Raw genomic sequence first — 288,358 nt, forward strand, 5'->3', positions numbered from 1 at the left:
CTGTTTATAGAAAGCGCCATTATGGAAAGTTTGAGAGAGAAGGAGGTAAGGCTATATAGTTACAAAAATTTGGGATAGTAGATACCTTGAAGTAACTAGAGGAGACTAAGAAGAGAGCTTTTGTGGTGTTGATAATCAGTGGATGTTGTTTTTGTGGGTATAAGTCACAGATATGTTCACCTTGTAATTCACTGAGAGCTATACTTTTTTTTATTCTTTGGAGGTTTGCCAGTACAGGGATCCAAACCCTGGACCTTGGTGTTAGTCAGAACCATGCTGTAACCAAGTAAGCTAACCAGCCAGCCCCTGTACATTTGTAGTGCATTTTTCTGTTTACTAGCAATATGTTGTAGTGGACCCCCCCCCCGCCTTTTTTTTGCCGAGAATAGTTTATTGCACAAAATCTTATGCGAATTTTGGCAAATGTATATACTTGTTATAAACTCACATATAGATCGAGATACAGAATGTTAGTGTTCCTGAGAACTTATTCATTTTATCTTAAATTCAGACAATAATGCCTCTATAAGGCATGGGAGGTGGGACCTGCATTTAATTCCAGATTCTCCTTGGTTACCTGTTACTTTTTTCCTGCACATTGTGTTAGAGCGATAGCAAGGATGACCACAAGAACCTTCTCAGTGCTTTCTGTATTGAGCTTTAAATCGTCAATCATTTTGTTGTCCGGAAAACGATGTGCGACTAGGCTAGGGGTGTAGGGGAGCACCATTCCCTTTTCTTCTGAGCCATTTCCCAGTCAGTATCCTAGGAGATTTTCTAGAATCTCAAGAGTGGTCAGTACCAGGTGCAGGATTGCTAATAGCAGACTGGAATTTGCATCCAGGTAGAGTGAGTGGTCACAATCAGTACAACTCAGTATGGTCAGTGTTTTTTCTTTTGGTAAACCAGTCTGCAGAGGTAGTGAGGTTGAAGCTGTAGGAAGTTCATTGTAGGTTCCCTGAGATGTGAGGCTTTTCGCGGCCGCAGGTATTTAGGTTTTAACTAGGGCAAGTACATTGTGCACCTCCAAATTTCATATGTATTCTTTAATTCAAGATTTTTTTTTCAGTGGATTCATATACTGCAGGTTTTCATCCTGGAATGACCCAATGCACTCACCTCAGTCACGACAACTTTGCTTGTTTTCATGAAGAGTTCTGGTAGGTTTCTAGGTTCCATTAGGAATTCTTGTGTTCGTGAACAAGAGCCCCCCACTTGGCACTGAAGCTTCTTTAGACACACTTTCAATATCTGAAAGTCAGAGGTGGGGTAAGTTGTGCAACTATTTCTGAAAAGCAAACATTGAGAAGTCAGGATGACTTTATGACTGACGTGGAAAAAGTGATGGGAGATCATTCTTGGCCACATCTCAGATCAAAAATAATTTCAGCAAGCAAGAAAGTACGCTTGTAGTAGTTGAGAATTACGGAATGACTCCTGTCAGTGAGCTGTACTATTGGAATAACTAGCCAGGCTGTATCGTGCATAACCAAAGTGTGAATAGCCTAAAAAGACATACCACAAGCCTAGACCCTTGTTAATAGAGAATTACCTTGTGTGTTTTTGCTTCCTGTGGGATTTTGCTCATTTGTATTCTGACTCCTCATGCTGGATTTCTCTCTTTATATTGAGCTCTACTCCCACCATTTGGTCTCTTGATATTTTTGCCTCATCCATGGGGCTCATTGGGCTTACGTAACTTGATCTTGCTCAGGTTCCCTCTGCTCTCACTCTTCTCATTGTGAATGCAGCTTCTAACAGAGTCACTGGGGACAACAGGAACTGATGCACATGTCACGGTTCTGGACAGCAATTATCACAGCTTTTTGGTTAATGTAACCCAGTCAGGCTAAATGATTCATCTGGCCCGGCTATTATTCATAATACAAGTAACCTGCAAATTTGCAGCCCTGTACTTTGCACATTTAATTCCTTTTTCACCAGGCTTCCATGCCAACTGCCTTCCCTCTATGCCTCAAATTAGCACCAATTGTGTTATATCTCTGAGTAAGTGCTCTGTATCCCAGTAAGTCACCACAGATGTCAGGGCTTAAGGGAGACATACTGGATATGCTACAATGTGGGAAAGAGCAATATGAAGCATGAGCCTATACACATTCTCATCCAGAATGACAGGCTTCAAAAATCCCATGGTGTTAAAATACTGTCAGTTACTGTGATACTGGCTTATCTAGAGTCTACCATGTCCTGTCCTATACAATAGCTCAGCCACCAGAGGTGGAAAGCAGGAAGACATGGGGAAGAAGATTCTGGGTTGCAGCAAAGTCTGGCTAGCTTTATATAATATTTACTTAGGGAAGATGGGATGATCCAGAAAAACATACAGGAAACCTGTCTTCTACCTCAGTAACAGACACCCTCCAGAACATAGACGGCCTAAAAAGGAAAGCCATCATTCTCATGTGTATGCCCATTTCTTTCCTGCACATTCCCTGCCTTTCAGCTTGCCCTTGTTTTTAACTGCTTTGTCCTGCTTGTTGTCCACTGACGTTAATTTCCCAGTCTGGTCCCCACATAAACAGTGATCAGTCAGGCTCTGCTGGCTTTCTTCGGAATTTAAAAATTATCTTTGGTCTTCTGGATACCAAGTACTCTAACGGGGCTTGTCAGGTTGGACCCCAGCTGAGGTGGTCCTGCCACCCTCAGGGGTGTAGATATCATTCAGAGAAGTCTCAAACATCTGCCATTCATTGTTCATTCCTTGTTCTCCCTGACCTCTCTATTATCCACAAGTATTCTGGCTAGAGGTAGGCTGTGTACACATGCACATCAACAGAGCATGGCTTACAGTATGCTGTACTTTGTGGGTAATTGTAAGTTTTCTTTTTAGCTCTAAAATCTTTAAAAAATGTTTAACTTTCTTGACATTGACATTGATGTGATGATGATGTGTGCTGAAGGAATAAACTACTTAAAATCAGAACTGCCCCATACTATCTGAAACATGATTGATATCTCTTGTAAACATGGCTACATAGCAGGGTATTGAAGATATTACAAACAGAGCATTTTTAGATTGTAAGAACACCAGGAAAAAGCTTTGTGAATTACAGTTATTTCGGAGGCAAGTTTTTAAAAAAATTCTTGTTGTTATAAAGCAAAACATATAACTACAAAAAAATCTTAGGCATATAATTTCCTCCATAGTAATTTATTTTTGGACAAGTAAAGGTAAATTAAAAAGTTCACGTAAAAATAAAATTAAAAGGCAACATGATGTTTCCCTGAACTAGATGTGAATCACCCTGTATATTCTAGTGCATATTTGCATGCATTTTTCCTGGGGATATTCCAAGTTCAAATTCTGTAATACATGGAGATCAAACACCTAAAGAATACATTACCCGTGAGTAATCTGCGTTTAAGAACTTTATATGAGGCCCGACCCCGTGGCTCACTTGGGAGAGTGCAGCGCTCCTACCACGGGTTCGGATGGCCAGTGCACTCACTGTCTGAGAACGGTGCGGGCGACACCAAGCCAGGGGTTATGATCCCCTTACCGGTCACACACACACACAAAAAAGAATTCTAGTTTTAATCTAGTAATCTCAATATTTTAATTTAAATCAAAAATAATTTTTCTGTTAATGTGGGAAAATATACTTTAATTAAATTTAGATACTATATATTTTTATTTTATTTTGTGAGTTTCCAAAATAATAATCCTAGTCAAAACAATAAAAGTTGCTACTCCTAATATATATATATGCCAATGTTTTATGGCATCTACTTTTTTCCCATTAATTCAGTTCAACCTACTTACGATTATGGTAGCTTTCTGCCAGAACAAATCTTGAAAAGTAAGCAGAAGCAGCTTTCCTTACATGTAGTATTTTCTTTTGAGACCAAATTGTGTGGGGATTCTTCAGACGAGCAATTCTCCATTTCTTTGACAATTTGATTCAGACTATTAACTATCCAAAGTTAGCTCAGACCCTACAGGTTAAGGGCTCAGTGCACAAGACTGCCCTCACTTAAGATACCGGTAATAAATGGGGTGCCCCGTCTACCCTTACTTCTGCCTAGCTAACTACTAATTCAAGGGTTCCCACCACCCTACCCCTGTTTTGATATGTGCTGGGATGACTCATATAAGTCAAGAAAGTACTGGGCTTATGATGAGCGGTTTATTTATTCTAAAGGCTATAACTGCAGAATAGCTAGTTGGAACAGAGGAATAAGGCGAGATATAGAGAGAAAGGATGGCACAGCTGCCATGCCCTCTAGGTGTGCAACCGTTTAAGTACTTCAGTGTGTACCCAGTCTGAATCTCCAAATCTCATTGTTAAAAAGGTCTTATAACCCAACCTTCAGACTCCTCTTCTCCCCAAAGCTCGGGGTTGGACTTAAAGTTCCTACCCTCTTGGGCCGGCCCGTGGCTCACTCGGGAGCGTGCGGCGCTGGTAGCGCCGAGGCGGCAGGTTCGGATCCTATGTAGGGATGGCTGCTGCGCTCACTGGCTGAGCGTGGTGCAGACAACACCGTGCCGAGGGTTATGATCCCCTTACCGGTCAAGAAAAAAAAAAAAAAAGGTTTCTACCCTCTAAAATAATTATATTTTTGCATTACATTTAACATGATGTTAATTAACATAGTCCTATTGCTCAGGAAATTCCAAGGGTTATAGGAGCTATTTGTAGGGAATGGGGGACAAAGACCAAATATATTTTTTACTACACCACTCTGCCCTAACTAAATTTCTTCCCAAGTGAAACATCTGTAATTAGGTATTTTCATGAAAATAAATATGAGAAAAGTTTCAAAGCCAACACATTTGTGTCTGGGTTCAACTGAAATGCAGATCTAACTAAACTTTTTTTTCCATTAAATACTCATTTTTAGTAACATCACCCCATTCTTTGAAGGGAGGAAACCTCCTCATGAATAAATCATGCAGCTTTTTAAAGAAAATGTGGGTGATTCTTAAAGACTCTTGGTCAGAGAAAGCTTTTATAGACAAGTCCAAAGCCCAAAATGCACACAGCAAAAGATTGGTCAGTTAGATTTCATAGAATTAAAAATACAAGTACTTAAGTAAATATGTAACTGAACAAATAATACAAGGAAAACATATTTGTAGTACACAGTGATGGAGTTTGTTAAATCAACTTAACAATAACCCACAACGCTCGGACCAACTATACAGTGATGGAGTTTGGATGTGTTTGTCCTCCTAGAACTCATGTGGAAATCTGATCCCCCATGTGGCAGTGTTGGGAGCTGTTTGAGTCATGGAGGTGGATCCCTCATGAATGAATTAATGCTGTCCAGGGGTGGTGTGTGGTGTAGTGATTGAGTTCTCCCTCTATGAGAGCTGGTTGTTTTAAAGACCCTGGCACCTCCCCCCACCTCTTGCTTCCTCTTGCCATGTGATCTGCTTGTACCCACTGGCTAGCTACTGCCTATTGCATTCCACCATGAGTAGAAACAGATTAAGGCTTGCGCCAGATGCAGCTGTCACAGAATCGTAAGCCAAATAAAGCTCTTTTCTTTATAAATTACTCAGTCTCATGTACTCTTTTATAGCAACACATAAATGGACTAATATACACAGGATGCTAGTTTCTTTGAAGATATCAGGACTGTTAACTGAGTTGTAAGAAAAATGAGCAAAGGTCAGCAACCCACAGTGAAAGAAACATAAAAGACAAATGTGAAAAGATACTGAATTTCACAAATAGAGGTGCAAACTAAAACAGTTTAAAATAGTCAAAGATTTAAGTTAGATAAAATTCAGGATTTTTTTTTTTTTAGTAAAATACTTTTGTGTTCATTTTATTTAATATTCTCCATTGGTGGAAATAAAAATGAACAAGGCTTGCTTATACCTGCCTCATGATTGCTCTCCACTTTTGAAGAGTAATAGCATATTAATTTGCAAAAATCCCATATATTATAATTAGCCTGGAGGCTCAGCAATGTAAGTCCTGGGAATTTAAAACCAACCTGCCCGGCTTTCTCTTCCCTATTTCGAAATGAAGAAGAGTCATAAAATCTATCCCTGCTACTTTGTCTGTTAAATTCAGGAGACATTCTTATTTCTCTTAGCTAGTGGAGGTAGTCTTGGTTAAATCCCTTTAAAGTTACAGTAGCTTGATAGGAAGTACAGTCTGGGAGACAAGGATCTGTGTCAATGTCCAGCCACCATGCACATCCCCCTGCAACCCAGAATTGGATTATGATGAAAGTGGAAAAGGGAACATAGGAGGACATTTTGGCTTTAGTACAGTTTACACAGGTCCTGGCACTGATCTGAGATGAGAAGTGCCCCTGACTGTCCATTATATGTCATTTATTGTCAAGAGCGCTGGAGTACTTGGAAAATGCACATGTTGTTCACTTGCAGGTGTACACCGGCACACACACACGTCGTAGTCTGACTTGCATCCACTGAGTTCATGCCAGGCTGCAAGCCTGGATCTTGTTCTATTGGCTTGCCTTCCTGGTTATTGGGAGATCTCCCTTCTGTGGCAAATCCTTCTGTCCCGCTGTCCCCAGGTTCCTAGACTGGGACTCCTAGACCTGTCATTCTTTAGAAGGTAATTTGATAATATTTAGCAATTTAATAGTTTGTCCCAACTTAAAAATGCTCAAACACTTTCACCCAACAATTCCTCCTTAAGGAATTTTTACAGATATAGTCAAATAAATGGGTAAAGATATGTATAAAACAATATTTGTAGCATTTTATAATTGCAGACACTGGAAACAGTATACTTATTCAGTAATGGAAATTGCCTGACTCCTACTGAGGAAGTCCATGTTAAGAAAACATAAATTAGGACTGATTTTGCTTTTATTTAAATATTCACCCTCAAAAAAATACACAGGAGAAGTTAAAATGAGTATTCTAGACCATATCTAGACAAAATAGATAGGGTTTTTTGCTGGTTTCAATTACTCAGTTTTTGAATGGTGAAAATGGATTTTCTTAACGTGAGACAGGCAGGCAGATTTTGGGCGTGAGGTATTCTGGTTCCACATGGAAGAATGGATGTCTTAAAACTACTGAAATTCTTTGCTTGATCAACACAGAATAACTGCAGTAAAAATTACTAAATTAGATTTATTTGTATAAGATATCACACTTTGAGTTTGTTCTCCCATTTTAAACCTGTAGCTATTTTAAATCTATATCGAAACGGCAAATAATTGAATTCTAATAGTGATGGGGCTGTAGTCTTTAATAGCCATGGATAGCCATCTCTGAAGATAGCCTTTTTTAGGATTGGTATAGGGAACTGGAAGACCGTCCTGTAGGAGAGGCTTTCCCTCCGCCTCTACTTCTTTGTGAAATCCTTCAAAAGATTTATAAAGTTTTTTATACCTGTCTCCAAGCTGTTTGGTGTACAACTTTAGGAGAAAATTGACTTTTCATATTTCATACATTTTACTTATATACTCTTAAACTTTGGAGTGACAAAAGACCAATTCTATGGTTTCCCATTATATAACACCCGATGGGTAAATACGATCTAAAAAGATAAAATAGAATAATTCTGCGATGTTATAGAATATTATAGGATATTATAGAATTCTCTTTCTTTGTCTCACAAGAGATAACTGATAAGATTTAATTGGCTTGTAGTTCTATAAAGGTTGTGTGCCAAGGCATGTAAACAGAAGTAGTTGATTTAACATCTTATAAATCCCAGATTTATTTTGTCACTGACAAATGACAACATCAGAAAAGAAGTTTGCATGATTTCATAGTAGTAAGAAGGAGAGCTGTTTGGCTTAGAATACACCCTGCATATTCTGACAAGGCAGAAAGAAACCTAGGCTGTCTAATTTACAAAAAGAAGAAATGGTATTATCTTTTTGAGAATTGCAGATAAATATAACTTCACATCTTCAAAAACTATTGATCTCTGCAAAAAATATGAGAATCTAATCTCCTATATTGGAAGAATGTCACTTCATAGAAAGGAAAAGAGATACTAATGTTTCTAAATTAACATGAAAAAGATTTTTCTCCAGTGTTGGTGATAAAACAGAAGGGAGTAGAAGCCATAGATGATCCTCCAATATATTTAGTGCTGCTGTATCTCTTAGATAGACTGCTTTTGAAGTCACATATGATCCAAGCTGTTCTATTACAGATTATTTTGTCCTGCAAGTCAATATTCACTCCTTGATCTTCTGTTGAAAAATCACCAACAAAATCTAAAATCTTAAAGATTATAGGCTGATACAAGTAGGTTAATCCATAATACAATGAAGGATTCAAAGACATTTAATAATTGAACACACAAAAGAATGTGTATATTTTTAAAAACTGCTCAAACTGTCCTGCTTGCTTTATTTTGAATTTATAAGGTTTAATAGAAGAATCATTTGGAATAATTCAGTTTATACCTATTGCTGAAATTGATTTGTGTTAAAATAATTACATACACAATAAAAATCTGCATTTGTTTTCTTAATTTATTCTCTCTGGCCACCGTCCCTGAGAGACCAGCTACCCTCTGACCTGCCTTGTGGAAGTGGAATTTGATACTGCATAGTGTTTCAATGTCTGTTTTCATGTTTTCCTTTCACTAAAGGTTTTTGGTTCAGATTTATTTTTGGTTAGGTTGGCACTAATTGTTAAGATGCTGTGAAAACCATTTCATCCAAATGCCAAATAAACTTGTGTTCTGGAAACAAAAAAATAAATAAAATAATACTGTCATATTGAGATCTGAAATGGTAAAACCAACAGTTTCTCCTTTCACTTTATGAAAATGAAATTGAAGACAAATTACAAACATATTTTGCTATATAATTATTAATACATATCAGGATTAAAAAAATTTTTTTTAAATAAAGTTTTCCCAAATTCTAGTCATAAAGCATTTTATTGATGTTCCAGTGAATACACCATAGATGGAATGTACTTTGGTTTTGTTGTTGCTGTTCAGTATAGACACACCAAAAGCATGCTTGTGACATGCATTATTCAAAACCCAGATTCAAATCTCTAAAAGATTTGCAGTGTTTCAGAGACAGAATTACATTATCTGTATGTTACATAAAAGGACTTAAAAACACTAATCTTAAAAGTAAAGAAAAGCCTTTTAAAAATTAGAACTTTTGAAATTACTAATTATTTAAAATAAGAGGAAACCACATTCTGAAAAGAATGTAGTGTTCTATCTCAGTCAAGATAACAGAATTGCTGTCATTATTAAAGAGATTAAAGAAAGCATCTATTTTGTGCAGTTACTGAAGTCTTGACATTAAAAAGCCATGCTTTCCAAAAAATGTATAACATTCCAAAGGATTGAGTATGTGCTTTTAAAGATACATTTCTGATTTTTTTTTTTTTTTTTTTTGTCGTTTTTTCGTGACCGGCACTCAGCCAGTGAGTGCACCGGTCAGTCCTATATAGGATCCGAACCCGCGGCGGGAGCGTCGCCGTGCTCCCAGCGCAGCACTCTACCAAGTGCGCCACGGGCTCGGCCCCATTTCTGATTTTAAAAAGATAAGATCTCCTTAAATTAGTGGGTTTTTTTAATTTCCTCTGTGTTTTTGAGCAGGACAGTAATTATAAATTTAGGTCACACCATATCTACATAGTTTGTAGAGGCCAAGACCTGCTGAAACAAGGACAAAAATGAGAAGTTGAGAGACGGTTTTCAGTTATACTAAAATATCAGATATCTGTTGACAAGTCTAATAGACCCAAGATATCAGGATCCACTGCAGCCTGTGCATATGAGCTTGATACCCACTTCCAGATGTCTGATCATTTAATCAGTTTTTTTGTTGATAGTCATTAGGTCAAAGTAGTGTGCATGTGTTCTTCATAAGATGTCACTCATGCAGATGCTGAAGAGATTCATCCAATATTGTGTGAAGGTGATGTGGGAATAGAAGGGAAAAGCAAACACTAGAGAAAGTTGGATTCTTTACCTTTTCACATTTCTTTTTGTCCCAGTGACAGACACTGTCAAAGCCCAGCATCTGAGCATGAGAGCAAATCTGCTTCATGACAAAGTAGACCCTGTTGCCTGTGATAGCAAATTTGTAGAACTAATCTTGGAAACTGAGACTGCTCAACATGCAGTTGTGGGCACCTCCAGAATATGGCAGTGTAGTGTGGGGGATGAGGACAAAGCAGAAAAAGTATATTCTTCAACAGAACGCATTTTTCAACCCCCAGAACTAGTCCAGGTAAGGCCCCGAGGGGTGTTGGTTATAGGTGGCTTTTGTAGTCTGAGCTGTTCTTTCATTAACTGTTTATTCAGGCTAACGGGTAGATCTGGAAACTAGTCTCACTTTATTCTCCTATTAGAGATTATCCATTGTCTTTACTTGATACCCCATACTCAAGGAATTCATTTGAACCAGGTTCCAAAGCCCAATTGTAATTGCACTAATAAACATCTGCATTTTGCATTTCAAATTAGTTGTATCTTTTCCTTTTCTATTTAAAGATTCAACATGTTCCATGAATTCAGTAATATATAATAACCATCAAGCAGTAAATACTAACATAAAAAGCTTTTTGTGAGTTAAAAGAGCTGTTGGGCTGGTTCTTATATAGATAGATATAGAGATACAGATATACAGACACCAAAATAAAGTTAAATGCCTGCTTATTTGATCAGTATTTGCTCCTCAAACAGAGTAAACCTGTTATGTAAGTCTTAACATCACTATGCTCCATTAATTCATATACTGCCTTGCATATAGAAAGTGCTTGATAATAAGAATTTTAAAAAAGAAAAGAAAAAAATTTAAGTAAACAAAAATTTTAAAACAAACAGAAAAACAAGAAAGTGCTTGTTGATCATTTGTTGAAAGAATAAGTAGTCTGGTTTTCTGATGTTGGTCAATATAAGATTTTATAAGTATTGAGTCTATAGTGAAGAAATAGCAATGAGTAAACAGAAAATAGGATTTCTGGATGACGGAGATTTCTGGGAGGGATAAAAGATTTGATACCTTCAGAGACTTAGGAGCAATTAGAACTGTCTCAGGACTTCTACTCTCCTGTGAGACTTATATCTATTTGTAAGAGACTGTAATAAGCCTGGTATAATGATACTGATGCCACTAAGCAAACTCTAAGTACAGCAATATAGAAAGGGGATTAGAAGTAAAATAATTAGGCCTGTTAGACTTAATTTTATTTCATCTCTCCAATGAGACAGGCCAACATCAGAGCAGTTTAGAACTCAATCTATCATGATATTCTAAAGAGGGAAGTTTCCTACCAGTTTTAACATCTACTGCAGGAATTTCAAACCAGGATATGAGATGATTTTAATGTTTTGTATTATATTAGTCTGTTTCTGTTGCTCATAACAGAAGTACCTGAACGTGGGTAATTTGTAAGAAAACAAAATTTCTTTCTTTCTTTCTTTCTTTTTTTTTCTGACCGGTAAGGGTATCTTAACCCTTGGCATGGTGTGGTCCACACTGCGCTCAGCTAGTGAGCGCAGCAGCCATCCCTATATAGGATCCGAACCCATGGCCTCGGTGCTACCAGCGCCGCACTCTCCTGAGTGAGCCATGGGGCCAGACCAGAAAACAAAATTTATTTCTAACAATTTTGGGAAGTTCAAAGTCTAGCGAACACATCTGGTGAGGGCTGCCTTCTTGGTGTTTACTCTACAGCAACTCAGAATCACATGATGAGAATGGGCTGAACAAGAGAGAGTTTCTCACTTGCTCTCTTTTTAAATCCCTCACAACCACACCAGTGACCACCATTAACCATCAATGGATTAATCCATTCACTACGGCATAGTCCTTACAATCTGATTACCTCTTCAAGGCCCCACCTTCCAAATAATAGGATTTCCCACTCTCTGAACACTCACAGTGGGGTAAAGTTTCCAACATGAGCTGTAGAGGAACAAACTATATCGGTTATTAAATGCTAATGTGTAGATAGAATCTGTTTATAATCACTACCTCAGATCATACAAACACACATTTTGCTAGCATTTAAAAATAGTATTTTCACTGTGGTTACAATAAGCACAATGTTTAAAAATCCCTATTTTAGGAGATATGTTTACCCCAAAATAGGAGTGCTTTCTAAAGTAAATGAAAGAATAATCTAAAAAAGTGTTCTCTCTAAAATACAGGTCTATGGAAAATTTGTCAGAAAGTCAGTAACTGGGTATGTTTGTGTGCTTAACTTTTATTTGAGCATGGCTACTTATAAAAACTAGTGAAAACAAAATGCCCTTATTTTAATAGCAAAAGCAAAGATCAATTGGAACAGATCAAATTTATTAAACATAAACCTATTAAATATAAAAGGTACAAGGTTATATTTAGTCATTGCCTACTTGACACTTAGTGGCAATTTTTTACACCATTTTGGCAGCTTTGGAAAATGAGTAAAAGGGAAAATAATGGGAATAGAAAAAAGATAATTCAAGACAAACATTTGTCAATATAAGAACAGAAGCTAACCACAATGTGGAGTTTCAGTCATGTTTGTTACTGAATAAAATAGTAAAATTTTATCTAGAAACACTTTAGCAAATAAAATGACAAAAAGTGACTACAAATATGAATTATACTGTTAAATTCAAATATTTAATCTTTTGTGAAAGTGCATAAAATGAACATTTACAAACCTTGATTTTACAGTATTATTAAAGGAGTGTAAAATGACAAGAGAATGTGTTCTTGGGTAAGTTTATTCCAGTTTTACATGTATACTGAACAGAACCAAGAGTACTCTGATAGTTTAGATGACCTCCAAATGTAATAATCTCAGAACATTATTTAGGACTCTTCTTCCTCTATTAAACCTATGTTAACAGGCAAATAAATACCTTTTTTATCTATTCAGCAATAGAAGGCCTTCTAAGTAGAACTGATGCAAGATGGCAAAATCTTGCAGCACCATATCATGGCAGCTGCTACTTGAGATCTATCCCCCCATAATCTCAATTCATTTTCAAACTTGGTAATCGACAAGGACTTTGATATAAATATTTGATGTGCCCATTTCAAGAATTATGTGGGGAAACCTGGGAAGCTATTTAGGAAACTAAATGCCAAGGTGATGCATTTCTTTTAGCTCTTTTCAAGTAAAGCAGCCTTCCTATCTCTTCCTGTAATCCTCACACCCACCTCTATCTCCTCTTCAAAGCTAAACCTGGATTGCTACTTTCTCAACACATGGCTCAGGACAAGAAGTGAGCTGGAAGCCTTGGGGGTGGGGCTGGGGGGCGGCAGATCCTGGGCAAGCTTGTGGCTTACAAGACTGAATTTGTTTATTGTCCTTCATATTGTAGAAGTATACTTAAGAATAAGCCACTGACTATTTTACAATCGTCCTGTATACTAACTTCTGCAGTAAATATAGATTAACGAATGTTTTAAACTTTGCATGGGACTGAAGTTTGGATTTATCTAATGATTCTGATCTCAGAAGAATCATATTTCCTATGTTGATTAATTTGTAGTATGAAAAAGAGGAACTTAAACTCTGGAAATCTTAATTTTCAGGATCTACAGCGAAGCACAGTTCAGTTGTCTTAATGAGAACAAACGCTGGTTTTGTCTGCACAGAAAACATGAATTCTAAGAACAGGATGTGCTTATTTGGAGAAAAATAACTCATTTATTCTCAACTCACTTAAGCTTGAGGTAATAGTCAGTGTTGCAATAAAAAGAGCAAACTTGTTAGTTCTGAGGAATTTATTCCTGTATAAAAAGAAAACACGAGGGCCGGCCTGTGGCTCACTCGGTAGAGTGCGGTGCTGATAACACCAAGGCCCCGGGTTCGGTTCCCATATACGGATGGCCGGTTTGCTCACTGGCTGAGTGTGGTGCTGACAACACCAAGTCAAGGGTTAAGATCCCCTTACCGGTCATCTTTTAAAAAAAAAAAAAAAAGAAAACATGGAGACTTAGAAAAAGCAATTCCTAATACAACTTTAAAATGACTAAGAAATATTAGTAAAAAAAGGCCCTAGTTTTATATTTTTCATAATTTACCAATTTTATTTATAACCCTACTATTTCTTTTTCTCCAAAGGGTGTACAATAGCCATGCAGAAAATAAAAGCTGAAAAAGTGGACTTTTTTTTTCTTCATCAGTCTGTTTTCTTCTTTTTTCAATGAAGTTAATGTTGATTTGAATTTTTAACAAAAAATGTATAACTTAGGTATTTTAGTCTGGATTTTAATTTGTAAGGAATTTGTTTTGGGGTAGACTCAGATCAGCAGGTTGGCCTTACTGCTGATTTTGGGTTCACTTCAAATTTCAGATTGCTAACCATGGATGGAAAATACTTGTTACTTACATAAATGTGAGAGTTGCACTCACTTTCTTTTTTTTTAATGAGAACATCCAGATTTATTTTAATGCAATGCCATTTTTAATGTGTTTAAAAACCTCAAAAGTTAGTGGGAGCCCTAGTTCTCTGGTACAGCATGCCAGAAATACTGAAATTTGTCACCTTTCTCACTTTTTGTTGTGGTTGTTGGCTGGCCGGTATGGTGATCCAAATCTTTGACCTTGGTGTTATAACATTGTGCTGCAACCAACTGAACTAACTAGCTAGACTTTTTACTTTTTTATTTGTTTTTAAAAAATGTTTTGTCACCTCTGGAAACCCCAGCAGTTTATCCAATCCAAGTCCACAGCTTCAGAAAGCCAGCTGTTTCTTTAGTCAGTTCAGTCCCCTGATTCCTGTTTTTCCTTTCAACTGAGAGAGGTTAAAATATTTGAAACAGGAAACTAAATCAAAGTTGAGCTTCTAGCTCAGGTTTGTGTAAGACCAAGAGAGAAAACCCCACTGATACAGAGAAAAGGAAAAAAGTTGATATGGATTACACTTTTTTACAGCTTTGTGAAATAGAGGAGAGAAAGAAAAAAGAAAAAAAAGACCCTGCAGAGCAAAAATTACTAAAAAGACTTAGAAATGAGGATCCATTTGGTAGATGAGAATCTCTTTGCAAATGGAGGTGCTAGCTCCTAAAAATAGGAGGAGCCTGACTACACAGCCAGCATCAGATGAGAAACCTGCCACATTAGTAACATCAATCTGAAGAACAGCTCTTCTTAATTTTGAGACCTGGGGAGAGTAGAAAGAGAGAGGAAAATGCCCCAAACAGAAAATGTTGATATTAGAGAGAGATTAAAAAAAAAATTCAGCTGAGTTTTTGTGGTGGTGTGCTGTTGGAGATTATTTTGTCCTGCCATCTGATATTTGCTTCTTTTTTGTTTATTTATTTATTTATGTATTCATTCATTCATTCATTCATTCATTTATTAGTATGTATATTGTTACAAATTGTACTCATTCTTTATGCCCCTTGTCCAATCTCTCCCCATCCCCCTCTCCTTCCCCCCTCCCTAATTACCCTAGATTTCTTCTCTTCCTCTGAAAGAATAATGGTTATTGGGTTGATTTGTTGCCTAGATGATCTGTCCCATGCTAAGAGTTGTGTTCAGGTCCCCCAATATTATTATAGAGCAGATGCTTCTTCTGTCACTCTGGAATGGGCTTTGTGGGGAGAGACATCCTATTCTTTTCTTTGGTCTCTGCTGGTGACTCTCCTTGTGTCAATGCACTCCAGAGGCTGGTGGACCATCTGCATGGTGGTTGTGATGTCTAGCCACTTTCATGGCAGCCATGGTTACTGTGGTGGGCCACCCACAAGGAGGTGATGTGTTTGGTATGTTCCTTGGTGCTGGCAGTGTGCCTGGTTGTGGGAGGGGGGGTCTGGTCCCTGGATCTATGCCTCAGGACTCTGGGCAGAGCCCCAAGGCACTGGCAGTGTGTCTACTTGTGGGTGTGGGTGTCCAGTCCCCAACTCCATGCTCTGGGCCCCCAGGCAGGGCCCTGAGGTGCTGGCAGTGTGAGTGGTTGTGGGTAGGGGTCTGGTCCCTGGCTCCATGCCTCAGGTCCCCTGGTGGGCCCTGAGGCACTGACAGTGTGCCTGTGCCAGAACTAATATTTTGTCCTTTGCTTACTTCTAAAATGGGGGAACTTCCTGTCAGAACCAGCACTGGAGCTGTGGTTGAGCTAAATTGCTGCTTTGCTGCTATTTCCCTAGGGAAGTCTTTTTGTGCAGCTAAGGGTTTAACAGCTGATGTTGTAGGTACTATGGCTGTCCAGAGACCCAGTGCACCTGAGTTGTGGAGAAACTCTGACCTGGGCCTGAGTTTTTTCATAAAACTGCACCTCATGCAATTCTGCATTCTCAGCTAATCTCCTCTGAGTGGTCATGCACTGATTGGGGGGCAGCTTGCCTGTCCTCACTGTGTCCCAGTGTTCTCCCAGTGGGCCCATCTCCCCCACCACCTGTGCTACAAACACTTCCCATGGGATGGGCCCTGTCCTGGTCCCTTGTGATGACTCATTGGCCTTTGACTGGCTCTCCTTTTTCAGCTGTTCTGGTTCCTCACTCCTATGTGGGTCCACAAGAACCCTATTAGTGGTCTTGCTGTCCTGGGGCTACCAAGGCCCTCTTCTCCCCTGCCACATTCAAGTAACTCCATCTGAAGGGCACAACTGTGGCTTCCGCTGGCTCCTGTTCCATGCACTCAGCAGCTACAGCCTTAAAGTGGCCATGGCCTAAAATGTTCCAAGAAGTTTTTTCTTTCTCTCATCGTGGCTTCTCCTGCCTTCATGATCTCCATAGGTCTCTCCTCCTCTTCTCCTGAGCTCCAGTGGCTCCAGCTTGGCTGATGTCACATTTTTATAGCTGTAAATTGGTTGATTTGTGGGAGAGAGTGATGCTGGGGACTGTCTGTTCTGCCTCCTTAATTGGAACCCCCATTAATTTCTCGTTTTAATCCATTGTGATCTGAAAAGATAGTTGAGAAGATTTTGATTTTTAAAAAGTTTATTGAGACTTGATTTGTGACTAACATGAGGTATATTTTGGAGAATATTCCATGTGCTGAAGAGAAGAATGTATATTCTGTTGCTATTGGATGAAATGTTCTGTAGGTAACTGCCTGGTCAAATTGTTCTAAAGTGTAGTTTGAAACCTCTGTTTCTCTATTGATTTGTTGTCTGAATTATCTGTCTAATGATGCAAGTGGTGTGTTCAGGTCTTCCACTATTATTGTATTGGATTCTATATCTTTCTTTAGGTCTAATACTGTTTGCTTTATATACTTGGGTGCTCAGTGTTAGGTGCAGATATATTTATGATTGTTATGTTCTTGCTGGATCAATCCCTTTATCATTATATAGTGGCCTTCTTTGTCTTTGGTTTTTGGTTTAAAGTCTATTCTATGCAATATAAGAATAGCAACTCCTGCTCATTTTTGGTTTCCATTTGCATGGTATATCTTTTTCCTTCCCTTCACTATTAGTCTGTGTGCATCATTACTTGTGAGATGAGTCTCTTGAAGACAGCATATAATTTGGTGGGGGTTTTTTTGGGTGGTAATATTTAGTTTCTTTTGTCTTTCTAATTTGCATTTGTGTTTTTCTGGTGTGTTTTTTCTTACTTATGTATTCATGGTAGTGATTATTGTTTTTCAGATTCCAGACACAGGACTCCCTTGAGAATTTCTTGCAGGAATGGTTATGTGGTGGTGAACCTCTGCAGTTTTTGTTTATATGGGAAATACACTATTTCTCCCTAATTTCTGAAGGATAGCCTTGCTGGGTATAGTATTCTTGGCTTGCAGTTTTTTCATTTTTATATTTTGAATATGTCATCCCATTTCTTTCTTTCCTGTAGGGTTTTACTTGAGAAAGTCTGCTGTTGGTCTGATGGGGCCTCCATTATAAGTGACTTGATGCTTTTCTCTTGTTGCTTTTAGCATTTAGCTCTTTGTCTTTGAGCTCTATCAATTTTACTGTAATGTGTCTTGGAGAGGATTTTTTGGATTTCAACTGGGGATCTCTGAGCTTCCTGGATCTGAATGTCTGTGTTTGTCTCTATATCAGAGAAGTTTTCATTATTATTTCATTGAATAGATTTTCAATTGAGCCTTTACATTTCTTCTCCCCTTCAAGAATACCTATGGTTTGGATGTTTGTGTGCTTAAGGTTGTCTGCTAGCTCTCTTAGAGATTCTTCATTTTTAGAAATTCATTTTCTTTTTTTTGTTTTTTGTCTGACTCAGTTGTTTCATAAGCATCACCTTTGAGTTTGGAAATTCTTTCTTCCATTTGTTCTTATCTGCTGCTTAGGCTCCTGGTTGTGTTTTTTATTTCATTAAATGCATCTTCAGTTCCACGAGTTCTGCTACATTATTTTTTAAGGCATTACTATCTTTGTAAATTTCATTGTTCATAACATGCATATTTTTACTCATTTCATCATTTTGTCTTACAGAGTCCTCTTTTTTCTCATTGGTTTTCCTTAAGATAGTTAACTTAGAATTCCTTTTCAGTCATTTCATGAGTTTCCTATTCTATAGGGCCTGGTTCTAGAGAGTTACTGAATTCCTTTGATGGTGTCATATTTTCTGACTTTTTTATATTTCTATTATCTCTACATTGATTTTTGGTCATCTTTAGATCAATTGCTTCTTCTATCACTCTGGAGTGAACTTTGAGTAGAAAAACAGCTTCCATTTTATCCAGGCTCCTCCAGTGACTCTCCTTGTGCCAGTGAAGTCAAATATGTGCTGGGCCACCTGCACAGTGGTTGTGGATGTTACTAAGGCAGAAAGCTCTCTTTGCAACATTAGTAGCTATGGTGGCAGCTGTTGTGGACCATCTTCATGGAAGCTGTGTAAACCCTTGTGGTGGTGGCACAGCAAATGGGGTCCTGCCTTCTGCATAGGTGGAGTAGGTGTCTGGTGGGTGGCCGGTCTGTTATTCTGCCTGCCTAGGTGCCTCCCCTATTGGCAACAGTGTGGTGCAGGGTCCTGCCTTCTGCCTAGAATTTTAAACAATATGGTATTGACATAAAAACAGAAACGTAAATCAATGAAACACAACTGAGAACTCAGAAGTCAAGATGCATAAAGTATCAACAAATCTTCAACAAAGATAGAAAACACACACAATGGGGAAAGAACAGTCTTTTAAATACATGGTGCTGGGAAAACGAGATATCAGCATGCAAAAGAAGAAATATGACTCCTATCACACTGACCCTAAAAACCGCCAACACAAAATCAACCCAAAAGAAATTGAAGATTTAAATTTATGATCTGGAACCTGAAAAATTCCAGAAAGGAAACATAGGAAAAAGGTTGATGACATTAGCTTTGGCAATACTTTCTTATATATGACACATGAAGCTAAGCAACAAAAGGAAAATTAGCCAATTGGGACTATATCAACGAAAAACCTTCTGCAGAGCAAAGGAAACAATCAATAGAATGAAAAAGCAACCTAGAGAATGGGAGAAAATCCCACAAAACTGATGAAGGATTAATTTCCAAAATACATATTTTAAAAAATTCTATAACTCAATAGCAAAACAAAAACAAAAACCCAAATAACTTGATTAAAAAGTGTACAGGGGACTAAAGAAGACAATTCTCAAAAGAGGACATAGAAATGGCCAACAAGTATATCAAAAGATGCTCAACATTATTATTCCTAATCAGGGAAATGCAAGTCAAGACCACAATGAGGTATTATCTTATGTTTGTTAGGTTGGCTGTTAAGACAAAAAAAAAAGAAGATAATCAGTGTGGGTGAAGATGTAAAGAAATTGAAACCTTGTGGACTACTAGTGAAAATATAAAATGGTGTAGCCTCTGTGAAAGAATAGAAAGGTTCATACAAAATTAAATATGGAATTACATTATAATTCAGCAACCACACTTCTCAGCAGGAAGTGGGATATCCAAAAAAATTGAAATCAGGATCTCAAAGATATATCTGTACAGTCCCATGTTGTTTGTAATATTATTCACAATAACTAAGACATGGAAACAAACTGTGTCCAACAATAGATTATGGAAAGAAAAAGTGATATATATACGTGTACACACACACACACACACACACACACACACACACACACACACACACACACACACATCTTCCATGGAATATTATGCCATATTTTAAAATGTAATGAGGGCCGAGCCGCAGGTTCGGATCCTATATAGGAATGGCCGGTGCACTCACTGGCTGAGTGCCGGTCACGAAAAAGACCAAAAAAAAAAAAAAGTAATGAAATCCTGCCATATGTGATGATATAAATAAACTTGGTGGACATTATGCTAAGTGAAATAAGCCAGTCAAAGAAAGACAACTTTTCCATGACTCCACTTACAAGGAGATATCTAACATACAATGAGATATCTCCTACTTATAGAAACAGACAGGAGAATGACAGTTGTCAGGGGCTGTTGAGACAGTGAAACGGGGCGTTTCTGTTTAATAATACAAAGTTTCAGTTAGGCAACTGAATAAGTTCTAGAGATCTGCTGTCCAACATCATCCACATAGTTAACAATGCTATACTGTGTACTTAAAAATCTGACATGAGGGTAGATCTCATGTCGCACACACACAATCAAACTTTCAAAAGTGAAATACAAAGAGTCTTGAAAGGAGCAAGAGAAAAGCAAGATGTTATATACAGAGGAGGTCTCACAGGAGGTTCCAACTAAGAATACTATATCTAGCAGAACTATCTTTCAAAAAAAAAGAAAAATAAAGACCTTTCTGGATAAACAAAATATGATGAAGTTCATCACCAGTAGAATTACATGCCTTACAAAAACTGCTAAAGAGAGTCCTAAAGTTGAAATGAGATAATGCTAGACTACTACATAAAAACAGATAAAAATATATGACTTCCTCGTAAATCTAAACATACAGATATATACAGACTCTATAATTATAATGCTGGTGTGTAAATCACTTTTAATTCAGGTATAGAATTTAAAAATACAGCCATGAAACTAAAAAAAAAAAAAACAGTACTAATGAACATAAAATATGAAAAGATCTAACTCATGGCATTGATGAAATGGTGGAGAAAAATACCAGAATAGAGTTTTTGTTTGCAATTGAAGTTAAGTTGATATCAGTTTAAAATAGATTGTTATAAACATAAATTATTTTATGCAACCCCCACAGTAATCACAAATGAAATGCATGGAAAATTCACAAAAGCAAATAAAGCAAAAATCAAAGCATGTCAATAAAAAATCAGCAAAACACAAAGGGAGGCAGTACAAGAAGAAAAGAGGGACAAAACAGGTACAAGATATATGGAAAATTAACACAATGACAATAGTAATTCCTTTCCTATCAGTAGTGACTTTAAATGAGAATAGATTAAACTCCCCAATCAAAGGATAAAGTGGCTGAGTGGATTTTTAAAGAACCACAAGGTTTAACTACATGCTCTTTTCAAGAAATTCACTTTAGATACGAAAACATTCAACCTAATTAATATCAAATGTAAAAAAACAAACATGCCAAAAAAACCATACATAGGCCGAAAGTGAAAATACGAAAAAAGATAGTCTGTGAAAATGGTGACCAGAAGAGAATAGAATGAAAAGCAGCAATACAAAAGATATTTATACACCAATGTTTGTTGCAGCATTCATCACAACAGAGAAGCAACCTAAATGACTCTCAAAAGATGAATAAATAAAATCTGTAATATACACACAATAAATTATACTTCATAAAAGAAAATCCAATTATATGCCACAACATGGATGAGCTAGAGAACATTATGCTAAGTAAAATAAACCATTCATAAAAAAAGACAAATACAGCATGATTCCACTTACATGAGATGTGTTAAACAGTAAAATTCTTAGAAATAGAAAGGCAAATAGTGGTTGCTAGGCACTTGGAGAAGGAGAAAAGGGGAGTCATTGTTCAATGGATTTAGTGTTTCAGTTTTGCAATATGAAAAAGTTCTAGAGATCTGTTGCACAACAATGTACATATAGTTAACACTACTGTACACTTCAAAATGGTTAAAATGATAACTTTTGTTATGTTTTGGACCACAGTAAAAAAAGAAAAAAATTAAATATGGAGTGCTACTCTCTTCATTCCTTTCTTTCCCTAATTGGTCTTTCTCCTTTCCTTGCTTTCATTCAACACGGCTAATTCACCACATCATTGGCAAAACACATTCTCTATGATAGCAACCTAAGCTGAACTTCCATTAACTGTGTTAGTCTGCAAACTGGATGCTGGTAGCATGGCTTACTCTAAGTCCAAAGGCCTCAGAACTAGGGATGCTGATGCTGGCCTTGGTGTAAATCCTGGAACCCCAAGGCTGAACAGTCTCAAACTCTTGATATCCACAGATAGGAGAGAAGAATGTATCCTAGCTCCAGAGGAAAAGAGAGCAATTCACCTTTTTCCTCTGTTTTTTTGTTCTCTTGGGGCTTCCAGTGAATTGGATGGTTCCCACCCATATTGAGGATGGATATTTTCCACCCAGTCCACTCAGGCCCACTTGCTAATCTCTTCTGGAACCTAAAAATATAGCTTTACCTCATGGACACACCTAAAAATATAGCTTTACCAAGTTTCTTGGAAGTCCTTCACATAATCAAGTTGAGACCTACAGTTAACCTTCACATAATCCAAACCACTTTTGGCTAGATGGAGGAGTTTGCACACTAGTCTCAACTCTGCCCCAAATTTTACCTTTTCATGATACAAGTCCAAACCATCTTCATTTTAATGCTTAAATCTCCATCCCCAAGAGAACATGGGTCTCATGTAACATACATGATCCCACACTGAACATGTGTGCTCACCCCCACTTGAATATGCATAGAAACAACCCAGCTCTTGTTGAATATGTATAAATTCCTGCAGCTAGATATCTAAAAACTGTAACTCCTGCCTACTTGGGAGCTTGTTTTATTTTAGTTTGTGAGACTGACCTCACTAATGGCTTGACCAACACAAAGTAAAAATCTTTTTCTATTAAGTGGTCAAATTGCTGTCTTTTGTGTTTCTGTTGCCATACTGAGTACACAAGACACCTGCAGGTTTATATCCATGACAACAATATGAAACATGAACTTACCTAGATTAAAAAAATTAAAAGAATCACTAACAGACCTACTCTACAAGGTATGTTAAAGGAAATGCTTATGGTAGGAGAAAAATGATATCAAAAAAGAATTACGAATCTATAATAAAAATAGTACCTATTTAGGTAATTGTAAAAGATTTTTTCTAGTTATTCAAATCTTGCTAAAAGATAATTAAAATTTTAAGGCAAAGACAATAGCAATACATTGTTGGACTTTTAACATGTAAAAGCAAACTGGGTGAGAACAAAGTACAAAAGCTAGGAAAAAATCAAGCTACCTGTTGAAAAGTTCTTAGACTGTAGATGAAATGGAATGTTATCACCTGAAGGCAAACTTTGATAAGGTAAAGGGTTATACCTGATACTGCCATTAAAAGAACACAAAACCCAGTAATAATTAGTCATTAAAGGTGATAAACTACAATTATAAACTAATCTGAAAGAATGCAGAAAAACAAAAACAAAAAAGGATATTAAATAGAGATGACAAATAGAACTAAATAGCAAATAACAATACACATAAATCTAAAATCCAAATTAAAAGTCAGAATTTTCAGACTGAGAAGTGAGAGATTTTTCACATTGGATAAAAAAAAATAAGGCATAACTAAATGTTGCCTACAAGAAAACTGCTTATACTACAAAAACTATAACAAGATAAAATACAGGTTTAAGTGTGCTTTCAAGCTAAACATATAGAATGAAAATATTTTTAGAGAGCTAGTTTCAAATGAAACAGTAGATTTCAGAAAAAAATATTACAGAGGATAAAGAGAATCATTTCAAAATGATAAAAGGGTCAATTCATAAAGAAGACATAGAATCCCAAATGTTTTTGCAACTGATAACACATTTTTAAACACATGAAACTGATACAACTGCAAGGAAAAATAGGAGGAAAAAGCACATTGCATCCAGGGATTTACAAATCCCTCTTTTAATACATGACAGAATAGCCAATAAACTTAGAAACAATATGTAGTATTTCAGCAACATTATTAACCAACTTGATGAATTGACTTTACAAAAACATTCCACTCAACAGAATACACATTTTTTTGAAAAGCACACAAAACATTTACCAGGACAGACCACATTGTGGGACATTAAACAATTTTCAATAAATGTAGAAGAATTCAAATGAGATAAATAATGAAGCAAGTTCCAACCAAAAAAGATGAAACTCAAATATCAAGTGAAATTATGAGATCAAAAAGATAAATATCTCAAAATTTTCCATATATTTGGATAAGTAACACACTTCTAAATAATTCATTGTCTGAAGAAAAATCAAAAGAGAATTTAGAATGTATTTTAGAATGTGTTTTGAAAGAAAACACAACGTATCAAAACTTGGGAGAGACAGATAGAACAGAAATTAGAGATAAATTTATGCCATAAACCAATTGTGGAAAACAAGAAGTTTCAACTAAGTGATCTCAGCTTCTGTCTTAGAAAATTAGAAAAGTAAGAGGTAAACTTAAGGAAAACAAAAGGATGAAAGCATTACAGGCCAGAGCAAAAATCAATGAAATAAAAACCAGAAAATATTTATATAGAAAAACAAATTTAAGTTAAACCTGTTTTTTGAGAAGATAAAAAAATTTTATAAATTCCCAGCTAAAACAATGAAGATAAAGCTTGAGGAGACAGCTTTATCATCAATAAAATGAGGCAAGAGAATAAGACCCTAATAAGTCTTTATATAATTAAAAAATTAAAAAAGATGATTATGAATAACATTATGCCAATTCAACATCTTAGGTGAAATGAACAGATACCTTGAAAGACACATCCACCAAAACTCAAAAATAGATACACAGAAGTGCATTATATGTAATTAAGAAATTAAAACTGTACTTAAAAACCTTTCTACAATAAGCTCCAGGGTGACATGAATTTATTGTCAAAGTTTACTAAACATTTACAAAAAAAACTGCCAATTTTCTACAAAGTCCTCCTGAAAATTGAGAAGAAAAAAATAACTCCAACTTCACTGAGGACATCTTGACTTTTTTCTTAAAGTCATTGATACATTTATTTTCAAATAGCAAAGGTTGTTTTCAAGACTGTTTTCCAGAGTCTTTTGATTATTGGTAGGCATTAAATTGAGGGGAAATTATGCATACTTAAAAATGTGACAATTAATTTAGCGTAGAGTCTGCATGTCTACCCAAACAGTAGCATCTGTTCCTACAGCCTCTGAACTTTCTAAGTGTTCATATCATGGCAACTTTTTATTTTTTGTTGTATTTTAAGTGTACAAGAATTTGGGAATGACTTCATATTAAGACAGAACCAAGCTCAATGTATATGTATATGCATGTTCACAAGTATGTTCAGGGAAGGAACATGTACTGTATGCAAGCCATGACATTAATATCTCTTACATATTGTACAGATAAAAATATGATCATACATTATTTATGATCACACATTATTTATGATAAAAAGTGAACACAGATTTGTTGAGTGTGTTCCATTTTACAGCATGAGAACACTTCAATAAGTTATTTGATAGTAAATCATATAAGTGATATCAAAAAAGTCCTACTGTTAGAGTGAATAAGGCTGAATCCTTGTTGTGACCTAAAAACTGGCTGGGCTTTAGAAAAAATTTAAAAGACATTTTCTCCCCCTCTCTCTTTCTTCCCATCCCACTAACTTCCTTATCTTGCTTCCTAAATAGACCTGGCAACACTGACATGTCTTCTTTGAGATGTACAGAATTCCAAGAACTGACCAAAAACTAACCATAGGTGCCAGCAAGGAGTCACATGGCCAACTGCAAAATAACAGCCAGCTAGAGTGTTGCAAAGCTTCACTTAGACCTTGCAAAGAAGCTGACTCCCTATTAAATCCTTCTGTATTCCACACACTTAACACCCTCCTTAAAAACCCCTCAGTGAATCTGAGATTTTGGGATAGTTTAGCTTGCCATCTCCTTAGGCTGTTGGTTTTCTTGAACAAAGTTGTCTTCTGTCTTCACAACAATTGCATTTTTGAGTTGGCTCTGTTTGGTGGCAGGCTGCCGGACTTGGCTTTGGTAACCTTACGTTTGGTCTCATTATTCACTGGGGTCTAACATATGCAGTGCCTGAGTTCAATATTTTTGTCTTTGATGTTTATTAATAAATGCAGAACTCTCCTGCTTTTCAGATTGCCTTATGCATTCTAAACAAGTTTCAATGAAAAAAGATAAAGCTCAAAGCTCAAAGTGAGCTTACATGAGGACCACAAGGTACACAACTGCTGCACAGCATATGGCCATTACATTAATCTTAAATGGAAGATTCAATTCACTTTGCTGTGAATTGAATGCCCCTGTGTTCATTTCTGCTGCTTATAACAAAAATACCTGAAACTGGGAGTTTTAGACTGTTTTGTGTTGCTATAACAGAAATACCTGAGACTGGGTAATTTATAAGGAAAAGAGGTTTATTTGGCTTACAATTCTGGGACAGCTGCATCTGGCATGGGCCTCAGGCTGCTTCTACTCATGGTGGAAAGTAGCAGGCAGCCGGAGGGTGCAAGCTGATCACATGGTGAGAGAGGAAGCAAGAGAGAGAGAGGAGGTGCCAGGGTCCTTTTAAGCAATGAGCTCTCGCTGGAACTAATAGAGTGAGAACTCACTCATTAATCACCCCTCACCCAGGGAGAGCATTAATCCATTCATGAGGGACCCACCTCCATGAGTCAATCAGTTTCCAACACTGCCACATTGGGGATCAAATTTCCACAAGAGTTTTGGAGGGGACAACACAACCAAACTCCATTATTCTGAACCTGGCCCCCCAAAACTCATGTCACTCTCACATACAAAGTACAATCATTCTATCCCAACAGTTCCAAAAGTCTTAGCTTGTTCCAGCACCAACTTAAAAGTCCAAAGTCCAAAGTCTCCTCTGAGACCAAAAGCAAAAGTCCTTCCAGCTTTGAACCTGTAAAAGTCAAAACCAAATTAATCTACTGCCAAGATACAATGGTGTAACAGGCATTGGGTATACATTCCCATTCCAAAAGGGAGGAATAGGCCAAAAGAAAGGAAAAACAGGTCCCAAACAAGTTTAAAACCTAGCAGGGCAGGCATTAAGTCTCAAGGCTGGCGAATCAGGTACCTTGATTCCGTGTTCAACTGCCTCTGCACACTGGTGTGGGGGTTGGGTTCCCAAGTCCTTGGGAAGCTCTGCTGTTATGGCTTTCCTGGTCTCGGGCCACACTTCAGGCTGGTGTTCCACTCTGGTAGCTCTACAGGTCTGGGGTCTCCATGGCGGTCCCGCTCTCATGGCTCCACTAGGCATGGTGCTATTGGGGTTTCTCTGCTGCAACTCTGACCCCACGTTTCTGCTGTGTGTTGCTCTAGTAGATGGCCTCTGCAGTGGCTCCACCCCTGCGGCCCATCTCTGACTGGGTCGCCAGGCTTTTCCATACATCCTCTGGAACCTGGGTGGAGGCTGCCATACCTCCACTGCTCTCACATCCTGCCGGCCTGCACACTTACCACAACGTGGACGCCACCGAGCTTTTGGGTCTCTACTCTCCAGGGCTGCTGCATGAACCACACTTGGGGCTGCTCCAGCTGGAGCAGCTGGGATGCAGGGAGCAGGATCCTGAGAGCAGCTGTGTCCCAGGTCTGTCCTCCAGAATAACTCAGTCCTTCTAGGCCTCAGGGCCTGTGATGGGTGGGGTACCCTACCAGACTTCTCAAATGCCTTTAGGGCATTTTTTCCATTGTCCTGGTTCTTAGCATCTGGTTGCCTCACCACTAAGATAATGTCTTCAGCAAACAGTTTATCTGTTTCACCCTTGTGTTTTTCTCCTGCTCTCCACTTCTCTACCACATGGACAGGCTGCAAATTTTCTAAAACTTTACGCTCTGCTTCCCTTTTAAATTCTGGCTTTACATCATGTTTTTGATGCCATAACTCAGTGTAGGCTCTTAGAAGTAGCCATGCAGTGTCCTTACTGCTTTGCTGCTTGGAAATTTCTTCCGCCAGATACTCTGGTTCACAGCTCTTAAGTCCCACCTTCTACAAAGTCTAAGGGCATGGACACAATGCAGCCAAATTCCTTGCTACGGCATAGCAAGGGTGATCTTTGCCTCAATTCCTGATAAGATCCTCATTTCTATTTGAGACCTCATCATCCACATGGTCTTTACAGTCCACTTTTCTATCAACATTCTGGTCACAGCCATTTAACCAATCTCTAAAATCTTCCAAACTTTCCCTCATCTTTTTCTCTTCTTCTAAGTCCTCCTGACTCCTACAACCTTTGCCCATTACCCAGTTCCAAAGCTGCATCTACATTTTCAGGTATCTGTATAGCAACACCCTACTCCTCAGCACAATTTTCTGTTTTAGTCCGTTTTGTGTTGCTATGACAAAAATACCTGAGATTGAGTAATTTATAAGAAAAAGAGATTTATTTGGCTTACAATTCTGGAACAGCTGCATCTGGCATGGGTCTCTGGTTGCTTCTACTCATGGCAGAAAGCAGCAGGCAGCCAGCGGGTACAAGCAGATCACATGATGACAGGAAGCAAGAGAGAGAGGGGAGGTGCCAGGGTCCTACAAACAACAAGCTCTTGTGGGAACTAACAGAGCTAGAACTTACTCACTCCCCCTCCTCCCCCAGGGAGAGCATTAATCCATTCATGAGGGATCCGCCCCCATGACTCAATCAGTTTCCAACACTGCCACATTGGAGATCAAATTTCCACATCAGTTTCGGAGGGAACAACACATCCAAACTCCATCAGTGGGTGATTTATAAAGAAAACAAAATTTATTGCTTACAGTTTTGGAGGCTGGGAGGTCCACAGTGCAGGGGACACATCTGGTTAGGGTCTTGGTGGTGGCAACAGTGATTCAGGGTATCACATTTTGAAAAGGCATAGTAGAGAGAGCAGAGACTAACCTCCTCATTCACTCTCTTTTTAAAACCCTCAAACCACCATCATTTTTAATCCATTCAGTACATCATGGTTCTTCAATCTAACCACCTCTTAAAATCCCCACCTTTCAATTACCATAATAGGATTTCACACCCTCTTAACGCTGTCACAATGGGGTCAAGTTTTGTCGGAACACTCAATACAAAGCATCCCCCCAAAGTTCAGTGAAGTTTAATCCTCCCTATAACTGTTCCGAGACTGGAAATTCTGTTACAGTATATGAAATATAGGGCCTTTAAGAGGTGATTAGATTATGAGTACTATACCCTTGAGAATGGATTGATCCATTGATGGTTTAATGGTTAGAAAGAGACGTGGTTCTGATGGTTTTATAAGGACAGCAAGTGAGAAGATTAGCTCTCTCTTGTTTAATCATTTCACCAAGTAATACTCTGCATCACTGTATAGTCACCACCAAAACTCAAAACAGCAAGATAGAAAATTAGTAACCTGAAATGTAGGTCAATCAAACTAAAATACAAAAGAAAAGACAAAACAGAGAGAGTGAGAGTATGTGTGTGTGTGTGTATGTTTGGGGGTGGCGGGGGTGAAATGGACAACATCTGAACATCTAAGAACTCTGGAACAATATCAAAAAGTCAAACACATTTAATTGGTATCAGAGAAGGAAAAAAAAGAGATAACAGGATTGAAGGTATAATAGTCAAGGATTTTCCAAATACAGGTGGGAAAAAAAAAAGAATGCCAAACTACAGACCACAAAAGTTCACAGAACATTAAGCAACATATTACCAAAAAACTCATCTAGGTATGTCATTTCCAAACTGTTGTATACCAGAGACCAAAAATGATCAGAGAAAAAAGATGCATTATCTTCAAAGATATTGGGACAACAATCACAGAAAACTCCCACAAAGCAGAATTGCACATAAGACAATGATGTGAAATCTTTAAAGTGCTTAGAAGGAGAAGTTGCTAAACTAAAATTATTTACTCATTTAAAAAATAGAATATATAAGGATTTCTGAGACATACAAAAGATGATGGAATGCATTACAATAGGATCTGCTTTACAAAAATTATTACAGGAATTCTTCAGGCAAAAGAAATATAAGACAGGTCAGAAGATGGACAAAGGTTGTTTACATTTTCTGGTTATTTTAAATAATGCTGTTCTGAACAAGTATCAATCTGAGTCCCCCACTTTATTTTCCTAACTCTTTTGGATATATAGTTACAAGTATAATAGATGTATTATATGGTAATCCTATGCTTAACTTTTTGAGAAATCATCAACCTGATCAGTCATCCAGTTTGTGGCTGAATCATTTTATATTGCCACCAGCAATGTTTGCGATAACTCCACTTCCTTGTCAACGCTTGTTATTTTCTCTTTTGTTTTATTATAGATATATGAATGGGTGGCTATGAGAGCTTTGATTTGCATTTTCCTGGAGACTAATGATGTTGAGCATCTTTTTATATGCTTATTGGTTATTGGTTTATCTCTTTTGGAAAAAGTGTTAAAAGAAGGGACTCAAAAAGATATGTGCTCAGAATACCATAACTTGAAATAGCCAGAAGGTAGAAACGACCCTTGTCAAGTTATTTGCCTGTTTTTTAATTGGATTGTTGTTGTTGATTTGTAGGAGTACACTACATACTGTGGATATTAATTCCTTATCAGATACAACATTTGCAAATATTTTCTCCTTTTCTTTGATTTTCTCTTCACTGTCTTATCAGTGTTCTTTGATGTGCAAAAGTTTTCAATTTTGGTGAAGTTCAGTTTATGTGCTCATGTCCTTTGTTGCCTGGATTTTAGTGTCACATCTAAGAAATCACTGTGAAATCTAATTTCATGAAGATTTTACCCTGTGTTTTCTTCTAAGAGTTTTATCTCTCACATTTGGGTCTTTGAACTATTTTGAGTTAATTTTACTAGTATGTGTGTGTTTTTTTTTTCTTTTAATTTTTTAGTTAGCATGTGTTTTATGCAGCAAAATTTATTTAGATCTGTACACATACCTATTTAACTGTCTATTTCTACCTTTCTCTTTGTATCTCAAATTCTGTTTCTGGATTTAACTTCCTCCTTCATTATTTTACTATATTTCTCAATGAATTCTGATTAGTGTTAAAATTTCTCAGTTGTTGAAAATGACTCCCCCCGCCAACCCCCTTATAGTCCCTGATTCTTCTCTCAACTGTTTAAAGATATTTGGCTGTCTTTCTACAATTAAAAGAGTGATACTGAGGGCCGGCCTGTGGCTCACTCGGGATAGTGTAGTGCTGATAACACCAAGGCCATGGGTTCGGATCCTATATAGGGATGGCCAGTTAGCTCACTGGCTGAGCGTGGTGCTGACAACACCAAGCCAAGGGCTGAGATCCCCTTACCGGTCATCTTTAAAAAAAAAAAAAAAAAAAGTGATACTGAGAAATCTATTGTCTGTATAATATTATTTCTTCCTTTACAGATAAATTGCCTTTTCTTGTAATTATGTTTGAACTCTTCCATTTATCTTCATCATGCTGCAATTTCTGTATAATGTGGCTAATAGTAAAATCTGTTTTCCTTTCTCGATCTGAGGAAAATGTCTCTTATTGATGCTGCCAAATTTGGAGCCATTATCTCTTCAAAAATAGCCTCTCTCTAATTTTACTTTCTTCTTCTACAAAAACTGTTAATGGATATTGAATGATCTTTTCTTTCTTTCTTTTACCAGTTTCTCTGCGATCCATATCCTGGTAATTTCCACAATGTATTTATGTTTTAAAAAACCTATTTTAGAATAGTTTTAAATTTACAGACAAATTGCAAAGATAGTACAAAGTTCCTTTTCTCTCTCACCTCAGTCTCTTCTATCATTAATAGCACACATTAATATGCAAGACTTTCTGTAATTAATAAATCATTATCACTAATTATTATTTATATTTGTCTCAGTATGATTTCATTATTCTTATTTTTCCCTAATATTCTTTTTTTCTGTCCCAGAATCCCTTCTGTTATATTTCATTATATTTGATCATGAGGTAACATGACAGTTCTCTGGGCTAAGAGAGTTTCTCAAACTTTGTGTTTGACGATGTTAACAGTTTTAAGGAGTACTGGTAATTTGTAAGATATCCCTTAACTGGAATTTATCTGATGTTTTTCTTAGGGTTAGAGTAGAATTACGGGTTTTGGGGAAGAAGACTACTTGTGAAGTGCCATCTTCATAACATCCTATCAAGGATAAATGTTCTCAAGATGACTAAACATTGTTATTGTTAACATTGATCACCTGTCTGAGCTCATGTTTGCCAGATTTTTCCCAGTATAAATTCTTTCCCCCTTCTTTCCACACTATAAGCTTGGGAAGGAGATCACACCTTGCAGCTGACATTTAAGGAATGTTCTATCTCCTTGAGGAAAGACTATTTACAAAAATTATTTAGAATTTGCATAGAATATTTGTCTATTTTTATTTATTTATTCAATCTTTTATTTATTTATATTACTATGGAATCATGCATTTTTTTTTATTGCTTAAATTGTTCCAGTTTTGGGTATTGTCAGCTCTTTCAGTTGACTCCTGTGTCCCTTTGATATATTTACTTTTTGGGGTACTTCCTTTCTTTCTGCTATTACTAGATGCTCAAAGGTCATCTTATATATTTTCTGCTCCAGTCTTGGAATCAAACGTATTGCCAAGGAGCACTATTTCTTTTCACTGAAGAATGGTATTAGAAATCTAAATCCTGGCAATTGGTGTATTTGTTTCTGCTCGGCTGTTGTTGCCTCTAGTTCTTCTCAGCTGGTAGAGCAAGGAAATTCATACGTGAAAATTAAGTTGTGTATACACACAAATCTATAACTGTTTTTATATATAAGCTATCTATATTAAGATGGTTTATACTCAGGTAAACATGAGTCCATACTGATGTCTCCAACTTTAATCCATTACCATGTAGATCTTCCTCCCTTTTCTTACCTGGAAACTCTCCCTCCAGTAGTGAGAAACCTAGCTCCAACAATTCACCATCTATAGTACTTGCTTAATTGTTCAATTTCAATATACATGCATAGTGGTTTCAAAACTATTTACCTCTAATTCCATGGGAAATAACTTTATTAACTAGAGTACAGTGCTCTGTAGTTTCTTTTGTTTTTCACAATTAAAAAAAAATTTTTTTTTCAGCTTCCCTGTACTGGAGAACCTAACTCTTGACCTTGGTGTTACAAGGCTGCACTCTAACCAACAGAGCTAAGCTTCCAACCCTACAACTGAAATTTTTATAACTTGAAAGGTTTTTTTTGGTGGATGGTTGGTGTTGGGATTATAACTGAAAGTTTGTTTACACTTGCTTCTCTGTCTCTTCTCAACACTAAATCAGTATTTAGTTCTCTCATCAGTGCTTACATATACCAATATACATAATCTTTATGACACCAGTAATAATGAGAACTGATAAAAATTAGACTTGCTAGTAAAAACTCTTGAAGTTATTTTTGATGCGAACATAAATGATAACATATAGGTTTGTTTGTAAATCTAATAAATCATTACTTTTTTTTAGGTGACCTTTTAAGATGTGTAGGTTACAATCTAACATTAAAAATAAGGTTAAAAAATCAGGTTAGGTTTTCAGTTATTAAAACATATAGTACATTTATTTTCCAATAATTGTTTCATGTTTGATATTTCTTCTTCTACTCTACCATTCTGTCTTCTGTGTTTTTAGATTAAATTTGCATAAAAAATTAGTTTAAAATTATTAACTTTGTGTTTTCAGTGAAGAATCTAAACGTTCTATGCTTCATACATTTGACAGATTATAGAGAGGACACAAATATTAAAGCCTTAGAAGGGCATATAATTTTTTTGTATCCTGCCTGGTTATGTTTTACAGATTACAATCCAGACAAGATTCAAAGGCCTCATTGTATCCTGTCTGGTTTATAATCTGTCAAATGTATATGAAATATGCATGAGGATGAGTGTCGCTTTGTAATGATACTAGACCTGTAGTTTAAGGTTCGATGTTGGTAACTTTTCCAAGGTACAGCCTGTGAAGAGCCAGAATTCAAATTCAAGTCCTCCTAACACCACCTCCTCCTCCTTCTCTATGCAATTCTAGTGCTCTATTACCTTTTAATGATTGGTTGACAGATGTGCTGTAGTAAGACAGGTGTGCCTTATTCTTTGAAAAGGCTGCCTTATAGAGTATTTGTGTCTACTCTCCTGGGAATGTGCATTTATGTGTCAGAAACTCTTCAGTCTTCAAGGTCAACATTAATTACAATTAATGTACTTGTGTTACACAGCTATAGAAAATATTCAGACATCTGTAGTCATTCAACCTAAATGTAATAAGGAAAGAATGGGAAATACGTTTCAGAGAAAATAACGTACTATAATTTATAAAACTAAAGTTAGTTACTAGTTTCAAAAGAACAATGAAAATATTTGTTTATGTGAAAATAAATCAGTTGGGATTTCCATAATTTTTAACTAAATAGTGTTAGAATTTGTCAGCTGTGTCTAAATTGTCTTCCTGTTCAAACATCCAGATTTAAATGTGTCTTGTCTATTTTAGCAGGAGAGAAATTTATTACAAAAAACACACAACTCTATTTATGAAGGGAAAAATTTTCAGATGCCCATTAATAATTAATAGTTTTCTATCCTAATAACAAAAGGAATAATTTGTAAAAGATCTGTTATGTGGAATATTGTCATGAAATGTGCTTTTTGAGAAGACTAATTGACAGAGCCTTTTATATACATATAAAACTATTTTTATTAATTGTTATTTGTATTTATATTTAATATATAAACTATTTTATGTATTATTTACACTATAATTTTTAGTTATAAAAAAAATTGAGGTCAGAAGAAGACAGTGGTGTTACGTTTCTTCTCTTAAGACTTACTGCATCTTCAAACTGTGATGGAGATCTTAATTAGTCTCCTCTCTTTTTTGGTGGCTGGTTGGTATGGAGATCGGAACCCCTCCCAAGTCAGCTGACCGGCCAGTCTTTTCTCAGTGCCGGTCCACAAGCTGTTCCTATTCTGCCATTGAAGCCTCATTGTGAGATCAAAGTAGAAACCAACATTTTGGAATTCTGGTGTAACAATTTTTGTCATTGTTTAATCCCTAGTTATTATCTGAAGTGATAAACTCAGGTAGCACCAAAATTTGGCACCAAAGTGTCAACAGAACTTTGCACGAAAACAATTGTGGCCAGAGAACTAGATTTTGTGGGAAACTCTTCATTCCTTAAAGCCTGGCGTCTATGGCTAAGTTCACAGCCTTAAAGTTGCTCTATCCGGGTGATTACTCTTTGCCCAACAGAACTGTCCATCAACCAAACACAGGCCAGAGTTAGCTTAGATCACGTTCCTTGGTCTATGGTTGTCTCGATGGGAGGCACTCCGGCAGATAGCTAGATTAGTGGATCCACAAGTGACGTAAGTCAACAAAGGTCATGTGAGACAAACCGGTCGCGTCAATTGGCAACGCCCTCTGGTGGTGGTGGGGAAGTCACGGCAGCTACGTGGGGTTCGTCCTGTGACACAATTACAAGTTTGTGCTAGTGTCGGCGAAGTTTGTGATTCCAAGAAATTTTCCCGTGTCCCCAGCACCACGAGCTTCCGCCTTCCCTGCAGTCTCCGCCTGCCCCGCGATGTGACCCGGTGGCTGAGCTTCGCAGCTCTTACACCGGCTGCTTTCGGCTTTGCTTTGGGATTTTTCGTCGCCGCTGCACCAGAAACGGTGATAAAGTTAGTGTCTCTGTTTGAAGCGGTGCTCAAGGGTGCCCTCTGGACTGGAGGTGGGTGGGTGTCGACGTGACATTTACAAATTTGTTGCATTTCCATGAAATCCTGCGGAGTGTCGCTCGCTACCACCGTTACTGCCTTGTGTGATGAAGAGAAGAAAATGGCGGCGGCAAAAGCAAGCGGCGAGAGCGAGGAGGGGTCCCTCAGCCTGACAGCCGAGGACAGGGAGGCGCTTGGTAGATTGGACAGGTATGGTCCGTCAACACCTGCCCGGTTGGCTACGGACGGGCTGGCGCCACTCTCCCGGAAGGTCCAAGCGCAGCTTGCTCGCGGTGGCAACTGGGGGTCACCTCGGTTTGGCGCTCATCGAGCCCTCGTTGCAATCCAGGACTGGGGCTAGGGAAGGGACGGGCCAGTGGCTTTTCCCGGACGTTAACAAGCCGCGTATGTCTCTCCCAACAGCCGACTCTTCGGATTCCTGAGCCTTCACGAAGATGGCGCCAGGACGAAGACCCTGCTCGGCAAGGTATGACAAACTGGGCGGACCGAAGATGGGACACAGTCTTTTCTGCCTGACCACCTATCCCCAGTCCCCGCGTCCACTGCTGGGCCATCATTCTCTGTGGCCGCCAACGATGGCTGAGGGGCATCCTGAAAACTATATTTTGCATTTGCTCTTCCTTTACCCTGGATACCTTCTACTCCGCCTTGCCAAATCCTCCCTTGTAGTTTGAGGAAAGGAGACCGCAGCACGTTGGAGCAGGGCTCAGCAGGGTCGACAACATTGCTTGTTATTTCAGGACTTTTTGGTTAGGCCAGTGATCCCTGAATTTTATCTTCGCAGGTCGTGACTGTATACAGAATTTTCAAAATTTACGACTTACCTTCTACTTTTTTTTTCTTTCTTTCCTTTTTCTTTTTTCTTCTTTTGACAGTCAGCTCGTGATGTCTAATTTAACCACAAGTTTTAGTCTTTCTTATATCCCTGGTCTCCGAAGGGGTAAGTTTCAGATATTTACGGCGGTGAAGAAGTTTGCATTGAGTATTTGACCTGTGTACTGATAGGTGTATGTTTGACCTGAAGTTAAGACATCTGCCTACGTTTGTAGGGCCTACCAGCCACAGAAATAACGCTACGAATGCAATTTCATGAATATGTGTGGGTGTGTCTCCCCCCCCAGGTTTGTTCCTTTAGTGTCAGAGAGGCACTGGGGAAGATTCCTTGTTTGTGTGAAAAATTATTGGCACTGTCATTTAGTTAATGGCTGCTCCTGTCGGCCAAGATGGCGGGAAAATAGTGGGAGGAGAAATCAAGGAGCTTTTGGAGAGGGAGGACATGTAAACAGGGAAATGGTAGCGTGTAGTAGTCTTAAACTCAGTTGGTGTAGTTCCATGATGCTTAATAAAATTTTGCCATTATTTAAAAGTAGAATTCTTGTATCGTTTCCAAGCATTCTTAACCTAGTATTTGTTTGTCAATTGTAGCACATTTACTTATCTCGCGTAAACTATTGCATAAGCCCATGGATTTTAGTCTCTATGTCATTTTTTATGATCTGACTAAAATCTGGTTTAAGTGATATTTGTAAGCTATGGTACCATATACCAAGTACATACATACATCGTAACCGTAAGTGTACAATTTGTATGCAGTTGTTACCATGAAAAGAGGACTGTACACAACAAATGCTGCATCCGTTATGTACTTTATAGTTGAAATTTTGAATTTCACTGTTTATTGCCACAATTGAGAAAGATTAAATTTAATATTAAGAAGATATTATTTGTCATGAATTTTTATCATGAAAATTGTTTTAACATAGTCATTAAGTTCTTTTATCTGTAATCTTTTTATGCTTATTTGTTTTGATGGCAAATAATGACCAGAAAACTAAAGTGTAATAATTTTTTTTAGTAAGTCCAGTCCATTTGACTCATAAATAAAATATGAATTAAACTTTCATTATGTAGTTGCAAATTGCTTCTTGAGAAACATCATTGGCAAAATAGTGATTATCTCTGATATGATTTGAACGATTGTTAGTCTCCTGCCTTAATTAAAAAATTTTTTTAATCTTTAAATATTTTTCTTCAAAAAACTTGAATACTTTCAAACTTGTCATTCCAATGCATTTAAAAATATTTGAGTTAAAAGGAATTTTTTAGAATTTTGGAGTGACTATTGCTAATTTGACTCTGGGTTGATGAAATTGCTTGCATTGATAATAATTGTAGCAAATGTGTTTATTGCTTTGGGTAGGAAGTAGAGAAATAAAAGTAATCTTTTTTATGTGGATAATAATAACATGAGAAAATACTGATTGAGGACTCTAAATTTATGAATGCCAGAGTTCACGTACATTTCCAATCGTTGTGCTTGGTATTAGATTTCAGTTTGAAATGAACTTTTCAGATAGGTTTGAATTTTAAAAAACTATTTTCAAATATTCATTGTGAAGTTGAGCATGTCTTTTTCTTTGGCTTTGATTGCAATAACATTTTAAAGATGAAGAAGTGAAGTTTCATTTTGTTTGGGAAGAATGGTATCTTCATAAAACACTGGGTAATCTTGTATATTGTTAAACTACTATGAATTTTTTGAAATGGAGAAAATATAAACTCAATTATTTTCACCAGGATTTCAGACTCTGGGAATTTCTGCCTACCTAGTTGAGGTCAAAGCTCATTAACCTTAACCTTAAAGTTACTTAAGACAATAAAGTATTCTGGGGTGTGTGCTTTTGCAACCCATAAGTTCTTTCTTTTCTTTTTTTAAAGACAGCTTTATTGAGGTATAATTGATACATGACAAAACTGCTTGTATTTAAAATGGACAGCTTGATTAAATTTTGATGTGTATATATTTGAAGCCATCAGTACAGTCAAGATACTGAACATACGAGGAAGTATTGAATTATTTGGTTTTCTGCTGTAGTCAAGCTAGGCTAAATGAAACAATATCTGTTATTCTGTGGAGTGCTGAGCCATGTTGGTTTCAGAATTCTTATTCTTTGACAGTCTTAGAAACAAATTAGCTTTTGTTTACCAAGATAGGGTTAGTTCATCTTTAGATGAGGATAGATTATGGGCTTGAATAATTCCCAGGCTTACTTTTTCAGCGACGATTTATTTGTATCATGCCTTTGTCTTAGTCCATTTTGTGTTGCTATAACAATACCACAGAGTGGGTAATTTGTAAACAGAAGTTTATTTGGCTCACAGGTCTGGAAGCTGGGAAGTCCAAGATTTTGAGGTCAAATCTGGTGAGGGCCTTTGTGTTGCTTCATTCCATGGGAGTAGATGGAATGAATAAGTGAATGAGCATGAGTGTAGGAGGGGGCTGAACTGGCTTTTGTAACAAACCTGCTGTCCTATAATAAACACACTCCTTGGCAATGATATTAATACATTCATGAGAGGCCTCTTGACCTAATCACCTCTTAAAGGTCCCAGGTCTCAATACGGTTGCATTGAAGATCCAGTTTCCAACATGAATTTTGGGGGACATGTTCAAACAATACTTACTACTCCCTCTCTAAGATAAATTTATCCTACATAGATATAATAAAACATTTTTTCCTTTCTGACAGAAACTGGTCTATCACTAAAACCTTTTGGGCTGAATTTGTTTGTATTAAGATAAAGAGTTTAGTTAAAATAATTAGAATATTAATTACAGTATTCCTTTAATGTAATGTTAGAGGCCTCGGGAACGCATAGCTGCTCTTGTTTATTTCAGAGTATCTGTGTCAGTTTTAAGTTTGATTTAGATCTGTTAGGGAATTTTTGGGTGGTAATTAATCAGAAGGATTAATAGGAAAGTTATAGTTAGTTTATTCTTCAAAAATATGTGTACCCTAGGGAATATTTTTTAAAGTTTTTGAATAATGCAAGAAATTTAAGATGTATTAAAATGTGTATTTTTCTAGATTTGATTTGCTTACATGTAAGTGGTTAGAGAAAAACCTATTAAATGGTTTCAGAAGTGTTTATATTATAATGTTTGAATGATGATATTTAAGATCATCTTGCATTGTATGTACTTTCTATTTTTGAATAGTTAACAAATATATTTATTTCCAATTCTAAAGGAGATCGATGTTTGAGTTAAAAAAAAAGCAATAATAGAATAATGTCATGTTTTGTTACTTAGAAATTAAGTGTTTAATTTGATATGTTAAAAGAAAAAAAGTATTTTCTAGTTAGTCTTCTAACAAGTATGTTATTTCCATATTTCTTGGCAAAGTCTTATGTTGGCACTATACAGTCACATTACTATAAAATTTTTGTACAACACTGGTCATACTGATCAGAAGAGATTATAGAAATTATTTTCATATCTGGGAATAATTCAGATTATTTATTTATTTATTTACTTATTTTTTTGGTGGCAGCCGGCACAGGGGTCAAACCTAGAAATTTGGTGTTTATCTGCACCTTGTGCTAACCAACTAAGCTAACTGGGCAGCCTGGGCACAATTCAGAACTGTGTGATTATAAACATGTATTTTTTTGTCTTGGTTTACTTTTTCATAAATAGCTAGCTCTTTTTCCTGATCAAATTTCAATGACTAGAAAACATTTAACTGCAGTTATTTAAATGACTGGATAAAACTTTTACTTGACATGAATTTTTGTGTCTCAGGTGATAAAATTTTTTTAATAGGCTTCACATTACAGTGGTTTATAAATAGAACCAAAATGAAGTTTTAGTGCTTGGCTAAGTACAGTATGAAATAGATTTTTTGTCTGATATTATTTAATTTTTAGTTTTGATGTTTATTTTTGCAACCCATTGTGATGCTTTGAGTTCTTTGAAACATTCTAATGAATAATACCATTTTTTTAAAAAATGAGGTACTCTGGAGTTAATTTGTGTTAGGAAAAGTCCATAAGATTTTTTTTGAGTTAAAATACTTAGGTCTGAATTATGTACATACTTATAGACTAGCTAATGGAAGTTGTATAATGAATGCCATCCATGGGTGCCAGGCTTTTATGTAGGTAATACAGAGATAAGATAGATTGATTAAATAAACCCCTAAGTGATAGGATGATTAATAGAAGAACATCAGTGCAGAAGAAATATGAAGTACTTTAAAATTTCACACTAAATATTGGTTTAACAACTTAATAGTTTTAATGGCTTTTTCTTAGTAGAATAGAGTTGTTTCTTGAAGTTTATTATTATTTTTACTTACACGATAGCAGTTCATCTAATGCTATATAGAAAAGCATGATTTAAAAATTCAGATTTTAGCTCTTAGCACATGTTCAAACGATAATCTGCTTCCTGTTCTCTTCTCTGATCTCATTTTGTAATGTTTGCTCGCATTGTTCTTAACTGGGGTCCTCAAATGAGTGAACGCTGGTTCTTATAGGTCAGTATAAGAAATTGATTGACAAAATTTTGGAAAGATTCTCAGGAATACTTAAGAATGGACTTCTTCCAGAATAAATAACTCTGAGGTGAGGGAGAGAGAAGACTTGTAAACTTTTTACTTCATGTTTTTATATAGGCTGTTTTATGTTCCTTTTATGTTTTTACATTGGCAAGTATTACTTCATTTGTTATGATTAAATACAGCTTAAAGAAAATTGACCATCTTAATCATATTTTAGTTGGGCAGCAATCACCACCATTCATCTCCAGAAATTTTTCATCTTGTAATGCAAACTAAACCTGTTAAATAATAACTTGTCGTTCCTCCCTACTCTCAGTCCCTGGCACCTACCATTCTGCTGTCCACTCTGTGATTTTGATTACCATAAATACCTCATTTAAGTGGAATCATACAATATTTGTCTTTTTGTTACTGGCTTATTTTTCACACAATGTCCTCAAGGTTCTGTCATGTTGTAGCATATGTCAGAATTTCCTTCCTCTTTAAGGCTGAATAACATTCCATTGTTTGTGATTACATGGTAAATCACACATTGCTTATGTGATCATTCCTCAGTGGACACTTGGGTTGACTACATGTTTTAGCTACTGTGAATAATGCATGGATTTGCAGTCCCTGCTTTCAGTTTTTTTGGGTACGTAACCAGAAGTAGAATTACTAGATCAAATGGTAATTCTATTTCTAATTTTTGGAAGAACCACCATACTGTTTTTCACAGGTGCTGTACCATTATGCAGTTCTATTAATAGTGCACAAAGGTTCCAGTTTCTCTACATACTTGCAAACACTTTATGTTTTTTGTTTCTTGTTTTTTGCTGAACATAGCCATCCTAGTGGGTGTGAGGTGGTATCTTGTAGTTTTTGATTTGTGTTTCCCACATGATTAGTCATGTTCAGAATCTTTTCATGTGCTTATTGGCTATTTGTATATGTTCTTTGGAGAAATTTTTATTTAAGTCCTTTGCCTACTTTTTAATTTTTTTAAATTGAGTTACATATGTAACAACTTAAACATATTCTAATTTTTTAATCTCTCATCAGATATATGTTGATTTCTAGTTTCATTTTGTTGTGGTCACAGAAGATAACTTGTGTATTTTCAGTTTTCTTAAAATTTTTAATATTTATTATGTGTCCTAACTTGTGGTCTGTCCTGGGTTTCTTCTTCCTTTTGTGCTTCGGAAGAATGTATATTCTGGTGTAGCTGGGTGGTGTGTCTGTTAGGTCTGTTTGGTATATAGTGTTTTTACGGCCTCTGTTTTCTTAGTTGATCTTCTCTCTAGTGGTCTTGGCCATAGCAGAAAGTATGATATTGAAGTCTCCTATTATTTTGTTGTTGTCTTTTCTGTTTTCAGCTGGATTGCTAAGTGCATGTCTAACTGTTATGTATTCTTGGTGGATTGACCCTTTTATCACTTTTAGTGTTCTTCCTTGTCTCATGACAGTTTTTTTCTTTTCTTTTCTTTTTTTTTTTTTTTGTCTTTTTCGTGACCGGCACTCAGCCAGTGAGTGCACCGGCCAGTCCTATATAGGATCCGAACCGTGGAGGGAGCGTCGCCGCGCTCCCAGCGCCGCACTCTCCCGAGTGTGCCACGGGCCTGGCCCATGACAGTTTTTTTCTTAAAGTGTGTTTTGTCATGTATAAGTGTGGCTACCTCTACCCTTTTTAAGTTCCTGTTTACATGGAATATCATTTCCCATCTTTCACTTTTAGCCTATGTGTGTACTTTGATTTGAAGTGAGTTTTTTTTGTAGGTAGTGTATAGTTGGATCTTATTTTTTAATCCATTCATCCAGTTTATGCTTTTCATGGGTATGTTTATCCATTTACATTTAAAGTAATTACTGACAGGGAAGGACGTACAAATGTGATTTTGTTAATTGTTTTTCTTTCTGTCTTGTAACTTTTTTGTTCTTCTCTTCCTCTCATTCCCTTCCTTTGTGTTTTTTAGGATTTTTTTGTAGTGGTGAGTTTTAATTCCCTTTGCATTTTACTGATGCTTTCTTTGTAGTTACCATTGCAATTATATAACACATCATAAAGTTGTAACAGTCTATTATAAACTGATTTGACTTTAATTGCTCATAAAAACTAGCTTTTTTCATCTCTTTCCACTTGCTACTCTACGTTTTTATACTGTGTTCATGAACTTGGATTTATAATTACTTTTTAAGCTTTAAAAATTAGATAGCAGATTTATCAGTGATTTACTCACCTATATTACAATTCTATAGAGTTCTATATTTGTCTATATATTTAACTTTGGTAGGGAATTTTTAATTTTTATTTGGTTTTGTGTTGCTGGCTAATATCCTTTTGCTTCAACTTATAGAACTTTTTTTAGCATTTCTCATAGGGTAGGTCTAGTGCTGATGAACCCTTTCAGCTTTGTTTATCTGGGGAAGTCTTATATTCTCCAAGCCTGAGAATCCAGATAGAGGTTTCATGGGGCTGTGTTCCAGTGAAACTTTATTTACAAAAACTGGCATTTGATATAGTGCTCCTTGTATATGCACATTATTGTCCTGTGGATCTGCATTACCATCTGGAATTGTTTTTTCTGCCCATAGGGCAGTTCTTTCTCATAAGGTAAGTCTGCTATCAGTTAGTCTTTTACTTTAGTTTTTTTGAGAATGTGATTATTCTGCTTTTTAATAAAATGTTATGACTGGATATAGAATTCATGGGTAATTTTTTCATTAAATATGTCCCTCCAGTGCATTTATCTGTTGTTGCTTGAAAGATTTTCACTTTTCCCCCTAGCTTTTAGCATTTTTGTCCATAAATTTGCTTGGGTGTGGTTGGATTTATTTTTATTGTATTTAGATTTTCTTGAGTTTCTTGGATCTATAACTTAACTTTTAAAAAATTGAAGTTGGGAGGAGGTATTTTTCTGCTATCTTTTTTCTCTTTCTCCCTGGGACTACCATTACATTTAGTTTGTAATACTTGACATGACCTCAAAAGGTATCTGAAGCTCTTATTTTTGTTCAATGTGGTTTTATTTTTGGTTGGACAATTTCTGTTGACGTATCTTAATGTTAACTGATTTTTCTGTTACATCTATTGAGTATGTCTACTTTCCTTTTCTTCATTTCAATTATTGTGATTTTTAGCTCTATTGTGTGGATTGTAGAACACATTAAAAATTGCAGTTCTTAAGTTTTCTGTGATCTCACTAAGATTCTCTTGGGTCTTCCTTGTGTGTGTGTGTGATTTCTCAGTCAGCCAGGAATGGATTGGAGAGCTTCCTTTGACCATCACTGGTTTTCGTATTTCTAGGATCTCTCCTTTAAAACATTTAACTGGTATGCTGCTCTGCGCAAATTTGGGTTGCAAACTCAGGCTAGTGAAGCTATGGATTTTTTCCACTCATTTCCACATTTGTCACTTTTTGGTTTTTCACTGGCATCCTGAGTCACATCTATCTCTTCTGGCAGCAAATCTACTTATTTCTTACCTGCTAAGTCAACATTGTAGTGTTGAGGCTTTAGCACCTTTTCCAGAATAATAAAAGCTTCTCAAGTTTTGTTTCCCTTTGGTCTATTTTCAGTTTCCTGATGTTTTTGTTAACTTTGAAATTTGTGTATTTTTTTTTCTTTCCACTTCTTTCTATTTCTCTTCTTCTTCTTCCTCCCTTCTCTTCTTTTTTGTAGAGGATGTTTACCTCTGCCTTTCATGCAGTCCTTACTGGAAGTACTCTTTTCAGGACATTGCATTTTAAAAAAAATTTATTTATTTTTTGTTTTTTTGTAGGATATTGCATTTTGTGTTAGGGAAGAAAATTTATGTAAAGCATTGGGACTAGCATAGTGAGGGCTTATTACAAGATAAATATTAACATCCTGAATATGACATTTAAGTTTGAACTCGGGCAGTGGTTTAGAAATGCAGAGAGAGGACGAAGCAGTTGGAAGCACTCACTGATCTGCTTTGTGTCAGTGAAGATTAGTTTACATTTCTGGAATTTTATGTAAATGGAATTATATAAAATATATTCAGATCTGTGGGTTCCATATGTGTGAATTCAACTACAGATCAAAAATATTTTTTAAAAAGTGGTGCCTGTATTGAACATAGTCTAAAATTTCATGCCATTATTCCCTGAAAAATATGGTGCAACAACTTTTTATGTGGCATTTACATTGTATTAAATATTGTTAAGTATTCTAGAAATTTAAAGTAAATAGGAGGATGTACATAGCTTATATAGCAATGCTACCCCATTTTATATCACCTACTTGAGCATCTATGGATATTGGTATCTGAGGGAGGCCCTGGAACCAACCCCTGTCATGATGGATGACTATGTGTTTTAGTTTTTCTCCTTTCCCTCATCTTATTTTCAGATTCGACCATTTTTTTTCTCATGTCAATAACAATTCACTTATTCTTGAAAAAATGAGCAACTTATCATATGCTTATTTGCTCTATCTTCTTTGAAGTGCTTGGTCAGATCTTTTCCCATTTTTTTAAAATTACATTTTTTTTCCTTACTGAGTACTGAAAGTTTTTTAAAAAGTGTATATATTCTGATTTGGGTTCTTTATCTGATATGTTATTTGTAAAATGTTTCTCCCACTTTCTCTCTCTATTGTTTTGTGTATTTTGAAGAGAAGTTTTCAATTTTATGATGTTCACTTCATTATTTTTCTTCTATAGATTTTAAAAAATCTTTTAAAAATGATTTTTATTGCTTTTATTGCTTTTCCAAAAGGTCTTTTTGCCTAGAGCAAGATCAGAAAAATAGTCTCATATGTTTTCTTATACAGGCATATGTCAGAGATATTGTGGGTTCTATTCTACTGCAATACAGTGATTATTGCAAGAAAGCCAGTAACAAATTTTTTGGTTTCCGAGTACATATAAAAGTTATATTTACAGTAAACTGTAGTATATTAAGTGTGCAATAAAATTATGTCTAAGAAAGCAGTGTGTATACCTTAATTTAAAAATATTGTATTGCTAAAAGAATGCTATCGTCTGAGCCTTCTGTAATTGTAACCTTTGTGCAGGTGGATGGTATACCTCAGTGCTGGTAGCTGCACACTGATCAGGGTGGTGGTTACTGAAGGATGGGGTGGCTGTGGCAAGTTTCTTAAAATAACTCAACAACGAAGTTTGCTGTGTCAATTGACTCTTCCTTTCACAAAAGGTTTCTCTGTAGTATGCAATGCTGTTTATAGCATTTTATCTGCAGTTGAACTTTTTTCCAAATTGGAATCAGTCCTCTCAAACCCTGACATGGCTTTATCATCTAAGTTTATGTAATATTCAGGATCCTTTGTTGTCATTTAAGCAGTGTTCATAGCATCTTCACTAGGAGTATATTCCTCTCCAGAAACCACTTACTTTGCTCATCCATAAGAAGCAATTCCTCATCTGTGGAAATTTACTGTGAGATTGCAGCAATTCAGTCACATCTTTAGGCCCCACTTCTAATTCTAGTTCTCTTGCTGTTTCCCCCACATCTGCAGTTACTTCCTCCACTGTAGTCTTAAACCCCTGAAAGTCATGCATGAAGGTCGAAATTAACTTCTCCAAACTCCTGTTAATGTTGATATTTTGAACGTGAATTACAAAAATATATTTTTTTTAAATAAAAACAATCCCACAGCATTTATTGTTATCTGGTAATAACACAAGGGTAATCAAAACAATAGGAGCAGATGTTTCAGAACTATACTCCCATAAAAGGATACCTAAAAAACAAATTGTATTGCCTTCTCAACAGTTTTCACTTCATTGATCACTTCTAGTTGGAAACACTTCGTAGCAGAGTAATATCATCTCCTTTTAACATGATTTGACCCAGTTGTTTTCTTGACTTTGTTTTAGAATGAATCTCTTCTGCATCATGTAATATAAGGTTCATATACTCATCAAAACCAATAATACAGCCCTCTATCCACATATTCATTTGCTCATAGAGCCACACCTGAATCCAGGATCTATTTTGCAGGTATCTGAAGATGAGCTTGATTGGTTGTACCATCACTTTCTGCACTTTCTGGCCCTGGCCACAGTACGCCATGGTGGAGTCTCACAAAGACCACCCTGACCCACAGCTACCACAGAAAGTAACCGAATTACGAATGTTTTTAATGGCATCTAGAATGGTTAATCATTCCCAGAAGGTTTTCAATTTATTTTGCCCAGATCTATCAGAAGATTCACTATCTATGGTAGCTATAGCCTTACAAAATGTATTTCTTAAATAATAGGACTTGAAAGTTGAAATTACTTCTTAATCCTTGGGCTGTAGAATGGATGTTGTGTTAACAGTAATGAAAACAACATTAATCTGCTAGTACTTCTCCATTAGAGCTCTTGGGTACAAGAGCCCAGGTGCATTGTGAGTGAGCAATAACACTTTTTTTTTTCTTGTCGCTTTTGTGACCAGCACTCAGCCAGTGAGTGCACAGGTCATTCATATATAGGATCCGAACCCGCGGCGGGAGCGTCGCCGCACTTCCAGCGCTGCACTCTACCGAGTGTGCCACGGGCTCGGCCCAGCAATAACACTTTGAAAAGGATTTTTTTTCTGAATAGTGTTCTCAACAGTGGGCTTAAAATGTGCAGTAAACTGTGCCATAAGCAGATGTGCTGTCATCCAGGCTTTGTTTTTTCATTTATAGAGCACAGACAGAGTAGAGCTGGCAGAATTCTTAAGGGCCATAAGATTTTTGAAATGGTAAATGGACTTTGATTTCAGTTTAAAGTGACCAGCTGTGTTAGCTCCTAACAAGAGTCATAGGCATTGACTTCTCTCTAGCTATGAATGTCCTAGATGGCATCTTTTTCCAATAGAAGGATATTTCATCTACACTAAAAATCTGTCTTTTAGTGTAGGCACTTTCATCAATTATCTTAGCTGGATATTCTGGAACACTTGTTCAGCTTGTACATCAGCACTTGCTGCTTCACCTTCCACTCTTATGTATGGAGATGGCTACTTTTCTTAAACCTCGTGTACTAATAATCTCTGCTAGTGTAAGCTTTTCTTCTGCTGCTTCCTTACCTCTCTCTGCCTTCATAGAATTAGAGAGAGTTAGGGCTTTGCACAAGCTTACACTTGGCTTAAGCAACTGTTGTGGCTGGTTTGATCTTCTATCCAGACCACTAAACCTTTCTCAATATAAGAAATAAGAATGTTTTTGTTTCTTATCATTCACTGGAGTAGCACTTTAAATTTCCTTCAGTACTTTTCCTTTGTAGTCACAACTTGGCTAAGTAGAGGCCATTGTAGGGTTAATTGGCCTAATTTCAATATTGCTGTTGTGTCTGAGGGAATGGGAGGGGCTGGGGCAGAAGGAAGGCTGAGGAGTGGAACTGTCAGAACACAGATTTGTTGCTTAATTTTCTCATTTTATAAGGATGCTGATAGTGGCATCTCAAAAAATTATACTAGTAATCTCAAAGATCTGTGATCACAATCAGCACAACAGTTATAATAACAGTGAAAAGTTAGAAGTATTGTTAGAATCACCAAACTCTGACACAGACATGAAGTGAGCACATGCTATTGGAAAAATGGAGGCTATAAATACTTGCTACAAACCTTCAATTTAGAAAAAATGCAATATCGGTGAAGTGCAGTAAAGCAAGTGCAATAAAATGAGCCATGCTTTTAATGTTTTGTTGTATGTTTTTACTCAGGTGTGTGATCTATTTGTAGCTAATTTTTGCATGTAGTGCAAGGTTGGATCCAAAACTCACTTTTTTTAACAAATAGATTTTCACTTGTTCCAGCATTATTTGTTGAAAAGGGACTTTTTCCAGGGAATTGCTTTAGTTTATTATTCAGTAAGCAATAGTGCGTATATTCTGAGAAATGCATCATTAGGTGATTTCATCATTGTTTGAACATGGTACAGTGTACTTACACAAATCTAGATTGTATAGCCTAATACACATCTTGGCTATATAGTATAGCTGTTATAATCTTATGGGACCACCATGGTATGTTTTTGTCTGTTTTGTAAGATTGAAATGTCATCATGCAGCTTATGACTGCTTTTGGTTGTCCTTTTGATTTCTATTTTTACCCGTTGTAATGTGTTACGTAGCATCCAAATATTTGGGGTTTTTAGATAGGTTTCTGTTACCAATTTTTAATATAACTCCTTTGGTTAAAGAATATACTTGGCATGAATTCACTACTTTTACAATGTATGTATTGAGATTTATTTTATCATCTTTCTCAGTGAGTATTTTGCTTTTACTTGAGAAAAATTGCGTATTGCTCCTGCTGGGTGGAGTGGTATGTAAACGTCAGTTAGGGCGTTGATTGATTGTGTTTTTCAAGGACTTCAACAGTGTTTGAAAGTTAATTTTTTTTTTTTTTTAGGTCTGTCTGTCAGTAATTGAGAAATGGGTATTGCAGTCTCTGACTGTAACTATTGGTTGGTCTGTTTCAACTCTTGGTTCTGTCACCTTTGCTTCATGTATTTTTGTTGCATGGATTTTAGAATTGTTAGGGCCCCTAGGAAATTTGATCTCTATCATTACTAAATTGTTCTTTTTTCATGGTTATAGTTTTGAAATCAACTTTATCTGATGTTAAAATAGTCATTAAACTTTCTTTTTTGTAAAACTGGGTTGGTATATATAATTTTAGTGCTGGCATAGTACTAATTATTTCATGTATACTATGAGTCTTTAAATTTATAGATTTAAATTATAGAAGCAAATTTCTATAGTTAGTGGTATATTTTGACCTTTGAGAATTATTTCATCTGACAATCTCTGCTCTTAATATAGTCACATTTAATGTGATTATTGAGATAATGGGGTTTTAGTCAACATTCTCAGTGTTTGTTTTGCACTTGTTAATTTTTCCTCTTTTCTTTTTCTGATTTCCCTTGGATTAGAGTATTTTTTAGTGGTTCAGTTTTATCTTTTTCCTGATCTGGTTAGGTATAACTTTTGAAATACTTTGTAGCATTAATAGTATCTATTTTTATATTGCATCATTATGTAACGGTATATGAACAGTAGTTGATAATCTTAAGGGGTATCTTCTAGCAAAAGTTGGTGTCTTTGTGCTGCTATATGTGTAGTGTAAGAGCTTCTGTTGCTTCCTGGCCTTCAGATATCATTATCAAAAATTTTATATATGTCATAAAATCCATAAAACTTTGTATCTATTTTTACTTTTAATAGGTATTTAGGCAATAGGAATATTTATATTTACGAGCAGTTAATCTCTGGTGCTCCTCATCCCTTTGTTCAGGTCCAAGATTTCTAGCTGATTTTTCTTTCGTTTGTGCTTTAAAGAGGACTTTCTTTAACATGATACACTCTTTCAACTTTTATATGATCAAAAAAATTTTTAACCTTTGTTTAGAGAATATTTTTTTTAAACTGGTGTAGAATAAGTATGAAATTATATTATATTTAGTTTTCTATTTTATAAATGTGTCTTAGAGATCCTTCTATTAGTACCTATAAAAGGGTTTCTTTTTGTTAATGGTTATATAACATTCCATTTTATGTCAGTTTATTTAACTAGTACTTGATTGTGGACCTAGCTTAAAATTGTGGACCTAGCTTTTTTTTAAAATTAGCTTTAGGGCCGAGCCCGTGGCGCACTCGGTAGAGTGCTGCGCTGGGAGCGCGGCGACACTCCCGCCGCGGGTTCGGATCCTATATAGGAGTGACCGGTGCACTTACTGGCTGAGTGCCGGTCACAAAAAAATGACAAAAAAAAAAAAAAAAAAAAAAAAAATTAGCTTTAAAAACATTTTTTTTATTATTTGTTATTACCAAATTCATTATTACAAATTGTGATATTTCTTTATGCCTTTTACCTCACCTATCACTCCCCAAACCCCCTCTCTCTCCCACTCACCCATCTATATCCTTAGGTTTGTTCTCTTCTTCTAAAAGTTCAACGTATTGTTGTGGTCTTTTCTTTCTTTCTATCTCCTTCCTTCCTTCTGGATTCCTAGCACCCAGGATATGTGCTATTCCTCTTTCCATGTCTGGCTTATTTCACTTAACATAATTTTCTCCAGGTTCATATATCTTGCTGCAAATGGCATAATTTCATTCTTTTTTATGGCTGAGTAGTATTCCATTGTGTATATATACCACAAAACTTAGGTTAATTTCATATTTTGGTTATTGTAAATGGATCTGCATTAAAGGTGGGAGTGCAGGTATCCCTTCAACATGATGATTTCCATTCCTTTGGATATATACCCTGAAGGTGGGTTTGTAAGATCATATTGTCGTTCTATCTGTAGTTGTTTGAGGAACCTCCACACTGTTTTCAGTAATGGCTGTGCTAATTTGTGGTCCCAGCAACAGTGTGAAGAATTTTCCTTTCCCCACATCCTCACCAGCATTTGTTCTCTATCTTTTCTCCATTTAGGATGATATTGGTGATTGGTTTATAGTAAATGGCTTATACTGAATTGAGATAATTTCCTTCTATACCTAATTTGCTGAGTCTTTGTCATGAAGGGATATTGAATTTTTGATGAATGCTTTTTCTGCATCAGTTGAGGTAATATGTTTTTGTTTTTGTTTCTGTTGATGTGGCATATCACATTTATTGGCTTGAGTATGTTGAACTATTTTGCATTCCTGGGATGAATCCAACTTGATCATGGTGTATAATTTTTTTGATATGCGGCTGTATTGTGGTTGCTGATATTTTGTTGAGGATTTTTGTTTCTATGTTCATCAAGGATATTGGCTTATAATTTTCTTTCATGTTGTATCTTTGTCTGGTTTCAGTATCAGGGTGAAGCTGGCCTCATAGAATGAGTTTGGGAGAATGTCTTCTGTTGCAATTTTTAAGAAAAGTTTGAATAGAAGTGGTATTAATTCTTCTTCAAAGGTTTGATAGAATTCAGCTGTAAAGCCATCCGGCCCTGGGCTTTTCTTTGTTGGAAGATTGCTGATTACTGCTTCAGTTTCATTGCTTGTTATCAAAATGTTCAGGTTCTCTATTTCCTTTTGGTTCAGTCTTGATAGTTTGTATCCATAAATTTATCGATTTCCTTGTATTTGTTGGCATATAGTTGTTTATAGTAATCTCTAATGATTTTTTATATTTCTGTGGTATCAGATGTAACGTTTCTCTTTTCATTTCTGATTTTTATTATTTAGGTCTTCTCTTCTTTTTTTTTTTTTTTTTTTTGTTAACCTAGCTAATGGTTTGTCTATTTTATTTATCTTCTCAAAAAACCAACTTTTTGTTTCATTGATCTTTTGTATTGTTTTTACGGTCTCTATTTTGTTTAGTTCTGCCCTGATCTTAATTATTTCTTTCTGTATACTACTTTTAGAATTGGATTGTTTTTGGTTCTTTGAGGTGTAGTGTTAGGTCTTTTGTTGTTTATTTGAAGTTTTTCTGATCTTTTGATGTAAGTGTTTATTGCAATAAACTTCCCTCTTAGTACTGCTTTTGCAGTATCCCACAGGTTTTGGTATGATGTATCTTTATTTTCATAGTTTCAAGAATTTTTTTGATTTCTTCTTGGTCCCATAGGTCATTCAGGAGTCTCTTGCTTAGTTTTCATGCACGTTGGTAGTTTCTAGAATTTCACTTATTATCAATTTCCAGTTTTAACCCATTGTGGTCTGAAAAGATACTTGGAAAGATTTCAGTTTTTAAAAATTTGCTGAGAACTGGTTTGATTTTTAAAAATTTGCTGAGAATTGACTTGTTGTCTATTCTCTAGAATGTACCATGTGCTAATGAGAAGAATATGTATTCTGTTGTTGTTGGATGAAATGTTCTGTAGGTATCTGCTGGGTCTAGTTGGTCTAAGGTATAGTTTAAATCTTGTGTTTCTTTGTTGATTTGTTGCCTGGATGATCTGTCCAATACTGCGAGAGGGGTTTTCAGGTCATCTGCTATTATTTTAATAGGGTCTGTCTTTTTTTTTAGGTCTAAGAGTGCTTGCCTTACATATCTGGGTGCTCCAGTGTTGGGTGCATACATATTTATGATTATTATGTCTTCTAACTGGATAGATTCCTCTATCATTATATAATGGCCTTCTTTGTTTTCTTTTATGGTTTTTGGTTTGAAGTCTTTTTTATCCTATATAAGAATAGCCACTTCTACTTGTTTTTGGTTTCCATTTGCATGTTATATCTTTTTCCATCCCTTAATTTTAGTCTGTCTGTGTCTTTATATGTGAAGTGGGTCTCTTGTAGACAGGACATAGTTGGATCTAATTTTTTAATCCAGTCAGTCTGTGTCTTTTGAATGGGGACTATAATCCCTTTACATTTAGGGTTGTTATTGATAAGTATTGCTTTACTCTTGTCATTATGTTGCTTTCTATTTACTTATTTATTTATTTATTGCTTTTGTTGAGCAGGTGCTATGTTTTTTTTTTTTTTGTTTGTTTTTTTGCAGCTGGCTGATATGGGGATCTGAACCCTTGACCTTGGTGTTTTAAGTAACACTAAGCTCTAACCAACTGAGCTAACTGTCCATATGTTGCTTTTGTTTAAATATTTTAAATATTATTTATTCCTTTCTTCCCCTTTTGTTTTTCATCTTCAAAATTAGTTGTGGTTTTTAAGTGACTTTTGGAATATTTATAGCTTTTTTTTTTAAACAATTTGCTTAAACAAAATTTGATATGTGCAAATTATTAGAAGTATAGTAATTGAATTAAAAGGTAGGTACATTTGTATTTAGTTAACTATATTGCCATATAATCTTTGACAAAATTTGTAACAATTTGTATTCTCACTGGGAACATATGACAATAACTCCCTTTTATCTCTGTTAACTGTGTTTTTAGAAAAAAGTCATCATACTTTGCTTTTGTTGTTCTGGTATGAGTAAAGTTAAATATTTTTTCATGCGTAGAAGAGTCTTTTCAAATTGTTTATTATGTGTTTTTCTCCATTTTATAAACTGACATGTTTTCTTGTTTTGTTATCAGTGTGCCCTGCTCTAGTCCTTCAATAAGCCCATCACGCATCTTTACCATGTCATCTATAGGCACTTTTTCTATAGTGTTAAAAATGCCATTTTTTTTTTTTTTTTTGTCTTTTTCATGACTGGCACTCAGCCAGTGAGTGCACTGGCCAGTCCTATATGGGATCCGAACCCGCGGCGGGAGCGTCGCTGCGATCCCAAGCGCTGCACTCTCCTGAGTGCGCCACGGGGCCGGCCCAAAAATGCCATTTCTTATGTAAGGAGGTCAGATGTCATTTTTTTCTCACTTGACATATGGAATCCTAAGTCACCACCTTGTTCATCACCTTCACTGAATGTAGTGGCAGGCCAGAAGTTGTGCCAGGCATGCACAAGTGTGGCTTTAGTCACTGTGTTCCAGATGTTGGCAACAGCATATATGGCATCCTTCACTCTATTCTCCTTTTTAAATCCTTCTACACCCACACCACTGTTCACTGCTGCTGGCATGATGTTCTTTTTCTATTTACTCTTCATTGATCTAAGGATACCCTGGTCATGTCACTGAATTAATGAAGTCACATTTGGGAGAAAGTACATGGCATAAACATTATTTTTGATGAGAATTGCAGCTGGAGGATGAGCCAAACAGTTGTTAAGGAATACACAATCTGGCAGTTGGCATCCAGTCCAGCTGTCCCACACCGAGTAAGAACTGCTGGTACAAAATTTAAGTGTAAGTCAGTCAGAAAAGATATCTCTGGTGATCCATGCCTTCTTGCTAACATAATAATGGATTGACAAAAAATTTATTACTTGAAAACAGTGAGGAAGCAAGCTTTTACCTATCTTAGCAAGTTTTACATTTACGCATGCCTGTTGTATTAGCACATATGAGCAGAGTTATTCTGTCCTTGGCATCCTTAATTCCTGTAGGCTTTGTCACATCAGCTGTAGTCAGTATCTTCCTGGGGCAATAACATCAAAACAGTGATGTTTCATCAGCATTATAGACTTGATGTGACATCACATTTTCACGATCAGTGATACTTTATCACTACAAATTTTTAAACATTTAATGCTGTGTCTTTTCTTAAATTTCTGCACCCAGCCTGTTAAATATTCACATTTTCCTTCCAGTTTTCAGTTCATTGTGGTAGATCTTTGCTTGTTTTATGATCAGCAGATGCTGATGAATTCACTCTTTTAATACATGATTAAGATCTTCATTCTTAGCTTTAGGCAGTGGCTTTCTTTTTTTCATTTACTTTTGTTTATCACTTTAAGCATGGAACTTCAATAGCTTTTCCTTCTGTTTATTTGGTCATATATGGTAGTCATTCAACATCATACTGTTCTGTAAGATATTTTATACTTACACTGCTATTCACTTTCTCCAGCAGCTTGACTTTCTGTGTGCTATAGGTGAACTGCAGTGCTTCTTCTTCTAATGACTCTCACTCGTAGGCGTATCTCAGGCCGTTCTAACATTTTCAACAATATCTTTAGACCACAGAGCAGAAAATAGGTAAAAAAAAAAAAAACAAAAAAAACCCCCACAGTGAGTAATGTGCATATGTCTTGGCCTTATGCAGGTTATGGTGGGGAACTTGCTCTTGGCATATTTGACTTGCATGCATGCCATTTTATTAATCTTTTGTGAGTGTGCATGTGGTGGGGGAATCCGGGTGAGTGAGAAAGAGATATATTACAGCTGAAGGTGGCCGGAGTATTTTTTCGCTTGGTGACGCTGAGTAAAACTGTGCTGTGTGGCTGTCTCTGTTTTGATTGAGATCTTCATGTACAATAGGTATGGAATTTTCCATTTGTGGCGTCATGTAGGCACTCAAAAATTTTTGGATATTGGAGCATTTTCGGTTTTAGAATTCAGATTAGGGATGCTCATTTTGTATATATTCGGTATTAGTAGCACAAGACTGATAAAGAAAACTTAGATTGAATGAACTCCCTTAAAGAAGTGTATGTAAAGCATGTTTTTCAGTTTTATTTCTAATATACCTGTGTAATGTCACACTCCTTTAGTAAGTAATACATTGTAGTGGTAGTTTGAGGGAGGGCAGAGGCCAGTTGAAGGGTTTATAAGGCAGCATACTTGGAATGTTGTGTAAGTAAAATTTGGAATTGTTCTCCTACATTTGTTTCTGAGACCTCTCTCCTGTGCAGAAACAAGAGGGACTAATAAAGAATCTTTAGGGTGTATTAGATTGCTAGGGCAATGAAAACACATTTTGTATCTTCAAATTTATAGTAATTTCTGGAATTTCAAAGCACATTCAAACTTTTAATTATTTTCAGTGACTGTGATTTGGTACTAAATATACATGTATTTAGGTGTCTAAGAGTGGAATAGAAACTAAAAATAATCCTCTTGTAAGTCTTACTGAAAGGATGTTGAGTCATCCCAGAATAGTCTTAGCTATAGTAGGTCTTTAAGCTTTTTTTTTTTTTTTTTTTTGGCTTTTTCATGACTGGCACTCAGCCAGTGAGTGCACCGTTCCCTATATAGGATCCGAACCCGCAGCGGGAGCGTCGCCACGCTCCCAGCGCCGCACTCTCCTGAGTGCGCCACGGGCTCGGCCTGTCTTTAAGCTTTTTATTGAGTATTTATGTATATGCTTTAGGTACATAATATTTTTACTCTGTATTTACAATGTCCTCATCAAAGTGGGAAAAAGGTGAAGGCATTCTGTGTGGGGACTCTATCCAACAACCAATTTTCTCATCACAACAAAATCTCCAGAGGAGGTTAGAGGTTTTTGGTAATAATGGGAAATCCTAGTTCCTAAGTGCTAGAATCCTTTGTGCTAGTTCCTTTGACCTCAGGTGCTTTTTTCAGAGGCACTAACAGCTGGGAGTATTCCTGGGAGTGTACTTTGAGATGGAAGAAATCATATCTACTTCTTTTTTTAGTGGTCCCATTGAAGATACCACTTATGGATGTTTAAATTGGACATTTTGAAAAACTTATTAGGAAACTTGAAAAAATCTTGACAGCATTTGAGCTTGGTTCTTCTCTAAGAACCAGGTAAAGAAACAATTTTTAAGTTCCTGTTGGGTGCTAAGGACTCCAGTAAACACTTATATGTTTTTTAATAAAAGTTTTCTCAGACCAGAGCGTTGTTACAGCTGAGACTGGATGGAAATTTAGTTTTCCACGATCTGTGATTAGTGACAATTTTTTTTTTTTTGTCTTTTTCGTGACCGGCACTCAGCCAGTGAGTGCACCGGCCATTCCTATATAGGATCCGAACCCGCGGCGGGAGCGTCGCCACACTCCCAGCGCCGCACTCTCCTGAGTGCGCCACGGGATCGGCCCTAGTGACAATTTTATTTGCAGTAAACCTCCAGAACACTATTCTTTGTGTTTTAGTAAAATCTTCATTCATTTTTTTCCTTCTTGCAAACTCTTGGAATTTGAAGAAGATTGACCCTCCCACTGCTTCCCCACACTTTTACTGAGGAATAATTGGTATACAAAAAACAGCATGTAATTAATGTATATAATTTGGTGTTGAGACATACTCACTAGTATTCCTGGCATCACAATTCAAGTAATAAACAGAGCTCATCACTTGCAAAAGTTTCATTGTGTCACTTTTTGTTGTTGTTGTAAGAACACTTAACATCAGATCTACCTTCTCAACAAATTTTTAAGTAAGCAGTACCTTATTGCTAACTACGGGCGGTATGTTTGAAGATCATCTCTGGAACTTACTCATCTTGTATAACCATAACTTTTACTCACTGAATGAAAACTTCCCACATACTCATGCCCCCATCCCCTGGAAATTATCATTAGGTAGTCTAAGATTTGATTCTTTACATGTTATTTTTCTCTATTAAAAAAGTACACAAGAATGTCTGTCTGTGTGTCTTGGGGTGGATGGTGTTGGAGTTAGTGTGTATGAAATATATGAGCAAGAGCAGGGATTAAACAATTGAAAGACAGCTTATGGTAGTCTAAAAATTTCTTATAAAGATAGTAACTGATGAGTACAAATGGTAGGCAGTATTATTACTGTAGAAATGCTCTGTCCAATAGAAATGTATTGAGAAATGTGAGTCATATATGCAATTAAAAATTTTCTAGTAGTCATATTAAAAATGGTAAAAAGAAACAAGTGAAGTTAATTATAAGTATCTATTTTAACATGATTAAAATAAAATTGTGAATATTTTATGCTTTTTTGTATGAAATCTTTGAAATCTGTTGGTGTGTTTACACTCACATCTCAATTTGGGCTTGACACCTTTTTTTTCCTCTTTAAAAATTTTTGTCTATTCAGGTTTTATATTTTCCAATAAATGTTAAAAGTATCAGTTTGTCAATTTACGAAAACTGCTGGGATTTTTATCAGGAGGATATTAAATCTATGGATTAATTTGAAAAGAGTTGATGTTTTGTCATGTTGAATCTTCCAATTTTGACACATTTCAAATGTTCAAAAATTAAATGTGGTTAATGGCTACTGAATTCAATAATGTTTCTCCTGAGTGTGTTTGAGAGTAATTGTTATATAAACAAAGACTAAAGTAACCACTTACATTTGTACCTTTTATATAAAGTTATTAAGAAGTTTGTGATTATTTTATTGGGCAGGTTTTGCTTCCTTTTTTTTTATATATAGTAAAGCATTTAGATCATGACCATTGGCTCTATTAATAAATACTTGAGAAGATGTTTTTTCTCAGGAATGCTGAGAAAATGAAATATAGGAAAGACATGTGTTGTTTACTTTGATTCGTTTAGTAATCTGATATAGACCATATACATTATCAAGAAGGAAATGCAGTTTAGGGTTTTGCCCCTTTTTTAATGTTTGTATTTTTCATTTTTAGGCTGTTCGCTGCTATGAATCTTTAATCTTAAAAGCTGAAGGAAAAGTGGATTCTGATTTCTTTTGTCAGTTAGGTCACTTCAACCTCTTATTGGAAGATTATTCAAAAGGTAACATTTTTCTCTTTTTGAATTTCTGCTTGATTTATGTTTGTATTATGCATTGTAATGGTTTTTGTTTTTCATTGGGGTACTTGCTACTATTTTTTCTTCTCCTAAGTTCATAAACATGTAATAAACAATGAGAAAGAAGCTAAAGTAGATATAAGTGTGAAAATCTCATGTAACTCCATGTAAATATTCAATAAATTTGATCATTCAGTAAACCTTATAACATCCTACATATGCTAACTGTAACCCTTCTCCCTCCAGACCAGTATCTTCATACCAAAGAAAAACTGTCTTATAAAGCAAGAATATTTTATGACTTTTTGATGGAAGTAAACATCTTGGTAGAAAGTAGATGGATATGTTATGATTTTCAGCAAATGTGGTTAGTGGAAAGAACAACTGACTAATTGTGTTAGGATTAGAATGAAGAGGTGGTGGTAGAGTAGATCCACTTTTTCCTTGGGGGATGTTTCCAGTACCCCAAGTGGAAGCCCAAAACCACAGATGTTATCAAACCTGATTGATGTTAATTGAAAAGTGTTAATTCATGTCTTCCACCCTCAAATTTAATGCTTTCTCCATCTTAACTAAGCACTCACACACACAGCACTCTGGCTATAGCTTCTACATTTTGAAGTGCAACAGCAAAACCTAGTATATATTTCTTTTTCTTTCATAACAGTTTTATGGCTAGATGATTTGTTCTTACTGTGGATCTTAGCAACCTTTCTTTTTTTCCCTTCAAGTCAAAAACTTTTACTTTTTTACTTAAAAGAAGCAAATTTCTGCTTCTTTTGGATATGTAGAATTGCCAGCATCAATGTCCTTGAACTTTGGGGCCATTATTAAGTAAAATAATTTTTACTTGAGCAAAAGCACAGTTGATCTGATAACCATGATGGCTAGTAAGTGACTAACAGGTAAGTAGGTTGTGTAGTGTGGGTATACTGGGCTAAGAGATGATTCATATCCAGGTGGGATGAAGGGCAGTGTTGTGAAATTTCATCATGCTACTCAGAATTCTGTGCAATTTAAAACTTAGGAATTGTTTATTTATAGAATTTTCTATTTAATTTTTTCATATGGTGGTTGACTGTTGGTAACTGAAACTGTGACTAGGAGGGGACTGTTAGCAGAAAAGTTTCATGAGTGCCACATTTTTTTTTATTAGGTTTAGCCAATCTTATTAATGAAATGCAATTTTGATTTGAGACAGAATTCTGGGGTATTTGTTTTACTATTTAAAAACTGTTTAAACTGATATTTATTTAATCTCTTTGCACTTTTATCTCATAATCTGAAAATTACGAAATAGTGATAGGAGTTTTATTATTTATTTATTTATTTATTTGACCGGTAAGGGGATTGCATCCCTCAGCATGGTGTGGGGCACCAGCCATCTCTATATAGGAACCGACCCGTGGCCTTGGCGCTACCAGCGCCGCACTCTCCTGAGTGAGCTACGGGGCTGGCTGGGTGATAGGAGTTTTAGAAGTGGTAGATGGAATTCTTCATATGTTTAAAATGGGCTTCATCCCTACAGGTGAGTTTTACCAACATTGCTTATTTCTACTACTTTAGATATAACTAACATAGGTTAAAATGAAATATTTCAAAGGAAACTGATAGAAAAGAACAAACAATACGTAGGTTTTTCTATAATGCACTCAGGGTTTTTGTGTTTAACATGTAAATTTGAGAGCAAGTTAACAAAGACCCTGAACTGAAAAGTAAGTTTGTGTCAGACTGTCTTTGCTACTTAGTGGTCATTTAATGATAGGTATTTTTAATTTTTTAAAGCTTTGAGAATGAGAATTTAGTTATGTTTTCTATTTTAAAAGAAGGGAAAAGTGCTTGTATAATTTTTAGCTGTGAAGTGAATAAAGAATCCAGGGAAATTTGTTTGGTAGATATTTTTGTTTGTTTTGCTTTTTGTTTGGGGCATGCCATTGGGTGTAATCTAATGAGGACAGAGAAAGATAACTTTGGCATTTAGGTTTGTGATAGACGTTCTCTTGCTTCCAGTAGTATCATGTAGAGAATTAGCCTTTTGAGAGGTAGAACTTTGCTTGATCATTTGTAATAGTAGAGAAAAGAAGAAAGTGAATTCAAAGGCAGTTATAGTTCATATTTCATGATGGGTTGAAAGTTTCCCAATTATAAACTCCCTGAGATTCCAGCCATTGATAGTTTTCTCTCTTCTCTAATATCAAGTAATTTGTTATCTGTTGTATGCACTGTCACTTTTGTTAAAAATAATTGGCTTTATATTTTCGGCTTCTTACATTTTCTAATGGTTAGGTTAAGTACTGTATAAAGAGTGACTAATGATGCATGTTGAAGCTTAATGAGCTTTTTCTCCAAACTCTTTTTCTTGTCTTTTGTCAGCTAGATGTTGATGGGGTATTGGTAAAGGATGTAGAATTTTGCTCTATTATTCAGAAATACTTCTTTTATGGACAATAAAAAGTAAAGTATTTATATTAATTATTGACCATAGCGTATACTATGGACAGTTTTCCAACCTGTTTCTCTACTCTTTCTCACTTGTGGTTCTCAAGAAAAACTGTAGAAAGTGTTAGGTCATGAGGTGGGGGACTGGCTGAACAGCCTGGATTTTCTTCTTGTCTCCCCCTGTGCCCATTTTTACCCAAACAAGATGGACTAGAGTGAAGAGTTGGGTGATGTGTTCTTTAAATGATTTAGCCCATTGAGGCATGTGACCCTGGTCATTATGAAATCAAAGCCAGGTTGCATTTTGGGATCCCTCAGTTTAATGCAGGTAGGACTCACACAGATGAGAGACTCCATCAACCCTATGCATTTTTCCTGAGCCTTGAGGGATTAACTTGAAATGAATTTTTTGCTGCTTATCTGTAAGTAAAACGTCTGCTTCATGTAATTTGTGTGCATGGGTATTTTGTTTCATCAGACCCAGACAAGTTGGTAACCAGAACACAATGAACCTGCTTCACATTGTATGCAGTAGGTTCTTGTTATTTATGGTACTTGTATAAAGTTGTTGTGAACACTGAATTAGCAAATACTGAACCATTGCTTCTAAAGGTAAATACAGGATGAAATTCTTGTTAGCCTCTGATCACATTTTCATTAACTGATCAGTACATAACCTTATTTTGTGTGTTTCTGTTTAATGTTACCCTATTTAATTTAAGTGTAGGTATAATCTTTAGTTGGGATGCTTGTCTTTTGTTTTAGGAGTTTTCTTAGTATGCTCTTGAAATTAAGCCTTTATCAGAGATATCATTTGCATGTATTTTCTCCCATCATGTAGGTTTTCATTTCACTTTTTTAACCATATGCTTTGGTGCACACAGGATTTTGATTTAGATCAAGTCCAGTTTATTTTTTGTTTCTTTTGTCGCTCATGCTTTCGGTGCCATATCTAAGTATCCATTGCCATATTCAAGGCAAAGATTTACCTCTATGCTTTCTTCTAAGATTTTTATGGTTTTAGTTCTTATATTTAGGTCACTGATTATTTAGTTATATTTAATATATCGCATGAGGCAGTGGGCCAGCTTTATCCTTTTGAATGAGAGAAGTGAATTGTGCTATCACCGTTTGTTGAAGAGTATGTTCTTATCCCATTGTAGACTAGCACGCACATAGTCAAAAATCAATTGATCATATATGTAAGAGTTTATTTCTGGATTCTCAATTCTCTTTTGGTGGTCTTTATTTCTGTCCTTCTGCTAGTTACATAGTTTTGATTACAGTAACTTTGAGGAACAACTTAGTTGTTTTCGTGTATCATATTTAATGTCCGAGGTATTTTATGTTCCTCACTGCCTCTAATATTGCTTTCTTTTGCTAGTTTAACTGATGAATTTAATCAATTTGATGGATTTCTTTTTAGTGTATTGTTTTGATTGTCATTTTTCTTCATTTACCATTCTGCCCCCAAACTGAATACTTTAAATGACTATCTTTTTAAGTTTGCTGATTTTTGTCCTTTGCTTGCTAAAATGTGGTGCTGAACTCCTTTAGGGAATTTTTCATTTTAACTATTGCTTCTCAGCTCCAGAATTTCTATTTCATTTCTCTTTGAAGTATCTGTCTTTTATGAATAGTCTCCATTTGTTCACACATTGTTCTCCTGTTTTCCTTTAGTTTTTATCCATGGTATTTTTTTAGCTGTTTGTCTGACCATATTTAACGCAGTTGATTTAAAGCCTTTGTCTAATAATTACACTATCTGGGCTTTCTTGGGACTGGTTTCAAATTTTTTTTTCTTTTTTTTAAACTGTGACTGGGCTATATTCCTTATTCTTTTTAAGCCTGGCAATTTTTTAGTTGAAAACTGGCCATTTTGGATATTATAGTTTAGTAACTTTGGAAATTAGATTTGCCTTCCTCTTCATAGGTTTGCTGTTGTTTGATTGTTGAGGGCTGCAAGTTTTGTATGGTTAATAAGTTCTAAACTTTTTTTTTTCTTTTTGCCGAGACTGTATTCCTTGTTCTGTGAAGTTACTGAAATTTTTGTCTCATTATCTTAGTAGCAGTGACCTGAGACATTTAAATCCCTGGAGCCCCCCCCCCCAAAAAAAAACCCAAGATCACAACTCTTTCCTGTCTTTACAGAAGGGCTCTGTGAAGTAGAGTACTCCACACTGGCTACAACTCTCTTAGCCTTCACCTCCTGCTTGGGGAGAGCAAAGATCAGTCTCAGTTACAAGCTTTGAATTCCTTCAGATCTTTTATGAGCATGTGAGCATGTGTTCAGCCCTCATCTTGTGTATTTTACTCTGTAAAATATCAGGTAGCTCTTTAACAAAATCCTTATCACCTCAAGAATTTTCCTCTTCATTCTTCCACTAGACTTTTAGATCTATCTTCTCCTTGCCCCATTTGCCATCCTTTGTAACAGGTGGCCATGGGTTGTATATGTCTTTAACTGCTTTAATACATGCTGCTTGGAAAGGACTGCAGCTCGAGATGGCAAAATAAATGACAGCTTCTGTGTCAGTACCTCAGTGAACTGTCAGATAAGTCAAAATACTGCTGTGAGTTTTTGAGAAAAAAGATCTTGTTTATTCCAGTTGTCATCAGGAAGCCATACCAGAAAAATAGGCTGCTGTTCTCATGGCTGCTGCAAACTGAGGATAGGGTTGATAAGGTGGGTAGACAAAAATGACGTGATGCTCTCTTACCAAAATTTAGCAGTCCTTTTCTCTATTAAACAAAAAAGTTTGGAAAAAGTTGATTCTGTCACTTTTTTCTGCTTTGTGTCAGTGAAGGGGCCAATTCTTGGAGTTCCCTGATGGCATCCATTTCAGTTATTACTCCCAGTGGTAACATCTTTTTTTTTTTTTTTTTGTCGTTTTTTCGTGACCGGCACTCAGCCAGTGAGTGCACTGGTCATTCCTATATAGGATCCGTACCCGCGGTGGGAGCGTCGCTGCGCTCCCAGCGCGGTACTCTACCGAGTGCGCCACGGGCTCGGCCTAGTGGTAACATCTTGCAAAACTGTAGTATACACAGCAGGATATTGCGTGTCGGTATACTAAAGATAAAGAGCATTTCTATCACCACAGCATTCCTCATGTTGTACTTTTATAGTCATATTCATTATCTTACTACCCCTTCCTTAACTCCTGGCAACTCTAATCTGTTCTTGTTTCTACAATTTAGGCATTTTAACACTTCTGTAAAAGGAGGCATAAATTATGTAAATTCAGTGCATTGACTTATCATCATTCAGCATAATTTTCTAGTGATTAATCCAAGTATATGAATGCACTGTATTGATAATTGAATGATAGTTTATTGTATTGATAGTGTATATCAGTAGTTCTTTTTTTATTACTAATATTCCATTTGTTTGTGCTACAGTTTGTTTAACCATTATTGTTAAAGTACATCTGGGATGATTACAGTTTTTGTTGTTAAGAGTAAAGATTCTATGAACCTTTGTCTACAGATTTCGTGTGAACACAAGTCTTCGTTTCTTTGGGAAAAATGTCCAGGAGCACAGTTGTTGGGTTATAATGTCATTGCATGTTTAGTTTTTTTCAGAAACACTGCCAAGGTGTTCCAAAGTGTGGCAGTGCCGTATTACATTCCCACCAAGATTTCTCTGCATCTTATTGGCATTTAGTGTTGTTACTGGTTTTTACTTTAGTCATTCTGATACATTATGGAGTTTGTCAGGCATGATTAGAAAATTTAAGAGAATACTTACCTTTATTTTGCTTATTGTGTTCTTCCTTTCTGGTATTCCGTGGTCCTGGCCTTCATCATTTTCTTTCTGTTCAGACAGCTTCCTCTGGCTATTATTTTAGAATAAGTCTGTTGACAACAAGTTTTCTTTCATTTGAGAAAGTCTTGATTTCTCCTTTATTGCTAAAGGACGTTTTTGCTGTATATAGGATTCTGGGTTGACAGTTCTTCAACACTTGAAATATTTTTTGCCCCTTCCTTCTGCTTTTTATAATTTTGGATTAGAAATTGGCTGTCTGTAATTTGTTTTTCATGTGTCTTTTTTTCTGTGGTAGGTTTCAAGATCATTGCTTTTTCTTTGTTTAGTTTTCTCACTTTATGGTGTGACTTTTGTGTTTTTGGGGGGGAGGGTGTGGGTGTGTATCAGGTTTTGGGTTTCTCAGTCTCTTGAATTTGTACATTCGTGTCTCTTGCCAAATTTGGGAAATTTTCATACCTATCTTTGTATACTTTTATTAGGTCTGACTCTTCCTCCTTTCAGACTGTGATGAGTCCTATATGTATTGTTACTAATCCACAAGTACCTGAAGCTGTGTTTATTTTATTATCCTTAGTCTATATTTTGCTCTGTTCCTTTTTTTTCCCTCTCTCACTCTGTGTTGTATTTCAGTGATTCTTTCCTATGTTTGCATTATGTTATTGAGGCTATCAGCTGAGTTCTTTATTTTGGTTATTGCCTTTAACAGTTGTAAAATTTACATTGATTCTCCTTTATATCTTCTGGTTTTTGTTGAGGCTTTCTAATATTTCTTTTTTTTCAATCATTTTCATAATTATTATTTGAAGCATTTTAATTATTTCAGTTTCAAAGTCTTTATCAGGTAATTCAAACATCTGTCATTTTGATATTCTCATCTGTATTTTTTAATTCAGTTTAATATCTTCCTATTTCTTGATGTGATGAGTGATTTTTTGATTCAGTCTTGGAAGTTTTTATATTTTGTTATACAACTTTAGATTTCTCATGTTAATCTTTTGTTTTAGGTGTCTTTTTGTAAAATCTGTCAGAGTAAGTTGGATTACTACCTCTTATTGCCATGTGAGGGTTGAGTCCATGTTCTTTACTCAGTCTTTACTGACATATGGTTCTGTGCGTGCCTTGTTGATGTTGGACTGGGATGAGAGTTTTGGCTTCCCATATGGTTTCACTGATACTGCATTTGATTGGTCTTATTATTCATGGGCAGTGGTGAAAGTACTGACTTCCATCAGGGCACTCTTACTCCACCCAAGTATGGAGGAGCAAGGTACATCGTTTCTGCTATGTAGGTATGAAGTCTCTCTAGGTTTTAAAGTACAGCAAACTCTTGAATAACAAGGGTTTGAACTGCGCTGGTCCATTTATAGGTGATGTACCTAACCAAAGAGTTAAGTAGACTATCGTAGGCTATTAAGTACTTAACTATGTAGGTAATGATGCAGTGCCCTTCCAGAGGCTTGAGGTGCACAGTGGGGCAGTGACTCAGCAGTGAGCTAGGGAAAGCACCCCATGCGTCAAAAATTATATGCAGATTTTCTACTGTGCAAGGCTTGGTGCCCCTACCCCCTGCTATAAATATTTTAGTGAGCGAATTCTCAAACTTGGGATGTAGCCTATATTGTAGGATGATGCTTACCTATACTATTGTCTTGAGCATCAAATTTGGTTCTTTTAAAATTCTGTCCTGTTATTTTATGATAATATTTGAAAGCACGTTTTCCTCAAAAGACTTTTCTTTAACTCTTGTGGTTAAATTTATAAAAGCCTTTTGGATAATATTTAAAGTTTTATTGTAAAAATATCAGAAATTCATAAAAAAGGCTCATCAAAGACATAAAAGTTCTCAGCCTACTACATAATATCAAATCTCTTTTTCCTTTGGTGTTCTCTTCTGTTTCATTTTATTTTTGAAATTAAAAAAAAAATTTAAAGGTAATGTTCAATGCCAGCTATATTTTGTCCTAAAAGTTTATGCACAGGGAACTTTAACAAATAAATGCTTAGCCATCACTCAAAGAGATTCTGAGTCAGCTGGACCATTAATAGGGTTTCCTGTTTTTACTGTTGTTGTCCCCAATAGTTGTAATGGGTTGTGTGACTTTACTATCTTTTTACTTTATGTTCCTTTTTTTAGGCTGACAAGGAACTAATTTATGTGATTTGACAACCTTTTATGCCTTTATATGGATTATGAGACAGGGGCTAACTATCTTGGAGTTAAATTGAAGATAATAGCCTAATTTAATGTTGATTGTGTGAAGGGAAGCATCAGAAATAAGAGTTAACTTTGTTTGCCCCTTATGTTGCTGAGTTTTTAATTTTTCTAGGAAGTGAATTGCATGTTAAGAAAAAACTAGAAGATTCATTATAGTGTGCAGTAGCCTTAGAAAATTTCCATCAATTTTGGTCCCTGAGGGATATCAAGTTGATTCAAGTAATTGCCAAGATTTTACATGTATTTAAGTGCATAGGTGAGATTGGATCATTGTGTCATGTATCTGGATAAATTGAAAGGCCACAAACTTTAACTTATTTGGTCTTTATATTATTGTTTATTGAGGGATGGGTATGGTTGGCAACTTACGTTAAAATATTTCTTAATATTTTACTTTAGATTTTTAAATGGGATATAATTTGACTAATAATTATCTTACCTTTTCCAGCATTATCTGCATATCAGAGATACTACAGTTTACAGCCTGACTACTGGAAGGTTAGTACAGATTTGAAAGCTAATTTTCTTTTCTTTTTTAGGGGTAGTTCATGTTCAAAATATATTTAACTCTGTTTTTATTAATGGCAATATACTAATTCTAAGGAGAGAACATGGAAAGGCGAAAAGGTATTTTTCGAGTATGAGCATTTTGCATAAAGTGCAAAATTGACATGACTTCCTTTGTATAAACCTTTTAATTGGTATTTTTTTGAATTTTTATTGGTAAAAGAGAACATAAATGTGATAATTTAGAAGTAAACAAATTTAGGGAAAAAACTCAAACGCTGTTTCTTTTTTAAGTTCATAGCTGAGAGTAAATGAAGGATGGTTGGTGATCATGCTAAAGATGAGGTTACTCAGGCAAAGGAGCATCTATCTTTCTTATAATTTCTCCATGACTGGATCCCTGGAGAGGACCAAAACTATCTATTTTAGAAGACCTCTCTAAATGAAGTAACTGTGTATAATGATGAGTCACCCACGGTTTTATGTCAGGTTAAGCATAAAGTTAAACTAGCAGATTATTCTTTTATAGCATGTATACTTTTGAGTATGGCACAAATAGTTTAATAGGTGATTTCTCAACAATATGCATTGCTATACCACAAAAGACATTTATCCTGTAATAAAATATAACTTATAATACTAAGTTTAGACATAAACTGTTAGGATTAGTTACAAATAAAGGGGAAGTTTTCTATTAGCTACAGACTTTGAAAGCCTATTGATCCCTAATATAAAAGCAAAATTGTTGCTGGCTTTTGTGAATTACTTGAATTGGAAATAAACATAATTAAAAATGAAGGCTACTTAGTCTAAAAACATGCATAATATTTATTTTGATTTATTATTTTTATGTTAAAGCATTATAGACATGTACTTTATAGAATTCAGTAATTTAAAGTGTGTGATTCAATAGTTGTTAATTTATTCGTAGTTGTGCAGCCATCACTGTAATTCTAGAATATTTTCATCATATCAAAGTTAAACAATGTACCCTTCTGTCTCTCCCATGAAGGAACCATTAAGTTAATTTCTGTTTCTGTATATTGGCCTATTCTCGACTTTTCATGTAAAATAAATCATAAATGTGGTATTTTTGAATGGCTTTTTCCACCTAACATAATGTTTTTAAGTTTCATCCATGTTGTTGCATGTATCAGTATGTCATTACTTTTTATGACCGGATAAATTACAGTGAATGGGTATTCATACATAACAACATTTCAGGTAAACAATTAGTACTGTTTTTTTTCCGTTATTCATTGATGGATACTATATTAGTCTGTTTCTGTTTCTTATAACAAAAATACCTGGAACTGGGTAATTTATAAGGAAAAAAAGTATACTGCTTACACTTTCGGAGGCTGGGAAGTCCAAAATCCACATCTGGTGAGGGTCTTCCTTAGTGGTGGCTTCCTTTACACAGGGTAACACATTGGGAGATGAGGGAAGCAGAGAGAGAGCTAATCTGCTCCTCATTTTCTCTCCTTTCAATCCCCTCAGAACCATGCCTATGACCACCATTAAACCATCAACTTAATCACCTCTTCAAGGCCGCTCTTCAGTTACTGTAATACGATTTCCAACCCTCAATAGTTACAGTAGGGATTAAGCTTTGGGAGAACATTTGTTTTTCCTTGCTTGACTTCCTTTGTATAAACCTCAAAATTTTTGCTGTTTCACTTTATCTCCTGTATTTTCTTAGCTCTGCTTCTTTATTTGTTTTGTTTGGTAGTATCTAGATTAGGGTTTTCAGTCTTGGCAGTATTAACATTTGGGACAGATAATTCTTTCTTGTAGATGCCTGTTCTGTGTAGGATGTTTAGCAGTTTACCTGGCCTCTACTTTGTAAATGGTAGTGGCACCACCAATTTACTAGTTGTGTCAGTGAAAATGTCTCTAGACATTATCTAATGTCTGTGGGAGGCAAAATTTCCCATCATTGAGACTCACTGCTCTACATATTTCAGAATGCATTTTTGAGTTATTAGGCTGACCTTTATAAAAAATTTGTTCTGCTTACTCATTTGTATTATAACTTTTGAACAGTATAATTTTATTTGCCCTTACCTTTTAGTTTTTGGCATTTTGCTTCACAGCTCAATAATTGGAGTTGTCTTTTTTTTTTTTAACTGCTGCCATTCACATGGCATGTAGTCAGTCCCAGTGTGGTGCGTTATCCTAAGGGGTAGTGATGTTGGGCATGTTTTCCTGTGTGTTATCAATTTCCACATCTTTTTTTGATGAAGTGGCTTTGAAATCTTCTTGCCCATTTTTTCCCCCCTTTGGCTTTTTTATTTTCTTAATTTGGTTTTGAGATAGTTTTTTGTTTGATATGTAATTTTCAGATATTCTCATATAGTTGGTAGGTTTTAAAGAAATTTTTTTTACAAGTGTGTTTCTTAGGGTGAACACTTTATTTTAGTGATATATAATTTTTAGTTCTTTTTCTTATATGAATTATGATCTTGGAGTCTTTTCTAAGAATTCTTTAGTTAACTCCAGTTTACTTAGATTTTCTTGTTTCTTTTTAAAAATTATAAGTTCTGCAAACAAGAATGTTTAATTTTTTCCTTTCTAATCTGTGTGGCTTTAGTCTTTCTTTGTTACATTTGCATGTAATTTCAGTATGCTGATGAATATGAGTGGTTGAGGAGAATGATTTGCTTTCATTTCCTGTCATGGGGGAAGAGTATTCATCTTTCAGCCTTTGATAGGATATTGTTGTGGATTTTCTTCTAGATGCCTTTTTATCATGTTTAGGGATTTCTGCTCTATTTCTCAATTGATGAGAGTTTCTTTCCATGAATGGTTGCTGGATTATGCCACATGCTTTTTGTTCCTCACTAACTGAATGTTTTTTTCAGGCTAATTGTGTGTGTGTGTGTGTGTGTGTGTGTGTGTGTGTTTAATGCTAAATTAGTATTGGATTCCATGGATAAACTCCAACTTATAATGTGTTATTTTCTCTGTGTCACTGGATTTGACTGCTAATATTTTGGATGTAATATTTGTATTTTTTTCCCATTAGCAATACTGGAATATAGTTTTCTGTTTCTGTGCTGTCTTTATTTGGTTAAGGAATAAGGGCAATACTCAGCTAATAAAATGAATTTAAAAGTACTCATTTTCTATATTATTAATTTTCTGGAATCGATTGCATAAAATAGGTGATGCTTCTTTCTTAAACATATGGTAGAATGCGCTAGTAGAACCATCATGGCCTATAGATGTCTTTAAAAAAATATTTTAAATTCTGAATGTTTAAACACATATTGGACTCTTTGGGCTATCTGCTTTCTTCTTAGGAGAATTTTGGATGTTTTTGTCTTTCAAGGAGTTGGTCTGTCTTATCTGAGTTATGGAATTTCTGGCCACAGAGTTGTGTTTTCAGTTCCTAATATTCTTTTATTTTTATTTTGTATTTTGCTGGTTCCTTGATGTTATCAGGAACCACATTCTAACTGGCCAGCTTTCCAATATTCTTTTAATATTAGTGGGATCAGATATGATAGCCCTTCTTTCATTGCTCATATTGGTAATTTGTGTTTTTTCTGTTTTTACTTTTCAGTCTGGCTAGAGGTTTTTTTTGTTTGTTCATTCTTTTGTGGTTGAGAAATTTTGAAGTGTGTATTCTCATTTTGTTTTATTTAAAAGTGTCATTTCCTTTGACACTTTCCATGAATTAGGGAGGTGTTATTTACCTGTCATATATTTGGAGATTTTCCAAATACCATTCTGATACTTTTCTTTTATGTTTGACCTACATATATTATTATTTTAAACATTGACAGTGGGAATTTTTCTTTCTTTATTCTGTTTTAAATAATATGTTTAGACAATTTGCATTTTATGTAATTATTGATATGTTTGGATGTAGGTCTCCTATTTTATTGTTTTCTATTTGTGTTCTCTGTTGTTTATTTCTCTCTTTTTCTTATATTGCACTGTTCTGGTTTTTTAGTATTTTTTAAAATTCCACTTTAGTTTTATAACTTTTTGATACTATAGATTATGAAATATTTTTAAGTTAGTGGTGGCTTAGCATAAGTGTAATTAATTTAAGAGTCCATATATATAATTACTATTTGTGGTGGTTAATCTTATGTATCATTTTGATTATCCCTCAGGGTACCCAGATATTTGGTTAAACATTATTCTAGCTGTGTTGTGAGAGTGTTTCTGGATGAGATTAACATTTCAATCTCTGAGCTGAGTAGTTTACCTTCCCTTATATAAATGGCTTCCTCATCCAGTCAGCTGAAGGCCTGAGTAGAACAAAAAGGCTGTGTGAGAGGAACTTCTTTTGCTTGACTGCCTCTACTTTTCCTGAGTTTGAACTCAGGCTCTTCTGGTTCTGAGGCCTTCGGATGCAAACTGTAACTGCACCCACTGGCTTTCCTGTGTCTTCAGCTTGCTGACTTCAGATCTTAGGACTTGTTAGCCTCCATAATCCTATGAGCCTTATTTGGAATTGCTCATAGGATTTTTTTCAGCCAGCTGGTCTGTCTATGCATCCATTGACACACATCCTATATAGGTTCTTTTTTCTTGCAGGAGAACCATGAGGAATATAGATTTTGGTGCCAAGAGTTGTTTCAGAACAAAATCTTTTTTTTTTAAGTGGATATTTTCTTAAGCATTATTTGATTTGTTTGATTATTTTTCTTTCTTATTGATGCATAAATGATTATACATATTTATGGGGTACGAAGATTACTATCAGTAGTTGTGTATGGTAGTCAAATATATGGTAGTGAAAATAGGATGGTTAACTTATTCATCATTGTAATACATAATTATCCTTTGTGTCCATTAACCAATTTCTAATTAACTTCTCATTAACCACTCCCACTCCCCTCCTTCCCCTTTCCACATCTAGTAACTATGGTTCTGTTCTGTACTTCTAAAAGTTCAATGGATTATTGTGATTGTCGTTTCTTTCTCTCTTTTTTTTTAATTGTTTATTTATTCAGCTCCCATTTATGAGTGAGGACATGCAGCATTTCTCTTTATGCACCTGGATTGTTTAACTTAACATAATTTTCTCCAAGCTCATCTATGTTGCTCTGAATGGCAGAATTTCATTTTTTTTTTTTTTTTATGGCTGAGTCACTCCATTATGTGTATATATACAGAGCACATTTTCCTATCCAGTTGTCCATTGATGGACATTTAGGTTGGTTCCATAGCCTGGCTATTCTAAATAGAGCTGTGATAAACATGGGAGTATAAGTATCCCTTCAACATGATAATTGTATTTCCATTCCTTTGGTTATATACCCAGCAGTGGGATTGCCTCATTTTATGGCAGTTCTTGTAGTTGTTTGAGAAACTTCCGTAACTGTTCTCCAAAATGGCTGTGCAGTTCCACCTTTCTCCACATCCTTGCTGGCAATTTTTTTTTTCCACAAATGTGAAAAAAACAAAAGCATCATTTTATTACTCCTCCTCATAGTAATGCTCTAAAATAGTGCTGTGTCACAGAAATACCATACAAGCTATATATGGGATTTAAAATTTTCTAGTTGACATATTTGAAAACTAAAAAGAAACAGGTGAAAATCATTTGGAAAGATAGCGTCTTCAACAATTAAATCTAAAATACATTTATTTGAAAATGTAGCTGATATTAAAAAACTATTAGTGAGATATTTTACATTTTTGGTTAAATCTTTGAAATTTGCTGTATTTTTCTTACTACTCTTTTACTCTTTTTTTTTTTTTTTTTTGGTAAATGAAATTTATTTTTTACAGTTGCAGAGATGGGGAAGTCCGAAGTCTAGGAAGCACATCTGGTGAGGGCCTTCTTCTGGGTGGGAATTCTCTTCAGTGTCCTATGGTGACCAGGGTGTCATATGGCGAAAATGGACTGAGGACAATCAATTATCTTATTATTTTCACAATGTGCAAGCCGCATTTTTGTGCCTAATAGCCACATGTGTCTACTTAATATCAAACAGAGCATTTTTAAGGCTTACTGTAGCATAATTCAATCAACTTTTATGTTGGTATGTTCATGAAAATGTAAGCTGAACTCTCAGTGCCTTTTTTTTCAACTTGGAATATTCTGGAAAAACTGAGAGTGAGGAATGGTGGTATTGCTTTCTCATCTCCATATTCTTCTGGTGTTTATACCTGTTCTTGGCAGGGCTGGAAAGTGTAAGGCTTGGTTGCCTTACTGGTCTTGAGAGTGCTGTAGGATGTTCTCTTATCTGGGCTTGTACAGCCAAGGGCCCTGATTACAGAACATAACATTGTAGGATTTTTTTAAGGCCTCTCTGTTGGAACCAGAGAAAATTTGGGCTTTGGTGATTTGATAACTTAATGAACCACATTTTCAACATTACTTTACTGGAGACACATTTTGTTTTTTTGTTTTGTTTTAGTTAGAAGCATTCTAAACAGACTGATGATAATCACATCTAACCCTAACCCTAACCCTAACTGGGAGTTTTGTTGGATACTTTGATAGAATGTACTAAGATCCTTTGCATGTTTAATTAATGAAGAGAAATACTTTTATAAATAATATATTTTCCAGAGAATTATTCTTAATCCTCACTGGAAAGAATGACATCAGATTTAGACCCATTTCCTTATTAGTCTTTTTATGTTATCTTTTTGCATACATCCATGTTTGTCTCTGAGATTGCTGTTGAGATTTTTTTTTTGGAAGACAGTACATTGACATTTTTTGGAAGACATTTGAATCATCTCTCAGTATCTATATGGTTTTGGTTCTAGGACTCACTGGGAATGTGAAAATCCACAGATGCTCAGGTTCTGCAGTTCCACCTGTGGAAATGGTGATAAAAAAAGTAGATTCTGCAGTCCCAATACTGTAGTTTTAGTCTGTGATTGGTTGAATTTGCAGATGTAGAACCAGCAGATACAGAGGGCCTAGTGTACTGTTAGGCATAGTTTCAGTATAACGTTGTCCGTACAACAAACGCTGGAACAACACAAATATGAACTGTATGGGTCTACTTATATGCATATGTTTTTCAGCCAACTGCAGATTGAAAATATAATATTTGGGATGCAGAATCTGCCTGTATAGAGGACTGACTTTTCCTGTATGTGGGTTCTCCAGGGCTAGCTTTTTAATGAGGATTTTTGACTGTAGGAGGTTGATACCACTAAGACCCTGCATTGTTAAAAGGTCATTTGACTTGTTACTGTCTTTCTTATTTTTGCATCTGAGTGGGTGTGAAATGGAATCTCATTGTGGTCTTCGTTTGCATTACTCTGAAGGATAAAGATGTTTGAGTATCTTTCTTTGTGCTGACTGGTGTTTTTGTATCTTCTTCTGAGCAATGTCTATTCAAATTGCATGTTTAAAATTGAGTTATATTTATTGTTCAGTTGTAAGAATTCTTTATATAGTACAGATAAAGATAACTATTAGACTTATGGTTTGCAAATCTTTTTCCATTGTGTGGGTCACTTTTTGATGGTGTCCTTTGAAACATGGATTTCTAATTTTGATGAAGTCCAGTTTATTTCTTTTGCTGTTGCTTGTGTTTTTGGTGACATATTTGGGAGACATTGCTTCACAAGGTCACAAAGATTACTACTTTATTTTCTTCTTAGAGTTTTATAATTTTGGTTCTTAAATTTAGGTCTGTGATTATATTAGTCTATTTCTATTGCTTATAACAAAGTACCTGGAACTTGGGTAATTTATAAGAATACAAAATATATTGCTTACTTTCAGAGGCTAGAAGTCCATAGTCCACGGAACAAATCTAGTGAAGGCTTTCTTTGGTGGTGACAAATGGTAGAGCAGAGAGAGAGGTGTGCTCTCCTTTTTAAAACCCTCAGGAGCATGCCCATGACCACCGTTATTAATCCATTCACTACAGCATGTTTCTACAATCTAATCACCTCTTTAAGGCCCCACCTTTTGATTTAGCATTGTGGGATTTCCCACCCTCAGCAGTTACAGTGGGGATTTAAGCTTCAATGAAGTTGAAGGAGCATCCAGTCTACAGAAGGTATCCTTTTTTTCCTTTTTTCTTTTTCTTTTTTGGCTTCTGGTCAGTACAGCCTTGACCTTGGTGTTATCTGTATCACATTTTTATTTTGCTTTTGGCGGATTGCCAGCTGTGATCCATTTTGAGTTAACTTTTGTGTATGATATGAGGTAGGGACTCAATTTCATTCTTTTGCATGTGGACATCTAATTGTCCCAGCATCATTTATTATATTTTGATTAGAGTACCTCATTAGTAAATTTTGAGCATGGTAAGGATGATTCCTTGAACTTGTTTTCTCTTATATAGATCTTTTCCTTGCAACTTTGCTGAAAGTATTTTTTGGTTCTAATAGTTTTTCTTAGGGTTCCTCAGGATTTTGTGTAAGATTTTATTACCTCAAAATTGAGATAAGTTTTATTTATATCATTCCAATCTGACTAGCTGACTCCTTCCCTCCTCCACCCACCCTCGTACTCCCCCTTTTGGCTAATATTCTCTGCTTAGAACTTCTACTACAATGTATAAGTTGTGTCTACAGCTATCCTTCCTTGTTTTATTTCTACTATTAGGAGAACCATTAATTATGATGTTAGTTGTGGGTTATTTACAGATGTCTTTGAGGAGGTTTACTTTTGCTTATAGTTGGATGAGTGTTTTCATCATTAAAAGACATTAGATTTTGTGAAATGCCTTTTCTTTGTTATGTTTCATGAAGGTACATTATTTAATTTGCTTGTGTTAATTTCTGAAACAAATGATGAGTGTTCATGTCCGTGATCCTTTTTATATGTTTCTGGATTCACTTAGCTGGTATTTTGTTGACAACTTTTGCATCTGTGTTTGTAGAGCTAGGGCTGGGTCTGGAGCTCACAGACCCCTCAAGACCATTGTCCAGACTGGCTCACAAACCCTTCACAGGCAGGTCTACAAGCTAGGTAACCGGAAAAAAGGTCCTTGGAGCCTTGCTTGAAGGAATAATAGTCTTTATTCAGCACATGCATGTCTAAGAGCTAGACAGTCCAAAGAGAAACTCAGAAACTCAACTGCTACTGGCAAAGTCCAAAGAAAAACTGAGCAGCTGCCAGCAAAGCAAATATGCTCAACTCTTAGATGTGAGCTCTGCCGGCCAGCAACTGCTTCACAAACTCAAGAACACACAAGAATAGCAACAAACTAAAAAGATACATGGATGCAATGTGCACTAACTTGACCTACACACAACTTGTTTACAAAGAATGTGCTGTACCACTCCCAACTGGGCCTGAGGTGAGGGGGCCTGACTAAACTATTCTATTTTCCTCACAATCAACCCTTTCAGGGTCCCTCGTCATACAATCTATGCAGTCAGAATCTTCCGCGATGTTCCTTTAACAAGGATAAATGACCCTTACATTCATATAAACTATTGTCTGTTCAATATGCCTTAAGGCTTGTAGTTCTGTCCTTTTAACTATTAGCCGCATATGTCCGATTGGTAGTCAACATTAGTGTGATTTTCCATGGGACTCCTATAGTCATACTGATGGGCAGTTCAATGCATATTCAGTAGGCTGACACATCAATCCCGTGACTCTGGTGTGGTGCCTGCAGCCAGAACACTCTGGGTGAAAAGACAGAAGGGTTATTGGTACCAGTTGGGGAAGTTCTCATCCGTCTGGTAAGATACATGCCAGTTTGCCATCCTGAGAAAGGATGATTGCAGGAATAGGTATTTTACCTGGTTTGGGGCCCCACAAGGCCATACAGACAGAAGACCAGTAACTCTCACGTTTTGGTAGTGGTCCTACAAGACCCACCTGCCACTGTGTCAGGGGCACTCTCACATGAGTTATCTGCACATCAGGAGCACTTGTCTGCTCATCAGGAGCACATCTGCCCATTGGGGAATTTTTTTCTCGGGTTTATGTGGCACCCAGTGAGTCATCAACCACCTGGTCTTGCAGTTGGCATGCTGCATTCTCCAATGTAGCCACCCAGCTCCATCAGATGCTAGAGCTCTCTCCAGCCATCCTACTTTAGCCAGTGCATCAGCTTCATCATTGCCAATTCAACATGAGGCCTCCGGTCCTCTCCTGCCCCCAAGGAACGTTTCATCTGCCTCCTCAGGAGCAACCAAAAAATCTTCTAAATCACTGAGTGCACCTTGTTACCTGTTTCTGTATGTTTGGTGAAATGCTGTTCAGGGTGCAAATTGCTGCCACAAGGCAAACAAGACTGCATTTGGCTGCTGGTCAGTTTTCTTGCTGTCAACCCCTGCAGCAGGCAAATCAAGCCACATCTGCTTATGGCTAGTCTTGCTTGGTCCCCTTGGGATAAAATCCCAAGTATTTCTTGGCGGTTGGGTCTTATCCAACTTTCAGATCCCTTTTGCTTGTCTTTTCTCCTCTACCTCACCCAAGCTGGCTATCAAGGTCATTACTTCATGTATAGGATGACCAATGTATGGGGCCAGTATGGCCATCAGTGACCCAAAGGACGTTGACGAGGCATTTTGCAGCACTATGTCTCTCATGCTGCCTGTAAAATTTTCATCGTCCAGGCCACAGGTGTTCAGTTTAAAAATGGACTGCTGCATCCCCAGCTCTGAAATGATTTGGATGAACTCAGCATATGTTTGCCATTTACTAACAATCTTGGGCAGTTCTCCAGAATTTGACCACATGGTTCAGACAGCTGCATTCACCCATTCCATTAAGGAGTGATTACCTGGCCCTTGTGCATATCTGCGGCTTTTCTGTAGCCGCTGCCTCAGGGACGGGTGCATGGTAATGGAGGCCAATTTTTACATCTCCTCACCAGAGCATATCACATTATCCACCGATAGGTCCCATTACCATAGCAGCCAAGCAGCCAGGGGTTACCCCTGTTTCTCCTGGAACTATCTCCCCAAGTCAACTAATTCAGCGTGGGTATACGGGACTTAAGTGGTAAATTGGGTAAACTCTGGATTACCCACTGGTTGTCCGCCTAGTCCTATAGGCTGCTCACATCTCACTTTCTGGTTCATGATAGGTCATGCCTGGAGACGTACAGTCTCCCCCAACTCACCACTGGGTTTGTTGTCCTCCCTGGTGTGAGAAGCAGGAGTGACTGGTTGCTGCATGTCATCCTCCAGGACATTTATCCGAGCTTCCAGCAACTCTGCTTTCTTCTTCAAATCTCCATCAGTGTGCAGTATAGTGAGAAGTAGCCAGGCTCCACTCAGCAGAAAAGTGACAACCGGGCACCACACACTCAAGGACAGCCACATTTCTTCCCCCTCCCAAGGGGTTCTCTGTTGTAGTGCCTGGTCTACTCTGCCTTGCAGTACAGTGAGCAGCAACCAGATCCCAGTCACCAGGAAAGTGGCCATAGGGCACAGCACATTCAAAAGTAGACACATTTCCTCCTTCTTCCAAGGGCTTTTGACTCCTGTACCTGCTCAAAATCCTGCTGACTATGCCAATTGTAGAGCTAGAACTGGGTCTGGAGCTAACACACTTCTCAAGCCTGTTGTCCAGACTCGGTCACAAACCCTTCGCATGCAGGTCTATGAGCTAGCTAACAGGCAAAAGTTCCTTTTAGTCTTGGTTGAAGGAATAATAGTCTTTATTTAGCACATACAGTCTAAAGAGAAACTCAGAAACTCAGCTGCTACTGGCCATGTCCAAAGAAAAACTGAGCTGCTGCCAGCAAGGCAAACATGCTCCTCTCTTAGACATGAGCTCTGCTGGCCAGCTGCTGCTTCACAAACTCAAGAATACACAAGAATAGCAACAAACTAAAAAGATGAATGGACACACATGTGCACTAACTCGACCCACACACAACTTATTTACAAAGAATGTGCTGCACCACCCCCAACTGGACCCGAGGTGAGGGGGTCTGACTATTCTCTTTTCCTCACAGTGTTCTTAAGCAACATTGACTGTATTTCTTTTCTAGAGAAGTCTTCTTTGGGTTTTGGTATAAAATAATAATACTTCATAAATTGAATCTCTCTTTTTTGGGGAAGAGTTTTTGAAGGAATGGTACTAATTCTTGTTTAAAGGTTTTGTATTCTTTATCCATGAAGCTGTGTGGGTTAGGATTTTCTTTGTGGGAAGGTAATTTAGTCTCTTAGTTATAGATTTATTTAGACAGTTTATTTTTTCTCAGTTTGTATCTTTCTTGAAATTTGTGCATTTTATCTAGGTTATTTGTTGGCATATAGTTGCTCATATTTACAATCCGTTTTATTTCTGTGATGACATTGGTAATCTCCCCTCTTCCCAAATTTTAGTTTTATTGATTTTACTCTACTTTCTATTCCCTATTCATTAATCTTTGTTTCTGTCTTAATTCTTTCTTCTGCTTGCGTTGGGTTTAGTTTGTTCTTTTTTTCTTTTCTTTTTTTAGTGTTTTAAGACGGTTTGTTAGGTTACTCATGATATACTTTTTCTTTTTTGATTCTGGTGTTTACAGTTGAAAGTTGTCCTCTGAGCATTTCTGTTGTTGCTTCCTATCAATTTTGAAAAGCTGTTTTTATTTTCATTCTTATCAAAGTGTTTTTTAATTTCCTCTTTGACCTATTGGAAATTTAGTACAATGCGTTTGGTTTTCACATATTTGTTAGTTACCTATATTTGATTAGAGAACTAGTTCTGTCCATTAGTGATAGTGGGATAATTCTTGGGAAGAGCACTAAGGGACTAATTCTTTTTTAAATGTTTGTTAGTATTTGTCAGTGAAATTATATGTATGTCTTTAATTCTTGTGAATTGTCTAGTTCACACTTTACAGTTTTATCAATTATCTTTGGAAGAGATGTAAGCAATAAGAGAAAAAACTTATATTTTGTATTTATGTGTTTCATTCTCTTTTTTTGTGTGTATTTCCACATTTCCATTTGGCACCATTTTCCTTCTGTGTGAAGAACATTCTTTAACATGTTTTAGACTTGTGCTGCTCTCTTGACAACTTTCCATGTCTAAAACTCCATTTCACCTTCATTTTTTATATGCATGTAAGAATCTGTATTTGAGTGGAAATAGAAACCTGTATTAAAGTCTTTTTTCTTCTGGTACTTTAAAGATGTTGCAAGTAACATTGTCTTTTGTTTGTTTTGGGGGGGTTACAGCTGGCAGAGTCATGTTGCATTGTTTTTGACTACAAATCAAATTATGTTTCTTTTTCATCTGTACGTAGATACCTCTTTTTCTCTGTACACTTATTTTATTTATTTATTTATTTGATGGCTGATGGTGCAGGGAACAAATACATCATTTTAAAAAAAATCACTTTTTTAAAAAAGCAATTTGATTATGAAGTGCCATGGTGAAGTTTTCTTTGTATTTTCTATGTGTGTCTTAGTTGGGCCAGTTTTGGGTCATTAATTCTTCGATTTTGTTTTTCTTTTTTCTACTCTAGTAATTCTGAATAACTGTTAGTCAACTTGAAGTTGTTCCATATCTCTTGATGGTCTTTTATCTCCCCTAATGACCAATATTGAGATAATTGAGATTTCCTATGTAATCATAAGTTATAAAACAGGTGATCTCATAATCTCTTGATGTACTTTCCTCTAGTAGTAGCATCCTATATATTTGTATTACAATATCACAACCAGAAAATAGGATTTGATACAATCCCATCAGCTTTATTCAGATTTCAATAATTTTATGTGTTCCTATATTTGTGTAACTTTATTGTATTCCGTTTAATTTCATCATATGTAGATTAATTTAGTCACTGTCTAAGCATAGTGAAGAAAGAAAACTTATATAACAAGGATTCTTATGTACTCTTTTGTAGACTTACTTACCAACTTGTTACCTTCCTCAACCCTTATCATGAAAACCACTAATCTGTATTCATCTCTAATTTTGCAATTTCAGTGTTATATAAGAGGACTCATTCATTTACATATTTGGGGGATTTTTTTAGATTTTTTTATTTTTATTTATTTATTTACATTCTGAGATATTGCAGAGAGGTGGAAGGGGAAAGTGGAGGTGAGGGTCGTTCGTGGCTGGCTCCTTCCACTGCTGTTGCCATTGGGTTAGGGGTGGACACATGGCTGAGGCTCACAGCTCAGGAACCTGGCTTCCAATGAGGTTAGTTTTTCAATGCAGCATAATGCCTTGGGATCTTTTCATTTTGTTGTATGTACAAATATATCATTGTTTAACAACTCATGTATCAAGTGACTTGTTTGGTTTCTAGTTTGGGCTATTGCAAAAAGGGCTGATGTGAAATTCATGTAAAGTTCTTCTTGTGAACACAAGTGTTCTTCGGGATAAATGTCAAAAGCGTATCTGGCTGGGTCTTATGGTTTTGTAAGAAGCTGTACACAAAAGCCCGCGCCTCCACCTCTCCAGCTTGGGAACCCAGGGTCCTTCTTTTTTTTTTTTTAAAAGATGACCGGTAAGGGGATCTTAACCCTTGACTTGGTGTTGTCAGCACCACGCTCAGCCAGTGAGCGAACGGCCATCCCTATATGGGATCCGAACCCGGGGCCTTGGTGTTATCAGCACTGCACTCTCCCGAGTGAGCCACGGGCCGGCCCCAACCCAGGGTCCTTCTTGCTGTGGCTTGGTGGTCATCATTGGCTGGTTTCACATGTTGGGAGTGGAAGGGCTTGGCCAAGACCATCATCCCCACCCTTGGGACTGGTTGCAGGTGGTGGTGGTGGGGCATTGTGGAGGCCTATGGCCCTCTCCACTTTCTGGCCCTCTCCACTTTCTGGCTTGGTAGCCCAGGGGACTTACAGTTCTTCTAGGTGTTATAGGTGTTCATTGGTGAAATGACACCTTTACTACTTATGAAACTTTTATGAAACTCCTATATGAAACTTTGTCTCTGGTTGAGGGTACTTTGTTTTTTCTTTCATTTCTGTGTTGGATTATTTGCTGTTCCCACCACTTAAACTCTGCACTGGAACAAATTTGTTGTCCTTTGTTTACTTCTAAAATGGGGGAACTTCCTGTGGGGACCAGTAAATGAACTCTGAGGTTTAGCTAAATTGCTGTTTTGCTGCTTATTCCCTAGGGAAGGCTTTTTGTGCAGCTAAGGTTTTAATGGTGACTTTATAGGTACTTCCAGCTCTCGAGAGATCCAGTGCTCCTTGGTTGTGTAGAAACTCTGTTCTGGGCCTGAGCTGAGTACTTTCATCAAACTGCACCCCATGCAATTCTGTATTCCTGACCAGTCTCCTCTGAGTGGTCTTTTGCTGATTGCGGTGCAGATCAGCTGCCCTTGCTGTGCCCCAGTGTTCTCCCAGTGGGCCCATCTCCCACCCTGCCCGGGCTCCAAACACTTCCCATGAGATGCCATGTGCTGGTCCCTTGGGATGACTCACCGGCTTCTGAGTGGCTCCTTTTTTCAGTTGTGGCTCCTCATTCCTATGTGTGTCCATGGAAAGCCCATTAGTGGTCTTGATGGCCTGGGGACCACCATGTCCCTCTTCTTCCCTGCCGCCTCCAAGCAACTTCATCTGAAGGGCACAGCTGCAGCATTTGCTTGCTTCTGCTCCGTGCACTCAGCAGCTCCAGCCTGGATGGGGCTGGGTCTTGAAGCAGTCAGAGAGGTTTTTTCTTTCTCTCATCGTGGCTTCTCCTACCTTTATGATCTCTTCTCCTCTTCGCCTGGGCTCTATTGGCCCGGGCTTGGCTTTTGTTGCTTTTTTATAGTTGTAAATTGGTTGATTTGTGGGAGACAGTGATGCTGGGGACCATCTATTCTGCCTTCTTAACCGGAAGTCACCAGTGCAAGAGCTTAAACATCCTGGTCTACATCTCTGTGGGGCTCCCTGCGGTGGGCTGGTGAGGGCCCTGCAGCTGCAGCGGTAACTGTGGCGTGGCTGGCTTGGCTGTGTGTGGCTCGGCGGCCCTGCTCTGGTGGCACTGGTTGGGCAGGCCAAAAGTATTAACTTGATAAGATTCAGTTTTTTCATGAATCGTGCTGTTAGCTTTGATGTCTGGAATAATTTTCTTTCTCAAGAAAGAAAAGTTTTTGTTTATTCATGTGTTCAGTGGGCTTTAATGACACCATCTTTGTAGTTTGTTAAGGTGGAAGTTTAACACTCTTTTACATCCCACTTACACCTTTCCGGTTAAAGGTGGGCACTAATTAACACTGGCTTGATGAATATGAGAGGATGTGTGAGGTCAGTTCTCTGCTGGGTCTGCTGCTACAAAGAAAGACTGGGGTGTTTGGGGTGTCAACTGTGCTCTCCATTATTCTGCTTGGATGGTGATAAGAGTATGTGGAGATGAAATTTCCTTCTGGGATTTGCTAACGGGGTAAAGGGTTGGGGTTGCAAAGTTCTGAATAACACTGCATTGCCTTTTTTCTTTTTTGCCACATAGGAATGGAGGCTTAGCTCTCCACAGGGTCCTGATTACAGCATCCTGGAGGGTGAAATGGAACATTGCTTACTTCCACTAGGTAGAGATAAAAAATCTGCTCCTGTTGGACTGAGCAGGGCTGAAGCCATGTTGGGACCTAAAGCTGCCTTGGCTGCAGAGATGGGGAGGATTTTTAAAAGGACAGTTTTCTTCTCTCCACTCTTTCTTCCCATCCTGAGTTTCTCATCTCACTTGCTTAGTAGGAAAACAAGGCTGAGAAACTAATTAGTACTTTGCAAAGCTAACAGTTCTTTGAGACTTGTAGAGTTTTGAGAAATGATCAAGGCCAAATGACTAAAGCTGACCTTGGGTACCAGCCAAGTACATCTGCACAAATCAAAATCTTGCAGGGTCCTGAGATAACAGTGAGGACGAGAACAGAAACCAGATAAGGCCTTGGCAAGACCTCGTATCTGACCCATAGAAACGGACTCCTTGTAACTCACATCTCCTGCTCTCCTGCTTTTCACCTCCCACATTCCATTCTCTCAAGCCTTCCTTTAAAAACCTCTCAGTAAATCTAAATCTTTGAGATGGGAGAGCCTACCATCTCCTTCAACTGAATACATGTGCTTTTCTAACACCAACCCTTTGACTTCTGAGTTTTTTCTTCCTTTTTCAAAGAGGCGGGAAACCTGACCTGAGTCCGGTAACACTCCCATTTCATCACTATCCAGTAATGGAAATTGTAGCAGTGCCTGGGTCCTAATGAGGGGATAGATGGAAGATCATTTTTCTGTTAAAAAATACTCTGTTTGCTGAAAATTCCCTGCAGTGAAATCTGTGTGCCACCATCAGCTTCCACTATGTGGAGTATGAAAGATTAACTCTCCACTCTGCTGACATTCCAGAGAAATGAGAATGCCAGCTCAGCTGCCTTTGCCAGCAAGGAATGGAAGGCAAACTTTTTGCTTATTCTGTTGACATTACCTAGCTGCCTGCTTCTTAATGGTGGTTGGGATGGACTATCAGCTCTCTGCTTAACTCCATCCTCATCTTGCTGTGTGTGGTGAGCCAGCGGGGGGTGGGGGCTAGTGTTGTGTGTTTTTCCCATAGGTGTGTTGCTAGAGTAATGTGGATAAATTTTCAGTTATATACTACTCTTTTCATGGTCGTCTGGCTAGCTAGGGATAACAGACTTTTCTTTTGGTGGCCTGGCTTGGAGCATTCTACAGCGCCCTGTCTGGAATATATGGAAGGCGATAAGAAAAGTCAGGGAACTCACCATGTTATCATTCCTGGAGTGCGATTGTCCATAGACACTTCTGCTTCTGGTTTTGCTTTAAGAATTTTCAGATGCATTATGAATAGTTCTCAGTTCTAGTACTAATTATTCCCATCCACTTAGGTGAGATCTTGAATTCACTGCTATTTGGGTTACAGATTTTTCCAGTTGAGTGGATGACAATATTCATGGATCTTGTTTGCTTTATAACTGCCATGGGTCTTGTTTTTGTGGGCACTGATCTGGCGTGATCTTTCCAGAAGACTCTCTCTCTGGTGTTAGTAGTTTCCTTAACAATTGTTCAAACCTCTGCAGATCTCTGGAGTTCTCTGTATAGTTCTTTCTAGTTTTCTGTCTTAAGATCTCCAGCTGGACTGGTCTCCTTGGACTCTCACTCTGATTTTTCACATTTGCAGTCCCTAGGGCCCCCCTTAATTCTCTTTTGTGTCATGACTTGAAAATGCTGAAGGCAGTCACGGGTAGGTTAATCACAGAGCATACCTCACTTGTTTCTATCTTTCAGGTATTACCATTCTTTTTTCTTTAATTTTATTTAAAATATGACTGGTAAGGGGATCTTAACCCTTGACTTGGTGTTGTCAGCACCACGCTCTACCAAGTGAGCTCACCGGCCATCCCTATATAGGGATCTGGACCCATGGCCTTGGTGTTATCAGCACTGCACTCTCCCTAGTGAGCCATGGGCCAGCCCTAGTGATTACCATTCTTGTTCATTGATATCCACTGTCCAATATTTATTTCATGATTTCATCTTTAATTTTCACTCCTTTTCTTTTAGTCCTTTAGGGTAAATTAAGAAGTCTCTTGGGGCTTTTTAACATCCTTATTTGTGAAACTTTCTCTTTATTAGGTCTGAAATTCTTTCCTAAGCTAGTGAAGTTAGTTAGAATTTTATGTGTTTATTTTACTGTATTTATTTTCACACTGCCTTCTACTTAATGTCTAACGATAACTGGCTTCTATTTATGATAGTTAAAGTTTTCTGTAAAATAAAATTTAAGAACATATTCAGTAAATTATGATACATCTGATTATGTATATTCCAGAATGTGTTAGAGAGTTGTACTTCAACAAGTTTGGAAGATGGTATTAGGAAGAGACAGAAAATGTTTTAAGCATATAACATTTTAGTAAGCAAAGATCTAATTTAAATAATTTATATTTTAAACCAAATGAACTGTGTAATGACTTTCATTTTTTGTGGGCATGCACATTTCCTGTTTATGAATTGATAATCTGTCAGCAGTTGAAATAATGACATTTATTGAACCACCATTATTCCTTAAGTAGAATAATTAAGAGTATTTTTATTTTTAAAAAGTTTATAGTGGACACAGTTGGTACCTTTACGGTATCCCTTTGATATTCTCCAGTTCTGGGTTTTGTAAACTTTGACTACCTGAGAGCTATCTTTGGTAGGCAAGAACTACAGGTTAATTGACATCTACTACTCTTTCTCCTGTTTCCCTGTCCTCCAGCCAATGACTGCCATCATTTGGGAGCTGAATGCTTTAGCTTGCCCTTTCTCTTTGTGTTCTGCATTGTCACACAAAGTTCCCCATAGGATTGAGTACTCTCTGTGTATATCAGTAATTAATCTTGGTAATACACTCTTTTTGAGCTTTCTTCCCTTTACTGTCTAATCACTTGCCAGATAAACTACTTCTACCTACATCTTTATCGAGGACTTCTGGGATAATCCAAGCCAAGATAGTAAGGCAAGAAGCATTTTATATCAGTTTAAATTGTAGAGGTTTTAGAATATAATTTTTAAAAATAGAAATGAATATTAAAGCTTGAAAAACATAGGTGTATGTTTGTGTGCATTTGTATTAAGGTATTTCAAAAGTTAACGGAAAAATGGAATTAAAAGATAATGTGAATTTCTCCATGAACTTTTTGAAGACCCCTTTTATGCACACTCAGTATACATCATGGTAGGAACTAAATAAAAAGTTTGCTATTAATACACAAAATGAATGGCTTGCTACTGTTTGGAATTGTGGTATTTGGTCTTGAGGTCTCTCTCTGGAGAGTGGCTATGAATTCCAGTCCTGCCATGACAGGGTTTTAGGGGAGTTTATTGTGGGTATTTGTGCTTTTCACAGGATACTTCTTTATCCTGGCAGATGGCCAATGCCTAAGCATTTGACTCATGACCAGATGTTCCTGTCACAGGAAACTTGTTTATATTGGCAGATGCCCTTTTGACTCCTGTCTAAACTGTGTCCAGTTAATTTCTACCAAGATAGCCATTTTCTCTCTAGGAAATATCTAAATGGGAGAAAAGTTAGGTTTGAATGTGTGGGTCAGGTGACACAGGAGGCAGCACAACAAAACACATGAAATAACAGAAATAATGTTATTACTTACAGACTTCAGAGAGAAGAAGGAAGCATGATTTCTAGGGCCAGTGGGAAGTGGGGAGCCATGAGAACACATGAACTCAAGTGGATGGGGAGTGAGAATGAGAGAGGGACCTGAAGGCCAAAGCCTTTGTTGGGTTCCAGGGCATTATCCAAGCAGGTTTCCTGTGGGTAGAACTAATTGTTGGGTTTAGAACAAAGAGAAGTTCCAGAAGGTCATGCTGTGACTGAGAGGCAGTCACTATGCATATCTGCATAGCCCATGTGGGGTGTGGGGGTGAGTGGGGCCAGTCTTGTAGGTCATATCTAGCTTTCCCATAGGCAGGTGGTCATCAGGAGATGTACTCAATAAGGCAGATATATTGATTGACCACAATGAGGAACTGAAGGAGGCAGAGAATGGAAACTGTGTGAAGGATGACTAAGTCATGTTTCTGATGTGAGAATTTCGACTTATACTCAGTAGTTGTTAAGATAATGTAAAATTATAATGATTTACTACAGCAATCCTGTATGTGGACATCTCCCTGTTTTATACTGTAAAAAGAATTAAGGATGTTTTAAAACCTAAAATTTTACTGGCTAGATAACTTCTGGGGGGACTAAAAATGTGTTTTTAATGCTAACATTAGGGGTCAACCTTTGCATTTCTTTTTAATTCTAACTTCTTTTCTTGTAACATTGGACATAAAATTGATGCCAGTTTAAAAAGTAGAGAGAAACAGAGAGAAAGTAGGGAGAGGATAGAGGCGCATAATGCTCAGATTTTCTTATCCTTGTGTATTTCTATCAGATTTGCTCCAGAGGGTTCTTCTGACAGATTTTTGATTTCAGGCAGGGCTTGATTAAAAATAAATCAAAATATTTCTCCAAGTTGCTTGGCTTCTGTGTTACCTGTTTGACCCATTGTTTCTTTTAATTTTGTAATATATGATAGAATTTTCAGAACTTAAAACATCTTGTGTACTTTATTTCTTATTAATGTGTGCAATACGTATAAAAACTTTTACTAAAAGTTCTTTTGTCTTTTCTTTCTTTCTTTTTTTTTTTTTTTTTAAAACAAACAAACAAAAAAAACAACCCTACAGAATGCTGCCTTTTTATATGGTCTTGGTTTGGTTTACTTCTACTACAATGCATTTCATTGGTAAGTTGGTTTATACCAGGTGTTTCCAGTAGTATAATTTTTATCTTTCTGTGCTTCTAATCATGTTTAACCCCTTTTCCACTGTGCAACATACCTGTTAATACAGTTATACTGGCCAGTAACTAGTAACTTGATTTTAGGCTCTTAACTTTTCACTAATGGCCTGTAATTAGTAATCTAATTATAAACTCTCAACTTTTTACAAATTGTCTGAAATTATTAACCTGATTATAAACTTTCAGTTTTCTACTAATAGGAATAATAATAATACATTCTTTAGCTTTGAGGATTAACTGTGATAGTAATATAAGAGAAGTAGTAAACTCTAAAGTATAGGAAACTTTTTTGGCCCTGCTTTTGGTTTTTTCCCCCTTCAAGTTGTCTGAGAGTCCAAAGGAAGATGAATTAGTAAGTACATGGTCAAGATTTGCAACCATGTTGTGTGGGTTACCCTGAATCTTTATTTCAGAGTTCTAAAATATGCATTGACAGCTATTTGATAGGGTTTCTCCAAGGTGAATATTTAACTTTAACTTGGATACCTTTTCCTACTATTTATTTTTTCTCTTCTGCCTTTGTGCCATTTAATTACAAGTCTGGAAGTACTGAATTGTTTGTTAGATAACCTGTTGACAATAGATTCTCATAACAATTCTCTGCCTCAAGAATTACTCATTGCCTTAAGATATCTTAAACTTAAGTCACCTACCTTCTTGTGTAATGAATCATATTTAAAACCAAGAATAAGTTGGCAGCAGTTTGAGGTCTCTGTCAGCTTCTTAGAGATTCTATTTGGAGAATTCACAATTCTGAACCTTTAGAACTAGAAAAGGTTTTAGAGAGATCACTTAGTTTAATCCCTTAATTTTATTAGTGTAGAAAATAGGATGTAATTTTCAGTCTGTGTTATTTAACCATGTACGTAGTGGTGCAAACGGCCCCTTGTTCAGGTCCCCTGTCTAAGAACTTAAAGCGTGATTCCTACTGAAAGAAAAAAATATCATGTTTTGTACATGACCATCAGTGGCATTGGAATCATAAGACCTTTCTGATCACTTATAGTTGGGAAGAGCACAGAAGGTTGCAGACTTCAGTGATAGGACTAATAAAGATTTTAGGGAGATAAATGTGGAAGTAAGACTATACTAAATGGAGTAATTGGTTGTACTTTGCCCTGTGTAATGATGGAAAGATGGTTGTTTTTAGTCAGTATTTGTAATTATTCCACTGGGCATATAGATAATATCATTTTAGCTAGCCAGAACTAATTTAGGTGAAATCCAATATAAGACCAGAGAGAAAGAAGACTAAAGCTATGAATATTCAGTTGTACCTCGTGTTGGTCAATTTTCACATAGTTATGATAACTCATGATCTCTCAGGATTGAAGATAAGAATATAAGATCAGTAGAGACATAAAGCTAGCATAGATTCAAAATATTAATTTCTTTAACATGTAACTGTGCTTAGATGGCAAAAGTTGTAAAAGATGAGTGTATCTTTCGATATGTCATCTTTAAATTATGCTTATACGTTTCCCAGAAACCTTATATTTTAAATGCTTAATTTAGCAGTAAAATATGTAATCACATACTTTTAGAAGTAAGAAATGAACTATCAAAATAATTTACTAAAGATGTGCAGTATTGCTTTGTCTTATTTAGTGGTGTGTCTGGTATCTACGTCTTTTTGTACTGTGTAGTAAGTTGACATTTGTTTTGGAAACTTTTAAGATTCTAAACTTTCACCTTTAAGGAGTTTGGAGAATAATTTAGAATCAGAATAGACTTTTTCTCTTTTTGTCTCTCTGGTAATGTTTGTTTTTGAGAAGATAATGATTTACATTTCTAATAATAAAAGATACTCAAAATACATTTAGTAAAAGGTGATTCTCCTTTTGATTTTCTCCATTGGTAATTAAGATCTTTTAAAAAGATAAAATTTAAGGCAGTATAGAATTAGGACAAAGGTAGAATGTTAGATCATTGAAGATTGAATCACATTGGAGAACCCTTAAGCAGTCTCACGGAAACATGGGTTCTTGATTGATGACACAGGTGTCACTATATTGCTGTAAGAGTAAGAATGGAAATATAGGAAACCCATTTGGAGGAAAAAAACCTGACTCCTTTCTGTATCACACCTATTTCTAATAATCTCCAGGTGGATGATAAACAAAAATGTGTAAGGCAGAATAAAGCTTATAAAAGTAGATTTGTGTGGAGCAGAATAGAACCAGGGTTAACACCCTCACCTTCTCACCTTTTCAAAAACTTTTCTACTGCTTCTCTTTCTGAAATGTTTAAGGAGAAATTTGAATGAGTTATTTACTTTGCAATTTTTATTGAACATTTAAATATTGTAGAATTATTGACAAAATTGAGAAAAATTTATTCTGAGCTTCCCTTCCCCTTTCTAATCTGTTTTATAATTCATTTATGTCATTTTAATAAAATTGGTATTTCAGCTAAAATCGGGTAAAATTGGTATTTCGACTAAAATTGGGTATTTGTACTACCAAGCAAAATACATATATGTATTTAAAAATTACAACTTCTTATGTCTGTTTTTTTTTTTCAGGGCAATTAAAGCATTTCAAGATGTGCTTTATGTTGACCCTAGCTTTTGTCGAGCCAAGGAAATTCATTTACGACTTGGACTTATGTTTAAAGTGAACACAGATTATGAATCTAGTTTAAAGGTACGTGGCTAGGGTTTTTCTGAGATACAGTATTGTGTATGCATGTTGTGTGTGTGTGCACACACTGTTACATGTTATTCAGAAATGTTGAGATTTATGTTAGCGCTATAAAAATTTTGGAAAATTTGGGATATAAACTAAAAGGTAAGAAAGGTAGGGGTTGGGTTTCTGTGTACAAAATAGATACTAAGATTTACAAGGTAACTTTTCAGTGCAGTAAGATTTCTTTATTTTTAATTTTGAAAACATTTGAGATAAGAAGGGAAGTGAAGGTTTTTGTAAGTGTTACTTTCCTGGAAGTGACTGCCACCATAGAGAAGAGAACAGTTAGTGATGCTATACTATTGACCTAATCATTCACTATTGTTTTGTATGGGTTTCAGAAATCTGTCCACTTCTAATAGAATATGTGTCATAGCAAAATTGTATAATAGAATATTCTTTGTAAGGCTTTTGGACTGCCAGTTGGTGAGTATAAAAACATTAGGGAAAATAGTACATTATTGTTTAAATACCTTAATTCTAATGGAAATTTGATTTTTCAAAAATATTTGTGGTTTCTTGGTTTGTGCCATCATTTTATGTTTTCCAAGGCTTTGAATGGAAATAAAGCTTCCCAGTAAGATAACAGCATTGCTTTTTGAAGGAATTAAAGCTTCTGGAGAAAAGCATAAAGTTTTATGAGTTTACGACTATAAAGAATGTTTACTCTTTTCAGATCTTTTGTAGATTTTCTTCATATTAAAGGTGGAGGGTGCGTGTGTGATTTAACAGTAGGATTTACTTTGTTCTCACTAAGATGAAATTGCTAAATAAATGCTTTTTAAGAACTGTCCTTGGGGATTCCCCAGACCACCCTTAAGCTTAATGATTTCTTAGAAGGACTCAAAGATCTCAGATAACAGTTATACTTGTGGTTACAGTTTATTACACTGAGAGAATACAGATTAAAATTATCAAAGGACAAAGGCACATGGGGGAGAGTCCAGGAGAGAGCAGGTGCAAGATTCACCGTGTGTGTCCAATTGCAAATGTGTGAGCAGCACTTGATTCTCCCTGCAACAATGTGTGACAACAGGAATGAAATATTGCCCACCAGGGGAGCTAATTGTGCGTAATTTCCAACGTTTTTATTGTGGTTTGTTCATAGAGACACCAAGCACCCACTGCCTAGCTCTCCTTAGTTACTTAATCTCCAGCCCTTACAGAGTGAAGTCTGATACTATGTGGCCTCAGGCCCCCACCATAAATCACGGTGTTGTAACTGACCCAGGGCCCCACTTAAACAGGCACTCTTTTGCAGGATATTACAGCTATCTACCAAGAACCAGTCAAGGGTCCGACCTTTCATGTGCAGGATCTGGCAAACCAAGGTTCCTGAGTTTTAATCCCTTACTGCATGCTTTACTTATACAGTCCCTAATTGTTATAGATATTAAAGTATAAAATCACACAAACTGCCTCTGCCTTTTTATGAGTTTTTAAAGAGATTGATAGTGGTGGCACATAGGTAGTCAATCAAAAACATTAAATCATTGCAAATAGACTGTGAAGAGTTTAGATCACTCAGATATCAGTGACAAGTGCAGCTGAGGAGGTTAAGTGCAATTGGTGTGGAGAGTGGGACAGAATTTCCACTTTCCTCAGATGAACGGTAGTATTTATCAATTTGTATTCTATGGAATATCAGTGGATTTGTTATGGAAGATAAGTACAGTTATGCCACCTTGTAGTTTTTCCTCTTGGACTTTCAGTGTATGTAATAGCCTATCAAAGGCTCTGTCTAACATGTCTTACAGTGAAAAACAAATACATCATAATATTCTAATAATATATTTGTTAGACCACAGCAGTATTTTATGATTGTGTTCTCTGGAAATACATACAAGGGAAAAAAAAATAAGAGCAGACATTTCCCCCCCATAAATACAGAATGTATGTATAAAAACCTGTAGAGAAAAGATTTATCTGAATATTAATTCAGTGTATTTTAAAGAATTCTGTGGATGCAGAGCTCCCGTTTTAATGAGGTGGCAAATTTAAGATCTTTTTTAATATGCAGAGGAGTGTTCGATAATGTTCATAGGTGCCTTGAAAGTTTCTGTTTACTTGTGTGTAACAGAAACATTCCTGCATGCACTTTAGTTTGCTTAGGTATAAAGGGTAACAGTACTTCAGGTGATATTGATTTTAGGAAAAATGTCTTAGGTACATGCATGAAGCTTTCTTCTGTGCCATTTCTTAATTAAAACACTTGACAGCTTTCTGATGTTTATTTCATTTGTATAGGAAGTTTTTGGGAGTTTTTGTCATTAGTCCTTTGTGTAGTATGAATTTATTGTTTTGATTTTTATTTCATCCTGATATTTGCTAATAGAAATATTCCTTGTCTATTGTTGGAACTGTTTGAGACATCAATCATTTTAATTAAGGAGGAGATATTTCTATGTGTTGCTTAAGTATTTATCATTCAAAATGAATAAAGGTGGGAATCAGAATGAGTGTCTCCCTTTGGGAGGTCTCCAGTTTCCTAAATTGGTCTGGTAATTTATCTCCACCATCCAGATGTGGAACTTCTTTTTTTTTTTTTTTCATGAGACAGTGCCTTTTATTTAGATTTTTCTCTGCAGTGTCATTTTTATTCCATCAGCAAGCTTGAATTAATAATTTAAAAAGGACAGGGAAAGCCAGTTTTTTTTCCTTCGTTAGCACGTCTCAGGTGATTAGCTCGTGCTTCCTTCTTTTGGTATCAGGTTATCTATCAGATTGGGACCATCTTCTCATTGTCCTGAAGTTAACCTGTGACATCTCCCGGTTGGCAAGCTGTGGTTAATATCTACCCTATTAACGGTGTGGGACTATTGCAGTTACAAAGTGATAGACGGTACTATCATATGACCTATGTCTATTGCTAAATGTTAAGTACAAATTTGCTAAAAGGAACAATGCTAACATTTAATTAAGTTCTAATGGGGGTGAAACAATCTTATGTTCTAATGGAATGAACCTACTGTTGATATGGAAAAAGAACAGGGGATATTTGAGCAGCATTATCATGCACATCTTGAGGTTATGCATTCGCTGTGGCCCTATAATCTTGATCTAAATGTTAAAGTGTCCTTGTGCACAGCACCGTCCCTCACAAAACCAGTTACATTTGCCTCTTAGGTCTAATTTTGCTGGTTTAATAATTTTACAGCATCTATTTTTATCCCAATATCTAATTCTTAATGATTTATTTAAAACTGGATACCACCAAGTAAAGGGGGTTCTACAGTTTCGTTCCCATATCCTTAATTTGTCCCAATCATATAATTTCTCATTAATGCCAACCATTCTCTTGCCATGAATATAACCTCCAGTAAATGATGTTTGCCAACTTACATTAGGCTGCAGCTCATATTTAGTCATGGAACATATGTTGGTGTGGTCAATTTATCATAAGGGGATAATTTTGAATTGTCCAGTTTACTCGGATCCTCTGTGGGAATGTTTAGTTCAATGACCGTATAATTATTTGTGTTTTTTTATAATCTTTTGGGAATTCAGAGAACTGCCACGCTAACCAAAATATCAAAAGAGAAGGCAAAAGCCACGAAGCCGAGGCAGGAACCCTGATGGGTTGTAGCAAGTGCTCGTAGCTGCGGCCTTGCCAACTTGGAGAGGGCAGCCCAAGCTGACTCCTTTAGGATCCTTTCATGGCGTGGACCACGCCAGCTCCCCCCTTTTTACTTTGTAATTTGAAGGTGAGGAGTTCTCGTTGTGTTGTCTTTATTGCGGATCCGAGGTATCTGATGAGGACCTAATTCGAGCCCCGCGTTGGCGCCATTTTGCCGGAGAGCAGCTCCAGTCGAGTTTGCGGGTCCTTGAAAGAGGCATGAGGAAGCCGGAGAAAATAAAAACTACAGACAGAGACCTCAATGCATCAGCCTGCACGTTCTTTCTCTGCGGGCTGTCAGCGTGTTGCAGCTGGAGCCCAGATGTGGAACTTCTGATGACCTTTTTGCTACACCAGTATGTTTCCTAGACGTGTATTGGTGTAGACACGTTGGGCTTCAGTCTTAACAAATTCCGAATCAAGTTGGTTCACATATGATAGAAATTGTGGTTACTTTTTTACAAAGTCCTGTCTTCAAGATTATTAATTCAGTTGTTCAGATACCTCATCAAGGATCCATATATTCTTTTGTACTCTGTTGGCTGTTTCCATCTTTGATATAAGACAATTACCAGGTGTAATCAAAGTGACTTTTTTTTTTTCATGTCAGTCGTAGGTACATTATAGAGTAATAGCGTAGATGCTTAGTATAATATGGGCATAAAGTAAGTGCTCAAAAGATGTATGATTATCATTCTCATGTTGATTCGAGGATGGAAAAGAGCACACCTTCCTGTTGCTGTTTTCAAGAATGAGGAATAACTTTGTAAAAAGCCTCCAAGAAACCATCTTGCCTCTTATTTGCCAGAAATAGGCTCATTCTTCAGAAATTTCCTATCAGAGAGGATGGTATTACTCATTCTTTGGCAAATGTTACTTCCCTAAGAGGGGCATAGAACAGATATTTTGGAGTGGACAATAGTGTCAACTCTAAGTCCATTACAAGTCAGATCTTCTCTGTCTCATTTTCTTCCTTTAGTTCCAAGAAAGATAAAGCATATATAAAGTATTTTTTTTTCCTCCACAGCCTCGCCAACACTTTGTCAGTCTTTTCTTTTTTTAAATTTATTTTTATTAGCATATTCATTATTACAAATCATACTTATTCTTTATGCCTGTTGTTCATTTTCCCTTTCCCCTCCCCCCTCTAATAACCACAGATTTGTTTTCTCCATCTGAGGGATTAACTGTTTCTTCTGTTGGTTTGTTGATCTAGGTGATCTGCACTACTGAGACAGCCCTCTCCTATTATCGTCAATCAGATGCTTCTTCTATTGCTCTGGAGTGTGCTTAGTGGACATAGAAGATCTCTTCTTTTTTTATGGTCTCTGCTGGTGTCTCTCCTTGTGTCAATGCAGTTGAAAGTCTGGTGTGCCATCTGCACAGTGGCTGTGATTGCTGCTATAGAGACTAGTTGCCTTTGTGGCAGCCATGGCAATTGTGGTGGCTATGGTGGGCTACCCGTGTGGAAATGGTGTTTTTGGTGTGTTCCTTACCTGGGTGTGGCTGGGTTTGGCCTTCCCCAGCTCCATGCTTTGGGACCCTGGCGGGGCCCTGGAACGGTGTTGGCCACTTGTCTAATTATGGCTAGTTTGGTCTCCCCCGCTCCACGCCTTGGGACCCCAGTGGGGCCCCAGGGCAGTGGTGGCAGCTTGCCTAGTTACAGCTGGGTTTGGCTTCCCCCAGATCCATGCCCTATTCTAATATGTTGTTGTAGAGCAGTTGGGGGGAGGGGGAAAGAGTAAAGGGGAAAGAAATAGGGTGGGAAAAGGAGGAAGGAGGCGGGTGTGATCAAGGCCCATGCCACCCCATCATTTCTGCAGGGGAGACCAGGAGACTCCAAACAGTGGCTCGGTCATTGCTGGGCTGAGTACAAATGTCAGGGGGGTGTGGTTGAAGCCCTCAGCCCCCCACTGCCATGGCTCAGGAGCCCTGGGTGCTTCCTGCTGTGGCTTGGTGGTCATTGCTGGACTGGTTATGGATGTCAGGGAGGTGTGGCAGAGACTGTTGGCCTCTCATTTCCCAGCTGGGGAGCCTAGGGCACTTACTGTGGTGGCTCGGTGGTGGTCACTGGGCTTGTTGCATATGTTGGGGGGGCCTGGCTTAGACCCTCTGCTCTATCCTGTCCCTGGCTTTGGAGCCCAAGGGGCTTCTGGTCCTTCTTGGTTTTATAGGTGTTCTTTGGTTAATATCAAACTTTGTTTCTGATCTATAGGATAAAATTTTGTATAAAATTGGCTGTGGTGTAAGTCAGGAATCATTTAAGGAGCATGGCAGTTCAGAATGAATTTCTTGTAACTCTCTTTTGGTAACTACAACCTAATCATTTAGATCCTGTCTTAATAACACTTCCTCAAGGAGGCACCTTTTCCTAGGTTAGATCTTTATGACACAGCTGACCTTGCACCCTTTTCTTTCATTTGAAATACTTGCCACAGTTGAAATGAATCTATTGCATGAGCACAATTTGTTTTTCTTCTTGTCTCTAGCTAGAGCTTATTGGTGAAAGGATCATGTTTATTGTTATATCTGCAGTACATGGCCTTAGGCACTCAGTTATCTGTAAAATGACAATATTTTAGGGCTTTGTTTGTATCGCATTACCAAGTTCAAGGTATACTTAATGAACAACATTTTCCTTTTATCATAAATAAGAATTAAAAAATGTCTTTTATTGAAGGACATAAATAAGCATATTCTCAATCATATTGAATTTCACTTCATAACTTTACTTTTGGTGCCCATATATGCATTTAGATGCCCTAAGAACCACACCTGTGACCACCATTAAACTTTAAATTTATGGGCCGAGCCCGTGGCGCACTTGGTAGAGTGCTGTGCTGGCAGCGCGGCGACGCTCCCGCCGCGGGTTCGGATCCTATATAGGACTGACCGGTGCACTCACTGGCTGAGTGCGGGTCGCGAAAAAAAAAAAACAAAAACAAACAAACAAAAAAAAAACCTTTAAATTTATTAATCCATTCAAGGGCATGTCCCTCACAAGCTAATCACCTCTTCAAGGCCCCACCGTTCAATTACCATAGTAGGATTTCCCATCCTCTTAACATTGCCATAGTGGGGATTCAGTTTCTAATATGTGGGCTTTGGGGGACGCAATTCAGTCCACAGCAGCAAAGGTCTGTTTTCTCACATCTGTTTAATAATTACGGTTTCAAGGCAGATTAGACTTTAAATTGTAGTACAATCTGAAATGTGGCTGTTATGTTGCCCTTTTGTGTAGAAAAAAATAATGAAGTAGGGTTTACTTTTAACGTTTCACAGATTTAAAAATAGTCCTTTTCGTGTTGCTCTGGTATCATATTAAGCATCCACATTTGCCACTGTACACCAAGGGAAAATAAAAACAGTGTCCTCAGTGTTCAAATTGTGGTTTTTCCTTAGTAAATGAGGTACCTGCCCCCCTTTTGCTTTAAATTTTTATTTTGAGAATATGGTAAATCTACATGCTGTTGTAAAAAAGAACAACAAAAACAAACCCGAACAGATCTGGTATACCCATCAAATAGTTTCCCTCAACATTCACATCTTACATAACTACAGTAGTCCTTCCTTTATCCACTTTCCAAAGTATCAGTTACATGAGGTCAACCATGGTCTGAAAATATTAAATAGAAAATTCCATAAATAATTTATAAATTGTAATTTGTGTGCCATTCTAAGTAGTGTGATAAAATCTGTACCGCCACCCTCTGTCTGGCCCAGATGAGAATCATCCCTTTGTTTACTCTGTATTAGCTACTTGTCTGGCTATGAATCATTTAGTTGCTGTCTTGGATGAATTAGATTACTGTCATAGTTTGCAATGCTGTGTTCAAGTGACCCTTATGGTACTTAATAATGGCACCAAACTGCAAGAATAGTGATGCTGGCAATTCACATATGCCAAAGAGAAGCTGTAATGTGCTTCATTTAGGTAGAAATGACTTAATAAGGAAAAAAAATTGTATGCTGTGGTAAGAATGAGTCTCCTATTGGTAAAATTGTGAGGAAGAAAAAAAATACATGCTAGTTTTGCTGTTGCACCTCAAAATGCAGAAGTTATAGCCAGAGTGCTGTGTGATAAGTGCTTAGTTAAGATGGAGAAGGCATTAAATTTGTGGGTGGAAGAGAAGAATAGAAACACTTTTCAATTAACATCCTGTCAGGTTTGGTAGCATCTGTTGTTTTGGGCTTCCACTAGGGATCTTGAAACATCCCCCAAGGATAAAGTGGATGGATGTACTCTGCTACCACTTCTTCATGCTAACCCTAACACAATTAGTCAGTCGTTGTTTCCACTAACCACATTTGCTGAAAATCATAACATATCCATCTACTCTCTACCAAGATGTTTACTTCCATCAAAATGTCATAAAATATTGTTGCTTTGTAAGAGTTTTTCTTTGGTATGAAGATACTGGTCTGGAGGGGGAAGGTGTTTACAGGTGATTTTAAGTTCTTACATCAATAATGGTCTTGGTCAGCAGCTTGTTTCTATGGAAAGCACACGTCTTAAATGACTATCTCAAGTTATTTATCTGCACCTATTTCTGAAAAGAAAAATATTTCAAATGGATAGAAAAGCTGTATTATTCAAGGCTTGAACTGAGAGGAAAATGTGTATCTGTATTCCTTTATAATAGATGGCTACAGGTCAGACTTTGAGATATTTTTTAACTAAAATGTGAAATTTTAGAGAAAATCGAGAACAAGAAGAAGAAATGCTGTTTCTCTTAGTCTTTCTAAAATGTCCGCCTTCGTGTGTACGTGCGCGCGCGCTCAACGTTACAATGGGCTTATCAGAATATAAATGCATTTTTGACTTAAGATATTTTCAATTTAGGATGGGTTTATTGAGATGTTACTCCATTGTACGTTGAGGAGCAACTGTTTTGTTTACTTGAAGACTGAGCGATTCAGGTGTTTTTTTTTTATATAACAAAAACATGCATGTAGTTGATAAAGTTAATTCTTTTCTGCATCCTCCATTTTTGAGTCTCATGAAAATAATTTGATAACATTCAGTTTTCAGCAATTAATTTTGAATGTAGTAATTTTATATGGTTCGGGGGCATGTTTTAGTTGAGTAGCACAGTTTCTTTTTTTTATGATAGACCTTAAATGGCTGAGGAAAAATTCATTTTATGCAACTCTAAATTTAGTGCATTAATATTTTTGCTTTCTTCTTGCAGCATTTTCAGTTAGCTTTGATTGACTGTAATCCTTGTACTCTGTCCAGTGCTGAGAGTAAGTATTTTTAAATACAATATTTGTCTGTTTGTATTTGTCTTTTGATCAAGAGGATAGGACAAAGCAATTTATGACTACAAATACATTTTTATGTGTACAGTATCTTGGTTTTGTCGGTTATTGAGAAAAAGAATGGGATGGCATGTGCCTGATTCAGAGACATTAATATATTGTGTGGTTCAGTCTATTTGAGTATATTAAAAAAAAAAAAACTTATCAGTTTAATTATTTGGTAACTGTAGAAATGTCTGGTATCTCACACAGCACTAACATAGTAATTACCCACTTTACACCAAACATTATTAGTTGTTATTCCTTTCTAGTGTGTATCTTTTTAAATAGAAAAATTATGTCTGTTCATGATTTACATATTCATAGTCCTTGAATATTGTTTGAAACTCTTCTAAGTATTTGTGATGTTGGAAAAATGAGAAGCTTTCAAAGCAAAGATGAAAATAAATGGAATGAAAAGATATTTTTATTTTATGAATAAATTACAAATGTATAGTTTAAAAAATAATAAATATATGTTGCTTTTGTAGCTATTTAAGATAGATCACTGCAATTAATATTATTGAAAGGAATTAGGTGATATGAAACTTTATGTTATATGATTGTCCTTTGGGATGATAAAGTTTATTCTGGTGTTCTAACACTAATATTTTAGGATAAAGTATTATCTTGGGACCTTTTGAGTTCATATTTGTCACTTTCACTGCATCAGTGAAAATTGCCATATTGAATATTTTCCTTGTTGCTCCTCTTTTAAAGTATACTTAAGAGTGAGGAATGGAAATTTTTTACCTAACAAAAGGTGTTACTGTATCTTATGGGATGGTGAGGCCAGAGACATCTGACCACTGACCAAATCTGGAGTCACTGGTCAGTAAATCTGGTTTTAGGCTGCTACTTACTATTGATTTTTCTTTTCTTATTATCTTTATTAGATTGGTAGAAATATGGGGAAAATAGGGCATAGATTTTTCATTATATTTTTTCTTTTTTTAATCTTTAATCCAGTTTCCTCCAATAATTCTAGGTAAGAACTCTATTAACTAGACTTGATGTGGTAAGCAGTACTGTGGTGGGAAAGGAGAGTGAGGAGGAAGAGCTATCAACCTCTGTAGGCAGAGAGGTATTAATATATATAGGACTTTTAAATTTTTTGGTTTTGGGGGTATTATCTTCTGATATTTTCTTTTTCTGTGAAAAAAAATTCTTATTTTACCTTCATAGCCAAAAGTTCATAGCCAGTTAGTTTTACTTCTGATATTTAACTACTTACAAAACAGTGACTTTGTTCCAAAAGTTGTTTGATTTTAATTATAAAATTTGGGGTCATTTCTCTTTTCTGAAAAGGAATTTGTTGTTACCTCGTGCATCATTCTCTAATGTGGGTGTAGGGAACTTACTAGAAAGCTTGAGAACAAATTGAAAAGGCAGCTTGCCAGGTCTTTCCATAGGCTCACTGAATCAGAATAATTTAGGAACTGAGCTTGGGTTAGGGTTAGGGTTAGGGTCAGGAAGAATTTTTTTTCCATTTGCTGTGTACAAAAGTAAAAAATGTAAAATGTTTGTACAGGTATCAAACCCTGGACCTTGCTATTTAACAATCTGAGTTAACTGGCCACGAGAATTTTATGTTTCTGAAAGGAGGAAAGAAAAAGGGATTCATGCTTTTGTGATTGCAGTGGGCCATTTCTTAAATAAACTCTACAAAAATAAATATTCTACATATAATTTTGGAAGGTTCTCCTAGATAGAACCTAAAACAAAATAAGAAAAGACATTTGTCATTGATAAATAGAAACCGTGAAATTTAAGTATTTACTGTTCTGATCTGTTGATTATTTATTTGTGTTGATCATTCCTGTTTTCATTAGATCATACATGCTCTGGTGATAGGGAATTGGGTCTTAAGAAGAGCTGCGAAAAGAAGCCAAAATATTCTCCTTTTATTTGGTTTTTCAGATATTTTTTGTTGTAATCTTGTTTTCTAGGTAGTTGACCTCTTTTTCTTTTCCTTCTTTCAATAAAAATCATCTAATTCTGAAGGATTGGAAGAAAATTTATTACCCTGGTGTTGTTACTAGTATCCTGAACCTATGACTTTTTTGGAAATGTTTTATATGAGATTTAATTTTAAGAAACAATATGTGCATTAAAAAGCACATGTTTTTTATATAGTAATTTTATTATGTTTTTAAGATAAAAGTTTTTGAATACTGGTAATCAAGATATATGTTTAAAAGGTCGTGTTTACTCAATGTTTCTGTTTTGAACTTTAAAATTTGTTAGAACTGTGAATAAGTGGATGAAAATTTAATATAAGTATGACTTATAATGAATATTTTTCTTAGTATGCTCATGATCTTTCATAGATTTAATTTTATATTGTTTTATTTAAAACAAAAGTTACACTCTAATAAAATGTATATTCTATAGTTTTAGCATTTGCTTGTTTTATATACACTGTTCCTACTTGTGTTTCACTTTAGTACCTTTTTTCGTGATCTTTTCTTATGATTCATTGCAGTTCAATTTCATATTGCTCACTTATATGAAACCCAGGTAAGTATTGTAACTTACCTTTTTTTGAAAAAATAACTTCTTAAATTGTGCGTTTTTGTGGGGTACAATTTGTTGTTTCAGTGTATGTGTATATGGTATAATGACCCAGTTAGAATAGTTCATATCTGTCACCTAAATGTGTGGTTATAACATTCAAGATCTGCTTTTCTGGATATCTGTAAATATGCCATACAGTGTTATTAGCTGTTGCCACTCTAGAGCACTAGAACTTACTCTTCCTTATCTAAGTTCAGCTTTGTAACTCTACCCATTTACCAACTTCTTCCCATCTCCCTCCCCCTATTCCCTTTCCATTCTCTAGTAACCACCAATCTACTCTTTTTCTTTTTAATTAATTTATTTATAATCACTCATGATAATTGTATATATTTATGGAGTACAGTGTGATATTTGGGTACATTTATACAGTGTTCAATGATCATACAGGTTATTTAGCATATCCATCACCTCAAATGTTTGTCATCTGTTTGGGTTGGGGACATTCAAAATCCTCTCAATTAGCTACTTGAAGTTATACAGGAATTTGTTGCTGATGGTTTATTCTTCCGCTTTCTCTCTACAATTTTTGTATCCATTGACCACCCTCTCTCCCTTGCCTCTGCCCTCTCCCCTACCTGTCTCTGTTAACTCTTATTCTATTCTCTGTTTCTATAAGATCAACTTTTTTAGCTTCCACATATGAGTAGGAACATGTGATGGTATTTCTCTTTCTGCACCTGGCTTTTTCACTAAATTGTTTTCTACACGTTCATCCATGTTTTTCTGAATGTCAGAAGTTCATTGTTTTCTACGGCTGAGCAGTATTCCATTGTGTATATATACCACATTTTAAAAATGCATTGATGTACATTTAGGTTACTTCACAATCTTAGTCTGTTGTGAATATTAGCTGTGATAAACAGGAGAATGCAGGTATCCCTTTGACATGTTGATTTCCTTTCTGTTGGCTATACAGCCAGTATGGGATTGTTGGATCATACAGTAGTTCTGTCTGTACTTGCTTGAAAAAGCTCTGTATTGTTTTCCGAGATGGCTGTACTAATATACAATCCCGTCAACAGTGGAGGAGGGTTCGCTTTCTCCATATCCTTGCCAGCATTTATTTTCTGCTTTTTGATAACAGCCAGTCTAACTGGGGTGAGTTGATATCTCATTGTGGTTTTGATTTTTATTTCTCTGATGATTAGTGATTTTGAGCATTTTTTTATATACTTGTTGGCCATTTGTATAGATTCTCTTAAGATATGTCTATTCAGTTCCTTAGCCCCTTAAGATTTTTAAAGTTTATTGATTTTTAAGTTACTTTATTTTTTGCACAGAAAACATTGCTTTATTAAGGATGTTTGTCAACACATGAGGAGTACAAAGCGCTCCTTAAGACACCTGCCCTGGCAGAGCCAGGGTCTGGAAGCCTCCATGAGTGAGCAGGACAGGATGGGACTGAGAGTTATGCACCAGCAACATAGAATCATGCAGGGCCTAGTCCATTTTTAAATTAGATTATTTATTTTCTTTATTATTGAGTTGTTTCAGTTCCTTGTACATTCTAGATATTAATCTCAAGCATAGTTTTCAAATATTTTCTCCCATTCTGTAGGTTGTCTCTTCACTTTGTTCATTATTTGCAGTGCAGAGGTTTTTTAGTTTTGTTTAATCCCATTTGTTTATTTTTGCTTTTGTTGCCTATGCTTTTAGGCTCTTAAAAATAAAATATTTGCCAGTCCTATGTGCTCAAGCATTTCCCATGTTTTCTTCTAGGAGTTTTATAGTTTCAGGTCTTACATTTACATCTTTAATCCATTTTGAGTTGACATTAGTATATGATGAAACATAGGGATCTAGTTTTATTCTTCTGCATATGGACCAGTAGTGTTTCCAGCACCATTTATTTGAAGAGACTGCCCTTTTGCCAGTGTGTTTACTTGGCTCCTTTGTTGAAAAGCAGTTGGCTGAAGATACATGAATTTATTTCTGAATTCTCTATTCTGTTCCATTGATCCATGTGTCTGTTTTTGTGCTTGTACCATGCTGTTTTTATTATTTTAGCTTTGTAGTATAATTTGAAGTTAGGATGTGTTATTGTTCTTTTTGCTCAAGATTGCTTTGGCTATTCAGCCTCTTTTGTTGTTCCATATAAATTTTCAAATTGTTTTTTCTGTTTCTGTGAAGTGAGTCTTTGGTGTTACACATCTATTCCCTGCGTAACAGATATGAAGAAAAGAATTACGTGAATACTCAAGCACTATGTATGCATTGAAGCCTGGACGGACTGCATTTCAGTAATTTTTCCATTAAGAGGAGCAAAACTGTAAATGGCAGCCCCCTCCAAAGTTAGCCTTTCTCTTTTATTGTAAGGACAAGGAAGTTTTACAAGAAAATTCAGTTGATCTAACCATTACAAAGACACAAGGATATCATCAGAATTATGGATAACAAATGGAAAGCTGGTAACATCATTGAAATAAGCAAAGTGACATTCCATAATGCAATTTGCAAAAGGTTAAGTCGATCCACTACAAACACTGTTTTTCCCTACAGCAATTTCCCAGTATCTTTACATATCAATCAGTAACTTGTCTATCCTTGAGCCAGCAGCCATGCTGTGTTACAATTCTTTATCTTACAACAGAGACTTTTAGCCTGGGAAAAGTTTCCTGTCTTTTGCAAGGTTAACATTTTATATGTACTTTTAAGAAGTTAGGCTAAACCTGAAACTACAGGGAACTAGACTCTGTGAAATATATTTTCGCTTTATAAATGTAAGTATACTCTACACTTTGGTATTTTGGTGGGGATTGCATTGAATATATAGATAGATTTAAATTGTGTGCTCATTTTGATGATACTGATTCTTCCAATCCTTGCACGTGGAATGTTTTTTCCATTTTTTTAAATGTTGTCTTTAATTTCTTTTTAGTCAATGTTTTATAGTTTTCCTTGTAGGAATCTTTCACCTCCTTAGTTAAATTTATTCCTAGGTATTTTGTTTTTTTGTCACTATTGAAAACGGGATTTCTTTCTTGATTTCTTTTTATGGTATGTATGCTATTGGTGTATAGAAATGCTGTGATTTTTGTATATTGGTTTTGTGTCCTGCCACTTTACTGAATTTATCAGGTCTAGGATTCTTTTGGTAGTGTCTATAGGTTTTTCCATTTGCAAGTAGGACAATTTGACTTTCCCCTTTCCGAATTGGATGCCCTTTATTTCTTTTCTTGCTTAATTGCTGTGGCTAGGACTTCCAGTACTATGTTGAATAAAGGTGGCATACCCATCTTATTCTAAGTCTTACAGGGAAGGCTATCAGACTTTCCCTGTTCAGTATGATGATAGCTGTGGATTTGTCATATATAGGCTTCATTAACATACTTTTTTCTGTACCTAATTTGTTAAGAGTTTTTATGAGGAAATCAAATTTTATTAAATGCTTTTTTGTGTGTCTATTGAGATAATCCTGTGTTGTTTTCTTTGATTCTGTTGATAAGATGAAGCACATTTATTGAATTGTGTATGTTGAACTATTCTTGCATCCCTGTTATAAATCTCACTTGGTCATGCTGTATAATCTTTTTGATATGCTGTTGGGTTTGGTTCACTTTCTTTTTTTTTTTTTTTTTTTTTATACCACTTGTTCCTATGTGTATCTGAACCCTTGACTTTGGTGTTACAACAGGTTTGTAGTCTTTTATTGGGGATTTCTGTATTTGTGTTCATCACAGGTATTGGCTTGTAGTTTTCTTTTTTGTTGAGCCCTTGCCTGGTTTTGCTGTGAGGGTGATGCTGGTCTCCTGTTATGAGGAAGTATTCTGTCCGCTTCAGTTTTTGGCAGTGTTGGTATTCATTTTTTAAATGTTTGGTAGAATTTAGCACTAAAACCATCTGGTCCTGGGCTTTTCTTTCTTGGAAGACTTTAAATTACTCATTCAATCTTGTTGCTTGTTATTCATCTGTTTAGATTTCCTGTTTCTTCTTCGTTCAGTCACAGCAAGTCATATGTGTCTAGGAATTTATCCATTTCTTTCAGGTTTTCAAATTTATTGGTATGTAGTTGTTAATAACAGTCTCTAATGTTCCTTTATATTTTGAGGGTTCAGTTGTAATGTCTCCTTTTGTATTTCTATTTTATTTATTCAGGTCTTATCTTTTTTTTTTTGTTTAGTCTAGCTAGTGGTTTGTTGATTTTGTTTATCTTTTCCAAGAATAAATATTTGTTTGATTAATCTTTTATATTTTTAGTCTCTATTTCATTAATATCTATTCTGATTTTTATTATTTCTTTTCGTCTACTTTTTTTGGATTTAGTTTGTTCTTGCTTTCTCATTCCTTGAGATGCATTGTTAGGCTGTTTATTTGATATATTTGACATAGGTGTCTATTGTGATAAACTTTCCTCTTAATTATTGCCTGGACTGTATCACATAGGTTTTGGTATGTTGTGTTTCTGTCTTCATTTGTCTCGAGAAATGTTTTGATTTCCTTCCTAATCTCATCGTTATCCCTTGGTCATTCAAGAGAATGTTGTTTAATTTTCATATAGTTACATAGTTACAAAAGTTTCCCTTGTTAATGAATCTACCATTGTGATCAGAAAAAATACTTGATATGATTTTGATTTTTTCTGAACTTGTTGAGTCTTATTTTGTGGAATAACGTGTTTAATCTTGGAGAATGTTCCATGTGCTGTGGAAAAGAATGTGTGTTCTGCAGCTTTTGGTTGAAATGCTCTGTGTATGTCTGTTAGGTCCATCTGGTCTTTGGTACCATTTAAATTTGATGTTTTCTTGTTGACTTTTTGTCTTGGTAATCTGTCCAGTGCTGACAGGGGCTTGTTAAAAGTACTCAGCTATTATTGTGTTGGTGTCTGTTGTTATATTCTCTTTCTGTATTGATCCATTTGTCATTATGTACTAACCATTTTAGTCTCCTTTTACATATTTTTATTTAAAGTCTGTTTTATTGGATGTAAGTATAGGTACTTCTGTTTTCTTTTGTTTTCATTTTGTATGGGATATCTGTTTCCATCCCTTCACTTTTCAGTCTGTGTGTGAGTTTGTGGGTAATGGGTGTTTCTTGTAGGCAGCATATGTATGGGTCATGTTTTTCATCCATTTGGCTAGTCTGTATCTTTTACTTGGGCATTTAATTCATTTACACTCAAGGTTATTATCAATATGTGTGTTCTTACTCCTATCATTTTATTGGTTGTGTTATGGTTGTTTTGTGAATCCTTTGCTCCTTAAATTCTTTGTCATCTTATTGTTTATTTTCACAGTTTGATGATTTTCTGGACTGATGAGATTTGATTCCTTTTTCTTTCTATTTTGTGTATCTCCTCTATTAAAGTTTTATATTTAAAGGCGTTTCCATGATGATTGTTATTGTTCTTTCTCTTCCATACATAGGACTCTCCTACTACCAGTCTGGTGGTGATGAATTCTTTTTTTCTTTTTGTTTGTCTAAGAAGCATTTTTATTTATTATTCATTTGTGAAGGGTAGCTTTGCTGGGTATATTAGTCTTGGCTGACAGTTTTTTCTTTCAGCACTTTGAATATATCATTCCTTTTTTCTGTAGGGATTCTGCTTAGAAGTACTATTCATCTAGTGGGAATTTCCTTATAAGTGAATTATAGTTTTTCTTTTGTAGTTTTTATTATTCTCTTTTTTGTCTTTAGTACTGGATAGTTTGACTACAGTATGTGTTGGGATAGTTTGACTACAGTATGTGTTGGAGAGGTCCTTTTCGGGTTAAATCTATTTGAGGACCTCTGAGCTTTCTGGATTTGGGTGTTTGTATCTTTCCCAAGAATAGGGAACTTGTCAGGTATTATTTCATTAGATAGGTTTTCAATATCTTTTCTGTTTTCTTCCCCTTCTGGAATGCCCATAATTGGATATTTGTTTGCTACATAGTATCACATAGATCATGTAGACTTTGTTCATTCTTTTTTCTTTTTCTTTTTTGTTTTCCTGTGTTATTTAAAGATAGCTGCGTTCAAGATCAGAATTTCTTTCTTCTGTATGATCTAGCCTGTTGTTGAGACTCTTGGTTGTATTTTTTACTTCATTGAATGAATTATTCCATTCCAAAATTTGCTTGTTTTTTATGATGTCTTTTTGAATTTCTCATTCAGATCATGAATTATTTTATTGAATTTTTTAGTTGTTTGTATTCTCTTGTATCTTAGAGAATTTCCTTAATATTATTAAGTTGAATTTCTTTTCTAGCAAGTCATCAATTTCTGATTCTTTAAGATTGGTTACTGGAGCATTAATTTTTTTGGTGGTGTTATGTTAACCTTGTTTTTTCATGTTCCCAGTTTCCCTGTGTTCACATCTGTGCTTCTGGAGGAACAATCACCTTTTTGAGTTTTGTGGAGTGGCTTGCATAGGAAAAGACTTTCACCTGCAAATGCATTCTAGAGTGTTGATCAGGTAGAGCACAGTGGCTTTGTTCTGGGTAGGTGCAGTAGTGTAGACTTTATGTAGTTTCTTCAGCTGTAATCTGCTTTTGCTGTGTCTAAGAGTAACTTGGTGACTTTTTGCTTTGGAGGTTTATAGTAGTGGTGGTGCAGCTTTTCCAGGGAGGGGATTGCTGGGTTGGTTGATAGGCTGAGGGTGCCATGCACCCTGTGGGTCAGTTGTCTCAGGAGCTGGCTCACTGGTGATGCAGTTACTGGGTTGATTCTCAGGCCAGGGTTGTGGGTATATGGATTGTCAGGGTCTCTAGGACTTATTTGCCAGTGGCACAGTCAATGTGCTGCTTCTCTGACCAGTGGTGGGCCTGCCAGGGGTGTATCTATCAGCCAGGCTGTTTCTTACTTGAATGCAGTGTGTGTGTGTGTGTGTGTGTGTGTGTGTGTGTGTGTGTGTGTGTATAATGGCTTAAAGACTAAGGGGTGCCCATTAGAGGCATACAGCTGGGCTGTTTCTCTGCACAGGAGTTGAGGTACCTTTGGCTTGGATAGCTGGATACTGGTCAGCTGATGGTTTATCCCCTGCACCACTACTTGGGCCAGGTATGAGGCCATGCTCCCTGGCATTTTGGAAGCAGGTCTTTCAAGGGCAGAGCCACTGCTTCTCAGGAGGTGAGTGAAGCCTGGAGGTGGATTTCTGAAAGGGGCCCAGCCAGCTGCCTTGTGGGTTGTGGGTGAGATTGGGAAGTGGGCCTGACAAAAATGGGTGTAGCCATCATCTGGGGGAAGCGGGTAGGGTAGGTGAGGCCAATAGGCAGGACTGTTTTTGTTTGTTTGTTTGTTTTTGCGGCTGGTAAGGGGAGCCAAATCCTTAACATGGGTGTTATCAGTGCTGCACTGTACCATGTGAGCTAAATGGCCAGCCCCTAGGCAGGACTGTTTAAGGCAAAACTGCTTTTCTCTGAGAGGGTAGGATGTGCTTTATTCCTACTGGCCTGAGAGCACATTCATTAGGGTAAAGACCTGTGAGCTGTTTTTCTGGGTTGGGGTTCGGTTGCATGAAGCCCAACCAGCTATTGGAGAGAAAGAGGATAGATAAAGGAAGGGGGACAGTTTGCCAGACATTGGTCTGCTTCTCTTTTGTCTGGCTGCGGATGTGGGAGTATGTTAGTTTTGTAGGCCTGGGGTTGGCTTCCCAGATGTGCACAACTGGGGTCATAGCTGCTCTTGGTCCAGGCTTCAAGCCATTTGATCAGGGTGTTGTAGCTTCTCCTGTGAGTTTTGGGATGAAGGTTGGGCCATAAGGCTTTGCAAGTGCACTGGCTACTGGCTCCAGGACACGGTGTGCTTCTTTAGTGGCTCTGGTTTCAAGACGGGGTGGGGATAGGGAGTGCACATTATGTGCTCCTGTTCGAGAGTGATGCAGTATGTGTATTCTAGGAAGCTCCCCACACATGGGTCTGTACTTAGAAAGGCTGTGGAATCCTTCTGCAGTAGGAACTGCAGGCCTTTGTGGTGAGGAAGGGGTTGGTGTGGGTTGTCTGCCTACTTTATTCCCAGAAAGGAAATCCCACCTGCACCGGTGTGGGTGGTGGAGATGTGGTGGCTGAGGCTTGTGCTTCTCTCTTTTTTTTTTTTGAAGATGACTGGTAAGGGAATCTTAACCCTTGAATGGTGTTGTCAGCCACGCTCTCCCAAGTGAGCTAACTGGCCATCCCTATATAGGGATCCTAACGCTTGGCCTTGGTATTATCAGCACCACACTCCCCCAAGTGAGCCACGGGCTGGCCCTTCTCTCTTTCTGTGCTGCTGTCCTGGGCTTTCATGCTCCACAGAGATCTCCACTGTATTATGGCACTGTATTTCCTTCCAACTTACCTTTCTTAATACAAGAACAAGAACTAACAAATAACTACATTCTTATCTATGCTTTAAATTAAATGAAATGTACCAGACAATTTCATGCTTTAAATGAAATAAATGTATCAAACAATTTAATTCAGTCTGGGTAGTATATTCTTTACTCATGATATATGTTCGAAATTTGCTTAATATCAAATTAATCAAGGCAAATGAATGAATTTGAGATTTGTATTTGAAATGTTTGTGGTAGTTTTTGTTCTGTTTTTGGTGGCTGGCTGGTATGGAGATTGGAACCCCATGACTTTGGTGTACAAGGCTGTGCGCCAACCACCTGAACTAACTGGCCAGCCCTGTGTGTGGTTGTTTCTGTAACTACCTTAAACTCTTTGTGATTTAATTCATTCCTTTTCTGTTGCTTTTAACAAAATACTTGGATCTGGATACTTTGTAATAAAATGAAATTTATTTCTTATGGTTTTGGAGGCTGGGGAGTTGAAAGAGCAGGGAACTCATCTTGTGAGGGTATTCCTTGTTGGTGGCTTCAGAGACACATGGTATTACGTTGCAAGATGGTGGAGCAGAGAGAGACTGACTCTCATGTGCTCTCCTTTTAAAGACCTCAGAACCACACCTCTGACCACCATTATTAATCCTCTCACTACCGCATGGCTCTGCAATCCACTACCTCTTTAAGGCCCCATGTTTCAACTACCATAACAGGATTTCCCACTCTCAACAGTTACAGTGGGGGCCAAGTTTCCAATACCTGGAACTTTGGGAGGCACAGTGTAAGCCTTAGTGAGTTTGGGGGAGATATTCAGCCCACAGCATTCTGCCTCTGGCCACCCAAAATTCATGTCCCTCTTACTTACAAATACATTCATTTTGTCTGCAAAGTCTTAACTTGCTTCAGTTCAAAAGACTATACTTCAAAGTCCAACGTCCCACCTGTGAAATCAAAACAAATTATCTACTTCTAAAATACAATGGTGCAATAAGCATAGGGTACATATATTCTCATTCAAAATGGGAGAAATAGGGCGGCGTTGGTGGTATAGTGGTGAGCATAGCTGCCTTCCAAAATGGGAGAAATAGTCTAAAAGAAAGGCGTAACAAATCCTAAAGAACTCTGAAGTCCAGCAGGGGAGGCATTCAATTTCAAGCTGGCAAATCATGTACCTTGACTCCATGTCTGACATTCTCTGCACACTGGTGTTGGGGTTGGGTTCCCACATCCTCAGGCAGTTCCACTTCTGGTTTTTTGGCAGCTGGCAGGTAAGGGGATGCGAACCCTTGACTTTGGTGTTATAATCCCACCCTCTAACCAACTGAGCTAACTGGCTAGCCAAGACAGCTCCAGTTCTATGGATTTCCTGGTCAGCTGGCCCAGGCTGGCATTGTATGCTGGTAGCTTTACAGCTCTGGGAAAGTAATTTAAAATGCATTCCATCTACCTTAATTTTATTGAAAATTTTAAAGAAAGGAAAATATGAATTTTAAATCTGATTAATCACTGATGTTATTGAATTGATTCATTTGAATCCTTAAAAATTAGTTTATCTTAGCTATATGACTGAATAGCAGATACCAATATAGTGAAATGAGCATGAAGTCAAAACTGAGTATGGTCTTTTCACTTATGGAAATGTGAATAGTATACTTTTATATGGTTACCATCTCAGTAAATATTTTTAGTAGAATTTTCATCTCAGTGGATATCTTTTTATTAATCCAAGAAAATGAAAAATTCAAGAAAAATATACTCAAAAAATACTAACAATCTAAATTCAGTAACATATTAAAAGGACCACATGCCATGATCAAGTGGGATTTCTCTGTGGAAATAATAATATTCAAACATACACAGATCAATAAACATGATACACTATGTTAAAAGAATGAAGGACAAAATCATGATTTTTTCAATAGATGCAGAAAAAGCATTTGATAAAGTTTAATATCTTTTCATGATAAAAATTCTTAACAAAGTAGATGAAGAAGGGATGTATATCAACACAATTAAGACAAGGCCACAGCCGACGTCATACTCAATTGGGAAAAGTTTAAAGCTTTTCTTTTAAGATCAGTAAGAAGACAAGGGAGCCTATTCTCACCATTTCTATTCAACACAGTACTGAAAGTTCAAGCCAGAGCAATTAGGCAAGATAAATAAATAAAGGATATCCAGATTGGAAAGGAAGAAGTTAAATTGTCTCTGTTTGCAGAATAAATGATCTTGCATATAGAAAACCCTAAAGACTCCAGTAAAAACTGTTGAATTAATACATTCAGTAAAGTTGCAGTATATATAATCAACATGTAAAAGTCAATAGCATTTATATGCTAATAACAAATCATCCCCAAAAGAAACTAAGAAAATAATCAGGTGAACAATTGCACTACTAAGTATTAAAATACTTAGGAATAAATTTAACCAAGGACATGTAAGATCTGTGCAGTGAAATCTATTAAACATTGATGAAGTTAATTGAAGATGACTCTAATAAATGGATAGATAGCCATGTTCATGGATAGGAAAAATCAAATCATCAAAATATATATACTACCCTAAATGATCTACAGATTCAGTGGACTTCCTGTCAAAATCCCAGGGGCATTTTGCACAGAAATACAAAATACTTTCTTAAAATTCATGTGGAATCACAAGAGATCCTGAATAGCAAAAGCAATATCAAGCAAGAATAAAGCTGATGACATTGTACTTGCTGATTTCAAAGTATGTTAAAAAGTTATACTTTTTTAGAAAGGTGAAACAGCAGTTTGTATGGAAGAAATCTACTAAGTTATAAAGAAACTACCACACATAAAAGGTACCTGGTCCAGATGGTTTCGTAGGGAAATTCTATATAACATTCAAGGACCAGATGGTAAAGCTATATAATTATTTCAGAGAACTGAAAATGAAAGGAACCTTGTAACAGTTTTTGAAGCAAGTGTAGTATTAATTCCTAAGTCTCTTAAGGGTAATAACCCTTAGAAAACAAAGAAAATTTACAGATGAATATATTTTGTTTATTTGCTAAGCAAATAGCATAGAGAATGCAGCGACACGTAAAAAACCAATAAACTATAATCAGTGAAATTTATCTCACAGAAGTAACATTGGTCAGTGTTATGAACTCTGTTACTATCATGCTCCGTTATAATAGACCAAAAGAAAAAAAATTGTATGGTTATCTGTTTGACTTTTCCAGAATATCATGTAGTTGGAATCATTGAGTATGTAACCTGTTCAGTTTGGCTTTTTTCACTGAGTAATATGCATATGTTTCTTCTGTATCTTTTCATGACTTGATAACTCTCATATCTTTTTTTGGGATAAACAGGGATTTCATTGTCTGGATGAACCATAATTTGTTCATTTATGTATTGAAGTACATTTTGGTTGCTTTCAAGTTTTGACAATTGTGAATAAAAGTTATAAATGTCCTTGTGCAGGTTTTTATGTGAACACTTGTTTACAGCCCCTTTGGATAGCTATTAAGAAGAGTGATTGGTGGCTCTTATGTTGAGTATGTTTAGTTTTGTGAGAAAGTGCCAAACTGTCTTCCAAAATGGCTTTACTATTTTGCATTCCCATCAGCAATGAATGACAGTGTCTGTTGCTCTTCATCCTTGTTTTCAGTGTTCTGGACTTTGGCTATTCTGACAGGTGTGGACAGGTGTCTCATTTTAATTTGACGTAATTAAAGTTTCCTAATGATATATGTGGAGGATCTTTTTATATGCTTATTTGTGTGTCTTTTTCTGACAATATATCTGTTAATATCTTGGCCCATTTAAAAATCTGTTTGTGTTCTTATTGATTGTTGAGTTTTTGTATATTTTAGGTAACAGTCTTATATGTATTTTACAAATGTTTTCTTTCAGTGTGTGGCTTATCTTTTTGTTATCTTGACAGTGTCTTTTTCAGAAATTAGTAATTTTATTGAAGTCCAGCCTATCAGTTCTTTCATTATTGAGTGTGTTTTGGTTTTGCATCGAAAAAGTTAAGAGCAAACCTAAGGTCACCTAGATTTTCTCCTATGTAATTGTCTAAGACTTTTATAGTTTTACATTTTCCATATAAGTCTGAGATCCATTTTGAGTTAATATTTGTAAAGTTGTAATGTCAATATCCAGGTTCATTTTTTTTGCATGTGGATGTCGAGTTGTAATGGCACTATTTGTTATAGGTGACTGGTTTCTCCATTATTTCTTTTGCTTTTTTGTGAAAGATCTGTTGATTATGTGGGTTCATTTCAGAGATCAATTGACTATTTATGTGGGTCTCTATTCTGTTTCACTCATCTATTTGTGTATTGTTTCATCCCATACCACACTGTCTTCATTACTGTAATTTTATAGTATTTCCCCAACTTTGTTCCTCCCCTTCAATATTGTGTTATCTGTTCTTGGTCTTTTTCCTCTCCATATAAACTTTAAAATCAATTTGTTTTTTTTTTTTTTTGGTCTTTTTGTGACCGGCCACACCGCGCTCAGCCAGTGAGCAGCGCACCGGCCATCCCTATATAGGATCCGAACCTGCGGGCGGGAGCACTGCTGCGCTCCCAGCGCCGCACTCTCCCAAGTGTGCCACGGGGTCGGCCCTAAAATCAATTTGTTGATATTCATAAAGTAACTTGTTGGAATTTTGTTGACTCTTATAGATCAAGTTGGGAAGAACTGAAACCTTGACAATATTGATTCAGTCTTTCCAGGAACATTGAATATTCCTTCATTTATTTAGTTCTTCTTTGATATCTTTCATCAGATTTTTGTAGTTTTTCTCATACAACTTTTGTACATGTTTTGTTAGATTTAACCTAAGTATTTCTTATTTGGAAGTGCTATATAAACACTAGTTTTTAATTTTTTAAATTCCACTTGTACTGGTACATGGGAAAGTGATAGACCTTTTTTTTTTTTTTTTTTTTTGTATCAATCTAGTACTCTGAAACTCTGCTATAATTGTTTATCAGTTCCAGTTTTTTGTTGATTCTTTGATGTTTTCTACATAGATGGTCATGTCATTTGTGAGCATAATATTTCTTTCTTTCCAATCTGTATACCTTTTATTGCATTTTTTTGTCTTATCATCTTAGCTGTTAGCTGGGACTTCCAAACCACTGATGCAAAGAAGTGATGACAGGGGACATCCTTACCTTGTTGTCAAAAGTTGGAAAGCTTTGAGTTTCTCACTAAGAATATTAATATTAGCTGTAGTTTTTTATAGATATTATTTATGAAGTTGAGGATGTTCTTTCCTGACAGTTTTTTTTTTTTAAAGTCATGAGTGGGTGTTGGATTTTGTCAGATGCTTTTTTCTGCATCTATTGATATGGTCTTGTGGTTTTTTTTTAAACCCTCTGTTTCATGATTTTCAAATATTGTGCCATCTTTGCACACCTGGGATAAATCCCACTTGGTTGTGGTGTAAAATTCTTTAATACATTGTTGGATTTGAATTGCTCATATTTCATTGAAGACTTTTGCATTTATGTTTATGTGAGATTTTGGCCTTTTTTTTTTTTTTGCCTTGAAATGTCTTTTTCTGGTTTTGGTATGGCCACATAGAATGAGTTAGCAAGTATTCTTTCTGCTTCTATCTTCTGAAAGAGATTATAGAGAATTTTTGTATTTTTTTTCATAAATATTTGATAGAATTTACTGGTGGATGCATCTAGGCATGATGCTTTCTGTTTGATAAGCTAATTAATTATTGATTTGATTTTTTTTATAGATATAGTCCTATCAGATGATATGTTTTTTTCTTGGGTGAGTTTTGGCAAGTTGTGTCTTTCAAGGCATTGGTTCATTTCATTGAAGTTATCAATTTTGTGGGCATGGACTTAATTGATTATCTTTTTAATGCTCATGGCATCAGTAACTATGTCTTCTCTTTCATTTCTGATAAGTTATTTATGTCTTCTCTCTTCTTTTATTCTTAGTTAGCTGGGCTAAAGGCTTATTGATTTTATCGATCTTTTCAAAAGAACAGCCTTTATATCATTGACTTTTTTCCGTTAACTTCCTGCTATTTGATTGATTTCTGCTCTGATTTTTATTTCTTTTGTTCTACTTACTTTGGATTGAATTTGTTCTTTTTTTTCTAGTTTCCTAACTTGAAAGTTGATTTTAGGTATTTCCTCCTTTCTAATGTGTCCTTTCAAATATTTGCTGTAAATATCCCTTTAAAGCATTGTTTTTGCTGTGTCCCACAAATTTTCATAAATTGTGTTTTTATTTTCATTTTGTTCAAAATATTTTTTATTTTCTTGAGAACTAATATTTTAAAATAAAATATTTTTTACTTTCTTTTACTCTTTTGTCATGTAGAAGTGTGCTGTTTAATCTCCAACTGTTTGGGGGTTTTTCAGCTGTTTTTCTGTGACTGATTTCTAGTTTAATTCTGTTGTGTGTCTGAGAGTACATGTTGTATGATTTCTAGTCTTTTAAATTTGTTCAGGTGTGTTTTATGCCGCAGAATGTGTGGTACCTTGATGAATGTTTCATGTGAGATTGAGAAGAATCTATATTCTGCTATTGTTGTTTTATGCAATTGATTGATGGTGGTATTGAGGTTCCCCTATGTTCTTACTGATTTTCTTTCTGTTGATAGGTTCATTTCTGATAAATGGGAGTTAAATTCTTCTACTGTTAGAGTGGATTCATTTCTTGAAGTTTTATCAGTTTTTGCCTTTCATATCTTGACACTTGTTAGGAGGCACATACACTTAAAGATTGTTATTCTTGAAGAATTGACTCCTTTGTCTTTATTTTCTCTCTGTACCTGAAAACATTGATTGATTTGAAGTCTCTGCTGTGTTTCCTGCTTTCTTTTGATTATGGTTAGTGTGGTATATCTTTCTCCATCCATTTACTTTTAATCTGTGTAGTCACACATTGCTTAATAATGGGGATACATTCAAAAAAATGTATTGTTTAGGAGTTTTGTCATTATATGAACATCATGGAGTATACTTACAGAAACCTGGAAGGTATTACTCACTGTACACCTAGGTTTTATGGTATAGCCTATTACTCCAGCTACCGTAATATATGTGGTCTGTCATTGACTGAAACGTTATTATGTGGCTCATCATTGTATTTGTCTTTCTATTTTAAGTGGGTTTATTATGGACAATGTATTGTTGGGTCTTGTTTCTAGATCCACTCTGATATTCTCTGTCTTTCATTGGTGCATTTAGGTATCAAGATGATTATTGATATAGTTGGATTAATATCTATCTTTTTTGTTTGTTTCCTACTAGTTGCCCTTATTATTTGTTCCTAATTTTAGTTTCTTCTATTTTCTACCTTTTGCAGCTTTATTTGTTTGTTCTGTTTTGGTTTTGGTGGCTTTGCCAGTATGGCGACTTTTGCAATTTTAATTGAGCACTTTATATGTTTCATTTTTCTCTCTTGCCTTAGCGTATATCATACTTCTTTTTTAACTTTTTTAATTGGTTGCCTTAGAATTTGCAATACATATTTATAATTTGGTATAAATCCACTTTCAAATACCACTGTGTCACTTCACAGGTATAGTACCTTGGAATAACCAAAGAATACAAACTCCTCCCTCCTGTCTCTTGCATCATTGCTGATTGCTGTCATTTATTTTACTTATACTATTTTGAATAAACTGTTATTTTTTAGATCAGTTAAGGATAAGAAAAACAAAAGTCTTTATATTACTTTTACTTATTCCTTCTCTGATGCTCTTCTTTTTTTTCCTATCCAATTTCCTGACCATTATCAATTTCCTTCTCTAAATAATTTAACAACATTTCTTGGAAGATGGGTCTGTTGGGCAACAAATTCTCTCAATTTTTGTTTGTCTGTGAAAGTCTTTATTTCTCCTTTATTTGATAGGATAATAATTCAGGGTATATAATTCTAAGTTGATGGACTTTTTTTCTATAAATACTTGAGTCATTTCACCTCATTATCTTCTTGCTTTCATAATTTCTGAGGAGAAGCCATGTAAAATACTTAGCCTTGCATCTCTAAAGTATTTTTTCCCTCTGCCTTCTTTCAGTGTTTTCTTTCTCTTCAATTTCATGTGGTTTGAAAATGTATGTCTAGGTATAGTTGTTATGGCATTTATCCTGCTTGGTGTTCTCTGATGAGCTTCCAGAATGTGTGGTTTGGTGTCTGACATTAATGTGTGGAATTTCTCAGTCATTGTTGCAAATGTTTGTTCTGTCTCTATTTCTCTTTTTTCTCCTTCTGGACTTCCCATTATGGGTAACTTAAACCTTTTGTTGTTTTCTAACAGTTTTGGGGTATTCGTTCTCCCCCTCCCATCTTCTCTCTCTCTCTCTTTTTTTTTTCATCTTGGATGTTTCTGTTGAGATATCTTCAAATTCAGAGATTTCTTTCTTCAACTGTATTCAGTGTGTATCTGGCTACACTGGGCTGGAGTTGGGTATTTCTCCTCTCCCATGTCAAGGCTAGAGCTGGCTCCAGGTGTGTATTTCCCTTCCCCCAGGTTAGTTAGGCTCTTATAAAACCCCAGCAGGTTAGGCTCTGGTTAAACAGTTTCTCCTGAGGTTAGAATCTTTTTAGGAAGAACAGAGTACTGAAGAACAGAGTACTGTGGAGTATTCACGTGGTTACTTTTTTCTCCTCCTGCTGGAAGCATAAGGAGATTTTTGTCTCCTAATATTTGCTGTGAATACCTGGAGGTAAAACTCAAGAGGTTGGTGGGCTCTTCATATGTAGGTCCCTCAGGTGTTTTTATCTCGCAGGCTTGTCCATGCTGAGCTGCTGTAGTGTGTCACTTACAGTTCAGTCTTCCCTGCATCAGCACTGGTTCCCTATGGAGGTTTGTTCATGTGGGTTTCTGCTCTGTCCTGTCCTGTTTATCTGCATTGATTAACTGTCATTCTCTCAGGTTTTGGAGACATTGTTTTGCCCACCTCTCTGGTGGAAGAGGAGCTGTTAATTTTTTTACCTTGTTAGGTTTTTTACTTGTTGCCGGGATGGAGTGGCAACTTCCAGCTTCTTACATGCCAGACTGGAAAACAGAAATACCTACTTTTTGAATGGGCCATACTTTGTTGCTTCTTTACATTTTAAGTTATGTTTAGCTGAAAATATGCCATTTTGCATATTTTAATATGATAATTCTGAAACTCAGATTCTTCCCACTGCTCACGATTTCATTTTATTTTTTCATTGTAGTCTGTAGCTGTTTGTGTACTGGCTATTTAAATACTTTTTGTAAAGTCTGTATTCTTTTTCATGTGTTCTCTGAAATGTCTGTTCCTTTAGCTTGTGTTCAGAGAGCTTACATGTGATAAAAATTTATTTGCATACTAGGAGGCAGAAATAAGAAGGGGGTGGAAAGGAGAAAAAGGAAAATATAAAAAAGAAGAGAAACCATCAAAAAACCTCTGCTTTTGTATATTGTCTCTCTTTGGTGGGGCACACCTTTAATGTTTAAGTAGTTTAGAAGTGTTAGTCTTCACTTCCTCCTTGCTCTGAGCCTAGAAATCAGACATTGAAGTCTTAGTGGTGTCTTAGGTCTTTACTGAGAATGAATCTTTTTCTGGGTATGCGTGTGGCTTTCTAAATTCCCCAGTATACACTGGCATTTTTGTATATACTAATTTCCCAAAGAAACTCTGTCAAGTTTTTCCTTTTATGCTTTTGGTCCTCTGTTGTATGATTGCTATAAACCTTTTACTATTTTCAGACAGTTTTTGCTCCATTTTTTCATGTTTCTGTGGAGGAATGGGTGTTTGGAATTACCTGGTCCACCATTTTTCTCTGATGTTACTCAAGTTCTGAATTTTTAAAAAAAGTTATTTACCATTTTTCCATTCTTATATTTTCAGTGTATCTGTGCTGTTAAATTTGAAATGAGTTGCTTTTGTAAATGGCATATAGGAGGGTTGTTTATTTTAATGTCCTGTGCTAAACTCTTTTAATTGTATTTACACATTACACTTAAGGTAATTATTTATGACTGACATTTTATTATTTATTTCATGTTCTTTCTCTCTGTTTCTCATTTCTCTGTGTTATCTTTCATTAGCTTACTTCAGCAATTTTAAAAATTCTATATTGATACTTGTATGTTTGAATATGCCCATATGATTTTCTTGGTGGTTTCTCTGGTTATTGCAGTGCCCATACATTGTCCATTCATCTATTAAGTGTCAACATTTTGTCACTTCAAATGAAATGTGGACACTTCCATTTTATTGCCTTTTTCTTTTTCCAGCTTAAAAATATTTTTATGTGGTATTGGATATTTTGTTTAAAACAACTGAGTGTCGTTTATAAAACTCATTTATTTTGAAACTCATTTATTGAAATCTTATTTTACGTACTGGTATATGTTCTTTTTGTTTTTGTTTTTATTCCTTTCAGATTCTCCAAGATTAATTATTTACTTTACTTTTGAGAACTCTATTTCATTATACATTTTATGTAGCTCTGCTGCCAACAAATTTCTTTACATTTGAGAATATCTTTATATTTCTTTATTCCTGATGATATTTTTGCCAGATATAGAATTCTTATTGAAAGTTCTATTTTTTCCAACACTTGAGAAACATTGGTTTTATTCTTGTGTCCATGGTTTTTAGATGAGAAATTAGTATTTGATATGAATTTCTTTGGGTTTATCCTGTAGAGTTTTGCTCACTCTTTCGAATAGGTGTCTGTTGCCAAATTTGGGACATGTTTAGCTGTTATTTTTTTAAATTCCCTTTTAGCCCCATTTTAGCATCTTATTCCTAGAAGCTTATGATGTGAATTTTGGTTATTGTTGCAGAGGTCCTGTGTTCATATTTTTTTTCAGTTTGTTTTCTCTTTGTTGCCCAGATAAAGTAAATTTTTGTGATATGATCTCAAGTTTATTGTGTTAGAAGGTTCTGTCCTCTTTTGTTTCTATTGTACTACTGAGCAGTTCTAATTAATTTTGTTAGTGTATAGGCATACATCAGAGATATTGCAGGTTAGGTTTAAGACTAAAATAAACCACAAATTTTGGTTTCCCACTGAACATAAAAGTTATGTTACACTGTACTGTAGTCTGTTACGTGTACAATAGCATTATGTCTTTAAAAAATGTGCATATTTTAATCAAAAAATACTGTTCTGCTAAAAAATGTGAACAATCATTTGAGCCTTCTGCTACTCATAATCTTTGTGCAGGTAGACTTGTCCCAGGGTTGGTGGGTACTGACCAGTCAGAGTTGTGGTTACTGAAGGTTGGATTGGCTGTAGCAATTTCTTAGAATAAGACAACATTGAAGTTTGCCACATTGATCAGCTCTACCTTTCATGAAAGATTTCTCTGTAGCATGTAATGCAGATGATAGCATGTTACTTGCAGTAAAACTTCTTTCTGAATTGGAATCAATCCTCTCAAACCCTGACACTGCTTTATCATCTAAGTTTAGGTAATATTCAAAATCTTTTGATGTCATTTTGACAATATTTACTTCACCAGGGGTAGATTCCATCTCAAGAAGCCACTTTCTTTGCCCATGCATAAGAAGCAACTCCTCATCCACGAAAGTTTTACTGTGAGATTGCAGCAATTCGGTCACGTCTTCAAGCTCTGCTTCTTCTTCTTTTTTTTTCTTTGTCCAGTAAGGGGATTGTAGCCCTTGGCACGGTGTTGTCTGCACCACGCTCAGCTGTGAGCGCGCTGGCCATCCCTATATAGGACCTGAACCTGCGACCTCGGCACTACCAGCACTGCACTCTCCCAAGTGAGCCACGGAGCCAGCCCTAAGCTCCACTTCTAATTCTAGTTCTCTAGCTGTTTCTACCACATCTGTAGTTACTTACTCCACTGAAGTCTTTAACCCCTGTGAAAGTCATTCAGGAGGGCTGGAATTAGCTTCCTGCAAACTCCTGTTAATGTTGATATTTTGAACATGAATCACAAATGTTCTTAATGACATCTAGAATGGTGAATCATTTCTGGAAGGTTTTCAATTTACTTTGCCCAGACCTATCAGGAGTTTCACTATCTGTGGTAGCAATAGCCTTACAAAATGTATTTCTTAAATAATAAGACTCAAAAGTTGAAATTACTTCTTGGTCACTGCAGTGCAAAATGGATGTGTGTTAACAGACATGAAATCAACATTAATCTCATTTTAATCTCCATCAGGGCTCTTGGATGACCAGCTACATTGTCAGTGAGCAATAATATTTAGAAAGGAATTTTTTTCTGAGTAGTACTATCAACAGTGTGCTTAAAATATGTAGTAAACTGTGCCATAAACAGATGTGCTGTCATCCAGGCTTTGTTGTTCCATTTATAGAGCACAGACAGAGTAGAGCTGGCATAATTCTTAAGGGTCATAAGATTTGGGGAATGGTAAATGGACTTGGACTTCAATTTAAAGTGACCAGCTATGTTACCTCCTAACAAGAGTCATAGGCATTGACTTCTCTCTAGCTATGAATGTCCTAGATGACATCTTTTTCCAATAGAAGGATATTTCATCTACATTGAAAATCTGTCTTTTAGTGTAGGCACTTTCATCAATTATCTTAGCTGGATATTCTGGAATACTTGCTTCAGCTTCTACATCAGCACTTGCTGCTTCACCTTCCACTTTTATGCATAGAGATGGCTTCATTCCTTAAACTTCATGTACAAACGTCTGCTAGATTCAAACTTTTCTTCTGCAGCTTCCTCACCTTTCTCTGCCTTCATAGAATTGAAGAGTTAGGACTTTGCTCTGGCTTAGGCTGTGGCTTAAGGAACTGTTATGGCTGGTTTGACCTATCCAGACTACTAAACCTTTCTGCATATCAAAAATAAGACTGTTTTGCTTTACTGTCCTTTGTGTGTTCACTGGAGTAACACTTTTAATTTCCTTCAAGACTTTTCCTTTGTAAGAGTAGCACTTTTAATTTCCTTCAAGGGTTTTCCTTTGTAGTCACATCCTGGCTAAGTGTTTGGTGCAGGGAGCCTAGCTTTGGTCCTACTGGCTATCAACATGCCTTTTTACTAAGTTTTATTATGTCTAGCTTTTCATTTAAAGTTGGAGATGTGTGACTTTTTCTTTCACTTGAAAACTTAGAGGCCATTGTAGAGTTATTAATTGGCCTAATTTTAATACAGTTATTGTGTCACAGAGAATACGGAGGCCCCACGAGAGGGAGAGAGATGGGGCTAGGGGACTGTGGGGGAGGAATGTTGGGTGGTGGAGCAATCGTAACACACACATATATATATTGATTCAGTTTGCCATCTTATATGGGTGGGGTAGTGGCATCCCCAAACAATTACAATGGTATACTTAAACATCACTAATTACAGATTACCATAACAGATATAATACTAGTGAATGAGTTAGAAGCATTGCAAAAATTACCAAAATGTGACACAGAGACATGAAGTAAGCACATAATGTTTGAAAAATGCCTCTAATATATCTGCTGGATGCAGGGTTGCCACAAACCTTTAATTTGTCATTAACGCAGCATCTGTGAAGTACTATAAAGCAAAGTACAATAAAATGAGGTGAGCCTGCATATTTAAGTTTTATAATTTCTATTTTTTAAAACTTTATTTGCTGAGGGGTTTTTTGGGTCTATTTTGAGTTCATAGGAATTTGTAAGTGGTTGCTGAAGCATTTTTATGATGGCTGCTTGAAAAGTGTAATTTCAACCTCTGATTTATGTGTTTGTTGACATCTGTTGATTTTTTCCCCCATTTCATCTCATTTGACATGTACATTAGGGAACTCTGAAATTTAAATTCTAACAGGCAGTCATTCTGTTTAGGATTAGCATGTTGGTCCTGCCTGGTCTTCTACAGTGGGTTTCCAAAGAAAATTAAATTTTTAGAGACATTGTGGTCCTATCCTAGTTGGTTTGGTTTATCAGGTGCTGTTTGGGGTACTCTGCTTACTAATAGCATTGCTTCAAATGAAGAAGAAATTTCTGCAGACCAGGCCCACTGTTGTCTCTCTCTCTCTCTCTCTCTCTCTTTTTTTTTTTTTTTAGGAAGAATGTAGTCTAGTTTCATGAAAATAAAAGCACAGTAAGACAGGGTGGTTTTTTTTGGCCATATTCCCTGTTTGAAGGGGTCCACTAGGTTTTCCTGTGTTTGACTGGAACCTCTTCTGTTTTATATTTTCAGTGATGGGAATGAGCCTGGTCATCCCTCTTTTTAATGGGGCAGTAGAGAGATGATGCTAATATTAACACTTTGTTGGTCTAGTCCCTAGCCAGTTCATAGTTCTATTTTTAGTTTTCCAAGTTCTCTTTTGGTTGTCTTATGTTATTTCCAGGGTTTACAGTTGTCTGTTAAGCTGATTTTGACAAATGCCAGTATAATTCAGTGGTGATAGGACTGTGTTTTCAGTAAGTGTTACTGGAACAAACAACTGGACATCCGTGCAAAAAAATATAAACCTGAATGCAGACCTCACACCTTAAACAAAATAAATCTCAAAATAGAGCACAAAATGGGTTATACATGTGAGTTTAAAATACAAAACTATAAAACTTCAGAGAAAAACTGCATAAACTTGGTTTTTATATTCATCACTTTGCCACTATCCTTGTAAAAAGAAAAATTGATGTTTGATCTAGTTCACATTAAAATCTTTTGATCTGAGAACCATATTGTGTAAAGAATGAAGATACAAACCATAGACTGTGAGAAGTCATGTATTGAATGAAGGATTTTATACAGAGAAACAAAAAAAACTTTGAAAGTGCAACAGTAATATAAAAAAATTTTTAGTGTTGAAAATATCTAAAAAGCTACACACTGAATAAGATACATATGTACATCTATGAAATAAATACATACATATATGCATATAAATATATGAAAAGATGCCCCAAATCATTAGTTGCTAGGGAGATTCAAATTAAAACACAAGTTACATGGCAACATACATTTTTATTTATTGTTATTGGGAATACAGAATGAAACAGCTGGGCTAGCTGGTTAGCTTAGTTGATTAGAGTGCGGTATGACACCGGGGTCAAGGATGGATCTTCATGCTGTCCACCTCCCCCTATCCTCAAAAGAAGAGAGAGAAAAAAAGAAACAGTTACTAAGACAGTTTGGCAGTTTCTTATAATATTGAACATAATAAACTTTCCATGTTACTCAACAGTTCCTCTTCTACCTACGTATTTTCCCAACTGACTTGAAAACAGAAGTCTTATCAAAAACCTGTATGTGAATACTTTTAAGTTTTAGTCACACTTGCCAAATTTTGGCTGTGTGTGTGTGTGTGTGTGTGTGTGTGTGTGTGTGTGTTCTATACTTTTTGCTATTTGGATAGCTTTTATTTCTTTACCTTGGCTAATTCCTTATGTTAGAACTTTTACTATGTTGAATAGAAGTAATGATTTTAGTTTCTTTTGTGATTCCTGATATTACAGGAGAAAAGCTTTTAGCATTTCAGTGAGTGTATTGTTTTGGGGTTTTTCATGTATGGCCTTTCTCATGTTGAAGAAAATCCCTTCGGTTTCCAGTTTTTGAGTTTCATTTTTTGTAAATCATGAAAAGGTGATGGATTTTGTCAAATGCTTTTTCTGCATTGATGTGCTTATTCATTTTTAATTGTATTTTTTGCAATTAAATTTTTTGTGAATGTTTTACTTTATAATTTCTTCCTCAGTTTTTTTCTAGTGGTCTTTATCATGCTTATTTGAAAATTTCTTCTATAAAAGTGTCACTTATTAATTTAATTTTTATGTACATGTAAACTCACATTTCATAATTTGGGACTTCTTTTACATTTATTAACTGTTTTGCTGTGTGTGTGTGTGTGTGTGTGTGTGTGTGTGTGTGTGTGTGTGTGTGTGTGTGAAGTGTTTATTCTTATGTATATGGGGATCTTTTAGATGTAGAGTTTGTGACGATATTTAGATTGTGGCATCCTGGGGAAGGGGTGTGTGAGAGAGACAGAAATTAAATGGTGTTTTCTACCTCTTTACTTCTTTCTCTGCCAGGTTTGATTAGTCTTTTTATTCTGTAGCCTGGGTTTATTCAGATTGATTTAATTGTATTACTGTGCTCATTCGATGCAATTGTTAGCAGTCCTTGGCATGACTTTCTCTTTTTGTTATTGTTCTTTAAAAATTTTAAGCTCTTTAAATAGTCTAGATTATGAACAGAAGCCTTTATCCGTTGTTTTCCTAAGTATGTTTTAAAGATAGTATTTATCAAATTTTCTTTTGTTATTTTTTCTTTTTGTTTTGAAGGGGGTATCAGTAACATTAGGGCTATAAAATAGTAGGTTTTAGTTTTACTTGTACTTTTTGAGGGAGAACTGTGGACAAATGGATTCACTTAGAAATTTACCTATAACCTTAAAATTTACAAACATTGCACATTACATCTGTGGGATGTGTAATGTCTTTAAAGTTATAAATATTTACAAATATTTTCAAAGAATATATTCTAGAGTAGAAATTGTATATTTTACATTGAATATTGGGTTTAAATTTTAACTACTTATCTAGACTTTGTAAAAAGATCGTTGCACTTGTTCTATTGCTTTCTAAGTTATCTATCTTTTCTTTGGAAGTGTTTCTAGGCTAATAATCTTCTGTAGCTTTGTGAATGTTATTAAATAGTGTGAAATTGAAGTTTTCTTTGTAAATGTTGTGATACTCTAGATTTTTTAAGTGTCATATTTTGGTGACACCTTGTTATTTTGAATGTTAGTTTTTTAAAAGTCTTAAAGGAGAAAAGGTCTTCGTTAAAAAGAATTATTTAAATTAGTCTCAGGTATCTTGTCCATGTATTTGGGAAAATGCTATCTATTATATATGATACAGGTTATAAGGCCATACTCTAACCAACTGAGCTAACTGGCCAGCCCCATATATGATACAGGTTAAAGTAATGGACTAAATTGTCAAAGATGGGTCACCATCTCTTCCAAACACATAGAAATGTTTGATAATTTGAATGTTAGTTTTATTAATTGGTAATCTGAAATGTTTACTGTTCAGGGCCAAAGAAGTATTCAGTTAATAAATTTGCACATTTTACTTTCAGTAAGTTTTTTATAGTGTTGAAACTTTTAAAATGACATTCTGTAAATTCTGATATACTATTTCTTTAAAATTATATTGGTTTAATTTTTATTCTGCTTCATTTCTTAAAAGCTTAACTAAGTTATGCGCATCTATGCATTTTAAAAATATAAAGTATTTCTATTTAAAGATTTATAATTTGTTTTCTGTAAATATCCCCTTTTCCTCTGTTCTTTAGAGGATGTATCATTCTGCAAAAGAAGCCTATGAACAACTTTTACAGATGGAACATCTTCCTGCACAAGTAAAAGCAACTGTATTGCAACAGTTAGGTACAGAAAAATTAATTTTTATTTTACATTATGTAAATTTGAAGAGGTTTTCATTTGGGGGAGCAGTTTTTACACTGTTTAAAAGTGCATTTTCATTGAGAAATCGATGTTGTAGGATTAAATGTGACATGTATTATTTCGAGATTAAATTTATAGTGAGTACTTTAAAAATGAAGTTTTCTTTTATAACTGTATTTCTTTTCCTCCTTTTGTCCAGAGTTGATGCATTTTCACCTACTGTTAAGCAAACTTTGTGTCACTATTCATCTAAATAGTGTTTGAGTGCAGCTAGTCCTTTCAAATTCTTGTTTTTATCTCCTGATACTTGACCAAGGGAGGTAGTTTGAATACTTGCATGTGCTTTTAGCACTGTATGAATGAAGATCATTCACATAGCTAGTAAGTGGCTACTGAGCTTGCTTTCATAGTTATGTTGATAATATGATTAATGGAAACATTTCCCTTAAAAATTATAGAACATCTCATTCTGTATTTAAATCCAGGGAGTTTGTTATATTCTCATATTGAAGATGAGGGAATATTTTGAAATATTTTTCATTTCAAAAGTAATATGAAATGACAGGATGGGTCTTCAAAAAGTTAATGGAACGATTCATATTATCATCTAATTCAATTTTACATGAACTTTTTGATGTGCTCTCATATGTTGCTGTCACTTAGAAGATACAGAGGCTTCTCCCCAATAATTAATTTTTTTGCTTATTTGACGTCTGTAATTGGTATTTGGGTCAGGGTTTGTTTGTTTTTTCTTTCAGTTCATATTTGGTTTCAGCAAATAATTCCTAATTTTTAATGAAGGTTGTGGTAATATGAATGTTTTTATGATGTCACTATTTTATCTATAATTTCAAAATCAATTTGACATACTTTGCTTAGATAATATTTTTGCAGAGGTGATTTATTCAATTGAATTGAGTCAGAACTGAAACATCAATTTCTGTTTGACTTGAAAGTTCAGAATATGGTTCTCCATGATCTAGTTTTTCAGTTGTCTGTATAGCTGAAGTCAAAATCAATTTATTAAACAAACGTTTGTGGTACATACTATGTATTACTCTTTTGGCTGTTTGAACCTATTTTTCATTTAGCCTTTCCATACAATCATAATATAAGTAATCAAGAAAGATGTAGTGCCTTTTGTTCGTTTTTAAAATTTATTTTAAGTGAATTATTTTTGAATATTCAAGCTTTTATTTATTCTTTGGAAATAAACATTGGATTGATAGGTTGCTTTTAAAATTCTCTTGGTGCATGGTAACCTTTAAAGGAAAAGTAAATTTATCATTTTTATCCTTTTTGGTTCATAACTTGGATTTTTTTTTTTCAAAATTAAATTTAGAAAGGAGAATTTGTGATTTGAAACCTGTATATCAATCCAATGCCCAAAGTCTTGTAAATTTCTCTCTGTTCCTTAAGAACAGAGCTACATTTTAGCTTTGACTATATCTTTTTGTGTGAAATAGACTTTCTTGTAGTTGTGTTTGGTAGTTTTAAATTTTGGGGAAGTGTGGTCCAAGGTAAATCAATAAATTACTGAAGAGTATTTTGATTTGCTTATTTCCTTCATGGTATTCTTAAAATAGAATAGTTAAATGATGGGAAATGTTTACAATTTTTTTTAACTATAGGTTGGATGTATCATAATATGGATCTAGTAGGAGACAAAGCCACCAAGGAAACCCATGCTCTTCAGTATCTCCAAAAGTCACTGGAGGCAGATCCCAGTTCTGGCCTATCTTGGTATTTCCTTGGAAGGTGAGACCAGACACTTGTCCTGCCTGGAAATGATTTACAATGTAAAATGTTAGTTTATATAAAATATAATCTGATCAGTGACATTTTTATTTTAAATACATCATAACAAAGATTAATGGGAGATGCAAATGATAGCTCTGTATCTGGCTATTCTAATTGAAATATTCTTATTTTGCTTATTAGATTTTGTTTTTACACTGTCTTAATCTGATTTGAATTATTTATTAGTTTTAAAAGACTTTTAAAGAGTCTTGTCAGACAGTAATCACTAATAGTTTTTCAATTCAGTATTTAAATTGTTTCCCCTCTGATTAGTAGCATTTGCTTGTTTTATTTTATTTTATTTTTTAGTAAAATTTATAGGTATTTCTAATGGTGAGCTACTCTTGTATTGTTGGAACAAACCCAATTTGGTCATGACATCTTTTTATTCACTACTAGACTTGTTTTATGTTTGTTTGTTTTTAAGGACTATGCACTGTTCATAAAAGAGAATATAGCCTGTAATTTTTTTTTTTTTCTTTCTTCCAAACTGTGCTTTCTGATTTTGGTTTCAAGGTTTAATTAGCCTCTTAAAATAAACTGGAGATTAAAGAATTTCATATATATATACACATACATAAATATATATGTAAAATTGCTAGTTTTTGTAAAAGAATGTCATTTTCTGTTATTTGGCAGTATGGAACTTTGTATATAAAACCTCTTGGGTCTTGTTTTTAAGTTTTTTTAGTTGCTTTAAAGTCCATAGTACTCTGTTACTTATAGTGTAGGCATTTACAATGATATAAGTATTTAAAGATGCCCTCTAAGCATTTTCTTATATATTTATTAACAACAGAAAATTTTTAATATTTTTTTTTCTGATAACTATAAGTCACCCATGGAAACATTGCTATTTATTGTCTTGGTTGTTGATTTTGTACATTAATGTGGAAATATTTATATTAATCACAGACCTCAAATTACAATTTTACTTTAAATTTGAAATTGAGAAAATGGATAGGTTATTATTGGGTTTGTTGGAAAGGAGGAAGGAATGTAGAAAATAGTTCTTATAATCCAGCACTTTTTCTCCATACTTTTTCTTACTTTGAATATTGATTATCTCAGTTATATTTACTGGTACAATATATATGTACCTCCTAGATTATATGTTTGTATATGTGTCTGTTGTTCTTAATCACCAGATTGTATTTTAGTGTTTTAGAAAGATCAAAGGACTGAGAACTAATAAACTTGGCTTTGCTATTTAGTATTTGTGGTGTCATTTACAGTTCATTTAAACCACTTAAGGTCTCAATTTTCGTTTCACCTGTTGCATGAGAGGATTAGATCTATCAGGTACCTTATCACAAAGTTATAAACCTAATTTAGTTGTCCTACTTTATTTCAATTACAAATTTTGCCCTATTTGTTTTTACATAGGAGAGGCTATTTTAAGTAAGTTTTTCATGTAATCATGTTCCAATTTAGTTTTTGTGTACTGTACCATTTTTTCCTTTAAGTTTAATAAAAATATATTTATATAAAAGGGAATCTGTTATTAGGATGATTCCCTCTTTAAAAAACATTTGGTTTTCTATTAATAATGTATAGTAGGAATTAACTGTGAAGTTAATTGTTTATTGCAGAGCTTTTCAAATATACCTTAGCCTTAAAACATAGTTGTGTTTGGGTTGATTGTAATGTAGAACTTGAGAGCCCATACTTTGTTTTTCTGCACTAGAAGTTTCAGAAGTGGTGGAATCTTTTTTTTTTGTATCTTTTTGGCACAACAAAGTGCTTTGAGCAAACTGGCTTTATTACTAAATGAAGTAGTTCTATTACCTAATAGAATAAATTAACATTGGGTTTAGAGCTAGCACTATTACTACTGTTAGCTTTTTGCTGATCTCCAGAAATACTGCTTATTTCTCCCAGCATTTAATACAGTGACTGTAAAATAAGCTATTCCCAGAAAGGGGGAGAGACAAATTTGTCTGATAATTTGAAATTTGGGTTTGTTTTAAGAAAAAAATCATATTTTTCTGTTTGTTAATATTCACATTCTCACTAGTGTCTGGCCCTGTTCGTGTAGTTGCATTCTTCTCCTGAATTTTACTCTGTCCTCCACCACCACTTCTCCGACTAGAGGTTGTATGGACTCTCTGAACTTGTCTTCTCTGTCTCGTTTCTTAAATTGGCATTTAAGAATTTGGCATTTCTTAATTTCTTAATTTCTCTGGCATTTCTTAAATTTTCCAAGCCACAGATTAGTCAGTTATTTTTGCTCCTCCCTTGTGTGCATCCTGTGTTCTTATTAAGGTCTCTAATTTTAAGATGTCTTACCACATCATTTTTTTTTTTTTTTTTTAACTGAATAGTACCAAAGCCCTTATCTCACATCTAAATTGGCATTTTTTTAAAACCTCCTTCCTGGAGTTCTTTCTCAAACTATTTACTTTCCTATATTTTTTTGGTTTTGTTTTCTTGGTAATGATACTTAGATTTTCCCACTAAACCAGGCTTAAAAACAGAATTATTATTCTGCGCCCCCGTATTCATCAATCATTGTATTTATTCTTTTCCCCGTCTTTTTCCTTTTTGCCATTTCCTTTACTTACCCTTTAATTCTTTATTTTTCAATATACAAATTGTCAGCACATTTATGTTTCTATAAAATACATTTTCCATTCTACTTGCTCTTTTAAAGAAATAAATCCCAAATTGGTTATAGACTAGATTTAAGATTTTTCAATTGTAGGCTGAGTAATTTTTATGCATATTTTTCAAACCTTATGAAATGCTTTCATGTTTTTTGTTTTGATCTGTGGTTCTCAGGCATTTGGAATACTCAAATTAGAACAATTTTAATGAGTAAGTGTAGTGATCAACATAGAGTGTCTGTGTAAGCAAAGATAATAAAGCACTTATTGTTTCCTGTCACCCATTGTCATAATAAGTGAAATTATGCAAAAAGCTTCTTGGAAACACATACCCACACATGGAATTCCTACAAATTCTTGCATAAGAACATACAAGAACATAAAAATCAGAGAGAACTACATGTTGGTAGTGATTTCTATAGTAGGGTTAGTTTTTCTTTCCCAGCAAATAACACAGATAACAATGAATGACTATTATTTGTTGGGAAAGAAAATTAAATTTGATTGTTGAAGTTGTTATCAGCACGTACTTTTCCCTTTGTTTTAAACTATATTCTAATGATATAGGAAACCTGAATTCAAACTATATCAATAGAGATTCATATGTTTACCCCTTAATATTAGAACAGTAAAGAAATTTAGGGTTCAGTAGTTTCAGTAGAGTTCATTATTCTAATCTGGTGTACCACATACAAGACAGTTCATATAACAGCAGGTTATAATGTAGATTGAAATTATTATATATAAATATATATATGTAAGTATATATGTGCATATGCACAAACACACATTAGCTTATTTTTTTCCTGCTTGTACATACCGTCATTTTGGCAAATAATTTAATTATTAATGGGATTTTGTTTATTTATTTGTTTATTTATTTATTTATTTTCCTTTTAGGTGTTATTCAAGTATTGGGAAAGTTCAGGATGCCTTTATATCTTACAGGCAATCTATTGATAAATCAGAAGCAAATGCAGATACATGGTGTTCCATAGGGTAAGACTGTGTATATAAAAATACTGTTATTTCAGTTGGTACTCAGAATTATTGAGACATATAATATACTGTGCAAAAATATTATAAAACTAACCAGTTTTTGACAACTTACTTTTTATTTCTTTTTCTAGTGTGCTGTATCAGCAGCAAAATCAGCCTATGGATGCTTTACAGGCCTATATTTGTGCTGTACAATTGGACCATGGGCATGCAGCAGCCTGGATGGACTTAGGCACTCTCTATGAGTCCTGCAGCCAACCCCAGGATGCCATTAAATGCTATTTAAATGCAACTCGAAGCAAAAGTTGTAGTAATACCTCTGCACTTGTAGCAAGAATTAAATTTTTACAGGTAAAACTTTTCTAAAGCATATTTTAAGACACAATATTTTCCTATAATTGTCAAGAGAAAGGTAGCTGGAAAGTTTGTCTGTTTTGTCTTTTGATGTTAACTTGTTTCCGTACCTTGTAATATTTTGTGATATTGTTTTACTCTTCAATTTAAGTAAGATATGTGGTATTTAAAATATGTTCGTATGTTCTTTTTGTACATTTACTTGGTTGATGCATAGTCCTTTGTTAATGCATATTAATTTACAAGTTTAAATTGATACACATAAGCATTTTCCAGTATGCTATCTACATTTTCAAGTTGTCATACCATTTTAAGGAAAAGAACACACTGTTTTTCACTCTTGATTTAAATTTCTTAAAAAGATACCTATGAGAACTCTTAAAAACAGAGCTTAGCTTTGCTCTAATTCTCACTAATATAATCTAGTTGCCCTCTTTATACTTAGCATCTGTCTAAAACTCCAAATTGAGAATTTATTTTCTTTAAAAAATAAATACCTCTAACATTGAGGAAGATTTAGTGGACTTGCTCTGACTTAAGTAGGCTTGTGTTAAATTTGCTTTTTACATAATTTTTCCTAGGCTCAGTTGTGTAACCTTCCACAAGGTAGTCTACAGAATAAAACTAAATTACTTCCTAGTATTGAGGAGGCATGGAGCCTACCAATCCCCGCAGAGCTTACCTCCAGGCAGGGTGCCATGAACACAGCACAGCAGGTGAGAAGTTGGGTTATATTCTGCAGGTGCCCAGCTTTAAGGGTTCTTTCCAGTCTGTAGTAATCACACTTATCTTACTAAATGCAGGATTGGCTTTTTTAAAATATAAAAATCCTTTTAACTTAAAAATAAAAATCTTTTAAATTTCATTGCAAAGAGATTTTAGGTTAAAATAAATCTCCCTCTCATACGGGAAGAAACTTGGGGTACCAATTTAAAACTTTTGTGTATTCTCATAATTTGAATATATAAAGAAGGATTTCTTCTTGAGGGACTTCTAAAAAGTGTTTTATTGAATTTAAAAAACCAAGTTTTTCTAAAGAAGGTACACATTTCTCTATTGATTATTTGATTAATTTGATTTTGATTATTAATAATTTCATTCAGTGATGTACACCTTGAAAAGTATATAGTTTATAATGCTTTGTAATTTGAAGGACTGAATTAAGACTATGTAGAACCATATATTTTGTCTTACTTCTGTGATCCTTAGGCTTATAAAACTCATGATCCAAATACTGAACGTGTATTAGACCTCAGTCAAACACCAGTTTTGCAACAATCTTTGTCAGTACACACGATTACTTCTAGCCAAGTAGAAGGCCTGTCCAGTCCTGCCAAGAGGAAAAGAACATCTAGTCCAACAAAGGTACATGTACATTTTAGAGATATGGAAAATCTAAATAAAAAATGAGACTCCAACTCTTCTGAAATTGTGCTTGTCTTGTATTCTGCACATTGGAGAGTGAAGTAGTATTTCTGTCCTGTAATTTTTGCATCATATTAAATAGAAGGGAGGGATAAGTTTATGTTCATCAAATTATTTTATTCATTTACATGCTTTTGCAGTTTTAACAGTTTTTACCAATGTTTTCTACTGACATTGAAATAAATTTAATATTGTGTGTAATGAACAACCTTTCTAGCTCTTTGAAATGTGATTTATATATGAAACTTTTCCCAAAATTTATGTTTGCAAATTAATTATTCCTTGAAATTATTTTCTAAATGATTTAAAAGCATAAGATTATCATATGTAAATTTTCTAATCCATAGTCATTTGATATCTCACTAGCCATAATTGTTAGTGTATGAGTTAACCAAATATTCCTGATTTTTTAAAAAAATTTTCCTCAGAATGGTTCTAACTGGAATAGTGGCCAAACTGTTTTACATCTTCCAGTACAGCAGCAAGCTCATTCGTGGTTCTTGACACCACAGAAATTACAGGTAGGTATGATATATTCTTTTGACAGTTTTTTCCCCCAATTTCAAAGCAGTAGAAGTAGTAAATGTTAAGTTTTTTAGGTATTAAGTCATAAAATTAAATAGCACTCAAGATAAGTAAAATGAGCACATATTTTCCAGAGTGATAGAAAGCATTATTCATTTTTTTGTCAGGGTGGAGGTGGGGTGTATGGATGCCACAAGATGGGATACACAGGAAAAGTCTTCTTTCAGTTTCTGCTTTTGAACATGTTTTCACTTTCCCACAGACAGACAATGTTAATAGTTTCTTTCTAGAGATACAGATTTTACATGTACAGACCATATAAATATATCTGTCTAATAGATTCCTTTTTTTCAAAAGTAAAACTATAGGTAGAATTACACACACACACACACACACACACACACACACACACACAACACACAACACACACAACACACACACACAACACACACACACAACACACAACACACACACAACACACACACACACAACACACACACACACACACACACACACACACACACACACACACACACACACACACACACACACACACACACACACACACACACACACACACACACACACACACACACACACACACACACACCAAGGCATTGCTTTTTTCCTTAAAGATGTATCTTGGATACTATTCCATGCCTAAGTATTGCTTCTTTATTTTATGGCTGCATGGAGCACACCATGATTTAACTCAGATTCCTGTTGTTGGGCATTTAGGTGGTTTCTAATGAATTTGTTAAAAACAGTGTTGCTTTATGAACTTTTGTCATAACACGTTTTAAGTTAAATAGCTTTCTTTCTGAAATTTCATTCCCCCAAAATTCATTTAACTCAAAACATACAAAATAACTTTTTTCAGATGCATATTTAAATTTTACTGCCTTTCTCAGACTTCTGAAAGAAGTCTTGGGATTGATTACTGTTGGTTTGGAATCACTGTCTTCTGTCACACATAGTTTCCTAGTTTATAGTCTTTTTAGTGAGAGATTGTCTTATAATGTCTTTATTTTTAGATTAATCTTTGTATCACTTTTCTTCTTCTAGCACTTGGAACAACTGCGTACAAATAGAGATCATTTAAATCCAGCACAGAAAGTGATGCTGGAACAGCTAGAAAGTCAATTTATTTTAATGCCGCAACAAGTATGTACAATGTTTCATTTTCTATAAAATTTATCAGCATGTTGAAATTTTTCTTGACTATAGTATCATTTTGGAGTATGTTAATGCTTATTTTTAGTTCCTATGTGTATTCAATGGAATTTATGTATGTAAGCTTTAAATACTAGTAATGGACAGATTTTTTTTGAGCAAAAATAACCAAAATTAATTTAAAACAAAATACTTGTTACTATTTCTTTGCATAATATTTCATTTATAGTCTGTGTATCTTTATTATTTAATAATTAATAAATTACCTTAAATTGAGGTAGAGATGTTTTAGTGGTTGTTTGATTTGACGGATTTGGTATAAATATAATAGAAAGGCAAATTGGAATTCTCTGTTTCCTGATTTAAAAAGTCCTATACATTTCTGACTCATTATCCATAATTTTTAGATGCTTTCTTTTGCCCTTACAATTGTTAATAAAGGGAGCTTTCTTTAACTATAAAATGAAACAGATGATCTCTTTATGCAGTGATCATATTTAAAAATGAATATAGTTTTCTGGTTTTAAAGTGTGTTTTTTTTAAACTAAAGGGATGAAATGTTATAATAAAATTAGAGATGTGTCAATTACACAGTTTCAAAATCACACCAAGCAGATTTTCTTTTTTGTTTTTGAAGATGAGACAAACAGGAGTTGCTCAGGTACAAACTACTGGAATTCCTAATGGGCCAATAGCTGACTCTTCACTGCCTACAAACTCTATCTCTAGCCAGCAACCACATGCTGCTCTGACCAGAGTACCTAGCATCTCTCAGCCTGGAGTTCGCCCTTCTTGTCTTGAAATGCCTTTGTCCCATGGACCTTTTTCTGCAGTCTATGTTCCTTGCAGCACATCAGAATCTCTAGGGAGTACAGACACTATTTTGGTAGGCAATAATTATGTAACAGAAAGTGGAAGTAATGGAAATGTGCCTTACCTGCAGCAAAACGTTCTTACTCTACCTCATAACTGCACAAACCTGACCAGCAGCACAGAAGAGCCATGGAGAAAACAACTATCTAACTCCACTCAGGTAAAAGAAAGACTAGCTGCTTTGTTGGTTCTTATACAATAGTTAATCTTTATATGGCTTGTTTCCATTTAGAGAAGAGGAACTAAAAATTTAAGGAATGGTTTTAACCTTTAAAAACTAATTTTAAGTAATTCAAACTATATGAGAATTTTAAGTGGTACTCTGTCTCGGGCATGTAAGTGTATTTACTTATCAACTATAAAATTAGTGTAACTAAAAATTATGTTGAAGGTAGTAGGGAAGTCAAAGGAAAAGAAGAGAAAAAATTATAGCCTTATCATTCCCCCAACCACAGGTATTAATAATTAATTATAATGGGAGAAAATGACGAGTAACATTTAAATTACGATGAATTTCAGTAAAATGTTGTCGGGTCCACCACCGGCCCACCCGAACAGCCCTAGCCTTGTTCTTTGGTGGGCAAGCAAACGGCCCAGGATTCCTCTTTCCCTCCTGTCCCCTTTGAAAGGAGACGGGGAAGAGAGCCGTGAAGAGAGGTGAGCACAGCCGCCGGCCCCAACCAGCCCAGTTAAAGGACACTGAGACGCGGCGGGGGTTCTGTTGAGCAGTTCCGTTTATTATCACACAAGCACTTGCTTTTAAAGGCAAATGGGGAAGGAAGGTTTTTACATCCTCCAATCAGCTTAAAGGTCAAGGGCATGCATCCTGTCTCAATGCCTAGCTATTGCACCCTCCAGCGTGGAAGCGCGTATTTGGCCAATAAGGGCTAAGGCAAGGCTCCCACAGACATTCCCACCCTACTTCCTCCTGGCGCCTTCTTAGCCTGCCTCATTTATACTCCCTTGTGGGCCCATAATGGCGCCACTTGTAATGTCACTTAAGGTGACATTAGTTTTTTAAGGCCCGACAATTCCCTCTTTTTCTTTTAATAAGGCAGCTGGAGGTGGCTAACCTTCCCAGCCTCACCTCCGTTCCCTCTGGTGGCTGTGCCTGTCTTAGGTTGTTTCCCTCTGGAAATCTTACCTGTCATTGACTATCCAGCCAAGTGGGGGCGGGGCGGAGCCTTACAGATTGGTGTTGATTTTTTAAAGGGCCATATTGACCCAAGGGCTGTCACGGCTTTCATTATGGGCCACCTCTTCTACCACCTGGGTGAGCATTATGAGAGAGGTGGTGTTGCGCCTTATAAGGGACACAACCTGGCAAATGGCGTAAGGCCCCAAGATGCTAGGGGGCCCACCAGGGAGGACAGCAGGGTGGTGAGCCACGGGGAACTTGAAAGCCAGCTTTGGAACCAATTACTATTGGCTTCTCGCTCTTTTTTTTCACTTTTCTACCCCTTCTCTAAGCTTAGCTAGGGAATCCTTGACCACTCCAGAGTGGTCGGCATAGAAGCAGCACTCTTCTTTGAGGGTGGCGCATAATCCTCCTTGCTGTAAGAACAACAGGTCTAGTCCGTGTCGATTCTGTAAAACAACTTCAAAAAGTGATGTTAGCAATTTTTTAAAATGTGATACAGACACCTCCATGTGGCCAAGATCTATGTCCACTGCCTCCCTAAGGGAAGCTACCTGTTGATGTGCCAAGGCTATTCCGGCGGTCCCGGTACCCGCTCCAATAACTCCCAAGAGGGAGCTGATGGCCACTGCATCTGCCCCTGCGGCCCGCTTGTTTCGGGTCTGCTTATTTTGGGTTTTTGGGGGTGGTGAGATTTGCCACAGTGCTGCAAAAGGGTTTGTTGGCACCTACGCAGGAACCTTTGCCAAGGACCCGTGGGAAGGTGAGTCTGGGGTTGGTGGCATTGGGCAACACTACTGCTTGATTTATCTTTGCCTGCACATGGCACTCTTCTTTAAAGAGGGCACAGAATTTGATAAACAAGTTTGGGGGGAGGACAGCCTTACAGAGCATTTTCCAATCTTAGGTTGTGCAGGGTTGGTGCGCTAAGCCCTGGAGGATGGTTTCTGCCCATGGGGAATTGGGCCCATCCTCTGCTACAGCCTTTTTCAGCTCTTTTAGGTCATGAGCTTCCCAAGGGTACCAAGCGGCCGGCCTATTTCCACCGGGGCTTTGTCAAATTTGGACCTACAGTCCTTTTTCCAATGTAGTCCTTTTTTACATCGATGGCAAGGTGTGGTAGGGGGTTGTTTGCCTTTAGCCTTGGGACATTGGCTTTTAAAATGACCTTGTCTTCCGCAACCAAAACATTGTCCCTTGAAGGGTGGGGTAGTATTGTTTCCAGATGGGATCAGGGCGGTAAATGCCTTGAAGCCTTCGGTTAAGTTTTGTGTCTGAGCCTGCAAGGCTGAGGATAAAGTCCTGGCCTGAGGCACAGCCTTTTTTAGTTCTTTTACAACGTTGACCGGATAGGCCTGAGGGGCCGCTTCCTCCCACGGGCTGTGGATGGCTGGGGGTTCACAGGGAGCCATAACAGGAAAAACCTGTGGCTCTGCCGGGGATGTTTCTAAAGGTGGGCTAGCCTCCTTCACTTCTTCAGGTGCTGCTTTCTCTCCTTCGGCTAAACTTTGGTGGGGTGAGTATGCCGGGAGAGGAGGGTACAGGGTAGGGGCATAGGTATCACTCAGTGGCTCAGGGCTTTGCATTGGTAGCTTTGTTTCCTTTTTTCTCTTCTCATTGAACTGCGCCCAATCCCTTTCTGCCCCTTCCTGATGCTCAGGATGGAAGCAAAGCTTTAGGGCAGAGATGGTTAGGTAGAACCCTAAGCTGGAGGGGGTGTCTAGCCCATGACCAATCTCGTTCTTTCTGGCCAGGGTCTGAACCCGGTCTCAAGTCTCATACGAGAACAAGTTGGACGAAGGTGCCCAAGGGGCCACCTTCACCACATGATGCCAGGCATTGGTGGCTGTGGAGTCAGATATTTCTAGGCCTCTGCTTTTTAACATGTACTTTAGAGCCTTGCAGGCTATCTCATCACTCTTTAAATACACACCTCCCATGTTGCCCTGTGAGGAAGGGACAAAGGGAGCAACAGGGCAGAGAAGTGCAGGGACTTCGCCCTGTTATGTTACTCACCCTGACATGCAGGCGGATTACTTTATGGCGACTGCCGTGGTTGCAGGGGCCACTCCGCTGGTTGATAACCCTTCGTCGACCTTCTTTCAGGACTGAGCAGCACGGGGCCTCACTCGCTCGCCTTTCACCCACAAGTTTTAAAAAATGCCTCACACGGGGCACCACTCTGTTGGGTTCGCCACCGGCCGACCCGAACAGCCCTCGCCTCGTTCCTTTCGGTGGGCGAGCAAATGGCCTGAATTACTCTTTCCCTCCTGTCCCCTTTGGAAGGAGACGGGGGTGGGTGGGGATGGGGGGGGGGGGTGGGGGGAAGGAAGAGAGGTGAGCACACCGCGGGCTTAAAGGACACTCAGACGTGGCGGGGGTTCTGTCCAGCAGTTCCCTTTATTATTACACAAGCACTTGCTTTTAAAGGCAAATGGGGAAGGGAGGTTTTTAACATAATCTTATCAGCTTAAAGGTCAAGGGCATGCATCCTGTCTCAATGCCTAGCTATTGCAACCACGCAGTGCTGACGAGCATGGAAGCGCGTATTTGGCCAATAAGGGCTAAGGCAAGGTTCCCGCAGACACCCCCACCCTACTTCCTCCCTGCGCTGTCTTAGGCTGCCACATTAATACGCCCTTGTGGGCCCATAATGGCGCCACTTGTAATGTCACTTAAGGTGGCGTTAGTTTTTAAGGCCTGACAAAATGTGTCATGAGCTATGATGAGCAAATGCCTTAAAAAGGAAAATGTTCTAGAGACTAAGATCACTGAGCAGATTTGGAAGGAGAGGGTGGAATGTGAGGCTTTATGAAGGGCCTCATTTATTTGAGGGCAAATGGAGTCATTAAGTTTTAAATGTACAGACAAGAATTTCTTGAACCTCTTTGTTATTGTTATTGATTATTAGACTTTAATTTTTAGAGCTGTTTATGGAGTATAGAAAAATTAAACAGAAAGTACAGAAAGTTCCCATTCCCTCCTCCATCCCTCATGATTTCTCCTATCACTAACATCTTGCATTACTATATTTCAGTTGATGAGGAAATACTGTTCATTAACTGAAGCGCAGATTTCATTCACTCAGTGCTGTACATTGAATGGGTTTTGAAAAATGTGTAATGACGTGGCATCCACTCATTTTTACATATGGAATGAAATAGTTTTTGCTATCCTAAACAAACCCTATGCTCCATCTGTTTATCCCTTCCTGCCTCCGCCTAAACCTGTGGCAACCATTGATCTTTTTATTTTCTCTGTAGTGTTCCCTTTTCCAGAATGTAATACAATTGGAATTGTAGGAGCTAAAGGAAAACTTCCTCTTCTCCCCTGAAGTTCGTTAATTAAAATCACTAGCAACTTTAGACCAATATGAAGAAAACATGTAACAAATTTTATTATTTAACATGCTGGGAAAAGCACAGGAGAAGTCACAAGAGAGTTATGTCCCAATAGCCAGTGGTGGTAGAGTTTATATTCTAGTGTTCATAGAGAGAGAAGGTGGGTAGAGATACAAGCCCCAGAACAATGTTCCGAGACCAGGTTTCTTTGAAGATCTGGGCCAGTGTGTCCCAACTGGTGAAAGAAATCAGAAGTTAAAATTAAGTAGAGGTATCTTGTATACAAATGAAAATTCTTCAGGTGATCTTATAGCTGTCCACAGAAAGAATAGGTAGTAGCCAAATGAGGGCACCTCAGAGGAAGTCTCCTGGCTTGCATATACAGATGTAAATTTCCTCCCATGAAGAAACGAGCCAATCTTGTTTTTCCAGCGTCTCTGAATTAGTCATCTAGAAATATGTCAAGAAATCCATTTTGTGACCAAAATATTTTGTTTTCCCACAGAGTCATATAGTGTGATGATAGTCCTTTGTGTGGATGTACTGCAGTTTATCTATTCACCTACTGAAGTACTTTTTGTTTACCACCATGAATTGGCAATTATAAGTTAAGCTGATATGCCAGTTTTTGTGTAGGCATATTCTCCCCTCATTTTGGTAAATACCTAGGAGTGTGATTGCTGGATTAAATGGTATGTGTTTAGTTTTGTAGGACATTACCAAATTGTCTTCTACCTGAAGTGAAAGAGTTGCTTTACATCCTCATTGGCATTTTAGTGTTTTCAGTGTCTTGGACTGTTTTAATTATTAGTGAAGGATGTAGTGATATTTCATTGTCATTTTAATTTGCTGTTTCCTCATGCTGTATCTTATAGAAGATCTTTTCAAATTCTTGTATGCTATCTATATGTCTTCTTTGGTGAGGTGATTTCAAACCTTTAGCTCGATTTTAATCAGGTTATTTTGTTTTTATTGTTTAGTTTTAAGAGTTTTTTTTTTGTAAATTTTGGGATAACAACCACATTTCGGGTATGTCTTTAGCCAATATTTTCTCCCAGTCTGTGGCTTGTCTTCTCTCCCTATTTATTAATTTTTTTTGCAGTACCTTTTACAGGGCAGAAATTTTTAATTTCAGTGAAATCCAGCTTATCAATTGTTTCTTTCATGCATCATGCCTTTGGAGTTATATTTAAAAGTTGTGGCAAAGTCTAAGGTTTGCTCCAGTGCTATCTTCTGGAGGTTTTATAGTTTTGCAGATTGATCTGTGATCCATTTTTATTTAATTTTTGTGAAGGGTGTAAGGTCTGTCTGTAGATTCATTTTTTTGCATGTGAATATACAGTTCTAGTAGCATCATTTGCTGAAAACATTATCTTTGTTTCATTGTATTGCCATTGTTCCTTTGCCAAAGATAGGTTGATTATTATTATGTGGGTCTGTTTCTGGGCTCTCTGTTCTGGTGGACTGATCTATTTTCCTGTTCTTTCACCAGTACCATACTGTCTTGATTACTGTAGCTTATACAGGAAGACTTGAAGTCAGGCAGTGTCAGTCCTCTGACTGTTCTTCTCATTCAATATTGGGTACGCTGTTCCACTTCTTTTGCCTGTCCATATAAAAATTGGAATCAATTTATCTATACTATCAAAATAAGTTGGTATATAAATCTATTTAAATTTGTGAAGGTTTGTAAAGGATTTTTGCATCTTTGTTCATGAGAGATACGGGTTTGTAGTTTTCGTTTTTTGTCAGTCTTTGTTTGGTTTTGGTTTTAGGTTAATGTTGCTTATTAGGGTATAGGTCTATACAGATTATGTATTTTTCCTTTTGTGAATTTTGGTAGATTATATCTTTCAAGTAATTGGTTTATTTCATCTAGGTTATTATACCTTTGAGCATAGAGTTGTTCATAATATATTTTTATAATGATTTTAATGTTCACAAGATCAGTAGCGGTGGCTCCTCATTCAAGTCTGATACTTGTGTTACCGGAGGAGAGTGTATGGTGTAGGTCTGACCTTTCAGTCCTGTTCAAGAACAGGTCTTGACTCTGCCACAGTAAAGAATTCAAGAACGGAGTAAGAGTGGAAAGTGAAAGCAAGTTTATAGAAAGAGTAAGGAATACACACCTCATAGGCAAAGTGCAGGTAGACTCGAGAATGAGTTTCTGCCTTGTTTTGCCCTGGCCTTTTATAGTTGGCTACCTAACATTTTCATGCTGTCTATGGATATTTAACTAAGGGGGTGGTTCTTGATTATGTAACTCTTACGTAACTCCTAGTCTGTGTATGCTTAGCAACAGACTTTGATTATTTTTGCCTTCTGTGGTCTCAATCTCCATGTATTGGTGCTGAAAATAGGTGCTAAATTTTCAGTGACTCAGGGCCTAGCATTGGGGCTTGAGTCCTAGGGGAGTGGTTTGAGACCCAGGGTAGTGGCCTGAAACCCAATCCCAGGGAAAATGAGCACCCCATATCTCACTAGTAATTTGTGTCTTCCTTTTTTTTTAGCCAGCTGGAGGCTTACAGATTTTACTGATTTTTGTCTTTTGATTTCCTGTTTGTAATCTCATTGATATGTGCTCTAATTTTTATTACTTATTTTCTTGCTTTGGATTTAATTTGCTCATCTTTTTCTGTTATCCTGGAGTCAGCCCTTAGATTATTGATTTTAAATCTTCTCTTCTAATTTATGGATTCAAGGACATAAATTTCTTAAAAAAATTTATTTTATAAATTTAATTATTTTTTTTATTATATTGTTTATGGGGTACAGCATGTTGTTTCAATATGTGCATATATTGTATAATGATCTAATCAGAATAATTAGCATATATATCACCTAAACATACATCATTTCTTAGAAATATGGAATGCTTTGTGAATTTTTGTGTCATTCTTGCTCACGGCTATGCTAATCTTCTCTTTATCATTCCTATTTTGGTATATATGCTGCCTCAGTGAGCCCACAATGGCATAAATTTCTAAGTGTTGTTTTGCTGTGGCCCACAAAAGTTAGTTGTCTTTATTTTCATTCAGTTCATAATTTTAAAAATTATTTCGATAACACTGACTTGTATATCATTGTGAAAGATACTGTTTAATTTTTAAGTATTTGTGGTTTTCAAGGCATCTTTTGCTTTTTGATTTTTGGTTTAATTTAATGCAGTGTATATTTTATATTCTTTTAAATTTGTTAAAGTGTATTTTGTGGACTACAATGTGCTTTATCTGTGTGAGTGATCTGGTGATCTTCAGAATACAATTGTTCTGCTGGTGTTGGATGAAGTGATCTTGAAGTAGTCTGTACACGTCAATTAGATTCAGCTGAATGATGATGCTTTTAAGTTCCATTATATCCTTTATGATTTTCTGCCTGCTCAATCTATTTCTGATGGATGGTTATTGAAAATACCCAACTGTAATGTGGAGTCATCTATTTCTCCTTGTACTTCTTTCAGTTTTTACCTCTTGTATTTTGATTCTTTGTTATTAGCACACTATTTAGAATTGTTTCATAATCTTGGAGAACTGACCACTTTATGTAATATCCTATTTATCCTTTGTAATTTCTTTGAAGTCTGACAATTAATATGGCTACTCCAGCTTTCTTTTAAGTAGTGTTAGTGTTACTGACAATGGGGGTCTGTCCCTCAGAGAGTGCAACCAAGTCCAGGGTAGGAAGAAAAGGCTTTATTGCTTGGAAGTAAGGAAAACACTAGGGATTGCTCCCAAAGTAAGGTCTTTTCAAACAAGGAGAAGGGTTGTTCTATATAGCCAAAGCTCTCACCTAACTTCCTGCCCAAGTTCTCATTGAGGTCCTTCCATGTAGATAAAGGATACAAGCTTGTTTGATTTGGATTGGATGAGTAGGAGATATAGTTTATTGTTCAGTTCTGAAACTAAATTGCTTTTGGACCTGGGAAGGAATATAGCCTTTGGAAAACAGTGAGACTTAAGGAAGTAGTCACATGGGCTAGTAAACCTGAGCCATCAGCAAGTACAGGATACAGTTCATAGGTGGCGAATTGAGACTTCCTGTTGTAGTTGACCAATGACATAGAACAGGGAAAGGTACATGTGGAGATCCTGGCTCTTCCTTAGGTGAAGATTCATCAAAGTTCTTCTGTAGGACCTGTATTTCAGTTTCAACCAGTGTATTTTGAGGGCAACGAAGTATTTCATGGTTCTTAACTTCCTGCTGCCTAGTACAACAACAGGAACTCAGAACACAGGGTCACTTCCTGTTCAAAACTTTTAGCAGCCCGCCAAGTGTCTGGACATTTAGGAGACCCTGGACCCTGTGTCACATTATCATGATACATCTTTCTCTGTCCCCTTTACTTTTTAATAGTATGTGTCTTTATATTCCAAATTGGTTACTTGTAGACCACATGTGTTTGGGTTTTGTTTTTTAATTCACTCTGATAGTATCTTTTTTTTATAGTTGTGTTTATATCATTGATGTTTAGAGTGATTGTTGATACAGCTGATTTAACAGCTACTGTATTTATTACTGCTTTATATTTATATTTTTTATATTGTTCCTAGTTTTCTCTTCTACTTTTTGTTGTTGTGTCTTTTTTGGTTTATTTGTGCATTTTTTGAGATTCCATTTTTTTCTCCTTTCTTCGCATAACAATTATAATTAAGAAAGAATTTTAGCCATTTTCCTGGAGTTTACAATATGCATTTACATTTAATCCAAGTCAGCTTTCAAACAGCACTTATATGGGTTTCTGGGTAGTGGGTATAATCACAAAATACTTTAAAAATTCCTTCCCTCTCGTCCTTTTATTGTTACTTACATGTGAGCTATAATCCATTGAACACATTGTTGCTATTATTATTTTGAACAAATTTTTGTTAAATCAAGAACAAGAAAAACAAAGGTTTTAAAATAACTTCACTTATTTAATCTTTGATTCTCTTGCTTTATGTAGATCTAAGCTTCTGACCTGTATCCCTTATCTTGTTTCTTAAGAACTTGCAACATTTCTTGCAAGGCAGGTATTCTGGTGACAGAAGTCCATCAATCTTTGGCTGAGAAAGTCTTTTTTTTTTTTTCTTCATTTTTGAAGAGTAATTTTGTTGGAATTTTAGGTTGTTGGTTTTTTTTTTTTTCTTTCAACATTTTAAATATTTCTGTTGACTCTTCTGGCTTGCATGGTGTCTTAGTCCATTTGGGCTGCTGTAAGAAATTACTATAGATTGGATAGTTTATAAAAAAGAGAAGCTTTGTTTCTCAAAGTTTGGGAGGCTGAGAAGTTCAAGATCAAGGCATTGCAGATTCAGTGTCTGGTGAGGTTCTGTAACATGGGAGACTGAAATCAGTCATGTAGGGTTTGCCTATTCTAAAGAAATCACCTGGTGCTTCAGTGAGTAGAGACATTGGTTTATTAGACTTATGAGAGGTACTGAGGAGGCTTGGTTAGAAAATCTGCTCTGCCATGGAGTACATGCAATGGTTATATAGTGAACAGATCAGAGTAGGGGTGTAAATCATTTTCAGGCTTAATGTGCAGACCCTCACCCAACTCATATAACTCAGAGAGCACTGGAAATGTGGTAGGGTAGATAAGTTAATCTACTTGCTACTCTCCTGGTGTCAGAGTATTTGTTCATTAACTTAGGGCCCCTGCTTCTTCCAGCCTTTTGTTAGTCTTAAAGGGGATGTACCTTTCTTTGGTCAGAGTAATCTCCCAGGGGGGTGGGGAAACTCTGGTATGCACAGGGAGGGGGAATAGGGCTATATCCAACATTTACTCTACAGGGCCCCTTTAAAAAATAAGATTTGTATTCTGCAATTCTTTTAATTATATTCACCTGTTACTTTACAGGTGCTATATTGTTGAGATGGTAAAGTGTGTGGAGAGGGGAAAGAACTCTGTACTACTTTGATTAGTTCTCAGTCTTTCAATGAGTTTATGCCCTTGGGCTGCTTCCTTCACATGTGCTGCTCAGTTTTTCTTTCCCTGGTTAGGTGAGGCAGGAATGCTGGAGGGACTTGGAGCTGAGTATGTCTTTTCTGTCATGTTGATTAGGTTCTGATAAAACTACATCTGTTTAGTCTCTCATACTGTAGTGGATAGTAAATGGATTTGCAGGGCAATAGAGTAATTCTATGTTTAACTTATTGAGAAACCACCAAACTTCCCCCCTCCACCCCTCACCCCCTCTGCCCAATAGGCTGTACCATTACATTCTCATTAGCAATTTACAAGGATTCCAGTTTTTCCATATCTTCAGACACTTTAGTTTTCCTGTCTGATCCCTTTATTTTTTGATTGTAACTATTCTAATGTGTGTAAAATTATATCTCATTATGCTTTTGATGTGCATTTTCCCCATATAGTGATGGTGTTGCTGGACTCAGTGCGTTTGTTTCACGGTGAGCACAGTGAACCAGAAATCTGAATAGGAAGGTTTATTGCTTGTTACAAGCAAGGACAACACCTGGGATTACTCCCAAAGCAGTATGTCCCTAAGAGGATTAAGCCTTCTCTTATTGAGAGTAAACATGAATATGCATTGGTTTTAATGAGGTCATCACATGTAGAGGTGGTACCTGCCTGTGGAGGTACAGTTCATCTCCATACTTGCTCCTGCATCCTTATTATTCTAATTAGTAACTCTGCTGCCGCCAGGTGGAGAATTTAGTTTTGTAATGAGTAAAGTTCACTCCAGGTTCAGAATTCTAGCGTTGAAACTTGGTTGGTCAGATCTTAACTTGTTGAGCCTGGTCTTAAGTGGTTTCTGCTGGTTCTGTGGCCATGAGGCTCTCTTCTCAACTCCCTGGCATTGGCTGTTCTTATGATCAGCTCTTATCAGTAACCTACTACCCTCATCCTTCTGGCTAACGATGGTGAGCATTTTTTCATATGCTTGGTAGCCATGTGTATATCTTTTGTCTTTTCAGGTCTGTGTCTTTTTGATTGGGTTGTTTGTTGTCTTTTTGTTGTTGAATTAAAATGATGATAATTCACTTTTAATTATATACTTTTCTTGTATTTTGGATTATTTCCTTGGTGGGGTACTCAGAAGCAGAATTAAATAATCAAATAGTTTGCTGACATTTCAGTATGTTCTTCCAGGTTACTTGTTGCGTTTTTATAAATCCACCGTAAGGGAAAATATGTAGTTTCTTGCTGAATAGACTTACACAGGGTATGTTAAAAATTTTGTGGAAAAGTGGAATTAAAAGATTACGCAAAATTTTGCATAAACTTTTTGAAAACCCTTCATACACAGTTTAGTTGCAGATGAAGATTGAACCAGTCTGCTCTTTCAAGAAAAATAGAATCATTAGGCTCTTATTGTTATTGTTACGTAAACAGATTTATCTTAAGGAATTAGCTTATGCAGTTGTGGTGGCTGGTAATTGTGACAGTCGTAGACTAGTTCAGTGATCTAGAAACTTACAGTTTCTGTGTTACAATTTGTGTCAGAATTCCTGCTCAGGTATCAAAGCAAACACTGCAGTCTGAAAGAAAATTTAAATGAGGCTTTCATTTAGATTTGCAGACTGAGCAGTCCACCTCTAAGTCTGATCTGCCCTACAAGCAGAAAAGGCAAAAACATTTTATAGTATAAATTCAGGAAAGTCTAGGTAGTAAATAAATTTCAAACATTGTGAAAAGATAGAATGGATAACTTACTATGACATATTGAACATATGACATGTTTCTCAGTTCCTTTACAATATTTATGGCTACTAAATCTAGGTTATTTAATTCATAAGTAATTCCCTTATGTTTAACAGGTTGACACTTCTCAGAAATTCTCTAACCAATGTTTCTTGCACTTGTCTACACAGTGGGTTTCTTGGTGATAACAAACTTCCCAGAAAAGAGTCTGTTTGTCAAGTAGTGAATTGGGCTAGAAAAAAACAAGTCAATTAATTTAAAAAATGGACTTCTTTTCTTTTGTTCTCCTTTCCTGGCATGTTTTCTTCTTTATAATGAGGAAACCGGTTTTTGCTCTCAAGGCCTTCAGTGGATTGGATGAGGCCTATCACATTATGGAGAATAATCTCTTTAAAGTCAGTTGATTATATATTAATCTCATCTATAGACCACCTTCATAGACTACATAGTTTTTGACAAATAACTGAGCACCATAGCTTACCCATGTTGACACATGGAACTAACTATCATGAAAAAAAAAAAAACCGGATTTTAGATTAATTTTAAGCTTATTCTTCAAATACTATTGGGGTAGACAATCTCTGATGTAGACAGAGTGGTAGCTTTTTACTTCTTAAAGCAGTGTTTTATTGACTACCTGGTTTGTCCATTTCTATCTGACCTGTTCTAGGCTCAAAGGAAAACAGAAAACACACAAATTCCTGTTTTACCTTGCATGAGTAAAATAGACAAAAAGAAAATCATTATAAACATGCAATATGAGATGATAATTTGATAAGTGCCTCATAGAAAAATAGATAAGTAGAGAATGCTATAAACTGTAGGGAAGGAGTTACATTATGAACAGGAAGGTCATGGAAGACTGATGTCACTGAGAATGTGATGTTTGATTAAACACCCAAGGGAGGAACTGATAAAACAATGAAGATGCATGGGTTAAGAGTGTTACAAGAATTATAGGAAGCAATGAGCCTTGTGGCTGGAGTGCAACAAGCATATTTAAGGAAAAGCAGGAGGGCCAGCATGGCTGAGTAGTGTGTGCCAGGAGTAAATAGATAGTTCGAAGAATTCTAAGTACTGAGGGGATAGCTAGATCAAGTTTAGTTTTATGCATCTTTTTAAAAAATATTGGATTTTACTTTTGACTAGGAAAACTATGGGAGGGTTTCAAATGAATGAAGAGGATGATCGAATTTAGTTTTCTTTCTTTAATAGTTTATTGAAGAATAGTTTTACATACAATTAAATTCACCCATTTAAAGTTTATAATTTAATATTTTTGTAAATGTATGCTGTTGTGTTTTTACTACCATAATCACGTTTTACTTCCATAACTCCAGAAAGTTTCTTTGTGACCACTTCTACCCTCAGTCCTGTGCAACCACAAATCTGCTTTCAGTCTTTAATACAACTGGAATTATTGGTAAGAAGTTTTTTGTATTTGGCTTCTTTTACTTACTATATGTTTTTGAGGTTCAGGCTTAGTGTTTTATTGAATTTATCATTAATTTATTTTTTTTCTTTTTTCTTTTTTCCTTTAAAAAAAAAAAAAAGATCGGTAAGGGGATCTCAACCCTTGACTTGGTGTTATCAGCACCACACTCTCCTGAGTGAGCAATGAGCCGGCCCTATTTATTCTTTTTTTAATTGCTAAGAAGTATTCCAGGGTATGGATGTATTCTTCCTTTTTTTTTTTTTTTTTTAAGTCCATTTACTAAAGAATATTTGGCTTATTTTCTAGTTGTGATTATTATCAGTATTGTAAGTAGTATACTTCTGTGAACATTCTTATAAAAGTTTTTGTTGATACTTGTTTTTCTGTATCTAGAAATGAATATCTTATAATGAAATTGCTGTGTTATGTGGTAAACGTTTTAACTTATAAGAAATTTTCAAGTTCTTACCCAAAGTAGTTGAGCCATTTTACATTCCCACAAGCAGAGTATGGCATATGTTCCATATCCTTGCCAGCACCTGATATTGATAGTCTCTAACTCTAGCCATAGACATATAGTGTTGTCTTAACTAAAATTTCATTTGTATTTCCTAGTAACTAATGATTTCTATAACCTTCCTTGCCATTTTTATATCTGGACTTATTTTGAGGATGTAAAAGGTCTTTTATATCCTGGATATTGTGCTTTTCTAGACATGTATTTTGCAAGTGTTTTCTCATGTTTTCTGGGTTGTCTTTTCACGTTATTTTGAAGTAAAAATATTTAATCTGCTGAAAGTCTTTTATCAGTTTTTTATTTCTTATGAATTGTGTTTTTGGTATCACTTATAAGAAATCTTTGCCAAAGCTAAAATTACAAAGATTTTCTAATATATTATGAAATTTTTATGGTACTATCTTATACATTTAGTTCAGTGAGTTATTTTGAGTTAATTTATGTATTTTGTGTGGTGATATTCATTTTCCATGCAGTTGGATATCGAGTTATTTCAGCATCATTTCCAGAAGGCTTCTATTATTCCCACCTTGGTGTCTTTGTCAAAAATTAATTTATAATATATTTGTGGATATATTTTTATTTAGTCCATTCATTCATTCATTCATTCATTTATGACTTTCTGCCTGTTGTGGATGTATTTATAAACTCTAATCTTACTGTTTTATATGGGTTTTCTTAAGCTAATCATACAATGTTGATCACTATAACTTTACAGTAAGTTTCGAAATTAGGTAATGTAACTAATTTCTGCATTTTTTAAACATAGGTCTGTTCTATGTCTTGGTTCCTCTTTAATTTCTCTGAGACATGTTTGAAACAGTGTTTTGCCAAGTAAAACACTGTGTTTATTTCATAAATCCTACAATTCTTTTGTTAAATGTTTCCATTGTACTTTATTCTTTAAATGGAATTATTTTCTTAATTTAGTTTCAGATTGTTCTTTGGCATAATATAGAAATACAATTGATTTTTGTAGTTTAGTTGTGTAAAGTGAGACCTTACTAAAACTAGTTATTTGTAATATTTCTCCATATTTTATAACATTATATGCAGGGTTGCGGATTTCATGAATAAAGACTTCTTTTCAAAACTTTATCTCCTTAAACTTCTTATTTTATTACCTAATTTAGAAGGTCTCAGCACAGTGTTGAATAAAGTGCTGACAGTAGTATTTGCCGGGAAATTATTCAAAGTATGATGTTAGCTGTAAGCTTTTTGGTAAATGTACTTTATCGGGTTGAGGATGTTTTCTTCTTTTACTAGTTATGGAGAGTTGGTCTTAGATTTTGTCAAGTACTTTTTCTGCATTTGTCCATATAATTACATGTTATTTTTCTCTCTTCTAATAGTATGGTATTACATTGGTTGATTTTTGCATATTAAACCTACTTGTTTTCTGGGATAAACCCTCATTGGTCATCATGCAAAGTCCTTCTTATGTACTGCTGAGTTTAATATGCTAATATGTTCTTATGGATCCTTGCTTCTATGTTCAGGAGAGATATTGTTCTGCACAGTGTCTTTTATAGTCTTCAGTATTAGAGTATTAGCAGTCTCCTGAAATGAATTGGTTGTGTTCTGTCTTCATATTTAATCTTAGAGACGTTTGTAGGATTAGCATAATTTGTTTCTGAAATGTTTTTATAAGGTCTCTGGCAATGTCATCTTTTTTGTTTTGCTCTGGTGTATTTTTCTTTTCTATTTCTTTTATAATTCTTTTATTAATCTTTCCAGAGACCAACATTAGTATTTTTTTTTTGTTTTAGTAAATTTTTTTCTGCTTGGTTTTGTTTTCTATTGCACTGATTTTTCTTCTGATCTGTACTATTTCTGCCCTTGTACTCATTCTTGGTTTATAGTTTTCTTCCTACCATCTTAAGATGGTAGAGTACTTTGTGACCTTTCTTTGACAGTATATTTCTTTGAGATTTGTTTTTTTCCCTGCTAGCTGTGGTCTGTCATGGGTGATATTCTGTGTGAATTTGAAAGGAATATGTTTTCCTTTGATGTTGAGTAAAGTGCTCTATACAGGACTGTTAGGTTAAGTTAGTTGATCGTGTTGCTAAACTCTTTTATATTCTTGTTTACTTTTTGACTACCTCTTTGATCAAAGATTGAGAGTAGGCTATTGGAATCTTCAACTATTACTGTTGAATTATATATTTTTTCTTTCATTATCTGTCAGGATTTGCTTTATATGCTTTGGAGTCTTATTTGGTGCACATTTGTAGTTTTTGAAAAATCTACCGGACGTAGTGACTTTTTCATTGTGAAATTTTTCTCTGTACTTTTTTTTTTTTTTTAATTCAATATGTTCTTTGATATGAATATCACCTTTCCAACTGTGGTGTGGTTACTGTTTGCATGACATGTTATTTGTTATCCCTCTACTTATAATATTTTTATATATTTGAAAGTGGAGGGTTTCTTTTGCACAAAGCCTATAGTTGGAATCTTGGTGTTTTTTTCCCAATCTGACCATCTGTCTTTTGGGGAATACTCAGTCTTTGTATTTAATATAATAAGATGATTGGATTTCCATTGCTGCTTTGCTGTTTGTTGCTGTCAATTTCAAGTCTTTGTTTGTTTGTTCTTTATTTATTACCTTTTTTTGTGTTAAACAACTATTTTTGGTATACCTACTTAAATTCTTCTGGTAAAACTTTTTACTCTTTGCTATATTATTATCTTACGTATTACTTAACATGTATAGTAAATCCAGCAATACTGTCATAGTTGCTTTAAACATTCTGTATGTTGTACACAATATTTCACATTTGCAACATTTTAAATATTACCAGTACTGTTCATTTCTTCATGTGGATGTAAGGTACTATCTGATGTTGCCTTTCTTTATCTAAATGATTTTGTATTGGTGTTCACCTATGCTGACTGGTGCTTTTGGGGACTGTCTTTATTTACTTCATCTTTGTTTTTGAAGTACAGTTTCATTTGACATAGAATTCTTATTTGACATTTTTGAATATGTCATTCCACTCGTATCTGGCTTTCAGTTTTTTTGAAGTCTCTTATTGTTCATGTCACTTTTCTTTATAATGTGATGATTTTTTTGGCTTCTTTTGGATTTTCTCTTTAACTAAGTACCACCATTATGATGAAGCAGGTGTAATTCTCTTTGTCTTTATCCTATTTAGGGTTTGCTGAACTTCTTGGATCTGTAACTTAGTTTTTCATCAGTTTGTGAAGTATTAGGCCTTGATTTCTTCAAATATGTTTTTGGCGACTTTTTCTTTGCATGTTCAGCAAGTTTTGATTTGATATTCGGCATTTTTTTTTTTTTTTTTTTTTTGTCTTTTTGTGACCGGCCGCACCGCGCTCAGCCAGTGAGCGCACCGGCCATCCGAACCCGAGGCGGGAGCACTGCTGCGCTCCCAGCGCCGCACCCTCCCGAGTGCGCCACGGGGTTGGCCCTCGGCATTTTAAATATTACATTGTAGCTACTGATTTTTGTTTCATTTTTTCTCAACTATTTTTTACACCCTGTTTTTGGTAACTCGATTTGCTCATTTTGAGGAATCTCCTCTGAAAGTGTGTGCAGCTGCTGTATTTTGTTTTTATTCTTAGTTTTAATTTTTAGCCTGATTCCCTAGAATTGTGCCCTTTGTATATAACTGTAGTTCAGTAATCATCTAATTGTTAATATCAACTTTGTGTCTATAACGTGGAAGCCTTCTGTCATTTGCTTGTTGAGCTTTGAGTGGGTCGAGGAACACATTCAAAGTTACAGCAGTTCTCAAGTACACCCTTTGCTTTCACTGAACCATGGACTGCCTCTAAAAGAATTTATAGCTGAAAGCACTTTGATCTGCAGGTACAGAAATAATAAAATTATTTATTTTTCACTTGTCTGGTTATTTTCTAACTGATTAATCTGTGGAGGAATTATGATGATGTTGAATGAATGTTTGGTTTTACTACCCGCATCCATTTTTTGAATGATATTTTGATTGTTGGTTAGATTACAATGTTCATTATATTTATTTTATGAACAGTTTTTATATAACAAAAATTTAATCTAAATTACTAATATGGTTGTTCTTTTACTTAATTATTTAAAACCAAATTGCATCATTTTGTACTATAATTTGTGTCATTTTTAATGTATCCAATTTTGAAGTGGATAAACATAGTATTTATTAGCTCAAGGTCTTTTGAATAGCCATTGCTGATAAATTTTATGTGAACACAAAAAGCTTTTAACTTTGCTACTTAAATAAATTAACAGTTGAGAAAGTAGTAATTCTACAGTGTTCTCTGCAGTTCTGAGGTTCTGCTAAATAGTGATGTTGAAAGTTAAGAATATGTTAATATCTAATTATAATAATATTTCAAACCTCAGAGAAGTTAATAGTTTTATGTCCTATAGTTTGGTTTGGAAACTATTAAATTGTCTTAGGATTTCTTATCACTTTAATCACTGTTGCTGAAAAATTAGTTTGTTAATTATTTTATCAGTAAAGTAAAATGGGAATTTTCTCCTTAGAGTAGTTTGTGACACCAGGGACAAACTTAGGTAAAAATTATTTAATCTTAATTCATTGTATATTTTCATTCCAGGAAATAGCTTTCTCTTTGCCCAAAACTTTTATTAACTGTGGTAAATTGCCCTCTTAAGATGCTTTAACAGTTTCAGTATATTCTCTTAAATGTGTGAATTTGGGCAAGTCATTGGGTGGGGACATTGCCCTTGGAAAGTCTTTCCCAGCCTGGGGAGTGGGAAGGTGGAAATCCAAAAAAGCTATTCCTAAAAATATTCTCATAGACATAATAATTTTTTCTTTGATAGCGTATAGCTGCTAGGTATGCATTGCAGGTTTACTGGTAATTTTAAAGTGTAAGAAATACACTTTGTATATTAAACTTAGAACAAATAGTAGACCACATAATAAGTGCCACAATTTATTTTGTTTGTATTCATGGCTTTAATTGATAATGATCATATGTATGTTTTCCACTCTAAATTTAGAGATAGTTTTCTTAAAATGAAACTATATATGTCAGAATTGAACAGTTTAAAATTCTCAGTCATATGTGAAGAAAATTTTTTGACACACTGATAAGTGTAATTAAATCAAGTAGGCAAGATAGATTATTTTCTCTAAAAATACTAACCATTTTAAAAGTTTAATGGGGAACTTTTTTTTAATAATTTTAGGATTTGGGCTAAATTTTGTTACACATTTAGTTGTTTATTTTTGGTGGCTTTGCTTTCATTTAACATTTTAATCCTTAATAATGTTGTCTCTTTATGTGCATTTGAGTTTAAATAATACTAGATTTAAACAAGTTTTCTCTTTTTCTCTCTTTCTTTTAGGGGCTTCATAAAGGTCAGAGTTCACTTTTGGCAGGATCTAAAGATGACCATCCTTTATTATCCAGTGGGTCTACCCAGTGTCTCCAGGCAGCTAGCACTGGTATTCAGAATCAAAATAGACATCATCACACTCTGCCTACTAACTCAGTACCACAGGGGAATGCTCTCAATCACTTCTCTTCTCATACTGCTACCTCAGGTGGACAACAAAACATTACCTTTACCAAAGAGAGCAAGCCTTCAAGAAATAGATCCTTGGTGCCTGAAACAAGCAGGCATGCTGAAGACACATCTATTGGCTGCGCTGGTGTCAAGGGACTTACCAATTATGTCCATCAAGTGCCAGCAGATGCTGTTTCCAGATCTAACCATGGAGATTCTGTGTCACCAAATGTATTGATTTCAGACAATCCTCAGCTCTCTGCCTTGTTGATTGGAAAAGCCAATGACAGCATGGGTACTGGAACCTGTGATAAAGTCAGTAATATTTCCCCGGCTGTGCATGTAAAGACTGATCATTCTGTGGCCTCTTCACCCTCCTCAGCCATTTCCACAGCAACATCTTCTCCAAAATCCACTGAGCAGACAAGCACACACAGTGTTATCAGCCTTAACAGTCCTCATAGTGGCTTTCACATAATTAATGGAGACATGCTTGAGAATTCACAGAACTCTATAAAAGTAGACCTGCGTCTAGTTAGACACAAATCTAGTCCTCAGATCATACCATCGATGTCTGTGTCCATTTACCCCAGCTCAACAGAAGTTCTGAAGGCTTACAGGTTAGTGTGAGAAAGTTGATTATAATGTGAAAATGGATGTCTGTTGGCTAGGTCAGAAAACTCAAATATGATTTTGATCTTTTAAGAAATGGAGAGTGAGCAAAAGATAATAGTCATCTAAAATAACAGTTTCATAAGGAGATTTGTTATGTTTGCAAGTGTGGTTACACCTTGTCAGTGTATCAAATGTGAAAGGCATTTTTCTATAAACTGCTAGTATCTAAAAGCTAATGTCTTCATAAGTCACTGACCTTTATAGGTTTTTAGGGTTATCAATTTCTGTGTGGTTGACCTTATTCTGGGTGGGGATTGATATGAGAATGAATGGTCAGAGTTATTGAATGTTAGAGTGGGAATGGACCTCACTAATTATTAAGGCTATTCTTTGCTTACATTTGAGAAGACATTTTGTCAGACTCTAGAAGAGGTTATGAACTAGGTTGGAGAGATGAAGGAAATGCAGGGAAAATTGAGAGATGTGACAGACTGCTAGCCAGTTAAGTGATTTTAACAAGAATGGGTTTATTTAATACACTTAATATCCTTCCCATAAAAAGGATCAAAGAATGAGGAACATTTTCTTTTATATTGCGATGGCATATAGATTTTCCCAAGGATCCTAATGAATCTTTTTTTTAAAAAGTGTTATTGAGATGTAATTCATATATGATACAATTTACTTATTTAATGTGTAGAATTCTGTGGTTTTTAGTACATCACCAGATGTTTGCAACAGTCACCACAGTCAATTTTACAACATTTGTATTACCTTAAAGCAAACCTGACATATGGTTTAAACACTATGAAATTTAATCTTAATTAAGAAATTATCTTAATTTCTCACAATCAGAAGTGAAACATTAAAATTTAAATTAAAGTTCAAATGCCAAAGGCAAACAGGAATTACTACAGTAATACTTTTGTATATGCTAGTACAGAAAATTTGAAATTTGAACAATAAATACTGGTTTTGTTAGATTTTTAAATGTCTCTCTGGATTTACATCAAAATAAGTACCAGAAATTAATACCATATGTGGAGACAATCTAAAGATTATTTTTAGTTTACCTTGACCATTTTATTTAGTACAGGCATACCTCACAGGTATTATGGGTTGGTTCCAGACCACTTCAATAAAACAAATACTACAATTGAGAAGTTGCCAATTTTTGGTTTCCTGGTGCATTTAAAAGTTATGTTTACACAATACTATAGTTTATTAAGTGTGCAGTAGTATCATGGCTAAAAACAATATACATACATTAACTTAAAATACTGTATTGCTAAAAAATGCTAAAGATCATGTGAGTTTTCTGTAAATCATACTCTTTGTTGGTGGAGGATCTTACTGCTACGTTGGTGGCTGCTGAGGGATCAAGGTTTTGCTGAAGGTTGGGGTGGCTGTGGCAATTTCTTAAAATAAGACAACAGTGAATTTCTTAAAATAAGACAACAGTGAATATACATGTTGCTACATGTATTGACTCTTACTTTCACAAAAAATTTCTCATGTGATACTATTGATAGCATTTTATCCACATTAGAATTTCTTTCTGAATTGGAATCAGTCCTCTCAAACTCTGCCACTGCTATATTAACTAAGTTTGTATAATATTTGAAATACTTTATTGTCAGAAAGTGTTGACAGCGTCTCCATGAAGAGTAGATTCCTCACAAGAAACCACTTACTTTGCTCATCCACAAGAAGCAGCTCTTCATCCGTGAAAGTTTTTTCATGACATTGCAGCAATTCAGTCATGTCCTTACGCTCCACTTCTGATTCTAGTTCTCTAGCTGTTTCTATCACATCTGCTGTTACTTCCACCACTGAAGTCTTGAACCTTTCAAAGTCAAGCAAGAGGGATGGAATTAACTTCTTGCAAACTCCTGTTAATCTGATATTTTAAACATGAATCACAAATGTTCTTAATGGTATCTACAATGTTGAATCATTTCCAGAAGGTTTTCAATTTGCTTTGCCCAGATCCATCTGTGGTAGCAGTAGACTTAAAAAACGTATTTCTTAAATAATGACTCAAAGTCAAAATTACTTCTTGATCCCTGGGCTGCAGAATGGATGTTGTGGTAACAGGCATGAAAGCAATCTTAATTTCCTTTGAATCTCCATCAGGGCTCTTGGGTGACAAGATGCATTGTCAGTGAGCAATAATATTTTGAAAGGAATTTTTTTCTCTGTAGAATAGTCTCAACAGTGGGCTTAAAATATGCGCTAACTGTGCCATAAACAGATGTGCTGTCATCCAGGCTTTGTTGTTCCATTTGTGGAGCACAGACAGAGTAGAGCTGGCATAATTCTTAAGGGCCATAGGATTTTTAGAATGGTAAGTGGACTTTGGCTTCAGTTTAAAGTCACCAGGTGTTTAAGTCCCTAACAGGAAGTCACCCTGTCCTTTGAAGCTTTGAAGCCAGGCATTAATTTTTCCTTTCCAGATATGAAAGTCTAGTCTTTACCTAGATGGCATCTTCTTCCAATAGAAGGCTGTTGTGTCTACATTGAAAATCTGTTGTTGGGCCGGCCCATGGCTCATTTGGGAGAGTGGTGCTGATAACACCAAGGCCACAGGTTTGGATCCCTATATAGGGATGGCCGGTTAACTTACTTGGGAGAGTGTGGTGCTGACAACACCAAGTCAAGGGTTAAGATATCCTTACCAGTCATTTAAAAAAAAAACCCAAGAACTGTTGTTTAGTGTAGCCACCTTCATCAATTGTCTTAGCCAGATCTTTGTCAACACTTGCTTCAGCTTCTACATCAGCAGTTGCTGCTTCACTTTCCACCTTTATGTATAGAGATGGCTACTTTCTTTAAAGTTCATAAACCAATCTCTGCTAGCTTCAGACTTTGCTTCTGCAGCTTCCTCATCTCTCTCCGCCTTCATCAAATTACAGAGAGTTAAGGTGTTGCTCTGGGTTAGGCTTTGGCTTAAGGAACTTTTCTGGCTGGTTCAGTCTTGCATCCAGATCCCTAATCCTTTCTGCATGTCAGAAATAAGGCTGTTTTGCTTTCCTGTCATTTGTGTGTACATTGGAGTAGCACTTTTAATTAGCTTCAAGACTTTCCTTTGTAGTCCAGCTTGGCTAAATGTTTGGTGCATGGCTATCAAAATGCCTTCCTTACTAAGCTTACTCATGTCTAGCTTTTGATTTAAAGTGAGAGATGTGTGACTTTTCCTGAACACTTAGAGGCCATTGCAGGGTTATTAATTGGCTGAATTTTAATACTGTTGTTGTGTCACAGGGAATAAGAAGGCATGAGGAGAGGGAGAGAGATAGGGGTAGGAGAGAACACACACATTTATTGAGTAACTTTGCCATTGTGTTTGGGTGCAGCTCGTGGCGCCCCAAAACCATTACAAAAGTAACATAAACATTCACTGATCACCATAACAGCTATAAAATAAGGAAAAGATTTGAAATGTTGCAAGAATTACCAAAATGTGACAGATATGTTGTGAGTGCATGCTGGAAAAATAGTGCCGATAAGACTTGAGCGATGCAGGGTTGCCACAAACCTTCAATCTGTAAATAATGCAGTATGTGCAAAGTGCAGAAAAGTGAAGTGTGATAAAATGAGGTATGCATGTACAGTAAGAATTCTTTCCTGATGATACTAATACTGGGAGATTTTACATTTTTCTTCTCTATTGCTATTTCTAAAAGTTTTTTGACTCTCAGGCACTTAGATTATTTCATTACCAGGCACATGAGTCAGCCATTAAATGTGTATTAACTAATGGACTTGGCAGATGAATAGCAAAATGGGATAGCAGTCCTGGAGTAATGATAAGAATTATTTTTGTGTGTAAAAATTATAATTAAATAATCTTTTCATTTCAAGGATGTTAAATAAGATTAACTTTTGGTGCCATAATACATTAGCATTAAAAAACATTTTCTAATACAATTAAATACTTGTCCCATATGTTATCTTAAAATATTAATTATTAACTATTTTATCCCTTTCCCAATAGAAAGTTTTATATAATCAAACTGAATCATATTTTTGTTTAAAACATAGTGATAGGTGTGTGTGTGTATATACACATATTCTGCATTGAAAGCAGTCCTTATTATGCAGAGATGATTCAGTCTTTTATTGTACTAGCCTAAAGAAGATACTTGAATTTTTTCTTTAGCCAGGTATTTTCTACTTATTAAAAACAAAACTTCTGTGGAGTTTATGAGTTAGGTTAAATTCTGTATTTAAGTTTAGAACTTAAAATATATCATATCTAACTCTAAACTTATGAGTCATCATACTTTGTAGAGAAATACTGAAGCCTAGATAATTCATTTAGAATTTAATAGGTAGTTAGATGTAAAATTTTAGCTTAATAGATGTTTGCAGATTTTTTGAATTTAAAAAATAGGAATATCATTTAAACCTAATTGTAGTTATTATAGTTAAAAAAAGGTTGTTCACCCCAGGACTACTTAATATTACATCTCAAAAGTGTCTATATGTTGCATTTCAGTAGTCCAACAAAAAGGACTAAAAATTTTTTTCTATTTAGGGAAATAAAAGAAAGGCAATACAAGAAACATTTTTTGTTCAACTTGTATGCACGTTATTCTGTAGTTTGAGGCAAAAAACATAATTTTTTCCTGAAGTAAATGTATTGCTGATTTTTTTTTTACTCTCCAAAATAGAATCAGAGTCTTTTCTGAAATTTTAATGTTTTTAGGAATCCTTTGTTTTGATATTTTAATACATTGATTAGTTTTGAATTTTAATGATTAGGTGAAAACATGAAAGGTTTTACATTAGTTTTCAAATTTTTTTATGAATTTATTTAAATGTTAAGGATTTAGAAATATTAAAAATATTTTTATACAAAAGGAATTCGTTTGAGTAATTTTACCACATTTTAAGAACTGAGATTGCTTAATAGTTGTTCACATTACTTCAAAAAAAGGTTTAAAGTTTCATAAATTGGAAACTTGCTGAATATTAGTCAGATAATTTGCACAGAAATAAGTTTTGAGAAGGTAAAGCTAATGGACTTTTGGCATTTGAAAATTGTTACAAAGAATTCTGGGAATAGTGATGAAGATGTGATGTGGTGGAAAAAGACTTACTATGATGTTATTATTGATATCCTAACCTTTTTTGGTCAAATATTTGAATATACAGTGGAAAAAAATTAAGGGTGGGACATGTTTGGGAGAACATTGGAATTCTTATTTATTTGTGTGGTGAGAAAGTGAATTGGAAAATTTTGAGCAATAAGAAGAGTTTTGCCAATAATTTAGGTAATGTGTATATTGTACATTTTGTTTAGTTTCTCTTAAATGATATAAGAACGCAAAGTAAATATCAGCTTTAATTAATAGCTGTTCACAGTTTTTATTGAATGGATCTGAATGTCCTTTAATGATTGTATTTTTGTAATACCTTTTTTTGGTTCTATTTTCAAAATAAATGTTTAACTGATTTTTTTTTTTTAAACACAAAAGAAATCTAGGGAAAAATGGATTGTCTAGTAGACACATTTTATTGGATAAATGTCCGCCTCCAAGACCACCAACTTCACCATACCCACCCTTGCCAAAGGACAAGTTGAATCCACCCACGCCTAGTATTTATGTGAGTTTCCGTTGACTAACTAGAAATAAATCAAGTGTCTGAACTAACTTCAAGTTGTCTGTCTATAGAAGATAGATGTATTTTTAAATCAATGCAGAGGCCCTTGAGGGAATATTAAATTTACTCTTACAGGTTGGATATTTCAGAAAACATGTTTGTATTCCAGAGGATGACAAATGAGTGCTATTAGTTTAACTGTTGCCTACCACCTCTTGTAAATAAAGTTTTATTGGAACGCAGCATGCTTATTTATTTACATAGTTTCCTTTATTATACAACATAGGCAGAGTTAAGTAAGTGCAAAAGAGGCTAAGTAGTCCCTAAAGCAAAAAATATTTATTACCTGGCATTTGGCAGAAAATCTTGTTGTATCTTCAAAAAGATTTTCTGAAAAAAAATTTTTGAATGTCTTCTCAAAACTTGAGTGAGATTATATGACTGCAAAACTTACTTTTTCTCTGTCAGCTTTTAGTAAATATGGTTCTAAATCTACATTCTGCTATTTGCTATGTATAAACCTTAAAATTAATCCCTTTTTATGCTTCCGTAGTAAAAGGATTTTTTTTTCATTTTGAAAAAAAATGGTTCAGAATGTAAAAGTGAAGAATGAATGTTATTAAAATTTTAAAATTTTAATTTGAAGTTCAGTGCTGTTTTTACTTTTCAGCAATGTAGACATTTGATGTATGTAGTTGACATGAATTAAATCAAAGTAAATTTTTTCTCCAGAAGTTTTTATACCATTCATCCCTTCCATCTACCCACCAGGGCATAAATGAGAAAATTCTAGCCTAAAATGTGAAGTATTTAAAATGATCTTTTCTTCACCACATGTTAAATTAATGCTTTACCCAATTAAGATTTACTTATACCTTTGACAGGAGGGTCTTGGGATAGAGATGAAAATAAATCTTTGAAATGAAACTTTGAGGGACTAAAAACAAATTGAGATTGATGTGGGAGTGCTCTTTCTGATCCTTCTTGAATTTTGTTAATGGTTTTTAAAATATTTTATTTTCAGTTTTAAGTTTCACTTCTCCCACCTCTTACATTCAAGAAGTAATGGATGCACACTTGAAAAGTACATTTGGAAAATACTTTTGAATAGCTAAAATATTTAAATGTGATTTTACGTATCTTACTGTGATGTAAGAGATAGGTAACATTGTCTTCAAAGGAATCAATTTTAAAATTTAAAAGAGAAATCTATATAGCTATTAACTTCATAATATCCTGAAAAGACTAATGATAAATAATGTAATATGTAGCAGTACAATATTAATGGTTTGGAAGCACTATATATTTTAAACTGCCAGACTGATGAAACAATAATATGAATTTGTAGTATAATATTTAGTCATTTTTGTTTTGATCTAACAAAATATTTTAATTTTACAGTTGGAAAATAAGCGTGATGCTTTCTTTCCTCCATTGCATCAATTTTGTACAAATCCCAGAAACCCCGTTACAGTAATACGTGGCCTTGCTGGAGCTCTTAAGTTAGGTAAGCTTAAAAAAAAGTCAAACATTTCTTTTACTAAAACTTTTAGAACACTGGCAGAAACTAATTTTTCATGTTATGAGTTTTATTTTAATGTTCTGTCTCTCTATTTCTCCCCTGTACACTTGCATGAGTGCACACATACATACCTTTAACACATGATTGGTTTTTGGCAACTTTTATGGTAGACCTTTCCTTTAGTCTTAAATTTGGTGTCATTATGCAACATGAACATGAGTGATTTAGAATTCATAGTAGAAGTTTTGAGTATGGAAAGTTTTGAGAAGGTAAAATTAGATTCTACTTAATAAATGCCAGAGCGCCCTTATTACATTATTGTCACGATAATTAGATCCAGGGCTTCAAAGGACTGCTATACAAATCTGATTATCACATGGCTGTGAGCCACCATAAAAACAACTGGCGAAACTCAGTAAAAAAAAAATTGTTCTTAAGTACTTTAAAATTTTAATTATATTGAATACAATTTTATTTATTAACAACACATTTTTTTGTGAAGATCTTGGACTTTTCTCTACCAAAACGTTGGTAGAAGCTAACAATGAACATATGGTAGAAGTGAGGACACAGTTATTGCAACCAGCAGATGAAAACTGGGATCCTACTGGAACAAAGAAAATTTGGCGTTGTGAAAGTAATAGATCTCATACTACAATTGCTAAATATGCACAGTACCAGGCCTCCTCCTTTCAGGAATCATTGAGAGTAAGTTTTTCTTTTTTTTTGTTTTTTCTTGCAGTTTTAATAGTGAACATTACTCTTATAAACCATCTGTTTAGCTTATACTGTCATATGTTTTATAGGTGTTTTGTGATTTACAAGTTATTAAACTTTTAAGCAAATTACAGTTAATAAAGCATTTTTAATAGAGAAAGAAAATTACTATTTCATGTATACCTTGTTTTTGGAATTTTTTTTTAGAATGATAAACTAAATCTATTTATAGTTGCAGAATAATACCTAATATGAAGGAAATTATGTGGGTAGTTTATGTATTCACTTAACCATTTCACTTTATTTGAAAGATACTTCTATAGAAGCTTTTGTGGTCTTCCTGTATTAACTATTTCTCTAAAGAATACTGCAGGAGAAACAGAAACTTACATAAATGTCTCAATATATGTAAAGCTGAAAAACAAATAAAATCTTAAACCAGATGATGGTTACTAAAAGACCTAATAGTAATGAATCAGAGGTGTAATTCCCTAGCACTTGTTAAAATAAGAACTTTTGAATTTTTCCAAAAAATAAATTAAATATATATAACTATGTGACCACTAAATGTATTCCTTAAATATTTGGTTTGAATTAAGTTTGTTATTTACAGAGCACCTTTAATATAAATTACAAATTTGACCTGCAGTATAATATTTCAGATGAAAAGAATGTAGAAGTCTTACTTGTAAAGCTATTCTTATTTTTCATAAATTCTTATTTTTTAAAACTCCATCAAAGTTCTATAGCTGAAACATAATTTGAGATTGAAAGTTTTAAATTTGTAATTCTTCATTGATCTCCAGAAAGTATTTAAAATTCTGACCTCAGTTCTCATTTCTAATTAAATTGATATAAGTTGAATCTAATACTGATGTGAAAACAGTATATTTATAGAATTTGTATTTAAGGTAAATGAAAAGTTTATTATTTAACAATTTTTGAATACACTTCAGTGGCATATGTACATTGACTCTGTTGTGCAGACAACACCAGTTATCCATTTCTGGCACTTTTTCATCATTCATCCCACTCTGAAAAACTGATCCCATTGAACAGTAACTCATCAGTACTGTCTTCCCCCAGCACCTGGTTAATCCCTATTTTACTTTCTTTCTCAATAAATGTGACAGTTCTGGTTTACTCATAAAAGTGGGATTATCTATTATTTGTCCTTTTTTGTTTGGCTTATGCCTGCTATGTTCATCCATATTTGTAGCATTAGTTTTCCCCAGCACTATTTGTTGTCTGTATTTACCACATTTGTTTATCCATTCATGTTACTGGTAGACATTTGAGTTATTTGCACATTTGGCTATGTTGAATAATGCTGCTCTGGAAACTGGTGTAATGTATATGTTCTTTTCCACACTTTTAATACTTTTGTGTCTACACCAGAAGTGGTATTGTGGATAATATGATAATTATAATGCTTAACTTTTTCAGGACCACCAAACTGTTTTTCACTGTGGCTGTACCATTTTACATCTTCCTAGCAAAGCAGAAGGGTTCTAATTTCTCCCTCCTCACCAACACTTTTTGCTTTCTGTTTTTTAGTAGTAGCTATCCTAATAGGTATGAAGTATTATCTTATGGCTTTGATTTACAATTCTCTAGTGATAAGGGGTTGAGCATCTTTTCAAGTGCTTATTGGCCATTAGTATATCTTTTTTGGGGAAACATCTATACAAATCCTTTTGTAGATGTTTCATTTGGTTTATTTGTTATTTTGTTGTTGAGTTTAGAAGTTCTTTGTATATTCTGGATACTCAATCTATATTAGATATATGATTTGCAAGTATTTTTCCCCATTTTGTGGGTTGTCATTTTACTCTTAGTATTGCCCTTTGATACACAAATTTAAAATTTTTGGTGAAGTTAAATTTACTTATTTTTTCTTTTGTTGTCTGTGCTTTTGGTATTTAAGAAATCATTGCCAAGTACTACATCAAGAGAAGAAAAACAACTTTTCCCGATTTCTTCTTACAGTTTTATAGTTTCAGCTCTTACGTTTGGGTCTCTGTTCTATTTTGAGTTAATTTTTGTTATGTGGTTTAATATATGGGACCAACTTCATTCTTTTGCATGTGGGTAACCAGTTACCTCAACATTATTTATTGAAAAGATTGACCTTTCTCCTGTTGAATGATTGTGTCACCGTCATCAAAAATCTTTTGGCCATAAATGCAAGGATTTCTTTCTGAACTCCATATTCTATTTTATTGGTCTATGTCTGCCATGCCAGTAGCATACTATTTTGATTACTCTAGTTTTGTAGTAAACTTTTAAGTCAGGGAGTGTGAGACCTCCAACTTTATTCTTTCTTTAAGATTGTTTTCCTGTTAGTTTCTTATAAGATTCTATATGAGTTTTAAGATGGATTTTTTTGAATGTTGTTGGAATTTGGGTAAATATTACATTAAATCTGTAGATTGCTTGGGTAGTAGTGACATTTTAACAATATTTAGTTTTCCAAACCATATATCCTTGTCTTGTTCCCGATTTTTGAGGAAAAGCTTTCATTCTTTCTTGAGTATGATGTGTTAACCATCGTTTTCATGTATGCCTTTTATTATGTTGCAGAAGTATCCTCCTATGCCTACTTTGTGAGTGTATTATCACTTAAGGATGTTCAGTTTTGTGAAATTCTTTTTCTGCATCAACTGTGATGATCATCTGGATTTTTTCCTTCATTCTATTAATGTGTATCATACTGACTGATTTTTGTGTATTATACTTGAATTCCAGGAAGAATGTCCACTTGGGTCATGGCATGTAATTTTTCTGTATTATGTTGCTGAATTTAGCTCACTAATACTTTCTGAGAATTTCTTTGTTAATGTTTATAAAAGATAATGGTCTATACTTTTATTTTCTTGTAGTGTCATCAGCCCAGGGTGTGTCATAATAGAGCTGGCTTCCTTGAATTAGTTAGGAAGTGTTCAAGAAGTATCAGTATTAGGCAAAACACAGTCTTTCAGTCAGTTCTGAAATGAGTTAGAATGTTGCAAATAATGTCTACTCGGCCTCTTCTGGTTTGAGGCAACAAGCAGAACTAAATTGCCATGTTGTCCAGAATAACTTTGTACCATGCCTGGGAGGGAATGGGGCAAGGATAAGTGAAAACACAAGGTTTCCTATTGATTTGAGCATGGCTTTTTCTTGACCACGGTTTCTTAGCTGCTGTAGAACTGTGACTATTTTCCGTACATTCTGTAAGAGTATTTTAGGTAATTTAAAAATTTTTGACATGGAGAAGTGAGGGCTTGAACCTCCTTATCCACCATTTTGGCTGATGTCACCTGTCCCAGTTTCTTTTTATACCATGTTACTGAGATCATTTACACAGTATGCAATTCTCCAATTTATTGTGTAAGTTCAGTGGTTTTTTAGCGTCTTTTTGGTTATGCAACCACCATCATAATCAGTTTTAAAGAATATCTCATTATCCCCAAATGAAAGCCCCTACCCATTTGCAGTCGTCTATATTTCTCCCAACTTCCACAGTCCAAACAACCACCTATTTACTTTCTGTATGTATAGATTTGCTTGTTCTGTATCCCTATGAATGGAATGGTGTAATGTTGTCTTTAGTGACGTTTTTTAAGCATATATATTTTCAAGATTTATCCATGTTTGTAGCATGTACAAATACTTCATTTCTTTTTTTATTGTCCAATAGTATTCCATTGTATGGATATACCACTTTTTTTCTTTCTTTTTAACTATCAGTTTACAGACATTTAGGTTACTTCTATTTTGGGGGTATTCTCAGTAATTATATTATGAATACTCATAAACAAGAATGTATTTGTGTGGACATGTATTTTTATTTATCTTGGGCAAATGCCTAACAGTAGAATTCCTAGGTTATATGATAACTCAGTGTGTTTCCTTTTAAGGAAATGCAACATTACTTTTCAAAATGGCTCTACCATTTACATTTCTGCCCATGATTTCTAAGGGTTCTATTCTTTCCAACACCTTTTGTTATATGTCCTTTTGATTCTAGTTATCTTAGTGGTTGTGAAGTGTTAAGTCATTATGATATTGATTTGCATTTCTCAAATGGCTGTTTGTGAATGTCTTTTCATTGACATTATCTGTGTATATAGTATATATCTTCTTTGGCAAAAGGTGTGTTCAATTCTTTTGCCTATTGTTTGATAGGACTATTTGTCTTTTTATTATTCAGTTGTATAAATGTTCTTTATGTATAATATTGTTTCAGTTTACTCCTCAAGTAGTTAATATGCAGATATTCCTTCTGTTTTGTGAGTTTTCTTTTCACATGTGATGGTTCTTTGAAGCAAAAAAGTTTTAATTTTGATGGAGTCTTATTTATTCACTTTTCTTGTGTTGCTTTTTCTTGAGTCATTGCTAAGAATCCTGCCTAATTTATGGTTATGCAGATTTACCCCTACGTTTTCTTGTAAGAATGTTATAGTTGTAGCTCTTACATTTATGTTATTGATTCATTTTGAGTTAATTTTTCTATGTGATATTAGGTAGGGGTCCAACTTCATTCTGTTTACATGAGGATTTCCAGTTGTCCCAGAACTGTTTCCCTATTACACAATCTTGGCATCCTTGTCAAGAGAATAACACACATTTTTATGTTCAGCATTCAGTTTTTTTACATTTACTGTGGAAACGTTTTATTATTTATGAAGAATTCATAATGTCAAAAATTTAGCCTATGAAGAACTTCTTCTGTGTGCCCTCAATTTTTAGTGTGATTCACACAGGGAAGATCAGGGTGATTAAACAAAATGATAATTAGAAATAGAGGATCTTAACTTTGTTTACCCTTATATCTATCTGTATGTGTGCATATTTGTAGATATATGTAAACATAGTCCTTCTGTCAGTTCAGAATGCGTGCCACTGCTTTGCTACTTGGCACTTATAATTTTGATAGTTAGGACTTTCCTTAATCTTGCTTTAATTTTTTCTTCATTATTTTATATTTGGGACAAGTATAAGAATCCACATATTTCTTATGGAATAGTGTCTACAGGGTAGAACAAAACTGTTTTTTTATTTTTCAAATAGGGAATTAGGTCTTCTAAGTAGATCTTTTCCTACAGTTTTTTCCCTAATTATTTGTCAGTTTTTGCATATTATTCTTACTTTGTAGTTCTCCCTCAAATTCCCTTGACATCATTTGAAGTGAAATTTGTCATTTAGAAAATCTGTTGGATTAAAGGAAAATTAGAATGGGCACATGCTTTTCTTATAAATTAGTTTAAACCTTATTTGTATAATATTAATTTTGTGGCTGTTGGAGAAGTTTGAGTATCATGCCTTTGGGCTTTGACTTTTTGGGAGTCTTTACCTAGTGAAGTCATTGAAGGTATATTCTGTGAAATGTGCCTATAGAAATTTAATGTTAAAAACATAGACAATACTGCTCACATGGATCAGTATTTTTTTCATTTGTATTATGGAAATGGTAGCCTGTTACAGGATACTAAATGTGAACATTTTTGTTTAATCCATAGGAAGAAAATGATAAAAGAATGCAACGTAAAGACTATTCAGATAATGAATCCATGTCTTCAGATAAGTAAGTAACTGATAGCATCCTCTCAGTATTTCTGTCTGAAAGACATGGATTTAATATGCTCTCTTTTTTTAAGTTCTGGAAGGAGAAGGAAAGGACCTTTTAAAACCATAAAATTTGGGACCAGCATTGACCTCTCTGATAACAAAAAGTAAGTCCCTTAGCACCAATACTATTAATATGAACTTAAAGCAAGGAGGATTGCAGGGTTGGAAAATTGTTCAATAGAAAGTTTTCTCATTTCCTATTCTTTTCTATCCCTAGTAATTTTTTAAACATACGAGGACTAGCTAAAAAATCTAGCATTTTGAAATTGTTTTTACAATGTTTTTACAATTAGAATATTTTTGTCTTAAGAAAATTATGGTACTAATTTTACAAGTTTAAAAATAGAAATTAAACTGTTTTATTTAGTAGGTTATTATAAATTTTTTTGGTTTTTTTCAGTGATCTCTTTGTTTTAGGACTTTTTAATCTTTGGATAATGTTAAACCCTCTAGTACTACTTCTGACTGTAAAGGTAAAATATTTATAGGCTTAATTGTTTTTCTGATTAGATCACAAGATTTTTGAAGACATGGTTAATTGTCATAAATATTTGCAGCAGGGTTTCACTCTTGATATGTTATTTTATTGCAGGTGGAAGTTGCAGTTGCATGAGCTGACTAAACTTCCTGCTTTTGTGCGTGTCGTATCAGCAGGAAATCTTCTAAGCCATGTTGGGCATACCATACCGGGCATGAATACTGTTCAGCTCTATATGAAAGTTCCGGGGAGTCGAACACCAGGTGATTTTTATGAACTACTATGTCATATATAATTGAAAAAAAAGAGTTAATCAGATGTGAAACATGCACACAGAACCATTCTCTTCTCATTTATAATTAATAAAGCTAAAAAGATTTTAAATTTTTTTCTCATAGGTAAGAAGATAATTATTCTCACAGCTGAGATCAGAGTATTAATTGTTTACTCAGTTTTTAAAAGAATCCTTCTTATATGTAAATAACAAAACCATCACAAAAATTTAAACTGGAAAGAGGCACTAAGTCACTACATGAGTGAAGGAACTTATAAAGTTTTTATCCCATTGAGTGCAAGCTGACAGTGCTTTTCAAAGTATTTACTACAGTTACATAAAGAGCCTATGTTATATCATGAACTAGTTTACTGAAACTATGTAATAAAAATTTTATCAGCAATACTGAAAATATATCATGCACTGATGTTTTCTAATCTGTTCAGTTTTCATTTTTAAAAAATGTAATTTAAGAAGTTTCTAATGTAAGAGTTAGCAAAATTTTTTTAAAGGGCTAGATAGTTAATATTTTGTTTTTGTAAGTCAAGAAGTTCATATTTTGTAGGTACTTATTTAAAAACATAAAAATGAATTTTAATAAATTAAGTGCAGATTTTTCTGTCTACTAAAGAGAATAGAATTATTTTTGGAAAAATAACATTTCACTTCACTGGGCATCAAAATAAGTGTTCTCATATCATCAGAATTGAGTACAAATGCACATGTGTTAAAGTTGTTTTGTAATGAGATGTTCGAAAATGTTTTTTCCTTTTTGGTTTTGTTTGGCGGCTGGCTGGTATGGAGATCTGAACCTGTGACCTTGGTGTTAACAGCACCATGCTGTCTCCCAAGTGAGCTAACCGACCAGTCCTGAAAGTGTCTTTTCACATGAATGGATTGATACTGCCAAATATTGATATCAGTCTAGGAGCATATTTTCTTAAGTGTATTAATTGCTTGGAAGGCAATTACAGGCATGTTCAGATTTTTTACTTGATGCTCTACGTTTGGGTTTTGTTGCATTGAAGATTAAACATTTCCAGTTGAAGGTCAGTTACACATACGGATTTTGAAATATGGAAATTTTCTCTGCACTTGCACTGAGGGTGGGAAAATGCTGCTGGAACTGTAGTTTGAGCTCAAAAAGTAAGTTGGAAATATTTGTAGAAATAAAGATCTAGCTTTTTAAAAGAACTGTAAACAGTGTAGAGAGTAAAGTGTATAAAACAGGTTGACTCTACTTGTGATACAAAAAAAATTTATGTCCTGTTTTTTACCTTGTAATTTTTAGGTTGACTCTGTTAAGAAACATTTGAAGCCTGCACCAAAATTTCCATGGCCAATCAGTGTTGAATAATAGTGGTTGACAGTAGTTCTTCCCATTCAGAAAAAAAATTTCCTCCTCAACCTTGAGCTCTAAAAAATAACAAAACAATTTTCACCGTTGCTAGCACTGACGAACTTTTTGGTAGGGCAAGAGAAGATATTTAGCTTCTATTTCTGACAAAAATTTGTGGAATTGATGTTCAATGTGTGAACATTGATAATGGCCCATGATAATGTATTTTTGCAAGTCTGCCAGTGAATAAATACAATGATGATAACTGTAGATATTATTAAGCACGTTACATTTCACAATAAATGAAAATGAAATGAATCACAAAATGTCTTTTTTCATTTAAAAAGTTGCAGAGGAAAAAATAAACTTCAAAGATTATGTTTTTGTCATTGTGTCTGAAGTGTTTGGATTTCTTTACTTCTTTGCATAGCATTAGTACTTAAATAGTGTCGTGTCCCATGCTTAAGGATTCCTTGGAAGAAATATATAGTATGTTTTAGTTCACTCTATATAATTTAAAGAAACAGTATTTTGAATTCCCATTTATGTGGGTTTTATTCCCGTTGTTACATAAATAGAAATGGTGTAACAGAGTTCGTAATCTGACATGATCTTTAAGCATGGTCTAAAAAATTCAGATTGCTCATAGACTTTAAGCTAAGATGATATATACAGTATGTAGTGTAAATGCTTATTACTCTTCCAACAAGGGTAGGTACATGGTATTGCCCTTGGTGTCCTAACATCACTAATATTAATTTTTAAAAGCTCTGTTCCATGGGCAATAATATCCATCTACCCATGATTGAAGAGCTATTAGCATTTACATTATATATTGACATTAGATTGGAATGTTTTAGGAGCTGTAGAGTGCTAAGTGATCAGTTACATTTTGAAAACAATACCTCTTTATTTCGTTAATTTTCTGATATTATTTGTGAGAATTGGGGAGTGGCTTATGGAGGAAGAAGTAATAACAATGATAATAGTTAGCATTTATTACATGTCATGTGCTAGTCATTGTTCTAAGCATTTATTTTTTACTCAGCTCTCAAAACAATTCAGTGTTTTAAAGGTATATTTCCCCATTTAATTTACAGTGTGGTTGTGATTTGCATTTTGTTTTATTTTCAGGTCACCAAGAAAATAACAACTTCTGTTCTGTTAACATAAATATTGGTCCAGGTGATTGTGAATGGTTTGTTGTACCTGAAGATTATTGGGGTGTTCTGAATGACTTCTGTGAAAAGTAGGTTTCTGAACTAAACTTTTTAAAACATAATTATAAGAAAATTGTAAAGGACAAATGCAAAGCTGGGTTTCTCAATGTAGCTGCCATTTTTTGCTTATTGTTTAACAGAAATTTTATTTTAAGTGATTTGATTTAAAATCTTTCATATCTTTTATGTTGTCTGGAATACTTAAAAGATGTCATGTAACCAGTCTGTTCAGTCATAGGTATGAGTTGAGAGCATAGAAAGTAAATTGTTTTTTATGTTAGTGTAGAAAATTGATGTTTATTTGATAAATGTGGTTTAAAAAAATTAGTCTTATTATTGTTTTTAGAAATGGGAAGAACTCTAAAATTAAACACCATTATAGCTTATTAATAATGCAATGTCATGTAAATTTTAATTTAGCCTAAAAATATCAATGTCCCATAACAAGGAAATTGCATGATTTTTTTAGTGCTGGTAATGATATTAGTAGAAAAATTAAAATGTGTAAATTATACATGTATTGTATACTTACAATATGGGACAAGTATTGGGACAAAATTCTCATAACATTTCAAGTGAGATTTATTTTAAAATCAATTAATAGGTATAGTTCACAAAGTAATTTGTACTTTAAAGTTTTGGAAAGTCTTTAATTAAAGTATATTTTATTTGGTACAAAGTGCATCATAGTAAAAAGAAGGTAGTTTAATCAAATTTTATCTACTGGCAAGAAATAGTAACTTTTTACAATTTCTGCTATGTAATGTGTACGTTTTCCTCAGTAACAAAGTTGAAGTCTTTTAAAGTTTAAAGTTAATTAAAACTTCTTCTGTCTGGACTTCCTGTACCAGGAAACTGGTAGTTTAAGAAGGGAAAGAGAATTGTCATATAGGAAATTTGCACTGTGTCCAGAAAGATTTATTTCTTAAAGCTCTGAAGATGTGTGTTGTTACCCTTAAGTACAGTGATTTTTGTTCATTATTTTTCAGTAGGTACTGGTTATTTTCAGTGCTTAGGTTTCTCTCCTTTCCAAACAGAGAGGTATCCATAAGTTAAAGATAGTTGGAAAACACAAGTGATATCCAAAAAGTTTGAGCTTGGGAGTAAATAAAAATACTAAGTTAAATGATTTCATTTATATTAGGTTGCAGAAATATTGCCCTCTTTGCAATTTATTGCAACCTTATTTTGCAAAAGGATCATTACTTCTGATATTTATAATTTCTGTAGTTTTTTTTTGACTCTACGTATAAACCAACCATTGTTTAGAACTTTTGAAAAACTACTTGATCTGTCTTAGTTTTGCTCTCTTCCTCTTCTTTTTTATTAAATAGAAAGTTTGCTTGTTTTATAATGAAAGTATGTAGGTAAAATAGGGCTAACATTTGTGCTGTGCTTTTAACTTTTCCCTTTCTTCTTTTTCATTTGTTTGTTTTGTATTATCAATTCCAATTCTTTGGAAGTTTACAGAAAACATACCATTTTTTATTTCTCACTTGTCATCATCTACTAGACATATTAAGAAAAGCTTTACATTTTTAAGAGAAAAAATGAAAGAGAATAAGACTCCATATAGACAACTCCAAGTCACTTTAAAATTAAAGCTTAGTAATTTGGTCTGATTGTGTTGGTGCCAGCAATGATAGAGGTTCATGTATGTGACTTGAAACTTTACTGTATAGACTTTTGAAAAGTAAGTTTAAGGTAACAGTAACTGATCTTTGTGTAAGTCAACCAATATTCACCTGCAATTTTTTTTCCTCAGGATTGACCCTCCACGTTGAAGTCTTCACTTTTAAAAGAGACAGTTCTTGTTGTAATGCTTTTCAGTGCACATTTTTAATGAGATAAATACTGAGAGCATTTTTTAAACTTTTGACATTATCTTCCCATCATTGATGAGGCATAAAAGAACTTGGTCCTTTATATTACTTATTCTCTTTTTTTACAGAAATAATTTGAATTTCCTAATGAGTTCTTGGTGGCCCAACCTTGAGGATCTTTATGAAGCAAATGTTCCTGTCTATAGGTTTATTCAGCGACCAGGAGATTTGGTATGGATAAATGCAGGCACTGTGCATTGGGTTCAGGCTGTTGGCTGGTGCAACAACATTGCCTGGAATGTTGGTCCACTTACAGGTATTTTAATTAATACATTAAAAAATTTTACATTTTAAAGGACTGTTTCTAATATTTATTATTTTATGTTAGAAAACAACTTATTAAAAAGAGAAAGAGTATGTGTCCTAGGAAAAATCTTAATTGTTATACAGAGTTTAAAATTCAAGCTAAAAAATGACAATCCATGAACAGAGATTTCAGCAAATAATAAGTTTATTTCTTTGTAGCCATAAATAGTATACTTGATGTTTGGGTGCTGTATAGTATACTTAGTATACTTAGTATACTTGTGTTTGGTTTTTAAAAATGAAGTCCTTTACAGAGGAGTGAAGCACAGTTGTTATTCTTTAGAATTTTAAAATTTCATCTGGCATATCTCATGAGCAGCTCTTGTATATCAGAGAATTTAATATATGTAAGGTAAGCAATTTAGCCTTTGTGTCCAGGAAGATCTGAATTAAGGCTTAACTCCACGTTAACTTTCTGACTTTGGGATGGTTTTAAAAAAAATTCTTAGGGACTCAGTTTCTTCATCTACAAAATAGGGATTAGAAAATCTAGAAGACTTTGAAAGAATGGAATGAGATAAAGCATAAAAAGAACCTAGCACAAAGCCATCCATATTGTGAGTGATGTTTGCATGAAAGATCTTCTTAACCATAATTATCATTAGATGTAATAATCTTACAGTGTTTGAGTTTTTCAGAGTTGGTGTTGAAGTTATCGTCTGAGAGGTGATAATTATTACCTTCATATCTTTTGCTATTTTAGTTACTTTTTGACTGTTGCTTTTTTTTCTCTTAGCCTGTCAATATAAATTGGCAGTGGAACGGTACGAATGGAACAGATTGCAAAGTGTGAAGTCATTAGTACCCATGGTTCATCTTTCCTGGAATATGGCACGAAATATTAAAGTCTCCGATCCAAAGCTTTTTGAAATGATTAAGTAAGTGCTTTCAAAAACTCACGTAGTCCCTCTTTTTGGTGGCGGAGTGTTAACTATTCAATATTTTTTTCTCCACAGAGTTATGTTGACTTCAGATGATTAAATAAATAGTCGAGAAGTCGTGGTGCAATGCAATAAGAGAATTCACATCTTAGGAAAAGTCCTTTTTTTCCAAATAGTCACTTATGATTATTATGGTACAGACAGAAATAAAGGCATACAGGATCTATACCAGTAAATGCACAAATCTGTATTTTCCCCTATAGTCTGATTAAACTGATATCGTAGGACAACTTAAAGTTGTTTTATTGTTTTTCGTTTATTTTATTTTATTTTTCCAATTATATTGAGGTATAGTTGACAGTCAAAACCTGTGTTACACCTTGATACACGTACATTATGAAATATACATCACAGTCAAGGTAATTAACATCTGTTATGTCACGTAGCCATTTCTGTGTATGAGTGAGTGGTGAAAACACTATCCTCTTAGAAAATTTCAAACATACAAGACACTATTGTATTAACTGTTGTCATTTTATGGTACATTACATTCCCAGAACTTATTTATCCTGTACAACTGAAACTTTGCACTCCTTGACCAACATGTTTCTATATCTTCTTTACCCCAACTTCTGGTAACCACCGTTTTATTCTGTGCTTCTGTGAACTTGACATTTTTGAGATTCTGCATTCAACTGAATTAATATAGTATGTATCTTTCTGTGTCTGGCTTATTTCACTTAGCCTAATGTCCTCCAGCTTCATCCAAGGTGTCAAAGATGACAGAATTTTCTTCTTATTTAAACTTCTTTAAAGACTTATTTCATTGTGGTTCTCTATGTCGATTGCAAATAATGATGAAATGAACACGAGAGTGCAGATTTCTCTTTAAGATACTGATACTCATTTTCTTTGAACATATACTGATTAGTGGGATTGCTGGATCATATGGCATTGTGGTAGGAAAAGATCTTGGAATTATTTTGATATTTGTAGTTATTTAAGACTTGTTTTGTGACCTCACAATGTTTTATGTGTACCTGAGAAGAATGTGTTGGGTGAATAATTCTAAGTATCTGTGTTAGCTCCATTTGATCTACAGTGTTATTTAAATCAGCTCTTTTTTGATTGTCTGGGATATTCTGTAGGTTATTATAAGTATGGTATTGAATTACTGTCAATTTCTCTCTTAAGATCTGTCAATATTTGCTTTGTATATTTAGGTGCTCTGATGTTGGGTGTGTATATATTTATAATTTTTATACCTTCTAGTTGAATGGACCCTTTTGTTATACATTGACCTTCTATTTCTGTACAGACAGTTTTACTTTTAAAAGTTAGTTTCTCTGATCTAAATATACTACCCCTGCTCTCTTTTAGTTATCGTTTGCATGGAGTATCTTTTTCCTTCTTTTCACTTTCATTCTTTGTGTAGACTGATTACTTAGTCTTAATTTTTAATTTGTTCAGTCACTCTGTGCCTTTTCTTTGATGAGTTTAATCCATTCACATTTAAGGTAATTTGGTTACTATTGCTATTTTAAAAATTGTTCTCTGTCTATCATGCAATTGTTTTATCAGTTTTCCTCTGCTGCTGTCTTCCGTTATTTGGCAGGGTTTTGGGGGAGTTTTTTTTTTATAGTGATTTGCTTTTATTCTTTTTCTATGTATCTTTTGTGTAACTTTTGTAGGTTTTTTCTTTGTGTTAAGTAGAGTTTTACATAAAATATTTTGTAGTGATACCCTGCTCTTTTAAGTTGACAATGACTTAATTTCAGTTACACACAAAATACTTTTATGCTTCTCCCCAAACACACTTTGGTGTTCCTGTAGGCAGAGTTTGTGTCTTTCTACACTTTGTATCCTATTAAATTTTATCTTTTATATTCCCCAGTGAGATAATTTGCTTTCATATGTTTTTGCTTTGTTGTTTATCATGTTTCTGTTTAAATTTGAAGAACTCCCTTAAGTATATATTGTATGACAAATCTAGTGGTAACAAACTCTCTTGGTTTTTGTTTTTCTGAAAAAACTTTATCTGTCCTTTATTTTTAAATTGTAATTTTGCTAGGTGTAGTATTCTTGGAGGGCAGTTTTTTTTGTTGGTTTTTTGTTGTTGTTGTTGTTGTTGTTGTTTTGGATATGTCATTCCATTCCCTGGTAGCTTGCAAGGTTCCTGCTGAGATACCCATTAATTGTCTAATGTGGAATCTCTTAACATATGATGTGTCACGTTTCTCTTACTGCTTTCAAAATTTTCTATTTGTTCTTGATTTTAGTCCTTGATTTTAAAGTTTGATTATAGTGTGTCATGGTGACAAGATCTTGGTGTTCATCTGTTTTGGGCATAATGGGATGTGTGTTTAGCTTTCCAATTTGGGGAAATTTTCTGCCCCTTTCTCTTTCTCTTATCAAACTTCTGTAATGTTTACACTTTTTCAGTTGATGGTGTCCCATAAGTCCTGTGGGCTTTCTCACTCTTTTTCATTCTTTTTTCTGTTTGTCCTTTCACTGGATAATTTCAAATGATTTGTCTTGCGTTTATTGAGTCAAGGATTATTTTCAATTCTTTATCAGATCATTTGTAGATCTTCATTTCTTTGGGGACAGTTACTGGAAAATTATTGTTCTCCTTTAGTGCTGTCATATTTCCTTGCTTCTTTGTGTTTTTTATAGCCTTGTGTTGATGTCTGCACACTGGAGAGAGTAATCACCTATTTCACAATTTATGGACTGGTTTTGGTTGGGAAAGAGCTTCACCTGCAGGAGGTTTCATAAATGTCTGCCTGATATTGTGTGATGGTTCACCTCTGGGGATGGTGCAGTGGCAACATCTCTATCCAGCTCCCTCAGCTGAGATCAATGTTGGTGAAGATTTGGAGGTCATTGCTACCTGTGGTGGTGACAAAAGCTACTGCGGTCATCTTGTTTTTCCTACCCATAAGGGGAAGTTATGACCAAGGTGATCTCTTTTCATTTTAGGTCTGGCATGTGAATATGTTTGTGGTGGTAGTTGTGCCACTACAGGTGCATGTGAGGGGTGGTGGCTCCCTCTTCAGGTGTTCCACAGCAGATGTGATGGCTGTTGAAATCATTGGTGGCAGAGGCTGCTGTGGTTTTCTGCACAGTGGGATGCTGTGGAGAAGGATTGAGTTTGCTTCTGCTTATGGCTGCTGTTGATAGCCCCTGTTTTTTTTCTTTGTTCCTCCTATGGAGCTGCCCCCAAACATGGTAATTGTGCTTGTCTCTCAGTGATCTGAGTAGGGTGGAACAGAAGCAGATCTTTCAGGTAATGCCACTGGGCAAGTTGATTGCTTACCGTGCTCTCCTTTTCCCCTATGAGGGGATCTCACTAGTCAAAATCTTTCTTAACTGAGCTGTGGTGACCTGAGAGATGGCATGGTACAGGCAAAATGAAACTGTTCTTCCTGCCTTTTCTGTGTACTTACTTGCCTTTTTCCCTCCACTGTGTTGTTAGGGTTTCTTAAGTGGACTCCTGAGCTCTGCCAAAGCTTTTTTCATTCATTGCTAGCTGTTTAATTGTGTTTTTTTGTGGGGGACAGAGGCTGGGATCTCCTATCCTGCAGTATCACCATTGCCTAACATCTTTAGTTTAAATATTGGAAGTCTGTCTGCAGCAACAGTGAGTGAGAATGGTGTCACAATATAATTACCACATAGAGAGCTTAGCATTTAAAGTAGCAACTTAATTAAAATAGTGAAATTTTCTGACTGTTCTAATTAAATTATCTCTCTCATAGCTTGTTTTAGTACTCATTACAAATTTAATGGATTAACTATTTGAATAAATATGTTCTAATAACTTTTCATTTATTAGTATAATCTCTGTTTCAGCTATTTTGTAACTGTATTTTTGATACATTTTCAAACAGTGCCACATGGCAATATTTCTCCAAATTGTTTTACATGTTTTTCTTTCCTCTGTTATCTCCACCAGCACCAGAATGAAGGATAATTCTGGTCAAAGGAATTTGGAGAATTTTGGACCAAGCAGTTAAACCAATGTCCTTTTGTCATTGTTGTTAAGTTTATTCAGACTGTATCATATTACATATATATATATATATATATATATATATATATATATATATATATATATATATATATATATATATATATTCATGTATTTTTTGAATGGAAAAGTAAGATTCACAGTGTTCTCAAACTTCTTGGACAAGTATCTTTAAAAAATGGTGCTGGCTTATTTTTTAAAAACAATTTAAAAACTAAATTCAAAATTTTTGTTCTAACAAATATATCCAAACAAAAAACTGTGAAGCCAGTGTAATGTGCCTGTGAGTTCAGGTACTATTTTATCCATTGATTCATTTTATTAATCTATTGTTTGGATTTTAAAATTGGAAACGATTTTAAAGAGCATTTAGTGAACAACCCCATGTAAAAATCCCTTTTCTGATATCCACAGTTGTAATTACTCAGTAATTTCCTTATGGTCATTACTTAACCTATTATTCTTGGAAGCTATTCACAGGTTAGTAATTTAGTACATCTTTTAAAACTTACACATCTTAGCATTTTTTTAGAATAGACGGATCTTCATTCGCTCTCTGCTTAATATTTTTACAAATAGTTTAAAAATAGCAACAGGGAAAGACATGAATCAAAAGAATATTCATTATGTTGATTTTGTCTTGATTGAAAAGATTTATTGCCTGACACTATGAGTGAGGAGTCACTGTAATAGTTAAGCTCTGTATATAACTTTCTCTTTGACTTAAATTAACTTTGGAAGGCATACTTAATCATATATATCACAAAAGAAATCAAACAGACAGGTGACAAGATAGAAATTAAAGGATAAGAGTTTTCATTTTTTGCTTGATTTTCAGTGATTAATAAACCTATTGTATCTTTTCTAAAGAAACAGAGAAAAAACATTCCAAAATCTCTCAGTCTATATGTATTTTAAAAGCTTAATTAAGTAGAAAAATATTTGTCTAAATTCAATGCTACATTTTATGAATAAAGCTACCTAATATGGCTATTAAAAAAAAAAACTTAAGAAACTTTTTTTCCCTTACCCCTTATGTTAGAAATGAATCTAATTTCTCCTGATGTAGACTATATCTAAAGCTTGTACCTTTTCATTTAAGCTCTTTTTGTTCATTCATATTAGTTGAAGAACATATAAACTTTTCAGCTAGAAATTTCAAGTCAATTTCACATCAGCAACAGCTGCAAATAGAAAAATTTTTTATATTGGAAGTAAAATTTATCAAATTTGCCAGTTAGATTAATTGGCAGCAGTATGGAGAATTAAATGAAATTATAGGTGTTACAAGTTTGAAATGGGTCTCATTGCATAAAGTGGGATTATAGGCATGATTTAAAAGGTTATTTATTGTTATAGTTCAGGAAAGAGACAGAGCCCAAAAGTTTCAGGTAAAGTAGAATAGACATGGTGATTGGATGATAGAGTGAGGGAGGAATCTGGGGTGCTGGATTTTGGTTTGCTTCACTCATACAACATTTGTGCTTGTCACTTAGACTTAATCTATGGAGTAAGGAGAGGAGTGAGTTAAGTATAAGGAGTGGTGATTACCAGCTTGGCATAATCTCTAGAGAATGCTTAGATAAAAATTTCTGTTTAAACTGTCAGATAGATACTTGGCTGTATTGCTTAAAAAGGGGTTCTGAGATACAGGTCTCTGCTCATGTTAAAGATATTGAAGTTTGTAAACTCTTAGCTATTTGTGAAGCACCACAAAAGGACTGTGTCAAGTGTTAATTATGTCCACTGATCTCATTTTAATTTATTCAATTCCAAGTATTTTCTCTATTAAAATATATTATTTTATAATATTCAAAATTTGTCAAGGCACATAGCTGTACTTTTCTCTATACACAGGTTGAGATATAGTATGGAAACTTTCCTTCCAACTTTGTATTTCAGAATTTTTAAAACTACAGTTACTTATAGGCTGTCCTTATAAATATGCTCACACAAACTTTTTTTTTGGCTAAACTGTGAAATTAAATTGCCAATGTCATGATATGTGATGGCAAATAATGTATCCCCCATCTCTTAAGAATAAAGTCAGTGTCTTTCTTAGTCGTAATACTGTTGACACACCTAAGAAATTTAAAATTAGAATATTATCTAATATACTTTCTGTAGTTAGAACTTACCACCTATGAAAATAGGGCTTTTTTAAAGCTGTGGCTTTTTCTCAATATACTCTTTTATTCCCAATTTGGTTTCACTCAAATTCACATTGAGTTTAGTATTTGATTGTTACATATTTTTTGTCTCTTTTAAGCATGTAAAACCCTTTCTAAGACATTCTTCTTTTCCTTTTTTTTTTTTTCTTTGAAGAAGCCAGACCTGTTGTTTTTCAGAACGTTCCACCTTTTGGATTTGTCTGATTATTTTCCTTCAGTTAGACTCAGGTTAAACATTATTTTTTTAAAAAGTACAGATAATATTGTGTTTTCCTGACTGTATAACATCAAAAGGTACACAGTATTTTATTTAGTCACTTCACAGTTGTGGTTGTTTAAACTGAGTGGATATATTTTCCTTGAATAGCTCAAAGGTATTTCCTACCCACTCTGGTGTAAAATTGTGCTACCTGTATTTCCACGAGCGTGTTTTGAGACATCATTTAAGTTAGTGGGAAGGTGTTTGTTTCTGCTGTTTAACTGTGTACTTGAAAATAAAGATTTCTACCGTTTGCTTTTATTTAAAAATGAGTTGATTGGAAATTAGATGAAATTCTCACTGTGCGGTTCATGACTGAGAGTTTCAGATATTTGAAATCTATTGTTTAGGTCTGTATATTCTCTGCATAGTGCTATGGCTATGCCTCTTTCTTCTTCATTTTTATATCTCCATTATGCTTTACCATTAAAGCATGTCTTGTAATAGAATCCTTGAAATGAATTAAATGATAATGCAGTAGACAACTCTTTTGGTACTGTAATTAGACTTTCCACTACAAATAGGGAAGATGTTCTCAATGTAGTTGAATGGTAAGTGAAGCCAGCTATAATGGTAAATATGGCTAGCTCTGACAAGTATAGTATACATTGTTGTAACGATGTTTATTTAAATTTCAGAGGGACGTTAAGTAACATTATCAAGTAATGTAGTAATTATATATTTCTGACATAGTTTATTCTGGGTTATGTTACCAGTAAATTAACTACTTTGTTAGTTGCCATTTAGAGCACAATGATAATATGAGAAAAGTTTAAAATAGATAAAGAACAATAGTGCGTTGCATGTTTTCTTCTAAAAATTCAACATTAAGAAATTTTAAATTTAAGGGGACCATGTCAAACAGTGTATTATGGAGTACAGATCATTCTTTATATCTAGAGTCATATTTTATAAATCCCCCAGTGATCTGTCAAAGAACGATGTCCTAGAATCAATAACATACAAAGTAGTAGTTGAAAATAAATTTTCTAAAAGGTATTTATCCAATGCAAATACCACAAACTTAATTTGTTACATATCTTTTTGTCATTCTGTTCACCATAAATGTAAAGCACTGCTTATACTTCACTTTTAAAGTTTACTATTTTATCTGCACATGTACTTCCATTGTGATTTTTGTGTTTGTAAAAATTATTATTTGTCTTTCTTTTTTAACTTTTTAATATCACAGGAAAGTGTTAAAGAGAAGGTAGTGTAGTGCTGTAGCCTGAAGTTTAGGCTCTGGAGTCAAATCTGCATTGTCTTGGCTTTTACTCTTACTGGCCTTAAGGACTTAAGAACATTACTAAACTTCTGTTAATCTATTCTTTTTTGCAAAATAAGAATGATAATTCTTATTTTTCTATCTTACATGATTTTACAGGAATTATTTGTGTTGTAGAATAGGAAATACATAGTCTAAACATGTTATCATTGTGTGAACTATTAAAATTTCAGTTGTTACTCATGCCACAATTTTTTTTAAGGTCAGAAATTAAGCTTTAGTTTAATATTTGTTATTATTTTAACTGAGTAATGATTTTGATTTTTCATATTGAATTTAAATGATATAATTTCTCATTTATTGACCACTAATTGCTAACCCTTTAGTAGAGTATTAGTTTTCTATTGCTGTTTTATCAAATTCCTACAAATGTAGTGGTTTAAAACACAATTTATGTTTTAAACCTATCTTGAAGTTATAAGCATTAGAAGTTTGAAATGGGTCTTGCTGTGTAAATTAAAGTAGGGCTATGTTTCTTTCTGGTCACCATAGGGGAGAATCTGTTTTCTTGCCTATTGTAACTTCCTGAGGCTGTCTGTGTTCTTGGCCCATGGTCGTCCCCTTCTGTCATCAAAGCCAGCAATGGCTGGTTATGTCATCCTCATATTGCATCAATCTAATACTAACTCTTCTGTTTCCTTCTTCTATTTTATGGACCCTTGCTTCTGTGTTAGACCCAATAAATATAATTCAGGATAATTCCCAAATTTTAAGATCTGCTGATTAGCAAACTTAATTCCATTTGTAACCTTAATACCCTTTGCATTGTAACATAGCATAATTTCAGATGGTGGGGATTAGGACATGGACATCTTTCAGAGGTGGGGGTGGATGGGTTTTATTCTGTTTACTGAAGACATGTTAATATTTTTAGGCTTTATAACAATATTTTAAAGTAGATAATGTCTTCTCTTTACCGATAAAGAAATTAGTCATACAGAAAAAGCTGGGATTTAAATCCAGGTCATCTGGCATAATTTTCTCTGCTTTTAACCATACATTGTAGTTGACTGTGGTTTCTTGGGCTCCTCCTAGGCCTTATTTATATGAAATGGGTGATTTTTAAAGCTGGTATTAGTGTCTCCTGAAAAATTAATGTTTAATTTTTCATATACAAAGTAAGAAATTTGAACTACTTTGTACTTGTCTGATCGTAAGAATCATGTGGGGCTTCTATTAAAAGTAAATTTTCATGTTGTATATTTTCCAAGTAGAGTCAGAGACATTGGGAAACTTTCATAATGGTCCAGAAGATTCTTGTGATTAGGCAAATTAGGTGTACCCTAGTACTGTGGCTTGGATGTCCCCCAACCTCACTGAGGCTTAACCCTCATTGTAGCAGTTAAGGGTGGGAAATCCTATTATGTAACTGAAAGGTGGCCTTGAAGAGGTGATTAGATGTAGGACCATTCGTACTGACTGGAATAATAATGGTTATCAGGGGCATGGTTCTGAGGGCTTTAAAAGGAGAGCACACAAAGAGTTTTCCATCTGGGCTCCACATATTTCTAACATGTGAGACTCCTGGGTCACTGTCACCACCACTAAGACCATCACCACATGTGTTTCCTGGACTTTGGACTTCCCAGCCTCTGAAACTTATTTTTTTTTAAATAAATTACCCAGTTTCAAGTATTTTGTTATAAGCAACAGAAATGGACTAATACAGAAAATTGGTACCAGAGAAGTGGGGTGTTGCTTGTAAAAAGTACTTGAAAATGTGGAAGTGGCTTTGGAACTGGGGATTAAGGAGAGGCTGGAAGAATTTGGAAGTACAGGCTAGGAAAAACCTAAATGCTGTTGAGGAAAGTTTGGAACTTCTTAAAGACTGATTATGTGGTGGCAGCAGAATGCTGATAAAAATATGGACAGTAAAGGATATTCTGAGAAGATCACAGATGTAAATGGGAATGAAATTTTTGGAAACTTGGGCAAAGATCATCACCCTTGCTATGAATTCACAAGGAACTTGGCTGCATTTTGTTCATGCCCTAGGACTTTGTGGAAGTTTGAACTTAGGAGTTATGAGCCAGAGTATTTGGCAGAAGAAATTTCTAAGCAGCAAAGCAAGTGTTAAGGAAGCTACGTGGCTACTTATAACAAGCCTAAGCTGTTATAGAGGCAAAGATATGATGTAAAGCCAGAATTTAAAAGGGAAGCAGAGTGTTAAGATTCAGAAAATTTGCAGTCTGTGTATGTGATAGAGAAACAGAGAGCATTTTCAGGAGAAAAATTCAGTGGTACTAAGAATATTAGTACAAAATCAAAGGATTCTTAAGAGAAGTGGAAAGAGGCCCTGAAGGCATTGCAAAAGCCTCTAGGGCCACCCCTTTCATTTTAGGCCCTAAGGTCTAGGGAGACAGAATGGTTTGGGGAGCAGACCTGAGACACCCTCCATGGGTAGTGCTTCCAGCACCAGCACCCCAGCTGCTTTGGCTGCTCCTACTGTGGCTAAATTGGCCCCAGGTATTTGTCATCAGCACCGCACTCTACCGAGTGAGCCACAGGCCGACCTTAGGCCCCAGGTATTTGGATGTACAGCTGTGGAAAATATAATCTGAAAGCCTTGGCAGCATACATGTGCTGAGATCTGTAGGCTCATAGAATGCCAGAGCTGTGAAGGCTTGGTAGCCTCCACCCTGATTTCAAATGATGTATGGAAAAGCCTGGGAGCTCAGGAAGAAACCTGTTATATTGGTGTATTCACCACATAGAGCCTTTGCTAGCGTGATGCCAAGAGGAAATGTGGGGTCAGAGTTGCAGCAGAGAAAACCCATCAAGCGCCATGAGAATGGGACTGACCTGGAGATTCCCAGAATTGTGAAGGTAGTGTGCAACACAGCCTGCGAGAACTAAAGCATCACCTGAGACCAGGAAAGCCATAGGAGCAGTGCTGCCAGAGGACGTGGGGACCCAACCCCTATACCACCATGCAGAGGATGTGGAACATAGAGTCAAGGTACACGATTCACCACTTTTGAGATTTGATGCCTGCCCTGCTGTTTTTCAGACTTATTTGAGACCTATTATACATTTCTTTTGGCCTCTTTCTCCCTTTTTGAATGGGAATATGTACCCTATGTTTGTCCCACCATTGTATCTTGGAACTAGATAACTTATATTGATTTCACAGCTGGGACTTTGAACTTTGGACTTTTGAGTTGAAACAAGTTAAGACTTTGAGGAGGAAGTAAGTATATTTGTGTGTGAAAAGAATGAGTTTGGGGGGTCAGGGATGGAATGCTGTAGATTGAATGCCCCCAACCTCATTGAGGCTTAATCCCCCCCTTAACTGTTGAGGGTGGGAAATCCTATTATGGAGGTTGAAATGGGGGGCCTTGAAGAGCTGATTAGTTTGTGGGACCATGCTATTGTGAATGTGTTAATAAGGTGACCACAGGTATGGTTCTGAGGGCTTTAAAAGGAGAGCATACAAAGAGTTTTTCTCTCTGTGCTCTGCTGTTTTCTGCCACGTGAGACCCCTGGGTCACTGTCACCACCACTAAGACCCTCACTGGATATGTTCCCCAGACTTTGGACTTCCCAGCATCTGAAACTGTAAGCAATAAATTTCATTTTCTTTATAAGTTACCCAATTTCAAGTATTTTGTTATAAGCAACAGAAATGTACTAATATAAACTATACTGGAAGGTCTGATTTCAGAGGTGAAAACCATTTTCCCTGTTTTTTACTTACTTTCTTTTACAAATTGATATACATCATAAGTAATTTTAAGAATGAAAAATACAGTTTTTTTGAAATTTTCAACCCTGTGATTAATATAAGTAGAATAAATTATTATATGTATAACTGACTCACAGAAACTTGTTGCCCTTTGTGAACATAACACTTGAGTAACAGGTGGCAGGAGAGCTTATTGTGCTTATAGATATCGCCATATGACAGACTCACTTTATCTGTATGGGTCTGTCAGTATGATAGATTGGGGAATGCAGAGCATCTCTTGGAACTCTTTAATTTGCATGCCATCTACTAAGATTGTGGAAAGAGGCTGAGATTATTGTCATAAAAACTCAATATTTTGTCAATTGTAGTTGTATCTAGCACAATATCTATTTCCATGCTGACATTTGGCAACTTATTTTGGAAATTTAGATCGTTCCCAGAATGTCAGGAAAAAACCCAATGTTAATTTAACTCCCACATAATAATTATAGTACTGGAGGTTTATTTCTATTATTTTTTCTCTCCAAACGTTGTTTTTGGCTGTGCTTATGAAACACAGAATCATTACCTTAAAGTAAAGCGTTCTTAGAACATTTGCTTGTTTCCTGTGTCATTCTTACATTTACTGCCTTTGTAGATTTGCTAACGTTCTATCTTGCCTAGAGTAATACTCCCAACTGTTATCATTGCCCATGTCAGCTTTTTTATGAAACCTTCCATGATCTCTACCTCCTTTACCAGAAGATGAAATCTTCCTTGTAATGTCCATACATACTTTGCTGTATTACTTAAATCTTTTACCTAATATACTTACTCATGATCTACACTGTGCATTAATTGCTCAAGAAAATAAAGCTTTCATCTTCGTATATTTTAAAACTTCAAGTATATTTCCTTCTGTACCCTGGAATAAAATTATGCTATAAAACATCCCTTTTTTAAAGCTTAATTTTTCTAACTTGTCCCCTTCCCAGTCCATATTCCTCATCATATGAAGTGTTTATCTGTGTGCAAATGAACTGTTGGTTAGATTAGAATCTGCTGTGTAACGTCAAATTTGTCAAATCCTCATTTAGATTGTTCTTTATGTTTTTCTTCAAATCCAGAAGCCATCTTTATCCCCTGCCTTTTTATATATTCTTTTATGCATACAACTGAAAAACAAAGTCTGGGTCAGGAAATAAGATTGATACACAAAAATCAAGAAATAATCTTCTTTTCTAGTTCCTAAGGTTGTTTTTTATCCTGTTCCTAAAATATAGGTGTGCAATAAAAACTTTTTTGTGTTTTACTTTTTTCCTAACTTTTCTCAGAGTAGAGCATTGCGTAATAGATAACCTTAATTAATGAGTGATTTTAACAGGAGTTTTAATTTTAATTAATAGAAGTCTAACTCCTGTTGCCTTTTAGGAATCTCGGTATTTCTAGTATGTTATACCTTAAGGGACATAACATGCCTGTTTATTTCTATACCTTTTTATTTTTCAAATTGAATCTTAATTGCATAAGGTCAAGTTAATTAAACCAGCGATACTAAAAATTTGAAAGAAATATTGACACTATATTTGGCCAATTTTTTTAGCCAGTCATTACATTTAAAAGTTCTCTTTGGATTAAATATGTATCTAGGATTAGTCAAATTAGACAATTTATTGTTAAGGCAATTCTTGAATTTTATCTTTAATCTTTTCTACGATTCTTTCTCCAAATATCATTACTTCCTATTCTTCATGTGCTTTAATTGAATCAGATTTTCATTTATTTGGTCTCTTAAGAGCCTCTACCTGCCTGTCTTCTTTTATTCTTTTGCTTACTGTCACTTTCTGAAAAGTGGGAAGGAATAAAAATGTCACAGTGAAGGAAAAAACATAAGAACATAGAGTAACCACAGTTTAGTTATTCAGTATTGTTAATAAAGCTTTCAGCTTTTAAGATTTTCCTGTCAGGGAAGTAATTTGCTACCTTTGATTCCAGAAGAAGACTGATGTGTTTACTACTCCTAGCAAACCAAGCTCCATTTCTTTGTAGTATTTTGCATTTTTTTAGATGACTTTCTTTTTTTTTGCCTTTTTTCGTGACCGGCACTCAGCCAGTGAGTGCACCTGCCATTCCTATATAGGATCCGAACCCGCAGCGGGAGCATCGCCTCGCTCCCAGCGCGCACTCTCCCGAGGGCACCACGGGCTTGGCGTATTTTGCATTTTTTTAAATGAAACTTCAAAACTGTGAAGTGGTACTGTAGAAACTATCATCTAATTGCCAGAATAGTAAGTACTATTTGAAATGGAAATTATATTTACTTCATAAAAAGTGGAATAATACAAACTGTCCAGAAGTGAGGCTCTGTGTTCTTTCAACACTGCACTTAAGTGTTGGCAACATAATATGATTTCTTAGCCTGAAGAATCTCATCTTAATGGAAGTAAAAAAGAAGGGGGAAAAGAGTAGAATAATGTAGAGATGGTGAACAGAAGGGTGTACGGAGAATATAATGATGGAAAATTTGAAATTATCCAGTTTAGGAAATATTTTGCTTTAATACCTAAGCAGCATTATGATGTTAGGGTTCCTGCACTGGGTCTTAGGAGACTCAGATTCTTTTTTCGGGTGCTATGCCTTCATGAATGCTACCTCTTTATTAGCACTTTATTTTCCCACTTGGAAGCATAGTTTAGTTTACAAAAATATGAATATGTAGATTTTAAAACATATTTTCCTGTGAAATAGGACATATTTTGAAACACTGCTTTGAGAAGTAAATCTAAGTAAGATCTCTGTGCCCAGAGGTAAAATTATGTGAGGAGATGGGTAGGAGGAAGACATTAGTAGCTGCTAAAATCGAGTGATAGATTTATATTTTCTTTGACATGAATTGAATTTTTAATTTTGCTTCCCCTGGCACCTCCTTCAAACACACACACACACACACACACACACACACACACACACACACACACACACACACACACACACACACACACACTGAAAATGAGATTTTATAAGAAAAAAAGTTAGCATGTGTGTAAAAAGAGAGCATGTTTGTAAAAGGAAAGCACATCTTCTTTAGTCTGACTCTGTTTTTGGTTGGTGGCACTAGCCTCGGAATTTACTTTATTCTAAGTGTAATCTAGCAGTAAACCAGTATGCCATTTTTCCTCATTCCAGTTTTTCAGTTAGTTACCAATTAGGATTGGTATTAACCCAATTAAGTTTTAATGATTTCTTTTTCAGCTTAAGTCCATTTCTTTTCTTTTCTTTTTTAAAATTGAAACGTAATCGGTAGACATATTTGTAAACATTTGTAGGACGCAGAGTTGAATATTAATGTCTGTGCAATATGTAGTAATCAAATTGGGATAATTGGTGTATGCATCATTATGTAATGTAATCATTTTTTGTGGCCCTTTACCAGTCTATCACTAACCCCTCCTTCCCCTCCCCCTTTCCCACCTCTGGGAACCTCAGTTCTTCCCCCCCCCCCTTTGTTTGAAAGGTCAACATGTTATGATTGTTGTTTCTTTCTTTCTTTCTTTCTTTCTTTCTTTCTTTCTTTCTTTCTTTCTTTCTTTCTTTCTTTCTTTCTTTCTTTCTTTCTTTCTTTCTTTCTTTCTTTCTCTCTCTCTTTCTTTCTCTCTTTCTTTCTCTCTCTCTCTCTCTTTCTTTCTTTACTTTTCTAGCTCCCACTTATGACTAAGGACATGCAGTATTTGTCTTTCTGTGCCTGACTTATTTTACTTTACATAATTTTTTCTAAGTTCATCCATGTTGCACATGGCAGGGCTTCATCCTTTTTTATGGCAAAGTAATATTCCATTGTGCATATATACCACATTTTTCTTATCCAGTCATCTGTTCATTCCAACTACTGGCTATTGTGAATAGCTGCAATAAACATGGGAGTGCAGGTATTCCTTTGACGTGATGATTTCCATTCCTTTGGATATATACCTAGCAGTGGGATTGCTGGATTGTATGGCAGTTCTATCTGTAGTTGTTTGAGGAATCTTCATACTGTTTTCCATAATGACTGCAATAATTTACAGTCCCACCAACAGTGTAGAAGAGTACCCCTGTCTCCACATCCTTGCTAGCATTTGTTATTCTCTCTCTTTTTGATAATAGCCAGTCTAACTGGAGTGAGATTATGTTTCAGTGTGGTTTTGATGTTGAGCATTTTTGCATGTGTCTGTTGGACATTTGTATATCTTCCTTTGAGAAATGCCTATTCAGCTACTTTGCCCATTATAAAATCATGTTACTTTTTTTTTTTTTAACTGTTGAGTTTCTTATGTTTCCAGATATTAATTTCTTATCAGATGCATGGTTTGCAAATATTTTCTCCCATTTTGTAGGTTGTATTTACACTCTGTTGATTGTTTCCTTTGCTGTGCAGAAGCTTTGTAGTTTGATATAATCCCATTTGTTTATTTTTTCTTTTGTTGCCTGTGCTGTTGAGGTCATATTCATAGTCTTTGCCTAGTCCTATTTCCTGAAGTATTTCTCCTGTGTTTCAGTAGTTGTATTGTTTCATGTCTTATGTTTTAGTCTTTAATCCATTTTGAGTTGATTTTGGTATATAATGAGAGATATGGGTCTAATATCATTCCTCTACATATGGATGGCAAGTTTTCCCAACACTGTAATTTATTTTATTTTATTTTTATTTATTTAATTTTATTATTTAATTTAATTTAATTCAATTTAATTTTGTCGTTATACAATGTGGTTGATTATTGTGGCCCATTACCCAAACCACCCTCCTTCTTCCTGCTCCCACCTCCCTCCCAACCATGTCCTTTCTGTAAGGAGTTGTAATTATTATGTCTTATCCAGCTCCCCCGCCCCTGGTTTTTTTTTGTGTGTGAATTTATTTATTTATTTTTTAGCTCCCACCAATAAGTGAGAACATGTGATATTTCTCTTTCTGTGTCTGACTTGTTTCACTTAATATAATTCTCTCTAGGTCCATCCATGTCGCTGCAAATGGCAGTACTTCATTCTTTTTTATTTTATTTTATTTTTGTTTTTTTATTTCTATTATTATTTTTTATTGTGTGTGTGTGACTGGTAAGGGGATCATAACCCTTGGCTTGGTGTCGTCTGCACCACGCTCAGCCAGTGAGCGCACTGTCCATCCCTATATAGGAACTGAGCCTGCAGCCTTGGTGCTCCCAGCGCCACACTCTCCCAAGTGAGCCACGGGGTCGGCCCACTTCATTCTCTTTTATAGCTGAGTAGTATTCTGTTGTGGAGATATACCACATTTTCCATATCCATTCATCCGATGATGGACATTTGGGCTGGTTCCAACTCTTGGCGATTGTAAAGAATGCTGCAATGAACGTTGGGGAACAGGTATACCTTCAACTTCATAATTTCCATTCTTCTGGGTATATTCCCAGCAGCGGGATAGCTGGGTCGTATGGTAGATCTATCTGCAATTGTTTGAGGAACCTCCATACCATTTTCCATAGAGAATGCACCATTTTGCAGTCCCACCAACAATGTATGAGGGTTCCTTTTTCTCCTCAACCTCGCCAGCATTTATCGTTCAGAGTCTTTTGGATTTTAGCCATCCTAACTGGGTGAGATGGCATCTCAGTGTGGTTTTGATTTGCATTTCCCAGATGCTGAGTGATGTTGATCATTTTTTTGTGTGTCTGTTGGCCATTTGTATATCTTCCTTAGAGAAATGCCTACTTAGCTCTTGTAACCATTTTTTAATTGGGTTGCTTGTTTTTTTTCTTGTAAAGTTGTTTGAGTTCCTTGTATATTCTGGATATTAATCCTTTGTCGGATGTATATTTTGCAAATATTTTCTCACTCTGTTGGTTGTCTTTAAACTCTGTTAATTGTTTCTTTTGCTGTGCAGAAGCTTTTTAGTTTGATATAATCTCATTTGTTTATTTTTCCTATGGTTGCCTGTGCTTTTGGGGTCAAATTCATGATGTCTGTGTCCAGTCCTACTTCCTGAATTGTTTCTCCTATGTTTTCTTTAAGAAGTTTTATTGTTTCAGGGTGTATATTTAATTCTTTAGTTCATTTTGAGTTGATTTTAGTGTATGGTGAAAGGTATGGTTCTAGTTTCATTCTCCTGCATATGGATATCCAGTTATTCCAGCACCATTTGCTGAAGAGACGGTCTCTTCCCCAGTGAATAGGCTTGGTGCCTTTGTCAAAAATCAGATGGCTGTAGGTGTGTGGGTTGATTTCTGGATTCTCTGTTCTATTCCATTGATCACTGTGTCTGTTTTTATGCCAGTACCATATTGTTTTGGTTTGTGTTGTCCAGAAATTTATCCATTTCCTCCAGATTTTCAAATTTCTTGGTGTATAGTTGTTTATAATAGTCTCGAATGATTCCTTGTATTTCAGATGAATCAGTTGTAATATCACCTTTTTCATTTCTAATTTTTGTTACGTGAGTATTCTCCCTTCTTTTTTTTTTGTTAGCCATGCAAATGGTTTGTCAATTTTATTTATCTTTTCAAAAAACCAACTTTCTGATTCATTGATTTTTTTGTATTTTTTGGGGGTTTCAATTTCATTAAGTTCTGCTCTGATCTTAATGATTTCTTTCTGTCTGCTAAGTTTAGGTTTGGATTATTCTTGTTTTTCTAGTTCTTTAAGGTGAAGTGTTAGGTTGTTCACTTGCCATCTTTCCATTCTTCTGAGGTGAGCATTCAATGCGATAAATTTCCCCCTTAGTACTGCTTTTGCAGTATCCCACAGGTTTTAGTATGATGTATCATTATTTCCATTAGTTTCAATAAATTTTTTGATTTCCTGCTTGATTTCTTCTTGGACCCATATGTCATTAAGTAGAATGCTGTTTAATTTCCATGTGTTTGTATAGTTTCCAGAATTTCGTTTGTTATTAATTTCTAGTTTTAATCCATTGTGGTCTGGGAAAATACATGGGATAATTCCAATTTTTTTGAATTTGTTGAGACTTGATTTGTGACCTAATATGTGATCTATCCTGGAGAATGATCCATGTGCTGATGAGAAGAATGAATATTCTGAGGTTGTTGGATGGAATGTTCTGTAGATATCTGCCAAGTCCAATTGGTCTAGAGTATTGTTTAGATCTTGTGTTACTCTGCTGATTCTTTGCCTAGATGAGCTGTCTAATATTGACAGTGGGTGTTCAGGTCCCCTGATATTATGGTATTAGTGTCTATTTCCTTCTAGGTCTAATGGAGTTTGTTTTATAAATCTGGCTGCTCTGACATTGGGTGCATATATATTTATCATTCTTATGTCTTCTTGAAACATCAGTCCTTTTATCATTAAGTAGTGTCCCTCATTGTCTCTTTTTATGGTTTTTAGTTTAAAGTCTGTTTTATCAGATATAAGAATAGGTACTCCAGCTCATTTTTCTTTTCTGTTTGCATGGTACATCTTTTTCCATCCTTTCACTCTTAGTCTATGTGAGTCTTTATGGGTGAGGTGGGTATCTTGAAGGCAGCATATAGTTGGGTCCTCCTTTTTAATCCAGTCAGCCAGTCTGTGTCTTTTGATTGAGGAATTTAAGCTTTTTACATTAAGAGTTGTTCTTGAAAGGTGTTGATTTATTCTTAGCATTTTATTGATTATTGTTTGGTTGTCTTAGGTGTCTTTTGTTCCTTGCTTTCTGGTTTACTGTTTGTTTTCTGTATTTGTTGGTTCCTTGGCCAACACCGTAATTTTTAAAAGTAACACAAAGATGTGGGTTTGTTGCTAGATGAGTACAATTGCTAAAGGCAAATGGAAAGTGATTTTTTTTTTTATATTTATGGACTTTGTCATGTAACTTTAGATTTGATATTGTTATACTTGTTTTATGTCTTTAAATAAGCTAACATGTATGTATGTATTCTAGTTCTATTTTCCCAGCGTTATTTATGTGGATTCTGATTAAAACAAAATGAATAATAGTTTAACCTGGCAAGTAACAATTAGCAAGGAAATGTAAATAAGGAAATTACATCTGCTATTATTTATCATATTGTAAAATTTACTTAGTTCTTTAATTGTCAAATATTTATTAAGCATTTACTCTATGCCATGCATTGTTCTACAGCAGTTGACAGAGCAGATAAAACCTTTGCTGTCATGAAACATTCTAATGGGAAAGAAAGACAACATGTAAACAGATAAGGAAAATAATTTTAGATACTGTTAGTGTGATATAAATTTTTTCATGAATGTATGTACTTCTGTTATGTAATTCTGTGTGTTTCTGTGTATGTAATTCTATTAATCCTAATCTTACATTGATAGCAGTGTAATGGATCAGAAAGCTCCAAGTAGGTTTAAATCCTGATCCCAGGATGTATATATTCACAAATGTTGTTAATGACATTTTATGGTATTTAGGAGAACATATTTTATGCTTTTTTGGATAATTTTTAAAGTGTAGTGTGCCTTACACGTTACCTAACCCAACTTTGCCTGTTTGAGACACTTAAATTCACAGAAACTTTAGCAGACATTTCTGAGCAATGAAAACAATTACAGGGAAATCAACACTTTTTGTGAGAATTCACTACATTGTTAACATCAGAAGCTAACAAATGTCTGTAGGAAAGGAGTAAATTATAAGAAAAGTTTAATATAAATGAAGGATTCTACTATACTACTTTTAAATTAAGATTGAACACAATATTGTTTTTTTCTTTGGTGCTATAAACTAATTTTGTATCTTATAATGACTAAATACATAAATAATTTTCTGCTATGAATTAAGGTTTTAAATCAATTACATTAATGCTGTTAGTGAGTGTGTAGTAGCCTTATTGTCTCTCTGTAATCAAAGTTGTTCAATGTGAAATTCAGACCTTTTATTTTAAAGATGAAGTAATTGACTCAGAGAAGTTCTCTGATGTACACAAATGAAAGCTGAAATTAAAAATATGTATTTAAATAGAGGTGAGTTTGTTGTTGATTAAAATCATTATATTTTAATATTTAAATGCCAATTATTCTCATCTTTAATGGTTTAATGTCATTTTGGGGCCTGCACATATGAAAAATTGACAAAAAGAAAAATTATCTTGTGAATAGACTTTTAAAACATAGATTCTCAAAGTTATTACTATTTTTATTTTTATTTTATTTTTTAAATTTTATTTTGTCGATATACATTGTGGTTGATTATTGTTGCCCCTTACCCAAAACCTCCCTCCTTCCTCCCCTCCTCCCTCCCCCACAACAATGTCCTTTCTGTTTGCTTGTTGTATCAACTTCAAGTAATTGTGGTTGTTATATCTTCTTCTCCCCCCACCCCCGGGTTTTTTTTTTTTTCTGTGTGTGTGTGTGTGTGTGTGTGTGTGTGAATGTATATATTAATCTTTAGCTCCCACCAATAAGTAAGAACATGTGGTATTTCTCTTTCTGTGCCTGGCTCGTTTCACTTAATATAATTCTCTCAAGGTCCATCCATGTTGTTGCAAATGACAGTATTTCATTCGTTTTTATAGCTGAGTAGTATTCTGTTGTGTAGATGTACCACATTTTCTGTATCCACTCATCCGATGATGGACATTTGGGCTGATTCCAACTCTTGGCTATTGTAAAGAGTGCTGTGATGAACATTGGGGAAGAGGTATACCTTCGACTTGATAACTTCCATTCCTCTGGGTATATACCCAACAGTGGGATAGCTGGGTCATATGGTAGATCTATCTGCAATTGTTTGAGGAACCTCCATACCATTTTCCATAGAGGCTGCACCATTTTGCAGTCCCACCAACAATGTATGAGGGTTCCTTTTTCTCTGCAACCTCGCCAGCATTTATCGTTCAGAGTCTTTTGGATTTTAGCCCTCCTAACTGGGGTTAGATGGCATCTCAGTGTGGTTTTGATTTGCATTTCCCGGATGCTGAGTGATGTTGAGCATTTTTTCATATGTCTGTTAGACATTTGTATATCTTCCGTAGAGAAATGCCTACTTAGCTCTTGTAACCATTTTTTAATTGGGTTGCTTGTTTTTTTCTTGTAAAGTTGTTTGTGTTCCTTATATATTCTGGATATTAATCCTTTGTCACATGTATATTTTGCAAATATTTTCTCACTCTGTTGGTTGTCTTTAAACTCTGTTAATTGTTTCTTTTTCTGTGACGAAGGTTTTTAGTTTGATATAATCCCATTTGTTTATTTTTCCTTTGGTTTCCCGTGCTTTTGGGGTCATATTCATGAAGTCTGTGTCCAGTCCTATTTCCTGAATTGCTTCTCCTATGTTTTCTTTCAGAAGTTTTATTGTTTCAGGGTGTATATTTAAATACTTAATCCATTTTGAGTTGATTTTGGTATATGGTGAGAGGTATGGGTCTAGTTTCATTCTCCTGCATATTGATATCCAGTTATCCCAACACCATTTGCTGAAGAGGCAGTCCCTTCCCCAGTGAATAGGCTTGGTGCCTTTGTCAAAGATCAGCTGGCAGTAAGTGTGTGGGTTGATTTCTGGATTCTCTATTCTATTCCATTGGTCAGTGTGTCTGTTTTTATGCCAGTACCATACTGTTTTGGTTATTATAGCTTTGTAGTATAGCTTAAAGTCAGGTAGTGTTATACCTCCAGCTATATTTTTTTTGCTCTGCATTGCTTTGGCTACGTGTGGTCTTTTATTATTCCATATAAATGTCTGGATTCTTCTTTCCATTTTGGAGAAAAATGTCTTTGGAATTTTATGGGGATTGCATTGAATTTGTATATCCCTTTGGGTACTATGGACATTTTCACTCTGTTGATTCTTCCAATCCAAGAGCATGGGATATCTTTCCATCTTCTTGTATCCTCTCTAATTTCCCTCAGCAGTGGTTTGTAGTTCTCATTATAGAGATTTTTCACTTCTTGGTTAACTCAATTCCTACGTATTTTATTTTTTTGGTGGCTATTGTAAATGGGCAGGCTTTCTTGATTTCTCGTTCTGCATGTTCACTATTGGAGAAAAGAAATGCTACTGATTTTTGTGTGTTGATTTTGTATCCTGCTACTGTGCTGAAATCATTTATCAATTCCAAGAGGTTTTTGTAGAGGGTTTAGGCTGTTCAATATGCAGGATCATGTCATCTGCAAACAGAGACAGTTTGACTTCATCTTTTCCAATCTGGATGCCCTTTATTTCCTTCTCTTCTCTGATTGCTCTGGCTAGTACTTCCAACACTGTGTTGAATAGGAATGGTGAGAGTGGGTATCCTTGTCTAGTTCCTGTTCTTAAAGGAAAAGCTTTCAGCTTTTCCCCATTCAGGATGATATTGGCAGTGTGTTTGTCATATATGGCTTTAATTATGTTGAGATACTTTCCCTCTGTACTTAACTTATAGAGGGTCTTTATTATGAATGAGTGCTGAATTTTATCAAATGCTTTTTCAGCATCTATAGAGATGATCATATGGTCATTGTGTTTGACTTTATTAATTTGGTGTATCACATTTATTGATTTGCGTATTTTGAACCAACCTTGCATCCTGGGATGAATCCCACTTGATCGTGGTGAATAATTTTATGTATGTGTTGCTGTATTCTGTTTGCTAGTATTTTAGTGAAGATTTTTGCATCTATATTCATCAAGGATATCAGCCTGTAATTTTCTTTTTTGGTTATATCTTTACCTGGTTTTGGTATCAGGATGATGTTTGCTTCATAAAATGAGTTTGGGAGATTTGCGTCTGTTTCAATCTTTTGGAATAGTTTGTAAAGAATCAGTGTCAATTCCTCTTTGAATGTTTGGTAAAATTCTGCTGTGAATCCATCTGGTCCTGGGCTTTTCTTTGTTGGGAGCCTTCTGATAACATCTTCAATTTCCTTTATTGTTATTGGTCTGTACAAATTTTCTACGTCTTCATGGTTCAGTTTTGGGAGCTTGTGTGTGTCCAGAAATTTATCCATTTCCTCCAGATTTTCAAATTTGTTGGCGTATAGTTGTTTATACTAGTCTCGAATGACTTTTGTATTTCAGATGAATCAGTTGTAATATCGCCTTTTTCATTTCTAATTTTTGTTATTTGAATCTTCTCTCTTCATTTTTTATTAGCCATGCTAATGGTTTGTCAATTTTATTTATCTTTTCAAACTTTTTGATTCATTGATTTTTTGTATTGTTTTTTGGGTTTCAATTTCATTAAGTTCTGCTCTGATCTTAATGATTTCTTTCTGTCTGCTAACTTTAGGTTTGGATTGTTCTTATTATTCTAGTTCTTTAATGTGAAATGTTAGGTTGTTCACTTGCCATCTTTCCATTCTTCTGAGGTGAGCATTTAATGCAATAAATTGCCCCTTAATACTGCTTTGGCAGTATCCCACAGGTTTTGGTATGATGTATCATTATTTCCATTAGTTTCAATAAATTTTTTGATTTCCTGCTTGATTTCTTCTTGGACCCATATGTCACTAAGTAGAATGCTGTTTAATTTCCATGTGTTTGTATAGTTTCTAGAGTTTCATTTGTTATTAATTTCTAGTTTTAATCCATTGTGGTCTGGGAAAATACATGGGATAATTCCAATTTTTTTGAATTTGTTGAGACTTGATTTGTGACCTAATATGTGATCTATCCTGGAGAATGATCCATGTGCTGATGAGAAGAATGAATATTCTGAGGTTGTTGGATGGAATGTTCGGTAGATATCTGCCAAGTCCAATTGATGTAGAGTATTGTTTAGATCTTGTGTTTCTCTACTGATTCTTTGCCTAGATGATCTGTCTAATATTGACAGTGGGTGTTCAGGCCCCCTGATATTATGGCATTAGTGTCTATTTCCTTCTTTAGTTCTGATAGAGTTTGTTTTATAAATCTGGCTGCTCCGACATTGGGTGCGTACATATTTATCATTCTTATGTCTTCTTGAAACATCAGTCCTTTTATCATTAAGTAGTGTCCCTCATTGTCTCTTTTTATGGTTTTTAGTTTAAAGTCTATTTTATCAGATATAAGAATAGGTACTCCAGCTCATTTTTCTTTTCTGTTTGCATGGTTCATCTTTTTCCATCCTTTCACTCTTAGTCTATGTGAGTCTTTATGGGTGAGGTGGGTCTCTTGAAGGTAGCATATAGTTGGGTCCTCCTTTTTAATCCAGTCAGCCAGTCTGTGTGTTTTGATTGGAGAATTTAAGCCTTTTACATTAAGAGTTGTTCTTGAAAGGTGTTGATTTATTCCTAGCATTTTGTTGGTCGTTTGGTTGTCTTAGGTGTCTTTTGTTCCTTGCTTTCTGATTTACTGTTCGGTTTCTGTGTTTGTTGGTTCCTTAGGTTGTTGATAGCATTTTTGTTTGTTTCTTTTCTCTTCCTGAATGCCATTTTTATTATACTAGTGGGTTTTGATTTTTCTTGGACTTTTATGGCAGTGGTAGTTATTTTTCAGGAACCAAACCCAGTACTCCCTTGAGGATTTCTTGTAAGGGTGGTCGTGTGGTAGTGAAATCCCGCAGTTTTTGTTTGTCTGAGAAATATACTATTTGCCCCTCATTTCGGAAGGATAGCCTTGCAGGGTAGAGTATTCTTGGCTGGCAATCTTTGTCTTTCAGTATTTTGAATATTTCATCCCATTCCTTTCTAGCTTTTAGGGTTTGTGATGAAAAGTCTGATGTTAGCCTGATTGGGGCCCCCGTATACGTGATTTGATGCTTCTCTCTTGCAGCTTTTAAGATTCTCTCTTTGTCTCTGAGTTTGGCCAATTTGACTATAACATGTCTTGGAGAAGGCCTGTTTGGGTTGAATACGTTTGGAGATTGTTGAGATTCCTGGATCTGAAGATCTGTGATTTTTCGTATACCTGGGAAGTTTTCTGCTACTAATTTGTTGAATATGTTTTCAGTGCATTCTACATTTTCCTCCCCTTCTGGAATACCCATGACTCGGATATTTGAGTGCTTAAGGTTGTCTGATATCTCTCTCAGATTTTCTTCAATGTCTTTGATTCTTTTTCCTTTTTCTTTTTTGTCTGCTTGTGTTATTTCAAACAGCCCATCTTCAAGTTCAGAAGTTCTCTCTTCAACTTCGACAAGCCCGCTGGTTAAACTCTCTGTTGTGTTTTTTATTTCATTGCATAAGTTCTTCAGTTCAGCAAGTTCTGCTACATTTTTTTTTTCAGGACATTGATTTCCTTGTACATTTCCTCTTTCAGGTCCTGTATACTTTTCCTTGTTTCACCATGATGTCTAGCTGAGTTTTCTTGTATCTCATTTAGTTTCCTTAGAATTATCACTCGAAATTCCTTGTCAGTCATTTCAAGGGCTTCTTGTTCTATAGGATCTAGAGTTTGAGATTTATTAACTTATGGTGGTGTACTTTCTTGATTTTTTGTATTTCTGTTATCTTTTTTTTTGATGTTTATTTATTGTGGCAGGGGATTTCACAGTCCACCAGTTTGACACTATTGACTGACTAAGATGTTGCTGTGGTTGCCAAGCTGGTATGGCTACCTCCATGACTACTCAGTTGGCCTCTAGTGCCTTGTGTGTGTGGTTGCCTCAGATCTTGGGCCTCTCTGGGGAGCCACCTCTCTGGTCAGCTTGGATTCTGCTGTGCTGCTGGATTACGGGGCTGTACCTCAGGGTGTGTGGTCTCTGCTGAGCTTCCACTTCCCGTGCAGGACTTCTCCCTGTTCCGTGCGCTCTGGCTTGGGCTGTTGGATCATGCAGTGGCGACCCCACAGGGTGTGTGGTTTCTGTCGAGTCTCCGCCTCCCTAGCTGGACGTCTCCCTGCTCTGTGCGCACTGGGCTGGGCTGTGACGTGTTTTCTGGGACCCTCGTCTATTAGCTGCACCTTCAAGACCCTGCTCGGCCCTGCCTCGACCAGGAAGTCTACCAGGTTTCTGCTAGGCGCAGATGACCGGTTGCTCTGGGTGCCTTTGTAGCACTGTCTAGATCTTTCTTGGGACTTATCACCTTCCTCCTGGTATGCAGTTATTCGTGTAATTGTCTTATTTCCCACACTAGAGCGTGAGCTCCTTGGGGTAGGAGCCCGCAGCACACAGTTCACGTTTGAATTTCCCTGGCATGGACCGAGTCTGGTGCCCACCTGCAGTCAGCTCTCCGGCAGCTTCAAGTGAACTTGGGAATTCCCTGACCACACTATTCCTAACCAGAAATCGGTTAGGCGTTTTTCCAAACTGGTGGCCGCAGAGATGGTATCTGCCTCCCGGTAACAGGAAGTTTACCCGGGCCGGAGCCCAGGGTGCGGTGGAGTGACAGTCGGCCCAGCCCGTGCTTCCTTGCCCTCTCGATGCTGGCCGGGGATGCCCCATGCCACCAGCCCCACCAGAGAGCCATCAAGGGTGTGGGAGGGGAGGCCGGCCTGCAGGCCCTGGGAAGCCCTGTGCTGGGGCAAGCAAGTGGGAAGGCTCAGTGAGGAGCTGAGCCAGGCGAGGAGGACAGGCTTGGCGGAGCTGGGCCAGAGCCGCCACCACCTGAGAAAGTAGAGGTAGCCCTGGGCCGTTGAGTGGCTCGGTGGGGCAGGTGGAAGCCGGACGGGCGTCTGCCCCCCCCCCCCCCAGCAGGGCCGGACCGGGGGTTACTCAGGGGCTGTGCCGGGTCGGGCAGCTCCCTCTGTGCCTCTGCGTCGTGGCTGTCCCCGTTCTCGGCCGCTGCCGCCTCGGGCTGCTCACTCAGTCTCGCGGCGTGGCTTGGGCGCTCCCAGAAATCTTCTTTTATGCCGGCCTAAAACCTCAAATCCTGAATAGGGCAGCTGGCCTCCTTCAGCACAGCCCTGGCCTCCGGGATCCTGGCAGCGTCAATAGAAGCCCCAGCGCGGTGTTCCCTGTTTAGAGACTTGCTTTTGCAGCTAAGAAACAATTCTTTTCCTTCTCCATACAAGCTGTTGCTTGTAAACGAGGCAGCCTCTCCTGCCAAGGGCAAAGTGGCGGTCAGCCCCCACAACCGGCCACCGGCAGCGGTCCTCCCTTAAGAGACGGTGAGAGGAAGGTCCACAAGTTTCCCGGCTGCCTAAGGCCTGGTGGCCGCCTTTTACACCTCAGCTACTCCGCGCCCACCACTGCAGCCCCTGCCATCTTAGGATCTCGAAATATTACAAAACTTTTAACTTTAGTCATTTTTGGGTGATAGGGACTATGTTTTATTTTCTTCTTTATATGTTTCTGTGTTGCATATTTCTAACAACACGCGGCAGCTGCTTGGCCCTCCAGTGGTCCCGGCTCCCGTCGCAGCCCTGGACATGGCAGCTGCCACTCGCCCTCAAAGTTATTTCTAATGGGTTTATCTTTTATGCTAAGACTATTGAATATTTAATTGCTGTCACAAATAATCTTTCCCCACAATAGGTATTGTCTTCTGAAAATTCTAAAGCAGTGTCAGACATTGAGAGAAGCTCTTGTTGCAGCAGGGAAAGAGGTTATATGGCATGGGCGTACAAAGGATGAACCAGCTCATTACTGTAAATTTTGTGAGGTAAGTAACTGTTATTAACAGTTGTTTTGCTTTGGACTCTGTAGATTTTTTTTTCTTTTTTTAATTATAAGTTCATCTGTATTTTAATGTGATGCTTTTTACTGAAGTTGACTGTGATAGCTATTATGTAAAATTCTTATCTGATGATAAAATAGTTTACTAACTGTATATCTTAACCTAGAAGTATCTGCTACAGAAGTGTCTAGGTGGTAGATACTTACCAGATGATAATCATCTCAGAGTTTAGATAAAGAGGTGCCAAACAAACTGGATTTAGTTTAGTATAGGTCCAGGCCGGATTACGATTAACTTCTTTCTACTTCGTTTCATAATATATTTATCAGTTTTCCTTGCGTCTAAGCCTTCTAAGAGGTATAAAAATAAAGATTTGGTATCTGCTCTAGAGGAGCTTACCTTGTACTTGGAGAAGACAAATGTATAAAGAACTATTTGTGATGCACATATGACTGATGGTAAGGCTGAGCATATATATAAACTGTTATAGAAACAATAAGAAAAAATAATTTTTCTCAAGAAAAATCTTTCATTTATACCTATAGTATTTGAGTCTGTCTTTGAAAAGTGTGTTTGATTTTAACAGGCAGAAATTGCTACAATTGGAGGTTTATAGAACATCATTAGGCTTTAAGAACATTGTAGAAGTGGGGAAAGGAGTAGTGTACTCAATAAAATGTAAGTAGAACAATGTGGCTGGGAAACAGATTGTAAATTCTTAGAAGTCTGTCACCGTAGGCTGTGTGTAACTTGCAAATCATCTTGATTGGTTTTTAAGGAAATTAATATATGTTCTGAAGTAATTGAAGCCATTAAAAGTTTTGAGAAGGCAGCTAACTTAAGTGTTTTTGAGAGACATGTTTGATAATTGGAGGGGGTAGAGAGAGAAAGCAACCAGATTAGGTTTGAAGCTGCTGGAATCATCTCAAGAGTTGTTAATTAAGGGCCTAAACTAGAACCTGGCCTTAAGAATATAAAAGAAAGGGAGAAGTTCAAAAGTTTTTAAAAGTGAGATCAAGTCTAGTTGGTCAAGTGGTGATGACAAGTTGGAGTATCCCCAATTTTTTAACTCAGGTTATTAGAACATTGTTGGTTTATTGATAATAAAGGAAAACTGTATGTACTCTGGTCATAACACAGCTTTTCAAACATGATGAGATAATGAGTTTATTTAATCATTAAAGAAATCAAGCACAAAACAGAGGACCACTTCACTGAGAAATTAAAGATTCAATCTAAACCTTGAAATTCTGTAATTCTGAGATAACTGATTAAATTTGTTGGCTATTTTAATATTGTATAAACTCACCAAAGTATATTATTATGAGATCAAAGAGATTCTGGCTCGTTGGTGTACTTCAGAAAAGTGAATGTAAATCTTTCTAGTGTTTGGAAACAACTTTTATATTCCGCAATATTATCAGTAGTCCTGGCTGAACCTTTACAACTCATCAGTCTTTCTGAATAAAATGTAGTTATTGTCTGTTGTTATGTAGAAGAATACACTTCTCTTTGAACTTACTTTCCTTAATGTACGAGACTTAGAACTGAACACGTTTTGTTACTGATCTCTCAGTTTCCTGATCTTGAAAAAAATCAGATTATATTCATTTAGGTTTTTTGTTGCTGCTGTTTTAGCTTTGGTTAAATATTAAACACTATGACATGTTCTGGAGATCCAAAAAAATGAATAAAATATAGTCAATGAATAAAATATAGACTGAGACTACAAAGAAGACAAACATTCCAACACAGAATACTAAGCAAATGATGATTACTTCTATGTGACTGTACACTGGTGTCTTGGGTAAGATAGTAAAAATATGCTGACCTTTATCAAACTTTGACTTAAGCCTTAGCTAATAGTTGTAATGAGTTTTTAATTACCATAAAGTCATTCTCTAATATATAACACTGCCCTTGTCTTTAGGTGTTCTATAAAATAAACCTGGTCTCTCAAACATACAAACATGGTTTGTTTTTAAGTAATTGCATTTAACCAAAAATCACTGTCCACTATTTTAGGTATAGTACAATTCCATGGTTATACTCAAGTGATATGGTAAATCAGCTGTCTCTATTCATTGCTTTTTCTCTTGTATGAAATAGGTGGAGGTTTTTAATTTGCTTTTTGTCACTAATGAAAGCAATTCCCAAAAAACCTACATAGTACATTGCCAAGATTGTGCACGAAAAACAGGTGGAAATCTGGAAAATTTTGTGGTGCTCGAACAGTACAAAATGGAGGACCTGATGCAAGTCTATGACCAGTTTACATTAGTAAGTGAATTCAACATGTGAGTACATAGTTAGCTGTTTTGTGAAGTAGCAGTATTCATTTTTGGTACCTGATAAACATTTTCCATTGGCTCAGTAGATATAGCATAAGGAAAAATATTCATATTCTCCCTCATTCTTTGAAGCAGTCTAAATGAAGTTGTTATATATAGTTATGCATTGCTTAATGACAGGATTATGTTCTAAGAACTACATTGTTAGGTGATTTCACTGTTAAGCAGTCATAGAGTACATTTACACAAACCTAGATGGTTTGTTTAGCCTACTGTACTCTTAGTCTATGTGGTGGAGTCATTATATTATGGGACCACTGTCATATATGTAGTCCATCATTGACTGAAATGTTATGTGGTGTGTCACTGTGTATCCATTTTTTCTCATAAAGAAAATGTCCTAAATAGTAGTCATAGTACTTATATTTTAAAATCTTTGCTTTTAGAATATTATCATATTCTTATCATATCCTTATGATGATCAGTTATTTAATTCTTCTATAGTAATCATCCAAAAGAATTAAGTGTGTTTTAAAAATATACTTGTGTTATCAGAGCTAATTGTATTTATTTAAAATACAGTACTTCCTAAACATCTTAACTTTATGGAAATATTTAATGGTGCTTACTAGATGGTCTGATATGTAAGACTCATTAGTTTTTACTTTCTTGCTTTCAATGGTTTCATGAATGGAAACATGGACAATAATCCATGAGTTGTTAATATTGTTCCAGGGTCTTTTGTTCCAATATTTGAAATTTACTTTCTAATATTTGTTATTGAATGGTCCATAGTATTGCTTGAAGAAGAAAAAACTAAGATGGAATATGTAAAATATGTAATGTAACTCAGGCATTTACGAACCAATTACTAGGAAAATTTTAATTGAATATTCCAGAAGTTTTAACTAAATGATGAAACAGAAAAATGGAGGTAATGGTACAGAGAAAATAAGAGCTTCTCACTTGGTAGGCTAAGATTTGGTATTTCTTTCCTACTCACTTTATAAACAGAGGCTGTGTGTTGTTGTACCCATGAGCTAGAGAATACTCTTAAGAATTTATATGACAAAACAATTAACATACCTAATTTTTATTTTTTAGGCACCTTCATTATCATCCTCCTCATCTTGATATTGTTCCATGAACATTAAATGAGACCTTTTCTGATCTTCAGGAAATTTGTACACCATTGGTTTTGTTCTTGTCTCCTAAAACTGCTGACTAAAAGCTGTGTCTATGCAACCTTTTAGTAATAGTGTTAAAAACTGGACAGGGAGAGCACTGCCTCTGTTCCAAGACTCATAAAACTGATTCAGCTATAATTCAGAAAAATAAAAATAGTCATGTTTTGTGTATATCTGACATAGCTGTCAGTGTTCCACAGAGTACTGACTTGAAGACAAATTTTTTTATGTTTCTCTATTTCAGGGCTAATGAGTTAGTTTTCATCTGTATTTTCCCCATTCTGAATTTTCATGTGGGAAAAAATATTTCTTTGTAAGATATCTAACAATTTAAAATCTTTCTTTGATCAACTTTTTTTTTTTTAATGTGAAGAATTAGGGGAGAATATTTTCTACTGCTCTGTGTTTTTTCTGTATTGTTTTGAAGCCATGGAAATTAAACTTGTGGTTGCAAAATAAATCTTAAGAAAAAATATTAATTTCCAAGACATGAAGATAATGGATTACACATAGACAAAGAAAATAAACTTTAGATTTGTGATTTTTGTTTCTAATTTTGATGCAGATTTACTCTATTTATAAATACATATTTATTGCTTGAAAATATTGTGAATGGAATGTTGTTATTTTTTTCCAGACTTACCTGCCATTAAATACTAAGGAGTTCTGTATTTTAAACACTATTTCTATCACATTTTCCATGGGTAAATAAAACTGCCTACCATTGTACAGAAACTTTTATTAGAATTCATTAGTGTTTAGAGGGTTTTCTAGTGTTTGAGTTTTAAAAAGACTTTCTGTAAAGACCCGGGTTTTTTTTCCAAATCTAAATGATTATATGTACTTTATATGTGTGTGTACACACATGTGTATAATATATAGAAATCTCGATATAATTGTATAAAGATAAAACAATTTAACAGTTTTTGCATCTATGGTAGTTTTTAAGGTACCTACTGTAAAGTATTGCTTACAGAAGTATGCTTATTTTTAAGGTAAATGTCTTTCAGTCTGATTTATTAAGCTGCAATTACTGCAGTGATAGCCAATAAATAATTCCTGGCAAAATGTATTTTATAATAATGAAAAACAAATAGTGAATTTAAGATTTAGAGGGAACATTATTACATAGATTTGATAATCTTCTTTATCATTTGGAGTTTTTTATGGAAAAGAGATTCAAAATGGTAATGTCTGTTTTAGAGAACGAATATATTAAGTAATTTATTTTTTTAAGTTAGATACTTTTGAAATTCCATGCGTTCGTGCTTTGTATAATTTGGTTTGGGGGAAGGATATTAAAATTCTGTATCACTAGTAAATTTTCACAGCTTCTATGTAAACATTTATTTCATATGAACAACTTACTTTTAATTAACAGTATTATCTCATTTTACAGTAATACCTGGCTTTTCTACCTCTTGTTTCTTCTACCTTTATTCTCCTCTTTAGTACATTGTTCTGTCTAAGAATTTTCCAGGCAACTTTAAGTGAAGTATCATAGAATGCTATAAATGAAATTATGTAAATGTCTATAGAATTTATAATCCCATCTGGTGAAATGCTTTATGACATTTATGAAGTTCCTTTTTCAAATGATTCTGGAGTATTTTGGCTTCTAGAAAGAGTTAAAAACAAAAGGCATAAAAATATTTTATTAAATTAGGTAATAATTTTTCCAAGTATTGAAATCTATTAACAGTAATCATCACCTATATAATTTCAGAAGGAAATAATTTACAGTTTTTGGTTAAGGAAGAATAATACTAACTGCTTCTAGATATTTTAATTGCTAATGTTTTGATGATTTTTCTTGTTAATCCTCCTATTGAAAGATCATTGACAGTAAAGTCAAGACAACTTTTTTTTCCCTGAACAAAACTTAAGGAAACAAAGATTACAGAATACCAGAACAATACTGTAATTTTTCTTAACCAGTTTTGTTTTGTATTACTGATATATCTAATGTCTCAACTCTTCTTAAGATAATGTATTGACAAAACTAACATAAATTGCATTTACTGAATTTACCTAGACATAAAAATGATTTTTTTTTCTTACTAATACATATTTGGATTATATGTTAAGAACAATACTTTGCAGAAGGTTACAGTCTTTAAATGGGTAGACAGCAGGAAATGAAAATCAAACATATTACTAGGAGTATATATATTTAGATGAGTGAAATTCTCTAGTACTCTGACACATATCTTTTCACTAATTTAGCATCTTTTAAGAGTTGGATTTTGGGGTTTTAAAGGAAAAGGTTTTATTTTTTGTTCTTTTCACTGCTAGAGGTATAAAATTGTTAAGATAGGGTCTCCCAAGATCCTTTCTATTAAATGATTTGGTATCATAGCACACACATTATTTAGAAAAACACCCTAATCTACAAGTTGCATGACACATTTTGTTTTTTTCAAAATAAAGTAGGAATTCATCTACATTGTTTTTAATTTGTGAGCAATTAAATACTAACTTTCCTGAAGATTAATTTGCATTTCTGCCATAAATATGTAATTCAACTTGCTTAATCTAGTTCTTACAAAAAATCTCAGCTTCTGCAGTTTAATACAAAACCTAAATTGCTTTTCTGAGGTAGCATATTGCACACTAGGACCTTCACAGTACTACTAGTCGGTCAAATAAAGTTTATGATCATACAACTTGAATTAAATATAAATGAAGAGTCTATATCTCAGAAATATTTGAACCTTTTCTTTAGCCTTTATGTTACTGTGATATATATTTTAACTTATTCAGGACATTTTCTTTTGTTTTAGCTTCTCCTAAAAGCCAAATATGGGTAAGGTATGAACTCACCCCCTACCCTCTGTCCCCATGAGGATTTCACCATATTTCTAATATGGAAGATTGCTGGAAATATATCAGATAACAAGAAAAGTACTAACGAGTTTGCTTTCAAGGATGTCTTAAGTCATCTACCGTTCACACCTCACTGAACATGATTGCTTGGGAACTTCAAGTAGTTTAGGAAGACTAAGGCACTGGGAAAGTTAACAGACAACTGGAGAAGGGACCTGATGGCATAAAACCTTCTCTGTCATGTTAAGCTTTCAGACTGTCCTTGCAGTTAGTAATGGAACTATTGATTAGTTTTAAATAAAAGAATATCAAACACACTGCATTTGTTCTTTACACATATCCCAGGGGAATATTCCTGTGATAGCAGTCCAGGATAGAAATACTTAACATTTTTCCATGTATCTGTTTGCCATTTGTATATCTGCCTTTGAAAAATGACTGTTAAGCTCCTTTGCCATTTTTTAATTGGACTACTTGTTTTTTACTGTTAAATTGAGTTCCTTGTATATTCTATATATTAATCCCTTGTTAGATGCATAGTTTGTGAATATTTTCTCCCATTCTGTAGGTCGTCTTTTTGCTCTGTTAAGTATTTCTTTTGTTATGCAGAAGCCTTTAATTTTGTTATAATCCTATTTATTTTTCTTTTGTTGCCTGTGCTTTTGGGTCTTATGAATTTTATTGTTGTGAAGAAAGTAAAGGCACAGATTTAGGAAACATTTTGAGCAGTAAAGTCCATGGATCTCGTTAGTGGTCTTCCAGATGGAGAAAAGTGCTTTTAACACGATGATAAAATCCAGAAGGGATGGAGTTGGTTATAGTTTACCTGTAGAGCATCTAAGTGATTTCATTTAGGTAAGAACAGATATCAGCAGTTAATTCTAATACAGCCTTCCCTGCACTTACAGACATAGCCTCCTCAAACTCTTCTGAAGGCTTTCTCCCCATCCCCCAACCCCACTTGCCAAGGCATCAGCATCTGCCAGTTTTTGCTCCCACATCAAAAGTGTGAATTTCAATTCTACAAGTTCCCATCTATAAATGTCTAGATTATAAAAATCCAAGTTCTTTCCTTTCCTCCCAGAGCTCTAGATGTTGCTTCTCATATTGCTAAATCTGTTATGTGTAGTCGTCTTGCATTTTAAGTTACCTTAGTATCAATAATCTATATTATTTTCTTTCAGTTGAAATAACTGGTGTGTTTCCTGACTAAACCCTTACTGGTTCAATCGATTAACTCGTATGCATGTATGACTCCGTGAAGAATTCTTATTTCACGACAATCTGCTGCTAGTTTTGCCACTGCTTGCTATACTCATTTCTGTCATAGAAGTTACTGTGCTGAAATATAATGAATGTTTTTTCCTCAGTTGTCTATCCCAGGCACAAATGGTTATGAAATTTGTAGGTTCCAGTGCAAAATGAATAATGATGTTTTGTAAAACAAAAAACTTAAGAATTTCAAGACTGCAGCAGGAGAGCGATTAGTCCAAGTGTTCAAGCCTTGTAGTAGTCTTAACGCTCATGAAACTGACCCTGATTCCAGATCAATCTGTTCCTAATATCAGTGCACATCGGTATACCCTCAAGAACTGGCACTTAAGAAACTCTGAATGTTTCATGAAATAAATGAATGGGTGAGGAAAAATAAAGGAAAAGAAGTTATTGGGTAGCGTTCAAATGAGAGAACGTCAGTGACTGACATGAAACTGAAAGGTTCCAACTATAACTCGTAGCCTTAACACACAGAAAGCCCTTAAAAAGTATCGTGAAATGACATCGAGAATGTGCAGCTGAGAATGCAGAGAATGCTAGGTGAATAGGAAAAGGAAATGAACAGAAATAGGAAAAGGTTCGCTGAGTCCAAAACGCTTGTTATTATTCTATCTCGTCTAGTAAGGCCCCTCCCTTCCCAACCCTTTCGGAGCCCTCTTCCTCTCCGACCTATTTAAATGCCCTAGAACACTTGTAGGCGCCCGACTCCGCGCAGTAGCAGTAACTTCCTCTGAAACCAGTACTGCCCATTTCCAACAAGGGGGAGCTGTCGCCATGCAGTCTGTACCCCAATTTGGCACTTTTACTGTGTCCCCCTCGCCTTCCCATCCCTTAGAAGAAGCCTCGCGAGATTCTCTTTGAGAGTCTCCGGCAAAGCCATCTTTGTCTCTAGCGTGCGGCGGCGGTACCAAGGATCCTGGATAACTATTATTTGATTGCCAAGCTCTTGCTGAGACAGGAGCCCGGAAGTACTTGCTTCGCCTCGTGGGAAAGACATTGAAGGAAAGGGAGGGAGGAGTTCGGCCTTATCTCGCAGTACCTCTGGGCCCCTGCAGCAGTCACCTGAGGAAGAGGTGTGTGAAAGCTGCGCTGGCTGCTTTTCAGCTAAAGGCGGTGGTGGTGGAGAGCAGAGGACGCTGAGTGAGTGGCGGCAGTACGGTCTCAAACTTTCGAGGGCTGGAGCGCGTGGAGCGGCCCCACTTTCGTCACGGTGACCAGGTGGTGGGTGGGTGACTTCGGGACTGCTGGTGTTCGTGGTGCTCGGTTAGGCTTGCGGCTGCGGAACATACCAGTGGGTGTGGCAGACACCAGAAACTACAAAATTGCTAGGCCTGGCACTTTCGCGCCTGCCTGGGACATCCCGGCAGGCCAAGGGTAGAGAGAGAGAGAGGGAGGGAGGGAGGGAGGGAGGGGGAGAGAGAGTGAGAGAGAGAGAGAGAGAGAGAGAGAGAGAGAGAGAGAGAGAGAGAGAGTAGAGTGTGTGTGTGTGTGTGTGTGTGTGTAGTGTGTGTGTGTGTGTGTGTGTGTGTGTGTGTGTGTGTGTGTAGAGTGGCCGGCTGGGGGAGGGTAGAGAGAGAGAAGGAGTATGTCTGTATTTGTGTATAGGGTGTGAGGCTGTGGGTGGGAGAGAGAAAGGGAGTATGTATGTATAGAGTGGCAGGATGCAGGGACATAGAAAGAGGGAGTGTGTATGTGTATAGGGTGACAGGACGGGGAGAGGGAGTGTGTGTGAAAATGTGTGTTTGTGTGTTAGTGTGTAGGGTGGCAGACCAAGGGGTGGAGCGAGAGAGAGGGAGTGTCTGTGTGTGTTTTATATAGGGTGGCAGGACGGGGGAGAGAGAGTGAGTGTGTGTGTTTGTGTGTGTATGTTTGTGTTTTTGTGTGAATGTATAAGGTGGCCGGCTGAGGGGGTGGGGAGTGTGTGTGTGTGTGTGTGTGTTTGTGTGTGTGCGGTGTCAGGCAGATGGCACAGATAGAGAGGGAGTGTGTGTTTGTGTATAAGTGTACAGGGTGGCAGGCCAAGGGGGGAGAGAGAGAGGGAGGGGGTGTGTGTGTGTGTGTGTGTGTGTAGGGTGGCAGGCCAAGGGGAGAGAGAGAGCGTGTATGCATAGGGTGGCAGTATGGGGTAAAGAGGCAGTGTGTGTGTGCGTGTATAGGTTGGCAGGCTTGGGTGAGAGAGACAGAGCAGGAAGTGTTTTGTGTTTGTCTGTGTGCGCACCTGTGTGTATGTATACCCGAGCAGAGTGTCGAGATGAAGAGGGAGACAGTGTGTGTGTAAGTGTATAGGGTGGCAGGCTGAGGAGGGACAGAAAGACTGGAGTGTGTATCTGGGTCTAGGGTGGCAGACCAAGGGGGCGACAGAAATAGGGGCTGTTGGTGTGTATTTGTGCCTGTGTGTGTGAGCGTGTGTGTAAAGGCTGACAGGCAGAGGTGGGGACACAGGAAGAGGTACTGTGTGTGTGTGAAAATTGGTTGGCAGGCCGAAGGGGCAGAGAGTGGGAGTGTGTCTCTGTGTATCGGGCTGCAGGTGAATGGAGGGGAGGCAGGGAGAGAGAAAGAGATAGTATATGTCTATATATGGTGGTGGGCAGTGAGAGATAGCAAGAAGTGTTTGTGTGTGTGTCCACCTGTGTGTGATTATAGGGTGGAAGACTGTGGAGTTGGGGTGGGGGGAGAGAGACTTTGGAAGGAGGAAGTGAAGCAGAAGGAGTTTTCCTTTGGGAGCTTCACTCCTTTGGGCATCAGCAAAAGGCAGATGTGGGGGTTGCCAGCGGCCTCTGGGTGTCATCTTGAGATTCACCTGCTTTAGTCAACGCAGGCAGCTGAGATCATTGGTGCAGGTCTCCTGCAACCCTTGCAGTCCTGGATTTCGAGAAACTTCTTCCCTCACCTTGATCCTCTGCCTTCCAGCATCTGTGTAAGCTGATTTCTTATGAAATCACTTCCATTCTGAAGACTTAGAATTGCTTGTGTGTTCCTGGTCAAACCCTGACTTTTCCACCTTCCTCAGACATGTCTGTCCTGTAGAGGTTGCCCACTGCTCTGAGGGAAAAGGAAAATTCCACAGAGAGGTGCCTTCAGATTATCTAGTTTCAGTAAACAAGGGTATTTCATCAAATCTAAGACCCCTTTGTTTGTAAGATGTGCAACTGTGTGATGAACCAGATAGAAAGGAAAATGCTGCCTGTTAATCTATCACTCACCATCAACTATAGCGTGCAAATCAATTTCATCGGTGTTAAACAGGTGAAAAAACAGGTGGCTTAAAGCATGTAAAATGCTCTTTCCAAAGCATAACAGGTGGTTTTAAATGGTTAATGTAAGGAAGTTCCAATAACCGAGGACTAGTAATGTTAAGTCCAAGGGAACAGTAAGAAAGCAGCAGACCTCATCTAAGCTTTGCAACAACCATAGTACTGATTGAAACAAAAGCAATCTAATCAGATCTGCCCAAAATTCAAAATTACCAAGAAGACTTTGAAATATGAAATGATATCCACTGTCACAAGCAAAAAGCCTCACCATAAATGTACATTTTACTTTTGGGTGTCAGCTAATACTAGGATGAGGACATCACACGTAGCGAGATATTTAATTGTTTCCTTGCATCCAGCAAGGAGAAAAAAGAGGCAGTTGGAATAATTATACATTACCAGATTCTTAAGAGACATGTCATCCAAATGTTAAGCACAGAGCTTGTTTCGATCCTCATGAAAAGAACCCAACAGTAAAAGGGCATATATGAGACAAAACAGGAAAAGGTCAAGCCCAGGGGACATTAGATGTCACTAAAGGGTTATTATTCATTTGTAACAATGGTGCTACTGGTATTATAGTTTTATTTTGAATGGGAGATATCCTTTTCTCCTGCAAAAGCATACTAAAACTTTGCAGGTTAAGTGAGATGACATCTTGAATTGTTCTTACAGGACCAGGTGGAGGGGTCGGGGGGGAGGTGCAGATGAAATGGGATTGGAGTTATGCTGGTATTTGTGAAGGCCAATGAAGTATATGTGCGAGTTCATTACACAAATCCCTCTAATGTATTTTGGAAGTTTCCATAAAAAGAAATTGAAGAAAAGTATCCAGAATATGAAGACAAATCTCCGTATTATTTTTCACAGGTGTCTAAAGTCAAGGAACATTAAATCTACAGAGAATTTCAGTAAATTAATGGTAAATATTTAGACTTCTTCCTTGAGGTTGCTTAATACTACCCCCGAAGAGTTCAGCCGCCTACCGCTGTGAAACACCTATTCTTCATGGTATGGCCAAAAACAGGTAATGCGGTTGAAATAATAGATGTAAAAGTGAAACGGTAAATGTAAAATGTAAAAGCATAGAGGCCTTTCTCTGTCAGGAAAATACCCTTGGGAGGCATATAGAAAACACCGTGAGGAAGTGAAAGGACAAACACTGGGATAAATTGTATGTGGCAGGTCTGCCATTCTGTGGACTGAAAACACAGGTGTTTCTAAAACGCATCAGGTTAGGGCAGATCTTGAGGGGGGTTTTCTGGAAGAGAGATTGTCAGAAAGGGAAGGCTCTCCTCTCTTCACCACCACCCTCCACACCCTTCCTTGTGTAAAGGTGCCTGCTTCCTTCTCACCTGTTCACCTTGCCTTCTGGTGATTCCCTCCAAGTGCAAGGCCTAGCAGTTTCAAAGTTGTTCGTGCTCTCTCCAGTTGGTCATTCTAGTTATTATCTCTCAAAGTATATTTCCCTTCCAGGAAAGGGGACCTATTCCCTTTTTCCATTCTTTTTTCCACATTTGTAATCCTCTTACATATACCTATAAAAGACCCTCATAATTTCTATTTGCCAATATACCCCGTTCCCATGTTCACAAGTCTCTCCCTCCCTGGAGAGTCCACTTAAGTCAACATCGCCATAAATTTTGTCACTACCAGGTGGCTTCCATTTATCATAAGATGCCAGATTTCCCCTTGGTAGTTGATACACTTTGTAACAGCATGACACTTGCCTTAATGGTCCTAATCATCCTTTGACATATTGTTGGCTGTTGGCATCACGAAATTCTGACCATCTGTCCCACCTGTCCCGACATTTCCTCTTGTCAAAGTTCTACACATAAAGCATCTGCCAGGAAAGTGTACTTTTGGAGAAAACTTGAAGTTTTAGGGTATCCTAGGCTGCCGTTAGTTGCAGACACAACATCCATTATGTCCCAGATACACTAGTTGCTTACTTCTTCCTCACAATCCAAACCAGGTGTTCCTCTTCACTATGGTGATTGTGGGACCGAGACTCTTTCCATCCTGTGTGTCCATCATCTGCTAGTGCCTCGGGGTCCTTTCATTCCAGGTGGCAAGGGACACATCAGTGCTGTTCCCATTCCGTTGGCTGGAACTCAGTCACATGGCCATACTGCAGTGTAACGGTGGCCGGGGGTTGTGTGTGTACTCAAGAGGATGAGGAAATGGGTCTTTGGTAAATAGCTAGCAGTCTTGACCATACGCCACCTACCTAGTAGCAGAACATAAGTCATTGATGCCTCCTTTAAGGTTGTCAATTTCCTTGTGACACCCCACTTTCCCCATTGCACTCACATACTTGGCTTCCCTTAGCCTCCTTCCCTGCTTCATTTTCTCCATGTCACTTGAACTTGTGCTTGGTTTTATTGTTGGCAATCATGGACTCCTCCCTGCAAAGGGTATTGCATACTCTCCATGGCCATGGGACTTGCAGTTCCTCCCTGAAGGCACAATCTATTTCCCCATTGTTATGCTTCACCCAGAACCCTGCTTTGACCAATGGGACAGGAAGTGGACCTGAAGAATGCCACGTCTGTGTAGAAGCTATGTGGTGGCATAGATCTTCTCTCTCATTCATCTCTTTCTGCTATGAGAACAACAGGAGCGAAATAGTGACTGCTCCATCAGACTGGGTTCTGGGTCAATAAGGTACGTGGGGCTGGGCCAGACCTATCTTATCACCTCCTTCATATGACGTGAGGAAGAATAGATGTTTATGTTTGTAACTTACTGGGATTTGAGACTCCCTACCACGGCCAGAGGATACACGCGTTTACAGGTTCAATAATGACCAGCTGATGACCAATCGTGTTTCTTCTATATGTCCATGCACATCCCCAATTCCATGTGATTTTGAGGCAGATCAGACTTGTAATTTCATCTGTAAATATGTAACTATGTGTATATGAAAGATAAAGTTTTTAAATAGTAACCACACCATTATCACACTTTCAAACTTTCAGAGTTTAGTGGAACACCAAAGAATAAAAATGTTCAATGTTATAAAATCATAATTGTAGACAAAGATGATTTGTTTTATTCATCTTGGAAAAAGTACCAGGGTATTTTAAATTGGCACATAACTGATTATACATATTTGTGGGACGCAGAGTTGATGATGAGTATATGTGCACAGTATGTGATGATCAAATCAGGATAGTTGGCATATTCGTGCATTAATCAGTTTCTAACACCATTCTCTAATCACAGGAACTGGGAATCCTTAGAGAAATGGCTGGTTCTAGGACTGGGATGTGGAATACACAAGCTGAGCCTGCAGTGTCTTCTAGTATGAGAGGGTTGTGCTTAAAGAAAGCCCAGTGCGGGGAGGGGTGTAAAAGGGACACAGGAGATAACCCCAATGTCCCCAGTGTCTGAATGTGGAAGAACTGAGCTACAAAATGAATGAAGCAGTATTGGATTAGAACCCAAAGCATAAACTCAATGTCCATGAGTCCATGCCATCATCAATAAATGACTGAATAAATAAACAAATGAGGGAAAGCACACAAAGCTGTGCAGGTGATTCCAAATAATTTACGTACTTACTGTGCCCTCAAGGATCTGGAGCATATCTGCCCACTCCTTAAGGGTGGGCTGCCCATAATAATGTCCTTCCAATGAGCATGGAAAATGGGAAAAAGAGTACCTTTAGAGTGTAGAAACCTGAGAAACACTGTGTCAGCCAGGTGACCAAGGTCAGCATTGACAACGAGAAGTGTTGTTGATAGCACGGACCTTTACTATGATGTGATGAGGACACTCTGTGGTCTTCTTCCCCAAACCCGTAACTCTAATCTAATCATGAGAGGAACATCAGACAGATCCCAGTTGGGGGCACTCTGCAAAGTACTTGATCAGTACTCCTCAAAACGGACAAGGTCACCAGGAACAAGGGAAGCCTGAGAAACTGTTGAAGCCTGGAGGAACCCAAGGAGACATGATGACTTAGTGGAGTATGGGATCCTGGAACGGGAAAAGGACATTAGGTAAAAACTGAGGAAATCTGAATAGAGCCTGGGCCTTAGTTAATAGTTATGTATCAGCATTGACTCGCTAGCTGTGGCAAGGGTACCATAGTAGTGTAAGATACTAATAACGGGGGAAATTGGGTATGGGGAAAATGTGCACTCTCTCCACTATTTTAGGATCTTGTGAATCTAACGCTGTTCTAACATTAAAGCTTTATTTACACTTTAACAGTTCCTTGATATCATCAAACATTCATGTAGTATTCAAATATCTAATTATCGTACCCACTTAGTTTTCACAGTTTGATATCCTACTTCCTTTAATTGTCTGATACACCACTCTGCAATAGACTTATAATGCAGGACGTATAATTATAAATACCACAACCGCCACGTTAAAAATATCAAATACATGAAATGGATGTCATAATATTGTATATTTTCTTTCAGATATGTAAACTGTTTTCTATGTCTAAGAGATATAAGATTATTACAGGTATTTGACCATTCTGCGCTGGTGTGTGTGATGTCTTTAAAGCCTGCCCTGTATTTTTCACCCAGGAGACATGTGCCTTCAGACCTCCCCTCTTCAAGCGTCCGTTAGTGCATGAGCTGGTGGCTGGACTATTGCAAGGTCCAGGTCTAAGAGAACAATGTGGGTCTCACAATGTGGTCCCTGGACCAGCAGCACATGCCTTGCCCGGGTTCTTGCTAGACATGCAAATTCTCAGGCCCCACTCCAGAACTGCAGAATTGGAGAGTGGTAGGGAGCCCAGGAATCTGTGTTTCAATAAGCCCTCCAGGTGATTCTGCTTCACATGCCAGTTTGAGAACCACAGCTGGGGGTTAGAAGACATTTAAACATGCTTGGTCTTGGAAAGGAAGAAAATCCTGCCATTCTTGACAACCTGAATGAAGGTGGAGGACATTATGCTGAGGGAATAAGCCAGACACAGAAGGACGCCTACTACGTGATACCACTTCCATGAGTATGAGGAATGTAAAACAGACTCAGAGAAGCAGAGACTAGAAGAGTGCCCTGGAGCGCACGGGTGGGGAGGGAAGGAAAGCAGGGAGGGGTGATGCACACACCTCCTCCCTCCTCCAGTTGTTACTGCAATACTTAGGATAGCCTTTGGCTACTTTGACAGGGAGACCCCCAAAGCCCAGGAGCTTCCAACAGTGGGAAACTTATTTGTCTCTTGTGTCCCTGTTGGCAGTCTGAAGGTGCTCCACACAGAGCAGGGATCCATGCCCCTTCCTCTTGTTCTGCTTTCCTCAGCTTGTGGTTTCCAACTCGTGGCCCAACATAGTTGCTCCAACTCCTGCCATCACATCCACATCCCCACTCAGTCACTCCTAGCCTCTGAGGGGTCTTTTAATGAGGTGGCCACATACCCAGTGAAAAGATTCTTAATCTAAGAAGTGGAGAACTGAATTCGTGGACAAGCACCTTCTCCGTCACACTCCTATTTAATTATCGTGCAGCTACACGTGACGGTTGAAGCTTAAGTGACGGGATGAAATCTGTAAGGTAGAGAAAGTGGCGAGGACAAGGTTTATATGTGGATTTGTGATAGGAGAGGCTGTGGGGATATGTGGGGTAGTGAGAGCTAGAGAGGATGGGGGATTTCCCAGGAGATACAAGGAATTGATGATCTGTGGCCCTTTCGATGATATCGGAAAGTCCAGTAGGAGTTAGGATTTGTTTTCTAGTATTTTTGGTCATAGAACGTCTCTGTGAAAGTCTCACCAGGTTAACACTGGGCATAATTGGGAATTACAGAATTACAATGGGAAGAGCAACGTGACAGCGACTCTTTGGGGAATTTTGATCATCCAAGAGTGACTCTAGCGAGGTGTGAGTGGAGTACAGAAGGGATCACAGACACATCTAAATGACACTATCACGACTTTTCTCCAGCAGCGTGAGGATTTGGTAGGACAAGGAAAAAATGCAGCCTCAAGGGGGTGAAGTAAGTCTTTGGCCAGGGGCTACTTTTTTCTTTTTGGGTACTTGTGCCCTGCTCTTGATCCCAGTCAGGGCCGCGTGTCTGGGGTTTCTGGTGTGTAGATGGATGGCTTGGCTTCAGGCAGCAGGATCCCCAGTCTTTACAGAGACAAGAAGGCAGAGCAGCTGGCCCGAATGGAGGTGTTTAAAGGAGAACAGGCCCAGAGGGAGATTTAGAGGCAGAAGGATAGCTTTGTGGAGGGTGAAATTTGCTAGTGACAGCCTGGGGCTCAGTAAAAGGGTTGGAGAGCTTGATTTGCTCCTGGTGGAGCGGTGGGGATGGGGAGGCCAATAGAAATGGAGACCATTCAAAATAGACTTTGGGCCCCACAGGCAACGTCCAGTTGCAATTAGCCTCTCTTGGTGCTGGGATAAGTCGGGGGCTGAGGGGATGGTTTGGAGGCATCTCAAGCCAGGGTCTGAGCACAATAGGGTAACGAACGAGGCAGCGAAAAGTGGGGTCCCAGGCCTGGAAACCGAGGAGGCGAGTGTCTAGGCCAGGAGTGCCCCTTGGCTGAAGGTCAATACATGGACTCCTGTAACAATATATGTGTGTGTTACAAAATCTACATGAAGTCAGAAATTCAAGTAGGTGTTGTACAATGTTCTTCTGTGCACATGCACACGCAATGCACACACACACACACATTCTCGCACATGCATGTACATACACACACACACACACACACAGGTACACATGTCTCTGTTACGGAACCGTTAGCATCCAGGTTCACGTCCACTAGAACATAGCCTGAGGTGTCCTATCTTTACAAAGAAAACCCACGTTTCTCAAACATGTCCTTGGAGCCCAAATGACCCTCAGGGACCCAGGGGAGGCAGCAAAGCAGCGAGAATGCAGCGTCTTAGTCAAAGTGGGGGCTTCTCACCTTGGCCCTTCCTTCCCGAGCTGCGTCCAGAGTATCCACACTGGCGCCGACCCTGATGCCTGTGAACTCGGTCCTCCACACCCAGGGCTGCAGTAGTTTAATGGAGTGGATCAGAAGTGATCCGAGGACACTGCACATGGTAAGTAAGCCCTGCTCGGTGAAATGTCGTATTCCTCATATGTCTTGTGGGCACATCTGATTGCGATGCTGTAGGGTGCATATTAAATTGACTTCATCACATCCTCTGCTGGCTTCAGCTGCATGTCAACCAGGTTGATGACAAGAGGCTGTGCAGTTGGTGTGAGAATTCAATGTCACGATCCCTGGAGTGACCCGCGAGGTGCAGAGACCCTGGATCGCAGCCGGGCTGCCCGGGAGAGGCACCTGGAGCGTTTCCACCCCAGCGCCCCTGGCCGGGGACATGGGAGTCTCTGAGCAGGTGCTGGGCGTCAGGAGTCTTTACAGGTCCCTGGTGATCCCAGGCTGTGACCAGGGAGGAGCACCAGCCGTCGGGCAGGGAGACCAATGTCCCCTATGACCTGGTGGCCCCTGACCGCCGTGCTCCCAGCCGCCTGTCCTCCTCCAGCTGCCTAGGGGAACGCGCCTTTCCCGCCTTCCCCTCCATTGCACTCCAAGATCCCCTGCCACCTCTCCCCGCTCGGTTTCTCTCGTCCCCGGCATCACTGAGTCCGTCATTTCAGCTCCACACACTGCAGTGTACGGTGTCCTGCAGCTTTTATTCCAGCATGTATCGGAAGCCACGAAGTCGTAGGCCGGCGAGCCTCTGTCCCAGGCTGTGCTGTTACACGGTTTTCCATTCGTGAAGGCTGAGGAGGCTCCCTTCTGAACACTTGGACCCGGCAGCATTTTCAGTCTGGACCCTTCCCACGCAAGTGCTAAGATGCTCACAAACTCGCTTCCCACAGAGGACCAAGGTGGCTAGCCAGGTGCCCGTGTCATGGCCACTATGTCGGGAAGTTCCCTGTGGTAGTTGGAGGGTGGGAGGGGGTTGCAGCAGAGGCCTGTGTCCCCTCAATCCTAGATGTTTTCATTGCTTCTTTGATGTCCCTCTCTGATACCTTCTCTATGATGCTATTACCCATAATGTCCCATCAGGTCACCCCTCTCTATGATATGACCTAAGATATCCGTGTATGAAACACTTCTGTGTGATCCTACTGTCTATGATGTCCCTCTATGACACCCCTCTCTATGATGCTATTATCCATAATGCCCCTCTATGATTCCTCTCTCTCTCTGTTATCTATGATGCCCGTCTATGATACCCCGCTCCATGATGCTCTTATCTACGATTTCCCTGATTCCCGTTTTCATGACATTATGTATGATGTCCCTCTATACCACCCCTCTCTATGGTATTATCAATAATGTCCCTTTATGATACCCTCTGTATGATATCTATGATGTCTCTCTATGATTTCCCACTGTATGACATCACCTAAAAAGTCCCTCTATGAAACCCTTCCCTATGATGCCATTATCTATGATATCCCCTCTACGATACCCTTATGTATATTATATATGATATCCCTACTATGACACCCCTCTTTATGATAGTAGCTAAGACGTCACTCTACGAAACTCTTGACCCTACTGTCTAAAATGCCCCACTATGATTCGGCTCTCTGATATTATCTATAATGCCTCTCTATGATTTGGCTTTCTGTGATACTATATGTAATGCCCCGCTATGATATTATCTAGTAATGCTCCCCTATGATTCCTCTATATTATCTATAATGCCTCTCTATGATTTGGCTCTCTATGATGCTATCTATAATGCCTGGCTATGATTCGGCTCTCTATGATGTTACTCATAATGCCCCTCTATGATTCGGCTCTCAGATATTATCTACAATGCCCCACTATGATTCCGTTCTCCATGATATTACGTGTAAGGCGTGTCTATGATTCGGATATCTGATATTATCTATAATGCCCCTCTATGAATCGGCTCTCTATGATACTATCTGTAATGCCCCTCTATGATTCAGCTCTCTATGATACTATCTATAATGCCTGGCTATGATTCGGCTCTGTATGATTCGGCTCTCTATGATGTTACCTATAATGCCCCTCTATGATTCAGCTCTCTATGATGTTACCTATAATGCCCCTCTATGATTCGGCTCTCTATGATAATATGGGTAAGGCCCGTCTATGATTCGGCTCTCTATGATACTTTCTATAATGCCCCTCTATGATTCGGCTCTCAGATATTATCTATAATGCCTCTCTATGATTCCACTCTCTATGATATTATGTGTAAGGCCCGTCTGTGATTTGGCTCTCTTTGATATCAGGTACAACGCCCCTCTATGATTCGGCTCTTTATGATACTATCTGTAATGCCCCTCTATGATTCCGCTCTCTATGATGCTACCTATAATGCCCCTCAATGATTCGGCGTCCAGATATTATCTGTAAAGCCCCTCTATGATTCAGCTCTCTACTATATTGTGTGTAAGGGTTGTCTATGATTCGGTTCTATGAATATATCCATAGTGCCCGGCTATGATCAGCTTGCTTATATTATCTATAATGCCAGTCTATAACTCGACTCTCTATATTATCTATAATGCTCCTCTATGATTCCCTCTCTATGATTTTATCTATAATGCCCGGCTATGATTCCCTCGCTATGATTTTATCTATAATGCCCGTCTATGATTCAGCTCTCTATGACATCATGTGTAAGGACCCTTTATGATTCCGCCCTAGGGGAATATACTCCATCCGGGTGGAGGTTGCGCGGCCTGTGGGGGTCCAGCTCCCTGTGGGGTGAGGCGGTGCGGTCCGACGGGGGGATATGCTCTTGGGGATTGAGAGCGCGTCGGCCGCGGGGCTGAGGAAGTGGCGATCGGCTCCTGCTGGGTAACGGCGCGCGGCCAGCTGTGGGCACCTGCTCCATGCAGAGGGAGGGCTCTCGTCTGGGGAGCAGGGGATCCGCTCAGTGCGCTGGGAGGGCACGTGGCCTGCGGTGGGTACCGGCTCCGTACAGCGTGAGGACTCCAGACTTTGTTGGTGTCCGGTTGACGGGGTGGGGACTTGCTCCGCATCGGTGAGAGCGCGCAGCCCACGTGACAAGGACCTGCTCCTACGGGATGCACGATCCTGATTTTACGGGTGTCCTGGTGAGGTCCCGCGGTCCTCTGGGGGCGACATGCTCTTGAGGGGTGAGGGCACGCGGGCCGCGGGAGTGGGGAGGTGGCGATCTGTTCCTGCTGGTAGCGGTGGGTGGCCTGCTGTGGGCAACTAGGCCGTGAAAGGTGCGGGCTCGCGTCTCGCGTGTCGGGGCATCTACTCTGTGGGGTGGGAGGGCGCGCGGCTCACGGGCGTTCCTGCTCTGTGCGGGAACAGGGCTCTGGTCCCAATGCGGGGGACGTGGTCCTACCGGGAAGGGCTACAGACTTTAGTAGTGTCCCAGTGAGGGCACGCAGCCCATGGGTTTGTGACACCTCCTCCTGCGGAGTGGGTTGGCAGTCCGATCTGGGCCAGCTTCTTCCTGCGTGGTAAGGGCGCGCGGCCAGCGGTGGGACCTCCTCCGTGCGGGCTGAGGGTACGGGGCCACGGGGGGTGGGGGGAACTGCACCGTGCGTGGCGAGGACACACGTCCGTTTGGGGCACCTGCTCCGTGTGGCTTGAGGGCTCCAGACCTTATCGGTGACCAGTTTAGGGCGCTGGAACCGGGTTGGGTACTTACTCCTGCGGTGTGAGGGCACGCGATCCGAGGCGTGGGGGGAACTCGCTAATGTGCGGTGAGGGTCCATGGCCCGCCAAGGCACCTGCTCCGTGCAGCTTTTGGTTTCCAGACTTTATTGGTGCCCAGGTGAGTGCGCGAGACCGGCGGTGGTGACCTCCTCCGTGCTGGGTGTGGGTGCGGGACCAGCAGGGGGGCTTGCTCCGTGCAGGGTGAGGGCGCACGTTACGTCGGGGCACTTGATCCGTGCAGCTTTAGGGCTCCAGACTTCCCCGGTGTTCGGGTGAGACAGTGAGGACCTGCTCAGGTAGGGGTGACGGGGAGGGGCCCACGGGAATTCCTGTTCCGTGATGGTGATGGCTCAAGACCTATCGGTATCCAGGTGAGGCTAGTGGCCTTCGAGAGGACCTACATGCTCCATGCGGGATGAGGAATCCAGACCTTACCGGTGTCTGGGTCCGGGAGCCAGGCCCGCGGGGTACGTGCTCCATACGGGGTGAGGGCACGCGGACCGCGGGGACGGACCTGGTCCGTGAAGTGTGAGGGCTCCAAATCTTATACGGGTCCTGCTGAGGGTGCGCGGACCACGGTGCGGACCAGCGCCTTTCGGAGTGAGGTCTCCAGGCCTTACAGGTAGGTGTCCAGGTGAGGCGTGCGTCTCTACCGCCTAGGGACCTGCAAAGTGCAGAGGCAGGGTGTGCTTCCCGCGGTAGAGAATCATACTCCATTCGGAGGGAGGGCATAGGAACCCCCGGAGTCTTGTTCCCTGTGAAGTGAGATGATGCGACACTCGCGGGAACGTGGGCCAAGCGTACGGTGTGAGGGCTCACGGCCCTTGGCGTGACGTTCTCAGTGCGCCATGACGGTCAAAGGCCGGCGCGGGGAACTGCTGCGCCGTCTTGGTTGAGGGCATTCCACTGGAGCTAAAGGCGCGGGACCCGTGTTGGTGAGATCATGATACCCTGGCGGGGGCATGCTCCGTGCGTGCGGGGTGAGGGTGCGCGGCGGGTTTGGAGACCTGCTTACTGCGTTGGGGTACTAGAGACATTATCGGTGTCCCCTTGAGGCACGCGTCCCACCCTAGGGACCCGTTAATGGTAGAGTGAGGTCGCGCGTCCCGCAGTGGGGTATCATGCACCATTCGGCTGCAGGGCGCGCGGCAGGCGGGGGTCCTGCTCCCGGCAGGGTGAGGTCCCGCGGTCGGCTGGGGGCGACCTGCTCTTGAGCGGTGAGTGCTCGCGTCGCCCGCGGAGGTCCTGCTTGCTTTGGGTGAGGTCCCGCGGACGGCTGGAGGCGACGTGTTCTTCAGGAGTAAGGACGCGCGTCCCGCTGGGATCCTGCTCCCTGTGGGGTAAGGTCTCACGGTCTGTTGGGGACGACATGTTCTTAAATGGTGCAGGCGCTCGGCCCGCGGAGACGGACCTGGTCCGTGAAGTGTGAGGGCTGCAAATCTTATACATGTCCTGGTGAGGGCGCTCCGCCCACGGTGCGGAGCTGCGCCTTTCGGAGTGAGGTCTGTAGGCCTTACAGGTGTCCAGGTGAGGCGTGCATCCCACGGTAGGGACCCTGTAGAGGGAGGGCGCGCTTCCCGTGGTAGGCGAGCATACTCCATTCAGAAGGATGGCATATGGCCCGCGGGAGTCTTGTTTCTTGTGATGTAAGATCATGTGACACTCGCGGAAACGTGGGCCAAGCTTACGGGGATGAGGGCTCACGGCCCTTGGTGTGACGTTCTCAGCAAGCCGTAAGGGGAAACGGCCAGCGCGGGGAACTGCGCCGTCTGGGGTGAGGGCATTCCACTGGCTTCTGGGACCTGCTCCGTGAGGGCTAAAGGCGCAGGACCCGCGTTGGGACCTGCTCCTGCACCGTGAGGGCATGCGGTCCGAGGCACAGCGAGAGACTTGTTCCTGTGAGTTGAGGGCCCGTGGACCGCGGGGGTACTTCCTCGGTTCAGGGTGAGGGTGCGCGTTAAGCCGGGGTACATGTTCCGTGCGGATTGAGGTCTCTAGGTCTTGTAGGTGTCCGGGTGACAGTGCGCTTCCGGCGGGGGGTAACTGCTCAAGCGTGGTGAGGTCACGTTACTCTCGCGGGGACATGCTCCGTTCGTGCGGCGTGAGGGCACCCGGCTTTTTGGGGACCTGCTTAGTGCTTTTGAGGACCAGAGACTTTATGGGTGTTCCCTTGAGGAGTGCGTCCCGCCGTAGGGACCCGCTCAGTGTAGAGGGAGGTCGCGCGTCCCGCAGTTGGGGAATCATGCTCCATTCGGGTATAGGGCGCGTGGCCCGCTGGCATCCTGCTTTCTGTGGGGTGATGTCCCTCGGTCTGATGGGGACGACATGTTCTTAAAGGGTGAAGGCACTCGGCCCGCGGGGACGGACCTGGTCCGTGAAGTGTGAGGGCTCCAAATCTTATGCCTGTCCTGGTGAGGGCGCGCGGCCCACGGTGCGGACCTGCGCCTTTCGGAGTGAGGTCTCTAGACCTTACAGGTAGGTGTCCAGGTGAGGTGCGCGTCCCTACCGCGTAGGGACCTGCTCAGTGCAGAGGCAGGGCGTGCTTCCCGTGGTAGGCGAGCATACTCCATTTGGAGGGAGGGCATACGGCCCGCGGAAGTCTTGTTCCCTGTGAAGTGAGATGATGGACACTAGCAGGAACGTGGGCCCAGCGTAGGGTCTGAGGGCTCATGGCCGGTGGGTGACCTTCTCAGTGCCAGATAAGGGCAAATGGCCAGCGCGGGGCACTACGGCGTCTGTGGTGAAGGCATTCCCCTGGATTCTGGGATCTGCTCTGTGAGTGGTAATGGCGCGCGACCCACGTTGGCGACCTGATCCTGCGTGGTGAGGGCATGCGGTCTGAGGCATAGCGGGGGACTTTTTGCTGTGGGGTGAGGGACCGTGGACGGCGGGGGTATTTCCTGCGTGCTGGGTGAGGGCGCGCGTCACTCCGGTGTACATGCTTCGTGCAGATCGTGGTCTCTAGATCTTACAGGTGTCCAGGGGACTGTTCGCGGTCTGCAGGGCGGACCTGCTCCTGCGTGGTGAGGTCACGTGATCCACGCGGGGACATGCTCCGTGCGTCCGGGGTGAGGGCGTGCAGCTGGTTGGGAGACGTGCTTCGTGCTTTTGAAGACTACAGACTTTATCGGTGTCTGCTTGAAGTGCGCATTCCACGGTAGGGACCCGCTCAGTGTAGACTTCGGTTGCGCGTCCCGCGGTGTGGGATCATGCTCCATTCGGGTGCAGAGAACACGGCCCGCGTGGGTCCTGCTCCCTGTGGGGTGGGGGCCTGCGGTCCGCTGTCGGGGACCTGCTCTTGAGTGGTGTGGGCGCGCGGTCCGCGGGAGTGGGGAGGTGGTGATGTGCCCCTGCTGTGTGATGGCACGCGGCCCACTGTGGGTACGTGCTCCATGAAGAGCGGGGCTCGCGTGTCGCGGGGCACGGCATCAGCTTCGTGTGGTTGGAGGGCGCGCGGCCTTCGGGAGTTCCTGCTCTTTTTGGGATGAGGGCTCGGGTGCCAAGTCAGGGTGACCTGCTCCGTGTGGGGCGAGAGCTCCAAACCTTATCCGTGTCAGGGTGAGGGCGTACGCCTCGCAGAGGTCCTGCTCGGTGGTGCGTAGTGAGGACGCGCACCCCGCTGGGGGCCCTGCTTTGTGTGGGGTGAATGCTCCAGACTGTACTGGTGTCCCGGTTAGGGCTCTCAGTCGCGGGTTGGGCGGGACATCTGAGCACAGATAAAGGGGGTCATCCAGGAGTGCTTTTCTAGGGAATTCTGCAAATACGATGGTCAGTAAAATTCATGTCCCCAGGGACGTTGGTTTTAAAAAGTCAGTTTATGGTGTTTGTTTTTGTTTGCTTACTCGGGAAACTTCAGTGCAGTTAAGCAAAATGCAAAAAATGTATTGGATCTGTACTTAACCCACCAGGTGGTGTGTGCGTGTGTGTATTCTTTTCTGTTTTGCACCATATATTTTGTCGCGCGTGTTTTTAAACCTGAAACCTGAAATCCTTCCCCTGCCCCAGTTTTTCAGGTTTGGTTTTTACACCACAGGTGCGCAAGTTGCTGTCCAGGACCGAATCCGGCTTGCTGCTCATTTCCTATGGCCCATGGGTATACATCTTTAAATGTTTTTTAAAATCGAGAGAGGAATAGTATATGTTGCCATGTGACTGTCACATGACGTTTAATTGGCAGTGCCCATAAGTAAAGTTTATGAGAACGCAGCTATGCTGTGCGTTTGTGCGTTGTCTAGGGCTGCCTTGGCCCTGCAAATGCAAAGTTAAGTTCTGGTCAGACAAAGCTAGAAATATTTACTATCTGGCCCTCTACAGAACAAGTTTGCCAACATCTGCTTTAAATTATAGCATGGCACTTTTTACAGACATCTAAGCTAGATTTTGCCATTTTGTTTAACTTTTTATGTTGGAAAATTTCCAGCATGTGTAAATGTAGTAAATGATATATGAACGAATATAATAAATCCCCCTTACCCTTCATTCAGCTCATCTACACCCCCATCACCCTCCTCACTGGATTAATTTGAAGCAAATTCCAGAATTTTTATCATTTCATCCCTACAGATTCCAGTGTCTCTAGAAGACAAAGAGTCTTAAACATATATAACCTTAATATCATTATCACTTTAAAATGATTAAAACCAATTCTTTAATGTTATCAGTGTATGTTTAGTTGTATCATAAATGTTTTTGTTGTTTTTATTTTGTACAATAGATTTCTTTGAATCGGGGTCAAAATACTGTCCACACTGGCAATTGGGTGATAGGGGCTGACCATTTTGGAATTATGTATTTGCAGAATGTTTGTCCTTGAAGGCTGTTAGGTATTTGCTAACTGCCCTCCATACCCCACCTTGTGCAAGTTTCTGGGCACAGGGCTGTGTGTCTAGGGCCCAGCTGTTCTGTCCCCTTGCCCAGAGTGCCAAAAACGTGACTGAAGGTGCTCAAGAAACTTGACTTCAAATAAATGCTTTGCAACCTCAAGTTACTTTATCAGACTTGAGGAATAAGACAGGGAAGCAATATTTCCTTTTTATTAGGGGTAAAATCACTTGTGTGCAGGCTAATTCAATCAAAACTGCTTTTCTTCCTGATTCTGCTAAGTCGTTTTGGAAAAGCATCTTAATAGTAACTTAGTTTCTATAACTTGAATATCTGGAAGTAAAGTTGTACCCAGACATCTTTTGAGGGTTAGTGAAATATTACGCGTACCTCCTTTAGCCTTAGAAAGGGTAGTGGATAGTGTTGTGGGCAAATGAGGAGAAAGCAGAAGTCAGAAGAAGGCTGGTGACCTGTCCCCTTACAGAAAAATAAGAAATACGATGCCTACCTCATAGGGCTTTTATTGAGCTCAAAGGAGTGCTATGTGCCAAAAATTAGATACAGAAGAAAGGCATTATTTTTGTTAGCAGTGGCTTGATATGAGAAATAGTATTTCTTAGTGTTCCCAGTTCTCCTTTAGTAGTGTATTACATAGTGTGTGTTTAAACAAAGGGTATTGTATTACCTAATGAAAAAACCATAATATGTACCGTAAGTGTGTGCACTGTTTTAAGTAGCATTAGATATTTGGGTCTAATAGCAAGGGAAACTCACAAATAATAAATGTTAAAAGCAAATTATTGAGAGCTAATTTGTGAAAATCTTAAATGTATTTTTTTTTAAAAAGAATGAAGGATCTATATATTTAAACTTCCAAACTGTGCTTTTTGAATAATTCGTTTTTATATGAGGTATAACTAACATGGACATTAAAATTGCAGCTGAGAAGTACAGATTGCTATTCACAAAATCACTTTGCAATGCCAAGCAAACAATAAAAAAAAAAAAAAAAAATTAGGGACGAGATTGTAGCCAAAGATGGTTCAATTTGAAATCAGAGTGCCTGGGACTGCTTTGCTATCATAAGAGTTATTTTCTGAGTAACGCAGTCTTTTTTCTTTCTCTCTCTCTGCACACTTCAATATGTGTGGATTTTTCTTACTTCCATTCCCTTCTCTTCCCTTCCATTCTCTCCCCTCCCCTTCCCCTCTCTTCCTCCCTTCCTATCTATCATCTATCTCTATCTATCATGTTTATCTTCTATCTATCATATCTACCTAGCTTCCTCACTATCATATTTGTTAACTGTCTGTCTGTCTATCTATCTATCTATCTATCTATCTATCTATCTATCTATCTATCTATCTATCTATCTAATCTCTATCTGTCCATCTATGTATCTGTTATCGTTATCTGTACAAAGCAACAAAAGTCAGCTTTAGATTTGAATTAGGATCAGACACCAAGCATCATTTAATTCTCACGTAGGTATCATAATCAGGTCTTTGGTGTGGTTAGGACTCCCAGATTTCGTTGAGAACATCTCTGATGTGAACGGAACAGACATCTGGCCTGCCACTTTCTGCATGGGGAGTGCGGTAGGTGTGCCCGCCTTTGTTCCCCTCTCCTCCCTACCTGCGTTCTTGTCACACTGCTGTCCTCAAAGTGCAGCCCCAGCAGCCCCTGGGCATCTGCTAGAAATGCAAAGGCTCAGGCCATGCCCCAGACCTACTGATCAGGAACTCAAGCTTTAGCAAAGGAAAAGAATATGCCAGGCTGCACTCAAAATGGAGAGTAGCAACTGGAGTCAGGGTGGGAGGGCTTACATAGGTTGTAAGGAAGGCTGATGTAATCAGGGAGTGGTTTGGTGCTGGTGTGGAGGGGTTTGGTGCTGGTTTCTATTTCTCAGAAACCATGAGGTTTCTTGTAAGGGAAAAGCTGGTGGCCATTTTGTGCTGAGTGTGTGAAAAATGGCACTAGTCACATCCAAGATGGTGCCAGTCACATCCAAGATCCATCATTCTTGCCTTTTAAGTATAGAGAGAAGGGAAAAGGGGTGAAGGTCTCATTCTTCTGAAGCTGCTTCCTGCTGGAGATGTGCAAAGATAGGAAATAAATAAAACAATTAGGTGGTGGAGTATTGGTTTCATGGGGGGAGGCTGTATTCTGGAGAAGGGTCAACAGTTCTCAGGGGCTGATATCCTCCTCCCAGGAACAATTCAGCAACCTTTTGGTTCGTGAATGCCTGCATATGTTCCTGTAAGAAATTAGAGAAACACCAAAAGAGCCAGGGACCAAGAAGGAAGATAAGTCCCATAATGGTCAGGGGTCTGATGTGTTTTGTCCTGAAGTCCTCCCCCATTGCTATAGCCTCAGTGAGTGGTTTAGGTGAAGCAGAAATGTTTTGTTGTGTGGGCACTGGACTCCAGCAGAATCCCCTTTGGAAAGAGCTATCCAGTAGTTTTTAAACCCATAAGCACATGATTGGCTATTGTCTGGTCATAGCATGTTGTGGGAACGTATGTCAGGGATGTGAACGTGTCCTGTAGGGTTCCCCTGAAGATTCTGGGTGGCTGACCCAAGAGGTTGGAAAGTGTCCTTCCACCCACCAAGACCTTGGTTATACATTGTGAACAGGGTGTGGCACATGTCTCTGTTAGGAAAAGAAGCAAGAGGAAGAGAAAAGGTAAGCGTTCAGGGGCTGAGACATTGAGAGGATGCATAGTAGGAAAAAGGAGTAGAGGGTAACCTTGTTGGGACTGTAATCACAGAAGGTGCCCTGCCAGGCTAATTTAGTTACCCCCTCAAGAGCATCTTCAACACTGGAGGTGGTGGGTTGGGACCAGTCTTGGAGCAGCTCCTGTGTGAAGGACATGAAGCAGGCCAGCAAGAGTGAAAGGACAATCACCAGGGGAAAGATCATCCTTCTTCTTGGGTTGGGGGAAGAGTGGAGGTCCTGGAGGTTTTCAATTTTGCGGGTCCTAAAATGGATGAAGTGTAAGGAGATATTGGGTTGGGGGTTGAGCAGAGGGACCCCTCTGGCTTGGTGTTAACAGATTCTTTGGGTAAAGTCTCAGGTGCTAGTATTACCAAGGATAAGTGATACCAAGGGGCCTTTCCTAGTACTTTTACTGCCATGGGGCTGGTGAGAAGTCCTGTACAAGGCCCTTCCCAACATGGCGAGAGAGGCTTTGGGATTCGGGTTTGAATATAAACTTACTGTCCCAGGCTCAGTTTAAAGTCTGAGGGGGTGGTGGGGAAAGGATGAGGTAATAGAAGGTTGGCCTGTTCCTGAAGAAGATCCATAATGAGCAAAAGAGTAGGGAGATACTGGCCTAAAGGCAATGAGCTGGAAGGGAGAGGGGTGAGGATGAAGGGTCTGCCATACATAAATTTGAAGGGCTGAGGCCAGTGGGTTTGGGGAGGTCAGCTTGCAAGTGAGTGAGTACTAGAGGGAGAAGTTGTGTCTAAGGGAGATGAAGTTCCACGGACAGCTTGGTGAGGTGTGTTTTTATGATGTGATTGGCTTTTTCTACTTTGCCTGATGACCAAGGCCAATATAGTATACGTAAGTCCCATTTGATATGTAAGGCCTGTACTGTGAGTTGTGTAATCTGGGAAATGAATGCTGGGCTGTTATCAGACAGGAGGCTGCTGGGCAAGCCAAAACGTGGGATGATTCCTGAGGTGAGAGCATGTGTTACTGCTGTAGCATCCTCTGAAGTGTAGGGAAAAGCCTCAAGCCAACCTGAAAAGGTATCTACTAAGGTTAGACGATAGTATGTCCTTTTGTGAGGAGGTATGTGAGTAAAGTGAATTTGTCAATCCTGGCCAGGAGTGTATCCTCTGGCCTGGTGGGTGGGGAAAGGACCGAACTTGGAGGCCACCTTGATTGGAGCAACAAATACACAAAGGACAATTTTGAGTGATTTGTTTTAGTAACCTGGCCATGTGGGGAGAGTCATTTAAGGCCTGAAGAAGGTGTAGGAGGGGTTCATAGCCTATATGAACTGAATTATGGAAATCTAAAAGGATTTGCTCAGTTTGTGTGGTAGGGAGGACATAGTGAGCAGAGACAGTATACCAGTTGTCCTTCCTGTGTGCCCCCAACTGTTGGAGGTGTTGTATTTCTTGGGGTGTGTATTGGGATAAGGGCATAGGGACCATGAGAAGGACTGAGCAGGAGAGGAAGAGTGCAGGCCTGGTGATTGAGCAGCCTGTTTTGCAGTTAGATCTGCCAGTTTGTTTCTCTGGGCTATGGGGTCATTGGACGTTTGGTGTCCTCTGCAGTGTATAACCCAACCTCCTTTGGGAGTTGTGCAGCCACAAGAAGTATCTTGAGAAGATGTCCGTTTTTTATGGGCCCTTCTTGATTGGTCATGTATCCTCTCTCCTTCCATATGGCCGCGCAGGAGTGTAGGATGTGGTGAGCACACTTAAAATCAGTGTATATATTGACTCGTTTGTTACTTGCCAGAGTGAGAGTGCTGGTGAGGGCGATGAGCTCTGCCTGTTGGGAATTGGTGTTAGGGGGAGAGGGGGCAGCCTCAATAGTTTGTGTTAGATTTACTATGGCATAATCCACCCAGGGGGTGGGGGTGGAGGTGACACTGCATTCTGTGAACGATTTATGTTGGGGCTGTGTAATGGGATGCGGGGAGGTGTGTGGAAAGGGATTGAGAAAGAGTCCAAAGGCTACATGCAATTATGTTCCAAGGGTCATGAGTGTTTTGGGATGAGAGTGGCTGGATTTAAGGGAGGGCAAGATTTAACGGAGAACTGGGAATTTTCAATGCAGGTAAGGTGGATAAGTTGTAGGCGGGAAGGGGAGAGAGTCAACATGTTCTCATGGCTGAGATGGTCTTCAAGATGATGGGGGGAACAAATGACTGTTTGTTGTCCAAAAGTTAGTTTAGAGCTTTCTTGTGCTAAAAGGGCGGCTGCCACCAAGGCCCATAAACAGGGAGCCCATCCTCAAGCTGTGGTGTCCAATTGTTTGGAAAGGTATGCAACAGGGGAGGAGATATCTCCCACCTCTTGTCCTAAAACCCCGACCACCAATCCTTGGGTTTCAGTGATGTACAGGATAAAAGGATTAGATAGGTTTGGGAGGGATAGAGCTGCGGCTGCAAGGAGAGCGGCTTTTAATCACTGGAAGGGAGAATGAATGGGCTTTGTGGGATCTAAGGGAATGGCAGGATTTCCTCTGGCTGCCTCATTCAGTGGCTTTGCTAGCACGCCAGAGTTAGGAATCCATGGTCGAAGATACCCTGCAAGCCCCAAGAAAGAAAGGATTTCACCTTTTGTGGTAGGAGTAGGGAGTTCAGACATTAAACTCTTGCAATCCATCAATATTTCTCTGGTGTTGGGGTGAGGTGGACTCCCAAATAGGTGACTGAAGGAGAAGAAATTTGGGCCTTGCTGGGGGACACTCAATATCCCCTGGAAGCCAGGAAATTAAGGCGAGCAACAGTGTGGGACTGTGAACCCTCATAGGAGTGGCTACAAAGGAGTAGGTCATCCACGTATTCTATTAAAGTGCTAGAGGTTGGAGGAAGTTCAGATAAGTCTTGAGCTAAGGCCTGGCTGAAGAAGTGGAGGCTACCCCAAAACCCCTGAGGCAGTACTGTCCAGGTGAGTTGTTGAGAACGATGTGTATCAGGGTCAGTCCAAGTGAAGGTGAACAAGTTTTGACAGGAAGGGTTTAAGGGGATAGAAAAAAAGGCATCTTTGAGGTCAAGTACAGAGAAGAAATGTGTTGTTGTGGGGATTTATGGATAGAAGAGTATAGGGGTTAGAAACAATTGGGGTTATGGGTAAAATGGCCGCATTAAAGGCCCTGAGGTCTTGAACTAAATGGTATGAGCCATTAGGCTTTATAACCAGAAGGGTGGGTATATTAAAGGCCGAGTAGGTAGGCTGTAAGAGATGAGAAGAAAGGAGTTTGTGGATGATGGGCTTTAAGCCTATTAGGTGTTTGTTAGTGATGGGGTATCGTGGGACATTAGGGAACAAAGAAGCATTCTGCAATTTAACCAGTATAGGGGAATGGTGAATAGCAATGGAGGGAGAAGAAGTGTCCCATATTACAGGATTAACCTTGTCTGAGTGGAAGGGGAGGTTGGAAGCCTCAGGTACCAGGTCTGGGGCAGCCGGTAACAGGAGTATTGTAGCTGGAGTTAAAGTGTTTAGGGTAAGAGTAGCTTTGAATTTGGAAAGGATGTCCTGTCCCAGTAAGGGGGTTGGGCATTGAGGCATTATTAAAAATGTATGTGTGAATCGGGTGTGATGTAGGGTGCAGGAAAGGTGTTGAGTGATCCACGGGTGTTATTCTGATCCCATGACCCCTACTATTGTGATAGAGGATGGGTTGTTGGTCCTGCATATTCAGGAAGGATAGAGTAAGTGGCCCCTGTATGGATGACAAAAGAGATTGGCTTACCTGCTACGAGGCGAGTTACCCTGGGCTCAAATGTGTGATCTCCTTCGGGGCCTCAGGCCCTGGGCATCTCAGTCCTCCTCCTGGGCAAATCCAATCAGTTCTGGTCAGGATGGCCATGAAGCCAAAGGGTTAGTTGGGGACTGGGCCATTCCCTCTCTCATGAGTGGAACAGTCAACCCTCCAGTGACCTGGCTCTTTGCAGGGCAGACAGGGCCTGGGAGGGGGCCTGGGGTTAGGATATGGCAGTACTCAGTGGCCCAGTTGACTGCATTTGAAGCAGTTCCCAAGTGATGTGCCCGTAGAGGCAGCCAGCTTTGGAGTGTGTGATCTCTGGATAGCATTAGCCAGGAGCTAATATTTGGCCTGATCTCTTTTGTATCAATCTCTCTTCTCCTCCTCCTGTCTATTCTTAAAAACCTTGAAAAGTGCATTGAGGAGGTCTCGTTGGGTAATAAAATGAGAGTGTAAGAGGGCCATGCCTGCAAGAGAGTTTGGGTCTATGCATGTGTATTTATGTAAAGCATCAGAGAGGCGGGTTAGGAACTAGCTGGGATTTTTGGTGGATCGCTGTGTGATTTCTCTAAGCATGTCATAATTGACTGACTTGTGAGTAGCATTTTGGAGGCCAAAAATCATGTGTGTGATCATATTATCCCGGAGATCCCAGTCACCATGGCTGGACCAGTAGTCTCAATTTGGGTCCATGTGAGGGATGGCAGTGGCTCCCACAGGCTGCCTATTATTTTGGGCATGTACCTCGCCTGCCTGTTGGTGGGCCATTATCCAGACCTGCTCCCTATCCTCATGGGACAAGGTGGAAGTTAGAATCATGAAAACATTATGCTGCCAGGTGAGATCGTAAGACTGAGTGAGATATCTGAATTCCTTAAGATATGTGTCCAGGTTGGAATGGAAAAATCCCAGTCGTTTTTTGATTTGGGAGAGATCAAAAAGAGAAAAGGGAATATGGACCCAGACAATTCCCTTTGTCCCTGCCACTTCATGGAGGGGGTATAAAGGAGCTGGAGCTGAGGTGGGGTTGTCACCTGATGAAGGGGAAAAAGGAGAGGGGTTGAGTGGCTGAGGACAAAGAGTGGGAAAAGGTGAAGGGGCTGGTGGAGGATCTGGAGCATAAGGAGGTGGTTGGGGAGCAGAGCGGTGTGATGGATCAAAGGATTGATCTGAGTCCAGAAGGGGAGGTCGGACATGAGTTAGGAGAATTTGAGATGTAGAATAGTTTTGACAGAGAGAAGGATGAGATCGGATATAGAAGAAGGGTTGAACATAAGGAATCTCTCTGGCTTTGCCGTTTCAGTGGCAAAAGTTGTCTTGGTCTCTGAGAGTATCGAATTTGAAAGTGCCATTTTCTGGCCACTGGGATCCATCGTCTCGTTTGTATTTAGGTCAAACCTGATTACAGTAGAAAATGAGGCATTTGCCTTAATATCTCCCCGGAGGCCAAGAGGTTGGCCAGGAGACATCCCAGAGGTGTAGAGCAGGGAGAAAATGAGATGTTTAGGTTTAATGTCTCCCTGGAGGCCAAGGGGTTGTAGAAAATGAGACGTTTCAGTTTAAATTGGCCAGGAAACAGCCCAAGGGTATAGAGCATGGAGGTCTGGATTGTGAGGATCCCATTTAGCGGGTGAGAAAGGAGATGATCAGTCCCAGTTGAAGAAGGGGAACACCAAGGAGCATTGTCATTGGTGCACACCTCCTTTTCCAGAGAGAAGCCACTGACCAGCTAGAGGAGCATCTTCCAATAGCTGGGGGGCATGAGATGGGTTCCCTCTGCCAGGCGCCTGGTCTTCAGGAAGTAGCCTGGTCTTTGGTAAGTAGACAGTAGTCGTAGAAAGTAGTCAGGGGAACCCGTAGAAATAGGACAGACCCCCTGACCCACCCTGAATTGAGGCTGATGGTGGATGTGTTGGTCTGAAATGGCAAAGGGAGAGAGTCCCAGAGGTACCTGGTTCAGCAGGCCCAGGAAGGGTGGCTGGGGGGGGCAATCAACCCAAGAGAGGGGGTCATCCAAAGGTCACAGCCTGGACCCCCTGGGTTTCAGCACCAAGATGAATGTGAGCCAAAACACCGGGTACCAATCAAGCTTTATTAAAGGAAAAGAATCTGCTGGGCTGCACTCAAAATGGAGAGCAGCAACTGGCGTCAGAGTGGGAGGTCTTATATAGGTTGTAGGGAAGGCTGATGTAATCAGGGAGAGGTTTGGTGCTGGTGTGGAGGAGTTTCTGTTTCTCAGAAACCACGAGGTTTCTCATAAGGGAAAGGCTGGTGGCCATTTTGTGTTGAGTGTGTGTAACATGGTGCCGGTCACATCCAAATTCCATCAGTAATAAATTGTGCGCGCACACACACACACACACACACTTTGGAGCAGGAAAAATGCGCAAGAGTATGTTTGGTAATGGCTAAAATAATTCTATTTTCTTTTCCATTTCTATTATCCAAATATGCTGAAGGGAGGTTTCATTTTTAGATGATAAAAGGTTGGTTTATTCTGAAGGCCCAAAAATATGATGAGAAATTGATGGGTTGATTCCATGAGACAGGACTGTCTGGTTGTAATTGGGAGCCTCAAAGGGAAACAGAGAAGTAGTTTTGGCCAAAGCTAAAAGACAGAGAGACCATGTGTTTATGAACTTTCTATCTGGTACAAACAGTTCATCAAGGGTCAGGGACTCACCAACTGGAATTGCTGTTAACATGTAGAGTTATTGAAACCACCTGGGGAATAAATCAAATTCTTATCTTGACTTATTTGTCTTTGTTTTTATTCCCCATCCTGGTGATTTAAACTGGCCAAGCCAATCTTTGACATTCAACCAAAATACTAAAAATAATAATAAAAAACATCCCAGTTCGTCTGCTGCACCCCACCCCAGTCACCACGAAGCAAAACCATTTCTTTGTTTTGCAAACTGTTGCATTGGACTGGTGCTCAAAAGTTGGAGGTTGGGCCGAGCCCGTGGCGCACTCGGGAGAGTGCAGCGCTGGGAGCGTGGAAGTGACGCTCCGGCCGCGGGTTCGGATCCTATATAGGAATGGTCGGTACACTCACTGGCTGAGTGCCGGTCACGAAAAAGACAAAAAAAAAAAAAAAAAAAAAGTTGGAGGTTTTCACACAAAGTTTTAGAAATAGCAAATAGAGATCCAGCAGAAAAGCCAACAGGGCAGCCTTTCCCCACAGCTGCTCTCCACTGAGGCTACCGTTCTCTGCTTACCTCCTGCTTATTGAAAGCACTTGACAAGGGTTGACATCTTGTAACAATTCACAGCAATATGGTCAGGCATGAGTAGCAGTTTGCCTTTGAAATTTGAACGCCATTTGTTTAGTCAGTCTATATTTTGGAAAATAACAGAAGGAGTAAACATCTTAAAAGACTGAGTTTAGACAGTGACACTGCTACCTGGTGAAGTGGGACGTTCCACAGTGGCATTTTCCCTTCTTTATGGGAAGTTAGGGATCTCTGGTTTTTCAGCTGCAGAGAACAACTAAGGTATAGGGGTTCTAATCACAGGCTGCTCATTCCTCCTTCCTTTGCTTTTTAAAAAAATTGAGATATAATCCACATACCATAAAATTCACCCTTTTGGAATGCACACTTTAGTGGCTTTAAGTATATCACAAGGTTGTGCAACCATGTCTACTATCTAAATCCAGAACATTTTCTTCACTCCAAAAAGAAACCTGCACTCTTTAGCAGACAAGCCCTGTTCCTCTCAACCCCCAGTCCCTGCTGACCCCTAACCTATTTTCTGTCCCTATGGATGTGCCTATTCCGGACGTATCATATATGTGGCATAATGTATCTGTTCTTTTCTGTCTGGCTTTTTTTACTTAGCATTGCATTTTCCAAATTCAGCCATGTTGTAGCAGAACTTCATTCTTTTTATGGCTGGATAATATTCAATTGTACGGATATACCCATTGTTTGTTCTTTTAATAACTACTGATAACCACTCAAAACTCCACCAGGTCCTGTATTAGGAAGTGTGTTGGGTGTAGGTACTAGACATATGTAAACTTTCCCTCAAGGATATTGCAGTTTACAATTGAAGAAAAAATATTTATAATCTTTAAGTTATTCTTTTGTAAGAATTGAATAATCCAGAGAAATACCAGTTTGAGAACTCCTCGGAGGAAAAACAAAGCATGTAAGGAAAGCCTTTTGAGAAAATCAGTACAATTAGTATTTCTGATTGTGGAAAGAATTTCTGTAAAAATGCCAGCTACCAGTTTAGAGCCCATAGTAATGTATTTTTAGCTAACATGTGTTGAGTAAGGCTTTGGGGAGATTTTTTTTTTTTTTTTGAAGCCAGAGTAAGTTTGTAGTGTTAACAACAAACAATTTCTGCAAAAGTATAAAGTGGAGATGCTACTGGGGTGGCAGTCAGGGAGTTCAGTTTTCATCTAACCCCTCTTGGACTATTTTAAGATCGTCCATAATATACAGTCATCACCATTTTGTATGGTAACCCATTTCAGGAATTTGCATACATCAATATAAAAATAATTAAGAGGGATTTTGTTTGTAAATTAAATAATTTAGATGTTTTGCTGCTTAGGACACTTCAGCACATTTATAAGTACATCCACATCTGAGTTTTGGCTGTCATCACCATTATATTATCTGGTGACAATTTTAGGATTCCTTCTAAATTCCCTGGTCAGTATGTCTCTGGGGCTACTTGCCTGTCAATAGTGGGGGAAACTCAAATATCATTCAAATTTTCTTGCCAGGGGCTTTACCAACTTGCAGAAATGTTTGAAGTTTGCTTCCCTCCCTGTCTGTGGGCACAGGCTAACCGTGTGGAGAAGCCAGGCAGCAGGATCCCTGGGCCTACGGAAATTCTCACCTCTCCTCCCCTCCACTGCCTACCTGACCCTTTGCTAAATAGAACTGGATTTGAGTAAGTTAAATGTGTGTATGATGCTACTTCCGTGCATAAAGTCAAGGTCAACCTCTTACTAGAACTCTTTTCCTTTTGACTAAACCTGATCATTGGTACCTAAGCAGATACAGAGAAAACTTAGCTGTGGGTAGGCTTCTCGTATGTATACTGCCCAGATGAAGCTTGACTTGCTCATCGTGCCCTTAACATTCTGCTTCTTTAGGTTTCATTCCAAGACCAAGGGGCTCACTCTGAGCCTTATGAAATATCTGGTGTGTTCTTTCGCACTTAACTGGGCACTTGGCACAAGTTAACTGAATTTGATATTAAATATTCATTGAGCATCTGCTATAGGGCCAGCACCATTTTAGCCAGGATGGGTGTGTCCTTGAGAAGTATAATGTATCAAACTCACAGATAAGTAAGGACAATACTATCTTTTATTTTTTAGAAATCTGTGAAGTGTTAAAGGAACTGTCTTGGGTTTTGGAGTACTGGGGGAGTTTCTGGAGGTGGCCATGTGCAGGCTGGGTGTTGTGGGACAGAGACAATCTAGGGGAAGCACAGCTATGTCGAGATGTAGAGCAGGAAGTCTGCGTCTTGTTTGCGAATGGCCACAGTGTGGAAGGTTGTGGAGGGCTTGTGGGAAGCTGGAGAGGCAGGTTGGGACCACACGATGAAGGGTTTTTACAGGTTCTGCTCAGGAGGGTGGACGTCACCCGGTGGCCAATGAAAGGCCAGTGAAAGTTTAAGTAAAGAGACATTCCTGCTTGCTCGAAAGACCAGCCCAGTTCATGGCAATGAGATAAGTGATTTAATGCATCGCCTTCTGTGCGCCATCTGAAGCCGCAGTTCACTTCTCGCGGCCCCTTCGGATGTCCCTGACCCCCTGGGAAGGGAGCCCGTGGGCGGGCCCTGGGTGGCACTGGGGGCACGACCTCCCACAGGGGTGAGGCGGGGGCTGAGGCCTTGCTGGGGTGGGCAGAGGCGAGGCTTGAATGGCACACTGGGGACCTGCACCCACTCGGGAGGCCTGGTCCCCGCAGAGTAGGGAGCCTGGCAGGCAAGTGTGGGGCGTCGCCGTGTCTCTCCCACGACTCCTACCCCACCGTCTTCCGTCGGGGTCTGCATCTCTCCTTTCACGGTTCCATTTCTCTCACCATCCCCGTGTTTCCCACATGTGGCGTCGCTCCCACACCTGCTTGTTTCTCCCACAGTTCCATGTCTCTTCTGTGTTCTGCTGTCCCACAACTCTCGCTCATTCCTAATTCCATTTCCCCCACACGACTGTGAGGGGTGAGTCAAAAAGTTCACGGGAAGGTTAGAATTATATTTTAACTCTATTCTGCCAAAAGCTTTCTGAAGTGTGTTTGTATTTCTCTCACAATTCCCTCTTTCCCTCAATTCCTTGACTTCCCCCACCAGTCTCCCTTCGGGGGACGTCCACACAAATCCACATTTTCTCCTCCTTTGTTCTCTACCATTCCCGCCTCCCACCCCCACAATCCCATTTCACCTGCCATTCTCCATTCTCTGCAATTGCTTCCTTCCCTCGATTCCCTGCCTGTCCCACAATTCCTGTTCTTTCCCATAACACACTGCTTCTCCCACAATTCCTCTCTTCCCAGCAACGTTTGTCCCTCTTTGTTCCTGTTCCTCCCAGAATCCTTTTCCCCACAATTCTTTCTCGCCCATAAGTCTCTTCTCTCCCACGGTTCCTCTTTTCTCCCACAATCCTTGCCTCTCCCATAAGTCTCTCTTCTCTCCCAGACTCCGTTGTTTTCCCAGAATCCTCTGTCTCCCACAAATCCGTTCTGCCCTCGATTCTACATTTCTGTTACAATTTCCACTTTCTGACAATTCCGTTTTCCCGTACTATTCTCTCTTTCTCCTCCAATATCAGTTTTCATTTGCCATTCTCTGTGCTCTCCCACATTCTGTGTCCCCTCTGATGGCTTTGTCTAGCAACACTGTGTTCTCCACAATCATGACTTACGTCTCACAATTCCCTGCCTCTCCCACAATTCCTGTCATCCCAACCCTTCTGTCTCCCACCATTCCCTGTTTCTCCCACAATCCTTGTCATTCCCACCATTTGGTCCCTACCATAAAGCTTTGCTCCTACCCACAATTCCTTGTTTCACCCACAGTCCTTCACTATTCCATAAGTCTTTCTTCTCTCCCATAATCCTTTGTATTCCCAAAATTGTGTTTCTCCCACAATTCTTTTTTTCCCGACCATTCCCTAGTTCTGTTACAATTTTCAGCTTCTGACAATTCCGTTTTCCCGTACTATTCTCTCTTTCTCCTCCAATATCAGTTTTCTTCGGCTATTCTCTGTGCTCTGCCACATTCTGTGTCCCCTCTAACGGCTTTCTGCAGCAACACTGTGTTCTCCTCAATCATGACTCACATCTCACAATTCCCTGCTTCTTCCGCAATTCCTGTTCTTTCCCTTAATACTTTGTTTCTTCCACAATTCCTTTCATCACAACCCTTCTGTCTCCCACCATTCCTTGCTTCTCCCACAATCCTTGTCATTCCCACCATTTGGTCCCTCCCATAAAGCTCTGCTCCTACCCACAATTCCTTGTTTCACCCACAATCCTTCACTATTCCATGTCTTTTTTCTCTTCCCTAATCCTTTGTTCTCCCAGTATTCTGTCTCTTCCATAATTCCATTTTCTATACATTTCCATATTTCTGTTACAATTTCCAGTTTCTGACAATTGTTTTCCCTTACTTTTCTCTTTTTTTCCTCAGTAGTCTGTTTTCATCTATAAATCTGTTTTGTGTTTTGTGTTACAAGACTCTGTCTTCCACTATCACTGTGTATTTCCTATTTCCCTCCGTCTCCCACATTTCCTGTTCTTTCCCAAAAAACTTTCCTTCTCCCACAATTCTTTTCCCAGCACCTTGTGTTTCTCACCATTCCTTGTTTCTCTCACAACTCTTCTCTTTCCCATACATCTGCTCTTTTCTATAATCCTTTATTATATCCCTGAATTGCCTCTCCCACAATGCCTTGTCTCCCACAATTCTATATTTCTGTTACTATTCCGTACAATTCTATATTTCTGTTACTAATATGGAAATATTTCCATATTTCCATATTTCTGTTACTATTTCCTCTTTCTGACAATTCCAGTTTCCCCCACTATTCTCCTTTATTTAATTCTCTCACAAATCTGTTTTCATCTTTAATCCTTGGAGCTCTACTATATTCTGTCTCTGCTATAATTCCTTTGTGCTACAATTCAATGTCCTCATCTCCAACGGTTTTGTCTCTACTACAATTTCCTGTCTCGCCTTTAATGCCTTGTTAGTGTCTCCCTCAATTCCTCTTTTCTCCATAAAGTTCTGTCTCTATCATAATGTCTTGCCTTTTCTGTTTTTCCTACAATTCCACTTTAAAAAATATATTTATTTAAACATTTTATTATTATTAAAGAATAAATATTATATTTATAGGGAGGGGAGAAGGGGAGAGGATAAGGTGGGAGGAGAAAGGAGGAGGAGGGGTGTGTTTGAGGCCCATGGCACCCCATTCACTCAAGTAGGGGAGCCCAGGGGACTTCCAGTCGTGTCTTTTTCATTGCTGGGCAGGATGCGGATGCTGTGGGGTATGGCTGGGGCCCCAGCCCCCCCAACCCCTGCTCAGGAGCCTGGGGTGCTTCTGGTAGCTGCTGAGTGGTTGTTGCTGGGTTACATGGGAACATCCAGGGGACATGGCTGAGGCTCTTGGCCCCCCTACCGCCCTGGCTTGGGAGCCTGGGGTGCTTCTGGTGGTGGCTCAGTGGTCATTGTTGGTTGGCTGCAGATGTCAGTGGGATGTGTGGCTGAGGTCTTTGACCCCCCACGACCCTGCTTGGGAGCCTGGGGCATTTCCAGCGGTGGCTAAGTGGTCATCACTGGGCTGGGTGCAGATGTTGGGGGTGTGGCTAAGGCCCTTGGCCCCCCACTGCATGGGCTTGGGAGCTTGGTGTGCCTCTGGCAGCAGCCTGGTGGTCATTGCTGGGCTGTATGCAGTCATTGAGCTGGGGCCATGGCTGAGGCTCTTGGCTTTACCCTAACCCTGGCTTGGGAGCCTGGGAGGCTTCCTCTCCTGGGTTTTATAGGTGTTCTTTGGTGGTGTTAGGCCTTTAGTGGTTAATATCAAAACTTTGTCTCAGATCTAAGGGTTTTTTGTTTTCTCTTTCAGTTCTGTGTTGGATTATTCGCTGTTCTGAGCACTGGAACTGATTTGTTGTCCTTTGCTTACTTATAAGATGGGGGGACTTCCTAAGGAAATCAGCTCTTGAGCCCTGTGGTTGAGCTAAATTGCTGCTTTGCTGTCAATTCTCTGGCAAAGGCTTTTTGTGTAGCTCAGGTTTTAATTGTTGACCTTGTAAGCACTTCTGGGTCTTGTGAGGTCTGGTACACCTGGGTTTTGTGGAAACTCTGGTCTGGACCTGAGTCTTTTCAGTGAACTACACCCCCTGCAGTTCTACATTCCAGACTAGTCTACAGTGAGTGGTCCTGTGCTGATTGGGGGGCAGATCAGCTGTCCATGCTGTGCCCCAGTGTTCCCCCAGTGGGCCCGTCACATCCACTGCCCATACTCCAAACATTTCCCATGGTATGGGACATGCCCTGGTTCCCTGTGATGACTCACCAGCCTCTGAGTGGCTCCTTTTTTCAGTTGTCTTTGGCCCCTCACTCCTATGTGGGTCCACAGGAATCTCGTTAGTTGTCTTGCTGGCCTGGGGCCACCAAGGCCCTCTTGTCCCCTACAGTCTCCAAACAACTTCATATGAAGGGCACAGCTATGGCTTTTGCCAGATCTTGCTTCGTGTGCTCACCAGCCCTGAAATGGCCGGGTCTCAAAATGGTCAAAGCGGTCCTTTCTCTCATCATGGCTTCTCCTGCCTTCGTGAACTCTGTAGGTCTCTCTTGTTCCCCTGAGCTCTAGTGGCCCCAGATTGGCAGTCAATCCTTTTTACTAGTTGTAAATTGGTTGATCGTGGGAAAGGGTGATGCTGGGGACTGTCTATTCCACCATCTTGACCACGTGTCTCCCACCATTTCTTGTTTCCCCTACAATACCTGTGTTTCCCACAGTTCCCATTTGTTCTGTCACAATTTCCGGTTTCTCCCACAATTCCATATTTCTGTCAGAATTCCTCTTTCCCACAGTTTGCAGGGATTTTTCCACAATTACCAATTACCCATTCTCTACTTTTTCTCATAAATCTTTTTTCCTATAGTTCTTTGTTATCTCCTATAACTTTGTCACCTGACTATACTCTTCTCTGCCATAATTGCTTCTCTCCCACAATTTCCCTTCATTCCCATAATTCCCATATCTCAGTTTCTCTCACCATTCTTTCCCACCATGCCTTGTGTCTCCCACAGTTCTTTGTTTTTGCCTACAATCTATCTTTCTCACAATTCTGTTCTCACCCACAATTCCTTGTTTTTCCCACAGTACCATGTTTCTCTCACAATTTCTTCTTTCCCACGATTCATTGCTTTCTCTCACAATTCACTCTTCCTTTCTCACAAATCTGTTTTCTTTTATAATTCTCTTCTCAACCACATTCTGTCTCCCCTGCAATATGGTTTCTCCTACATTTCTAATTTCTCTACCATAATTCTCATCCAAAATTTGATTTTCTCCCCAAATTCCCTCCTCTTTACACAATTTCCTGTCATTTCTATAACTCTACATTCTTGAACATATTCCTCTCTTTTTCACAGTTTTTTGTTCTCTCCCAAAATTTGTTTCTCCCATAATTCCCTGCTTCTCCCACAATTCTTTTCCTCACACAACTGTCCATTTTCAGCAGAAATCTTTGTCTCTCTCCAAATTCCTTGTTATTCTCACATTACCTTGAGTGTCCCACAATTCCTTTTGCCTGCCACTAATCCTTTTCTCTAGTATCTCCTATCATTCTCCTGTGTCTCACTTGTAGGCTCCTTACCCAGCACTGTGCATGTGAAGATTTTTTTCAGTGGCCTATCCTCTAAGTAGTGCCCTGAGGCCCTTCTCAAGAACTGAACATTATCCCACTCCTCCACACAATCAGCCCATGTTAGGTGGAGTCTCTTGGGCTTGGGTTCTGGGAAATCAGCTTTCCCCTCAGAGCAACCTGTTCTCACTTCATCTCTACCTGAAAGTAACGCCCACTAGCCCCATGAATTGTAGCTTCTAGGAGAGTGCAGAAGAAAACATACCCCAGGACCTTGGACTCTGTTGAGCTGGCCAGATTATATTTAACACCTTGAAGTGGAGTCACGCCCAGGTGTCAGGTTTTCTGTGGCTCATGCTTGGTGTCTACTGGTTGAGGGTTCCAGTTCTAGGCCTTCAATATTTATTTTCAAGGGATCCAAGAAAGGCAGATGAGGGCACAGGAGATATCCAATATACATTCAAATCTCAGTTCTACATGAGGCTCCCCAAAATCTGCCTGGACTTGCATGGCTCATTCAAGGGGACCAGTAGGAAGGGGTTGGCCCTTGGGCACCATGATGTTACTGGAGCCTGCATTTCCTGCAGGGATGTTCCTTAGATAGTCATAGACATTGCACCCATAGGAAATTAGTCAACATTCCCCAACAACCTTGTTGAATTATCTTCTCAGAAACTTGCTCAGCCAGCATATTCTCTTCGAGGAGACCTTTAAGAGCAGGCCTGCTGGAAAGCACCCATCCAACTCAGCACAGTCAGGGCTGGGCTTAGGCAGCCCTGTTCCAGCAGCATTTGCTTCAAGAAAGTTGCTATGCATAAACTTTCTTTTCCATGGAGCCCCAGGGGGAGGATGAAAGGACTGGGAGGTCTTCAAAGCCACAGGACCCAGAGTATGTCCCAAAGTGTGGGGTCATGGGGGAGTATCCTCAGCCCAGAGCTTGATCACAAGCCACCATGTGACACCCCAGTCCAGAGTCTTTGGGAAAAGAGCCACAGAAATCGCACAAGTTCCCATGAGCACAGGATGTTCTCATGAACAGTGGGTGACCCTGCTAGAATATCAAGTCTGTGAAGTGCCACACAGGCCACAATGCCTATGTGCATGTCAGGGGACACTGTAATGTCATGCTTGCCTCATTGGTAATATCGTCGCCTGTTTCTATAGCTCAGACTTTGCTAGTCTTTTCCAAGCACACCTCTCCAATTGCCACAATTTACCACCTTCTCTTTTCCATGTAACGCTAATGTTCTTTTGTTTTTTCCTTACGTGTCCTCTCGGACTCTACATCTGTCTCTTGTAAAATCGCACTTGTTCCTGCCCTTCCTTGTACTCATTGGTCTTAGTCAGTGCTGCAGGGCACAGTGCTACCTCCAGTGGATTTCAGGGCACTTACCTGTGTTTGTCCATTTGACTCACTTATTGAGCACCTTCTATGTGCCAGGTGTGGTTTTAGGCATTAGTGATACTAGGGTGACGAAGACAGACAAATTCCCTGCTCACTGAGACATTCTAGTGGCAGAGACAGAGAATAAAAAGCACAAGTCATAATATGATGTTCGATCCAGATAGTGAGCAGTGCTATGAAGAAAAGCAAATCAGGGAGTGGGGTCAGAGAGTGGACTTAGTTAGGGTGTCCCGGAAGTCTCCCCAAGGTGAGTGTACATTGAACCTGAATGAAGAGCAGGAGGGAGCCATGAGGAGATCTGGGGAAGAGCTCTACAGGCAGAAAAAGGGAAGAGCAAAGGTCCTGTGGCAGGACCAAGCTTGCAGTGTGGAAAACAGGGAGGCCAGTGTGCCTGAGGGATGCACGAGGAGGCTGTCATTGCCAGCAGGGCCCAGAGATGGAGGGACTTGGAGCTCTTGTGAAGGGCAGTCTTTTGTCCCGCCTGCATCGGTGAAAAGGCCACCCTTCTTTGTGTCTTCCATCTGTGTATTCCACGTGCACAGCCTATGGGCTGGCAGAGAGCAGGCACTCCTGGATATTTGTGGACTGAGAGAATAATTCTGACATTTGTTGCAAAGGATCTCACAGGTTCTGAAGGAAGCTGTGTGGGAATGATTAAACAGACCTTCAGGATCACTCATTTGAGGAGAGTGATGTGTGCTTTCACACTACTGACTGGCATGCAATATTTTATTCCTCATGGTGTTGCACTGCTTTTTGTAAGCCAGCTCATGTTCTGGAGAAAGGACAGGGGAAAGGGGAAAATAGATTAATAAGGAGGCCCAAAGGAGAATCACGATGAAATCAGAATAAAGCCAGGTAGAATTAGCACCATGTACTTATTTAAAATGGGCTGTTAGTTTGGTTCTGAGCTCCCTAGACGGGAAGTGAAGGAGAAAATGTGATCTGTTCCAAGATTCTTAATTGTCCACAAGAAAACATACCAAGTGTGCACAGAAGCACAGATTCTCTTGAAACCCAGGCCTGAGAAAAAGTGTCCCCTCAGATGTTTCATGAAGTTGAAGCCGAATAACATTGAGTATATTTGGATATATCCATTTAGGTATTACAAACCCCATCGTGGGTCACTTTATAATCACATATCATGGTCCCAGTTTATGATCAGAACCAAGAAGCTCAATTTGGGAGAGATTTAGCAGGCATGTACTATTGTGTATGCAATTGGGCTTTGAAAGAGGGAAACATTTTCCATGGGTTGAGGTAGGTGCTGGCATAGGGGAGCTGCTTGCTGAAACCATGTGGCATGAACCATGACAAGACAATGGGGAGAGGGCTTAGTCGTACAGAGGGTGCTGGTCCCTCCCTCTGGGCACCTCTTGGAACTGAGCGCAGGTAGGCAGGCAAGCGTGAGGGTGCTGCTGCCTGAGTTGGCATCCGCTGCCGGAGCTGCACCTGCCCATTGCTCCTCCATCAGACAGTGCACGTGTCATGGCTCCAGAACCTCCTGGGTCAGTAGTTGTGGTTTCCTGCAGCATCCATCCACACACCACCCACTTATCAATTGCCCGACATGATTCTGGGATATTTGTTTTATCCTTTGTAATGACATCATACAATGATGTCATCATGTAATGATGTCATATAATGTTGATGAAACGTATGCTATAGCTTTTCTTCTTTTTTTCACAGACAACACGAATGCTACAGCTCTGTCCATTTTCGGAAACGGACACAGACATAGGACACAGACACCATCACAATCTCTTCTCTTTTTCTCACCAGGTTCTGATGCCAGCACCATTGAAATCCATACTACAAGTGGGTCCCGCAATGCAAATGATTTGGACTCTGCTCCCCAAACATGTGGAGACCTATGAAGGGGACTTGACAGGCGACCAGCCCCCACATTCCTCAGACTCTGCACTTTTCATTTCTTTAGAATCATGTTCTCACCTTCCCATCCCCGTGCTGCCAAGCTGTCGCATCCCCCAGACCTCACTGTCATCATGTGAGAGCTTCTTCCCGAGGCTCCTCTTGATGATAGGAGCAGCGGTCCATGCGTGTGCACCTGCTAGTGCAGGAGCGTCCCTTCTAGACCATTCAGTCACTTCTCTAGACTCTTAGTTGCTACTAGAGTTTCTCTGAGGCTGGTCATAATGTACATGCAAGATCCGAGTCCTCGGGAAAGAAGTTAAATAATAAAGTAATTGAGGCTGAACTCCCAGCCAGACTTGGATTCTGTCTGAACAACACCTCTAGCAAATGCTGTTGTCTTAAAAATTTTAACGAACACATTGTAATTGTACATACTTATGGGGGTACAATCTGATATTTTGATACATATATGTGTTGCATAAAATATGCCTGTTGGCCATTCATATATCTTCTTTTGAGAAGTGTGTATTAAGATCCTTTGCCCACTTCTCAATTGAGCCATTTGGTTTTTTTGTTGTTGAGTTGTTTAAATTCCTTACATATGCTTGATATTATCCTTTTCTCAGATGTAAAGTTTGCAAATATTTCCTTCCGTTCTGTAGGTTGTCTCTTACTCTGTCAACAGTTTCCTTTGATGTGAAAAATCTTTTTACTTTCACATAATTCCACTCATCTATTTTTGGTTTCATTAATTGTGCTTCCAGTCTTATTTTAAAAATCCTTGCCAAACCCCATATTGTGGATTGTTTCCCCTACGGTTTCTTCTAACAGTTTCATAGCTTCGGGTTTTACATTTAAATCTTTAATCCATTTTGAATTGATTTTTGTATGTAGTGAGAGGTAGGGGTCTAGTCTCATTCTGCTGCATGTGGTGTCGTTTCCCAGCACCATTTATTGAAAAGAATATCTTCCCCCCAATATGTTTACCTTTGCCAAAGATCAACTGGCTGGAGGTGAAGGAATTTATTTCTGGGTTCTCTGTTCTGTTCCATTGGTCCATGTGTCTGTTTTCATGCCAGTACCATGCAGTTATGGTTACTTTAGCTTCATAGTATAATTTGATGTCAGGTAGTGTGATGACTCCAGTTTTGTTCATTTTTTCAGGATCTCTTTGGCTATTTGGGGTCGTTTTTTGGATTCCATATGAATTTTAAGATTGTTTTTCTATTTCAGCGAAGGACGTCATTGGCATTTTGATAGGGATTGCATTAAATCTATAGATCACTTTGGGTAGAATAGCCATTAAACTATATTCATTCTTCCAATCCATGAACATGGAATATCTTTCCATATGTTTATGTCCCCTTCAATTTCTCTCTACAAAGTTTTATACATTTTATTGTAGAAGTCTTTCACTTCCTTCGTTGTTTATTCCTCGGTATGTAAATATTTTTTGTAATTATCACTAGAGGAATTGTTTTCTTGATTTCCTTTTCAGATAGTTCACTATTAGTATATAGGAATACTAATTTTGTAATAGGGTTTTCATCTTGTTTGCAAACAAGGGACAGTTTGACTTCTTCCTTTCCAATTCGCATGACTTTTCTTCTCTCTCTTGCTAATTGCTCTGGCTAGGACTTCTGGTACTATGTTGAATAGGAAGTGAAAGTGGGTACTCTTGTCTAGTTCCTGATCAAAGAGGGAAAACTCTCAGGTTTTCCCCATTCAGTATGATGTTAGCTGTGGTTCTGTCATATATGACCTTTATTGTATTGTAGTACATGCCTTCAGTACCTAGTTTATTAGGAGTTTTTATCACGAAAGGATATTGAATTTTGTCAAATGCTTTTGCTGCATCAATTGAAGTGATCATATGATTTTTGTCTTTATTTCTGTTAACATGATTGTTGAATTTATTGATACATCCTTGGATCCCTGGGATAAGTCCCAAGTGATCGCAGTGAATGGTCGTATTAAAGTGCTGTTGAATTCAGTTTACCAGTGTCTTGTTGAGAATTTTTGCATCTATGTTTATCAGGGATCTTTGCCTACAATTTTCTTTTTTGTATGTGTCCTTGTCTGGTTTTCGATCAGAGTAATGCTGGCCTCATAAAATGAGTTCGCAAGTATTCCTCCTCAATGTCTAGAATAATCTGAAGATAAGTGGTATCAACTCTTCTTCAAAAGCTTGGTAGAATTCAGCAGTGAAGCCATCAGGTCCTGGACTTCCTTTTAATGGAAGATTTTTTTATAACTGATTCCATTTCCTCACTTGTTTTTGGTCTGTTCAGATTTTCTATTTCTTCATAATTGTATTTCTTCAGGAATTTATCCATTTCTTCTGTTATCATATTTGTTGGTGTATAGTTATTCATAATAGACCCTTATGATCCTTTGAATTTTTGTGGCATCACCTATAATATGTCCTTTTTCATTTCTCATTTTATTTATTTGAATCTTCTCTTTTTTTCTTGGTTAATCTGGCTAAAGTTTGGCCAAGTTTGTTTATCTTTTGGAAAAACCAACTCTTTGTTTCATTGACCTTTTCAATTGTTTAAATTTCTATTTCATTTATTTCTACTCTGAGCTTAATAACTTCTTTCCTTCTGCCAATTTTGGGTTTAATTTGTTGTTCTTTCTCTAGTGCCTTTAGGTTGTTTATTAGAAAACTTTCTTCTTCTATAAAGGAATTTAGTGCTGTAAACTTTCCTCTCCGAACTGCTTTTGCTGTGTCCCATAGGTTTTGGTATGATGTGTTTCCATTCTCATTTGTGTCAAAAAGCTTTTTAATTTCCTTTTTAACTTCTTCATTAACCCATTGGTTGTTTAGGAGGGTGTTGTTTAATTTCCATGTATTTGTATAGTTTCTAAGTTTTTCTTGTTCATTCTAGCAAATGCTCTTGAGTAGGGTATTGATAGGGCCAGAGGCAAGGTAGTGATCCAGCTGGATGAACAGGAAATGGGGGTGTCACAGAGCAGCTGCACAGCATGTCCTCAATACACCCGCTAGTGGGTGGATAAGGGGCATGGCTTTTGTCACTAATTTAGCTTGTGTTCCCATGCTGGGCTGACCGATGACATAGTCAAAGGAATCCTTGGAACCTGACTTTGCTCAGATCCTTACCCATATCTCCACACAGTTATGTGTCACTTAACGTTGAGGATCTGTTCCAAGAAATGTGTCATTAGGTGGTGTCATCACAGTGTGAACATCATAGAGAGTACCTACACGAACGTAGATGGTATAGCCTAGTACACACTTAGGCTATATGGTATAGTCATTATAATCTGATGGGACCGCTGTCGTATATGCTGCTCATTGTTGACTGAAATGTTGTTATGCAGAGCATGAATGTACGTGTGTGTGTGTGTGTATTTTCCTTTTATCAAAAATTGTTGCAGCATGCATTGGGGTCACAAGACACCCAGGTATTAAATAGAAAAGCCAGACACGATTTTCTCAGGACACTGTGGACAGCTCTGCCATGTGACATTTCCCTTCACATCAAGATTAAGTCTCCCTTTCATTCTAGAAGAGCTGTTCCAGAAAGCATCTGGATTTGGACTTTTGGAGTCACAAAGCTGCAGATGCATTTAGATCACCCTGTGACCTTGGTATCTGGGTTGCCCAGGGGTCTCTGATAGTTGTTGCTGTACCTTCTCAATCTCTCCTTGAGCATTCTCTCCAACCTGATGAGGCACAGCTCCACCTCTCATTCTAGAAGCAGAGAGGCTAGCTACTTGCTTTTCCAGCCTCTCTTGCAGCTAGAGCAGGGTGCATGACTTGGCAGTGCCAGTCAGATATGTCTCCCGAGTCTCTGAGTTAGAAGTGAGTGCCCAAGAGAATGGGTGGCAGAGAAGCTGTTCTGAAGGAGCAGTGGCAGCAGTAGTGGCAGCAGGCAGGTCTGTGCTGGGAGGTGCATTGGGTGTGCTTTGAGGGGCGGGTCCAGAGTCCAGTTTCAGGGTGTGGCCAGTATCCACTGCTGTCTTTGTCATCATCTTGGCCAAGTTTTGCAGCCTGATGTTGGCAGTTCTGTGTAGCTGCCAAATTGGTTCTCCAGAGATTCTCAAAGCTGCCACAATCCCTCTCAATCCTTTGTGGTTTATGTTAGCCAGTCAGTTTCTGCAGCTTGCAAATCAGAACCCCGACTGATCTGATTATGCAGTGAAAGGGACCCCTCCAAGACAGGACACTGAGCATCACCAGCTGACGCCCAGAGCATGATGCTTTTGACTGGGGTGAGCTGCGAGAGGAAGAGGGTGAGCAGACACCTTCTCACAGCGACTCGACAGGCACTGGGCATGGAAAAATGCACATCAGGGACGTCGTGTATAAAGTCGATCTAGGGAACAAGGAGACGATGATTGAGCAAGCAAAGGAAGAAATGAGATAATTGGCTTGGGGCCATTTCTGTGGAAGCCTCGTTGCTGCAGGGGCCGTACAGTCACGGGAGGCTTGTTTTGTTATTGTTTTCATGATGACCGAAGTTAGAGCACGTTGAGATGCTGAGGGGAATGATCCCGTGGAGGGAACACGATGATGATAGTGGGATGGAGGGACAACTGCAGGAGGGACGTTCTCTCTTCAGGGAGAGCAGGAAGTGGGACATATAGCCAGGAGACTGGGCTGGTCTGTGAGGACGAGGCTGTGCCAGAGGGGAGTCTGGCTGGAAAGATGAAACTGTGACCACGAGACAGCTCCCATCTGACTTTAATTTACTGGCCATTTTATCAGCCAGTTTAGTTGTCACACCATCAAAAGCTTTAAGTCTACTCATCTCCCCCAGTACAGAGTAAGATATCACCATCATCGTCACCGTCTATGACTGTGCACTGACGGTAGGATATATACACCCAGCTGTCCTGAGTGTCTCTGAATAAGTACCTCCTGCTTGAGGACAACTATATTCCTAACCAAAGCCTCAATCTTCAGAGCATTAACATCAAGTTTTAGGGGAAGGTTAGTCCTATAGGTGACATCCTCCCTGCCCAGTCCCTCTGTCCCCTGCGTCCTCTATTCTGTTCTCCACATAGAGCTGCATCCGGATGCCTTGCTTACCTTGCTGTGCATCAGATGCTTCAGAGACACAGGATCCAGGCTGTAAAAATAACATTCAACCAAATACAAAGTCCTTTTTTAAGGGCATGAATCTGTCCCCCACCCACACCTGCCCCTTCTCATGCACATCACAGAGTGACTTCTGGGTTTCCGTCAATAGTAATTAACAGCCAGAACCCACAGGGGCAGAGAATACTCTCTGTGAACACAGAAAATGTTCTCAAATATCCTTTTGGAACAGTACCATGGTGGGGGCAATTAAGAAAAAAAAAAAAAAAACGGTTTCTGTTCAGTGAGTTGAAGCTTAAATTCCCAAACTAAATACAATTAAGTTGGGAGCCTCAATGGGCAAAGGAAAACATTTTTGGAATCCCTGCAGCAAACGGTTACATGTATCTGAGTATTAAAGTTACATAAATCTTGGGCAATCATGTGGTCCCTGTCACTTCCTCTACAGGATAAAGAAACACAATGAAAGCTATTAATATGTGACCAGCATTGTCACCGAAGCCCCAAAAGCCACGTCACATACGCATTCATCCTGGGGACTCTGTCACACGCTTTGTGGGCTGCCCACTGAGGGATGGCACGAGGTTCTTCCCAGGGGCCTCCTGTGGCTTCTGTATTAGGGTTTAGGGTACTCAGAACGTTACCCCAAATCCACTATCGGGGAATGTGCTTGGTCAAAAATCAAAAGAATAAGACTGGAAGACAAGATAGGTTTCCCTAAAGGTGACAGTTGGTCACTTCACATTTAGTCTCAAGTTGCCAATTCAAGACATATGCTTGGGATCTGGCTCTGCCAGAATCTGAGTCACAGGCCACAGACACCCTCCACTGAAGCACTGAGCCAAGGCAGGCAGGAACGGCCTTAGCCCCCTGCTTTGTTCCAGCACAGGGACAAGCTAGGATTGCAGGCAAGGGACACCATGACTTTCTGTGTCACTCACTTGTTCATGAAACCTGATGCTAAGAGTGACAGCATCTGCTGATCTGCCTTCTCTGCCTCTCTGAATCTATTGCCTCCTCATATAACAGGGACTGCAACATCCATGAACTCATTCAATTATGTGACACCCACCAAGTAATTAAAGTGGCATAGATGGAACGTGGTAGCGTCCAGCACAGAGCACATGTCGATAAATACTGCAACGTGTTCCTCTGCGACAGGCCGAAGTGACCGTCAACAGTTAGCCATGTCCTATAACTTTAGGTTCTTCCAGTTACTCAGGGCTAGTCCTTGAACTCAAATTCCTCGCAAAGCAATTTGCTAACAAGAGAGAATTCATTTGCATTGACTTTTTTAAACAACCGGCCTGAACTAAAATAATGAAAAGGAAACACTTTGTTAAAAAGCACGCTCCCTTTGCATGGCGGCTGTTTAGAACAGGCAGGGCTCTTTCCCTACTGAATGTGGCAGTTCTGGAAAGGGGCACTCCAGCCATTTTCTTCTGGAGAAAAGGCCGAGCTGTCTTGATTCATGGGTGTCCATGTGGCCCCAAGAGTGACCAAGTGACATGGAGAGAACACACCAACCAGGTTCTCTAATATCAAAATAGAGCAATTTATTCAAGACACTGAATATGATCTGTTGACTTTCTCTCAAAACAAATGAGCTACAACACACAAGGTGATTCTTTTTTTCCAAAGAGCATGAGGGTGAGTGGGGGTGGAAGGAGAACAGGACGGGGCTCCATGTCACTGCAACAGGATCTGGGCAATGCGGACAGGAAGCAGGTCTGGCTGTACGTCTGACACAGACAATAAAACTGCAGAAGCCAGAATTCGAAGCTTCAGTGAGTGGCGGGAGGGACATTTCTGCATTGGACAAGAAACACCATGAAAAAAAAACAAAAAAAGGTGGAACGGGAGGTTAAAAAAGAGAGAAATAAGAAGGAACAAAGATCCTTACGATTGACAAAGTGCACTTCTCTGGGCTCCAGGATCTAGTTTTAGAAAGACAAAACCAAAGTCAAGTCCTATGGTGTCGCGCGGGGTCAGAGGTTTCACCCTGTGACATCCGGCCTTTCCGGCCCGGGGCATCTCCCTCCCAGGTGCGTGCTGGACGTGGCTCTTGGTCGTTTCAAATCCAACCAAAGATTCCAGGAAGGATCATTGTGTTATGTGTGCTTTCGAGGTTGAATTTGGTCACTAAGACTGAAGCGACCCTCACGAGGGTTTCAAACCTGTAAGCGACGTCCGACAGTCACATGTCCAGGTGGCCACCCCGGACCCTGAACGTGAATCTCCCGTGTGCCTGGCAGGAGGGCACGATGGCCACATGTGTCAGGGGCCCCAAACTAGTCGTCGATGGCGCTGTTTGCTGAGGACAGGCACGGATTCGAGGGGCGCCAGCGACACCCTCATGCTTGGTCCCTGTGGCCAGCTCGGGGGTGGCCGCCTCCCTTCATCTGATGCTCACTCTTGTGCACAGGGATGGGAAGCCCGTTGTCTGTGGCCCCAGCCCTCGGATCCAATCTAACAATCCCGAGGTGCTTGAGATTCATGAGGAGGCTGAAGCCAGCGCTTTGGTGAGACCCTGGCTCCCGACATTCCCAGGAAGATTGTCTACTGAATCCCTTCCGGTACGTCCCCGGTCACCATGCCACACCAGTCTCTGGTTGCCACGCACAAGCCACATCCTGACCGTGGTCCGATGTCCGGCAGCCGATGCTCTGCGGAGATGAAAACGCTCTCATCTGGGGAGGGGGGGATGGTCTTCATCTGGACCCCAACACGCTGCCCCCCAAACCTCACCCACTCTGGGGACAGGAATCAGCAGTGAGTCTGGGGGTGCTGGCTGTCTTCAGTCACGGGAGTGGTTACTCCATGGGACTTCGGCCTTCGTCACTAAGTGTTCAGGTGACAGAGTCCCAATAAAGCCTTACTTGGAAACAGAGCACTTTCTGGGCTTGAATAATTCCCAGGCCCAGGTAGAGGCCAGTGAATGACCAGGGAATGGCCGACGCCCCTTGGCTTTGGTAGCTGGTCCCGGCCCATTCCAAGTTCTCTAGGAAGCCCCTGCCCTTCCCAGATGTCGGTTTTCGGCTCCAAAGAGGGGTGCCGCCCCCTGAATAACACGGTCTCGTGGCTGGAAGGAACACACACCAGTGAACCCACCACTGCCAGCCGCCACCGCCGCCACCGCCACAGGCCTGCCACCGTCCTCAGATCTTCCCTGGCCCACAGGACGCCGATGAGAGACGGGCCCCAGCCGTCGGTCCGTGCCCACGTTGCTGATTTCAGAAGTAAGCCAGTGTCGAGTTGTGACAATACGAGCACAGAGGTAACCCGATCCAATGAAAGGAAACTTTTCTAGGAATTCAAAGCCTTGTTTAATTTTTAAAAAACACTAAAAAGATCCATTCTTTAAAAAAACCCTCTTTCTCCTAGTCTCGTGTGAGAGAAGGAAATGATAAAGACAGCAGAAACGATCAGTGACGCTCTGCCTACAGCGTTCGCCGTTGGGGCTGCAACGCTGCCTTTTGCGCATCCTTTTGTCATCATTAGACCAAGTGACGCCCTGGAGCCCTGACGTCAGCTTTGCAAGGACTGGCCTGGCCCGCGCTTGGACAAACGACGCTGCTGTGGGGAGGAGGCAGTTGTGGCCACGGTGAGCCGAGCTGTGGCTTTTGATGGCTTCGGTGCCTCTTGGTTCTGGGGACGCGTCCTCAGGCTCAGAGCACACCGTCCTGCACTCACTTCTCTCCTGCTGGCCGCTAAGGTCACACACCCCGAAAGAGGCCACGTGGTTCTTCATCCTCCCCGGGGGCCGCAGAGCCACCCGCTGCTCACCCATAGGACTGACCCTTCCCACCCAGTTTCCTGACCCCCTGTGGAGCTGAAGGGAACTGGGGAAGCCATCTCGGGCCCTGCCTGTGTCTCCTGACAGCTTTTCTAGACTATGAATCACACACAGCTCTCTATGTCTGATGGCCATTTTAGGATTTTTAAATTGTTTAACATGAAAAACAATTTTTTTCCAAATATACTCCAGGCTCTTTCTCTTATAAGTCATTTTTTTTCCTCCTGTAAAAAGTCCCCCTGCCCTGCCTTCTTAACATAAAGCACTTATGATGCGCCCAAAGTGCCCTTGAGACCTAAGATCTGAAGCAACTATGAGGATGGGACAGAGAAGGGTGAGCAAGGGGTAGGAGCAGGAAGGGTGGGACGGAGGAGGTGACAGAAGGAAGGAGGAAGCTGTCCACTGGAGACTTCTGTGACCGTGTCCATGTGGCTGCATCGAACAAGGGGTCCTGAAAAGCCGGACCACAGCAGACAAGGGGAAAAGGCGGAGGGGTGAGGGAAGGACAGAGGGAAGATGCAACAAACCCAAAACAGTTTCCATCTCAGACTGAAGGCCCTCAGACGACAGAATTCCAGCTGATAGAAAAAACACTGAACAAAGAAGATTCAAGAAAATAGAAAGTGTTCGGATTACAAAGTTGTGCATCGCATCTGTATAAATTGATCTTTGAACATCATTTGCCAGAGCAGCTGTAGTGTCCCAATTGTCAGGGGAAAGAAAACACCAGCGCGAGGAGAGGACGTTTCCCCTTCTGGTTTATCACAGCATTTTGCTTCTTTGTTTTGTTTTTTATTTTTGTTTTTTCGGCACAGCTTCCTTTCTTCTTGTTTTCCGTTCAGCCATCAGAGCCTCTTCCGGATGGAAACCACACCGTGCTCGTCTAGCTTCCTGTTTCCTGGGCTGAATGTCCTGGGTGGAGACCACTCTTCCGCCGCTGTTATGACTGTGTGCATGCTTTTGAATTTGCTTGTTTGTTTCGGAACTTCTTGATGAAGATTACGAAAACATATAGACTCCTGTGGCCAGGGACGAGTTGATTTCCAAGTACACTCGAACGCAAGTCAAGTTCGTACAGTTTTGGAGCTGACAGAATGGTGTCTGGAGAGGGCCACGACCCCACACGTTCTCTGCTGGTCCACGAGAACTCTTGAGTTTTTGTAGAATATTTTGTGTTTACTTCTGCAGATCTAAAACACACCCCTGGAAGGAAAGACAGAGGCGCCTGTTATCTCGAGAGATGACACAAACGTGCCTTTAGAGCAGGGGTCGGTAGATGGTGGCCAACCACCGATTTTTGTGAGTAAAGTTTCATTGGAACACAGTCATGAAGGTCAGAGAAGCTCCGAGAACAGGCTAGTGCCTGCACACCTGACCAACCCAACTCAAGCAAACAGCACTGGGGGAAACACCAGGGCAAGGACTAAGGTCCACGTGGCAGAGTGACGGTGGCAGCAGCAGGAACCACAGCCAGATGCCTACGTGGCGAGGTAGGTGGCAGCTTAGGCCTAAGTGCAAGGCCTCCAAGAACATTTGGGGAGCCTGGCCTTCGAGGTCAATGCCGTGCTGTGCATGGGAGGAGGTTGCGCTGCATCTCTGGGTTCCACCCAGGAGATGCCAGGGGCCCCCCCAACCCCAAGCAGTGACAGCCCAACAGGCCTCCAGGTATTGCCTAATGTCCTCAGAGGGGCAGAGCACCCCAATTTCATCCAGGAAATGATGACCAGAAGGACATTCTGCAAGGGCTGAAGCGAGGGCCACTCTCAGATGTGAGGCCACCCCAAGCGGTCCCCGCGCACCAGCTGAGCCCTGCCGAGTGCCACCCCGGCTTGTCCCGACCCCACGCTTGCCCCTGCCAACTCGAGCACTGCTTACGGAGCCATCGGAGGTGCTGGCGCCCACTTTGACCCCGCGAGCGTTCCAGCACACCTCGAGGATGCCACCGGTGCCTCAGTAGCTGTGGACGAGACTGCCACTCTGAGGAGAAAGCACAGTGACCAGCGCTTACCACACGGGGTGCAGCCCTTCTGCCCGCCCAGGTGCTGCACGGGTCTCGGGGACAGCGGGGAGCGGCTCATAAAGGGGAAAAGAAGGTGGTGGCTCCTCCAAGGAGGGACGTCTCCAAGATGTCTTGCTTGGAGCTGTGAGCCCCGAGGACAGCAGAAGCAGACACCTTTCCCGGGGAGGGAGTGGCCCTGGGTGTCTGTCCCGGGCAAGGGCACAGCCAGGCGGAGCCGGACAGACAGCCCAGGACTGGGCTCTCCATGGGGGGCGGCAGCTCATTCCTGAGCGCCAGTTCCCCGCTGGCTCTTCTGAGCCCAGGTCACTGCAAACACAGCTACTCGGGCATTACTTTGCAAAGGACTCAACCCCGAGGGTCAAGAGATGACCTGAGGATTCCAGACATGGACACACTTGTCAAAGGAGCCGCTGGCCAAGTACTTCCCGTCGGGGCTAAAAGCGACACTGTAGACAGGTTCCTGGTGTTTGGTCAGCGTGTGGATACACGCCCCTCGCTCCACATCCCACAGCCGGCCCGTGGAGTCAAACGAAGCACTGCGGAGACGGAGGGGACACGTTATCACCTGAGAACGCGGGCGTTTAGCACAGGTCCCTCCAACACGGGCCACACCTCACAGGAGCTGTCTCTCTCTCCCCGCTTCTAGGTCCAGATCGGTGAGCTTCTCCTCCTGAAATGCAACTCAGATGCGGTGAAAACAAAGCCATCGTCACAAAACAAACAACTTTTGGTGCTGTTATTACGAAAGCAAATTGATACCCACGTTCCTATGTTTCTGCATTTGTTTAAAGGTATAAAGGGTAAATACTTTTGTGGAATATTTATCAAGTTTTCTAAGATGCTCTTACATTGAAAAACTTCTCTTGTTACCAACAAATGCAGATAGCCAGGTTTGGAAAAACAGAGAATAGAGTGGATAAATATTTATAAAATTTTTAATCCAACAGGAATTAAAACACAGTCACATCTACACATTCGACCACACTGCTGAGAGCTGCAAATTTCAGTTATTTTCAAATTTAAAATAAAGTACCTATCACAAACCTGCTATCTGCCTTTCTTTTACTCTACAGGGCTGGTACCACACTGTCCTTCTCGTGTGTGCTGACTAAAGGGTCATTTAGGTTCCTAATGGGTAACACGTGACACAAAAGGACCCCCCGATTCACCAATACATGATTATAGCAAGCGGCGCTGTATCGTAGTAATTAAAGTGGCTTTTAGGACAGTTACGTGAAATAAGAGAATCACGGCCTTTGTGTTATTCTGTTCAACCACTCGGCTGATACAGGGATTCTTTCCAGGCTTTTCTAAGAAACAAGCTTGGTTGGGCTGAGCACTTTCCACAAGCTGCTCGCTCCTGGCGCGGCCGGCTGGCTCCCGCTGCCCCAGAGGCAGGTGGCAGGGGTTCTCCCCTTACAGGAGGTGTGTGCCCGCCTGTCACTACCCTCTCTCTGCAGCTACACAGAATAACCCGCTGCTGCCTCCTGGTACCCAAACATTCCCCTTAACTCTCCTCTCTTGTAGGCTAAGGGGACATCCACATTTCATGGGTCCAGATCCTGGTCTTCAGACCCCTAAGTAGCTCGGCATTGGGTCTCAGAATCTCTTTAGCTTGTTCTTCTAAAAGTTCTTCCTGTAATAACGAGAGTGGAACGTTCTACTCTTAATGGGGTCTGGCGAGCATCAGGGCACAATAATGCTCTTGAATGAAGCCTAAAGCCACGTGGTTTGGGGGAGGCCACCTTTGTCACTTATAACCCCTCTTCCCAATTCTGGCGGTGACTGGCTGGCCACTCCACTCCCGCCCAAGCTGGTGTCTTAGGGGACCCACTATATAAACTGTCAGGTCAAGTCTGGCTGTGGCTGGGGGAACCTTTAGCCCTGCTTGAAATTCCTGCCCCTGGAAGCCCTGAGTTGAACGAATAAACCAAGCCCAAGGTCCGAGGTGAACTCTTTCCATTTCCTTTCTCTGCTGTCAGGAAAACCTTCAGCAAAGCCAAGTGCCTGAAGCCCTCTCAACACGTGCCTTCTCCCAGCCTCACTTCAAAGTTCTATCTCGGCCCCTTCAAAAGGGAGCTGCGACGTTCAGTGCTCTAGCAAAACGTCCTGTTCTCTCTGCGTATGAGGAAGTTCTGCTGCTGTGCTGCTGACTCAGTGACAGCGGGCCAGGCTGCGTTCAGGAGCCGAGGCTGGGCTGTGCAGGGGTGGTGTTTTACCTCGCCAGCATGATGTTGGAGTTGGGGATGCTGGTGGGCGGCCCGGTGGGACTCCAGTTGAGGGTGTATATCTTTGCTGTGAGCTTTCAGGTCGTGCACACACGTGTCCTGCTTCATGCTCCAGATCTAGAAAACACAGTGGTAACAATATGAGCAAGCTACGTCCCTCCAGTGAGCCAAGAGACTGCTGGCTGTGAACCGTACACAAGCCATTGGAGTGTCCCACTGGAAAAACTGCAGGTCATTGCCCAGGAAGGGCTGGGACTCCTAGCAGGACCCTTGACTGGGACATCAGAGTTCATTGGGCGAGAGCTAATCTGACAGTCAGTAATGGGACAAATGACGGAGGAAGGAAGAGGACTCAATACAGAGAACCCCCAAAGGAACAGGGAATGTGAGACTTGCGTTGAGTACTGGGGGCTGTTTAGGGTTAAACAGCTCATCCCTGCAGATGCCAACTTTACCTTTAATGTCATGTCCTCAGAGCGGGATGCTAGCCACGTTCCAGAAGGATCCCATTTGATAGCATTGACCTCATTCTGAAAGATAGAACGGGTTTGGAAAAGAAATCAAGGCCTGAGATCAGACCCAGTGGCTGTCCACCAGGGGACAGTAGCGCTCTGTCATCATGGTGGCCGTCCACCAGGGGGCAGTAGCACTCTGTCACCCTGCCGTCCACCAGGGGGCAACAGGGCTCTGTCATCCGGCCGACCATCCACCAGGGGCAATAGTGCTCTGTAATCCCAGCAGCTGTCCACAAGTGGGCAGCAGCACTTTCTCATCCTGCTTACCGTCCAGCAGGGGGCAGAAGCGCTCTGTCATCCGGCCAACCATCCACCAGGGGGCAATAGTGCTCTGTCATCCCAGCCGCTGTCCACCAGGGGGCAATAGTGCTCTGTCATCCCAGCTGCTGCCCACCAGGGGGCAATAGTGCTCTGTCGTCCGGCCGACCATCCACCAGGGGCAATAGTGCTCTGTAACCCCACTGGCTGTCCTCAAGGGAGCAGTAGCACTCTCTCATCCTGCCTACTGTCCACCAGGGGGCAGTAGTGCTCTGTCATCCCAGTGACTGTCCACAAGGGGGCAGTAGCACCCTCTCTTCCTGCCTACCATCCACCAGGGGGCAGTAGTGCTCTGTCATCCTGCCATCCACCAGGGGGCCATAGTGCTCTGTCATCCCATTGGCTGTCCACAAGGGGGTTGTAGCACCCTGTCATCCCAGCAGCTGTACACAAGTGGGCAGTAGCACTCTCTCATCCTGCCTCCCGTCCGCCAGAGACTGCCTGTGGGGGCATTAGCGTTCTGTCATCCTGCTGGCCATCCTCCAGGGGGAGCAAGATTCTGTCATCCTGCTGACCGGCCACCTGACTGGGACTTTCCCCGAAAGCAAAGCACAGAGCCTGGGAGGCCATGCGTTTTCCTTTCTCTCACTTTGCCTTTTTCATTTCTATAAAAGCACAGCCATATACCACAAATGAGCAGCCACCCTCATCAATATTTCTTGAAGGGAAAAACTTCCATACTAGGAAGGTAGCAAATGAAGAACTCACATACAATATAGGCAGCAAATAAAAAACACCAAAACCACAGCTCTTTTTAAAACTGGACATGGAAATCACTTCCCTGTGCATTTTTAATGCAACAGCTACTCCTTCTATCTAACTCTGCTACATTTTTCTGGCGAGTGGCAGTGGACGGGGGTCAATGCAGACAAACGAAGCCCCTCAGCCACGGTGGGGCTCCACGGGGAACAGGAGGCCCGTGTGCCCCAAGCGCACGAGCACACGCCAGAGCCCAGAGGGTGGCTCTGTGAGAACACACAGGAGAAACAAAACCCACCCAAGGGGCTTGCGCTCCAGTGCGAACAGCCTGGAAATACAAAGGGCAGGGGAGTTCTACCAGGCAGCTCAGCATGCTGGGTGCACAAAGGAACAGGACTGTTCCTGAGGGCCACCAGGGCCCCGAGACCCCGAGGCTAAGCCCTGGGGGACATAGGCAAATGGTACTCGGCAGGCAAGGGAGAGGGGGACACACAGGGAACACGGTTCTACAAAGGAACAGCCTGTGGCAGAGGAACACTGTGCCGTACATGGAGACCAAGGAGAAGGTGCACCCACAAGGGTCTTTTCCTTAGGGTGACTGTAGGGCCCCATCTGCTCAGGACAATCCCACAATATTATGCCTGCTGTCCAGCCCAACAATTAACTAACTTCACACTCATAATTCATTTTCTAAATAATTTCACACTCCTAAGATCTCTGGTTTGGAGGACAAATTATACGGTCACACTACTTTTTAAGGAAACTGAGTTCTGAAGGGTGTGAAGCAAAGAAGTGACAGGGCCACCTCAGTGTTCCACATGGCACGGATGGCCTGGGGAAAGGGAGGAAGAAAGCCTGGAGGCCAGGGAGTACAAACTGGTCTTTGAACATCCTTTGCCGTAGCAGCTGTAGTGTCCCAATTGTCAGGGGAAAGAAAACACCAGCGCGAGGAGAGGACGTTTCCCCTTCTGGTTTATCACAGCATTTTGCTCCTTTGTTTTGTTTTTTGGTTTTGTTTTCTTGGCACAGCTTCCTCTTCTCTTGTTTTCCGTTCTGCCATCAGAGCCTCTTCCGGATGGAAACCACACCGTGCACGTCTAGCTTCCTGTTTCCTGGGCTGAATGTCCTGGGTGGAGACCACTCTTCCCCCTCTGATATGACTGTGTGCATGCTTTTGATTTTGCTTGTTGGTTTTGGAACTTCTTGATGAAGATTACGAAAACATATAGACTCCTGTGGCCAGGGACGAGTTGATTTCCAAGTACACTCGAACGCAAGTCAAGTTCGTACAGTTTTGGAGCTGACAGAATGGTGTCTGGAGAGGGCCACGACCCCACACGTTCTCTGCTGGTCCACGAGAACTCTTGAGTTTTTGTAGAATATTTTGTGTTTACTTCTGCAGATCTAAAACACACCCCTGGAAGGAAAGACAGAGGCGCCTGTTATCTCGAGAGATGACACAAACGTGCCTTTAGAGCAGGGGTCGGTAGATGGTGGCCAACCACCGATTTTTGTGAGTAAAGTTTCATTGGAACACAGTCATGAAGGTCAGAGAAGCTCCGAGAACAGGCTAGTGCCTGCACACCTGACCAACCCAACTCAAGCAAACAGCACTGGGGGAAACACCAGGGCAAGGACTAAGGTCCACGTGGCAGAGTGACGGTGGCAGCAGCAGGAACCACAGCCAGATGCCTACGTGGCGAGGTAGGTGGCAGCTTAGGCCTAAGTGCAAGGCCTCCAAGAACATTTGGGGAGCCTGGCCTTCGAGGTCAATGCCGTGCTGTGCATGGGAGGAGGTTGCGCTGCATCTCTGGGTTCCACCCAGGAGATGCCAGGGGCCCCCCCAACCCCAAGCAGTGACAGCCCAACAGGCCTCCAGGTATTGCCTAATGTCCTCAGAGGGGCAGAGCACCCCAATTTCATCCAGGAAATGATGACCAGAAGGACATTCTGCAAGGGCTGAAGCGAGGGCCACTCTCAGATGTGAGGCCACCCCAAGCGGTCCCCGCGCACCAGCTGAGCCCTGCCGAGTGCCACCCCGGCTTGTCCCGACCCCACGCTTGCCCCTGCCAACTCGAGCACTGCTTACGGAGCCATCGGAGGTGCTGGCGCCCACTTTGACCCCGCGAGCGTTCCAGCACACCTCGAGGATGCCACCGGTGCCTCAGTAGCTGTGGACGAGACTGCCACTCTGCGGAGAAAGCACAGTGACCAGCGCTTACCACACGGGGTGCAGCCCTTCTGCCCGCCCAGGTGCTGCACGGGTCTCGGGGACAGCGGGGAGCGGCTCATAAAGGGGAAAAGAAGGTGGTGGCTCCTCCAAGGAGGGACGTCTCCAAGATGTCTTGCTTGGAGCTGTGAGCCCCGAGGACAGCAGAAGCAGACACCTTTCCCGGGGAGGGAGTGGCCCTGGGTGTCTGTCCCGGGCAAGGGCACAGCCAGGCGGAGCCGGACAGACAGCCCAGGACTGGGCTCTCCATGGGGGGCGGCAGCTCATTCCTGAGCGCCAGTTCCCCGCTGGCTCTTCTGAGCCCAGGTCACTGCAAACACAGCTACTCGGGCATTACTTTGCAAAGGACTCAACCCCGAGGGTCAAGAGATGACCTGAGGATTCCAGACATGGACACACTTGTCAAAGGAGCCGCTGGCCAAGTACTTCCCGTCGGGGCTAAAAGCGACACTGTAGACAGGTTCCTGGTGTTTGGTCAGCGTGTGGATACACGCCCCTCGCTCCACATCCCACAGCCGGCCCGTGGAGTCAAACGAAGCACTGCGGAGACGGAGGGGACACGTTATCACCTGAGCACGCGGGCGTTTAGCACAGGTCCCTCCAACACGGGCCACACCTCACAGGAGCTGTCTCTCTCTCCCCGCTTCTAGGTCCAGATCGGTGAGCTTCTCCTCCTGAAATGCAACTCAGATGCGGTGAAAACAAAGCCATCGTCACAAAACAAACAACTTTTGGTGCTGTTATTACGAAAGCAAATTGATACCCACGTTCCTATGTTTCTGCATTTGTTTAAAGGTATAAAGGGTAAATACTTTTGTGGAATATTTATCAAGTTTTCTAAGATGCTCTTACATTGAAAAACTTCTCTTGTTACCAACAAATGCAGATAGCCAGGTTTGGAAAAACAGAGAATAGAGTGGATAAATATTTATAAAATTTTTAATCCAACAGGAATTAAAACACAGTCACATCTACACATTCGACCACACTGCTGAGAGCTGCAAATTTCAGTTATTTTCAAATTTAAAATAAAGTACCTATCACAAACCTGCTATCTGCCTTTCTTTTACTCTACAGGGCTGGTACCACACTGTCCTTCTCGTGTGTGCTGACTAAAGGGTCATTTAGGTTCCTAATGGGTAACACGTGACACAAAAGGACCCCCCGATTCACCAATACATGATTATAGCAAGCGGCGCTGTATCGTAGTAATTAAAGTGGCTTTTAGGACAGTTACGTGAAATAAGAGAATCACGGCCTTTGTGTTATTCTGTTCAACCACTCGGCTGATACAGGGATTCTTTCCAGGCTTTTCTAAGAAACAAGCTTGGTTGGGCTGAGCACTTTCCACAAGCTGCTCGCTCCTGGCGCGGCCGGCTGGCTCCCGCTGCCCCAGAGGCAGGTGGCAGGGGTTCTCCCCTTACAGGAGGTGTGTGCCCGCCTGTCACTACCCTCTCTCTGCAGCTACACAGAATAACCCGCTGCTGCCTCCTGGTACCCAAACATTCCCCTTAACTCTCCTCTCTTGTAGGCTAAGGGGACATCCACATTTCATGGGTCCAGATCCTGGTCTTCAGACCCCTAAGTAGCTCGGCATTGGGTCTCAGAATCTCTTTAGCTTGTTCTTCTAAAAGTTCTTCCTGTAATAACGAGAGTGGAACGTTCTACTCTTAATGGGGTCTGGCGAGCATCAGGGCACAATAATGCTCTTGAATGAAGCCTAAAGCCACGTGGTTTGGGGGAGGCCACCTTTGTCACTTATAACCCCTCTTCCCAATTCTGGCGGTGACTGGCTGGCCACTCCACTCCCGCCCAAGCTGGTGTCTTAGGGGACCCACTATATAAACTGTCAGGTCAAGTCTGGCTGTGGCTGGGGGAACCTTTAGCCCTGCTTGAAATTCCTGCCCCTGGAAGCCCTGAGTTGAACGAATAAACCAAGCCCAAGGTCCGAGGTGAACTCTTTCCATTTCCTTTCTCTGCTGTCAGGAAAACCTTCAGCAAAGCCAAGTGCCTGAAGCCCTCTCAACACGTGCCTTCTCCCAGCCTCACTTCAAAGTTCTATCTCGGCCCCTTCAAAAGGGAGCTGCGACGTTCAGTGCTCTAGCAAAACGTCCTGTTCTCTCTGCGTATGAGGAAGTTCTGCTGCTGTGCTGCTGACTCAGTGACAGCGGGCCAGGCTGCGTTCAGGAGCCGAGGCTGGGCTGTGCAGGGGTGGTGTTTTACCTCGCCAGCATGATGTTGGAGTTGGGGATGCTGGTGGGCGGCCCGGTGGGACTCCAGTTGAGGGTGTATATCTTTGCTGTGAGCTTTCAGGTCGTGCACACACGTGTCCTGCTTCATGCTCCAGATCTAGAAAACACAGTGGTAACAATATGAGCAAGCTACGTCCCTCCAGTGAGCCAAGAGACTGCTGGCTGTGAACCGTACACAAGCCATTGGAGTGTCCCACTGGAAAAACTGCAGGTCATTGCCCAGGAAGGGCTGGGACTCCTAGCAGGACCCTTGACTGGGACATCAGAGTTCATTGGGCGAGAGCTAATCTGACAGTCAGTAATGGGACAAATGACGGAGGAAGGAAGAGGACTCAATACAGAGAACCCCCAAAGGAACAGGGAATGTGAGACTTGCGTTGAGTACTGGGGGCTGTTTAGGGTTAAACAGCTCATCCCTGCAGATGCCAACTTTACCTTTAATGTCATGTCCTCAGAGCGGGATGCTAGCCACGTTCCAGAAGGATCCCATTTGATAGCATTGACCTCATTCTGAAAGATAGAACGGGTTTGGAAAAGAAATCAAGGCCTGAGATCAGACCCAGTGGCTGTCCACCAGGGGACAGTAGCGCTCTGTCATCATGGTGGCCGTCCACCAGGGGGCAGTAGCACTCTGTCACCCTGCCGTCCACCAGGGGGCAACAGGGCTCTGTCATCCGGCCGACCATCCACCAGGGGCAATAGTGCTCTGTAATCCCAGCAGCTGTCCACAAGTGGGCAGCAGCACTTTCTCATCCTGCTTACCGTCCAGCAGGGGGCAGAAGCGCTCTGTCATCCGGCCAACCATCCACCAGGGGGCAATAGTGCTCTGTCATCCCAGCCGCTGTCCACCAGGGGGCAATAGTGCTCTGTCATCCCAGCTGCTGCCCACCAGGGGGCAATAGTGCTCTGTCGTCCGGCCGACCATCCACCAGGGGCAATAGTGCTCTGTAACCCCACTGGCTGTCCTCAAGGGAGCAGTAGCACTCTCTCATCCTGCCTACTGTCCACCAGGGGGCAGTAGTGCTCTGTCATCCCAGTGACTGTCCACAAGGGGGCAGTAGCACCCTCTCTTCCTGCCTACCATCCACCAGGGGGCAGTAGTGCTCTGTCATCCTGCCATCCACCAGGGGGCCATAGTGCTCTGTCATCCCATTGGCTGTCCACAAGGGGGTTGTAGCACCCTGTCATCCCAGCAGCTGTACACAAGTGGGCAGTAGCACTCTCTCATCCTGCCTCCCGTCCGCCAGAGACTGCCTGTGGGGGCATTAGCGTTCTGTCATCCTGCTGGCCATCCTCCAGGGGGAGCAAGATTCTGTCATCCTGCTGACCGGCCACCTGACTGGGACTTTCCCCGAAAGCAAAGCACAGAGCCTGGGAGGCCATGCGTTTTCCTTTCTCTCACTTTGCCTTTTTCATTTCTATAAAAGCACAGCCATATACCACAAATGAGCAGCCACCCTCATCAATATTTCTTGAAGGGAAAAACTTCCATACTAGGAAGGTAGCAAATGAAGAACTCACATACAATATAGGCAGCAAATAAAAAACACCAAAACCACAGCTCTTTTTAAAACTGGACATGGAAATCACTTCCCTGTGCATTTTTAATGCAACAGCTACTCCTTCTATCTAACTCTGCTACATTTTTCTGGCGAGTGGCAGTGGACGGGGGTCAATGCAGACAAACGAAGCCCCTCAGCCACGGTGGGGCTCCACGGGGAACAGGAGGCCCGTGTGCCCCAAGCGCACGAGCACACGCCAGAGCCCAGAGGGTGGCTCTGTGAGAACACACAGGAGAAACAAAACCCACCCAAGGGGCTTGCGCTCCAGTGCGAACAGCCTGGAAATACAAAGGGCAGGGGAGTTCTACCAGGCAGCTCAGCATGCTGGGTGCACAAAGGAACAGGACTGTTCCTGAGGGCCACCAGGGCCCCGAGACCCCGAGGCTAAGCCCTGGGGGACATAGGCAAATGGTACTCGGCAGGCAAGGGAGAGGGGGACACACAGGGAACACGGTTCTACAAAGGAACAGCCTGTGGCAGAGGAACACTGTGCCGTACATGGAGACCAAGGAGAAGGTGCACCCACAAGGGTCTTTTCCTTAGGGTGACTGTAGGGCCCCATCTGCTCAGGACAATCCCACAATATTATGCCTGCTGTCCAGCCCAACAATTAACTAACTTCACACTCATAATTCATTTTCTAAATAATTTCACACTCCTAAGATCTCTGGTTTGGAGGACAAATTATACGGTCACACTACTTTTTAAGGAAACTGAGTTCTGAAGGGTGTGAAGCAAAGAAGTGACAGGGCCACCTCAGTGTTCCACATGGCACGGATGGCCTGGGGAAAGGGAGGAAGAAAGCCTGGAGGCCAGGGAGTACAAACTGGTCTTTGAACATCCTTTGCCGTAGCAGCTGTAGTGTCCCAATTGTCAGGGGAAAGAAAACACCAGCGCGAGGAGAGGACGTTTCCCCTTCTGGTTTATCACAGCATTTTGCTCCTTTGTTTTGTTTTTTGGTTTTGTTTTCTTGGCACAGCTTCCTCTTCTCTTGTTTTCCGTTCTGCCATCAGAGCCTCTTCCGGATGGAAACCACACCGTGCACGTCTAGCTTCCTGTTTCCTGGGCTGAATGTCCTGGGTGGAGACCACTCTTCCCCCTCTGATATGACTGTGTGCATGCTTTTGATTTTGCTTGTTGGTTTTGGAACTTCTTGATGAAGATTACGAAAACATATAGACTCCTGTGGCCAGGGACGAGTTGATTTCCAAGTACACTCGAACGCAAGTCAAGTTCGTACAGTTTTGGAGCTGACAGAATGGTGTCTGGAGAGGGCCACGACCCCACACGTTCTCTGCTGGTCCACGAGAACTCTTGAGTTTTTGTAGAATATTTTGTGTTTACTTCTGCAGATCTAAAACACACCCCTGGAAGGAAAGACAGAGGCGCCTGTTATCTCGAGAGATGACACAAACGTGCCTTTAGAGCAGGGGTCGGTAGATGGTGGCCAACCACCGATTTTTGTGAGTAAAGTTTCATTGGAACACAGTCATGAAGGTCAGAGAAGCTCCGAGAACAGGCTAGTGCCTGCACACCTGACCAACCCAACTCAAGCAAACAGCACTGGGGGAAACACCAGGGCAAGGACTAAGGTCCACGTGGCAGAGTGACGGTGGCAGCAGCAGGAACCACAGCCAGATGCCTACGTGGCGAGGTAGGTGGCAGCTTAGGCCTAAGTGCAAGGCCTCCAAGAACATTTGGGGAGCCTGGCCTTCGAGGTCAATGCCGTGCTGTGCATGGGAGGAGGTTGCGCTGCATCTCTGGGTTCCACCCAGGAGATGCCAGGGGCCCCCCCAACCCCAAGCAGTGACAGCCCAACAGGCCTCCAGGTATTGCCTAATGTCCTCAGAGGGGCAGAGCACCCCAATTTCATCCAGGAAATGATGACGAGAAGGACATTCTGCAAGGGCTGAAGCGAGGGCCACTCTCAGATGTGAGGCCACCCCAAGCGGTCCCCGCGCACCAGCTGAGCCCTGCCGAGTGCCACCCCGGCTTGTCCCGACCCCACGCTTGCCCCTGCCAACTCGAGCACTGCTTACGGAGCCATCGGAGGTGCTGGCGCCCACTTTGACCCCGCGAGCGTTCCAGCACACCTCGAGGATGCCACCGGTGCCTCAGTAGCTGTGGACGAGACTGCCACTCTGCGGAGAAAGCACAGTGACCAGCGCTTACCACACGGGGTGCAGCCCTTCTGCCCGCCCAGGTGCTGCACGGGTCTCGGGGACAGCGGGGAGCGGCTCATAAAGGGGAAAAGAAGGTGGTGGCTCCTCCAAGGAGGGACGTCTCCAAGATGTCTTGCTTGGAGCTGTGAGCCCCGAGGACAGCAGAAGCAGACACCTTTCCCGGGGAGGGAGTGGCCCTGGGTGTCTGTCCCGGGCAAGGGCACAGCCAGGCGGAGCCGGACAGACAGCCCAGGACTGGGCTCTCCATGGGGGGCGGCAGCTCATTCCTGAGCGCCAGTTCCCCGCTGGCTCTTCTGAGCCCAGGTCACTGCAAACACAGCTACTCGGGCATTACTTTGCAAAGGACTCAACCCCGAGGGTCAAGAGATGACCTGAGGATTCCAGACATGGACACACTTGTCAAAGGAGCCGCTGGCCAAGTACTTCCCGTCGGGGCTAAAAGCGACACTGTAGACAGGTTCCTGGTGTTTGGTCAGCGTGTGGATACACGCCCCTCGCTCCACATCCCACAGCCGGCCCGTGGAGTCAAACGAAGCACTGCGGAGACGGAGGGGACACGTTATCACCTGAGCACGCGGGCGTTTAGCACAGGTCCCTCCAACACGGGCCACACCTCACAGGAGCTGTCTCTCTCTCCCCGCTTCTAGGTCCAGATCGGTGAGCTTCTCCTCCTGAAATGCAACTCAGATGCGGTGAAAACAAAGCCATCGTCACAAAACAAACAACTTTTGGTGCTGTTATTACGAAAGCAAATTGATACCCACGTTCCTATGTTTCTGCATTTGTTTAAAGGTATAAAGGGTAAATACTTTTGTGGAATATTTATCAAGTTTTCTAAGATGCTCTTACATTGAAAAACTTCTCTTGTTACCAACAAATGCAGATAGCCAGGTTTGGAAAAACAGAGAATAGAGTGGATAAATATTTATAAAATTTTTAATCCAACAGGAATTAAAACACAGTCACATCTACACATTCGACCACACTGCTGAGAGCTGCAAATTTCAGTTATTTTCAAATTTAAAATAAAGTACCTATCACAAACCTGCTATCTGCCTTTCTTTTACTCTACAGGGCTGGTACCACACTGTCCTTCTCGTGTGTGCTGACTAAAGGGTCATTTAGGTTCCTAATGGGTAACACGTGACACAAAAGGACCCCCCGATTCACCAATACATGATTATAGCAAGCGGCGCTGTATCGTAGTAATTAAAGTGGCTTTTAGGACAGTTACGTGAAATAAGAGAATCACGGCCTTTGTGTTATTCTGTTCAACCACTCGGCTGATACAGGGATTCTTTCCAGGCTTTTCTAAGAAACAAGCTTGGTTGGGCTGAGCACTTTCCACAAGCTGCTCGCTCCTGGCGCGGCCGGCTGGCTCCCGCTGCCCCAGAGGCAGGTGGCAGGGGTTCTCCCCTTACAGGAGGTGTGTGCCCGCCTGTCACTACCCTCTCTCTGCAGCTACACAGAATAACCCGCTGCTGCCTCCTGGTACCCAAACATTCCCCTTAACTCTCCTCTCTTGTAGGCTAAGGGGACATCCACATTTCATGGGTCCAGATCCTGGTCTTCAGACCCCTAAGTAGCTCGGCATTGGGTCTCAGAATCTCTTTAGCTTGTTCTTCTAAAAGTTCTTCCTGTAATAACGAGAGTGGAACGTTCTACTCTTAATGGGGTCTGGCGAGCATCAGGGCACAATAATGCTCTTGAATGAAGCCTAAAGCCACGTGGTTTGGGGGAGGCCACCTTTGTCACTTATAACCCCTCTTCCCAATTCTGGCGGTGACTGGCTGGCCACTCCACTCCCGCCCAAGCTGGTGTCTTAGGGGACCCACTATATAAACTGTCAGGTCAAGTCTGGCTGTGGCTGGGGGAACCTTTAGCCCTGCTTGAAATTCCTGCCCCTGGAAGCCCTGAGTTGAACGAATAAACCAAGCCCAAGGTCCGAGGTGAACTCTTTCCATTTCCTTTCTCTGCTGTCAGGAAAACCTTCAGCAAAGCCAAGTGCCTGAAGCCCTCTCAACACGTGCCTTCTCCCAGCCTCACTTCAAAGTTCTATCTCGGCCCCTTCAAAAGGGAGCTGCGACGTTCAGTGCTCTAGCAAAACGTCCTGTTCTCTCTGCGTATGAGGAAGTTCTGCTGCTGTGCTGCTGACTCAGTGACAGCGGGCCAGGCTGCGTTCAGGAGCCGAGGCTGGGCTGTGCAGGGGTGGTGTTTTACCTCGCCAGCATGATGTTGGAGTTGGGGATGCTGGTGGGCGGCCCGGTGGGACTCCAGTTGAGGGTGTATATCTTTGCTGTGAGCTTTCAGGTCGTGCACACACGTGTCCTGCTTCATGCTCCAGATCTAGAAAACACAGTGGTAACAATATGAGCAAGCTACGTCCCTCCAGTGAGCCAAGAGACTGCTGGCTGTGAACCGTACACAAGCCATTGGAGTGTCCCACTGGAAAAACTGCAGGTCATTGCCCAGGAAGGGCTGGGACTCCTAGCAGGACCCTTGACTGGGACATCAGAGTTCACTGGGCGAGAGCTAATCTGACAGTCAGTAATGGGACAAATGACGGAGGAAGGAAGAGGACTCAATACAGAGAACCCCCAAAGGAACAGGGAATGTGAGACTTGCGTTGAGTACTGGGGGCTGTTTAGGGTTAAACAGCTCATCCCTGCAGATGCCAACTTTACCTTTAATGTCATGTCCTCAGAGCGGGATGCTAGCCACGTTCCAGAAGGATCCCATTTGATAGCATTGACCTCATTCTGAAAGATAGAACGGGTTTGGAAAAGAAATCAAGGCCTGAGATCAGACCCAGTGGCTGTCCACCAGGGGACAGTAGCGCTCTGTCATCATGGTGGCCGTCCACCAGGGGGCAGTAGCACTCTGTCACCCTGCCGTCCACCAGGGGGCAACAGGGCTCTGTCATCCGGCCGACCATCCACCAGGGGCAATAGTGCTCTGTAATCCCAGCAGCTGTCCACAAGTGGGCAGCAGCACTTTCTCATCCTGCTTACCGTCCAGCAGGGGGCAGAAGCGCTCTGTCATCCGGCCAACCATCCACCAGGGGGCAATAGTGCTCTGTCATCCCAGCCGCTGTCCACCAGGGGGCAATAGTGCTCTGTCATCCCAGCTGCTGCCCACCAGGGGGCAATAGTGCTCTGTCGTCCGGCCGACCATCCACCAGGGGCAATAGTGCTCTGTAACCCCACTGGCTGTCCTCAAGGGAGCAGTAGCACTCTCTCATCCTGCCTACTGTCCACCAGGGGGCAGTAGTGCTCTGTCATCCCAGTGACTGTCCACAAGGGGGCAGTAGCACCCTCTCTTCCTGCCTACCATCCACCAGGGGGCAGTAGTGCTCTGTCATCCTGCCATCCACCAGGGGGCCATAGTGCTCTGTCATCCCATTGGCTGTCCACAAGGGGGTTGTAGCACCCTGTCATCCCAGCAGCTGTACACAAGTGGGCAGTAGCACTCTCTCATCCTGCCTCCCGTCCGCCAGAGACTGCCTGTGGGGGCATTAGCGTTCTGTCATCCTGCTGGCCATCCTCCAGGGGGAGCAAGATTCTGTCATCCTGCTGACCGGCCACCTGACTGGGACTTTCCCCGAAAGCAAAGCACAGAGCCTGGGAGGCCATGCGTTTTCCTTTCTCTCACTTTGCCTTTTTCATTTCTATAAAAGCACAGCCATATACCACAAATGAGCAGCCACCCTCATCAATATTTCTTGAAGGGAAAAACTTCCATACTAGGAAGGTAGCAAATGAAGAACTCACATACAATATAGGCAGCAAATAAAAAACACCAAAACCACAGCTCTTTTTAAAACTGGACATGGAAATCACTTCCCTGTGCATTTTTAATGCAACAGCTACTCCTTCTATCTAACTCTGCTACATTTTTCTGGCGAGTGGCAGTGGACGGGGGTCAATGCAGACAAACGAAGCCCCTCAGCCACGGTGGGGCTCCACGGGGAACAGGAGGCCCGTGTGCCCCAAGCGCACGAGCACACGCCAGAGCCCAGAGGGTGGCTCTGTGAGAACACACAGGAGAAACAAAACCCACCCAAGGGGCTTGCGCTCCAGTGCGAACAGCCTGGAAATACAAAGGGCAGGGGAGTTCTACCAGGCAGCTCAGCATGCTGGGTGCACAAAGGAACAGGACTGTTCCTGAGGGCCACCAGGGCCCCGAGACCCCGAGGCTAAGCCCTGGGGGACATAGGCAAATGGTACTCGGCAGGCAAGGGAGAGGGGGACACACAGGGAACACGGTTCTACAAAGGAACAGCCTGTGGCAGAGGAACACTGTGCCGTACATGGAGACCAAGGAGAAGGTGCACCCACAAGGGTCTTTTCCTTAGGGTGACTGTAGGGCCCCATCTGCTCAGGACAATCCCACAATATTATGCCTGCTGTCCAGCCCAACAATTAACTAACTTCACACTCATAATTCATTTTCTAAATAATTTCACACTCCTAAGATCTCTGGTTTGGAGGACAAATTATACGGTCACACTACTTTTTAAGGAAACTGAGTTCTGAAGGGTGTGAAGCAAAGAAGTGACAGGGCCACCTCAGTGTTCCACATGGCACGGATGGCCTGGGGAAAGGGAGGAAGAAAGCCTGGAGGCCAGGGAGTACAAACTGGTCTTTGAACATCCTTTGCCGTAGCAGCTGTAGTGTCCCAATTGTCAGGGGAAAGAAAACACCAGCGCGAGGAGAGGACGTTTCCCCTTCTGGTTTATCACAGCATTTTGCTCCTTTGTTTTGTTTTTTGGTTTTGTTTTCTTGGCACAGCTTCCTCTTCTCTTGTTTTCCGTTCTGCCATCAGAGCCTCTTCCGGATGGAAACCACACCGTGCACGTCTAGCTTCCTGTTTCCTGGGCTGAATGTCCTGGGTGGAGACCACTCTTCCCCCTCTGATATGACTGTGTGCATGCTTTTGATTTTGCTTGTTGGTTTTGGAACTTCTTGATGAAGATTACGAAAACATATAGACTCCTGTGGCCAGGGACGAGTTGATTTCCAAGTACACTCGAACGCAAGTCAAGTTCGTACAGTTTTGGAGCTGACAGAATGGTGTCTGGAGAGGGCCACGACCCCACACGTTCTCTGCTGGTCCACGAGAACTCTTGAGTTTTTGTAGAATATTTTGTGTTTACTTCTGCAGATCTAAAACACACCCCTGGAAGGAAAGACAGAGGCGCCTGTTATCTCGAGAGATGACACAAACGTGCCTTTAGAGCAGGGGTCGGTAGATGGTGGCCAACCACCGATTTTTGTGAGTAAAGTTTCATTGGAACACAGTCATGAAGGTCAGAGAAGCTCCGAGAACAGGCTAGTGCCTGCACACCTGACCAACCCAACTCAAGCAAACAGCACTGGGGGAAACACCAGGGCAAGGACTAAGGTCCACGTGGCAGAGTGACGGTGGCAGCAGCAGGAACCACAGCCAGATGCCTACGTGGCGAGGTAGGTGGCAGCTTAGGCCTAAGTGCAAGGCCTCCAAGAACATTTGGGGAGCCTGGCCTTCGAGGTCAATGCCGTGCTGTGCATGGGAGGAGGTTGCGCTGCATCTCTGGGTTCCACCCAGGAGATGCCAGGGGCCCCCCCAACCCCAAGCAGTGACAGCCCAACAGGCCTCCAGGTATTGCCTAATGTCCTCAGAGGGGCAGAGCACCCCAATTTCATCCAGGAAATGATGACGAGAAGGACATTCTGCAAGGGCTGAAGCGAGGGCCACTCTCAGATGTGAGGCCACCCCAAGCGGTCCCCGCGCACCAGCTGAGCCCTGCCGAGTGCCACCCCGGCTTGTCCCGACCCCACGCTTGCCCCTGCCAACTCGAGCACTGCTTACGGAGCCATCGGAGGTGCTGGCGCCCACTTTGACCCCGCGAGCGTTCCAGCACACCTCGAGGATGCCACCGGTGCCTCAGTAGCTGTGGACGAGACTGCCACTCTGCGGAGAAAGCACAGTGACCAGCGCTTACCACACGGGGTGCAGCCCTTCTGCCCGCCCAGGTGCTGCACGGGTCTCGGGGACAGCGGGGAGCGGCTCATAAAGGGGAAAAGAAGGTGGTGGCTCCTCCAAGGAGGGACGTCTCCAAGATGTCTTGCTTGGAGCTGTGAGCCCCGAGGACAGCAGAAGCAGACACCTTTCCCGGGGAGGGAGTGGCCCTGGGTGTCTGTCCCGGGCAAGGGCACAGCCAGGCGGAGCCGGACAGACAGCCCAGGACTGGGCTCTCCATGGGGGGCGGCAGCTCATTCCTGAGCGCCAGTTCCCCGCTGGCTCTTCTGAGCCCAGGTCACTGCAAACACAGCTACTCGGGCATTACTTTGCAAAGGACTCAACCCCGAGGGTCAAGAGATGACCTGAGGATTCCAGACATGGACACACTTGTCAAAGGAGCCGCTGGCCAAGTACTTCCCGTCGGGGCTAAAAGCGACACTGTAGACAGGTTCCTGGTGTTTGGTCAGCGTGTGGATACACGCCCCTCGCTCCACATCCCACAGCCGGCCCGTGGAGTCAAACGAAGCACTGCGGAGACGGAGGGGACACGTTATCACCTGAGCACGCGGGCGTTTAGCACAGGTCCCTCCAACACGGGCCACACCTCACAGGAGCTGTCTCTCTCTCCCCGCTTCTAGGTCCAGATCGGTGAGCTTCTCCTCCTGAAATGCAACTCAGATGCGGTGAAAACAAAGCCATCGTCACAAAACAAACAACTTTTGGTGCTGTTATTACGAAAGCAAATTGATACCCACGTTCCTATGTTTCTGCATTTGTTTAAAGGTATAAAGGGTAAATACTTTTGTGGAATATTTATCAAGTTTTCTAAGATGCTCTTACATTGAAAAACTTCTCTTGTTACCAACAAATGCAGATAGCCAGGTTTGGAAAAACAGAGAATAGAGTGGATAAATATTTATAAAATTTTTAATCCAACAGGAATTAAAACACAGTCACATCTACACATTCGACCACACTGCTGAGAGCTGCAAATTTCAGTTATTTTCAAATTTAAAATAAAGTACCTATCACAAACCTGCTATCTGCCTTTCTTTTACTCTACAGGGCTGGTACCACACTGTCCTTCTCGTGTGTGCTGACTAAAGGGTCATTTAGGTTCCTAATGGGTAACACGTGACACAAAAGGACCCCCCGATTCACCAATACATGATTATAGCAAGCGGCGCTGTATCGTAGTAATTAAAGTGGCTTTTAGGACAGTTACGTGAAATAAGAGAATCACGGCCTTTGTGTTATTCTGTTCAACCACTCGGCTGATACAGGGATTCTTTCCAGGCTTTTCTAAGAAACAAGCTTGGTTGGGCTGAGCACTTTCCACAAGCTGCTCGCTCCTGGCGCGGCCGGCTGGCTCCCGCTGCCCCAGAGGCAGGTGGCAGGGGTTCTCCCCTTACAGGAGGTGTGTGCCCGCCTGTCACTACCCTCTCTCTGCAGCTACACAGAATAACCCGCTGCTGCCTCCTGGTACCCAAACATTCCCCTTAACTCTCCTCTCTTGTAGGCTAAGGGGACATCCACATTTCATGGGTCCAGATCCTGGTCTTCAGACCCCTAAGTAGCTCGGCATTGGGTCTCAGAATCTCTTTAGCTTGTTCTTCTAAAAGTTCTTCCTGTAATAACGAGAGTGGAACGTTCTACTCTTAATGGGGTCTGGCGAGCATCAGGGCACAATAATGCTCTTGAATGAAGCCTAAAGCCACGTGGTTTGGGGGAGGCCACCTTTGTCACTTATAACCCCTCTTCCCAATTCTGGCGGTGACTGGCTGGCCACTCCACTCCCGCCCAAGCTGGTGTCTTAGGGGACCCACTATATAAACTGTCAGGTCAAGTCTGGCTGTGGCTGGGGGAACCTTTAGCCCTGCTTGAAATTCCTGCCCCTGGAAGCCCTGAGTTGAACGAATAAACCAAGCCCAAGGTCCGAGGTGAACTCTTTCCATTTCCTTTCTCTGCTGTCAGGAAAACCTTCAGCAAAGCCAAGTGCCTGAAGCCCTCTCAACACGTGCCTTCTCCCAGCCTCACTTCAAAGTTCTATCTCGGCCCCTTCAAAAGGGAGCTGCGACGTTCAGTGCTCTAGCAAAACGTCCTGTTCTCTCTGCGTATGAGGAAGTTCTGCTGCTGTGCTGCTGACTCAGTGACAGCGGGCCAGGCTGCGTTCAGGAGCCGAGGCTGGGCTGTGCAGGGGTGGTGTTTTACCTCGCCAGCATGATGTTGGAGTTGGGGATGCTGGTGGGCGGCCCGGTGGGACTCCAGTTGAGGGTGTATATCTTTGCTGTGAGCTTTCAGGTCGTGCACACACGTGTCCTGCTTCATGCTCCAGATCTAGAAAACACAGTGGTAACAATATGAGCAAGCTACGTCCCTCCAGTGAGCCAAGAGACTGCTGGCTGTGAACCGTACACAAGCCATTGGAGTGTCCCACTGGAAAAACTGCAGGTCATTGCCCAGGAAGGGCTGGGACTCCTAGCAGGACCCTTGACTGGGACATCAGAGTTCACTGGGCGAGAGCTAATCTGACAGTCAGTAATGGGACAAATGACGGAGGAAGGAAGAGGACTCAATACAGAGAACCCCCAAAGGAACAGGGAATGTGAGACTTGCGTTGAGTACTGGGGGCTGTTTAGGGTTAAACAGCTCATCCCTGCAGATGCCAACTTTACCTTTAATGTCATGTCCTCAGAGCGGGATGCTAGCCACGTTCCAGAAGGATCCCATTTGATAGCATTGACCTCATTCTGAAAGATAGAACGGGTTTGGAAAAGAAATCAAGGCCTGAGATCAGACCCAGTGGCTGTCCACCAGGGGACAGTAGCGCTCTGTCATCATGGTGGCCGTCCACCAGGGGGCAGTAGCACTCTGTCACCCTGCCGTCCACCAGGGGGCAACAGGGCTCTGTCATCCGGCCGACCATCCACCAGGGGCAATAGTGCTCTGTAATCCCAGCAGCTGTCCACAAGTGGGCAGCAGCACTTTCTCATCCTGCTTACCGTCCAGCAGGGGGCAGAAGCGCTCTGTCATCCGGCCAACCATCCACCAGGGGGCAATAGTGCTCTGTCATCCCAGCCGCTGTCCACCAGGGGGCAATAGTGCTCTGTCATCCCAGCTGCTGCCCACCAGGGGGCAATAGTGCTCTGTCGTCCGGCCGACCATCCACCAGGGGCAATAGTGCTCTGTAACCCCACTGGCTGTCCTCAAGGGAGCAGTAGCACTCTCTCATCCTGCCTACTGTCCACCAGGGGGCAGTAGTGCTCTGTCATCCCAGTGACTGTCCACAAGGGGGCAGTAGCACCCTCTCTTCCTGCCTACCATCCACCAGGGGGCAGTAGTGCTCTGTCATCCTGCCATCCACCAGGGGGCCATAGTGCTCTGTCATCCCATTGGCTGTCCACAAGGGGGTTGTAGCACCCTGTCATCCCAGCAGCTGTACACAAGTGGGCAGTAGCACTCTCTCATCCTGCCTCCCGTCCGCCAGAGACTGCCTGTGGGGGCATTAGCGTTCTGTCATCCTGCTGGCCATCCTCCAGGGGGAGCAAGATTCTGTCATCCTGCTGACCGGCCACCTGACTGGGACTTTCCCCGAAAGCAAAGCACAGAGCCTGGGAGGCCATGCGTTTTCCTTTCTCTCACTTTGCCTTTTTCATTTCTATAAAAGCACAGCCATATACCACAAATGAGCAGCCACCCTCATCAATATTTCTTGAAGGGAAAAACTTCCATACTAGGAAGGTAGCAAATGAAGAACTCACATACAATATAGGCAGCAAATAAAAAACACCAAAACCACAGCTCTTTTTAAAACTGGACATGGAAATCACTTCCCTGTGCATTTTTAATGCAACAGCTACTCCTTCTATCTAACTCTGCTACATTTTTCTGGCGAGTGGCAGTGGACGGGGGTCAATGCAGACAAACGAAGCCCCTCAGCCACGGTGGGGCTCCACGGGGAACAGGAGGCCCGTGTGCCCCAAGCGCACGAGCACACGCCAGAGCCCAGAGGGTGGCTCTGTGAGAACACACAGGAGAAACAAAACCCACCCAAGGGGCTTGCGCTCCAGTGCGAACAGCCTGGAAATACAAAGGGCAGGGGAGTTCTACCAGGCAGCTCAGCATGCTGGGTGCACAAAGGAACAGGACTGTTCCTGAGGGCCACCAGGGCCCCGAGACCCCGAGGCTAAGCCCTGGGGGACATAGGCAAATGGTACTCGGCAGGCAAGGGAGAGGGGGACACACAGGGAACACGGTTCTACAAAGGAACAGCCTGTGGCAGAGGAACACTGTGCCGTACATGGAGACCAAGGAGAAGGTGCACCCACAAGGGTCTTTTCCTTAGGGTGACTGTAGGGCCCCATCTGCTCAGGACAATCCCACAATATTATGCCTGCTGTCCAGCCCAACAATTAACTAACTTCACACTCATAATTCATTTTCTAAATAATTTCACACTCCTAAGATCTCTGGTTTGGAGGACAAATTATACGGTCACACTACTTTTTAAGGAAACTGAGTTCTGAAGGGTGTGAAGCAAAGAAGTGACAGGGCCACCTCAGTGTTCCACATGGCACGGATGGCCTGGGGAAAGGGAGGAAGAAAGCCTGGAGGCCAGGGAGTACAAACTGGTCTTTGAACATCCTTTGCCGTAGCAGCTGTAGTGTCCCAATTGTCAGGGGAAAGAAAACACCAGCGCGAGGAGAGGACGTTTCCCCTTCTGGTTTATCACAGCATTTTGCTCCTTTGTTTTGTTTTTTGGTTTTGTTTTCTTGGCACAGCTTCCTCTTCTCTTGTTTTCCGTTCTGCCATCAGAGCCTCTTCCGGATGGAAACCACACCGTGCACGTCTAGCTTCCTGTTTCCTGGGCTGAATGTCCTGGGTGGAGACCACTCTTCCCCCTCTGATATGACTGTGTGCATGCTTTTGATTTTGCTTGTTGGTTTTGGAACTTCTTGATGAAGATTACGAAAACATATAGACTCCTGTGGCCAGGGACGAGTTGATTTCCAAGTACACTCGAACGCAAGTCAAGTTCGTACAGTTTTGGAGCTGACAGAATGGTGTCTGGAGAGGGCCACGACCCCACACGTTCTCTGCTGGTCCACGAGAACTCTTGAGTTTTTGTAGAATATTTTGTGTTTACTTCTGCAGATCTAAAACACACCCCTGGAAGGAAAGACAGAGGCGCCTGTTATCTCGAGAGATGACACAAACGTGCCTTTAGAGCAGGGGTCGGTAGATGGTGGCCAACCACCGATTTTTGTGAGTAAAGTTTCATTGGAACACAGTCATGAAGGTCAGAGAAGCTCCGAGAACAGGCTAGTGCCTGCACACCTGACCAACCCAACTCAAGCAAACAGCACTGGGGGAAACACCAGGGCAAGGACTAAGGTCCACGTGGCAGAGTGACGGTGGCAGCAGCAGGAACCACAGCCAGATGCCTACGTGGCGAGGTAGGTGGCAGCTTAGGCCTAAGTGCAAGGCCTCCAAGAACATTTGGGGAGCCTGGCCTTCGAGGTCAATGCCGTGCTGTGCATGGGAGGAGGTTGCGCTGCATCTCTGGGTTCCACCCAGGAGATGCCAGGGGCCCCCCCAACCCCAAGCAGTGACAGCCCAACAGGCCTCCAGGTATTGCCTAATGTCCTCAGAGGGGCAGAGCACCCCAATTTCATCCAGGAAATGATGACGAGAAGGACATTCTGCAAGGGCTGAAGCGAGGGCCACTCTCAGATGTGAGGCCACCCCAAGCGGTCCCCGCGCACCAGCTGAGCCCTGCCGAGTGCCACCCCGGCTTGTCCCGACCCCACGCTTGCCCCTGCCAACTCGAGCACTGCTTACGGAGCCATCGGAGGTGCTGGCGCCCACTTTGACCCCGCGAGCGTTCCAGCACACCTCGAGGATGCCACCGGTGCCTCAGTAGCTGTGGACGAGACTGCCACTCTGCGGAGAAAGCACAGTGACCAGCGCTTACCACACGGGGTGCAGCCCTTCTGCCCGCCCAGGTGCTGCACGGGTCTCGGGGACAGCGGGGAGCGGCTCATAAAGGGGAAAAGAAGGTGGTGGCTCCTCCAAGGAGGGACGTCTCCAAGATGTCTTGCTTGGAGCTGTGAGCCCCGAGGACAGCAGAAGCAGACACCTTTCCCGGGGAGGGAGTGGCCCTGGGTGTCTGTCCCGGGCAAGGGCACAGCCAGGCGGAGCCGGACAGACAGCCCAGGACTGG

The 288,358-nt window shown here is 39.0% G+C and overlaps 2 protein-coding genes and 1 non-coding gene across 8 annotated transcripts; 1 reads left to right on the forward strand and 2 right to left on the reverse strand.

Moving 5' to 3' along the window:
• The first annotated feature begins 35,652 nt into the window (after positions 1-35,652).
• On the forward strand, positions 35,653-210,156 carry LOC134368928 (lysine-specific demethylase 6A-like). 6 transcript variants are annotated; one of them, XM_063085172.1, is made up of 30 exons: positions 35,653-35,882; positions 36,096-36,159; positions 58,795-58,903; positions 67,790-67,839; positions 88,894-88,952; positions 91,533-91,653; positions 100,504-100,558; positions 103,098-103,132; positions 128,667-128,760; positions 130,410-130,536; positions 134,085-134,183; positions 134,315-134,534; positions 135,119-135,253; positions 135,747-135,902; positions 136,391-136,483; positions 137,553-137,651; positions 138,298-138,693; positions 157,948-158,729; positions 164,208-164,337; positions 165,736-165,841; positions 166,359-166,564; positions 172,078-172,142; positions 172,216-172,290; positions 172,779-172,927; positions 175,412-175,526; positions 177,449-177,636; positions 178,423-178,564; positions 206,266-206,392; positions 208,517-208,687; positions 209,803-210,156. In XM_063085172.1, the coding sequence occupies exons 1-30, from the start codon at positions 35,731-35,733 to the stop codon at positions 209,830-209,832; spliced, it is 4,350 nt and encodes a 1,449-aa protein (XP_062941242.1). In that variant the 5' UTR covers positions 35,653-35,730; the 3' UTR covers positions 209,833-210,156. The 6 variants fall into 6 exon arrangements, with proteins under 6 accessions (XP_062941242.1, XP_062941237.1, XP_062941238.1 ...); XM_063085167.1 differs by lacking the exon at positions 135,119-135,253 and having other exon boundaries at positions 208,517-208,704; XM_063085168.1 differs by lacking the exon at positions 135,119-135,253.
• LOC134368991 (small nuclear ribonucleoprotein E-like) lies at positions 46,769-47,073 on the reverse strand. The gene has a single exon (XM_063085217.1). The coding sequence runs from the start codon at positions 47,071-47,073 to the stop codon at positions 46,795-46,797; it is 279 nt and encodes a 92-aa protein (XP_062941287.1). The 3' UTR covers positions 46,769-46,794.
• LOC134368999 (U6 spliceosomal RNA) lies at positions 145,874-145,979 on the reverse strand. The gene has a single exon (XR_010022589.1). It is a non-coding gene; the product is annotated as a U6 spliceosomal RNA (small nuclear RNA).
• Positions 210,157-288,358: the final 78,202 nt, after the last annotated feature.

The sequence above is a fragment of the Cynocephalus volans genome, chromosome Y (genome assembly GCF_027409185.1).
Source record: "Cynocephalus volans isolate mCynVol1 chromosome Y, mCynVol1.pri, whole genome shotgun sequence".
Taxonomy (NCBI): Eukaryota; Metazoa; Chordata; class Mammalia; order Dermoptera; family Cynocephalidae; genus Cynocephalus; species Cynocephalus volans.

Bases quoted from the DNA above. Each gene is read 5' to 3' on its own strand.
- LOC134368991 (XM_063085217.1), bottom strand. From the start codon at position 47,073: ATGGCGTACTGTGGCCAGGGCCAGAAAGTGCAGAAAGTGATGGTACAA.
- LOC134368928 (XM_063085172.1), top strand. From the start codon at position 35,731: ATGAAATCCTGCGGAGTGTCGCTCGCTACCACCGTTACTGCCTTGTGT. The intron at 134,535-135,118 runs GTAAAACTTTTC...AATTTTTCCTAG, and splicing joins CAAGAATTAAATTTTTACAG to GCTCAGTTGTGTAACCTTCC. The intron at 135,903-136,390 runs GTACATGTACAT...AATTTTCCTCAG, and splicing joins GAACATCTAGTCCAACAAAG to AATGGTTCTAACTGGAATAG.